This window comes from Elgaria multicarinata, chromosome 3 (assembly GCF_023053635.1).
Source record: "Elgaria multicarinata webbii isolate HBS135686 ecotype San Diego chromosome 3, rElgMul1.1.pri, whole genome shotgun sequence".
NCBI lineage: Eukaryota > Metazoa > Chordata > Lepidosauria > Squamata > Anguidae > Elgaria > Elgaria multicarinata.
The window spans coordinates 4,901,717-5,135,452 of NC_086173.1; the positions used below are offsets into that span (position 1 = coordinate 4,901,717).

Sequence of the window (233,736 nt, forward strand, 5' to 3'; positions counted from 1 at the left end):
AGCTTACCGTTGCGTCTTCGGCATGCTTCTTTCAAAGGGACCCTTTTTTCAGCCAGGATCAACGTGCTGCTTTGGGTTCCTTGGCAAAGGCACCACCCAGGGGACAGCCAGTGCGAAAGGCTTCTTCACAGAGCTGCCCCAAGACCCTACATGGAAGTCCATGTCCAGCCTAGTCAACTCTTTGGTCCTTTAGCAGCAGCTTCTTATAGTTCATGTTTTGCAAGTCTGTGCTTGCTACGGCTCACCAGAACAGAAGAAGTCATTCCCCGAGCATCAGATTTCCTGCATGTAGGAGTCCTTTTCTCTGTGCATGTAAGGGAGCCAAGAACGGTCTCCTAACCAGAGGCAGAACCCTGGATGGAATGGATGTGCCTTCTCCCAGCCCCCCCCCCCCCAAAAAAAAACCAGGACGAAAGCTGATCTGGGTTTGGATCTGCTATCTTTTAAAATCTTATTTTATTTTACTTTATTGAGGTGCTGTTTTTATTCTTTCAGTTATGTTTGTTAGCTGCCTTGGTGGGGAGGGGTCCCATCTGTAGACTGAAATGTGGGGTAGAAACATTTTAATGTGTCTATCTAGTTATTTATTTATTTAAAATATTTATTTTGTTGTTTATTCGTTCAGTCATTTCCGACTCTTCGTGACTTCATGGACCAGCCCATGCCAGAGCTTTCTGTCGGCTGTCGCCACCCGTAGCTCCCCCAAGGTCAAGTCTGTCACCTCCAGAATATCATCCTTCCATCTTGCCCTTGGTCGGCCCCTCTTCCTTTTGCCTTCCTCTTTCCCTAGCATCATCATCTTCTCCAGGGTGTCCTGTCTTCTCATTATGTGGCCAAAGTACTTCAGTTTTGCCTTTAATACCATTCCCTCAAGTGAGCAGTCTGGCTTGATTTCCTGGAGTATGGACTGGTTTGATCTTCTTGCAGTCCAAGGCACTCTCAGGATTTTCCTCCGACACCACAGTTCAAAAGCATCTCTCTTCCTTCGCTCAGCCTTCCTTATGGTCCAGCTCTCGCAGCCATAGGTTACTACGGGGAACACCATTGCTTTAACTATGCGGACCTTTGTTGTCAGTGTGGTGTCTCGGCTCTTAACTATTTTATCGAGATTTGTCCCGCTCTATATCACTAAGATCTCAGGGTGGCATACAGATAAAAACATACAATATAAAACAATAAATATACACAGTTAAAAACAAATTAAACCATAATCCAAGTTAAAACAATGCATAATTTAAAAGCAATAGATGCAGTTGAAACAAACAATGTGCCAGTGAGTTTAACCATCAAAGGCTTTGTTAAAAAGCCATGTTTTTACTTGGCGTCGAAATGAAATCAATGTTGGTGCCAGTCGGGCCTCCAAGGGGAGGGCATTCCACAGTCGGGGTGCCACCACAGAGAAAGCCCTCTCCCTTGTCCCATCATAACATATATGTTGCATTGGTGGGTTGCGGAGAAGGGCTCCTCCAACAGATCTGAGGTCTCGGGCAGGCATATGTAAGGAGAGGCACTCTCTCAAGTATCGAGGTCACAAGCCGTTTAGGGCTTTAAACGTCATTACCAGCACACTCAGCTCCATCCATCTAGCAATCAAGACCATTCATGGATTTTTAAATCAAGATAAATGATCCCCAGGTTAGATTGCTGCATTACAATGAGACACCTCCCACCCACCCCACTTCCCTTTGTAAACTGGGTCACTCACTCACTCAGCACCATGTACATTGATGGTGCTATATAAATAAATAAATAAATAAATAATAATAACAATAATAATGCCAACTCATTCTCTGCATCTTTGTATGTTATTATTATTATTATTTATTTATTTATTTATATATATAGCACCATCAATGTACATGGTGCTGTACAGAGAATGGAATGTTTCACATGGAAACATGTGATGTTTCCATGTGATGTATGTGCTGTCTGTGGAGTGCTGTGGAGTGCTGTGGTACCGCTGACATTCCTTCTCAGCCTTTCTGGTCCTTTGATTCTCTAGGCATGAAAAGAAGGCAGACTGTGGCTTAATTCCCCTTCAGGGCTATACTGAGCTTCCTGGGCACAAGGCATTTTGCTGCCTCGCCCAAGTGATTCCAGTAGGCAAGCTGAAAGGCACACCTTGCAGTGTTGAGGAGCAGCCTTCCCCATACTGGAGCCCTCCAGATGCGTTGGGCTGCAACTTTCACCATTGGCCATGCTGCCTCGGGATGATGGGAGTTCTCCGGCACATCTGGAGGGCGCCAGACTGGGGAAGGCGGCTCTGTGTAGGTTAGACTAGGGAGAGGCCAAGAGTATTGGTGGGTCTTGCCTTGCAGCAAGAGGTTGTGCCAAGAGGGTGGCTTTTGGTTCCTCTACAACAGCGGTTCTCAACCTGTGGGTCGGGACCTCTTTGGGGGTCGAACGACCCTTTCACAGGGGTCGCCTAAGACCATCGGAAAACACATATTTCCGATGGTCTTAGGAAACTGTATTGACTGAACTATGTCATGTATCACCTTTTGTATTATTAAAGCTATTGTTATGTATTATTTTCATTAGCAAACCATCCCATGACAATGGATCGTGTAGAGAAGAACGAAAATAATTTTATGGTTGGGGTAGGGTGACCATATTTGGGAAACCAAAAAAGAGGACACCTAGTGTGTGTGTGGGGAAGCAGCTTTCTGAGTCCTGCAGAAAGTACGTTATTCCCCCGCCACCTTAAAGAACCCGATTGGAGTGGAGGAGGGGAAAGGATTTCATTCTGCACCACCACCATCCACTCCAATTGGGGCCTTTTCTATAATGTCCACGAATGACCCACTTTCCCCTTTAAGACCTCAATTGGAGCTCTGGGTAGGGGAATGCCGTGCCTCAAGAAAGCATGTCACTCCCTCCTGCCATGCTAATGGCAGCCTTAAAGAGGAAGGTGTGTCATTCCAGGACATGATTGAAAATGATAGAAAATCCCCCCTGACACCATGGAAAGAACAAAAAACAGGACAAATCCGGGGAAATCCTGACAGTTGGTCACCCTAGGTTGGGGGTCACCACAACATGAGGAACTGTATTAAAGGGTCGCGGCATTAGGAAGGTTGAGAACCACTGCTCTACGATGATGGGGCGGTGCTAGTGCTGGTGCTCAACTTCAAGCCCTGTCCCCTGCTCTCAATCCCAGCTGCCCACTGCCCCATGTATAATTGATACCCGCTGCTCTCTGCTCTGCCTCAATTATCCAGTCATTAGCCACCATCAATAATTCATCCCCCCCAGACAGCTGCACAGAGCTAGCCCTGGGATAGCTCTCCTGGCCTACTCTGGTCTTCTGCTTCCCTGAGAACAAGGGCAGGGAGACGAAAGCATTTCAGCAGCCAACATGGCAGCCCCCACCTCACCGATTCAGGCAGGGTCAAATCCACCAGGAAGACTCCAATACAAACCCCACGGAAATGAAGAGAAGCTGTGGCGTAGCCCCTGTTCAGCGCCATGAGGCTTGCACAGGAGGACGTCCTGCTGGATGGTGCCCCCACGAGACCGATCTCTGGGCCCCCACTCTGCTGCCCTTAAGGACGACCAAAGCCCATGTAATTCATCATCCTAAAACTGTCACTGCTCGAGAGTGTTGGGGGGTGGAGAAGAGCAGAGGAATAGTTTGGGGGTTATTTTTCTTGCAGGATTGGCTGTTCCCAGCAGAAGGTGCCTTTGGCCCTTCACAACTCATGGGCAGAGACTGGAGTCCTCCTCTTTGCAATTTCCGATTAGGGATGTGCTCCGCTTCTTCTAATCGGACCGGCAAATTAGAAGCGGAGCGGGGTGCTTCGCCTCCCCTTAAAGCGGAGGCGAAGAGGAGTGGGGGGCCGGCGGAGCGTTGCGAAGAGGATCGAGGTGAAGGCGGATCCTTCGCCTCGATCCGGAGCTCCGCAAGAAAGGTAAGTGGGGTTTACCGGGCCCTGCCGCTGTCACTGTCGCCCATGTGGCGACAGCAGCAGAGCCTGGTAACCCCCCCTCCTCTCCCTTACCTGCATCCATCCATGGTCCCTTGGCTTCTTCAATTGAGCCCGCGGCTCAACCAGGAAGTCTAGGCCGCACAGAGTCGACCCAATGGCAATGATCTAATTTCCACCATCCCCCCAACACACACTCTGCACAGAAGTGCTTTAGAGTCATTCCTACGGAGGAGGAGGAGGAGGCACATACACAGCTTGGGAACCTTTGTGGGGGATGGAGGTGGCAGAATACCGGATTGCAGAGTGATATGGGTGGGTGGGAGAGGGATCTGTCTGGGCTGTAAAGTCCAGAGTAAATGAAATGCACAGGTGGCCAGGTCATCTTGGCCCCGCTCCATTCACTGCCAGCACTGCTGCAGGACCACTTGCCCCTGGATGGCACGGACCCGCCTTAATCCTGATTGATAACTGTAAGTAGCTAGCACCCATTCATCCTGGAGCCCATGAGCACCTGTTCAACCCTTGACAGGGTTTTGTAATGAGCCCAAGTGGCTCTTTGAAGTGGAAATGAAGTGCCAGGTGGGAGACGGAATAATGGGCCTTGCAGGAGTTGTAGTGGAAGAATCACAGAATCATAGAATACCAGAGTTGGAAGGGGCCTACAAGGCCATCGAGTCCAACCCCCTGCTCAATGCAGGAATCCACCCTAAAGCATCCCTGACAGATGGTTGTCCAGCTGCCTCTTGAAGGCCTCTAGTGTGGGAGAGCCCACAACCTCCCTAGGGAACTGATTCCATTGTCATACTGCTCTAACAGTCAGGAAGTTTTTCCTGATGTCCAGTCGGAATCTGGCTTCCTGTAACTTGGGCCCGTTATTCCGTGTCCTGCACTCTGGGAGGATCGAGAAGAGATCCTGGCCCTCCTCTGTGTGACAACCTTTTAAGTATTTGAAGAGTGCTCTCATGTCTCCCCTCAATCTTCTCTTCTCCAGGCTAAACATGCCCTGTTCTTTCAGTCTCTCTTCATACGGCTTTGTTTCCAGACCCCTGATCATCCTGGTTGCCCTCCTCTGAACACACTCCAGCTTGTTTGCGTCCTTCTTGAATTGTGAAGCCCAGAACTGGATGCAATACTCTAGATGAGGCCTGACCAGGGCCGAATAGAGAGGAACCAGTACCTCACGTGATTTGGAAGCTATACTTCTATTAATGCAGCCCAAAATAGCATTTGCCTTTCTTGCAGCCACATCGCACTGTTGGCTCCTATTCAGCTTGCGATCTACAACAATTCCAAGATCCTTCTCGTTTCTAGTATTGCTGAGCCAAGTATCCCCCATCTTGTAACTGTGCCTTTGGTTTCTATTTCCTAAATGTAGAACTTGGCATTTATCCCTCTTAAATTTCATTCTGCATTTGCATTTGCGTGCGCACGGCGGATGAGTTCAGCTCTTGCCTCTCACTCTCTCCTGCGGTGTCATCTCCCCGGGATTCTCTTCGGTGTGTGCTCGCACACGCGCACGCAAACGCAAATACAAACACACCGAGGGAGAAAAGTGTTTTGCAGGAGGAGCCGCCACCGCCGGGACGCGCCAGAAGAGCCGCCGGGTGGGAGGGGGGATTATTCGAATGGAAGAACACGCAAGGGGGAAGCGGCCCGAGCAGCGTCTTTGAATGGGGTAGAGATTCTTCCGCAGGCGGCGCTGCCTAGCTCACAGTACACACAGCAAAGAAAGAGGCGCTTCTTTTAGGTACGTCTTTAAAAAAGGCGCACGGAAGCACCTTCACAACGACGTGTAGATCTGGCCCAAATCCATATCAGCAAGGAAGAAGGGGAGTCTCCATCCTAAGTTGTCACCTGTTATACTTTAAGTTTGGTGGGAGTGAAGTAGGAAATGTGGAGAAACCTGGACTGCCTGTTCCCCAATATCCTAACTAGTAACTCCAAACTTTAAGGTTCAAAGGGGACTGCCAGAGAGCCCTTATTAGGTCACAGACTGTAGCCAGCCTCCTCCCAGTTTATTTATTTATTTATTTATTTATTTATTTATTTATATAGCACCATCAGTGTACATGGTGCTGTACAGAGTAAAACAGTAAAATAGCAAAATAGCAAAACCCTGTCGCATAGGCTTACATTCTAATAGAATCATAATAAAACAATAAGAAGGGGAAGATAATGCACCAAACAGGCACAGGGTAGAGTAAAACTAACAGTATAAAAGTAAGATTAAAATCAAGTTTTAAAAGCTTTAGAAAAAAGAAAAGTTTTTAGCTGAGCTTTAAAAACTGCGATTGAACTTGTAGTTCTCAAATGTTCTGGAAGAGCGTTCCAGGCGTAAGGGGCAGCGGAAGAAAATGGACGAAGCCGAGCAAGGGAAGTAGAGGCCCTTGGGCAGGTGAGAGACATGGCATCAGAGGAGCGAAGAGCACGAGCAGGGCAATAGTGTGAGAGGAGAGATAGGAAGGAGCTAGACAGTGAAAAGCTTTATAGGTCAACAGGAGAAGTTTATATTGGACTCTGAGGTGAATTGGAAGCCAATGAAGAAATTTCAGAAGTGGAGTAACATGGTCAGAGCGGCGAGCCAAGAAGATGATCTTAGCAGCAGAGTGGTGAACAGAAACCAACGGACTGATGTGAGAAGAAGGAAGGCCAGTGAGAAGAAGGTTGCAGTAGTCCAACCGAGAAATAACCAATGCATGAACAAGAGTCTTGGCAGAAGAGACAGACAAAAATGATCGAATCCGAGCTTCCTTGACTGGAGTAAGTGTAACATCATTGACAGTAAGAGAGAATGAGAGATGAGGAGAAGGTTTAGGAGGAAAAACAAGCAATTCAGTCTTTGCTGTATTAAGTTTCAAACGACAATGAAGCAACCAAGCTGAGATATCTGAAAGACATAAGATTTCATCCTAAGACAGGCTTCTGACAACCCATTAGTCATCTGATTTATTTGGTAACAGTGAAGAAGCCTCCCAGTACATCAGAGCCACATCCATGGTGGTGAGATTTGCCTTCGTACCGGGATATACAGGAGTGACTTGGCTTTTCAGGTTTCAAAGTGTTTCCTTTATTCCCTTCTGTACTAACATTTCCCAGAAAATGATGTGCACTGATGCTTCCCTTCAAACATTCAACTGTATGTACAAGCCGCCCATAAAGAGCTGATCATTGTAGCTACATACATCATTTCCATCACAGCTTAATTGGTGGATTCTAGCTTTGAAAGAAGATTAGGGCTGGGCTGGACTTGGGTCAATCCTTGTATTTTCAAATATCCTCCACTCTGGTAGCAGTGATGCCTCTCCAAGGAAAAGCTGCTACTGCTCTTGAGGGTGGCTGGAGGGGGTCTGCTGCCACTCTTACTGGCCACTGTTCCCATCTCTTGTGCTACTTGGAGGTCCTACTTGGAGTGACCCAACCCAGGATTTGCCTGTTGTCCCATCTTCCAAGATAGGTAGTCAGGAAGGGGAGGATTTCTTATATGAGGAAGGAACTAATTTAGCCCAACCATAGGAGTTAGGAATATATGCCCTTGGCAACAATGTTTATTTGAGTGTGACAGCTAACACCACGGGGAGGTTGATATATCGTCAGGGGTGTGATAGCCTCCACAGAGGATAATAATCTGGATGACCCCTTTGGGAAAAAGAATACTGAACTAAATGGACCTGGGTCGGCTCACACAAGTGAATGCCAGCGTTTGACATTTACATGCATGGGACGTGCAAAAATGTGCCTTTAAGGCCATGTGTGAAAACGGCCATTAGGTTTTCAGTAAAGTCACCTACAGCCCACTTATCTTCTTGGAGCTATAGGGAGGAGCTCAGGGAGCCAGGATAGTTTGCAACAGCCTTAAAACCTGGCTGCCCTCACGCCATCTCTGTGTGCCCCCCCTCTCCGCCCCCATGCTCCGCTTGAAAAAGAACGCCTTCTTCTTTAACCGTTCCAGCCCCTGTGTTCCTGGTCTTGCCATATGGCTCCCTTTGGGATGCACAAGCCAAGGGGTCCCCAGCAAGCGCCTGACTCCCTGACATGACCCAGGGCACAGGCCCATCCTCCTCATTAGAGAAAAGGCATGTTCCTGTTCCCACTTTGACCAGGCGGTCCCCAAGGAATATTGGCAGATGAACCCTTGCTGGGTTAATTGCTGGCATATGGTTTCCTCTCTCCAGCATCGAGGTTTCAGGGGACACAGAAACCAAGTCAGCATCTTCCCCTGTTGTGGGAGACACTTCTGGGGGAGAGAAAAACTGAAAGGTCTTGTCCCAAAGTAAAGTATTGATTTTTAGATTCTAGCCTCAAGGCGGAAAGGTTCTGGTGGGTTACCTCTGGGCCCATAGCTAGGGGGTAAGAATTAGAAGCCATCTCCATATTCCAACATGGATCTAAAAGGCTGGTGAGACACAACATAAGTGCAGCGATGCACTCTAGGGGAAGGCAGCCTGACTTCACATATACACTGATGGTGTCCAAAGAGGCTCTGTCTATCTATGAAGGAGAGCTTGGAATTGAGTTGGAAGGCTCACTAAAACCATCAACACCATGTGCTGCAACAATGAAAAAGGCAAGGAAAATGTTGGGATTATTAGGAAAGGGCTGAAATCTGGAAACTGCAAGTGTTTTAATGCTGCAATATGAATCTATGGTGCAGCTACATTAAGTACACAGTCTATCACCCAACAACTACTTTGTGAATGGCCACTATTAATAATGTAATGGTCACTATCTGTATTTTCTCCATTTAATTCCCTTCTGATTTCACTGTTTATAATCTGCTCCCCACCCAGAACAATAATGTGTTTTATACTTGTAATCCAGCATAACACTTTATGCAGCTGATGAAGTGGACTGAAGTCCACCAAATCTGCTACTATAAAAAAAATCTGTTCATCTTTAATGTGCCACAAGACCCTTCTGTTGATTTTTTTGCTGTGACAGACCAACACGGCTACTTCTCTGGAAATTGTACAGTTTTTGACTGCCCCATCTTGAAAAGGATAAAAACTGGGGAAGGTGCAGAAAAGAGCAATTAACATGGTGAAGGATTTGGAGCACCTTCTCTGCAAGCAAAGGTTAAAGAATTGGAAGCTTTTTTAGTTTAGGAAAAAAAGAAAGGGAAAAGGTAAGTAATAGGGGACATGATCCAGGTCTATAAAAAAGGTAAATTGTGTAGCGAAAATAGAGAGAAAGAATTTCTCTCCTTTTCTCATAAGTCTAAAAGTCAAGTACACTTATTTCAATTGATGTATTTAGATCTGTTATCATACCTCAGTAGAAGCCTTCAGCACGAGAGAGAGAGAGAGAGAGAGAGAGAGAGAGAGAGAGAGAGAGAGAGAGAGAGGATTTGGTGGCTGGAAATAAAACATTTTAGAAAAATCATGTGAAGCCTGGGAAACTGCTATAGAATTCAAATGCAAACTTTTCCTCATTCAAGGGAGGAGAGAGGGAGATCAGGAGTCCTGGAATTCTATTCCCAGTCCTTGTGTGAGTTAGTATAATCTAGCAACTACAGCAGGAGAAGGCTTGGGAGCAAAGCTCTTGGAATCACTACCATGTAGCTCATCTCTGTGCCAGTGAGAACAGAAACGGGCATCAGAATCCCGCAACACACAAAGGAGGGCCAGGATCTCTTCTCGATCATCCCAGAGTGCAGGACACGGAATAACGGGCTCAAGTTACAGGAAGCCAGATTCTGGCTGGACATCAGGAAAAACTTCCTGACTGTTAGAGCAGTACAACAATGGAACCATTTACCTAGGGAGGTTGTGGGCTCTCCCCCACTAGAGGCCTTCAAGAGGCAGCTGGACAACCATCTGTCAGGGATGCTTTAGGGTGATTCCTGCATTGAGCAGGGGGCTGGACTTGATGGCCTTGTAGGCCCCTTCCAATTCTATTCTGTGATTCTGTGAACGCCTATTATTCAATGTGAAATAAGTTGCCTATAAAAGGAATTGAGGATGATTTTGATTATGGTTATAATTATTAGCACTACCTTCCCCTCCAGATATGTTGGGCATGTTAAGAGCTGTAGCCCAACACATCTGGAGAACAGCACGTTGAGGGAGGCTGTGTTAGCACCACAGAAAGCCAAATCAGGGGAGCTGTCTCTGGTACTGAAGAAGGAAACGGTCCCAGGGAGGGCTGCCTGGCAACATTGTCATCTTTACAGGGTCAGGTTAAGATTTTCCTCAGGCATTTGACAGCATACAATGAGGTGTTTTAGGGGTTTTTGCTTGTTTTATTTTTTTATCAGGTCTTGGTCGTTTTATTTTTAATTGTTTTAAACTTGTTTTCAAACTTTTAAATGTTTGAATGTTAAAGGTTTTATACTGTGTTTTATCATGCTTTGGCTATTGGGCATTATAGAAATGTAATGAATGAATGAATGAATGAATGAATAAAAACAGAACATGTTTCTGTGGTTATGCCCCCACTCTCTGAGGAGGAGAAAGACTCGTAGTTATCGTTGAAGCGTGGTACCCTAGATGGGCTCTCTGGGATGAAAGGAACTATAGATGGTGGAGGGAGGGGGAGGTTTAAGAATTAGGAGTATTGAATGTTTTTTCTCCATGAAGGTAACTATGTCTAATCATTAGAGACAGGAATCTAAATTCTGGGTTGCTGGGCTCTGTTCTATAAAGTGGGAGAGTTGTGTAGAGATGTATTTCAAAGCGGTCAGCCATCAGACACAAGATTATGAATTTAATTTCCAGGTGCTATAAAGAAGTAATTCCAGAATCACCACCAACTGCCTTGTGGGACACACAGAGAGAGAGAGAGAGAGAGAAGAGACAGGGAGGGAGGCCAGCAAAGACCACTCAGAGCCTGTTTCAGACCTACTTTCCCCACCCTGCTGCCCCCACAGGGCTTTCTACCACCAACTGCCCAGTGGGGTGGATCCTTGTGAATCGTTTTTATTAAGTTATCTTTAAATTTCTTGTAAGCTGCCTTGAAAGGATTTGTATTCTGAAATATGGGGTATAAATGACTGAAATAAATAAATAATTGTATCCCGGAGAGAGTCATGAGTCATGCATCTGATGAAGCGATTTCTACTCTGAGAAAGCTTATGCCATAATAAATGTGTTAATTTTTAAGGCTCCACGTGACATTTTGTTGTTCTTGCTGTGAGAGAGATGTTTCTGGTGGGAGAGCCAGCTGGCTGGAGCTCCGGCACTTTGGGGGTTTCTTTGTACTTGTGGGTATATGAAGTAATTTATTTATTTATTTATTTATTTATTTATTTATTTATTTATTGCATTTCTATACCACTCAATAGCCGAAGCTCTCTGGGCGGTTTACAAAATTAAGACAATTCAAGTATAAAACAACAGTATAAAACCATAATATAAAATACAATATAAAAGCACAACCAAGATAAAAACAGCAGCAATACAAAAATACAAATTTAAAATACAAATTTAAAACAGCAAGTTCAAATTAATTTATAGACTGTTAAAATACTGGGAGAATAAAAAGCTCACTTCTCTAGGGCAGAGAAGGGACTAGAGACAAGGTCTCTCTCCTTTCTTCCTGCTCGAAAGGAAAGATCTAATTTCACTCTGCACCCTGCTTCAGTTCAAAGACATTCCAGGAATTCCTGTTCCTTTTCCTTTGGCTTGAACTTTATCAGGTAACCAGGTGTTGGTTATGCTGAATCATGATCTGATGCCCCAGTCATTGCTGATCCACTCTTTCTTTTTCCTGCATTCCCAGAGGCATAAAGCCAAGGAATGGGAAGGCACACTCCCCCATTGCTCCATGCTGTGACAGCGTATACACCGACACACCACTGTGGTTATGAATGACCCCAGATCAGCTGCATTTATGACCTTCCCCACAATTGGAGCATGGGGGCACAGCACCTACTGCCACACTCTATTCTAATGTGTCAGGGAGCAGGGTGGGTTGATGGTCCATGGAAAGGAACTGCCAGATAATGCACTCCAACGGGGATGTCATTTGGCAACTCTGGGGCATTCATAAGCCCCACCCACTTCATTTGCCCCCCCAGGATAGTAAGGGTAGTTGGGTGGCACAAACAGGAGCACTGCAACTGACTTCACATCAGTCAGATGGCCAAGCTCCACTTGGTAAGTTCTTCCAGACATTGTACAACGGGAGTTATATAAAGTCCCAATGAAAAGGCTTCTTTTGATGTGGTAAGTGAGTGCTTTGGGGCTCCCATAATGTCCTGCTTTTCCAGTAACAAAATAGTGTATATGATTCCACTCCCAAGTGTCCCAACATTTATCAGATGGATCTAATCAATTAGAAGCTAACAGATTCAATAAAAATGCAAGAATGCTAATAGCCATAGCAGAATGAATATTTAAAAGTAAAGCGATTCAAATGAACAAAGGAAGATACTGAAAGGAGATACTCAATAAGGAGAAATGAAACATCTTAACTACTATACTTTTATCAGCAGTTAGTAAATGAGAGTTTAAAAATTATTTAAGTAGCAAGAACAAAGTGCCTGATTGGAAATAAAAGATTGAAACCGATTCTGCCTTGGCCTGACCAGAATTAGCCCAGACTTAGCGCACTCATAATAGTGAGGTTGCGAGGCAGCCGTGGGAAGGGAGCAGATACTAAAACTGGAAGGATCCGGTGAGGACCAGATCCATTCTGCCAACACAGCCACGAGCTATCTGAGGCAAAGGAAAAATGGCAGCCCCACCCACATCCCCATTCTACACACAGAAGCTGGCTAGAGTCCAGGTCCGGGCCCGATTCAAAGTGCTGGTATTAACATTTAAAGCCCTAAATGGCTTGGGGCCAGGCTATCTGAAGGAACGCCTCCTCCCATTCTCGTCCAGCCCCTGCCTTCAGAGCCTGGATCAGCCATTGACTCCTCATGTGTCTCTTGAGCTGCATCACTCTTGGAGCACAGGAAGCCTCAGAGATGTGGCAAATAGCTCTGATGCCTAGTCCAAGTTTTTCTTTTTGGCCATCCTCAGGGGTCCTTCTCCGCGAGCCCCTGCCAAAGGAAGTGAGGCAGGTGGCTACCAGGAGGAGGGCCTTCTCTGCTGTGGCACCCCGGCTGTGGAATGAGCTCCCTAAGGAAGTTGGCTTGGCACCTACATTAGATGCTTTTAGACGCCAGGTGAAGACCTTTTTATTCTCCCAGCATTTTAACAATCTATAAATACATTTTAACGTGGTGTTTTAAATTTGTAATTTTGCATTGCTGCGTGGTTTTTATCTGGTTGAGCTTTTATATTGTATTTTATATTATGGTTTTATACTGTCATTTTATACTTCGAATGGTTTTAATTTTTGTGAACCACCCAGAGGGCTCTGGCTATTGGGCGGCATAGAAATGAAATGAAATGAAATAAATAAATAAATAATAAATAGAGTAGCAGACACAACTTACTTCGAGAGTGGAGATGGGTCAGTGCCCTCCACCAGGCCGGAGGATAGCAAGAGTGTAGGGCAGGGCACAGAGCACACGGAGTTCAGGCTTCCCACACTTCAGAGCCACCACCCAGAATCACCACTTCTCCCTGCCTAACGGTAGGGCCGGCCTATTAGTATAAGTGGCTGCATAACTGTATCCACAAAGTGAAGACTCGACGAAAGTAAACTTTACCGGGTTCTAAAAAGCACATACAATGCCAAACAGAACTGAACTGTTATATACAAGAAGCCTGAGGTAAGGAACAAACTTATTTGGTTCCACTAGGCTATTATGCAACATTCTCCACCCTTGTGACCCGGTTTGCACTCAAGGATCTTTGCATACATCCAGGGCAGTTAATTAGCTTTTCACCCTGGGTGACCCATATTATTATATCTTTTGAACCCCAGCAACAAATTAACCCTTAGGTGAAACTCTTTTTTCGTGTGAACTCCTGCCGTCGCTATTCTGGGTCCAGCACAGCCCTGGGAAGAAGGCAAGACTGCTGAAGGAAGGAGCAGGAATGGGGTCAGAGGAAGGGGAGCTTGGTTTTAGTGAGAGCAAGGAATGGGAGTGAGTGAGTGAGTGAGCACGCCAGGGTCCATGGACTCGGCACGTCTGCTGGGGGAAGGAACAACCTAAGCCTTCTATCAGCTTAGGCTGATATACCAACTACGCACGTATCTGGACAGACATAGCCTAGCTACAGTTATCCAAGCTCTGCTAACCTCTCGTTTGGATTACTGCAATGCATTATACGTGGGGCTGCCTTTGAAAATGGTCCGGAAACTTCAGCTGGTACAAAACAGGGCAGCCCGTTTACTAACAGGGACTGGCCGGTGAGAGCACATCACGCCAGTCCTTTTACAACTTCATTGGCTGCCAGTCCAGTTCCAGGCCCAATTCAAAGTTCTTGGTATTGACATTCAAAGCCCTAAACGGTTTGGGGCCAGGTTATCTGAAGGAACGCCTCCTCCCATATGTACCTACCCGGACCTTAAGATCATCTACAGGGGCCCTTCTCCGTGAGCCCCTGCCAAAGGAAGTGAGGCAGGTGGCTACTAGGAGGAGGGCTTTCTCTGCTGTGGCACCCCGGTTGTGGAATGAGCTCCCCAGAGAGGTCCACCTGGTGCCTACACTGTACTCTTTTCGTCTCCAGCTGAAGACCTTTTTATTCTCTCAGTATTGTAACACTGAATTTTAATTTAAATTTAAATTTTACAGTTCTAACTCTGTATTTTAATCTTATATCATTTTTTGCTGCGTGGTTTTTATCCTGGTTGTGCTTTTTATACTGTATTTTGTATTTGTGCTTTTAACCTGTTGGTCGTTTTATTATGGTTTTAATTTTTGTGAACCGCCCAGAGAGCTTCGGCTACTGGGCGGTATAAAAATGTAATAAATAAATAAATAAATAAATAGCAGTTCTAGAAAGAGTGAGGAATCGGGGGGATGGAGGAGTCAGTGGATAGAGATGAGATGGGAAGAATGCCAGCAGAAGGGTGCCATGGTGTTGCCAATAAGTAGAGGAAGACTCAGGGTGAGAGTAGGTTCAAGGCTTGGCGAGAGGAGGGCGGGGGAAGGGTGCAGAACCAGAGGGAGAAGATAAATGGTTGGAAAATGGGAGCCATAGGGAAACTGCCTGCCTACAATAGCAGAGGGCAGGCAACTTGCTATCCTCCAGATCTTTTGGACTACAACTCTGATAATCCCCTGCCAGCATGGCCAATGGTCAGGGATTACTGGGCTGCATTTCAATACATCTGGAGGGCACCAGGCAGCTTAGTCCTGGAAGAGGCCTCTGCCACAGCCAGTCTTCCATGCTCCTGTTCATCCGGAGTCATCCTTCCATTCCTGGCATCACTCAGTTCCTGGAGTTCCCAGCACGGGCATGTGGGCATCTGCTGTTCCCCAAAAGGGGAAGCCGCTTGTCAAGGAGGCACGTGGTTCCAGCTACGGTGAGTGACCTCAGAAGTCAAGCTATTTTTGGAAGCCAAGCCAAGCAGGTTGGTTGCATTTCAGATGGCATTACGCGACGCTGCTGCTGAGTCATTATGCTCTGTCAGAAGAGCAGGCGATCATCCTGACAGCGGGAGGGAGCTGTCCCACAGCAGCAAATAAATGGGTGTTCAATGTGGGCCAATGCAAAACCCTTGTGGATTGGAAACAAGGCTTCGGATGGCCTTTCCCAGTCTCCTAACCTAAAGTGAATGGAAATGGACAGCCAGCCAGTGCAACAGAAATCCCCCCTCCCGTATCTAACATGACATATTTCTACAGCTACACAAGAAGGGAGGTTTCGTTTCATGGTTCTATTAAGTTGCTGTCCAGCATTGTTTCTTGTCCTGAGGATGCTAACAGAAATAGACAAAACCTCTCCCTGGTTTGAAGGAGATGCGGGAGAAGAGAAGCGCTCCCCCTGCTGGGAGGAATTTATTTATTTATTTATTTATTTTATTTATTGCATTTCTATACCGCCCAATAGCCAGAGCTCTCTGGGCGGTTCACAATAATTAAAACCATTCATAATATAAAACAACAATATAAAACCATAATATAAAATGCAATAAAAAAGCTCAACCACGGATGGACATTTCGGAACCGAGCCAATGTCCTCCCGAAATATCTAAATTTTGGAAGATTTGCAAAGGGGGGGGGTCAGTTGTAATCTGTGGAGGCTGCGTTTCAGAGAGTTCACAGGAAGGTTGGAACTTTAGCCCAATAAGCCCAGGATTGCCTTGACGGACTGGCAGTCACTCCCCAGGCTCTACGCTGAACAAGACTCCTTTTCAAGCCCTGTCACTTGATGCCCTTTGAGGTGGAGATGCTGGACGTTAAACCCGGGACCTTCTACATGCAAAACATGCACTCGGTCATGAAGCCCGTGCCCCTGACAAACCGTCCAACAGCCTTGACCTGACAGGTCACCCAGGTGAGCTGTCATGTGAAGGTTGCTAAACCTACTGTGGGCCCTGTTGACATGACATGGTTTGTAGTTGGCTTGTAGAAAGCTACAACTGTCCTTCCTCAGGGGTGCTCCAGGGTGCCCTGGTCTTTGCAACATCGCTGCAGAACCTCTTTCAGCCCGAAGGCCAAATTCCATCTTGGAGAAGCTCTTATGGGCTGCAGGCCAGTGGTCATCGGACAGGGGACAGGGCTGAAAATGCGAAACACACACACATGCATTTTAGCTAAAACCTCTACATGTCAGTAACTATCTCTGAGGAGAGGCATTCAACCTTTTAGCATGGAGAAAACACACACACCAAAGTTGGGAAACTACCAAACCCATTGTGGTTGTGGGGGGCGGGGGGAAGGGGAGCCAGGGGTGTGACCTTCTAGGGAATCCCAGAGGGCTGGATTGGGGCCATGCAAGGATTGGATTTGGCCACAGGGCGTGAAGTTCTGCGCCCCTGATTTACATCAAAATGACAACTCTCCGCCATGGCATGCATGCATGAAATAGTCTTTAACTTCTGAAATAGTCTTTAACTTCCTCTGGCTCCGCTGAGTTGTAAGAGTGGTTAAAACAACAGCCAAGGTAGTCCCTACTCCAGGAGCAGTTCCATTTTGGCGACTGCTCTAAGCTTTTCTCTTGAAATGGAGAAGTGGTGTGTTTTTATTTATTTATTTATTTATTCATTTATTTATTACATTTTTATACCGCCCAATAGCCGAAGCTCTCTGGGAGGTTCACAAAAATTAAAACCACAATAAAACAACCAACAGGTTAAAAGCACAATTACAAAATACAGTATAAAAAGCACAACCAGGATAAAACCACGCAGCAGAAATTGATATAAGATTAAACTACAGAGTTAAAACAGTAAAATTTAAATTTAAGTTAAAATTAAGTGTTAAAATACTGAGTGAATAAAAAGGTCTTCAGCTGGTGACGAAAGCAGTACAGTGTAGGCGCCAGGCGGACCTCTCTGGGGAGCTCGTTCCACAACCGGGGTGCCACAGCGGAGAAGACCCTGCTCCTAGTAGCCACCTGCCTCACTTCCTTTGGCAGGGGCTCACGGAGAAGGGCCCCTGTGGATGATCTTAAGGTCCAGGCAGGTACATATGGGAGGAGGCGTTCCTTCAAATAACCTGGCCCCAAACCGTTTAGGGCTTTGAATGTCAATACCAGCACTTTGAATCAGGCCCGGACCTGGACTGGACTGTGTTGCAAGCCTCTGCCCGCTGCATGATGGCCTCGCCTTGGTGGATGGTACAGGATTGTTGACAGTCCCTCTCTTGGGTATTTCCCACCTGGAGTTTCCCTTTAAACGACCAAGTAGCTGGGCAAACCCTCTGTTCCACCCATCTCTTCCTGCGCGAGGGGCAGTGCGTGAGAAGGCTGGGTGGGTGCCGTCCCTTTGGGTTCCTCTCGTCAGCAACACAACCTGTGTGGTTCACAGAGTTCCCCGGTGGAATAGGCCTGGCGTAGCTATAAATCACCGGACGTGGATACAAAACCGTTACCTAGTTATGCGTGCGCGTGTGTCTCTCTTGCTCTCTCCCCGGGGACTAACTGTAATCCTCTCTTCTCTTTTTTTCCCTCGCTCTCTTCCCTCCATCAGAAATGGCGACGCTATTGAAAATGAGCAGATGCCCACAAGACACAGAACGTTACTTCCTGAGTGCAAATGAGGTAGGAGCAATGCCTTGGATTCCCTCAAACCGACAGGGCCGGTGACCTGGAGGGGCTGCTGGAGGGACAGAGGCCGATACACAGGGGGCACCAGAGATATCAGCTGTTAGAAATGTTTCACATGGATCCTCTGAGTGGGTAGAAGCTCAGCTGTAAGGTGCCAGAATGGTGCAATCGTACTTTGCAGACCAGAAGGGCTGCATGTTTGCTAGCTGATTTCTCTTTGCTCTGTACAGGACTTCTTTGGGTAGGTGGAAGGTGGAGTGGTGGGCGGGGGAGACTGTGGGGAAAGAGACGGGTTGATCTCAGGAGAGGAATCAGGAGGCTGTTTGGACTCAGGAGACTGGAGGAATTGTCTGCCAGGAAGCAAGGCAGAGACATGGATGTTGTTGTTTTTTGTCAAATGATACCCCTGTAACTTCAAGGGACTGCTCAACATTGCATGGAAAGTGGGGAAATGAGAGCTGGGAATAGAGGGACAAAGGAGCATAACTCCAATGAAACGAGAAAGAGAGAGAGAGAGAGAAGTTTTCAAAACAGGAAGGTCTCCAGAGGCCTAATAGACTGTTGCTGGTAGAACAGGACTCTTGGGAGGAGGGCCTGATCTTTGTGTGTGTGAGAGAATCATAGAATCATAGAATAGCAGAGTTGGAAGGGGCCTACAAGGCCATCGAGTCCAACCCCCTGCTCAATGCAGGAATCCACCCTAAAGCATCCCCGACAGAGCAGCGGGGAGTCTGAAAGATCCATCACACCAGGGGTTAACACACTCCCTACCTCACTTCTCCACCCGTGTTTTCGTCCCTCAGTTACTTCATCTTTTCAAAAGAGGAAGTACAGAGCAAGCACGAGGCCCATTGAGTCCGCTGTTCTAATGGTGCTGATTCTCCTGCACACAGCAGGAGAGAGCAGCGATTCTGAATTTAAAGAAACATCAGACTTAATGGGGAGGGGGTTGTCCTGAAAGGAAGACCAGAAGGCACAGGAGGCGGATGACGTCATGTGAGGGACCTGAGCAAACTCCGTGAGTGCGCAGTAAGGAGGGTGCAATAAAACGCTCCTCGGATGGAGCTTTTGATCTGCTTCTTTTCTCATCCAGAATGTGAGCCAGACCTACTGATAGGAAGGGACTACTTTGGGATGGAAGGAAATGTGGTAATGGGGAACTACGTTTCGGATGTCCAGGATGCCTGCGCTGCATTCCTTAATCCGGTGTATTCCTTTAGTGCAGCCTAAATGTTGCAAAACATGCTGGTGTCTTTATAAAGTGCAACATAAATAGTGGTCACTGTCTGGCTAACAGGGGGGCTAGGAGGATTGGAAGTCAGTTGGTGTGTTGAATCGCTTTCAGCCTGAAGGCCCAAATTCCATTCCGGAGAAGCTCTCAGGGGCTGCGTCCCAGTGGTGGGCGGGGCGAAAAGCAAAAAGGGTGGGGCTAAAACTACCTGACATATTTTTGCTTAAAGCTACCGGTAACAAAACCTTAGGGGAGGCATTTCAATCTTTTGGAATAGGGGGAAAACTTCCCAAAAGCTGGAAAAACACCCAACAATTGGTGGTTGGGTGAAGGAGAGGCCTGCCACAAAATAATGCAATCTGGAATGTTTCCTGGTAAAAATTCCACACACCCCTTTCCATTTCCCTTCATCCCAGGTTTTCTGCCCACCTCACAACAGCCAGCCGGCCAGCATTCCCTGTCCATGGTGGAACAGGCACAGTTCTTCTTGACCTGTTTCTTCTCTCCCTTTGTTTTCTTCCCCTAAAGATTTTTTTTGTACTAGCTGTATCCAGCATAACATACACCATTGTAGCATATCTTAAAGTTTATTAATTAAATATCATCACATTTTATTTATTTATTCATTCGCAGCAGGAGAGTGGCCTCCTACCTGGCCACCAAGGGCTCCGGCCGTGCCTCGCTCATACTTCGGACCATGGTGCTGCCCCCTTCATGAGAGGGGGAGCAAAGAGGCAGAAAGTGGGGTAGGATTATCTTGGAAAGCCCAGAGGAGTCGGACGAGGGGCTTAGCAACCTGTATCAGCTGACATTACATGTTGTTACTGTTGCTTAGCAACCTGTATCAGCTGAAGCCATTCTAGAATTCCTGAAGGCAAAGTGGGCGTGGCAAAGCGGTAACATACCTAAGCGTTTTATATATAGAGATATTTCTGCAAACTTTGGAGTTCCTTCAAAGCATGTGGGATACCTCCCTCTTGTGCAGTGTGCTACCTTTGCAATGGCACTTTGGCAACATAACCAAGGGGGCACTTTGAAAACTGAGGTCACTGTTAGTATATATAGGATGAAAAAAGATGTGTGGGGAGCCAAAAGCCCCACCCCAAGGGTTTTAGAGCTTTCCTACATGAGGCATTTGTTGTGCGCTTGTCATTCCCTACTCACAATTGTTTATAGGTTGTTTAGCTGACATCGTGATCCTCCAGTTTCACTTCTCTTTGTAAATAGCACTTTCTTTCTTTCTTTCTTTTTAAATCATTTTTTTATTATTTCATGAACATACATAGCCTAAAAGCATTACATACAGACATCACATCTAATAAGAAGAAAAAGAGAAAAAGGAGAAAGAAAAAGAGGAAAAGAATAAAATGAGGCTTTTTTTTAGAACAAGGAAAATAGGGTATTACCTCTGATGGTGAAAGAAATTGCAATTTCCTCTTGTACATTTGTGCTATTCCACTATACAGCGCCACCTAGAAGCTTTGCAGTGGAAAAGCAGGAAAGGAAATGCTTCTCAGGTAGTGCTTGGATCTCAATTCTATGACGAAACTGGAAGCAGATGCAGCAGATTAACAGCCTAGGTCGGGGGGGATCAGTTGGGTCAGAGGCTGGAATCTCAACACATTTAGCACTCTACTGTTTGGTTCGGAAGACTGAGGGAGGGAGGGAGTGGTTTCCATTCTTCAGTTTAAACAGTTGGTTTGGTCAGATGTTCATGGTAAACTCTGAGGTCCTCTTTCAGATGCACTCGGAGACATGTTAAATTTGTGGCAAAGAAAGGTCGTCGGAGTGGAAAGGATTCAAAAATCTATAAGAAATTGGTTTCTGGAAAGTGAATCATATAAGAAAAGGGTGATGGAACTATATATACTTAGGGCTCATCTACACCATGCAGGATATTCCACTATGAAAGCGGTATGAAAACGGTATATAAAAGGCAGGAACCACACGACTGCTTTGTAGCGGTATTGAAGTGCACTGACAACTGTTGGGGCCCATGATACATCTACACCAAGCAGGATATAACATTATGAAAGTGATATGAAAGCAGTATATGGTATGTGTCAATGGGACCCAGCAGTTGTCAGTGCACTTCAATACCGCTATAAAGCAGTCGTGTGGCGCCTGCCTTTTATATACCACTTTCACACTGCTTTCATAGTGGAATATATTGCTTGGTGTAGCTGAGCCCTTAGTCTGCAGAAAAGGATCTTAAAGGGAAGACCATGTTGGAGGGGGCAGAGTGGAAGAAACAAAACAGCGCAGCAGAGCCTGGACTTCTTCCGCCATTATTCCTCTTACAGAAAAATGCAGTTTCTAGTGTTATCTCAATCAAAACAGTCGAACAGTTTGAAGGAAGGAAGGAAGGAAGGAAGGAAGGAAGGAAGGAAGGAAGGAAGGAAGTCTGCAGTCCTATGCCCACTTACCTAGGAGCAAACCTCATTGAATATAATGGGACTTCTGAGTAAATATGCATAGGATCGCACTATTAGTCAAAACACATACCAATTCTAAAGATCATACCTGCTGGTGCTAATTAATCTTTATTAAATATACAAATACATCTACAATTACCCACATTTCAGCAACAAACAACAAACTGGGAAGTAAAAAAAAAAACTAAAACAAGCTTACCAGCCTTGGGACAGATTGGCAAACGGACTGATGAAACATGGTAGTACCCAGGACAATGAAAAAGTGACCAGAGGGCGCACACCGAGAAGACGGGCACACACATTCCATTGGCCAAGGTGATGCATTCTGCAAATCCCAGTTTTGCACTTACAGTCCCAATTTGGCAAACGTGGATGCAAGAGGTTACTTCATGTCCTCAGGCATCAAAATGTGGCATCAAAATTCTGACTCTCCAGGAGAAATGTGTCAGTCACAAACTGTACGGGATGTAAAGGACAAATCCTTTAGCCTGGATACCTCTGATCTGCCCCCCAGTGAAGTACATTTAGTGGAGCGGCCATAGCTCAATGGGAGCGTTACCTGCTTTGGAGGCAAACGGTTCCAGGTTCAACCCTCAGCACCTCCAGGTTGACCTGAAAAAACCTCTGCCTGGAACCGCAGAGAGCCACTACCAGCTTCCTGTGTTCCTATACTTTAATTGAATTCAAGTGCAGATGCAAAAGAAGAACATTAGGAGAGGTAAGAGAAGCACAGAAACTGGGTGAATAATTTCCAGTGGGTCAGTCTACTGCAGAAAAACAACAACGAAGAGTCTTATGACATCTTAAAGACTACCAGTAACTAGGGATGTGCTCCGCTTCTAATCGGACTGGCGAATTAGAAGCGGAGCGGGGGACTTTGCCTGCCGTTAAGGCGGAGGCGAAGAGGATTGGGGGGCCGGCGGAGCGTGGCGAAGAGGATCGAGGTGAAGGCGGATCCTCCGCCTCGATCCGGAGCTCTGCCGGAAAGGTAAGTGGGGTTTACCGGGCCCTGCCGCTGCCCCTGCCGCCCATGCGGCGGCGGCAGGACCCGGTAACCCCCCCCCCTGCCCTCCTCTCCCTTACCTGCCTCCGTCGGCGGTCCGTCGGCGTCTTCAATTGAGCCCGCATTTCAACCAGGAAGTCTGGGCCGCATATCTACTGTCTATAAACCCAAAGTTCTCCACAATACTCCGTGCATCTTATGAAGTGAGCTATAGTTTGTGAAAGCTTCTGCTAGAATAAATGTGTTACTGGTAGGGGTGTGCACGGACCCCCCGCTCCGCCCCGTGGGCCGATCCGAACATTTCGGGTTGGCCCGCTCCGCTCCGCGCCGCTCCGCCCATACTCCGCTCCTCTGCCCACCCCTACCAGTAACACATTTATTCTAGCAGAAGCTTTCACAAACTATAGCTCACTTCATAAGATGCACGGAGTATTGTGGAGAACTTTGGGTTTATAGACAGTAGATATGGTGTGTGTGTGTGGGGGGGGGGGGAGAATTGTAAACCCTGAGTTCAGAAGGAAATTAAATGTGGAAAGTACTAAAAGTGACATATTATTAACAAGGGGTCATTCACAATGCAGTTGTTGATAACACAAACATCATGGCACGAGGTAAACCAATCAACACATGTAGTGTGGTAAAAATCTGTTATCCTGATGTGTTATTAAGCTTCATGATGAATCTGGTCAGCTCCAATGATGTTTTTTTGTGGGGGCGGGGTTTGAATGAAAAGAGAGTGTCATCATACATGTTCCAGAGCATCAATTCATGTCAGGGAAAAATCTAGCAAGTCCAATTGGTTGGTAAATCTTCACTCCATGAGGAACCAAGGGAGCACCCTGCGCCCCTACCCACACACTTTTGTTGTATATTTTGTGCTATCGGGAAGACAAAAAACAAAACAAAACCTTCCAGGTATTGGGGACATATTTTGGTATATTTACACTATAGAATTTAGCTTGGGTTGCAGGGGGGAGGGGGAATAGGAACCCGTAAGTACGCTAAAGCAGAAAGTGAAGAAGGCAGGAATATGGCAGTTGATTGGTCTTTGATATGTTATGAAATAGCTGCGGGGAGTGGGAGGGCTTCTAAGTTTGATTTATGTGTAAAACTGGCAAGCACAAATTAAGTTGGAAGGGCAGTTACGCTGTTTATTTACTTCTGATTCTCCTAGGGTAGCTGTGGACATTTGTGCACCACCTAATTTCCATCTTGCTGTGTGCACACGGATTGTGTTTTTTGTTTAATATCAGGAAATCACACCTGGGAAGTCCCATACTGTTAATGCTCAGATCCAGGGGTACCTCAGGACTGAGGGAAAAAAGACTTCCTTTCTCCCTTGGGGCAATTTAGTATGCCCATGAAATGGGGACTGTTCAGCGTCTCTCTGAAACAGGCTCCCTGATCCAGCGTCTTGAACACAGGTTGCAAATTAAGGAAGAACAATTCATTTGAACTCTCAACTCTCTTACTGTGTTTGTGCACCTGGCCAAAGCCCTTTAGCCGTTTCTGTGCATTCCAAGAGATGCACCCGACACGGCCCCCCCGGGTCGCTATACTGCAAGCGATGCTGGGGAACCCCGCTTCGCCTCTTCTGAAAGTTGTGCTCCAGCATCCCTGGGCGACAGCAAGGCTGCTGCTGAGGCGCAATGCATGGATCACATCCCCTGCAGCAGCTGCGCATGGTGATCTGGACGCTGCGCTCCGGCCAGCATCTCCTTCCGCGTGGTGATGAGGATGGTGCCGGGTCTTCCTCGCTGCATAGGGTGACCCTATGGAAAGGAGGACAGGGCTCCTGTATCTTTAACAGTTGTATTGAAAAGGGAATTTCAGCAAGGGTCATTTGTATATATGGAGAACCTGGTGAAATTCCCTCTTCATCACCACAGTTAAAGCTGCAGGTGCCCTGCCCTTTTTATAATCTGGTCACTCTAGTATGGCTCCTGCACCTTTAACTGTTGTGATGAAGAGGGAATTTCACCAGGTGCTGCATGCATACAAATGACACCTGCTGAAATTCCCTTTTTTATGCAACTGTTAAAGATACAGGAGCCCTGTCCTCCTTCTCATATGGTCCACCTATCGACGCTGCACCATTTATCCATCCCCCCCCCCCATTTTGGGGGCAGTATGTGTGATCTATTTCCCACCACCTGTTCTACGTCTTCCCCTAAATGGCGCCTTGCCCCCTTTTATCTCCTCCCAGGGGATGATGGGGGATGGTCGTCTGAGTGCCCATCTGAATGCCCCCTTAGGATGGGTGGGTGGAGAGGGGCCGTCCGGAGATAAAGGGAAGGGGCGAGGGCGAAGATTAGCAGGGGGAGACGCCCCCCCTTTACGCAGTTGATGCTGCCCATAATTATTACCACCAGCAGCCCGCGGCCTACCTCCGGCGGGGTGTGTGTGTGTAAGTGAGTGAAGGGGGGGGGGTTCTTTGCGAAGCAGGGAGGGGCGCGGTTACGCGACGGCTCGTAGCCGCCAGCCAATGAACAGGGGCCCTGCTGGTGCGGGGGGGGGGGGCTCTTAAAAGCTCCTGGCCCGGCCGGCGGGGGGCCACAGAGGGGCTGCGCGGGCAGCGAAGCGAGCCCAGCTGCGGCGGCCGGGGCCCCCCGATGGACTAGCGCCTTGCTTGCAGCCAAGACAGGCCCCAAGGGGGGGCCTGGAGAGAAGAACGCCCGCCCATCCCCCTTCTCCCCCCCCCTCGCCCAAATCTCGGCGTGTAAATAGTCAAGGGCGTTTAAAGGGCCATTGTGTGCCTCTCCGCGAGCCGCTCGCCTCCCGTCTGCCCCTCCGTTTTTTGCTCCGTTTCTTTTCCTTTTAATTTCTTCTTTTCCCGTTTTATAACCTGCCCCTTTCTTTCTCTTTTTTTAAAAATTTCTCTAAACCCCCCCACGTTTTCTTTTCTGTTCCCCCCTTTCCTTTCTCTTCTCCGTTTTCAAATATTCTTCGTTCTCCGAAATACCTCCTTTAAGCCCATTCCCTCCCGTTTCTTTCCCCCTTCCTGCCTTCCTTCCCTCCCTCCCACTTCAAGGAGGGATTTTTTTTTTATTCCGAGATTTCCTTTCCTGCCCCAACCCCCCCCCCCCCCACCGACCGTTTCTCTCGGCTTTTCTCCCTCCCGATCGGACGGGGGCCCCTTTTGTATGCGCCACCGCAGCCGGGGGGGGCAAATCGCCATCGATCGGGAAGGCAAAGCGACCCCCCCTCGCGACCAATCCGTTCCGACCCGCCCCACCCGGGGAGGAGGAGGAGGAGGAAGAAGAAGGGGGCGAAGAAGCCCGATTCTAGAGCCGTCCACGGAGCCGCCGCTACCCGGCTGGAACCCGGCGCGCCCTAAGCATGGTCACTGTAGGTATTTGGCGCGCGCTTCTATCGCTGGCTTCTCTGTAAGCTCTTGGGGGGGGGGCGGAATGAGAGGGAATGTGGCAGGTCCTCCGAAGAACCCTCCTCCCTCTCGTTTTAGGGTTTTGGGGCCTTGAAGCGGGGGGGTCGGTTGGAGAGCGAGAGCGAGATCGATCTGCAGCGAAGGATCCAGGCGAGCAGATCCGCGTTTCCTCGCGCCCGCACGCTGTGGGGCTTGGTTGGAAGCATAAAACGACCCCTCCGACGACCCCCCCAAAGCCCAAACCGTCCAGAGATGAAATGTTCTGTGTGTGTGTGTGTGTGTGTGTGTGTGTTGGGGGGGGGAGTGTTCGCGCACACAGCCAGGCGCGCGCCCCTGGATGGTCCAATGTGGTCCGTTGTGCGTGGCTCGGGCAGGCAGGCGAGGGTGCGCGCGTGGACCTCGGAGGGCGCCCTCGAAGGGGTCCTGGCTGCGGGTCGGAGGGAGGCGGAATCGACCATGACACATCAGCGCATCCGTGATAACATGTGGGGTAGTAGATGGGGTTTCTGGACGGCTGGGGTGGGGATGGACGGTTATGCAGACGACATGTTTGTCTATTCACCCAGCCATTACTGTCGAGGTCATGGAGGGAAGGGGGGGAGGACATTTTGCGCCTCCCCCGCATTGGAGCATCAGGGGACCCCTACTGGCGCCGGTTTCCTAACAATACGGCTTGGAATTCGGGGTGGGGTGCGCCTCCCCCTCCTCGCCGCCTGTGTGTGTGTCTTGGAGGGGGGGAGGGAGCCTAAATCCTTGTCTAAGGAGGCGGCTGCGGATTGCTATCGCGATTCCAGTAACGTTGCGTGTCGAAGCTGAAGAGTGGGGGTGGGGTGGGGTGGGGTGGGGGTGTCCGGGCCATTCTGTGCGCTTCTTCCATCGCTTCGGGGTGTGTCTCTCTCGGGCTGTCGGCGCGTTCCCCGCGGGCAAACGTCCGTGCCTCGCGCGCACGTCTGGATGCTGCCACGCACAGGCGCGCGTCAGGCGGCGGCGGCGGCGGCAGCGCGGCGCTTTCTCTGCGGGGCCGGCTCGCCTCTTCCTTGACAGCGCGGCAGAGAAAGCCGAGGGATGGGGAGGCGGGGTGGCCCGAGGTCGCCCTCTCCGTGTCCCGCCCTCGGGCGCGCTTCTCCGGGCGTCTCGTGGAAGCAAGGAGCTGCAGCGAGCAGCCCCCGCCTCCGGTACATTGGAGCGGGGGAGGGAAAGGCGGGGTGCGCGGGGGGGGGGGGAGAGCCTTGGACGGAGATGCGGGGCGGCGGCGGGGGGAGGACACGCGAGCGCCGCTCCCGCTGCACCGGGTCTCCGTCTAGAACCTGCATTCCGACGACGCCTCCTCTCCCCTCCTGTATAAGAGACGCGCGCAGGGGAGGGGGGGGAGGGACACGCCGCCCGCCTTGGCGCGGTCGGTGCATTTTGCTGCGTGCTTGCAAACGCCGTCCCTTTGAGAGGCAGCCCCGCCTCTCCCCGCAGCTCGTTCCCGGCCCCACCCCACCCCACCCCACCCCACCCCCTGCAAGCCGGGCGGGGGGAGAGAGAGAGAGAGAGAGGGAGACTGCAGACGCGAGCGTTGCAGCCGAACAAAAGGAGCTGGCGGCGGCAGCAGTAGCAGCCGCCGCCGCCGCCTTCGGGGAGGGGTCGTCGAAGAGCCTCCCCCCCCCGCGCGCGCGTGGCTTGTGCGCTGCTGAGGCTGTTGCAAATGCCGTCCCTAAGGAGTGGCGGGGGGGAGGGAGGAGGAGTGCGACGCGGGTGGTGGAGAGGAGGAAGAAGGGATGGGGTGGAAGGAGGAGTGTGCGGGTCTTGAGATGAAGAATGGGGGCATGAGAGGGTTGTGGGGAGAGGGGGCAAGACCCCCAAGGGCTGCGTGCCCCCCCCCCCGCGGCACCAGAAGAAAGCGTGGCCCGGTGGCTGCAAAGGAACCACCAGACGTATGTCTTCCAAACATGCACCCCGTTGCACGGTGGGGGAGGGGGGGTTTCGTTTGCCCACCCAAGTGAAATCAGGGGAATTAAAGAAAACGCCCCCCCTCCCCCGCCAGCCTTTCCTAAAGTGCAGTGACACAAAGCCATTTTGACCTTGTCACGGTTGCTGAATTCCTTGCCTGCTGCCATACCGCAATGTATTCCCCCACCCTCTAAGAAACATGGGCACGGTAGGAGGAGAGGGCTGGGCGGGGGGGGGGGGGTGGACCTGGGCTGGGGTTTGTAGTTAGGCAACAGCTGCCAGTATTGCATCCCAGTATTGTGAACCTAAAGCCAGCGAAAGGGGGTGATGGTGGTGGAGAGAGAGAAAGCCACTGGGTCAGCAATGCAGCAGAAAAAGAAAGAGAGAGGGAGGAGGAGGAGGAGGAGGAGGGAGGGGGGCTGGGTTCTTAAAGTTGCAGTGCAGGAGGATGGCAAGCAGCATGCATCGTGTCCTCACTCACATGGGCAGAATAAAGGTTTGGCTTGGGCACCAGGGAGGCTAAGCTGTGCCCAGGTGGGCAGAATAAAGGTTTGGCTTGGGCACCAGGGAGGCTAAGCTGTGCCCAGGTTGGCCGTGCTGTTTTTGTAGGCACAGTGGAGGGGTCTCTAGGTACCTCTGTGGGGTTTGGAGCCGGAGGGAAGGTGCTTCTCTTTATACTTGCCACCTCCCAGTCTGGTTTTGCAGAAGGTGGCACAAGTGTAAGGTTGGACCACCCCTCATCCCTAACCCCAGCCATCTGGGCAGGGAAAGGAGAGATTCCCTCCTACTGTCATCCTGCATACCTTATCTTAGATGTTGATAGGGGGTGGGGACGTGAAGAATCCACCACTGCCCTTGCCTTCCAAAATGTGACTCCTAGGGCTGCCGGTACTATATTTAAAAGAAGGAGCACTGTTCAGACGCTGGGATTTCTGTTTGAGGAAGCTGTGCAGATGATCCTGTGATGCCTGGATGTTAATAACGTTTGGCCTACAAAAAGGCGGCGCATGCCATAATAAATTCGTTCATCTTTAAAGTGCTACAAGATACTTTCTTGTTCGTTTGGCGAATGCGTCCTTCTTTGGTTGATCCTGCTGTTAAGCCGGTGTGTATTCTGTGAGGCCGTTACTACTTCCATTTTATAGGTGGGTGGTGGTACCAGAGTGAGTGGGTCTTGGCTCTTGTCCAAGGACAGCATGTGGTCCATTGGAACAGAGGTTACTGCTCTTGGATCTTCTCACGAGGCTTTATGTCAGCGCTGGGAAATTTGTGGCACTCCAGAATATTGTTGTCCAGCAACTCCTATCAGCGCTCACTGTTGGCTATGGTGGCTGGGGCAGATGGGAATTGCGGGCCACAAGTTGAACACCTCTGCTTTCTGTTGCTGGGTTTTGTGCATCATTATTTTATGGCATAGAGTTCCTTCTCTGGGCAAAGGACTGAATTCTCTGAGTTTCCTAACACTGTGAGATGGAATAAATCTATGAAGAACTGGAACCCTATAGGATATGACGTCTGCTATAGCATGTTGCTGAATTGTTCCTCAGAGACACCAATAGGCATATAAGCCTTCCCCTTAAGCTGAAAAGGAGTATAGATGCGTATAGATACAGAGCCTATCAATCCCTCCAAAATGCGCTCTCTCTCTCTTCCCTGTCTCCCATTCCACCCATGGAAGCTTCCTGATCCTCATGGACCCCTTGAGTTCCATGTGCTTTTCTCCCACGCCTCACCCAGAGCCCAGCTGTTTGGTAAACGCTTGCCATTCGTTAGTTGTGGCTCTGAGCACTGTCAGTCCCATCCTGGATCAATCTGGGTGGGAAACAAAGAGGCACCCAAGAGAAGGATGAGGGCATTTGGAGAAGAACTGGAACTGGGGTGGTGGTGGACGGGATAAGGTGTCCTAGGGAGAGCTTTTCTTTCTATGTTGGCCCTCACTGTGGAGGAAAGACTTGAGAAGCTCTACACCTGCCACATACCTAATTCTGCCCCTTTCCAGTTCAGAAATTGGCCACTACCCTCAGCAAAGCTTTTCCCTTGAAGCTATGGAAGCAGTGGTGAGATGGGCCTTTGTTGTTATGCGTTGGGTTCCGCGGAACAAACTCAGGTCCTAGCTTCAAAATGCTGGAAACTGGGCTTTTGGGGTTCCACCCACATTTGTAGCCAAGAAGGGAGGAGAGAGCCAGTGGGCTGGGGGCCAGGTCCTCTGGGGTCTATGAATTAGTATGCACAGGCAGGGGATTGGTGATGCTGGGGAAGGCATCGTGTTGTGTGACCTGGTAACCGCTGCTGAGTTTCACCAGTTGGTGTGGTTGGGGTCTGGCCCAGCCTCTAAAAACATGCTGTTTTTCACTCCTTGATTTTCCTGTTTTTACACCTCCTTGCCGCACAAGCTGCAGCAGTCTCATTATTATGTTTTTCCAGAGCAATCAGAGCTAGAACCAGAAAAAAGTCGATATTTTCTCAGTGTTCTCAATTGGCTTTATCATGAGTAGTCCGCAAATGACTGTGTTGGCTGGGTTCCTTCTGATGAAAGGTTTATGCGGTTGGACGACTACAATCAAGACGTCTTTGACTCCTTGTTCAGTGAGCCTTGCACAAGATTTTGGATCTGGTACAAAATGCACGTTGTCAAGAAATCCAGCACTTAAGCTCTTGGAGGGTGGTGCATATGAAAAGGTGTAGGAGAGAGCAGTGACCTGCTCTGCCCAGGGTTGCTTCGCATCTTTATCGCTTCTACACATGTCCCCTTTACTCCTTCTCGTGCTTCTCCCCTTGATGCTTGCCCAGAACAAAACAGACACACACATAGTCCACACTAGCGAAGGTTTAGTTCAGTCGAAAGTATGTCAGCTGGAAATAAGTGTGTGTGTGTGTGTGTGTGTGTACGTGCGTGCAAAATAGGCGTAAATCATACCCTGTTGAGAGGAGAATGTGGGCCTCTTTCATAGTGAACTTGGCTATTTTGTGGATAATACGGACAAGATCTGACTTTAGAGGAAGGCAGCCTCCCCCAACCTGGTGCCCCCCAGATGTGTGGACTGCAACTCCCATCATCCCATCCAGCACAATCCAGAAGGCTCCAGGTTGGGGTAGCCTGGGTTACCCATTGGTAGTTCAGTTTCAGACGTGTTCTTGGGTTGCTCTGTAGCAGCAGCAACAAATTCCTGCCCACCAGTGTGAAGTGCCGTGGGCACCTTAGACTGTACCCTGCGCTGTAGAAGACCGCCGTGTCCTACTTCACCATCTGAGAAGGCCAGCTGTTGCCTATGAAAAGTCTTCTTTTAGTCTGAAAGACAAGCTCCTGTGGGTCGTTTTTTGAGGAAGTTCATCTTGGGCTCATTTAACAACACCTTGTGTCACTAACACTGCAACTTGCCTGGGAATAAGTGTGACTGAATTCAACAGATCTTACTTCTGAGTAGACATTTATAGGATTGTGCTGTAGCTATAGGGCTGCAACTGTATGCAACCGTACCTGGGAGTAAGTGTCATGGAATTTAATAGGATTTACTTCTGAGTAGACATGCCTAGGATGCCTAATGTTGCCATGAGCCAGTACTAGGCAAAATTGTCGATTTCTACTTGCCCATTGTATAACACACCTCTCCGCCCCATTTCAGATTAAGACAGTCTGCTCAAGCAACATTGGCAGTAGCTTGGGGGCAGCGGCCACCATACTTAAGGAGAGGAATGGATCCAGCAAAGCAGCATGCTGTCTCCAGGATCCATTTGAACGTCTGAGTGATGATACTGGGGAGGTGACATTGCAAGAGATCCTAGCACTCACGTTTTGGGACTGCATGCCACAGCCGCCTGGTCTAGCTCTATTGTAGTGTCCACACCCACACTCATCTTGTGCAGAGAAGGAGTGACCTCCATTTCCTGTTCTTTCTTGACGTGTTATTGGTTTGTTAACCACCAATTTTGTGTAATGTGACTTTTGCCTTAGGGAAGGAAGGAGGAACCGGTCTTCCTCGAAACCAAGTAGATGTTACTTCCATTCTTAATTGCTGTGGAGTTGTCCCTTGCTGTCCCTTGATCGTAGTTGTGTCTCTCTCTAAGGTTGTTTCCATTTGGGTGGCTAGGTTCTCCTGACTGATCTTTCAGGGGATGGTTGTCCATGTGATTTATATATAAATTATATTTTTAATCCAACTCATGACAGACGTTCCATGGGCACATCACATGAATTAAAAAAATAAAACACAATCTTTGATGGCTCTTGGCAGTTTCTGAGGGTTGACTGTTAATCCAGATCCTAGAATCAGAGTTGGAAGTGGGGAGCCAATGGGCTGTGTAATCCTGCTTAGGATAGGCCCGCCTAGAGCTAAAGCAAACCCAATGTATGGCCAATTCGGCCTCCTTGTAAGTTTCCAAAGAAATAAGTTCCACAATATCTATAAAAATATGGGGACCCTGGCCTACCTTACAGGATTGTTATCTATGAAGCACTTTGAACTATGCTTTAGATCAGGCTTCCCCAACCTGGTGCCCTCCAGATGTTTTGGAATACAGCTCTCATCATCCCTTGCCATCAGCCGTGCTGGCTGAGGCTGATGGGAGTTGGAGTCCAAAACATCTGGAGGGCACCAGGTTTGGGAAGGCTGCTTTAGATGCTAAGTACTGTTATACAGTCTAGGGTGACCATATGGAAAGGAGGACAGGGCTCCTGTATCAGGAGTTAACGCTGCAGGAGCGATGCTAGAAGTGACCAGATGTAAAAGAGGGCAGGGCACCTGCAGCTTAAACTGTTGTGATGATGAGGAAATTTCCCCCAGGTTCCCCATATATACAAATGGCACCTGCTGAAATTCCCTTTTCAATACGACTGTTAAAGATACAGGAGCCCTGTCCTCCTTTCCATAGGGTCACCCTATATACACAGCGTTCTGAATTGGGAAGTTTCTCTGTGGAGTCTGTCTTAAACCTACCTACTTCTAGATCCTTGGTGGATAATTGTGGCTCTAAATATTTGTTCATTGCCAGAGGATCCCTTCATCATCTTATAAATATACCCAGCTCCTTTCTTTCACTCTGGTGGCTGCACAAGATGTTCTGCCTTCTTCCGGTGCTTGGTTGCTTTCTGGGATTTCCATGCTTCCCCCCACCCCCAGGACCTTGTCGTAATTTTTAGTTTACTTCTCCTTGCAGTGCATCTTTATTGCTGGGCCTATGTTCGCGTGTGTCCAGACCTCATTCTTCTTTGGGGATCAGGCAGATGCAGCCATCAGGAGATCCTCCTGCAGATAGGAGCGAAAAAAGTGAGTGAGGGTTCCCATGACTTCAAATCATGTTTGCTTCTGACACGTGGGTGCACAATTCTTGTTCCTTTTCACAACATCCCTCTACAGGTCTCATTTTCAAGATCCCAATCTGAGCACTCTGCCCAGTGACTTGGCATTACTTAACCACAGTAGGGGTGGGGAACCTTTTTGGAAGCCAGTAAGGGACAGGACCAGAGCCTAAAGTAGACCGAGCCAAACCCATTTCTCTCTCCCTTTCTGCCAGCCGCTTCTCTCTCTCTCTTTCTCTTCCCCTCCCTCTCCCTCTTTCTCCCTGCCTAGTGGGGAGGGGTATTGAGTGAGGTACAGAGGGCTGCAGGTTGCCCCATCCCTGGTTCACAGTCACAGCTGCTTCTATTCTATCCTGGAATATTTCAGATTGCGTACCCAACCGCCCAGAGAGCTTTGGCTATTGGGTGGTATAGAAATGCAATAAATAAATAAATAATTTGTGCCAGTTAAATCACCCTCCATATGCTTATTTTGCACAACTGGTTCTGTGTCCAAGGTTTGGTATTTTGGGGTATATATCAGCATAGCAGGAGGAGTGTAGATGGGATCAAGTGGATTGACACCCAACACCCTGGAGCCCAGGAAGACCTGCTCAGCCCTCCTCTGGTTTCTAAAGTTTGGTTTCCCCAGGTCCTGCCCACATAATTTTAAGCAACAACTGGTGCAGCAAAAGCAATGATGTTTTCTGGCACCATTTAAAGGTGAATAGCTAGATGGAGGTGTAAGCTTTCATAGTTGCATGAAGTGTTGTGTAATCCCAGTGAGCCTAATACTTGGTCTGATGCGCCTGGATCTGAGGCCATGGCCAATCCGTTTGTTTGTAAGATATTTTAAAGACTGTATTCTGAAGTGACGGCGGCTAGGAAGTTTCTAAACCAAAGGTAGGCGTTCTTGTGGGGGATTTATGTGGGTGTCACAAGGCCCAAGGGCATTTTTAATATTTGTTTTGTCAGCTGGCAGACTCATCCAGTCGGAGACTGAGACTCAAAACCTTCAGCTTTCAGGGATGGAGGCGTCTACTCTAGCGTAGCCTTAGCCAAACTGGTGCTGTCTAGATGTGTTGGACTGTAACACCCAACATTGCCAGCCAATGGCCATGTTGGCTGATGGGAGTTGCAGTCCACCACATCTGGAGGACACCAGCTTGGCGAACGCTGCCCTAGAGTTCGTGACCGCTGTTTGACCCAGTCACTTATTCCCCCTCAGTGGGTCTGGAAGCTCTGTCGGGAGGGCCCTTGGGAGAGGTTCCATTTAAGAGCACTGCTCCAGCTGCCCCACTGGGCGCTCCGTAACACCCGTCTTTGGCAGGAGTTGCCACCATTTACGGACGTTTCTATGACCATGGGGCGTGTGCGCGTGCTGCTAAGTTGGTGGTAGCCATTGGCCAGGGCACCTGCAGTCTCTAAGATGGTGCTGAAAATCTCTCTGCTCCCTGCAACCCTCCTCCATTTTAGCTTACGCAATGTGGACGACCCTCCTCAGACTGAGCAAGGCGGCTGGGGGCAGCCATCACGTAGAGAGCGTCACGGCCTGGCCTCACAGCACCCTGATTGCTCAATTTCATGCTGTGCATGAAATATTCAGCGCTCACTGCCATGTTTGCGTGAGAGGAAACTGGCGCACCATTCCCCCGCCCCCAGTCTCTCCTGCCTATACATTATTCAGTTGCTTTCATCGGCTGTCACCAGAAGGTCCCTTAGCCCTGCTGTCGACGGGTAGGAGGGGCTGGCTCCTTCCCCCTGCCCTCAAATCTCTTCCTTTCTTTCCCCTCCCACAGCTGTTTTATCACTGTGACTTCCCTTATGTTTTTCTTTGGCAACCACTGCCAAAAGTCCTGTTTTGGGGGCTGGGGAGGGACAAGGCTCCATAGTTCTGTCTTGAGGGGGTAGGGAAGACTGTATGTGGGTGGTGGTGGAGGAGGAGGAGGAGGAGGAGAAAGAGGAAGGGTGCCTGGGAGCAGTGGACAGGCAGGGGACTGGGAGCCAGGACTCCTGAGTTCTATTTCCAGCTCTGGGAGGAAGCGAAGGAGCGCTGTTTTGTTATATAACTGCTGCAAAGCTCCACTGGACAAATCGAAATGACTCAGCAGCTTGTCTTCTCCACTCTTCAAAGGAGCTAGCTAGATACCAGGACCAGCTCCAGATTGAAGCACAAGTATTGCAGGTGTGCAAGGGGTGGTGGTGATGATGATGTGTCTGTGTGTGTGTGTGTGTGTGTGTGTATAACTGTCCCCTACACGTAGTGTAGGCACGCACAGGTTGCCTGAATGTGATGTTTTCCTTTTATTGTGCCATACATGTCCCCTTTGCATTTTTATGCTGCCCATTCTCTAAGTAGCTCAGCACCAGACAAGGTGTCTCCACCTGTTTGTTAAAAATATTACTCGCCACAACATTGCAGGGTTGATAGGCTGAGATAGTGACTGGCCCAAGGTCACCCAGCCCTGCCCTCTCTTAGGTCCAGCCCTTCAGCTGCTGCGTTTCTGGGTAGAAAGATACCCCAATATTGGCAATACCTCTCCACCAGGTGTGTGTGTGTGAGAGAGAGAGAGAAAGAGAGAGAGAGAGAGGGAGCACTGTGCACTGCACAGCCTCATGCTTCACTCTAGGATCTCGGGAGCAGCGTCCTACAGCAGAGACCTGTGCCCCATTCATGCACTGTAAAGTGCCTCTGTATCACACATGCAAAGAATACATCTTTCCCAATGCTAGAATGCTGGGTTTAAGGCAGCCTGTGCCTTAACATAGTTTCAAAAGCCCTGTGTATCAGATCTGAGGCACGAGTGACCGGTCCCTCCTGGCACCCGGCTGTATGGGGAGGGGGGGAGAGAGAGAGAGAGAGAGAAAAGGGCCTTTTCCCCTGTCCACTGATGGCTTTGAGCTCACTCACCATCGACATGCAGCCCTGACAGATTACCCATGAGGCCATATGGTTGCCCAGCCCTAGTATAAGGTTTTGAGGCATGCAATTGTGAGAGGCCACCTTGCTCTTGCCAGGCTTCATGCAGTCACTGAAAAGCAAGGAGTGGTGTGAGAACGGCAGAAGCTGACCTGAGAGGTACTCGGATCTACTCAGGATTTGATAGCAATGAGTGACCAGCCCTGGCAGGCACTTTCCTAGACCTGCATAAAGGTACCTGTAAATTGGGCGTCCTATCAGAAGCAGCTTTAAGAGTCTGGATATGGTTCACATGAGGCTAAAACCTTTCTAGGTGTAACACAGTCTCTGTTTTGTTGCTGCTGCTGCTGCACAGTATCTTGTGTTCCAGCAACTAAACCATGTACAGCTAAGCAAGAATCACCCTGCTTCCAGCTTCCTCATCCTGGTGCCCTCCAGAGGTATTGGACTGCAACTCCCATCATCCCCAGTCAGTATGCCCACTGATGCTGGGAGCTGTAGTCCAATACATCTGGAGGGCATCAGGATGGGGATGACTGTTCTACTGATAAGATAAGGTAGATATAAGTGTTGCCAGCTGACTTGTCGGAGAGTTGCAATGTTGTCTTCTAGGACAATGGTCATTTGTGCACTTGCATTAAGAAATAAATGCTGTCCAATTAATTGCGGATACCCTTTCAGTCACAGGAAAGGGGGTTGGCCGATTTAGTCTAACCCATTAATTGGTCAAAGGTTGCATTGCAGACCTACCAGTGAGGCTGGTGGCTCCGATTTTGGTTGGGGCTATGGATCCGTTCTGGGTTTCAGTCAGAATCAGCTAGACCGCCAAAAGAGCTGTCCAAGGTGGTGAACCCTATCCCCCAAATAAGTACATCACTTTGGATGGCTTCTTTAGAGTTCCGGCTGCTTCTGACTGAAACCCAGAATGGATTCACAGCCCCACTGAAATTGGAGCCACCAGCTTCCGCTGAGGCCTACTGAAAACAAGTTGAGAAGCAAAGAGGGTTTGGCGGAGCCGGAGCCGGCAGCCAAGCTGAAGGCTGAAATCCCTGTCCAGCAGCTGAAACGCCACGGCAGCCTCACTCCTGTTACCAGGCTGAACTTCCAAAGCGGGAGGTGATCTGTGTGGGCTGTTGGTCACATTTTGATTTCCTCGTGCGGATGTACGAAGGTAGTCCACAATCTGATGCTGACACTCTGTTGTGGAAGGGTTCTTGTTTGTTTCTATGGTCCTTCTGTTGACCTTTTCCCAAGCCAGGGTTTCAGAGGTACGTTTCCATATGCAGGAATTTGCTTTGTGAAGTGAAATTGGTAGTGTTTTCCCCAGACATACAGACCCATACAAAATCAGTTCGTATGTCTGGGAGCAGATCCTTGGAAGAAAAGACGTGCGTCGCCATTTTCACGTGATAAAATGCACACAGCCTCTGGCACCAGTGTAGATCTGAGGATATGAAATTGTAACGCGGGAAGGTAGTGAGCACACTTTCTTCCCCCCCCCCCGCCCATTTCTCTCCCCCCACCCGCCCCTTGGGCATTAACACTGAACTTCCCAAGGAGCAGTGCAGTGAAATGATGAAAAGGGAAACAGTGCTACACAGAATATGTTTGAAAGCATGAATTCCTATGCAGATGGGATGTGTAAAATACAAGCAGAGGATCGCTGTGTATTTAAGGACTTGAGACTAGTGAGGATCGTGCAGAACAAAGGAACCATGAGAGAGTGTGATTCAACCCACCCAATCTGGCATCTTTGCTGCCATATTGCTCAGCCTTCTTCCCCCACGATAGGTTGGGGAAAGAAGCAGCCTTACATGACTCCTTTCGCTGAGTCCCGAGGTTTCATTTATGTTATTGACTTCAACATTTTAGGTCGGCCTTTCTTCCTAAAGGAAGTCTCTTTTTATCGGGATTTCAACCTAGGATGTTGGGTTTCCTTCCCTTTAATAACTTGGGGTGGGGGTGGAGGATGGCTGCCATGTTTAGGACTGTAGCACAGCCTACATGCCCAGCAGACCCAGCCCTGCATTTAGTTTCTGACAGTTACACAAAATCTATGGAAACAATTTGGGAAGCAACTTAGGGATCTGAACAGGTGTGGTGCGGTGGCCCTCCCCAACCTGGTATTCTCTAGATATTTAGGACTACAATTCCCAGCATCTGTGGTCATTCACCATGTTGGTTAGGGCTGATGGGAACTGATGTCTGAAACACCTGGCGCGCACTAGGCTGGGGACAATCTAGAATAAAATGTTCCAAGTATGTTCAAGCCTCATGTCATCTCCTGGTTAATGTAGTCCCCGAATACAGGATCTCAGAGCTCTAGGATTTCAGAGTTCTGTTAACAGAAGCTGAACAGGCATAGAATCCATTGAGCTGTGATGTTTATGGAGGGAAAGAGAGGAGTGACCTATGGTGGGTTAGTATTCAGACCCAGAAAAATTGGGTTGCCTGAGTTCTATTTCTCTTTTTAGCAGTGCTTATCTTAGAGGAACTTTTGAAGATGGCTCCTTTCTCACTCTGATTGTATCTTCTAGTGAGAGGTTTCTGTCTGTAGTAGGGTCACTAGTCCATTTTTTTAAAAATCCTTAATTGGTTGGCAATCTATTTCTTTTTACTGGTGAATAGATTTAAATAAATTTGCACATTGCAAAATCTCCTTCAAAGTGTCTTTAGGAGAACTGCGGAGGGAAGAGGAAACCCTCTTCAGTGTAAGAGCTTATAATTTAACAAAAGCTACCAGTCATTGTTAAAAAGAAAAACCACTTCTCCTATTTTCTTTTTCACTAAATTTGAAGAAATGTATAAGACCTGCACATTAATCCGAGGTGGGATTACATGCCCTATAGAGATCTCAACCTAATCCTTAATGGTCATGCTTTCCATCCCTTGATTTAATGACCCTTTGAGAATGCTTGCTAGTCATTTCTGTATCTGCAAACATTTTGTCAGAATAAATAACTAGGATTCTCTCTGAGGACCAAGCTACACATTATATGGAGCACATGCAAATTTAAAGGGCCCACCACCTTTCTTTCACTAAAAAGCAGTCTTGAAGGACCTCAGTCCTGGTTGGGACCAGGATTGTGTCTGTGTTTTGGTGGGGGGGACGGGATTAATCCTTTTCTTCTCATGCCAGTGCCCCTCCAAAAATGATCCCAGAGCTGCTATTTTCCCCTTAGCTGCTCTATGCAGGAAACAGCAGCATTAGGCAAATATTTATTTATTTATTTATTTATTTAGAATATTTGTATACCACTCCCCATTGAAAAATTTGGAGCGGTGTAAAATGAAAATAAAAATAAACACAGAATAAAAACAGTTAAAACAAATTTTAAAAGAAGCAATAACAGTAATCCAAGGCTGCATGTTAGAGAAAGGCTTCTTGGAATAAAGATGTTTTCAGGAGGTGCCGAAAGGAGTACAAGGTTGGCGCCTGCCTGACCTCCAGAGGCAGGGAATTCCACAGGAGGGGGGCCACCACGCTGAAGGCTCTTCCCCTGGTGGATTCCAATTGGAGGATAGATCTATGTGGAACCACCAGGAGCAGGCCCTCGGATGACCTCAGTGACCGGGGCAGGTTGGTATGGGAGAAGGTGCTCTCTCAGGTATCCTGGTCCCAAGTTGTTTAGGGCTTAGTACACAAGTACAAGAACCTTCAACCTGGCCCGGTAGCGAATAGGCAGCCAGTGCAGTTCCCTCAGCAGAGGAGTTCCATGCCGGAAAGGGGCAGCTCCAGACAACAGCCGAGCTGCAGCATTCTGCACTAGCTCCAGCTTCCGGAGCAGCTTCAAGGGCAGCCCCACATAGAGCGCATTGCAGTAATCCAATCTTGAGGTTACCAATGCCTGTACCACCGTGGTCAAGCTATCCCTGTCCAGGAGAGGCCATAGTTGGCGAACCAACCGAAGATGGTAAAAGGCACTCTGAGCCGTGGCGGCTACTTGAGCCTCCAACGACAGAAATGGGTCTAAGAGTACCCCCAAACTACGAACCTGTTCTTTCAGAGGCAGAGCAACCCCATCCAGAACAAGCAATGAGCCTGTCTCCCGGACTCGGGAACCACTCACTCACAGGGCTTCTGTCTTGCCAGGATTCAATCTCAGTTTATTGGCCCTCATCCAGCCCATTACTGAGTCTAGGCACTGGTCCAGGACTTGCACAGCCTCACCTGATTCAGTTGTCACAGGGAGATAGAGCTGCGTGTCATCAGCGTATTGATGGCATTTAGCTCCATATCCCCTAATGACCGCTCCCAACGGCTTCCTATAGATGTTAAATAGCATTGGGGACAAGATGGTGCCCTGCGGCACTCCATAGCTCAATTGCCAGGAGGCCGAGGACTGGTCACCCAATGCTACTCTCTGAAAACGACCCCGTAGGTAGGACCCGAACCACTGTAAAACAGTGCCTCCGATGCCCATCCCACGGAGTCGATCCAGAAGGATACATTGGTCGATGGTATCAAAAGCCGCCGAGAGATCGAGCAGGATTAACAGGGTTGCATTCCCCCCGTTCCTCTCTCGATAAAGGTCATCCATCACGGCGACCAAGGCTGATTCAGTCCCGTAACCAGATCGGAACCCAGACTGGAATGGATCTAGATAATCAGTATCCTCCAAGAGTGCCTGCAGTTGCTCCACCACAACCCTCTCAAGTATCTTCCCTAAAAAAAGGAGTGTTAGCAACTGGGCGGTAGTTGCCTAATACCATCGGGTCCAGGGTGGGCTTCTTCAGGAGTGGTCGCACTACTGCCTCCTTAAGGACAGCAGGGACCACCCCTTCCCGGAGAGAAGCATTTATCACCCCCTGGACCCACCCAGTCAGACCCCCTCGGCTTGCTTTTATAAGCCAGGAGGGACAGGGATCGAGAGGGCAAGTGGTCGGCCGCACTGCTGCAAGCACCTTGTCCACATCATCAGGCCGCAATAACTGGAACTGATCCCACAAAATTGGGCAGATGGTGGCATCGGACACCTCAACTGGAGCTGCACTAAAAACAACGTCAAGCTCGCTGCGGAGAGAAGCCATCTTGTCCTCAAAGTGTGATGCAAAAAGGTCACAGCGGGTCCTTGACGGAGCCATTTGCTGGGGAGGATGTTAGCAGCCCCCGGACCACCCGGAAGAGCTCCGCTGGACGGCTACTCGAGGACGCAATGGAGGCAGCAAAATAAGCCTTCTTTGCTGCCCGCACTGCCACGCAATAGGCACAATTATGCGCTCTACAGCGTGCTCAGTCATCTTCGCTTCGAGTCTTGCGCCATTTGCGCTCCAGCCAACGTCCAGCCTGTTTCATTGACCGCAACTCCTTAGTATACCAAGGAGCAGAGCGGGCTCTACAGGACCGGAGAGGACACTCAGGTGCGATCAAGTCGATAGCCCTCTGCATCTCACCATTCCACAGTGAGGCTAGGGCCTCAGCTGGATCACCAGCTCTCTCCACTGGAAAATCCCCAAGAGCATTCAGAAATCCATTGGATTCCATCAGTCTCCTGGGGCGGACCATCCAAATGGGTCCCTCACCCTTGCAGGAGGTTAGTAACGCCGTGAGTTCAAATCTCACCAGGAAATGGTCCGACCATGACAATGGGGTTACTTGGACCCCCCCCCCAAAATCTTCAGACTACCCATCTCACAGCTTGGAGCAAAAACCAAATCAAGGGTATGCCCTGCTTCATGTGTTGGGCCAATGACAAACTGAGACAGCCCTATGGTTGTCATGGAGGCCATAAAGTCCCAAGCCGGAGCCCCAGAGACAAACTCAGCATGAAAGTTGAAGTCGCCCAGAAGCACCGTCCTGGGTTTCTCCAACACCACACTCGAGACTGCCTCTGCCAGCTCAGTCAGGGAGGATGCCGGGCAGCAGGGTGGGCGGTATACCAGCAGCATCCCCAATCTGTCTCTCTGGCCCAACACCAGGTGCAAACCTTCAAGGCCCGCTCCAAGGTGGAGTGGTTTCCTGGTGATAGAGATGGAAGATCTATGAATCACGGCGACCCACCCCACCCCATCCCTCCAATCTATGTTGGTGCTGCACTGAGTACTCAGGTGGCATTGAATAGCATTGAATGGATTATTGGGGAAGGATGGCATGGTCCCAGTCTAGATTTGGGGCCCTGTGGCTGCTTTTGGGGGGGAAAGAAAGATGGTGGACAGTTTCACGGTCACACTTTAAAGCATATGCTTAACATAATGGGTAGCCACCTTTTAACATAATGGGTAGCCACTAGAATGGCAAAAGGCTCATTCTAGCTTTAAAATTTGTAGTTGGGTACCAAGACCTCTAGTTTTATGTGTCAAGGATATATTTATGTGTAAATTTCCAAGTGCACCCCTTTGAAACACTCAGATACAAGGGCTTCTACACACGCTCATACACACTGCTTCTGGGTAAATGGTGTGCACCACATTTTACACCTGCATGCCCTTCAGTGCAATGCATGTTGTACTTAGATATTTGTACCCAATTACAAAATGTAAAATTTGAATTGGCCCGTCTCTCATGTCGGTTAGAATTTGGTTTGCATCAGTTGTCCAACAAGATGTATTCAGGGACTGGGGAGACTTACTGGAGTGCTTGTGTATTAAACATTAATAGTGCAATCCTAGAATGTCAATGCAGAACTAAGTCCCACTGCATTCAGTGGGGCTTTCTCTCAGGAAACTGTGTGTAAGGTTGGAGTTTAAGGCAGGAATTAGCCTGAAGGGAACAAGAGGAAGTTCTGCTCTCTCCAGCCATCAGTTACCTTGAAATATCCTTGCAGTCTACGGAGTCCGCCACTGCCTCTGTGACAGAGGATGAAGCAAAAAATACATTTCAAAATCTTTTTGAATATGCATCATCAAAGTACTTCAGGGAACTTTTTTGAAGACTGAGAAATTTAAGTAACTTGCAATGTGTTAATCCACTGGTAATGATGCATTTTGCAGCTAATTAGCTGTACTAGAGTGACCAGATACAAAAGAGGGAAGGGCTTTTGCAGCTTTAACTGTTGTGATGAAGAGGGAATTTCAGCAGTTGCTGCAGGCATACAAATGACACCTGCTGAAATTCTCCTCTCAATACATCTTTTAAACACAGAAACCACACTTCAAGAAGGACGCAGACAAGCTGGAGCGTGTTCAGAGGAGGGCAACCAGGATGATCAGGGGTCTGGAAACAAAGCCCCATGAAGAGAGACTGAAAGAACTGGGCAGGTTTAGCCTGGAGAAGAGAAGATGGAGGGGAGACATGACAGCACTCCTCAAATACTTGAAAGGTGGTCACACAGAGGAGGGCCAGGATCTCTTCTCGATCCTCCCAGAGTGCAGGACACGGAATAACGGGCTCAAGTTAAAGGAAGCCAGATTCCAGCTGGACATTAGGAAAAACTTCCTGACTGTTAGAGCAGTGGGACAATGGAATCAGTTGCCTGGTGAGGTTGTGGGCTCTCCCACACTAGAGGCCTTCAAGAGGCAGCTGGACAAGCATCTGTCAGGGATGCTTTAGGGTGGATTCCTGCCTTGAGCAGGGGGTTGGACTCAATGGCCTTTTAGGCCCCTTCCAACTCTAATATTCTAGGATTCTAAAGATACAGGAGCCCTGTCTTCCTTTCCATGTGGTCACCCTATTTGACGACTACATTTGAAATAACTTGCACACTGCACTCCAGAGCTGAAGACGGAGGTGCTTACGCTTGTACCAACATTGAAAAGCATAAGAGCCAAATATGTGACACAAATAAAGTCGTGCCAATTAGAAAGGCTTGCACCTACAATTGCTGAGAGATGTCTTGCTGTCAAAGCTTTCGAGTTGTTGACATAAGATGGAAAGACAAGCACAGGCTACAGATGGATGCCCTGGAAGCTGCTGTGTGGACTTAAAGTTCTTTGAATCTTGCTGAGGATTGAGAGGCTACATTTTGAGGTGTCATCTTTTCTCCCTAAGCAGTGCCCTGTTGGCATGTGTGTAAAAGACTATGAGAAAAAGAGATGGCTAGCTCTGGTGCTATGAAATGTCAAAAGAGGTTTCTTATTTTTTCTTATCTGAAATGCAAAAAATGTTCAAAAAACTTTCAACCAAACTTAGAATCATAGAATAGCAGAGATGGAAGGGGCCTACAAGGCCATTGAGTCCAACCCCCTGCTCAGTGCAGGAATCCAGCCTAAAGCATCCCTGACAGATGTTTGTCCAGCTGCCTCTTGAAGGCCTCTAGTGTGGGAGAGCCCACAACCTCCCTAGGTCACTGATTCCATTGTCGTACTGCTCTAACAGTCAGGAAGTTTTTTCCTGATGTCCAGCTGGAATCTGGCTTCCTTTAACTTGAGCCCGTTATTCCGTGTCCTGCACTCTGGGAGGATCGAGAAGAGATCCTGGCCCTACTCTGTGTGACAACCTTTCAAATATTTGAAGAGTCTATCATGTCTCCCCTCAATCTTCTCTTCTCCAGGCTAAACATGCCCAGTTTGTACAAACACTCAACGTTTCAGACCTGGAGGTCCTTCGTCAGGAGCTATAAGACATTCAAGTAAAATATATATAAGTCATATTACATTGTAAACAAGTTCATCCAACTTAATATTAAATAAAAGGAAACAACACTCATAGTCTAATACAATATATGGACCTTTACACTAAGTTTTCACTGGACTAACCTGCTCATGATATAATCAATGCAACCGCTTGTATTAGAAGAAACGCTAATAGTTTACTGAGTGTGTATTTTTTTATTATTTCAGCAAGTGTAGTTATTTATATTAACTTGGCACTCTCCTGGCTAAGTCCTGGCAGAATCGTTGTTTCAACCTTATACAGATGCAAGGTTGTTTTTTCACAACCAAGGTAATTATTATTTATTTATTTATTTATATAGCACCATCAATGTACATGGTGCTGTATAGAGTAAAACAGTAAATAGCAAGGCCCTGCCGCATAGGCTTACAATCTAATAAAATCATAGTAAAACAATAAGGAGGGGAAGAGAATGCCAACAGGCACAGGGTAGGGTAAGCAGGCACAGGGTAGGGTAAAACTAACAGTATAAAGTCAGAACAAAATCAAGTTTTAAAAGCTTTAGGAGAAAGAAAAGTTTTTAGTTGAGCTTTAAAAGCTGCGATTGAACTTGTAGTTCTCAAATGTTCTGGAAGAGCGTTCCAGGCGTAAGGGCCAGCGGAAGAAAATGGGCGAAGCCGAGCAAGGGAAGTAGAGACCTTTGGACAGGCGAGAAACATGGCATCAGAGGAGCGGAGAGCACGAGCGGGGCAATGGTGTGAGATGAGAGAGGAGAGATAGGAAGGAGCTAGACCGTGAAAAGCTTTGAAGGTTAACAGGAGAAGTTTATATTGGATTCTGAAGTGAATTGGAAGCCAATGAAGAGATTTCAGAAGCTGAGTAACATGGTCAGAGCGGCGAGCCAAGAACATCTGTTAGGAAGATCTTAACACAGAATAGTTTGACTGCCGATGGAGACAGAACAAACACGGCTGTGTTCTTGTAAAAAATGTGTGAAAGGTTTCAAATTGATAATTTCTTCAGAAAGTAATTCATTTTGTTGTACAGGTTAGTTCATTTTAATGAGGGGGTAGAGACTAAAAAACGGTTTAGATAAGAAATGTTGTCCTAAAACATAACAGACTATAATGAAGATGAAAGGTTGAGTGTTAAAAGATAAATAAAAGAAGTTATTTATGACTATATAGCCGGGAACAGATTTAGGGAGTGGAGGAGAGTGCCGAGTTAATATAAATAACTACACTTGCTGTAATAATAAAAAAATGCAAACTCGGTAAGCTATGAGTGTTTCCTCTAATACAAGCGGTTGCATTGATTACATGAGTAGGTTAGTCCAGTGAAAACTTAGTGTAACGGTCCATATATAGACTATGAGTGTTGTTTCCTTTTATTTAATTTTAAGGTGGATGAACTTGTTTACAATGTAATATGACTTCATATATATTTCACTTCAAAGTCTTATAGCTCCTGACCAAGGATCTCCAGATCCAAAACGTTGAGTGTTTGTACAAGTTTGGTTGAAAGTTTTTTGAACGTTTTTTTTGCATTTCGGATAAGAAAAATAAAGAAACCTCTTTGGATATTTCATAGCACCCAGAGCTAGTTGCCTCTTTTTCTCATAGCCTTTTCATGGTGCTTTCTCCCTCTTTTTCCACAAATGTGTAAAAGACACCAGTGCCTTAGAGGAAGCTGCCTCATATTGAGTCAGACCGTGGGTCTGGTTAGCCCAGTATAAGTAATACTGACTGGCATCCATGGCTCTCTGGGGTTTCAGGTAGGAGTGGGGCTGGCCCTACAAGTATACAGAATTATGAGGGGCACTCTCCCCACCCAAAGGGCCTGCTGCTGGCTGCCTAGCCAACTGGTCAGATTCTTTCTTTCTTTCTTTCTTTCTTTCTTTCTTTCTTTCTTTCTTTCTTTCTTTCTTTCTCCCCCTGTACTGTCTCCACCACTGGTGCCTGCCTGCTTGCCTCCCTGTTCCCTGGCCAGCCTCTTGGCCTGCTGCTTCTACCTTCTAACCCAGCTGCGGGGGCCTCCTGCCAGAGTTGGTTGAAATATCTCAAGAAGTAGGGCGACCCTATGGAAAGGTGGACAGGGTTCCTGTGTCTTTAACAGTTGTATTGAAAAGGGAATTTCTGCAGGTGTCTTTTGTATATATGGAGAACCTGGTGAAATTCCCTCTTCATCACAACAGTTTAAGCTGCCCTCTTTTAAATCTGGTCACTCTAGTATAGCTCCTGCAGCTTTAACTGTTGTGACGAAGAGGGGATTTCGCCAGGTTCTCCATATATACAAATGACCCCTACTGAAATTCCCTTTTCTGTGCAACTGTTAAAGATGCGGGAGCCCTGTCCTCCTTTCCATAGGGTCACCCTACAAGGGGCCCCACCTGCTCCTGTGACTGGAACCCTGTGTAAGATTTCGGCTGGCTTTCCTCCAGGACGCCACCGCTGCCACCCTCCAGAAGAAGTGGGGTGGCAGCACCAGGGGCGGCTCTGCCTTCGGCTGGGCCTGAGCAGGCGTTTTTCTTGACCCTACTCAGGGATGCCGAAAATTAAAATTGCAGTGAGGGTAGGAAAGCCTTGCACAACAAAGCAACCCAGAATAGCAGTCAATGGCTACACTTAGCATTATGTTTTATTGTTTGTTTTAACAAAACCAAAGGCATCCTTGGTGGGAGGAGGAACCATGTGTAAACAGGGATCATAACAAGTTGCTTCACGGGATCAAAAGGAGCAAGGAAGAAAACGATATTTTCTACCAAGGGAGAGATTTTCTCTGTCAAGGTAACCTTTTTCGGTTTTGCTTTTTTGAGTTTTTCCACGTGGGAGGCTATTTTGTAGAAACGCTCCCTTATGTGGCAATGAGGCTGTAGAAGGACTTCCTGTGGGCGTCTCCCTCTCAAAAAAGAGGCCCGAGAAGTAGATCAACCCCTGCTCAGGGCTGAGATGGAGAGAAGAGCAATTTGCTAGTCAGAGATGAGACTAATGGAAAATTGGTTCGGCCTTCCCCAACCTGGCACCCGTGAGGCCCATGCTGGCTGAGGATTATGGGAGTTGTAGCCCAACCACATAGCCCTGCTATTCCTAGGATAGCTCTGACTTTGCTAGCCAAGCAATCTGGTCATCGGCTTGTTGTTGTCCTCCGTCACTTTGGGTCTCTCCTTGTAAGCACGAGCAAGGCCGGCCCAAATCCTTAGCGCCTGCACCGCACAATTCCTTGCAATACCACAGAGGGTGCTGGGATGCAACGCTAGGATTCTGCACAGCAAGGGATCCGGAGAGGCTGCACCCACAACGATGGCACCCAGCTGCTGGCTTGGGAGAGTTAATTCTCTCACTTAATAGACCACCTTTCAACCACAAAGTGAGGTCTGCCATCAATATTAGGGACTAGATACAATGGACCAGGGCAGAGAGATTGGTGATTCAACAACTGAAGGCTATTTGAAACAGGAAGCTTTTGACTTGCCTTCAAAAAGACAGCAGGGAGGGAGCCTTGTGCTCCTACCTCTCATGGGAGGAGGGCACTCCAGCGCATTGGGGCTGTGACAGTGCTGCTTCTGGAGGCCTTTTAAGATGGAACCTTTTACTGCAGGGCCTTGTTGGTAGATCTCAAATGCCAGTGAGATTCATCTGGGAGGAGACGTTCCCTGAGGAAGTTAGGACCCAGATTGCTTTGGGCTTTATAAAGATCTGAGTTGAGCTTGGAAATCCATCAGCAGCCTCTACACCAGTCTTAAAATAGGTGGCATAACGAGAGTTGCCAACCAGGCCCTTTAACAGGAGAGCAACAACATTTTATTTATTTTATTTATCTATTTATTACATTTCTATACCGCCCAATAGCCGGAGCTCTCTGGGCGGTTCACAAAAATTAAAACCATTCAAAGTATAAAACCGTAATATCAAATACAATATAAAAGCCCAACCAGATAAAAACAGCAGCAATGCAAAATTACAAATTTAAAACACCACGTTAAAATGTATTTATAGATTGTTAAAATGTTGGGAGAATAAAACCAGCTGAAGTTTACAGACATGTAACGCGTGTGACAGTAATCCGACTTGGACATCGCCAAAGCAAGAATGGCCGTGACCAGAACAATCCTTACATGCTTACTGGAGAGTAAGTCCAATTGGACGCAACAACTTCTTTTGAAGTAAACATGCGTAGAATTGCTCTGTCTGTGTCTTAGCTGCAGGCATAACTGGTTCATGTATCGGTCAAAGCTGGCCAAGGGCACTCTGAACCACAGCTGCAACCTAGGAATCCGGGAACAATGCTAGGGCAGGCACTTCCCCAGGTAACTGGCCCACTAAATCCCCTGCCCACCACCGTCTTATCTGGATTAAGTTTATTCACCCTCATCCATCACTGATCACAGGTGTACATTCAGGAATTTGGTGTAAAGGAGAAATCGCTTTTGGTTTGGACCATAGATAAGATGAATAAAAATTGGAAGTAGTAAATTGACCATGCTAGGACCATTTTTATTTCACAAAGACACATCCAGATTCTCAAACCAGAATCAACAGAAAGTTGGGCATTAGTTCCAGTCTACATTTAGGCTCCAGCCGCTGGTACTGTTCTTCATCACCTGTTGAACTAACTAAGCCAGAGAGAACATGGATGTTGTGTTACTCTGAAGCAGAGGGGACAAACCTTAACTTCATGATTCTGGCAGGCATCATATCAGGGTTTTGTTTCATGACATATGCTGCTTTGAAGTTTCTTGGAGGTGGCAACTTTTTAAGGCCAGGATTGGCACCTGATCCTCTCCAGATGTTTTGGACTCCGTCTTCCAGCCAGCATGGCCAATGGTCAGGGATTATTAGATATGTCATCCAAAACATCTGGAGGGTGCTTGGTTGCTTACTCCTGCCCTAAGTTTTGCCACCTCCAAGCAACTGCTCTGTTTGTTTGTGCAGTTGGGGCAGCCCTGGGGGCAAGCCTGGTTCAGTCCCGGTTTCTTCCCACCTCGCTAGAAGAATTCTTAGTGCTTGTGGCTGTTGGATGCTTTCATAGTGGGAATGGGGGAACCAAGACAGGGTTGACTCAGTCCAGATCTGCTACCTCTACAAAACAAAGTTGGTCCAGGCAAAAAAGCATTTTTCCGCCATCCCCACCAACTTGGCTTTTGCCCCTGTGCAAGCGCTAACATCCATTCCAAAAGCACAAATCATGCCCCTCCCAATAAAAACATTCATTTACAAATCATATAATGAGGACAATCTGATATCTAAGAGGGATAAATGCCAAGTTCTACATCTAGGAAATAGAAACCTAATGCACAGTTACAAGATGGGGGATACTTGGCTCAGCAATACTACAAACGAGAAGGATCTTGGAATTGTTGTAGATCACAAGCTGAATATGAGCCAACAGTGTGATAGGGCTGCAAGAAAGGCAAATGCTATTTTGCGCTGCATTAATAGAAGTATAATTTCCAAATCACGTGAGGTACTGGTTCCTCTCTATTCGGCCCTGGTTAGGCCTCATCTAGAGTATTGCGTCCAGTTCTGGGCTCCACAATTCAAGAAGGACGCAGACAAGCTGGAGCGTGTTCAGAGGAGGGCAACCAGGATGATCAGGGGTCTGGAAACAAAGCCCTATGAAGAGAGACTGAAAGAACTGGGCATATTTAGCCTGGAGAAGAGAAGATTGAGGGGAGGCATGATAGCACTCTTCAAATACTTAAAAGGTTGTCACACAGTGGCAGGGCCAGCATGTGCAGCCATGCACACGTGTGTTTCCGCTCTCCTGAATCCCGTGGACACTATCCCAGTGGGGCTACCGTGCCTACAGACTGTGAGGCGTATGTCAGGAGGTTTACTTGGGAAGTGACAAGATATTGATTTAACCAGCTGGCTTCTGTTACCGAAATGGGTTGGAAAGGCTTGGTGATACCACAACACGTGCTTGAAATCAGGAAAGTTTCCTTCTGCTGCTTTCGGTGAAGACATTCATGTGGGAATGTGTGTTTTCTGTGCATGTGATTTTTACAATCACTGGTGATACCACCGGCAAATAACTGGCAAACCACCAAATGGTTGGGCCAGTGCTAGCTCCTGATTGCCTTTAACTTCGGTGCTGTCACCATTTTCAACATGGAATTCTGGGGGCACTCATTTATTTGTTAGAAGCACTTTTATCCCACTCCCCAGCCAAAGATGCTCCTGAAGCAGCTTATACAAACAATAAAAAAAAATCCTAGCCCAAAGGCTTACAATGTAGAAATACATGACACAAAAGGAAAAAGGAAGGGGAGGGAAGAGGAAAAAAAGCCAGTCGTCTTTCAGTAGGCCTGGTGGACTGACCCTGTTGCAGTCTGCTGGAATGATGGTGACAGCGCTTAGGGACAGCAAGGGTGTGTTACAACTGTAAGGAAAGTTCTAGGCAGAGGTGGGAAGCTTTTTTTCTGTCCAGGGGAAATTCTCACAAGGGCTGCATGCCAGCAATGGGTGGGCCAAAGCCAGCAGTGGAGAAGGCCACCCTTTCTCTTCATCTCTTTCTGCACCCAGTGTATTCGCTCTCCCTCCCCACCCAGGAGGCTGTTGTGGGAGGGACAGATATCTTTGCCAGAGGTCTGAATAGATAGCTTGCAGGGGTGTGGGTGTGTGTTGAAACCAGACCAAGGGCTGCAAGTTGCTAACCCCTCCTTTAAGGAGAGAGTATCCCTTCCTGAGATGGGGATTGGAGATCATGATCAATTAGCGCCCTGCCAATTCTGCTATTCTGAGCTCTCTAATTTCTTTAGCATCTGCTGATGTTTTGGGAGGTCCAAGCCCTATAGATTTTTGCCCCCTGGTGGCATTAAATGAGTTCAATGAGTAGCTTAGGGTGACCATATGGAAAGGAGAACAGGGATCCTGTATCTTTAACAGCTGTATTGAAAAGGACATTTCAGCAGGTGTCATTTCTATATATGGGGAATCTGGGGAAATTTCCTCTTCATCACAACAGTTAAAGCTGCAGGTGCCCTGCCTTCTTTTAAATCTGGTCACTCTAGTATAGCTCCTGCAGCTTTAACTGCTGTGATGAAGAGGGAATTTCACCATATACAAATGACCCTTGCTGAAATTCCCTTTTCTATGCAGCTGTTAAAGATACAGGAGCCCTGTCCTCCTTTCCATATGGTCACCCTAGAGTAGCTATATCTGTGCCTGTTGAATGTAGGGTTGATCTGAATACTTAGCAACTCAGGTGGCAGTAGCCTTTGTTACAAATTAAGCTCAGGTCTGCAGCAGTGTCTGGTGGAGATAGAAGGAGAACTTGCAAAACTGTGAGGGGAAACCGCTCTAGCAGGAGGCTCTATTGGCAGCCACGTCCATTTTGGCACAATGCTCCTTGGATAATGTAAATAAAGCTTTGCTTTGATGCAGAGAAGAGAGGCTGTGCCATTTGTGGAGGCAGCCTGGGTTCCATCTATAGACAGCCCTTTCTCTGATCACGGAAGGATAATTTCATTTCCCATCCTGGCTTCATTTTGTCTCCACTCTACTGTGACTCCTGTTTTCCCCATCTTAGAAACCATTTGGGTGCATTAGCATTTCCTGATGCAGTGCTCAGAAGGGACAGGAAGTCAAAGGCCTGATTATGAGGTACCTTGAAAGGGACGGTGCACTATGTGTCGAATTGGGAGTGTAAATGATCGAACTGGAGGTTATGTAGCTCCATTGTGCATCTACCTTTCAAACGAACCACAATGGAGTGCAGCTTGCATAGGTGAGTTGTACTCAGACTCATAGCTAGTATCTAGTTCACCTACAGAAATAGTGCTGGTGTGCATATGGCCACGTGTTCCAAGCAGTGTGCGTCTGGGGATCTCTTCAAGCCCCCTAAAAGAAGGCAAAGCGTAACCTTTATGGCCAGGCACTGTCCTTGCCAGGTTAGGACCCAGGGGAAGTGTCTGGTCACTTGGATGCTTGTGGAGGCTCTGGTATAAAGATTTCGTGTCTGGTGAGTCAAGGGCACAGCAAAGCAGAAAACTCTCAGTCTCTTGCACAATGCTCTGCAGCAACTGCTCGGCTGGAGTAGCTCCACGTACAGGGAACTGTTGTCCCAGTAAGGAACTGCTTTTTCTTCCTCTGGGAATTAATGGCATTGCAAAGCCGAAAATAAAAATAAAAACCCTATTCCCACCACTTACTGGTCAGTAGGGGACTGGAAGCATTTCAAGGCTTATGGTGACTGCAAACCTTAAGGAGGCCATGTTTATTTTTGTAGCCTCAAGGTCCTACGTTGCTGAAGGACATGAGAGGCTTTGGGAGAGGCACTTTTGAAGGATGACAGTTTATTTATTTATTAAAGTTATATCCCTCCTTTTCCCCCCAAGGTGGCATACATAATCCTCCTCCTCTCCATGTTATCCTCACAACAACAACCCTGTGAGAAAGGTTGGGCTGAGAGTCTGTGACTGGCCCAAAGTCACCCAGTGGGTTTCCAAGGCCGAGTGGGGACTAAAACCCAGATCTCTTGACTCTCAGTCCAACAACTTAGCCACTACATCACACTGGCCACAGTTAAGGGGAGAGCCACGTCCTTAGGCCCAGGGAGTGCATGGGGGGGGGAGTTTTCCCTGGAGTGGGGTGACCAATGACTGATTGGGCACAGAGTCTTCTTCAGGGTCATGCCAAGTCTCAGAGCCTGGAGTCGAGACAAGTGCAAACTCTGGAAGCAGTGCCATGGATGGGTCTGTCGCATAACCATGTTTTGTTCCGTTGGGGCTCGTGTAGAACTCCAGTTGCAATTCTAGCTTCTGAATGTATTGTGAACCCCAAATATTCAGGGCACCGTTCGAAGGGTTTACTAAATCAGCTTTGACATCAACCCCAATATCTTTGCCTCCTGGATTTTGCACTGCCTGGGGAGGTGGCGGGGGGGGGGAAGGGTGAGAGCAGGTTTGAATGTGTCTCCCCACCACCACCACAACCTTTCCTCCGCAAATACAAGGGGGTGAGGAACAGAGGATGTTGCCTTTAAAAATAAGGTGAGATTTTTCACATAGTCACAAGACTCCGGGATTGGAGCTGTTAAGTGTGTACGCTCTGAAGGCTTCTACTCTGAAGCTCAGAATAGAGCGTGAGAATGAGTCGGCACCAATGGGACTAGCTGGAAGGCAGCAAGGCTCAATAAATCTCAGTTGCTGGGGCTCTCAGTGATGATGTAAGGCCTTTGATTCAAAGCTAGAAATCCTTCCGCGTGGGAGCCGTCGGTACGCTTATCCCAGAGGAGCGATTGGAGAACACCAGTAGGATCTGCACTGAAATGTTTCACTGTGTCCCTGGTGTGCAGGTGGGTGTCCCATTCCAACCACCACTCTGTGTGTGTGTGTGTGTGTGTGTGAGAGAGAGAGAGAGACTGTGACTTCTGTGCTTCCACCTCTCCTAACACACTGTCTCACCTCTGTAGGTAGTGTCCTTCTTCCTCTTCCTGCCTGTACTCAGTGGTGAGTAGGGCCTCTGACAGAATATATGCATAGCCGAGGTTGGGGGATGTTTCTGGCCTCTGGAACGACCCCCTACAGTCCCTTTGGGGGCAAGATACCATATTTCTTCGATTGCAAGACGCACAGAAAAAAAACACCCTAAGACACACCCGCGATTCTAAGACGCACCCCATTTTTAGAGATGTTTATATGGGGGGAAAAGTGCATCTTAGAATCGCGGGTGCGTCTTAGGTTGGTTTTTTCTGTGCGTCTTACAATCGATGGCGTCTTACAATCGAAGAAATACGCACCCCATTTTTAGAGATGTTTATATGGGGGGGAAAGTGCGTCTTAGAATCACGGGTGCGTCTTAGGTTGGTTTTTTTCTGTGCGTCTTACAATCGATGGCGTCTTACAATCGAAGAAATACGCACCCCATTTTTAGAGATGTTTATATGGGGGGGGAAGTGTGTCTTTGAATCGAAGAAATGGGGTAGGTTGTGGGGGCTGGCTGACGTAGGAGGGCTGCAGCTCTGCCCTGAATGGCTTTGATGGACTGTACATCCTCACTTCCTACTCTTCCTCTCTTTCCTTCGTGTGTTTCTGCATGTATACCGTACACGGCTGTGCCCGTCTTGTTTCTCTTCCTAATTTTCCCATGTACTTCTGCAACCAGGGTTCCCCCAAGCCTGCAGGTGGCTCCTCCTTTTTATTCAGTGGTCAATTTTGGTTACAAAGCTGTCGGCACAGTTCTGCCTGAGTTCGGTATCAGAGATAATATTATTTATTTATTTATTTATTTATTTGTTACATTTTTATACCGCCCAATAGCCAAAGCTCTCTGGGCGGTTCACAAAAATTAAAACCATCATAAAACAACCAACGGGTTAAAAGCACAACTCCAAAATACAGTATCAAAAGCACAAGCAGGATAAAACCACGCAGCAAAATCGAGATAAGATGAAAATACAGAGTTAGAACAGTAAAATTTAAAGTTAAGTTAAAGTTAAGTGTTAAAATAAAAAGGTCTTCAGTTGGTGACGAAAAGAGTACAGTGTAGGCGCCAGGCGGATCTCTCTGGGGAGCTCGTTCCACAGCCGGGGTGCCACAGCGGAGAAAGCCCTCTTCCTAGTAGCCACCTGCCTCACTTCCTTTGGCAGGGGCTCACGGAGAAGGGATTGAAAATATTTGGATTGAAAATAATTTGCCCAGCTCCTAAAAACCCCTCTTGCATTATTTTGACCATCCTGCCAGTTACACGCCTCCTGCCTGTGCCCTGAGGTAACTGAGCCCACAGAAATCAGGGACAGATCCACTTTTTTCTTTCAGTGATCCCAGTGGAGTCATAACCTACATTTGTGGAAAATCTTGACCTTTAATTTTGTTCATATCTATTACATCAGTTCTGCAAGCTGGCTTTCAGAAGCAACAACTGAAACAGAAGAAAATGTCCCAAAAGTAAGATAGATGACATGGTTGCTGTTTCTTGAATTGGATCTTTGATTTGGATTCTGCAAGCATTTGTACTCTGCGTAACACTGTGACACACCTATGGCCCTTCCTTGCATTGCTTGAACCTTTTTGCCTCTGTTTTTTTTTAAGCAACAGCAATACATTGCTCTCTCTCTTCATTCCTCTATACTTATGGATCATATTTATTTATTTATTTATTTAGAATATTTATATACCGCTCCCCATTGAAAAATTTCGGAGCGGTGTACAAGGTAAAATGAAAATAAACACAGAATAAAAACAGTTAAAACAAAATTTAAAAGAAGCAATAACAGTAATCCAAGGGTGCATGTTAGAGAAAGGCTTCTTGGAATAAAGATGTTTTCAGGAGGCGCCGAAAGGAGTACAAGGTTGGCGCCTGCCTGACCTCCAGAGGCAGGGAGTTCCACAGGAGGGGGGCCACCACGCTGAAGGCTCTTCCCCTGGTGGATTCCAATTGGAGGATAGATCTATGTGGAACCACCAGGAGCAGGCCCTTGGATGACCTCAGTGACCGGGCAGGTTGGTAGGGGAGAAGGCGCTCTCTCAGGTATCCTGGTCCCAAGTTGTTTAGGGCTTTGAACTCAAGTACAAGAACCTTAAACCTGGCCCGGTAGCGAATAGGAAGCCAGTGCAGTTCCCTCAGCAGAGGAGTTACATGCTGGAAAGGGGCAGCTCCAGACAACAGCCGAGCTGCGGCATTCTGCACTAGCTCCAGCTTCCAGAGCAGCTTCAAGGGCAGCCCCACGTAGAGCGCATTGCAGTAATCCAATCTTGAGGTTACCAATGCCTGTACCACCGTGGTCAAGCTATCCCTGTCCAGGAGAGGCCGTAGTGTATTTGCACATATAAATATATATTTGCACATCACAATAAGCTTTCTGGCTTATTGTGAAAAACCCTGATTGCTTCCTGCTGCGAGTGGGAGCAGTGAAACAACCCATGGTTTATGCAGACGTTTGAACTGGGAAGCACAAAATAGTTCTTTCAGGAAGCCCAGTTGAATAAAATGTCTTTGTGGATCGCCTGAAAACTGAAATGGAAAGAAGCTGGCGAATTTCCCAGGGCAGGGAATTCCACATCACAGATGCCATCACCGGAAGAGTTCTGCTTAATTTCATTTTAGATGGGGGCTGTGGTCAAAGCATTATCTCTGAAATACAAAGGGTGGGGGAAGGGTAGGTTATAAGGGGGAAGGCGTTCCCTCAAACCCAATTCTAAGCATTTTAGGGCTTTAAATGTTAAAATCAGCACCTTAAATTTAGCCCGGAAATGAACTAGCAACTAGCGTAGTTCAAATACGTGGTACATGATCTCTGCAGCTGGCACTCGACAGAAGACTCCTTGCCAGACCAGCTGAAGTTTCCAGGCTGTCTTGAACGGTAGCCCTATACAGAGGACATTACAGCAGTAAATTTGAGAGGTTGCCTGCACAGTAGTGCCCTGGTTCTTCGTCTTCAAAAAGCTGCCTTTCTTGCATACCAGCCAAAGCTGGTAAAAGATGCTCCTGACACCGCTCACACCTGGACATCCAGAAGTCCAGGAGCACTTGCAAACTGTGAACTTGATCCCTATGGGAGAGTGCAACCCCATCCAGGACAAACATGTCCCCTTGCTCAGGGTGACAGGCCCTCTGCCATAAGCATGTTTCTGGGTGGAGCTTCAGTTTATTCTCCACGTTCCAATCCCATGACCAATTCTGAGCAGAGGAGCTTCCCACATTTGGCATTGTAGGTAAAGAATAGAGTCAAGTGTCACCAGCATATTAATTAATTAATTTATTTATTTATCATATTTATACCCCACTCCTCAGCCAAAAAAGGCTCTCAGAGCGGCTAAGGCAAGGTGACAAGGTGCCCCATTTGTGGGAGCTCGTCCGGGATGATCTTTAATTGGTGAGGTAGGTCTGAGTAGTTCCTCCCTCACTCCACGCTGGTAAATTAGACATTTACCCAGTATATAGTGTATAACCAGTAGTTTAAAAGTATGGCTGTGCAGTTTCTAGAAGACTGGTGTAAGGGCCTGAATATTGATCCCTTAAAAGCAATATTGGTCACCCAAATAGCTGAGGGTTGTGATGAGGATGTTATTAAAGAAAAAGTGTGTGACGTTGAAGCTCTGAGTCAGTGCCACAGGTGACCTGGCAAGACATTGGAGGCTTGGAAGACGTCAAGCGAGAGCTCCCGGAGCTTGTCCAGTACCCAGTAGAACATCCTGACAAATTCCTTAAGTTTGGCATGACCCCCTCCAAAGGGGTGTTGTTCTATGGGCCTCCTGGCTGTGGAAAGACCCTGCTGGCACTTTCACCACGGTCTCACGCAGGGCAGAGGGGTTGCTCTGGCTCAGGGCCCACCTGAAGTCATCCATGGTCACCGCCAGCGAGTTCATCACTTCAGCATCAATGGTCTCATCCTCAAGGTCGATGAGATCCATCTTCTTGCGGATCGCCTGCAGAGCTGCCTCGGAGCACAGCGCGGCCAAGTCTGCCCCAACGTGGCCATGGGTCTCGTTGGCCACCTGCTCCAGATCAACATCATCAGCCAGCTTCATGTTCTTGGTGTGGATTTGCAAAATCTCCAGGCGGCCAGTAGCATCTGGAATGCCAATATCCACCTCCCTGTCGAAGCGCCCAAATCGCCGGAGTGCAGGATCAATGCTGTTTGGTCTGTTGGTAGCGGCCATTACAATCACATGTGCTCGCTGCTTCAGGCCATCCATGAGCGTCAGCAACTGAGACACAATACGCTGTTCTACTTCGCCGTGCGTCTTCTCTCTTTTGGGAGCAATGGCATCCAGTTCATCAATGAAGATGATGGCAGGCGCGTTCTTCTCGGCTTCCTCGAAGGCCTTCCGCAGATTACTCTCCGACTCACCTGCCAACTTGCTCATGATCTCGGGACCGTTGATCAGGAAGAAGAAAGCTCCAGTCTCATTTGCCACAGCTCGGGCAATCAGGGTCTTCCCAGTACCAGGTGGACCGTAAAGCAGGATACCACGGGGAGGCTTCACACCGATAGCTTTAAAGAGAGCCGGGTGCCTGAGAGGGAGCTCCACCATTTCCTTGATTTGAGCCAGTTGCTTTCGGCAGCCTCCAATGTCATCATAGCCCACTTCGTTCAGGGATTCCTCTTCATCCTCTCGCTTGATCGGCTCTCCCTCACAGTGGATCACCGTGTCTGGAGCCACGATGCAGTAGGGGATGAAGAGGAATCCCTGAACGAAGTGGGCTATGATGACATTGGAGGTGACAAGGTGCCCCCCAAATCCCCAGATGATTATACCCAGAAGTTTTGTCTGGATGTTAATAAGCATTGGGCAACAAGATGGAGCCTCGTAGGAAAATTCCCACAAGGAAAAACAATATTATTGCCCACACCCACCTTCTGGAATTTGCCAGACAGGTAGGAGCAGAACCACTAAAAAGCTGTGCCCTTTCCCCATCCCTTGTAAGTGGTCCAGGAGAACGAACAATGGCGTAGAAGGCCACTGAGAGGTTCAGACAAATCAACAGGGTCATGATCCTCTCCTCTCGATACAGGCCGTTCATTAGGGTAACGAAGGTAGTCTCTATACAGTGTACAGGATCTGCCCTCAATAGCTGTGAAGGCTCAAGGGCAGCAGATCGTAACACAGCACTCACTGTCTGTCCTGGGTTATATCAGGACCTGTTGGCTGAAGTATTCTCCCTTACGGACCTGGTGTCCCAACGAAGGACTGTAGTCAACTGAGGCCTTAAGAAAGCTGGCAGAGCCTAGTCATTCAGTGGCCAGTGTCTTTTTCTGTAGTCTGGTGCCTCTGTATGACTGAGGATCAAGAGAAGCTGCTGGGTGTGTGTGTGTGTGTGTGTGTCCTCTTCAGAGTCAGATGATGGGACAGCTATATCCTCAGGCCAAGATGGTATAGAAAGGGGCTGCCAAAGCCTCCCCCTGAAGTGGTATGACCTGTAACCTGCCTGAATCTGACTCCTCTTCAGAGTAATGAAGAGCCTTAGGACCAGGGGCCATGAGGGCCGTCTATATACTTTGAGAACTCCACTGTGGCTGCGCGATGGCGCTGCGTTGGTTATACAACACAGCAGCTACCTCGCAGCCATTGCGGGACTCTCCCATGAAGCAAATTTAAAAAGTTGGGGACTTACCCCGACTTTTTTATTGGAGTGAGGTGAGTACGGCATGTCCGCTGTCTAACCTTGCTCCAGTGTCGCAGCAGAGGCATTTCTAGAAGGATGGTAACCCCTGATTGGTCACTGTCTGCCCGGGCAGGGGGCAGGCCCAGCTACCAGAAAGCCTGTGCCTCCCACTGCGTCATGATTAGCTGCTGCCACCCTGCAGCAAAGAAAGCGCAGAGTTTTCTTAAACGCAGTGGTAACCCAGCAGGGCCATGGTTGGATCATGTCTGGAACCCAGATTGAAATTGGTCGGGATAGTCCATTTCCTCCCAAAGTGCTTGGAACTGCCAAGCCACAGTCTGCATAGCCACCTCGGCTAGAAAAGAGAAGATTGGGAACCTTTCATATAATGTAGGAGATAAGAGAACCAATCATAGCTGGTTTGCTGAGAGAGGCTGGTATGTGAGCCCAGTCTTCGCCATCTTGGTGCTCACCAGATGTTCCAAACTACAACTCCTATCAGCATGTTCATTGGTGAGGGATGATGAGAATTGTGATCTCAAAACCAGGTTGGGAGTGGCTGCATTACCCCATGAGTGAGCCTATATGTGTGCCGGGCAGTCTTTGATGGCTCTGACAGTAGCCAGGCAATTGTCTTCCATCAAGACGTCAACCCAAAGGGATTCCCTTCTGTCAGATTTCACATGACAAAAATTAAAATGTGAATAAAGCTGCAGAAAATGTGGTGCTTGTTTGAGAGAGATCAGTGTCACCCACGGGTATCAACTTGTTAATTTTTCATTTCCTGCAAGGAGTTCATGTGTTTGGAAGGAGTACTTTGCTTCCTCTTCACCAGGATCCTTCCTGGAAACTGACCTTAGATGCCTGCTCCCTGTTGGGTTGACTTTTTGATGGGAGACAATGACCATCTCTATGCCTTGCCCCTCCCCGACATTCATATCTATTCTCATTCATGGACTAATGTGAGCCTTCCAGAAACAGGACAAGATTATTTTATTTGAATAGCCTTTTGATGCCCAGGAATAGGGAAGGATATTTGAGAGAAATTAACACATGAAGACCAGCCTCATAGGATGGTTGTGAGCTGTAAGTCAGTGCTGTTGGTCACCAATCGTAATTTGCTATGAAGGAACAGCTTTTGAGCTTTGCTTCCAAGTGATTTTTTTTTTTTTGCTCTGAATGTGGTGTATTCACATCATTAGGAGTAAGAGAATGTCAATGACAGGGCTCAAAATGTGACTTTTTGTAACACCATCACAGCTGATTTCATCATGACTTCAAAAGGTTTAAGCTTCTCTTGGGACTGCATTGTGTGTGGCATAGAATCATAGAATCATAGAATAGCAGAGTTGGAAGGGGCCTACAAGGCCACTGAGTCCAACCCCCTGCTCAATGCAGGAATCCACCCTACAGCATGCCTGACAGGTGGTTGTCCATCTGCCTCTTGAAGGCCTCTAGTGTGGGAGAGCCCACAACCTCCCTAGGGAACTGATTCCACTGTCATACTGCTCTAACAGTCAGGAGGTTTTTCCTAATGTCCAGCTGGAATCTGGCTTCCTTTAACTTGAGCCCGTTATTCCGTGTGTCCTGCACTCTGGGAGGATCGAGAAGAGATCCTGGTCCTCCTCTGCGTGACAACCTTTCAAGTATTTGAAGAGTGCTCTCATGTCTCCCCTCAATCTTCTCTTCTCCAGGCTAAACATGCCCAGTTCTTTCAGTCTCTTTTCATAGGGCTTTGTTTCCAGACCCCTGATCATCCTGGTTGCCCTCCTCTGAACACGCTCCAGCTTGTCTGTGTCCTTCTTGAATTGTGGAGCCCAGAACTGTTGAGGCTGGTTATATTCAAGGGCCTTTGGAAGTTGTGAAATGCTATTTATTGGATTTATAACTTGGCCCTTTGGAAAAGCAATCAAGGTAAGTATACACCTGATGGCAAGGGCAGAGGCAACTGGTGGCCCTCCAAATGTTTTACCCTACGACTACCATCAGCCCTAGTCAGCATAGCCAATGGAGAGGGCTCACGGGAGGTCACAAGTTGCCCACCCCTGCCTTACGCATACACGTCATGTTAGAATACAAAATGGCCAATAAATTAAAATAAATGCTCTGATCCAACACAACAGACATACAGGGCTCCCCTCCATCTTTCCTGCTGAACAGCAAAATGAAGGGATTTTGGCTTTTTAAAACCCCACTGAAATCCTGCCAATCAGCTGTTTAGTTGAGAAATGAGTGGTAGTAATCCAATTATCCTCTCCCTTCTGGACACAGCTGACCAAGAGGATTTCCGCTTCGCTTAAAGTGCTACATATGCACAGAGCCAGGTGCTGGATCAGGGAGGTGAACCGCACCCGCAGCACCCACTTCAGGTGCATGGTTCCCTACCCAGATAGAGTTATGCACAGAGAAACCTGCTTCCTCGTATGTACAGACCCTCTTTGCATTGGGACAAAAGTACGTTCCAAAGGCACGCTTTAAAAATAGGCAGTTAATACCAACTTTTACTTAGCCTTGCTGGACTGAAAACTCCCATCATCCCTATAACCAGCGTTCCAAATAGTGAGGGATGGTGGGAACTGCAGTCCGAAAACATGTTCCCCATCCCCGCCCTATATTATGGATAAAAGAATTTCTGTGTCAAATGGATGTCAGATGTAAAGACTAAATGGTTGCCCAAATATTAAGAAAAGGATCTAGGAGTCCAGGCTTCCAGAAATCTGCTCCTCCTCCTCCACCACCTCCTCCTCCTCGCACCACTACCAATAAGGAAAGAGAACCCAGAAATTCTGGAATTTCTTCCCAGCCCAGTCATAAATGACCCAGCCTTCCAGGACAGGCAGCACACCTTCCTTCCTCCCCACCCCTGACCCTCTAGTTCTTCTCTATGATTGTCTCGCTCTTTCTGCAGTTCCCCTTCCTGGAGTCGAGGGAATTGTGTGTGTCATTGTTGGCGGGGGCGTGTCGGATGCATGTAAGAATAGCAACATTCGGCGGCTGGCAGCCCTTGTGCCTCCTGTCGCCTGGGCATTCAATGCCGCATTGTCCTGGAGGGCTAGCTGGACAGGCATTGTTTTGCATGCCGTGCTTGTCTCCGTGTGGGGAGAGGGGAGGAGTGAAAGTGGCTGCAGCAGCCGTGGTGATGGTTCGTGGTGTGCATTTGTGTGTATGTTGTTAACTCTTTTCTTTATATTCCCCTCTTCCTTTGGCACAACAAAATAGGAGGAGGAGGAGGAGGAAGAGGAGGAGGTTTCCCCCCGCCCCTTATTTTTGGTGCAGAGATGGGATTAAGATCAGGACTTCTGAGTTTTAGAAACTGGGCATGCAAAACGAGGGACATTGGACCATACCGTACTTATTATTTATTTATTGCATTTCTATACCGCCCAATAGCCGAAGCTCCCTGGGCGGTTTACAAAATTAAGCGAACCTCCCTAAGGAGGTTCGCTTGGCACCTACATCATCATCATCATCATTATTATTATTATTATTATTATTTATTTATTTATATAGCACCATCAATGTACATGGTGCTGTACAGAGTAAAACAGTAAATAGCAAGACCCTGCCGCATAGGCTTACAATCTAATAAAATCATAGTAAAACAATAAGGAGGGGAAGAGAATGCAAACAGGCACAGGGTAGGGTAAAACTAACAGTATAAAAGTCAGAACAAAATCAAGTTTTAAAAGCTTTAGGAAAAAGAAAAGTTTTTAGTTGAGCTTTAAAAGCTGCGATTGAACTTGTAGTTCTCAAATGTTCTGGAAGAGCGTTCCAGGCGTAAGGGGCAGCAGAAGAAAATGGACGGAGCCGAGCAAGGGAAGTAGAGGCCCTTGGGCAGGCGAGAAACATGGCATCAGAGGAGCGAAGAGCACGAGCGGGGCAATAGTGTGAGATGAGAGAGGAGAGATAGGAAGGAGCTAGACCGTGAAAAGCTTTGAAGGTTAACAGGTTAATATGCTTTTAGATGCCAGGTGAAGACCTTTTTATTCTCCCAGCATTTTAACAATCTATAAATACATTTTAACGTGGTGTTTTAAATTTGTAATTTTGCATCGCTGCTGTTTTTATCTGGTTGGGCTTTTATATTGTATTTTATATTATGGTTTTATACTTGAACAGAAAGTTCAAATTAATTTATAGACTGTTAAAATACTGGGAGAATAAAAAGGTCTTCACCTGGCGTCTAAAAGAATATAATGTAGGTGCCAAGCGAACCTCCTTAGGGAGCTCATTCCACAGCCGGGGTGCCACAGCAGAGAAGGCCCTGCTCCTCGTAGCCACCTGCCTCACTTCCTTTGGCAGGGGCTCACGGAGAAGGGCCCCTGAGGATGATCTTAAGGTCCGGGCAGGTACATATGGGAGGAGGCGTTCCTTCAAATAACCTGGCCCCAAACCGTTTAGGGCTTTAAATGTCAATACCAGCACTTTGAATTGGGCCCGGTCCTGGACTGGCAGCCAATGAAGCTGGAAAAGGACTGGCGTGATGTGGTCTTGGGGCTTCTGGCGTCTTTCCCCTACTGTGGAAGGGGAATGCTGACCTGGGGATGGTTGTGTGAAGGGGGAGAGGATCTGGACTTCTAAAACAAATAGTAAAAAAAAGGAGGTTAAGCTGATGCACTACAGAGAGCATTGCACCCCCCTCCCCAAATCCAGGAGGTGAATAATGATAAATGTGATCTCTTTTTATGTGCCTTTCGGTGGCTGAGCAAGTAGGGCATATGCTACCGTCACATTTAGCAAACGGCTCAGTATAGTATGTCTGTGTGTGGTGGAGTGAACAAGGTGCCTGATTCTCAGCCCACCTCTGCCAGCCCAGATGCCCTTGCAAGCATGTGGACCATGGCTATGCAGAGCCTTCTGGGGGTGGTGAGGCGGCTTGACTAAGTGGACACGCCGCGTCCTGCATTCCTAGCAGCTGGGGCTGGATGAAGTTGTAATAGCGCAATGTCTTGTGACGCAAAGCGAGGGCTGGGCTGGTGGGGAGTTTCATCCAGTAGTACTATCACCCCTGCTCTGGCATTGCTTGTGACATGCGCCCTGTGTGAGAAGGTACATGGAATAACGGGCTCAAGTTACAGGAAGCCAGATTCCAGCTGGACATCAGGAAAAACTTCCTGACTGTTAGAGCAGTACGACAATGGAACCAGTTCCCTAGGGAGGTCGTGGGCTCTCCCACACTAGAGGCCTTCAAGAGGCAGCTGGACAAGCATCTGTCGGGGCTGCTTTAGGGTGGATTCCTGCATTGAGCAGGGGGTTGGACTCGATGGCCTTGTAGGCCCCTTCCAACTCTGCTATTCTAGGATTCTTTCTCCCCCTCTTCCTCTTGTCCATCATATCCGATGGATGCATTAAACAGTAAGGTGGATTCCTGCATTGAGCAGGGGGTTGGTTCCAACTCTGCTATTCTGTGATTCTATGATTCTATCCCTGCCCCACAAAGAGCAGTTCTTTGGAGTGGAGCACCTGGGGGCTTGCTCTTCCAAGGGCATCTTCCCCAGAGGCCAGCTCCCATCTTTAATATGAGAGAAAAAGAGGGGGATCTTGAGGCTTCACGTGCAGCAAAAGAAGTGTCGGAGCCACCCGCCGTGCCATTCCGATGGCAGCCTCAAATGTCGGCAGGCAGTGCACTGGGCAGTGTTCACTGCAGCTACAGCTGATGTGGTGGTGGTGGTGTCAGGTAGTGGCTCTGAGCTGGGTGTGAGCTGGGAAGTTCCCAGTTCAACTCTCATTTCAGCCAGAGACTTTCTAAGTGGCCTTAGGTAAGCCAATATTCCCTCTGCCTCAGTTTCCCTATATAAGTATCATGATGATCTCTTAAATGCTTCTTAAGCAGGATTCTGTCCGGGGTTGGATTTTTATTGTCCATATTTTTAAGACAACCGAGGCTGAAGCAATTCTTGAAATCATTGCATCTGACTGGTCATTGCATCAGCCAGTGTCAAAGGTTAATTGACAGGTGTGGTGTGATTGACACATGTGATCTGCTGTAAGTGTATTTGAAGAGGGTCTGTAAATTATGTCTTCCCTCTCTTCTGTGTGATGTATTTCTGAACACGTTACGTTTTGTGAGTATAATCATCTTTGTACCTGTGATTGTCCTGAACCTATCTACCTCAAAGTAAAGCTATATTCGTGTTGCTGTATTTGCTGCTGTTTTTATTCCTGTTCCTGAGGCATATTCTCATTCCTGCTGCACAGTCTGGAAACTCTGCTAAAACTCTGCTAACAAAAAATACTTTGCTTTCAACTGAGCTATTTTCCCAGAGGAGGAGAAGCCAGTATCTCCTAACAGTTTTTTCCTATGCTCAGCTTGATTGCAATCCCTGACAGATTCCTCTGGATGCCCATGGGTGTGAGAAAATGGCTCATCGCAATAATTATGTTTACAAGTGGGATCTACAACAAAGTGTTGCAGTGACGTCCCTGACGTCCCTGCAAGGTAGGCTCATGGGCCAAATGTCCGAAACTCCCAGGCAACCCGCCTCCCTAGCCCTGTCCACAACCTGGATGAGCCAGATGTTCCAAGAATAAAGCACAAACACACATTAGGGACCAAAGCAAGTTTATTAACACCACTAAGACTAACTTGTAAGGCCTGGGTCAGTAATCCTGGTTGTGCTTTTTTATATTGTATTTTGTATTTGGGTTTTCAGATTGTTGGTTGTTTTATTATGTTCCTCCTGGTTTTAATTTTTGTGAACCGCCCAGAGAGCTTCAGCTATAAAAATGGAATAAATAATAACAAATAATAATAATATAATAATAATAATAGCTAAGGAAGAGGGAAGGTCGGGGGAAGGGAGTGGGGGAAAAAGGAGTGAGAGATGAAGCTGAGGGAAGGAAGTAGCAATTACCCCAATAAAACCATCAGTCATCCCAGCACCCAGCCGCAGTGGTGGCTGACCTTGTCTACCATACCTAGGGTGACCCTATGAAAAGGAGGACAGGGCTCCTGTATCTTTAATAGTTGTATTGAAAAGGGAATTTCAGCAGATGTCATTTGTATGCATGGGGAACCTGGGGAAATTTCCTCTTCATCACAACAGTTAAAGCCGCAGGAGCTATACTAGAGTGAGCAGATTCAAAAGAGGGCAGCTTTAACTGTTGTGATGAAGAGGAAATTCCACCAGGTTTCCCATATATACAAATGACACCTGCTGAAATTTCCTTTTCAATACAACTGTTAAAGATACAGGAGCCCTGTCCTCCTTTTCATATGGTCACCCTAACCCTAACCCCAACATTTAAAACATAAGAAAAGCCTAACTAACTCCAAGCAGTCCCCCCTGACTGCTCAGACCCGATCTTCCCTTGACACGGGTGTCATCCAGCAAAGAAGATGGAGACCCTTCCACACTAGATATTATTTATTTATTTATTTATTTATATAGCACCATCAATATACATGGTGCTGTACAGAGTAAAACAGTAAATAGCAAGACTCTGCCACATAGGCTTACATTCTAATAAAACCATCCCTTTCCGGCCACCCGGCCCCATGATCCATCCCAACCAATCACTGCCCTTCCCGGGCCCTCTTGCAACCCCTCCCAACAGGAGCGAGACCCCACATTCTTTCCCACAGCTGAAACGAGTTGACTTCTAAGCACTTCTGATCATCCCCAGGTGTTACAGGGGGAGTTGGAAAGGCCTGGCAAAGAGGACCTTGGCAGGCGCGCCCAGCTCCTTCCCTCCCACCTGAGCCTGGGACAGCGAAGCTCAACAGACGCAAAAAAGCAGCATTGAATTAAAGCAGAACCCAGGTCAGACCCCTTGTCCTTCACAGGGAGGACTCCTGTTTAGTCCTTGAGCCTTTTGTGGGATATTGCATCAGTTTTTAGCCCTGCCTCCCAACAAGCCATCAATCATTGATATGCCGCATATTCCCTGTCCAAAAAAAGCTCCATGGATGGATCAGAGCACAGTGGAGCTTATTTGGGGGGGGGGGGGTGCATGTTCCAGATGAACATTGTTTTGAGCACTGCACAAGACTGCCATGTTCTTTGATGTTCAGCTAAACCTTGAGGTCTGACAGCTGCAAAAGAGGCAACAGCTCAGATTAGAAGATGGTCATGAATGTCTTATTCAACAACCAAGGTGGAATTGGACATTTGATGGCCAATTTAGGATTCTGAAGCCAATGATGTGTGCTTCCATTGTGCAAAGGAGGGTGGTATTTGCAGAGTAGCAGCAGCAGGTCAACATCAAGTCACCTCTCTTAGCCAACTGTGTTGATCATCATTTTCCACTAAGGAAAAATCCTTATGGGTAAATGATTGATTTTTTATCCATTGGAGTTTTCAGAGATCACATTATGCTGTGCAGCCCATACTGTGCTACCAGCAAACCACAGCTTGCTGCACGCTGCAAGAAGGATAAGTTGGGGGCGGGGGCAGGGGCGGGAGGGGGGCTGGGTCTGGAAGGTGAGAGGGAAAGGATAAGTTTCTCATCATCTCCTTGTCACCTCCCACCCCAGAACTAGTCACATTCTCGGTCTTATCCTTCTGAATGTTGTGACTGAAATTTAGTATGCACTTTTACCCTGTAAAATCATCCAGTCAGTCCTGCCCATTCCTATATTCATTGTTGCCTCTACTCTGCACCATTTAAACATTCCCAGATTTCTGCCACCCCAGTCCTATCCCTTGAGAGTCAGTTTTATGCCCAAGTGATAGGTCGTTTTGTAGAATCATACAATCATAGAATAGCAGAGCTGGAAGGGGCCTACAAGGCCATCGAGTCCAATCCCCTGCTCAGTGCAGGAATCTACCCTAAAGCATCCCTGACAGGTGGTTGTCCAGCTGCCTCTTGAAGGCCTCTAGTGTGGGAGAGCCCACCACCTCCCTAGGTCACTGGTTCCATTTCCAGTTTCTATGCTTTCCCTCTCTTAGCTGGATGCTAAGGGACGCCTCACCGCAGTCTAACCTTCCCTGATCCCATATTATTCCTCCCAACCCAACTCCACCAGCCCAGCCCATGCTTTAAACATGGGCTGCAAGACAGGAAATGAGGAGGAGGGATTGTAGCTCATTGGAAGAAGGCAAGCTTTGCTTGCACAAAGTCCCAGGATTAGTCACTGTCATCTCCAGTTTAAAAAGTATATGAGATAGAGGGTAATAGGAAAGACCTCTGCAGGAGACCCTGGAGAGCTTCTGGAAGACATTGTAGGAAATATTGGCTAGATGGACCAAAAATCATACCTGCTATAAGGCAGCTTTCTGTGTTTTCATGTAAAATCCATGCCTGGCACGGGGGACTTTTCAGGTAACTTGTAATACACCAAAAGTGTCTTGCAGAGTATATGACTGTTTGCCCAATGTTTTAGAAAAAACTATCCCATCAGGCCTCAGCCCCAAATCTCAGACATCCCTATGTTGGGCCCTGACATCCTCTGTGAGATTTGAAGAAATCCTCGCATGCATAACTCTGACTGCATGATGTAGCTTCTTGCTTGGGGGGCGTGGAGGGGCTGGGAGCCATGTTTGGCATTTGTGAATCTCCTCCTACTCTTCCACTGCCATCTAGTTCTGCCAGGAGATAGCAGAGAGAGCAGCTGTCTGGTTTAATACTGGAATGGAAGTTTACCAATAGGATTGTTTGGACCTGCATCCGTTATGCTCCAGATGTGCTCCAGTCCCCTGTCCCTCCCAGTGCCTGACCTGCTCTCATTTGCATTGTCAACGTAGTCTGTTGTAATTTAACATAACAACGCAGTTGTAACAATTTTGTCTGGCAAACTTATTTATTTATTTGTTGCACTTATATACCGCGCCCATAGCCAGGGCTCTCTGGGCGGTTTACAGAAATTCTAAGATTAAGATTAAAACAAGTATACAAAATTTAAAATTCTAAAACACAGAACACACACACATAAAGCATTAAAAAATGTTAAAAAACTAAACACGTGGGTGATTAAGATGTGCCGCCCATATGCCTGGGCAAAGAGGAAAGTCTTAACCTGGCGCCGGAAAGATAGCAGCATTGGCGCCAGGCGAGCCTCGTCAGGGAGATCGTTCCATAGGCTGGGGGCCACCACCGAAAAGGCCCTGTCTCTCGTTGCCACACTCCGAGCCTCTCTCGGAGTAGGCACCCGGAGGAGGACCTTAGATGTTGAACGTAGTGACCGGGTATATTCATGTCGGGAGAGGCGTTGCGTCTTACAAATTACAAACTTACAAATTAAACAACTTAGCTTGTTACAATGATCTATTCCGTTGGACACAACGTTGCCCCTGTGCAACTGTTTATGATATCAACGTAGCCTGTTGTAACAATTTTGTCTGGAGGACTTATAAATTAAAACAACATAGTTTGTTGTAATAACTTTTTCTGTTGGACACAACGTTGCTTGTGGAAATAATTTTGGCTGTTAGACACAATACCCTGAATGTAACTGTTTATGAAGGACGACGATATTACTTTGACCTGTTTTGGAGCTTTAGACTTGTTTAAAATTTAAAACTGTTGATAAACTATATTCAGTTATCTTACATTATTGATAAGTAAATCATTACATGCGGTTGTATGCCCCCAGCCCCCTGGCATTCCTTTTTTCTATGCTCTCAGATACTCCACTGATGTTGGTGCTAAAGCTTGCCCCTGCCAGGGGGACATCAATACTCCGAGTGTGAAGGAGAATGGGTGTCCTCTTTCAACGGTGCCCTAAGTGTCTGATTAGATTGTGTTTGCGCTATCATCACCCTGCCTCATTCATGGAATTTTATGGTGGGGGGGGGGGTCCAGACATTGTTGTCTTGCACTGGAACCTTCACACATTTTCCTGCCTCTTATTCCATCTTTTCTCAACAGGAAACCCTGTCAAGGAAGAAAAGATGGAGTAGGTGCATAATACCTTCCAAATGTTTGTTCTAGGGGCACCCATTTAGGAACACAACTGGAGCCTGTGAGCGCTAAGCTATAGTCTGTCTGCATAGTTCTAGCCTTCCTATGGGTTTCATTCCTTAGTCATGCTAGAATGTGACAGGAGGTTGAGACGGTCTACTTGCTGAGAAAGAGAGAAAATGCTGAAAACTGGCTATTGCGTATAAACAAATGTATGCCATGTTGCGTTGTGTAGAACTCTGAAGTTCTACCAGCCTAGAACAGGAGCCTTGTAATGCTATTTGCGACTCATAGTGTGTGTGTTGTGTTGTGTTGTGTTTCAGGAGTGTGGAAAAGGATTTTTTCGCTCCCACCTGCCTGAAATTTATTTATTTATTTTTATTTATTTATTACATTTCTATACCGCCCAATAGCCGGAGCTCTCTGCTGTTGGATTAGATATCACTAAAGGGCATAGATTCAGGGCTGGCTGCCAGCCATGAACCTGAGCTCTCTATTGCTACATATCAGAGAGGAAGTTTCTGAAGACTGTGAAAGGGAAAATGTGATTTATTGCTTTCCTTCCACCTGAATCTTCCAGTATAGTTCAGGGGCAGGGTGTGTGTGTTAACATCCTCGTGCACTTCTCCTTGGCTCTAATGCCAGACCAGACTCCCCATTTTCCTTTCTTTTCTCCACAACTGACTTTGTAGATCCCATGTGGGTTGGTCTTGGGGTGGGGTGGGGTATTTCTTTTCCTTTTAATTAAAAGCTGATCTAATTCTGTGTACTTTGGGAATTCCTCAATTATGCAGAAACCATTACCATGTTTTTGGGTAGCCCCATCTTGTTGCCAAGCTGATAGGCACTCAATCACCCAAGTTTGATATTAGAAAGAATAAGTGGGGAACCTGCAGCAAAATGTTGCAGTGTACCCCAGCTACTAACAGACGTGCTGCTGTTTTAGTGCTCCAGCCAGCCTGGAATAGGATTCGTGTAGCACTTGCAGGGGCAGTGGGTTTCTTCAACCTGAGCACTTTCATTGCTACCTGGCAGGAGGCGTTCTGGAAAGTAGAAACTTCCTCTTATTGAGTACTCATGGTGTGCAGCCCTCCAACCCACCCACCCCCACGATTCAGAATTCTATGACTTAAGGCAAGGTAAAACAATCAACAACAACGAATCAAATAAACTGAAAACAAAACACAAATAAATCAGGTAAATAACCCAGGGTATAGGTACAGGTTTGTCACTGCAAACAGATTGAGATCCTTGCTGAGGCTTCTTTAAACTTAACATTTTTCTTTTAATTTATAAACTAAATACTTTGCATATCGGGGAGCCTTCCAAGTATGCGGAAACAACTACGTTACGTTTGAGGGAGACCATTTCATTTCCAAACTGACAGGCAGTCAACGACCCACATTTGGCCTATGAATTTTGATAGATCAGAGAAGAGGAGAGGGATCATGACTTTCAGTGCTCCCACACACACTGGCCAGAAATACACCAATCAGGGTATAGAATCATAGAATTATAGAATAGCAGAGTTGGAAGGGGCCTACAAGGCCATTGAGTCCAACCCCCTGCTCCATGCAGGAATCCACTTTCATAGCACTATGAAAGCGGTATATGGAAGTAGGAGCTACATTACTGCTTTATAGCAGTACTGATGTGCATTGACACATTCCATATACTGCTTTCATACCGCTTTCATAGTGTTCTATCCTGCTTGGTGTAGATGTGTCATGGGCTCCAACGGTCGTCAGTGCACTTCAGTACCATTATAAAGCAGTAGTGTAGACCTGCTACTGTCTTACCACCACAAATGAAGAAGCCTGCTTAACTGTGAACTTGCTTTGGCTGTTGTGTTGTAAGCAACCTCAGTGATGAATGGGTGGGCAGGAAGGTGGGGGTGGAAAGCTTTGATAATGTACTTTTCATTTGTTTTCTTGTTTTGTTATTTTGTATTCTGTACTGGGACAACCAAGATCACTGATGATAATGGACCGTTTTTTGCCTCTACTGTAACATTGTTCCACCAGACATAAGAATGAATGGCAACCATTCACTTATATATGCCTACCTTACATCTATATTTATATTTTTAGACCGTATATCCACCCAGAAGCATTTTGGCTTCCTTTTCTAATCCCTTCTCTCTTGCCCTTTCTCCCTTTGTTTTATGTGTTCTTATTTTTAGATTGTAAGCCTGTGAGCCCTGTCATTTAACAATCCGTGGAGCACATATTTTGTATTCTGCTCTGAGATGCTTGATACATTTATTATTATTGGAGAAAATAAAATTGTGTTCTCAGGGATACTATTAATACTACATAATGTTATTGGCTTCAGCCAAAAGGAATCAGGCCTGCTCCTACTTGTGTAGCTCCATCCTGAAATCAATTTCTTGACCATTGTAATGTGTAATGGAATATTAAAAAATAGCTTCTGTATATATTTGGATAATAGAACAGATTTTTCTACAGTGCTGTATTTGGATATAAGAGACAAAGGATGAGGGAGGTTATGGGAACTATAGCTACTTTTAAGAATCTTAAGAGACCCCTATAGGCTATTTAGAATGAATAACCAAGTACACTGTATAGAATTCAGCCAATATTATTAGGGTGACCAGGTGACCTGGAAGACCCCGATCTCTGGAAAAATGGAGATCACTGGGGCAACTGGCACTGGGCCCCAATTAACCAGGAAAAGGGCTGGAAGATGTGTTCCTGGGCTTCTGGGAATGCATCCCCCAGCGCCGATCTAGCTTTCTGCTGTGCTGGCACCATCGCGCCGCCCAGGAGAAGGCCGAGGACAAAGCCTAGATTGGCTGTGGGGGAAGGCTGGAGGATGCATTCCCAGCACCTCCAGAAACGGGTCTCTGGCCCTTTTCAGAGCCATCTGGGACTTGCTTTGGGCTGGCGGGAATGGAGGACACATTCCTGGCACTTCCGGGAACACGTCTCCAGCCCTTCCCATTTGCCCAGTGGACCGGTGGAGGAGGAGGAGCAGCAGCAGCACCTGCAGGGCAAAGAGGTTAGGGTGACCATATGGAAAGGAGGACAGGGCTCCTGTATCTTTAACAGTTGCATAGAAAAGGGAATTTCAGCAGGTGTCATTTGTATATATGGAGAACCTGGTGAAATTCCCTCTTCATCACCACAGTTAAAGCTGCAGGAGCTATACTAGAGTGACCAGATTTAAAAGAGGGCAGGGCACCTGCAGCTTTAACTGTTGTGATGAAGAGGAACTTTCACCAGGTTCTCCATATATACAAATGACACCTGCTGAAATCCCCTTTTCAATACAACTGTTAAAGATACAGGAGCCCTGTCCTCCTTTTCATAGGGTCACCCTAAAAGAGGTATTCCTTCTCCAGCCGCGATACGCACGGCACGAGCCTCCAGCCGTGTTCAGACCAGGGATCTGGCTCAGCCAGCGATCCTCAGCCACGTCACAGACGTGGCTTGATTTCTGGGGCCTCCATCCATTCCTTCACCTCCATATAGTGCAGCCCTCCTCCTTGTCCACACGACTTCAGCTGCAGCGCACATGCAGCTGCCCGGGCCTCCAAAGAAGTCTCCTCTCCAGGTAGTTTTTCTTTAAAGGATACTCAACCACATTTAAGCTTTGTTTCATAGGTGTGGGTGTGTGGGTGTGTATGTACTACTGTGGTTTACGAGGACCTCATTAAAAAAAAAGCACAACCAGTCTCAGGAGTTATTATTTGTGGTGTGGGTGTGGCTGCAGGCAAATAGAAGAACACAGACTTTTGGTTTATAAAAATGAAATGGCATCTTTCTTTTTCATAAGTAGTGCTGGAGAACACTTCTGTTAACATTATTCCTGTTTGCCTAACTATTGTTCGTGGGGAGTCTTGTAAACCAGTGTTGTAACAGGCAGTATGTTTTCCAGCTATAACTGGCCTTTACAATTTGCTTGTATTTTTGGTGGATGTCTTTATATATATCTCGCTGCAGGTATATATATCTCGTTGCGTCCAGTTCTGGGCTCCACAATTCAAGAAGGACGCAGACAAGCTGGAGTGTGTTCAGAGGAGGGCAACCAGGATGATCAGGGGTCTGGAAACAAAGTCCTATGAAAAGAGACTGAAAGAACTGGGCATGTTTAGCCTGGAGAAGAGAAGGTTGAGGGGAGACATGATAGCACTCTTCAAATACTTAAAAGGTTGTCACACAGAGGAGGGCCAGGATCTCTTCTCGATCCTCCCAGAGTGCAGGACACGGAATAACGGGCTCAAGTTAAAGGAAGCCAGATTCCAGCTGGACATCAGGAAAAACTTCCTGACTGTTAGAGCAGTATGACAATGGAATCAGTTCTCTAGGGAGGTTGTGGGCTCTCCCACACTAGAGGCCTTCAAGAGGCAGCTGGACAAGCATCGGTCAGGGATGCTTTAGGGTGGATTCCTGCATTGAGCAGGGGGTTGGACTCGATGGCCTTGTAGGCCCCTTCCAACTCTGCTATTCTATGATTCTATGATCAATGGCTATAAAGTTGTGGTGGCAGTGGGGAGGAATGTGGTGGCAGTGTGGAAGATTGACAGTTGCTCTCATGTCTTGCTTGCTGACTTCCTGGGGGCATCTGATTGCCTCTTGGCAAACAGAATGATTGACAAGATGGATCACCCATCTTATATTGTTACGTTCCCTTAACTACTCTGAATAGTACTCCAAAGAGTACTAGAATCACAGCAGAATGTAAATGAGTGTATTCAGTGTGTTCAGGTTTATTATTTTTTTAAAAAAATATCTCAGTCGGGTGCTTGTACTTTGGATAAAACAACAGAAACCACATGGGCAGAAACTACAATGTATAAGGGATGTGTAGTTTGTGTCACATGCATGAGAATTAAGATCGGAGGACATTGCAAAGACACTGGCGCACAGGGATGCCTTAGAGTCTGATGCTGCATAGCGTTCACCTCCATTTCCCAAGCTCTGTCCACACAATTAATGTAAAGTGTTGACACCTCTTGTGTACAATCCAGGTCATGCCCCCACAGAACATGCATCTGTTGCAGGAGTCTTATGTTTCCGCATCACTCAAGCTGCAATAGTTAATTGCTGGGAAAATACTTTCCCCCACATCTAAGTGTGAGCTCCCATTGCTGTCAGTAGCCTAGAATTGGGAAAAAACAAGGCCTCTTCAAAACCATCTGGTGTGAAGTTAAATGTTTTAGTTGTAAGATACATGGATGTACATTTTAGAAAACATTTTTGTTTCTCTGTTTGTATCTATTTCTTACTAGCTAGAGATCTCTAAATCTGCTTTATGTATGGGAATAAGCTTATACATACATAAAGCATCAGTGAGAGAGTGGGTGCTTTGTCCTGCTTTGTTGGTCCCTGGTCGACGGCTGGTTGGCCACTGTGCGAACCGAGTGCTAGACTAGATGGACCCTCGGCCTGATCCAGCATCAGGGCTCTTCTGATGTTTTTATGAGATCTCGCTTATAAGAAACAGGTACAAACAGAGAAAGGAAAAAAGTGTTCTAAAACGTACATTCGTAACCATAACATTGAGTTTCACACCAGATAAGTCGTGGTTTTTAGAAGACCTAGTTTTTTCTCTGTGTTCAAATTCTTGAAAGAGGACTGATACATACACACACACACACACACAAACCCCTATCTCACACACACACATTATCCTCCACCTTGGGAAATGATACTGTGAAAAAGCTAAATAGATGTGATTTCTTCCACTCTTGCATTTCCAAGAGGACTCGGTATTCCAATTTGGGAAATTAGCCCACTTGTGCCTTTATTTAATTTTTAGTGTTCCTTAGATGTAAATTTACTTTAACAAACTACTGATTTCTTGAAGGTTTAAAATGGGCCTAGTGTCCAAAGTACATATAGAAGAGGATTTGAAAGGGAGGCTACTCATAGCTTGAGGGGATGTTATCCTAAGATTATGAACTGTGCATTTATAATTGTGAAGCAAAATGGAGGGCTTTCTTTTATAACTTTCTGCTTTGTTCCCCTTATCCTAATAAATTTCTGACCACTTCCCCAGATAAAATTACTATCTGACCTAACACATTAATAGGAAAAAAAGAAAAAGGATCTCCTGCCCTTGTTTCAGTTCCGGTTTTGCTGTTTTGTTTTTTCTTTGTACCATCTATTCCATGACTTAGAAGTAGCCTATTCTGCTGGGTGACAGGGAATCCAGAGTTAATGAAGCTGTTTTGGTTACAGCAAATAGCAGTTTTCAAAAAGAAATGTTGCTATCCGCTGTTTCATACTGATGATGTTTATATGCTAGCTAAAATATTGTATCATAGAATAGCAGAGTTGGAAGGGGCCTACAAGGCCATCGAGTCCAACCCCCTGCTCAATGCAGGAATCCACCCTAAAGCAGCCCTGATAGATGGTTGTCCAGCTGCCTCTTGAAGGCCTCCAGTGTGGGAGAGCCCACAACCTCACCAAGCAACTGATTCCATTGTCGTACTGCTCTAACAGTCAGGAATTTTTTCCTGATGTCCAGCTGGAATCTGGCTTCCTTTAACTTGAGCCTGTTATTCCGTGTCCTGCACTCTGGGAGGATCGAGAAGAGATCCTGGCCCTCCTCTGTGTGACAACCTTTAAAGTCTTTGAAGAGTGCTATCATGTCTCCCCTCCATCTTCTCTTCTCCAGGCTAAACCTGCCCAGTTCTTTCAGTCTCTCTTCATAGGGCTTTGTTTCCAGACCCCTGATCATCCTGGTTGCCCTCCTCTGAACACGCTCCAGCTTGTCTGCGTCCTTCTTGAATTGTGGAGCCCAGAACTGGACGCAATACTCTAGATGAGGCCTAACCAGGGCTGAATAGAGAGGAACCAGTACCTCACGTGATTTGGAAGCTATACTTCTATTAATGCAGCCCAAAATAGCATTTGCCTTTCTTGCAGCTATATCACACTGTTGGCTCCTATTCAGCTTGTGATCTACAACAATTCCAAGATCCGTCTCGTTTGTAGTATTGCTGAGCCAAGTATCCCCCCATCTTGTAACTGCCTTTGGTTTCTATTTCCTAAATGTAGAACTTGGCATTTATCCCTATTAAATGTCATTCTGTTGTTTTCAGCCCAGCACTCCAGCCTATCAAGATCACTTTGAAGTTTGTTTCTGTCTTCCAGGGTATTAGTAGAATGTAAGCCTATGCAGCAGGGTCTTGCTATTTACTGTTTTACGCTGTACAGCACCATGTACATTGATGGTGCTATATAAATAAATAAATAAATAAATAATAATAATAATAATAGCTATCCCACCCAATTTTGTGTCATCTGCAAATTTGATCAGCGTTCCCTGCACCTCTTTGTCCAAATCATTAATAAAAATGTTGAAGAGCACTGGGCCCAGGACTGAGCCCTGCGGCACCCCACTCGTTGCCTCTCCCCAGTTTGAGAAGGTTCCATTGATAAGTCCTCTTTGAGTCCGATTCTGTAGGCAACTGTGAATCCACCTAATAGTTGTTCCATCTAGCTCACTTTTAGCTAGTATATAAATTTCTAGCAAAATTGAATGAGGCTATCATTTTGTATTTCATTAGCCTTATTTATTTATTTATTTATTTAGAGTATTTTAAAACACTGCCTCTTGATGCCGACATGTATAATTATCACCATGACAGAAGTATAAGAAAATCAAAATAAAATAGATCAAAAGGTAAAATCAGTCCAGAGGAAATGATAAAACACCATGAAATAATTAAATTATGTTCATTCAAGGCCATCAAACGGCTTCTCAAATAGAAATGTTTTAGCCAAACTTGTGAAAAGGCAAGTAATGTTTCCATTTTGCCCCTTTAAAGTTAGATCCATTTAGAGCAGTTTTCCCCAGGCTGGTGCAGCTCCCAGGATTTCTGACTCTTAGGCCTTAGCTAGACCTAAGGTTTATCCCGGGATCATCCCGGGATTGTCCGTGCCTGTTCCCAGGATCCCTTGTGTGTCATTTAGATGCACAGGGATGACCCTGGGACGATCCCAGGATAAACCTTAGGTCTAGCTAAGGCCTTAGCAACACAGGCTGGGATTGAGGGGCATTGAAGACGACAGCAACAAGAGGGTGGCAGGTTGTAGAAGACTGATTTAGAGCATGTTGCATTAGTCAAGGCCTTGTATGACTTAGGCTGACCCTATGAAAAGGGGAGGACAAAGCTCCTGTATCTTTAACAGTAGTATTGAAAAGGGAATTTCAGCAGTTATACCTGCAGGAGTCCTGCCCTCTTTTGTATGTGGTCACACTAGGCAGGACTCCTGCAGCTTTAACTGCTGTGATGAGCAGGGACTCTCTCCAGGTGCTTCATGCATACAAATGACACCTGCTGAAATTCCCTTTTCTATACAACTATTAAAGATACAGGAGCCCTGTCCTCTGTTGCATATGGTCATTCTACTTTTGTGTTCAATGCAACTGAATTTTAAAATTAAAATCTGCATTATCTTTGCCTTGGACCAGTAGTTATATGGTGTTTCATAGTTGAAATTTTTTATACGAAAGTGTTGTTGTTGCAATAAAGCCCCTTCTTTTTCCAAACTCTTACTGCATTTCATAACAGTAATGGTTTAGTTGTAGGATTCAGAGATGCTCAATAATATCTTACTTTATTGTATTTTAGATTATGTAGAACAGGTTTGTCTTAATTATGAGATGTAGAATTAGACATGTGACCAAGGCCACGCCCCCTCAGGGGCCGGTCATGTCAAAATAAGCCCGCCTTGGGGGCTGGGCATGTTGGGCTGGGCACGCCTCTTTGAGGGAAGCCATATTGTCCTCCTTTTTGGTTTCCAAAATATGGTCACCCTACCACTGGGCAAATGGCAGGGGCTGGAGACCTCATTCCCGGAAGTGTGGGAAATGCATCCTCCAGCCCCGCCCACACGGGCATCCGGGGCTTTTTCAGGGCCAGCGCCATTGGGAAGGGATGGAGATGGCGAGGCCCATGTGTGTGTGTTTTTAATCGTGTTTTTCCCGGACAAAATGGGGGAAACTGGGATTTCCCCCCAGATCCAGTTTGGCCCCCCCTAGATCCGAACATGTCCGGGCAAAACCTGACACATGGTCACCCAAGTTTTGAGTAGATTTATAGATTACGGGTTTTAAAGCCCTACCCGTAAGGGGCATACGAGAGGAAGAAAGTGTGGGTCCATGTTCCCTGATCTCTGCTTCCACTGCACCTATGGTGTTTACAGGCCTCATCCCTCTTTTACCAATCGGATTAGGGGTAGCAGCTTAAGCTGCCAAAAAACCACACAGTGAATGGCTGTCATGGCAACCGCGCCTGCAGGCCCCTGGGGCCTGCAACCTAAGACAGATGGCTGTCATGTGGGAAAAGGGGTCCGGATGGATGGGGGGTGGAGAATAAACCCGGAGGGTGTGTATATCTCATTCCAATTCCCAGCCCCATGCTTTCTCTTACCAACATATGTTTGTTGGCAAGAGCGGAGAAGTAAGGGGGACAAATCTCATTGTGTGGCTCTAAAGAGGATAGAGAGCGAGGATCATCCCAATTAAGGGCTTAGCAGGGCTAAAGTGGGCCAGAGCTTGAAACTGATATCAGATTAGGCTGTGTGATCCCAGCCTGTGTGTAGCTAGGGGAGGACAATGTCTTGCCTAGAGGAACAACAGGAGGTGGCTGTTGCAAAGTTAAGAATTAAGAAAGAGAGCGTGTGCAGTAGTACCTAATTTCTTCATATCGGATGTTCTCCTTTCTAATCCTCTTGGAAGCAGTACAAAGGGCCTTTCTCATACTGTTTATTTTTATTTTTGAAAATGTATAAAGAAATTCCCCTTTTACTTCATGGCGAAATATTTTTGTTGTTTCTTATTTTGTAACATTTGCATCCCCATCCATCCAAGGAGTTCAGAGTTGTGTTTCAGCCTCACAGCTTCCCTGGCCTCGCAGAAGTCTCGGATAATGTAGGCTGACCATATGGAAAGGAGGACAGGGCTCCTGTATCTTTAACAGTTGCATAGAAAAGGGAATTTCAGCAGGGGTCATTTGTATATATGGAGAACCTGGTGAAATTCCCTCTGTCATCACAACAGTTAAAGTGCAGGAGCTATACTAGAGTGACCAGATTAAAAAGAGGGCAGGGCACCTGCAGCTTTGACTGTTGTGAGGAAGAGGAAATTTCGCCAGGTTCTCCATATATACCAATGACACCTGCTGAAATTCCCTTTTCTATGCAACTGTTAAAGATACAGGAGCCCTGTCCTCCTTTGCATAGGGTCACCCTAATGTAATTTATATCCATCCTTTCTTTCATCATGGAATTCAAATCTCGCAGTAGGACATAAAGATGTTCTGCAGCTGCATCAGTGTCTACAAAACATATCCTCATTTTGAATGCTCCTAAAGAAACAGGTGCCAGAGCTTCATTAATATCACATGAAAGGTAATGTACTGATAAGTAGTTTAGGTTCTATATCTGGTTGCCCACGTAGCTTAAGTTTGGATTTGGGAAGGAAAAAGAGTTTTACATCCTTATATCTCCTCTCTCATATATATATATATATATATATATATATATATATATATATATACATACACACACACACACACACACACATACATTACATTCTACTATGCCATTCTCTGATTACATAATTAATTAGATTATTTTTCCCCTTCCTTCCACATACTCCCCCACTCTGCTGAGAAACATTCTGTTAGTTTAGTTGGACTTCTAAAGCTTTTTAAATTATCATGAAAATTAAAGTGGGTTCAGTCAAGAACAACAAGGATTAGATAGGGTGACCATATGGAGAGGAGGACAGGGCTCCTGTATCTTTAACAGTTGCATAGAAAAAGGAATTTCAGCAGATGTCATTTGTATATGGTGAAATTCCCTCTTCATCACAGCAGTTAAAGCTGCAGGAGCTATACTAGAGTGACCAGATTTAAAAGAGGGCAGGGCACCTGCAGCTTTGACAGTTATGAGGAAGAAGGAATTTCACCAGGTTCCCCATATATACAAATGACACCTGCTGAAATTCCCTTTTCAATACAACTGTTAAAGATACAGGAACCCTGTCCTCCTTTCCATACGGTCACCCTAGATTAGAGCTTGAAAACAAGTCTTATATAAGGAAACATGCAATATGTTCTTGATTAAGCATGCCTACTCAGAAGTAACTCCCACTGAGTTCAATAGGACTTACTCTGTAGTTAAGTCTGCAGTCTTAAGCACATTAAGGTATAAACTCTGTTGAACATAGACAGCATTATGGGGAATCCTGGCTTATCATGGATGCCGCTTGTTGGCTCTTTCATGGCTCTTTCTGCTAGTGCAAGTGACTAGGCAAACCCTTTACAAGTCAGAAATGTAGGCCAAGGCTTTTTCTTGGCTTTTTGGGAAACAACAAACCAGTATTCCTGGTTTGGATGACATGCTAAACAAACCACACGTGCAATTGGAGAAAGCAGGCTGCATGCACTAGCACACTGTTTGTTCATGCTAAGCTAAGACTCCCCAGGATTCCATGTGAATTCAGCCACTGGGCCTTACTTCCAACGAAGCATGTATAGGATTGCACTGCAAACATGGTTAGGACTGGAGTTTCAAGGAGACACAGAAGGAAAGCCAAATACTTGAACTTCAAGTTGGAATGTAAGTTATTTTAAAGACTAGAATGAACCTGAGGAGAAGGGAGACCAAGGGTTTGATTCTACCTATTTTGAATGTTACACAGAGGCCTTAGCTAGACCTAAGGTTTATCCCGGGATCCCCTGTGTGTCATTTACATGAACAGGGATGACTCCGGGATGATCTCGGGATAAACCTTAGGTCTAGCTAAGGCCAGAATCATAGTTTAGAACGATGGGGATAGTGAGCCTGATCTTCCTCTTCCAGTATGGTCATGAGATTCAGAAGCTTTTTGGTTCCATTTTTGTTTAACCACACTACCATTTTATCTAAACTGAAAATCTGTTTCTAATGTTAACTCTGTACTGCTTGAATTAAACATAGTTAATATAGTTGACATTCGCAACTGTGGTCAATGGAAATAGGAACTGAAAACTTCTAATCTCCTGCTTATGGCTGTGCTGATGATGGAGAGGTGGATTCCTGCATTGAGCTGGGGGTTGGATTCAATGGCCTTATAGGCCCCTTCCAACTCTACGATTCTATGGTGTTGAGGGAGGAGTTGCGGTTCATTCTTGTAATACTAAAACTGTCTGAACATGGCCAGTGGCTCAGGATGGATTCCAGTACTGTTTAAACAAGGTATGTTGGAGGATCACTGCAGGTTAGGGGGTCAGCAAACCTGTGTGCTTATGACAAATGGCGCTTGGCACTGATCATCAGCCCATTGGGTGGTAGTTCTTTGCCTTTGGAATGTCCTCCCTAAGTCTGTATGCCTGGCGTTCACTTTTAGAGTTTCAGGTGCCAGGTAAAAACGCTATCAATTTGCGCAGGTCTTTTAATTCAATGTATTACTGCATTATTGGCTGCTACTTTTAAAGAGTTTAATTAGGGTTAAAGGAAGCCAGATTCCGGCTGGACCTTAAAAAAAAACTTCCTAACTGTTAGAGCAGTGCGACGGTGGAATCAGTTACCTAGGGAGGTTGTGGGCTCTCCCACCCTAGAGGCCTTCAAGAGGCAGCTGGACAAGCATCTGTCAGGGATGCTTTAGGGTGGATTCCTGCATTGAGCAGGGGGTTGGACTCGATGGCCTTTTAGGCCCCTTCCAACTCTGCTATTCTATGATTCTTTGGTACATAAATGTTGTAAATAATTAAACTATAAGAATAGTAAAGGATATTGAAAGCTGATTTACACAACAATCTTGACAAATGGGTGGTCTTAAAGCCACCAAAAGCTGACATTTTTGGCATGGGCCACGATCTACCCCGAGCAGGATATGACACTTTGAAAACAGTTTGAAAACTGTTTCTGCATTGTGTCCTGGGCCCCAACAGTTGTCACTACTGTTATAAACCGTTTTAAAGCAGTAGTGTAGATCCTGCCATGGTAGCTGCTTGTGTGAATGCTCTGACATGCTGAAGTTGCAAATCACCACGTCCTAGAAATCTTTCAGAATGTGGGATAAGAAGGTGGTGGAAAGTGATGATTTTAACATGTGCTGGTTGGAGTCATGCCAAAATGGTTGTGAAAATTGGGGAGACTTTGCATGGAAGCTTATTGATGCTAGTGCTCCATATCTGGTGTCCACATTGATTTACAATATTTGTATAATGTTCATACAGATACTGGAATGCATACTTCCTTGAGAGCACGTCATGTTGAATATGAGTGGGACTTAATAAGCACCCAGCATTACACTAGGCATTTCATAAATAATAATGTTAATTTCTGAATAGGCTCAAATAGGATTGCAACCTTCGTATTAGTCTACAACTGTCCTTTTATACCTCAGTGTGCTACTATTTATTCCTGTCTATTGTCCCACTGATAGTCTCTTCTGCCTGTTACTCAGTTACTCTTTCTGTCTGTCTCTTTCACATATGCCTTTTTGTAAGTCTTGGGGCCACTTCACACATTGCATTTTTAGGTGTATATCTAGGATACTCTAAGTGTGAATAAAACAAGCATATTTTTGCAAACACAGCTATCATATAGATAACACTCAGCGGGGTGCCTGAATGGGCTGCAGCTGCCTGCTGTGCATGCTTAGTTAGGGTGACCCTATGAAAAGGAGGACAGGGCTCCTGTATCTTTAACAGTTGTATTGAAAAAGAAATTTCAGCAGGTGTCATATGTATATATGGGGAACCTGGCGAAATTTCCTCTTCATCACAACAGTTAAAGCTGCAGGTGCCCTGCCCTCTTTTAAATCTGGTCACTCTAGTCAATCTGGTCAATCTGTGGGGAAAATATTCCCACTCTGATGCTGCTATTAACGGCACCGTGACAGTGATCCTGACTGGGGTTCCTTGAAGCAGCTGGAATCCAGCTTCTGCACCACTAATGGTGTCTGGAAAACCGCAATCCTTATCACAGGGCTTATCTACACCAAGCAGTATATTCCACTATGAAAGCGGTATAGAAAAGGCAGGAACCACACTACTGCTTTATAGCAGTATTGAAGTGCACTGACAACTGTTGGGTCCCATTGACACAGACCACATATCGCTTTCACAGTGCTATAGCCTGCTTGGTGTAGACGTGTCATGGGCCCCAACAGTTGTCAGTGCACTTCAGTACCGCTATGAAGCAGTAGTGTAGATCCTGAAATGCACTTCAATACCGCTAAAAAGCAGTCGTGTGGCTCCTGCCTTTTATATGCCGCTATCATACCACTGTCATAGTGGAATATTCTGCTTGATGTAGATGAGCCCACAGTCGCAGTAGGAGGGGAGGAGACTTTAGCACCGCCCCCGCCCCCCAGTGATCCCGAAACAACTGGGATCACACGGGGAAGAAATGTCAGTCTCCGACTACCCCAGCAATCCCATCTCCCCTATATGCGTTTGCGGCCTCCGACCAAGCACCACATGCAGCCCTCAGGCCTGAAAAGCTTGCCCACCTTGCCTTAGGCAACTTGTTGCCCTCTGGGTGTTTTGACCTACAATTCCTATCATCCCTTACCATTGGTTGGGCTGGCTAGTATTAGTGGAAGTTGTAGGCCAAAACCTATAGAGGGCCACAAATTGCCTACCCCTGCTTTAGAGGTTGGATTGAAAATTGAGGCAGAGAACTTGGTTGCTTCTTCGATATCTGATTATTATTTATTTATTTATTTATTTATTTATTTATTTATTTATTTATATAGCACCATCAATGTACATGGTGCTGTTCTTTTCTTTTTCTGTGTATGCAGGTTTAGCTGTGTCCTAGTGACAAGCCAACACATTATTTCCTGCTAGAAGAATCATAGAATAGAGTTGGAAGGGGCCTATAAGGCCATCCAGTCCAACCCCCCGCTCGATGCAGGAATCCACCCTAAAGCAGTCTGGCTACACAGTATTGGGGAGAGTAACTGCAAACTGTACTATGCTGAGCCATTTTTTTAAAGAAAACACTTAGGAATAACACCTTTTTGTACCTGGGGCAGTGGTGAGGTAGAGTCAGGACTCACACAATCAAAGCATCAGGGCTTTTTGATCAGGAGGGACATTGATGTCATGTGTCGCTGCCTCAGACTTTTCTGTTCCTGCTGAGCTTAGTGGCAACCCTCACAGTAGCAGGGGTGGGTGGGAGGATTTTCCAAGCAACAATACGTGTGTGTGTGTGTGTATACACACACACAGAATAGATCAACACCTCTGCTTGCATTTTCAGACTGTCCTTGAGGGTGTGGCTATGTGGACTTTGCCTGGGGTGCCCTCTAGTTCGTATCTCAGCTCTCTTTCTGGAATGGGGTACTATTCCCTTTGTCTGGCTACTGACTACTTCATCCCAGGTCGACCTGGGATGAAGTAGTCAGACAAAGGGAATAGTACCCCATTCCAGAAAGAGAGAGATGAGATAGAATCATAGAACAGCAGAGTTGGAAGGGGCCTACAAGGCCATCAAGTCCAACCCCCTGCTCAATGCAGGAATCCACCTTAAAGCATCCCTGACAGATGGTTGTCCAGCTGCCTCTTGAATGCCTCTAGTGTGGGAGAGCCCACAACCTCCCTAGGGAACTGATTCCATTGAGGCTTCCCAAGGCAAAGTCTAGTCTGGAGAGATCACAGTGTCTGACCATGACCCAGGAGTAGACCTACATGGCCTTAATTTAGATATTGTAGTCAAAGGAGAGCAAGTAGATCCACGTAGCCTTAATTTAGACACTGTGGTCAAAGGAGACCCGGTTCACCCACCGGCCTTCTTCTTGCAGTCATTTCGAAGTCAATTAGCCCAGGATCAGTGGTGGCGTGTGCTGAAGCTATGTTGTGAGTCTCTAGCACGTGACAAGAATGCCTGGAAAACCTTCCAAAGGTAGGTTGAAGCAGGATGTAGTTAAACCACACCTGGAGCACTTGTCAGAACATTCACAAGAGAGGCATAAAACATCAATACCCTGAAAACCCCTGTATTATGTTGAACTTGATTTTAATACGTTAGAAATGTTTGTGTAAATTGGCTTTGCATGGTGTGCAACATGGGAGCCAGGCTGCCTGAATTCTGTTCCTAACTTTTTCTTTCTTTCTTTCTTTCTTTCTTTTTTGGGGGGGAGGGGGAATTTGCAGCTCAATCCAGAATTCAGATCTCATAAGCCCAATAAATACTCTTGGCTATACATATTGATAGTGAAATAAGAGAGGCATGTCCTTGATTGCCATCACAAGCGGAATAAATGGCAAATACCGTGTGGGAGAGAAGTCTTTTTCTTTGATGATAGCTACCTCTGGCCTGAGGCCTGAGATAATGGCAGGATCAATGGCCTGATCAATAGTTTACACTATTCTTCTTCTGGATCAGCAGCCTGCTGGAAGGCATAGGAAAATTGATGCCTGGCAAAGAGGCTTTGTGATAATCAGAACAAATGTCCCTATGAAGGAACGAAATTGCACTAGTGTATGCGGGTCGCACACAAAGCAAGTGCTAGCCTTAAAGGTGCTCTGTAAACTTGAAGGTCTTGGCCAGACTCGTTTTGACTGGAAGTCTTCTTCAATGGCCCATTACTACATAATGTATAAAAGAAAAACAAACATACATATGTAAGAGTCCCAGATAAAGATAAAGGAATTCTTGTGATTATTTTCATGCACTAATAAAGTATTAAGAAAGTATTAATTAGTGCTAAGATAACCTACCACTGCTATTCCACATTCAGGGGACTAGCTTCAAAAATAGGGGCTGACTAAGGAATTCCCAAAAATAAAGGATTAAATACATCACTCCCCTGCAGTAGTAAGTCAAGGAAAACCAGAAATACACAAACATAAAAAATACCAGTGCTCTACAGCGACATTTTTTTTAATTATAATTATTTTTGTTCTACAGAAGGCAAATCAGAGTACTAGATCAGGAATATTACTAAGTGTTTCAGCTACCATGGGCAACAAACTGTTACCTGTACCTAACCATTCAAAGCGAGGCTTTTTAAAAAATATCTGTTAGGTTTAGTGTTTACAGCACACACCTGTGCTCTGAAATAGGCTGAAGTCATTCTTAGATACCACAATAATTCCTTACATTATCAATTTAGGCACTCTAATAATTTTGTGAACCGCCCAGAGAGCTTCGGCTATTGGGCGGTATAAAAATGTAATAAATAAATAAATAAATACCAATAACAAAGACCACAACTAATCAGTTACAAAGCCAATAGTATACAGTTAATACAGCATTGAGGCTTAAAACTACAGTACAGGTAACCAGTTACACTCTTCATTTAACCCTTTTGGCACCATTGATTGGAGTGTAAAAATCCAAAACAATTCTCTCCTCTTTAATTTATTTTCTAATATTTTACCACAACTCGTATGACTGTCTAGGACCCAAAATTATAAATCATTATCAGTATGCTGTAATTCCACAAAGTGTTTCACTAGCGGAGCATTCAACTTCTGATTCTTAGTGCAGGTTTTATGTTCACAGATTCTTACTTTTATCTTTCTGGTAGTCATACCTACATAAAAATATTGACAGGGGCACTGGTTAATATAGATGACTCCTTTAGATTCACAATTAAACATAACTTGAAGTATATATTTTCTATTATTTTGTGGATTAATGAAATTTTTGATTTGAGCACAATTGACACAAACGCTATAATACATTGTAAGCTGCTCTGAGAGCCTTTTGGCTGAGGTGCGGGATAAAAATACTCTAAATAAATAATAAATAAATAAATAATACAATAGGGACAAGGGAAATTTCCAGTAGTTCTCTTAAACATAATATCTAGTTGGCCTTGCTCTTTATTTTTTTCTCAGGGTGCTGTGAACCAGAATATTTTTTAGTTTTTTAGCTCTTTTATATGCAAAAATTGGTTTGCGGTGACAGCCTGGTATATCAGCCAACAGGTCCCAGTGTTTTAAGATAGCAGTCTGAATTTAATCCTTTATTTTTGGGAATTCCTTAGTCAGCCCCTATTTTTGAAGCTAGTCCCCTGAATGTGGAATAGCAGTGGTAGGTTATCTTTCTACTGGAGAGTCCCAGATAAAGATAAAGGAATTCTTGTGATTATTTTCATGCACTAATTGTATTAATTAATACCATACCTATATTAGTGCATGTAAATAATCACAAGAATTCCTTTATCTTTATCTGTGTCCGGGAAAGCTGCCAATAGACCAGCTAATTAGACAGAGATACAGATGTGGGCAGCATGCCCGGACAAGCCCAAGAATTCGGCCACAAACTCCGCAAACAACCATGTGCTATGAAACTAGGGTGACCATATTTGGGAAACCAAAAAAGAGGACACCTAGTGTGTGTGTGGGGAAGCAGCTTTCTGAGTCCTGCAGAAAGTACGTTATTCCCCCGCCACCTTAAAGAACTCGATTGGAGTGGAGGAGGGGAAAGGATTTCATTCTGCACCACCACCATCCCCTCCAATTGGGGCCTTTTCTCTAATGTCCACGAATGACCCACTTTCCCCTTTAAGACCTCAATTGGAGCTCAGGGTGGGGGAATGATGTGCCTCAAGAAAGCATGTCACTCCCTCCTGCCATGCTAATGGCAGCCTTAAAGGGGAAGGTGTGTCATTCCAGGACATTATTGAAAATTATAGAAAATCCCCCCTGACACCATGGAAAGAACAAAAACCAGGGGAAATCCGGGGAAATCCTGACAGTTGGTCACCCTAATGAAACAACACAGTTAACTCTTTAATGTCAGAGTACAAGACGTTTAAACATGAGTCAGAGTCCAGTTCCGTTCCAAAAGTCAAAGGCTTACGAGAGGTAGAGAGAGTCCAAGAAAACCGTCCAGAAGTCCAGGGATACGAGCAGGTCACAAATTCCAAGCCAGTCCGAAGTTCAATCAGGATACAAGGTCACCACAATCCAAAACAGGAACCAAGAGCTTTCGCCAGGGTGCTCAGTTAATCTCTGGCAAAGTTCCTGTTGCTTCCCAGCTCTCTAAATACCCCTCCCTGGCAGCTACAGGTGTTCCTTATTGAGCTGGCATCTAGCATAAATACGCAAAGACCTGCGCCGGGCTTCCTTTCCCACATTATGCTACATAAGCAACTGTGCAGGTAAGTTTGTTGCTTCTCCCTCTGCGTCTTCTGAATTGGCCAAACTCCCTGCTGGTTTAATTACCGGCACACTGTTACTTGACTTTGCCTCCACTTCATTCTCTGAGTTGGCCCCACTCCCAGCAGGCACCAGTTCAGCAGCCGTGACACTAGCCTCTGTCTGCACTGGTTCTGCTTCCTCCTCCTCTGAGTCCATCCCCAGAAACTCTTCAGAGGGCCTAACACTCTGGGATTCTCCAGTCGAAACGTGTCTGGCCAAGACCTTCAAGTTTACAGAACACCTTTATATTGTATTTTTAACTTTTTGTATATTGTACATTTTGAGTGCTCTTTATATTTTTTATATATTCCTTTTTTAAAAAAAATCACTATAAATCAATTATTACCTTAACTTTCTTGGTTTTTTAGCAAGTTTAAGTGGGACCTGCAGAGCTCCAGAAAAGCTGAGCCATTCTGCAGATGCAATTGTGACCTAACACACACACACACACACACACACACACACACACACACACACACCAACTCTACCATTTGGAATTAGTATATTTCAATCGATTGGTGACAAGAGCCCTTTGAAGTTGTTAAAGGCTGGGTGACATGTGAATATTGAGCATGGGAATACGTATATAGAGTGTGAACTGTTGCAGTACTGACGGTTGAGGTTGAAAGTGTGTGGAAGTTCATAGGATATGACAGGATCAAGATGTAGGACCGTGCCCCTCCACTTCTCGGTCATACAGTATATGAATCAGCATATTCAATGATCAATGAGTAGATTTTTCTCCTTGTCTGTGTTGCACAGTCTCATAGAATCATAGAATAGTAGAGTTGGAAGGGGCCTATAAGGCCATCAAGTCCAACCCCCTGCTCAATGCAGGAATCCAGCTTAAAGCATCCCTGACAGATGGTTGTCCAGCTGCCTCTTGAATGCCTCTAGTGTGGGAGAGCCCACGACCTCCCTAGGTAACTGGTTCCATTGTCGTACTGCTCTAACAGTCAGGAAGTTTTTCCTGATGTCCAGACGGAATCTGGCTACCTGGCATCACGACAGCTTTCATTTAAGGATCTGTGGAAGCCCCTTCCCTAATTTAATACACCTGTGGGAACCCCATACACGCTCAAAGTTGCTCCCTTTTTATTCTCATCATATTTCCCATGCTATAACCACTTACTGAAGATGGCCTCCAGGATTGAGTAATGATCTCAAATCCCTATGAGGTTACAGAAGGGTTGGTGAATCCATTTATGTATAGAGAGGCAAACATGTGGCTGACGTGCCCATGGCATTTGTACATGGCATATGCACCTGCAGGTGGAAAAGGGCATTCTACACATTTGTCTCTTCTCAACTCAAGAATTCCCTTCTCCTGGAGATAAAGGCCAAGTCTAGATATCTTCTGGAAGTGTTGTTGTAAGGCTTTTTATTTTTGTTTGATTAAATTGGCTTTGGATTATGTTTAGCCAACATAATTTGGGGGTTTGTGATTAATGTATTGTTTCCTCTCCTAAGCACTTGAGATGGGGTAGGATATAGATCAAGTAAGTTCAACTCGCATAACGCCTGGTTGTGCACTCTGTTGCATGTATTTTATGTGCAGTTCTGTGTTTTGGCTACTTTCACATATGACATTCCTGTTTCCTACATGGAGACAATCCTTGCAAAACTAGCATGCGTGAAGTGCAGTGATGTTGTTTATTCTGTGACAAGCACACATGAATCAGGAGGCCAATTCTACTTCTCCAGGATGAGCTGTCTGTGACACGGATTGGATCTTGGGTTATCAGTGAAACTAGACCTCCAAATTCACAAATGATGAAACCTCACCCCAGAACATTGCTCAGGCATGAAAGCGAGGCCTGAGCCTGAGTGGAACTTGCAAGGATCAGGCCTGAGCCAACTGCCCTCTTTCCCTGGATGAAACTCTGCTCCCTCTCCACTTTCAGTACCTGCTCCTGCTTTCTCTCCTAGCCTTTTTGAATGCCTCGGCAGCGACACTATAGCTGTGTGTTGGCATTTGTGGGATCTTGGCTTAGTGCTATAAAGGTTGCCTGCATGGTATGTGGATAATTATTGAGCAAGTGCTTCTCCAACATCCCAGGCTATGGGAGAAGGACAGGCTAGACAAAGAAGTTTCTAGATAGGCCAGAGCAGAGATGGTTCTGATTAATCCAGACAAGCCTATTGTTAGCCTGATCTAACCTAACCCATCCCAACATCCCGAGGTTGCAAATGAAAACACCCAAACCTGACATAGGTGGTTGGGTTTTGCTTCCCAATCCTTCATAACAGTAACCCCCTTCCCAACTCCCTCTTGTTTTCAGCAGATAATCAGCACAATGGAGACCCAAGTGTCCAACGGGCCCACAAGCAACAGTTCCCTTCCCAATGGGCCACTGATTAGTGCCAATGGTGCCACTGACGACTCCAAAACTAACCTCATAGTCAACTACCTGCCCCAGAACATGACACAGGAAGAATTCAAGAGCCTCTTTGGAAGCATTGGAGAGATTGAATCCTGCAAACTGGTTCGAGACAAAATCACAGGTAAGATTTTATCTGTGTATGTGTGTGTGTGTGTGAGAGAGAGGGGGGGAGCTGCTTCTCACAACATGACAGCCCACTGTGGGTTAATTTACCTGTGGGATCTGTAATGTTGTGCCAGGTGCCTGCGGGCACCACTTTTGCAAGGTGCCCATGGAGGCCTGGCTTCACATGGATTGTCATGGCATTGTCTAACCTTCAAACAATCCCTGCCGCCTGAGTTCACACCACATGACGACCCATGGCAAGTCGAGCACATGCAAAAATGGTGCATGTGGGTGCCCTGCTCAACAAAGAACTCCTGCAGATAAATTAATCCATGGTGGGCTATCGTGTCATGCAAACCAGATCAGAGAAACTCTCTGGTTTCCAGACATCTTGACAAACCATAGTTTGCTGACACCCCAAGCAGACTTTGAAGAGGTCTAAACAGATCTCTTCAAACTGGATTAATGGGCAACAAAATGGCAAATGCGGTTCAATGTATGATAGCATAAAGTGAGGTGAAAAGATCCTAACTTTTCACCTCACTTTATGCAATTATATGGTGGGGCCTGTAATGACATTGTGTAACTAGGGAAGAGGTCCTGGGGTTATGGTGGCTAGCTCAGCGTGCAGCAGCTGTGAAAAAAGCCAAGTCCATGCTTGCGAAAGAGCATAAAATGAATATTATAATGTCCTTGTAGAAACCCATGCTGCAGCCTGATTTGGAATACTGTAAACTGTTCTGGTGACCTCACTTCAAACAAGACACGGTAGCGTTGGAAAAACGGTGCAGAAAAGGGCAACTAAAATGATCAGTGGGTGGGAACACCTTCCTGAAGAGGAAATTAATTGGCAGTAGATTCGGAACAAACAAAAGAAAGTACTTCTTTGCAGGTTTCATTACTGATTTATGGAATTTGCTGCTGTAAAATATGGTTTTGGCGACTTAGAAGGCTTTGATTAGAGAAGTTCAGGAAGATTAGAGAAATTCGGGAAGATTTATCAATGGCTATTAGTCATGATGGCTATATGGAACTTCCAGATCAGAGGAAGTGTGCCCCTAAATCCCAGTTTCAGGGGAACAAGAGTAGAGAGGTGGGTTTCCCAAAAACATCTGGCTGACCATTGCGAGAAGCAGGATACTGGACTAGAAGAAGCTTTGGTCTCATGTAGCAGGCCAATTCTTCTGCCCGTAAGCTTTTGTTCCAGTAAAAGGAAGTTTAACTATAGTTTGGTGCGATATCTGAGCCTCTACATGGGTCTGGGAGCATGAATGAGCTTTGCTAGACCATGAGGGAGTGGCAAGCCTGGAATTTAAACTGGAGTACTTACAAGTGCATTTGGGGAGGAAGGTGTTCTTCTCAGGACTTGATATAGCTCTCCATATAATTATTTAGTAATTTCTTTTTACTTGCTGTGAAGGCCACCTTTTTACTTGTAAAGAAGTCTGGTTGATAATGACAGCAAACCATGGATGGATTATAAAACCAGATCTCAAGATACATTGCTACCAATTCACGCTACATTTTATACTGACTATTGTTGGAGTTCATTAAGAAGGAAGTTCAAATTTGGTTGAACCCCTGGTCTACAAATGGCAAATCTGAATTCTCAACCATTTATGCAGCAAATAAATATGACAACCCCTTTGAAAACTTTACTGCATTGATTTGTGGCTTTGCAAATGGTAATCCCTGACTGCAATGCACTTCAAGTGCACTATCTTGCATAGTGAATAGAAATTTGAATCAAATATTTATTTATTTATTTATTTATTTATTTATTAGATTTTTATACCGCCCAATAGCCGAAGCTCTCTGCAGTCCCGAGGACTAACTAGTTTATTTATTTATTTATACAATTTATGTGCTGCCCTTCAACATAAAATGTTCATAGCGTGGCTCTCAAGTAGTTAAATATTCAGGAGACCGCATTTCTACTTTCACAGATGTTTCACAGAACAAACGAAATCAAAGGGGGCATTTATATCCCACCTGCCTTCCAATTATCTCATTTTCGCAGCAAAGTATGCTATTTTGAGAGAGAGCTTGATCAAACCCAGTGAATTTCATACTTGAGTGGGGATTTGAACCTAAGCTTTCCACATCCATAGGAGTAGGGTGTCCATATGAAAAGGAGGACAGTTGCATAGAAAAAGGAATTTCAGCAGGTGTCATTTGTATATGGTGAAATTCCCTCTTCATCACAGCAGTTAAACCTGCAGGAGCTATACTAGAGTGAGCAGATTTAAAAGAGGGCAGGGCACCTGCAGCTTTAACTGTTGTGATGAAGAGGAAATTTCACCAGGTTCTCCATATATACAAATGACACCTGCTGAAATGCCCTTTTCAATGCAACTCTTAAAGATAGAGGAGCCCTGTCCTCCTTTCCATATGGTCACCCTACATAAGAGTACTTTAGCTACTGCAGTTAATCTAGTTCCCAAACATTACATTTGCCCAAGAGAGTGATTGCCACAAACCTGAGTGCTGATGTCAGGGAGTTATTTCTCTCTTATCCCTTCAGCTCTAACTCCAGGGGGGTGTTTTCATGGCGCCAGGTTGGTGCTGTGTCCCGCAGGAAGTCCCCCAATTTTTTTCTCCACAGTTTTTGCAGAAAGCCCCAGGGTGGGTGCAGGATTGCAGCTGCGTCACACGATCGACGCTGCCCCACTATGCACCCACCCCGGGGCTTTCTGAGCGTTTACACAGCCCCCCTGTCTCCTGAGTTACTAAAAAGAAAATGCTAGAATGGACAAATGGAGCTGATCTATCTCCCTATTTTGTGTAGCATTGCCACCACCTTTCTATTAAAACAGGAAGGAAACCCAACATGCGTTAAAGCACAGTTCGTAATTCCTCTGGCTCAAGGTCAAGGTCTGTTCTTTGCCAGCGTAAGCCCCAAAAGCAACCAGTTCTTCCAACCTTTGCTTGAACACTACAAGATCCCTTGGCAGTATGCAACCAGCCACATTTTAAGACTTCCAAGATGCAGGCTATACTAAAGAAACCGTCACAATTCGAACATTGTAGTAGTTAACTAAATTATAAATAAATACAGCAAGATTACAGTTCTAACAAAAGGATCTAATTGGAAACTCCTGCAGGTAGTTTGCAGGTTATTGTTGTTTATTCATTCAGTCGCTTCCGACTCTTCGTGACTTTATGGACCAGCCCACGCCAGAGCTTTCTGTCGGCTGTCACCACCCCTAGCTCCCCCAAGGTTGAGTCTGTCACCTCCAGAATATCATCCATCCATCTTGCCATTGGTCGGCCCCTCTTCCTTTTGCCTTCCACTTTCCCTAGCATCAGCCTCTTCTCCAGGGTATCCTGTCTTCTCATTATGTGGCCAAAGTACTTCAGTTTTGCCTTTAGTATCATTCCCTCAAGTGAGCAGTCTGGCTTTATTTCCTGGAGTATGGACTGGTTTGATCTTCTTGCAGTCCAAGGCACTCTCAGAATTTTCCTCCAACACCGCAGTTCAAAAGCAGCTATTTACATATTTAATGCCTATTAGTTGTAATTTAGATGTACCCACTGACACTGATAAACACAGTATAGATAACCTATTCAGGAGATACCCATTTTCGTTAAACACAAAACAATATTCACAGGGCTGGCCCTTGTCCATCAAATATTAGAACATGACTGTTCTGTTGCTCTAAAGCCAGGGTGGGCAACTTTTGGTCCTATAGATATATAGGCCTACAATTCCTATCAGAGCCAATGGTGAGGGATAATGAGCATTATTGCCCAAAATATCTGGAGGGCCCCAAGTTGCCCTTGCCTGCTCTAAAGACCAATCTAGATATCCCATGAAAGATGCATCTACTGACATTTGTATGTGTGTTAAAAGCAGGGGGGTGCCGGTGGAGTAATTCAGATTGAGACCATGTTTTTGGGGTGGGATGGGGTGGGGAGCAGTAGCATAATCTTTTTCCCCTGCACCAATTCCCTGGTGCAAGCCTTACCGCTACCAAAAACTGCTATTTTACAGGCATCTGATGTTTCATCTCTGTAATTGATAGCTGCTTGGCAGTTAGGGATTGGGGGGGGGAGGGGGCAGCAGTAATTTGTATAAGGAAACTGACATAGGAAGAAAGGATTAAAACTCTCCTTCCATACCATGGCCATCATCCAGATGCTAGAAATGCAGATGCTTTCAACCCAATCCATCCATCCATCCATCCATCCATCCATCCATCAATAGATGTTGGGAAATCACACATTTCTGATGTCACGTCTATTCTGGCCCCTAAACAAATGAGAAAAATGTAATTTCTGCCATCATAATTAGCATGCCTTCATATACTGACAACTGGGCATCTTAACGCCGGCATATGAAATTAATAACCTTTAGTGTTTACATTAATTAACCAAATTGGGATTTTAATTATTTTTATCAGCTATAAAAAAAGTTAAATGAAATCTGAATTATTTATAACACGAATATTTTTATAATCCCATATGAAAATCTATAACCCCTGTGAGTGTCCTGTTTCAGTGGCTTGTGGAATTTAAAGCAGATTCAGTCTGGGTGTGTTCAGATGATCACTGAGAGGGAAGAAGCCGTTGTGGCTTTCTCCCCCCAACCACCCACGTGACCACTGTTTGCATAATCCCCCGCGATGCAGCACACAGTGATGTGTCGTCCGAACCTGGTACGCAGGATGGTGGAGATGGCTTTGTACCCACCCGGCAACCTTTGCTGCACATCGTGGGTTGTAGAATGGGCGTGAAGTTCCTCCACTGTGCCCTGCGCCAGGTTCGGACAACATGCCAACCTGTGTTGCATCACGGGGGATTATGCAAACGGGCCTTTCACATGCAGGGGCAGTGGGGAGAAGCCGGGATGGCTTCTTCCCCCTGTGCAAACATCTGAACCCAGTCTCTATGTGTGAAACTGCAACTTGGGGTACAGTGTAATATTTACAATGAACAAAATGTCGTTAGAGAAAACAATCTGGGTTTTCTATCAAATATCAGTGGCTTTTAAACTTCGCTACATTAAGGACCCCTGTTCTAGTTTGCTGCAGACCACAACATTTTCTTATCTTAGAGCCACCATGTGTAGAAAGATACTGAAAGCTCCTGAATTAAAAGTCAGCCGCTGCATTCGCCCTGCATTTGACTGTGATCTAGCAAAACTACATAGATGCAGCAGGTCACAGCCAGGAGTTGCCTACATCTTTTTGCTACTACTGTTTGCAGCACTTGAAAGGCAAGCTATCTTTCAGTTTAAATTTTAAAGTGTATAGTGCAGAATGGATTACCTCTTCAGCATGTGGTGGGAATTTCAGAGAATTTTCCAGTTCTTAATTGAATACTGAACTTGGTAATCCCTGTGTCTTATCAGTTTTGTGGTGAAACAGGGCCATCAACAGACCACGTAGTTTCTGCATACTTGCTCAACAGATTCCTGAGATATGCAGAAGGCTTGGTTTGTAAATTAAGAAAAGGAAAGCAAACCCCAAAATAACCCAACAAAGATTAAGCATGTTTGAAGGTATCAGCTGGGAAAAAGAAAAGAAAGAAAAAATAAAGTTTTTTTGGGGGGGGGGGAGAGAATTGACCTGCTTGAGCCTCAACAGTTTAGAGTATCCTGATAGGGTGGCTACTTTGCAGAGGACAGTCCTCTATTTGAAGACATCCCCTGTTTGATAATAAGCCTCGTGTGGCGCAGAGTGGTAAGCGGCCGTTACTGCAGCCAAAACTCTCCCCACGGCCTGAGTTCGATCCCAGCGGAAGCTGGTTCTCAGGCAGCCGGCTCAGGTCGACTCAGCCTTCCTTCCTCCCGAGGTCGGTAAAATGAGTACCCAGCTAGCTGGAGGAAAGGTAACAACGACTGGGGAAGGCAATGGCAAACCACCCCGCTACAAAAAGTCTGCCAAGAAAATGTCAGCGAAAGCAGGCGTCCCTCTAGGAGTCAGCAATGACTCAAGTGCTTGCACAAGAGGTTCCTTTCCTTTCCTTTCCTGTTTGATAGGCTGTCCAGTCCAAATCTGATTTAAAATTGAAGAATCAGGGCTCATCAAGAGTTAGTACTTGTACAGCAGGCGGGCAGATCACCTAGTCAGTCTTCCTCACTATGGTGAGATTTCTATTCAGTTACTATAGTTGTTATTTCTAAATTTTCATTTATATATCTAAATTAGCATTTGCAAATATCATGCAAACTGCTACTCTCCTGTTTTGGTGATGCGTTTCCTATTTTGTGGGGGTGGGCAGTGGGTAAGTGGCTGTTCTAGATTAGGAGCAGGTGATACAAGTCATGAAGTAAAAAGACATTTTTCCTCCTTGTACTATTTGGGAAGGATTCAGGAGGGAAGACAGGGAAAAGTTGTACTTTTCCTCAATCCAGAAAACTCATCCCTATCCACTATATTGCAATACTCAAGTTTAAAGATGACAGGAAAGGAAAGGAAAGGAACCTCTCGTGCAAGCACTGAGTTATTACTGACTCTGGGAGGGACGCCAGCTTTTGCTGACGTTTTCTTGGCAGGCCTTATAGCGGGGTGGTTTGCCGTTGCCTTCCCCGGCCGTTATTACCTTTCCCCCAGCTAACTGGGTACTCATTTTACCGACCTCGGGAGGATGGAAGGCTGAACCGAACTGAGCCGGCTGCCTGAAACCAGCTTCCGCTGGGATCGAACTCAGGCCGTGGGGAGCGTTTCAGTTGCAGAAACTGCTGCTTTACCGCTCTGCTCCACACGAGGCTCTATTTAGAGATGACAAGAACCCCAAAAATTAACCCTTTAGCACTACGATTTTTCAAAACAGTGGGCAAGGAGTCATTCTTCTTTTCCTCCCTCTCTCCTGAAACCTCCCCACATAAGATCTGAACAAGTGGGAACCCTCAACAGGAGCTCTCTTGTTAGGGAGCGACTGGAAATTATTATTATTATTATTATTATTATTATTATTATTATTATTATTATTATCATTATTATTATTAACAACAACAACAACAACATCTGGGGAAAATACAGTACATTTGGAAAGGAATTGTTCACACGTCTGGGCTCATGGATCATTTGAACGTGTACCAGGGACGTCTATTAAAGTAATACTTATATTATTAAAATCAGTATCAACCCCCCCCCCCCAAATGCTCTTAATAGCAGTTCCATATATAAGTGATTTTATTTAATAAGTGAGTTGTTTAGTATTAATTGAATGTCTTAATACTTTTATTAGGGTGCTAAAAGCAGAATTATGGGACAGGTTCCCATGTCTCTCTCATCCTATTAGCTGATGGAAGTTTTAGTATATAAACATAGGTTAGAACTGAAACAAATGTACTTCAAAAATTATCCTCAATTAATGATGAGTATGAGAATTTTTAGCAAATGTTTTTCATTTGACATCATTATGACATCCAGTGATACTTCCTTGATGTGGATCTATGTGATCTGAGATTGTAGATGACGTTAAACGATTGAAAATGTTTGTGCCTTTGGCCTCAAATGTTGGGTGTAATAGTGCCAACCACAGCTCTAGCTTCCACATCAATTTACCATGGATGCAAAGAACCAGGGGACACATTGTGTGCAGTCCCAGGGCCAAACTGGACAGGAAGTAAGAGATAGTCTTGTGATACTTTTTGCTGAAATGCGGCAGGCAGGCGTTGTGTATATTTGACTTGAGCACTAATGAGGAAGTTGGGCTCTCTTAACCCCTTTCTTGTAGCCCATTTTTCAGATCAGAATTATCCTCCTTTTCGGATCAGTATTATCCTACTTTCTCACCTGCAGGAAAAAGATTTGGGGTCCCCATATCTTTTCCCTTGCTGGGGAAAAAGCAGCTTGTGAGGAACAATTTTGGGAGGACATATGGCAAGAGGGGGAAAGGATTAGAAGCCAGATTCTGGCTGGACATCAGGAAAAACTTCCTGACTGTTAGAGCAGTGCGACGGTGGAATCAGTTACCTAGGAAGGTTGTAGGCTCTCCCACACTAGAGGCATTCAAGAGGCAGCTGGACAAGCATCTGTCGGGGATGCTTTAGGGTGGGTTCCTGCATTGAGCAGGGGGTTGGACTAGATGGCCTTGTAGGCCCCTTCCAACTCTGCTATTCTATGATTCTATGATTCCCCCATCATTGCAACTCCAATTCAGTTTGATTGGAGCTGCATTTCAGTTAAACCACCACCACCACCCATTTGGAAAGTTGATCACAGCTCTCCAGCACCATCCCTTGTTTGGACACAACTGCTCCATTGGATGAGTGTTTGATTGCATGCTCGTTACTGGGCACTCACGGATTTTCACGGGTCTCTCTCATGACGTCATCTGCCTCCCTCACACCTTCCGCCCCTTCTAACCTTCTTTGCACGACAAAAAAACACACCCCAGTAAGTCTGACTTATTTTTGAAGATGGAAGTTGCCGCTATCTCCTGCTCTGTGCAGGAGAAGCAGCAGGATCAGAACGGCCCACTGAATGGACCATGTGCCCGTTGTTTACGTCCTCTTTCAAAAGAGGAAGTAATGAGGAGCAAATGTGCAGGCAGAGAAGTGATGGTAAGCAAATACGATTCCGCCCCGGTGTGATGGTACTTTAAGTAGGCCTCAACAGCAGTATTAACAGGATGGTTCTGTGTTAACAGGATGATTCTGAGTCTATTGAAACAACTACATTTATAGTCCAATCCTGGCCTTGTTAAAATAATCATCATTTCTTCCTCTCAGCTATTGTGCCAGCTTATGTTTCCTCAGGTTGGAGATTAGGCGGCATCAGCGTTTCCACCTTGTTCTGGTCTGCATGGAGTTCTCAGCGGGAATTGGAGGCCATCTTTGGTTGCCCACCCCACTTTTTTTTAGCTGCCATGGAGCTCTCAAATGTGCAACTGAGTTGGCCTCTCTCCAGTAGCTTCTCTCAGTCCCTTTCCTGTCCTCACACATTCTAATCTTGACGCCCCCCGACCAAATCTCTTTCTCTCACAGATTGTAGTCCTTCCCCAGAGCCAGGCCTGGCCTGGCTGGACAGGTATCCAAGGAGATTACCTGTACTACAAGTGTACTCCTGGGACACTTCTACTCCCGCACTGGCCACTTTTGCTGTCTGTTGCAGCTCTTCAGAGAGGGATAGCCAGAGCGTGGGCATCGTGGCAGACGAGCTGGGGGGGCGCTGGGGGTCAGGGTCAGGGCAAAAGTGGTAGCGTAGCAGTAGTGGTATTTTGCCCCCTTGGGTGGCATGAGAGCTTGTTCTGCCCCTGAGAGAATAAAATGATTCCTCCAGTCATCTCCTGAGGAGAAAATGGATCCACCAGTGGGGCCACCTCTAGTTTTTTACTCCATTATATTTGAGCATGTTTGATAGCTGTCTTGCATAAGTGTTTGGCTCTGTCATCTATTTGAGAGAATGGACATTTCAAACCTTGGTCAAGTTTTGTGTTCAAAATGGAAAGTTTGGGTTTTTCAGTCGCATTTCAACTTTAAATGTTGGAGATTTCGCAAGATTTCTAAAAAAAAAGTTCAAAGATTTGTTGCTGCTGCTAGCGTTGCTTTTCGTTTTGAAATATTGTATTCAGATTAGTTCATATTTTCTTTTTCTTTGGTGTAAATTAATGTTTCCTTATATGTTTCCCCCCCTTCTACCTTGTTAGCTTGTCTTCTTCACTGTGTAACCTCTTTTTTTTTCTTCTTCTTCTTCTTCTTCCATACTAGGGCAAAGTTTAGGCTACGGCTTTGTCAATTATGTTGACTCCAACGATGCTGACAAAGCAATAAACACATTGAATGGGCTCAAACTACAGACAAAAACCATCAAGGTGAGGAGAGTGTGAGGGAAACTGGCCTCAAGATGGGTGCAAGAAGACAGCTGATTGAATATCTGAGTTTAGAAAGGGCAGGAACTCCTCTCTTTTTTAAAAAAACAAATGTTTTATATACCCTGAGGCTTCAGGTTAGAATAAGCTACAAATATATCAATACCGATGATGGAAGGAGACCAGTCTAGAAGGTACGTAAGGCTGAACAGAAGGCAAACTCCATGTTAGGCATTATAATTTTATTTATTTATTTATTTCATTTCTATACTGCCCAATAGCCGAAGCTCTCTGGGCGGTTCACTTATAAGAAAAGGAATTGAGAATAAAATAGCCATTATCATACTGCCCTTACACAAATCTATGGTGCGACCACTGTACTGTGTACAGTTCTGGTCACCACACCTAAAAAAGGATATTCTAGAGCTGGGAAAAGTGCAGAAAAGGACAACCAAAATTATTCAGGGTCTGGAGCATCTCCCCTATGAGGGAAGGTTACAACAGCTGGGATTGTTTAGCTTGGAAAAAAGGAGGCTAAAGGGAGACATGATAGAGGTGTACAAAATGTTGCATGGTATGGAGAATGTGGGAAGAGAGACATTTTTCTCCCTCTCTCAAAATACTAGAACCCAAGGTGATCCCATGAAGCTGAGTGGTGGGAGATCCAGGACAAATAAAAGGAAGGACTTCTTCACACAGCGCATAGTTAAATTATGGAACTCACTACCACAAGATGTAGTGATGGCCACCAATTTGGATGGCTTTAAAAGGGGGTTGGATACATTCCTGGAGGCGAAGGCTATCAATGGCTACTAGCCCTGATGGTTGTGTGCTATCTCCAGTACTCGAGGCAGTAAGCCTGGGTGCACCAGTTGCTGGGGAACATGGGTGGGAGGGTGCTGTTGCGCCATGTCCTGCTCGTTCATCCCTGGCCGATGGCTGGTTGGCCACTGTGTGAACAGAGTGCTGGGCTAGATGGACCCTTGGCCTGATCCAGCATCAGGGCACTTCTGATGTTCTTACGACATTTGGAAATCTTTATTATTATTTAAGCACAATTAACATGCTTTCCAGAGTAGCTACAAAAAAAACCACACCAAGTTTCCAGTCCCAAGGAGCTTACAATCATCAAAAAATGTCACAGAGCAGGCGGCTACCAAGGAAGGAAATGTATGAGGAAGTAATCCTGCACTCCCCAGGAAGGAAGTGTCTTTTAGAGCAGAGGGTTGGTGCGGGAAGCTGAAACAGAAGGCTGATCCCTGCCCCTTCTCAAGGCCCCTTCTAACCATCGCCTCCCCCATTAGGTATCCTACGCACGGCCTAGTTCGGCTTCCATCCGTGATGCCAATCTCTACGTGAGTGGCCTGCCCAAGACCATGAGCCAGAAAGAGATGGAGCAACTGTTCTCACAATACGGGCGCATCATCACCTCTCGCATCCTTGTCGATCAGGTCACAGGTAACAAGCAAGAACAGGATCTCTCTCTGCCACCGGTGCCATTGGTAGAAAAGGAGAACCAAAGGGACTCAAGCAGGGGGTGGAGGGAGGAGAAAGTAATGTCTTATTGTTCCAGGGGCCTTCAATCGCAGCAGGATAGGCTATAAGCACTAATGGCTACGATGCTACCAATGTAACATATACTATGCCCCTGTGTGGACATGTGCTAGGCTGTATGCTCATTTTGTCGTGTACCTATTCTTCATACACAGACTCAGCCCTTGTCTGCACAGACAAATAAATGACTACACGAGATGGATCTCATTTGGGGGATTAGTAGAAACTCCCCATTCTAATTTCATATGTATTCTGTGTTTATTACATTTCTATACCGCCCAATAGCCAAGGCTCTCTCAAAAGCATTCTTATCTATATCAGCCCTTCACGTATTCCAGGGCTAAATCCTAGCATTTAAAAGATCTTCCAGGATTGAGTTTTGACTCAACTGAGCTCCCATGCTCTGTATCACCCAGTGCCGGAAACTCAGCGGTAAGACCCCAGCTAGTAAAACAAAGGATGAGGCAAGTCTCAGGCTGGTTTGTGAATGAACAATTTATTTCATTAAATATTTCTGAATGCGTTTCAATCAGTTGTCTTCCTCAGGGACACTAAAGCAAATATCAAATATCAAATAATAGACATTGAAATGAATGCAAGATATTATTAGTGGATGTCATATATCTTGACTTCAGCCAAGCTTTCGACAAAGTGCCCCATGACATTCTGATTAACAAACTAGTTAAAAGTGGGCTAGATGGAAAAACTATTAGGTGGATTCACAGTTGGCTACAGAATCGGACTCAAAGAGTACTTATCAATGGAACCTTCTCAAACTGGGGAGAGGCAACGAGTGGGGTACCGCAGGGCTCAGTCCTGGGCCCAGTGCTCTTCAACATTTTTATTAATGATTTGGACGAGGAGGTGCAGGGACCGCTTATCAAATTTGCAGATGACACCAAATTGGGTGGGATAGCTAATACCCTGGAAGACAGAAACAAACTTCAAAGTGATCTTGATAGGCTGGAGTGCTGGGCTGAAAACAACAGAATGACATTTAATAGGGATAAATGCCAAGTTCTACATTTAGGAAATAGAAACCAAAGGCACAGTTACAAGATGGGGGATACTTGGCTCAGCAATACTAGAAACGAGAAGGATCTTGGAATTGTTGTAGATCACAAGCTGAATAGGAGCCAACAGTGCGATATGCCTGCAATAAAGGTAAATGCTATTTTCGGCTGCATTAATAGAAGTATAGCTTCCAAATCACGTGAGGTACTGGTTCCTCTCTATTCGGCCCTGATTAGGCCTCATTTAGAGTATTGCGTCCAGTTCTGGGCTCCACAATTCAAGAAGGACGCAGACAAGCTGGAGCGTGTTCAGAGGAGGGCAACCAGGATGATCAGGGGTCTGGAAACAAAGCCCTATGAAGAGAGACTGAAAGAACTGGGCATGTTTAGCCTGGAGGAGAGAAGATTGAGGGGAGACAAGATAGCACTTTTCAAATACTTGAAAGGTTGTCACACAGAGGAGGGCCAGGATCTCTTCTTGATCCTCCCAGAGTGCAGGACACGGAATAACGGGCTCAAGTTAAAGGAAGCCAGATTCCAGCTGGACATCAGGAAAAACTTCCTGACTGTTAGAGCAGTACGACAATGGAATCAGTTGCCTGGTGAGGTTGTGGCCTCTCCCACACTAGAGGCATTCAAGAAGCAGCTGGACAACCATCTGTCAGGGATACTTTAGGGTGGATTCCTGCATTGAGCAGGGGGTTGGACTCGATGGCCTTGTAGGCCCCTTCCAACTCTGCTATTCTATGATTCTATGAAAACAAATCAGACCCATCTACCTTCAGATAAGAAATATCTATGATGTAGCATGGCATAAGAGCTGAGAATACATACTAACCAACATTCGTACAACATCCATGTAGCCACATGTGATTCTCTCTCTTCCCCTTACAGGTGTCTCCAGAGGGGTGGGTTTCATCCGCTTCGACAAGAGGATAGAAGCTGAGGAAGCCATCAAGGGGCTGAATGGGCAGAAACCACTGGGCGCCAGTGAGCCCATCACAGTCAAGTTCGCCAATAACCCCAGCCAGAAGACAGGGCAAGCGTTGCTTACACACCTGTATCAGACCACAGCCCGGCGGTACACAGGACCCTTGCACCACCAGACCCAGCGATTCAGGTGAGACGCCTTCCCCTCTTCTCTGCTGGAGGGCGGAGAAGGCAGGTCCTTCTCTTCACCCAGTGCCTCGCAACTGTCATTCCCCTGCTTGAAGGAGATGTAGGATTCAGATGCCATGCCTGGAGGCCCTCATCATTAGCCAGCATGTCAGGTTTGGGTGTTCCATGAGTGTTATTAGTCCACAAGCATACGCAAGGTGAAGATAATGCCATGAAACCCCTTCACCTCCTTCCAGTTCCCCTATGGCACAATCTCAATGCCTCTTGCTTAAGAGATTGCTTCCTGCAAAGTTGATCCATGGGCCTTGGGCCTTATGAGCTATTCTTTTTCTGCTCTATACTCTCCTCTAATACACAGTGGCTCAGTACACATTTGGGGCTTTGTGGACTCCTTGTCTCTATCCTGGGCTCCTTCCCATTCTTGAGCAACGCCTCATATTTGGGTATGAGCGTTACACCAAAGGGCAGACAGGAATGGTACCATTCATTGACTATAAACATGTCCATCAGGCTGAGTTCTGTGAAGCAAGAGGGGACCAAGTTATGGACAACACCATATAGTTGCTAGGCTGAGTTGGGAAAGGTTTGTTCTTGCTGGGGGCATCTGCCCTGCCGGATTGTCGCAGGGAGCTGCCTGTTGGAGCCTCCACTTAGAAGCCAGAGTAATGCTCAGCTGAAAATTGCGCTTGCTAAAGGATCCGCGGCGATAGGTCAGGCAGTTCCAACGTGAGTGAGCCTCGCATGCAGACCTGTATTTCCTCCTAGTAATTTCCGAGCAGCTGATCCCATTACTCTACCCCAGAATTTGCTGCATCTCGGCGCTCACTAAGGGATTGCTGCCTCTATAGCTGGAGGCTCACATTTCACTGGTAGACCTAGTCTATGGATGGATTTTGATCAGGTGTAAATAGCTAGGGAGTCACCCTTCTCAATGCCAACATGTGCCACCGATCAGTTGTGCTGTGCGCCTAGGAGCAACGGTTGGGGTTGTTGAGCATCCAGTCTTCTTCCCTGTGGGGCAGACTCCATCTGGGGCAAGAAGACCTTTTGCTGTTTTGGTAACAGATTTGTGAATGCTCATATAACCCCTTTCTTTCTCAATCAGTAGGTAAGATGGGGTGAGAAACAGTGATGGATTGGTCATGTCCCTAGACAGCCCTTTAGCTGGGTTCTGGTCAGTTTTGAAAACTCTAAGCTAGTCAAATAAAACAGAAAGGCTATTTAACCCTCACCCAATTTACTTTTGAAGGAGTGGTTGTCCCTGAAATCTAGGCCTGCAGCACATGTTGAGTACCCAGTATGTTTTCTTCCATGTTTCTCATACATTTTATGTGGTAGGGCTGCCTCACATGTGATATTTCCCCCACATGGCTGTACACAGATGTAGAAAAACTACCCACGTACCCATTGTTTGTAAAAATGTTGCAGATGTCTACCTTTTAGCTGCAGATCTTAGCTTCCCAATTCATGTACATGTAGTAAAGTAGACACATGTGTTTTTTTTTTATATGTGGCAGTGTACATGGATTAACACAGCTTCCTTTCTGTATCCAGGCAGGAAAATCATCATGTGTGACGTGGCCTTTCATTCCTTTTCCAAAGTTAACATTGTGTGGCACCCATTATGTGGTTAATACTCATCGCATACTTACTCAGATTCATAACTCACTCTATCCCCAGGGCTTAATTGTTGTTCATCCTTACAACTCTCTAGGTTGGCTAATAGTGCCATTTTACAGCTGAAGAATTGAGAAATGCAAAAGGGACTAGTAATTTCTGGCTTCGCTGCAAGTTGGCATTTCCAACAAATTCCCTGGTATCCAAGATCCTGTTAGACCATTTTGAATCTCCCTGGTCAAAGGCCATGACAAGTAAAATCAACTCAGTAGGCCTGTCATCCCCTATGTTACTATCAAGGGATTTAGCTAGTGCCAAATCACTAGTGAAACAGGCTGCTCGATATAGGCATGCAAGACCTCCAAAGTGCTGCTCGGGGCCCATGCTCCCCACAGTCCCTAGGTCTACCAGTCTCCTTTTGCAAAGATGGGATGCCTTACCTGCGCTGGTTAACAATCCCCAAATACAGGAGAACATTCTCACTAGCCAGACTTAACATCCTTCCCTCTAAACTTTTAGATGGCCGATACACCAAAATCCCTCTGCTCAACAGATGCTGTCCCTGTAACAATACTGAGGTGGAAACCGTATCACACGTGTTACGGTTCTGTAGATTTTACCAAGGGGCTAGGAAGGATCTTCTGAACCCCATTTTACAATCTTTTCCTGGTCACCCAACTGAATTCTTAATGCCGCTTTTACTTCGGAACTCAGACAAATCAATCACTGAGCAAGTGGCCAAGTTTTTGAACCTGGCCATTTCTATTAGATCCTCTACGCTTACTTGTCTTTTTAATAGCTAATTGTATGCTCAGTCCTTTTGTATGTAATTTTGTTGGAATGGTCTACTGATTGCAATAAACGGTTGTTGTTGTAGTAACCCAGTGAATTCAAAGGCCCTGGTAACTGAGTGAGGTAGAGTTTAACCTGGTTCTCTTAGGTCTGAGTCTATTACGTTGTCCACCAACCAGTCCATGTTGTTTTGAAATTCTAATGCTAAATAGCAAGGTTAGAGCACTCACTGGAGGAAGTGGCTGTAGGATAGCATGGTGTTCTGTTGCAAGTGTCCTTCTGAAAAGGGGAGAGAACTATGTTTTGAAACCTCCATGGTCAACTGGTGTGAGCAATGAAAGGGGGTGGGGGCTTGTATTAGGCAGTGCTGCTAAGTATGAGGGGTCTGGCCATGGGCTGTGTTTGCTTGATTCAGTGGGAAATCCTGTTTTCGCCACACAAGAAGCATATAAGGGCTTGTAGAAGAGGGCTGGTGTGGTGAGGGTGGTGAGAGAACAGTGAGGAGCTCTACCCTTTGGAAGTGCAATGCTTTGGGGAGCAGGGGTTATTTTAGCCTTGCTTCCCCAGAAGACCATAATGGATGTTTGCTTATTGAAACCATTGTTTCATTGTGAGGTGCATTTCCTGAACTTCTCTGCTGCCCACCTCTAAGTTGCTGACTTGCTCTTAACCTGCTGGGCAAAAGAAGTTTCTGTTGCATTCTTTGGAATTTTGTTGACTTGCATGAACATTAATTAGTCTATAGCTTGTTGTTGTTGTTGTTCTATTTTGGGCTTTAAAACACTGAGTCGTTTTTTTTTTTGGTATAGTCAATTTGTTGCTGTTTTGGTCTTTCAGAAAGAGACAACATATGTGCGACAATCTCTTGTGCCATATTGCCTTCTGTTGCTGCTCAATTTGTCAAGTTCTGGAGTGAGGCAGAGTTTCTCTCCCAGCTTCTCGGTGTCCTCTTCTAGTTGGAATGAGAGCCCACAGGGTCCTGGGCAATGTCTGCGAAGGACCAGTTTAGAGCAGAGGGGAGCAAGCCACAGTGTGGTGCGTCAACAGAGAGCTGAACAGCCTTAGGGTCAAACAACACACTATGTTCCATGTCTCTTAGATGTTTAGTTCTGAACTTTGAAACAGCAGCTGTATGGCGCACTATCAGGATCAGGACCACAGCACACGGGAGGGCTTTTTTATTTTACCCTTTCCTCTGTGAGTGGCCCCAACAACAACAGCAAAACATTTCTCCCCACAAATCTGCTATTTTGCATCGGAAGGAACCTGCCATTGGCACCCATGGGAGCTTCTCTACCAGGACAAACAACATGTGAGATGTGGAAGGTGGGGAGGATTTTTGCCAGGACGATAGGGGAAGAAGGTCCCCTGCCTGCTCACTGCATTCCTAATCCTGATCGGGCCTCCTATAGTTGTCATTTAAAAAGGAAAAAACCCTAGACGTATTAAATGCAACTCCCCATTTAATATAGTGGCTGAATTCACACAAAATACTGTAACAGAATACCTCACAATCCTGGCTTACTGTTCGCAAGCAAGCAAACAAAAAACCTACTGCCTGATTGCTCCTGCTTTGGCTCTATGTACAAGTGGGAGCAGCTAAACGTACCAGAAACTTACCAGGCCAGAAACACGTAAGCATTTCATCCAGACCTGGACCTTGACTTGTCACTTAACTAAGAACCCTGGACGTGAAAGCCTTCAAACTCTGGCTTGTTAGAGGAGTGACAAGCTAGGAGTCCTAATGCTAAGCTCTTTTCCTGATAAGTTCCCGGTTAAGCCTCTCGCATTTGCAGGAGGAGCCAAATGGGAGCCATTGGGCAGTGTTGCACCAGCATGCTTCCACATGAAGTGTAAACCAGGATTCCTTCTTAGCATTTTGTGTGAACAGAGCCCCTGTTTAGGGGAACCGGTTCAACTCCCAGGGATAAGAGGAATTGATCCAACAGAATTCAAAGCTTGGGGAAGTCCTAATATCTCAAAGCAAGGCAAGATAAATGCCAGGGCGGTGCTCCTTAATTGTACCGGTTGCATTCTTCCATGGACAGCAAATAACCCTGGTTGGTAAGATGCCACTCCCAGATTAAGAATCTGGGTGCCGCCTCCTCCCTCGAGATGTCTCTAGGGAATTTCCCCTCTTCCCCTATGTCTGGTGGATTGTGAGGCCAGAAGACTTCCAGGGTAGATGATCCATGTCTAAGGTCATTATCAGAAGGTCCATCAGAGACAGCTAGGAGCTCGATAATGACACCCTACAATCCTTATGCAGATAGGTAGTAATGCTTCATTGTGCCATATTTGTTCATGATTTGTGTGTATAGAAAAGATAGGAAACTCATGCAGATATTTTCTGATCCTTCAGGTAGAGAGTGGCCTAGTCACTAAATGGTCTCTGATAGTCTGTGGTTAGGCAACTGTCATGGAATTACAGCATCAAGGAATCCAATCTGCCCAAATCCCTTCTAAAAAAAGCAGGCTCATCAACCCAGCAACCCTTCCCCACAGTCCATTTGGCACAACCCAGTCCATTTGCCTGAAGCATGTAAAAGATATCTTCATTAAAAAGGAACCATTTTGCGAACTTAGCTGTACTCCCAGTCTGCTTGATGAAGAGTTCTGCATGGTTGAAAGGCTTGTACACACTCACACACACAAGCAGAAAATGCTACTTTACCTATTTAGTATTTCCTAGTAACCATTTTTTCCCTTTGGTTCAGACCCAGTTCAGGTCCAATAGGCAGGATAAAAATTTGGTTTGATTCCATGCAGTAACATTGAACTTAATGGTAGTTTCAGGCCATTTGTATTTGAACATTTCTGGTAGAACATGTCCATATGAAGATGCTGTACAAAAGCATGGCATCTGTATAATGTACAACATGCAAACACATGACATGTATGTAAAATCCATACATATCTAAGGAACATGTGAACATAGATTTGTTCTGCGTCTTGGCTTTTTAAACATCCTTTTGTGAAAGTGCCACAAAATAACACAAACACATACTTGAAGCTGAAAAATGCTGCGTTTTAGTTGTATATTTTACACAAATGCACAATTTAGAGTTTTCTTTACAACATGTTGCCTTTTTGCAGAACGTTCTTTGAAGAAGTGGGATTCCGGTAAGCTAAGGGATGGTAGGGATAGAACTGTGAGAACAGGACAGTTACAGAGTCAGGGTGGTCATAGGGGAGGACGGACTATTTAGATCTGTGGCTTTGACCACTGAAAACTTGGCAACTTATTTATTTATTCATTTTTTTATTTATTACATTTCTATACCGCCCAATAGCCGGAGCTCTCTGGGCGGTTGGATGTTAAAAAAAAAAAACCCTTTGAAAATAAAGCAAGCCTAGATTTTAATGCAAGTATACAGAAGCAAAGTCATGAGAGCTGCTGCATGAAATCTGGACACAGCTTTGCAGCGGAAGGTAAATAGGAAAAACAAACAAACCCACAGATGGCAAGTTGTAACTGTAAATACGTTTGCCACGCACTGTTCTAGATATTATTTTTTTAAAAGAAATATTAATTATTATCACAATCATCATTGTCGTTGTCGTCGTCACCACCATCATCATCATGTTTGAAGTGCAGCCTCAGTTGCCCTTAAGTAATTAATGCCTGCCCAACCCCCACACTTCCCAGAATATGGAAAATAGATTTTTTTAAAAAAAAAAACGTAGGTAGAACTCCTTTCCCATTGCTATTATTTTTCAACATTTTTTTTAAAAAACCTAAGACATTAAATTCCTCTAGGGCCTCAGATCGCATTTGCACATACAAACGTCTACCTGTGCCAGTCACAGGGTCCATGTGCTGCCTTACCGCCGCACCCATAACCAAGCCAGATGACCTCGCAGGACCCTTTTGTTACGAGATCGTCTACTAACAATGGCCTCTCCTCATCTTCCTCTTCCTCCCACAGGCTCGACAATTTGCTAAACATGGCATACGGCGTCAAGAGGTAATTAGCCTTCCAAAGCCACTCTCTCCCCTCTCTCCCTCCCCACCTTGGCCCACAGCACAAGGCTGGATTTTTAAAAGGTGATTGTCAACACAACCCCGGAGGCAGGAACTTCCCTTCCTCTGCCTTGCCAGCCCTCTCTTCAGTGGGGCCATAGCAGCCTTTTTAGAAAAAAATGAACATGGGGGTCATGACTAGACATAACTTTGAGACTTGGAGTGGGTAGAGCCTCCCATGGTAGATGACTGTTTTCGAATTCAGTTCGATCCCTTTTTAGAAACAATATAGACTATGTTTGGTTGCTTGATTCAATATTTTCTCCCGATACTAACTTTTTTATTTTTCATCATTTTCCCCTTATCTCCCCCACCTTCCTCACTGAGCATGGGAATTTAAAAGTAAACGCCAAAACGATAAGAATCCCTCCATCTTCTACCCTAGGCCTGTGGAATTTGGGTTTGTGTGTCTTGGAGACACATTGTAGACTTTCATGCCTTCCTTTTCATTCTGTTTTGGGTTTGGCTTGAGAGAAGGGCTCGCTGTTTTGCTCAGATGACTGGCTGTTCCTTATGATTTTTGGTCTTGTGTTTCTCCTTGTCGTCACTGTGTTGGGTGCTTCTTGATTTCATTTAGTTGCGTTGCTTGTGGGACAGAAGTTAGACGGTTGCTCTACAGCTGAAATAGGGAGGCAGAAACCCAGTGGACAGATTTAATTTCCCCCAGAGATTTGTGAGCAACCCTATAAGAGCTAGAACACGATCGACCTATATGAACCACTTCAAACTGAACGTGGCTTATGTGGAGTTCTTGATGGTGCTCCATCCAGGCACTGATCAGATTCATGCCTGCTTAACTTCCACAATGCTACAGCTTTGGGTGCTTCCAGACCCAAATCAAACCTTGTGCTTCATTTTAAGCACACACTTAAAAGATGTACAGAGGTTGCTATGCTATCATCCTTTGTGTGTGGTCCAATCTGGGAGCACTTGGCAACACCCAGTTGCCTCCTCAGGTTCAGCAAGGAGGGAGAAAGCTGCTCCTAGTTCAGTCCATACCTGATCCCAACAAGATTAGAGGGGAGAATTTTTATCAGCGGTGTGAGCAGCACACTCCCATCCCCCAATTCTGCACAAAAGGATAAAATAGCACAATCCTCTGCATATTTATTCAGATGTAAATCCCACTGAGGATAGTGGGGTTCCTCCCAAGCAAGTATGCATAGGATTATAGCTGAAATCAAGTAAATTTGAAGACATCTGCACAGGGGCTGACATATGCAGCTACTCTGCTAGACCTGGCATGAGACTGAAGAAGGCATCTGCATGATTCACCATTAGTACAATCGCTCCACCCATATTTGGAAACTTTGGTTTATAGCAGCATGCAAACTTGATGAGAGAGGGGTTCAGCCACAAATATGGTGCATTCTGAGTCAGGAACAAAAATTGCCCAGCCACGCAGAGAGTAGTTTGTGTGAATCAGCCTGGAGATCCAGGTTATAAAAGAAATTGCTTTTTTTAAAAAAGCAAAGATGGATGTGACAGAGGAAAGGGAGGGAAGGGGGCAGATCATAGAATCATAGCATAGCAGAGTTGGAAGGGGCCTACAAGGCCATCGAGTCCAACCCCCTGCTCAATGCAGGAATCCACCCTAAAGCATCCCTGACAGATGGTTGTCCAGCTGCCTCTTGAAGGCCTCTAGTGTGGGAGAGCCCACAACCTCCCTAGGTAACTGATTCCATTGTCATAGTGCTCTAACAGTCAGGAAGTAACAGCAACAGGAAGTAACAGGAAGTAGCCAGCAACGTAACAGAAAACAGTAGAGACAGATAGGAATGTGTGTACTAGACCTATCTGCCACCCCTATAACAGCAAACACTGCCCAACCTTCCATCTAGTTTCTGACTTTTAATTAAAAATATTTCTAAGATGTTCTTTGCTACAGTGAAGATTATAACTTGGTGTTTTATGGAAACAGATTCACATTATGCAAAATTCTGCATCAGATTTTAATTTCCATGCTTGCATGATAAACTCACTCATGCACAGGACAGTCACAGTCCTCTTGATTATGAGACCTCCCCTCACATTTTCCAGATGTTGGTTTCTTAGCTACTAGAGCCACGAAGCCCAAAGATCAGACAGGAGGTCTGTGGCACACTTGCAGACAGAACCAAAATGGGCAAAAGCTCAATCCAGGAAGAAAAGTCCTTGCAGGAGTGTGGGTTAAAATGCCACATGGGGGCTGTCTGAACATTCCGGCAGCCCCGAGGTGACTCTGCAGTGGCACTGCATGGATTATACAATGCAGCAGCCTCTTGGAAGCCGTCGCAGGGCTTCCCAGAGAAGCCCCCTTTTTAAAAGTCAGGGACTTACCCCGACTTTTCAGGATGGAGCAAAGTGAACATGGCTCTTTGGCCGTCTAACCACGCTTCATCCTCGATGTGGAGGGGTGGCCGGGTAGATGGCGACCCCTGATTGGTCGCAGTCCACCAGGGTAGGGGGTGGACCCAGCCGCTGGAAACCCTGCGCTTTTGCTGCAACGTTGGGATTAGCCACTGCCACCCCAAAGCAGCAAAAGCATGGGGTTTAGCTCATCACAGTGGCAGCCCCCAGCTCATTTTACCAAGAGAGAAAAATGGCAAAGGTAGGTTTAGCCTCAGGTATCCCACACTTTTGCCATCTTCCTGACATAGGTAAATTTGGGTAGGCCTTAGTGATCAGTGCCCTTTCCCTCCTGCCCTTTGGAGCTGAGATGTGTGGGGGTGCAGTGCCGGTGCCGCTGCCTTTCTCTGGAGAGTAGGCAGCACAGCTCCTAACCTATCCATAATGCAGTGAGCTCATGCTGGTAGAATGCCAGCCTTACACCCAAAGTAGTCCTCTCTCCTTGATCTCCAGGTTCTCTCCCATCACGATCGACAGCATGACCAGCCTGGCGGGAGTCAACCTGACAGGGGCCTCCAGTGCCGGCTGGTGCATCTTTGTGTACAACCTCTCCCCAGAGGCAGACGAGAGTGTCCTGTGGCAGCTCTTTGGGCCCTTTGGGGCAGTCACCAACGTCAAAGTGATCCGCGACTTCACCACCAACAAGTGCAAGGGCTTTGGCTTTGTCACCATGACCAACTACGACGAAGCCGCCATGGCCATCGCCAGCCTCAATGGCTACCGACTGGGTGACCGAATCCTCCAGGTTTCCTTCAAGACCAGTAAGCAACACAAGGCATGAGTGAGCGAATGAGCAAGAGAGATGGGGGGAGGGGGGGAGCCACAAGTGTGCTGGAAACCGCCCTCTTCCCCAACTCGCCACAAGAACGGAAGTGTTCATTGACTCAAATGTTGCAGAATATTAAACCGCCAGACACCGTGATCTTCTCTGGGAAGCAGGAGGCTCCTCCCCCTCCTCCTCCCCCCCTGTGCCCGACAGCCCAGCGGGGAGCACGGAAGCGGCAACGTCTTTTTGAAAGCCAAACCCTGCTCTGGCAGCACGCAGGGGAGACATCCGCTCAAAATAGGACACCTCTCTGTTTCTACGCTTGGTGACCCTCTTTCTAGGCTTCCCTAACCCAAGTCAGAAGCCTTCCCTGACCGTCCATACTTCTTTCACCCTATGAATTCTGACCCCCCCATATTGCTCCTTTAGCGGGCAGGTTCCCTGCCCGTGGAGGATCAAAACCATTCTCTGCAAGGCGTGATAGAAACACCCCCACCCTCCGTCAGAATATTGTGGGTCAATAAATCCAAGAATGTCACGACGGCTATTCTGAGCTGGCCGAGCGGGGAGGAGTTACAACGATCTGGCTCACCACTTTTGTTCTCCTTGGATGCAAGAAAAGGACAAACGTGGTAGGAGGAGAAGGTTTCCATCTCAGCCCTTGGCTTAAAACGCTAGCGACGTTGGTTGTTAATCTCACCACTGCGCCTGGCCCTTAATTAGAATGGTGTAGCACTTGGAAAAGAAAACCAGCCCCGGACGTCCTAAACAAGGGCCCTTTCTGCCTGTCCCCAAAGAAGCCTAATTCCCTGGGGCGAGCAAAGGCCATCCCCCCCGCCCCCAGCTCTTCTGGAAATGGGTTTGCTGGGTCAAGGTGATTTCAAGCAGGGAGGTTGGGGGGGTCTGGTGCATAGTCCACAATTCCTATTGTCATTATGGCATTTAGCCAGGTTATGCGGTCTAAATGAGGCAAGCTTCTTTTGGATCAGAAATACGGACTTTCTCATTGTTTGAGAGTTAGGTGGTGGCACAACTAAACTGGCTGTTTTGCCTCCTCCCAAAAATCAAGCCTGCCCCCCCCTCTCTCTCTTTCTGTCTGTCATCTGTCTGTCTGTCTATCTTCTTTCTTTTCTTCTTCTACATAAATGTTTAATGCAGAATTTATAGGACCAAGCATGGGGACACCTGAAAGAGAGACAGAGGAGGGAGCCAATTCCGGAGTTGTGTTCCGTTCACCATCTAGTAAGCTAGAAAGGTGTTTTTGACAAAGGGGAAGGTGCTGATGGGTGGGGACTTCCTTTCTCTTTTTCAATGTTAGGCCGAACAAATAGCTGAACAAAGGAGGGAAATGATACATTAAAAAGGCTGAAATAGGAAACAAACAAAAAAAATCCAACAAAAAAAATTAAAAGATTAAAAAAAAATCTATTTTTGTAAAAAAGGAAGAGACACCTTGTTGGAAATTTTTACTGGGATTCTTGAACTTCACACACTCACAAAAAAGAGAGCAAGCCACCAAGTGCTACTACTCTGCACGCCCCAATCATTAATTCCTAAGGGCCTTTCCAGGCAATGAAAAATAACCTCTTGTATGTTATAGATAAGGCTAGAAAGCCCTGTACTGCATCAGAAGTGTGACACAGAGCCCCCATGAATTGAATTGGGATGGGGGGGGGGTATTCTTGCTACAAGCGCAGCGGTCGGGTGGGGGGCTAGCCATGGTACTGGTTCCATTTGTGTTGTTGGAACTGAGCTGGGGAGGTTCTCTCCTAAAAGCTGAGTCTTTCCTTCTATTTGTCCATAAAATCACATGACAATGTAGGGGATGGGGGTGGAGCTTGCTTTTCTGGTAGGTGAGCTCAACGCCATCACTGAGTCCTTCAGCTGTACGGTGGTTCAGCAGTGGAGCGTGCAGCAGATGGAGACATTTTTAAAAAGTTTGTAAAGCATATACGTTTAAAAAAAGGAAGAAAGAAACATAGTTCAATTAATGGCAAGGAATTGGGAGCAGGGCAGAAGGCGTGGCTTTTTGTCAGGTCAGGGATGGCTTGTGCGCTATCCAAAAGATGTTTGCTGTGACACACGCACATCTGTATTCCACAAGCTCTCCAAACAACAATGGGCAGGTATTGGGACAATGCACTTTCCCTACAATAGAAGCATTGACAGAAAGTATCCGCATCGCTTCAAACAGCTTAGCACCACAATGGCATGTTATAAAAATCACACTTGAAAAACACACTCCCAATTGCCTGGAAAGGCCTTGAGATTCATGTACAAGAGCAGCACTTGGGTGACTCAGATCCCAAAGATTTTGGACAATCCTCTCCCTAACCTATCGAGATAGGGAAGGAAGCAAATTCTATTCTTTTTTTTCTTCTTCTTCTCCCTTTTATTTTGGGGGAGGGGGTCATTCTTTTTATTTGTGTCTTTTGTTGGGGGCTGAGAGTGGGCAAAAGGGCTGTAATCACCGGATTCTAGCAGCGGCTTATTACAGCACCCCAGTTCTCTCACCCTCCTGCCAAAAGAACAGAAAGTACAGGAAACTGGAAACAGTTTTTTTAAAAAATGTTTAAGGCTATGTGCTTAATGATAGCGTTAGCTTTACTCATATCCATTTCCATAGGGCTTTTTTTTTTTTTAACGATTCTTTCTCTTCTGAGTCATCAGAAAATCATTAAACAAAAAACACCCCAAAACTGTAAATTCTGCTTGGGTGTGGAAATGGATTTCTGCAGCTGGGTTTGCTTGTGCTGGAAAAACCTGCTGCTGCATGGGGGAAGAGAGAGGCTAGGTCCGTCAACCTCCTACTGCCTGCGTCATCCCCTTAGGGCCACTCGTGCGGATGGGTCCTCCTGTCCAGTGTCCAGAGAAGATGCTTAGCTTGCCAACATGGTAGCTGCACCAAACAGCTCCCTCCGCTGTTGCTGGGGATGTGAACTGACCCAGACACCCCTGACTGTGGTTGGCTGAACTAAAGAGGTTCCCCCAGACTGTGGTACATAAACATTGCAAAGGATCTTAGATAGCAGAGGAAACGCCAGGTCTGCTGAGGAGTGGGGCGGGCCATGCAGTGGTCACCTGTTACAGAAAAAGACCTTTTTTGTTCAACTTCCCAACTGCAAGGCAGCCTGGTCCAATTTGGGAGATTCCTGTGCAATGCATTGCACTTCGTGCCAGCAACGCTGTGCAGAAAGCATGCAAGAGAAGAGTTGAGGAAGCGAAAGCAGGGGACTCTCTTAGTTTAAGTGGCAACACTTGTTTCGCAGCAGCGTCCCCAACACCGGGTGTCATCCCGGAACCATAAAGTGCAACCGGAGTCTCTACAGTTCCAAGAACCACCTGTAAAAGAGACCTTTGCTTTGGGATTTCTGATCTGGCGATCCTATGGAAGAGGCCAGGGAAAGGCCTGGATGGTGGGGGTGATAGAGGGGCAGAGGAAAGACTGACAGGTAGAGCTCGGGAAATCTGCACGTGCTCCTTGGGCCTGGCACTTCAGAAGGACACAACAGCAGTGGGCCAGGCTGCCGTGGGGCATGGCGGAATGGTCTTCCGTGGTGTTTTGGAGGAACAGCTTTGCAGGGAGGAGTGAAGTGTTGCTAAGGAGGCACTAATTCCTTTCTGACTTGCCCTCTCTTTCCCATGCAGTTTGAGCGGACCCGAGGTAGAACATTTGCCACTTGCCCTTTCCAGACGCCCTAATGCAACCCAACGTATCAGCTCTTGGCCTCCTTCCACTATTCTCTGGTGGTGTTGGGGGTTCTTTTGGTAACGCCTTCGTTTACTTTATCCATATGGCTTCCTAGAAAACCTGAGTGTAAGCCACACTCCACCACAGAAGCTACATGGAGACCAACATGATTCCTGAGGGCTGCCATCTGCACAGGGGGACAGGAAGCCAATGTCACAGGGGGATGGCTGTGCCGCACCTTTTCCGGTAACACCCTCTGCTTCTTCACCCACTTCCTGACAGAGTTAGAAATGGGCTGTGATGGAAGCAGTGGCAGGGGCCAAGAGCCCATGTTCAACCTTGGCCTGGTTTTTGTGTTCAACATTCATACTCGCTCGTGCTCATTCCCTTCGCCAGCCCCAAATTAACCCCATGCACCCCAGCTCTGAGATGGCACAAATTTCCACCCTTCGCCATCGTGCTCGATTTAGAGCCTGCTGTGTTGTGGCCGGTCATGCCCAAGGGAGAACGTGTCTTTCAACGCCAAGCACCTCTGTAAGCAACACTGCACTTTGCCATTGTGGACTACAGCAACTGAGGATATCCAGTGACCTCCAGCAGATGCTAGGTGACATGCAGGACTTCATAGAGGAAGGGATCTTGGCCTCTCCTCTGTGCTCTGAGGCAGTGGTGGAGTAGTCAGAGAGTAGGAAGGCCTTGCGATTCCCATGCTTTCAGATTTCTCTCAGGGGGGTTCTCTTTTCCTCTAGGCAGCAATAAATTTTCCAGTCTTTTGAGATGCAAACTCCTGCTTGGGTTCTTGGCCTTTTCTGCAGCCTGGGGCAGTGGTTACAGCATAAGCCAGTATGATTGCCTTGTGCTCATCTCACAGGAAGGTGGGTTCCTTAGACTGCCTTTCTGGATCCTTGCCAAAGACATGCTTCTTGTCTGCTGGGCATCTAGCTTTCAGTATGACATCCCCTGTCCGATTCTAACTTAATGGCATGTGCTCCGTCCTGTGGTTGCTGACCACATTGGTGTGTGTGTGTGTGTGTGTGTGTGTGGGCATGGGGAAGAGATGATGAGGACATTCTCTGTCCCCATTAGGCACTAGGTTCCCTAGCAGAGGTTTCGATGTCAATCTGGTGGCAGAGCAACAAGATCCAAGGTGTGGGCCCTTGTGCAAGGAGCACAAAGAAACATCTTTAGTCAAAGTACAGGCAGTTCCCAAAGCAAAGCTGGCATCTGATTGGTGCTCAGTGTTGTCTGCAAAAGCACCAGGTAGCAAGGGCGTGTCTGCTTTGACAGAGCCAGAGGGATGTGCGTGTGTGTGAGAGGGAGTGTGAGTGCATGCGCACATGTGTGTAAACCAGTATCAAACCAACTTATTAAAAGGATTCACTTGACAGGAGCCCTCATCCTCCAAGCAGCCTCTGCCTCTGGCCTTTGCTGCTTGTGATTTGTGTCTTGAGTTACCTGCCACAGCAAGTAACAGGGCTCGGGCACAAATGTCATTCCACCCTAAAATCATGACAGTAGGATGCCCAGTCATGCTTAGGGATCGTGCCCAATAACAAAGGAACGGATATTCTCTGGTGATGCCCTGCCTTTTTCAGAGACCGATGTAGCCCCGCAGGGCCTCTACTCCGGCCCCCAGCCAAGGCCCACCAGGCCATCCTTCATCCTTTCTGTGCCCGAGTAACGTGAACGTGTTGGCAAATTAAAGGCAAAATAAACCCACCCTCCGCCATCTTTAACCAAATAGATCTTCAGTGTGCGAGGCAACGTTTTACTTCATCGAAAGCCAAAATAACGTAGCCCTTTACGAAGAAAGGAAAGAACTTGCTGCTCCAATACCTGCCACCTGACATTTGTCACATTGGTCCCTTGGCTTAAGGGCTTGGGTGGGGGAACGTCCCTGACCGTTCCTGATAACAGATCTGTTCCCGGTGACTTTGCCATGGCCCTTTCCCCGTTCTTAACAAAGTGACTGAAACGCCTGCGGATGACATCTCTCCTACTGCATGTAAGTTTCTGTGATTTAGGAGGTGCTGTCGTGGAGTAGGTAGAGATCAGGCTCTTGGCAAAGGAGCAAAGGTTCAGCATTCAACCAAGGCCCCTCTGGCACCATTTCTCTCTTTGCTTGCACTTAATAGACCATCCTTCATCCCTGGCATGCAGGTGTGATTGTGTGGGAGTGGGTGGATCAGTAATACAGGCCAAAACTTTCAGATGGGACAGTTTCTCCACAACACTAGCCAACGTCTTTTTTTACTCATTTGGTTTCAAAGCAAGAGTTTGGAGGGGAAAGAAAAGGAAAATCTGGTTGTGTTTTTAACCCGTCAGGCAGCCATAAATGCCAAATACCTTTGGAGTTTTAGCCATTTCTGCAAACGTATCACCCCGTTTCTCAAATCTAAGCCAAAAGAGCCCAGAAAGACTTTTAAAATACCATAAGTTTGCTCTGTAGAGCTGCTGCTTTAAAAGAGATGTATTTATTTAATTTATTTTAATTTATGGCCGTCTCCCTTCAGAATGGAGCCTTGAAGTGGGATTAATCTGTTTGTGAGGGTTGTACTACACTAACCTCCATGCCTATGTTTCTTTCTTATTCCCCCCTCCCCACACTTCAGAGGGAATGAGAAGGGACATTTCTCTTAAAAAATTAACTTTAAAGGGGGACACATTTGCTACTGCCTTTCCCGAGGCATCTCTTTGGATCTGTGTTCACAAATCACATCCTGAAAATGCACATCAGCTATTTTCCATTTTTTATTTATTTATTTATTTTGGTTTGCTGAAAACAACGAAGTCATCGTTGGCACGTGAGCAAGGGACTTTATTTTCTTTTGCTCTCAAAAGCAAAAATGGAAACAAAAACGAACAACATTTAAAAGACGAACTTAATGATAATTAAACATTTTAGCATTAGTTCGAGTTTTACTTGTTTAATGATTTAGAAATTAGTTTAGGATTTCTTGGTTTTTTGACAATAAATGTGTTCACTTGTGTTTTGTAAGAGTCTGTGGCAGCTTCTGTTTGCGATAAAATGAGAAAAAGAACAAAAAAAACTGGCACCATTAACTCTTGTATCTTTTTGCGAATTTTAGCTTCTTGTAGTTTTAACTTATTGTTAACTTAAATATTTATTACTGCCTTGTAAGAGTACATTTGTGTATATTTATGTTCTCATCAGAGTTGCAAGTTAAAAGGGAAATATTTTTAATTTGCTGAGAAGTGATTATTCCTAATTTATTTATTAAATAGCAAACAAAATTGAAACAATAATATTAATAATAATTATTATAAAAGCTTAAATGACAGGCTCTCCAACAGGGCAATGTGCACAGAGGTAAAAAAAAATTAAAAAACAACCTACAAATGTGGCATATAGAACAAAATCTTTATAGGCAAGTTAGTTTGTGGGGTTTGATGTTACATCATCTACTTTTGTCTTGTTGGGAAAAATACATTTGAGTCTTCATCCTAATAGGAGGTTAAGGGGTGGGTGGGTGGGAGAACATGTAACTTGTCATTTTCTCTATTTATTCTTGTGTTTTGTACCCTCTGCCCTTCACATGCTGCCACTCAGCATCCCTCCCACATGTTACAGAAATTATTTCAGTGACAATTTACTTTTTATTATTATTTTAAAATATTTTAAGAAAGCACCACAGGCAGCTGAAACTTGTTGGCATAAAGGACATTTTTGACCCTCTCTGGCTCTGATTCACTGAGATACTTAAGCACAAAGGAGATTTCTGGTTAGACTTTATGTGTTAATGCGGCTGAAATCCTATGGACTCTTAGCTGGCAGCAAGCCTCTTTGAATTCAACTAGTCTGGGATATTCAGACTAGGAACAAATCAAACACGCATCCCCTTGCGCCACCTGAACATTGCAAAAAGGAGAGACCACTTGCTATGCTATGTGACCGTCAGCAAACTAGGCCAAGTCAACAGAAACTGGTATATGAATGCTCAGATTTGACTAAACAAAATTTCTGAAATTTAAACAGCAAGGTAAATGACATACTGGACCAAAATCTATTGATGAAGCGGACATGCAAAAAGAGCTGCTGTTTTCTTTTGGAAGAGCCCTGTGATCTGAAAAGCTTGCCTTGTTGGCTAACAAATAAAGCCAACCTAAGTCCCAGAGGTATTTTGGTTGTGTTGAAGGACTCTTGTTCTTTGGACTCAACAGCTCTTTTGTAAACCGCCCAGAGAGCTTCGGCTATGGGGCGGTATAGAAATGTAATAAATAAATAAAATAAAGGTTCAAGGTAGCTGAACCTCAGAGAAAATTTACAATTATATGAGGACTTTGGTGAAGGAGAAGCTAGCAAAACCCTCTCACATTTTAAACGTAAATAAGTTGTTTTGATTTCTATCTTGCCACATGGGCTATTTAGGACAGCAGCCAAAGAAAAACTGAGCAGTAAGGCGTGGGGTGTGCCCTGTGGGCATTCATACTAGACCCAGGTGGTGGACCCCCTACCTCCCCCACCCCCAAATATCTCTGTCTAGCTTTGGAATGCGCCAAAGATGCTTTGCAGGGGTGCAGGTTTTTCTGTTTGCCTGTGCAGAGATTATGAAAAACACCATATAAAAGGCCATGGCAGCAGCAGATGATCTAGTGAAGCTGTTAAAAGCAGAGTTAGACTACAGTCCTGTACTTCTGGAAATAAGCCCCTTTGAACTCAGTGACTGGGTTCACACAGCACGACAACCCACACTCAAGAATGAATATGAGTTGAGTGTGGGTTGTTGTTGAACCTTGGGTGGTTGTGTTGTGTGAACCCAGCTGCACTAACAAATCCTGGTTTGTTAACCATGAACAACCCACATTTCATAGTCCACCAACAAACCATGGGTTCTCCTTGAGGGTTGTTGGTGGTTAACAAACAGTAGTTTTTTAGAGCAGCTGGGTTCATGCAACACAACCCATATAACAGGCAATTCTTATTCCCAAGCTTCTGAGCCTGCACAAGAGTGGGCAGCAGGGTGGACCCAACCCAAGACATTCTGCCACCTTGAGCAGCTGGCCCCAATTAGGGGCCTGCCTCTGGGGACCTTGTAATGCTAGAAAATTGCACCCCATGGCAGTGCAAGGGCTCCTATTACATGCTTCTCACATCTGCTCCAACTGTCCCTTTTTAGGAGAGACCGCGCTGCCCTCTGGTATATGTCCCTGGGAAGGATAGTTTGTTAATGTGAGTTGCCCAAGTTGCCTGCTCCCTCCCTGCGGTCTCTAGAAGTCAAACGTCTTCGTGAGGGATGGACGCACATCTCATCTGTAGTGCACATCCATGTACAAGTGACAGTGGGAGACAAGCTACTGGATTCTTGGGAATGTTTTACTGCATTGCAAATTAATACAGAGTTAATCCACTGAAGAGTAAATGGACACCGCATAGAGCAGACAGAGCATCGCCTTCAGCAATGTGTGATGTGAGGGAGGGGTTCTTTGGTAGAAGAATAAGGGCATTACAGCATGGCGGCGGAGGGGATTATGCTTTGAGGCTATCCTTCAAGCAACCACTTGGTCTGCTTGGGCAGTCAGCCGGCCAGCCCTGTCGGTGTGGAGGAGCAGCGTGGATAGAAGGCTGCTCCCACCCCCAACCCCAGATATGTCGGATGCGTGTCCATAGGGCCAAAGTAAGAGCAATGAGTGAAACCACAGGAAGGGAACGTGCAGTTTCTTAAAATAGTGCCACACTAGCAGTAACAAGTCCTAACTTCTCAAGAGCAGCCCTATAGAGGAATGGCCCATGCCAGGGGTGTGTGTGCATGTGTGTACACACACACACACACACACACGACAGCAGGACTGGACAGAGTAGGAAGGCCCCTCGAACAAAGTGCTTTTGGAGGGTGGGGAACTCCTGAAGTTCTCTTGCTCAGAGATAATCAAGGCACGGTCACAAGTCTGGCCCCCTTTGCAGGCTATGCAGCCCCTGAAAACCCCTCTGTGCTTAAAGTCCTGTTCAGAAACAGAGCCACTGAGTCTTGCTGCATATGGAACCCACAGCTACTAGCGCACATTGCCCCCCAGTTCCATTCGGCTGGTCAAAATGCCCCGTGGCTGGCTGTTCAGATCCTGCTTAATTACTAATCCTGCAACCACACCCTGCATCTGACTCCTTTACCTGCATCTCAACAAGGGCATTTAGTGGCAAACAAAATTCTCTCTCTTGCGATCTGTTGATTCCTAAATGGTCACAGCAATCTAGCCTCTTCTCAAGTATATTTTTTCAAGTAGCAATAAGTGCCAGTTTGCGTTTACTAAACAGTGAAGTGGATTGATTAGGGGGTTGGATCAGGGGTGGGGAGGGAAAGAGAGAAGTTTGCATACTGATGAAGGCAGACGCTGGAGCGTGAGGGAGGAAGGCTAGTAACACACCCTCACAGTCTGCTAGGAAAATTTGCTTCCATTGATGGGTCAGGGTGCAACATTGAAGGGAGCAGAGGGATAAAGAATTGTCTGTCTGTTGTAATGGCAAGTTCCTAATAACCTTTTACATGCCCCCCCACCCTCCCCACCCATGTATTTAGTCATGGGGCATGGTGGGGCTCAGGGCAGAAGATGACAGGGCTGGAGTGCCTGGCCCCTAGAGCTCCTTTAAGCTTCACACTTACGTATTGGGACAGTTTTTAAAAACAATATTTAAAAAAAAAATCATGAGAGTCAGTTGATGTGGGAAGGGTTTAAAAAAAAAACTGCTGTAAAAAAAAATAAGAAAAAAATGACACTTTGCATTTAGTTTAGACTATTTATTACTGGGATTTCAGGCACGGCGGCTGTATGAATCTTTTACATGGAATTGTTTAATTATTTGTACTTTTCATGCCAGAAAATAAAAAGTTCAGAATCTTACGAGTGTCTTGTTGTGTGGCAAAGGAAGAGAATTCCAGCACAGCTCTACATAGCATCAACCAACATGCATCATCCTAGAAACACTTTTCTGTGTCGTTTTTATTACGTTTTGTTAACCGGGGCCTTCAGTAGGAGAAAGTATTCAGCGGGGGAAATATTTCTAGGCTGGCCCTCATTTCCAAAGGGCTGTGAAGAATTTGACATCTTGCTGCCCTGGACGTTCTCATGGCTTTTAAACATTGGGACAAAGATGCATAGGATGGAGTTTTATGCTCTGCTTAAACAGACAGCCAACTTGCTCTCAAATGATTCAAATATGCTGCAGGAAGGAGTCAGAAGCAGCTAGAAGCAAAACATAGTCCCTGGCTCTGTCATACTACTGAGACAAGAAACAGAACACGGATTGGGGCTGGGCAGACATGGGTGGGGTCCAGGCCCAGCTACTCCCATTGAGTTCTATGGGAGGACATCAATAGCTACAATAACAAAACTGTACAGGGGTACAAAACCTGATGCTCAGTTCAGACACTGGACAAGGCCCCACGCTCATGGTTTGCCCAAGTGGAACGTCTACTGTTTTCTGTATGAGCAAAGAACTACAAACCACTTTTATGGGGGGAAATAAGCCAGTGTGTATGGGGACGACGTAGCAGGTGCCCTGGCCCTCAGTGATGGGGACCACAGATAACTCTGCACATAGGGTCACTCCACAACTCAAACACTTCTGCCACCCGGGGCAGCTAAATGGATCTATAAAACGCAGTTACTGGGTTTTATTGCTTTATTACACTCCCAGGTATGCAAACAAATGGGTGGAACTCAGAGAGAGGAAGGAACTCGGTTTTGTCCTGTGCCCCATATTAATACAACCTAATTTGGTCTACTTCTCAAAGTCCAGAAAAATACTAAGGGTCTCTCGGTCACCAACCTTTACTGCTCCAAAGGAAAGGGACTCGTGTGAGGTTATACACGTAAACCAGTTGGTATGTGAATGGGGAGCAGCTGTTTAATTTAAAGCCAGTGGGAGGGGGCTGTGTCACCTGACGGTCAAGGGGTGGGGAGGGAAACCATTTCCCTCCTCCCATACGCTGGAAAGATTGAGTAGGAAGATGAGGGTAGTGCTCTCCCCTCAGAAACTGCACATCCTCACCACAGCCACCCCACCCCTTCCTCCAAAACCTCTTTGCCCAGGGGAGACCTGAACCCATAAAGCAAAACTATCCCCAGTCAACAGAGGGCCCTTTTGTGAGAGCCAACCCCCAGCCTCCGGCAAGCAGCAGGACGCCCTTTTGGAGAGGGGCTCAGATGGAAAACAACGGCGGCTGGGGGAGAAGGAGACTCCCTTTTGTGATGGAAATTGGTTGGGCTTTGACAGCAATCAAGGGGAGCAGGTGAAAGGCACCAGCTTTGCCCTCCCCCCCCCCCCAAAAAAAAACCCTCTATCAAGAGCAGAAGCAGGACAGAGCCGGGAGGCCCAGTTCCCCAAGGACCACTGGGAGAGAGAAGAAGATGGTGTGTTGGTTCTAACCCATCATCCCATCCCCCCACTGCTGCTTTTCATAGGAGGTTTCTGCCTGCTGAAAGGGGTGGGGGGAGGAGAGGAAGGACGTGTTCATACAGCTGACACCAGCTGCCCCTGCTGAAAGCAGGCCTTGTGCCACCCTCGGTTCACAGCACCCCTTCAAACGCAATGAAATCCACCACCCCAACACACTTCGGATGCAACAGGGACAAAATAAGAGATGGGAGATGGATGTTTATTGGAAGAGAATGCGTTTTTCCCCAATAAGAGATCAACACCAAACAGCAGATTTTTTTTTAAAAAAAAAAACACACAGGCTGCAATGCGGGAGACAAGCTTGGCACAGGCTCTTTTCCCAGTCTCCTTCCTTCACCTGTGCAAAGTCTCAGACCGAGTGGAAATCTGGCTCAGAACAAAAGAGGCCCAACAGGAAGGAGAAAGCGGTTCAGGCAGCTGGCCTGGGGTCACTGCACCCCCTCCCACCCAAAGGAGTGATAGTAAGGGTCAGAAGACGCCTTCCCCCAGCAGGATAAAGGACCAGGCGGCTGTGCAGTCCTATGTGCTGTGCATGGTCGGGCAGCTGCTTCCCTGAAAGCCATGGGTTTGCGTCTGGGGAGAAGACAGAATCAAGTCCCAGTACTTGGCAGGGGGAAAACAAGTATTTAAAAGCCCCAAGGTCCACTGGGGCAGAGCAGCACTAGTAGATGGATCCATGTGGGAAGTCCGTGAGGGTGGGCTTTGGGGCAGGAGGTGTGATGGATTCTGTAATGTTTCTTGGAATCATGTGGATTAGAACCTGGCTCCACTGGCAATGGCTCTTGGGTGCATCTGCAAGAACAAAAAGGCAGACAGTACAATCAATCAAAGCTGGCACCCGCATTGGTCCTCTGATGCAGAGAGCAGGGCTTTGACACAGAGGAGGAGGCCAGGGTGAGAGTCGCTACTTCCCAAGTGGCCCAATCTTTGGCCATCTCCAATCAGGCCCACACAGCTCCCTGCTGCAGACATCTCATGCGAGGAAGGCGAATCCTATTCACAGAACCCTTGCCCGGTCTCCCAGTGGCTTTCCTTCCACGGTTCAATACTGCCCTGAGCTCCTGAGTCCAATCTAGAAGTGTTGGGATTTGCTGATGGGACTCACCTGCTTTCAGAGTTCGTCGTGATTGAGGTCTTTTGGCTCATAGCAGGCTGCTGGGGTGACAAACTCCATTAAGTACTCACAGCGGCTGGGCTCTGCTGTGGACACGACCACCGTCTCTTTGCCACATGAAAGCTTCACCTTGGAGAGGGAGAAATCATTTCAGTAAGCTCTTAGTCTACCCACTGGAGTCCAGCATTCGGACCCTTTTAAAAGTGGGGCACACAAACTCGGCATCCCTTCATTATTTCACATTATCCAACATGTCTGGCTAACTAACGTGTCTGTATCCTACCCTTCCTCCAAGGAGCTCCAGGTGACATACATGGGATTATTCCCATTTTATCCTCACAACCAACCTGTGAGGTAGATAAGGCTGGACACTTAACCACTGGCCCAAAGATACCCCCTCCAAATTCTGCCACGTAATCACCCCACCCCAGCAGCTCTTACCAATCCAAAGCACACTTACAATGTCAATAGAACATCATAAGTCAAGGAATCACAGGGCTAGAAGTAACCCAGTGGCTGAGTTCAGATGACACGCTAATCAACGGTGGTGGTGGTAATAGGAACAAAATGGAAAACAGCCATTGATTAGCATGTTGTCTGAACGTAGCCAATGAATCACCTAAATGTTGAACAACCCTGCCCAGAAGCAGGGAATCCTATCGCCCAACAAACAGCATTACTGTAACAGAATTTTCCAGTGCTGAACTACTCTTAAGGGCCACCGAATTATAGGACAACTCTTTTCCTGGATTGTTCCATTTCAGGCTATAGGTAGAGGCTTGGATGTCCCTCATTCCTTGACGTGCCTCTCCTTGCACATAAAGCAATGCTTATCCCTTGACATGCTGGATTTCTACCAGCTTTTCTAGGTGGATGAACCTTCCAAAGTCCCTAGCCCTTGCAACTGGGAAACCCCATGGAAGCACGCTTAGGATTGCAGCTGTTGCAACCTTTGCTCTTAAGCAGGTGAAAGTTTTCTTCTTAAACACAAAGAGTGACAGCCTCCCCGTCCCTCCAGAGGATGAATTCCCCCATACCAGTGGTTAAGGACAGCCCATCAGACATCACTTCCTCTCAACACATCACCAAAAGTTTCAGCCAGCCAAAATAGCTGATTCAAGGAAGCAAGCTTCTGCCAGGAACCCCTAACACGCACACACACACCCCATTCCCTGCAAGTCCACTTGCTAATCTGACTTGATGGGGCGTTCTGATCCTGAACTTGAGCAAACTGTCAAATTTTCCCAAGGGAAATCCTGGGCTATGACTAAGGCAAGGCATGACCGGCCGACCGGCCGACCAACTCCTGCTCACTGCCCGTCCCTCTGCCTGATATTCTGCTACAACTACTAGCTCACTCACAGACCAACACATTTACAGTGCATTCCAACTACTAGCTCTGTTTTGCACTTAACTGTGTTATTACAAGTGTGCTTATTTTGTTGAATTGGGACTCCCTGTGGTTTCCTTCACTCCATGAGATCTGGAGAGTCCATTTTCATGGGCATGCTTGGGAGTAAAAAAAATGATGGGATTTTTTTGGGGGGGTTCGATTTGAACACAGAACTCTGGGATGACGTATCAGAAGCCAAAACACTTCTCCCAGTCCGCAGCTGTGGCAAATTGCCAGCCAGGCCTACTACTGGGGACCTTGAAGAGCAGCTGCACGTTGCTTGTCATTCAGCCCAGCCTACTGGCCTCTTGGGCCCGCCCGAGTAACTCACCGTGGTGGATCGGTTGGGGCCCTGCCAGCAGCCCGTGCCGTGTTCATATTTCATGATGCTGAATTTGTTATCATCTGGGCCAGTCCAGGAACCCCATGTGCTGGAAAGGAAACAAGGCAAGTCAGGGCACCCAAAGCAGTCCTTGCCAACCACAGCCTTGGGGAGTGTTAGAGCCCAGTGAGAAAAGATGGACACACACGGACACACACGGAGGCGGCATCCACTCCAGGGCTGCCTGGTCTCACAGGAAAGGAGATATTTTGAGAACCAGGTATGCCGTGCCATCTCCACACACCCCAAGTGAGGCCGTGCCGTGGGAGGTGGCTGTTCTCAAGAGGTAGAGTCAGAGTTAGTTTATTGTGTTACCAGCAGTTAGCCATTATACACAAGTTATAAAAAAGAACAGGCTACCCATTTTTTGAGAACTCACAGTACACTTATTGGGGGTCCCTTCTCACTTTGTAATGGGGGAGGATGTTTTTACTGAAGAAGGCGCATCATCATCATCATCATCATCATCATCATCAATAATAATAATAATAATAATAATAATAATAATAATAATTTGCATTAAAATAGTACTTCATATATTGCCCCAAGTACTTCAAATATGTTATCATGTACATTGATGGTGCTAAATAAATAAATAAATAAATAATAATATTAATAATACAACAGCCTGGTAAGGTAGGTCAATATTACTCCCACCAAACAGCAGTGGGGTGGGGTGCACTAAGGCTGAGAGTTAGGGTTTGCCTAGCGAGTTCAAGGCAGAGGCAAAATTCAAGCTAAGGACTTCCTGGTTCATAGTCCTGTCTTCTAGCCACTACACCACAGCCCTTCCCAGTTCAGTTCAGGAGGCAGGTGACGTCAGACCACTACGAGCGGCGTGGGCACTGGAATGGGTGGACGTGTCAGAAGCTCTTACCCAAGGTTGGTCTCCGAGCCGCCGTGCTTGGGTTTCTGAGACACTCTATTAAATGGACAGAGACGATAGATGTATCTGGAGTGGGGAAAGAGGGTAGAAGAGTTCTATGAGCTTCTTCGTCATACATTTGACAGACCTGATCACTAGAGTGGAGCTCTACAACAAGGGTCCCCAAAGCAAAATGTCTCCAGCCGGGCCACTGCTCAGGTCCTTAGAGGAAGCTTAGCAGGAAGATGATGAATAGGGGCTCTGATCTACACCTGTGATAGGGGATTATTCTGTTGTCAAAGAAAGCAACTCAAGGAGGCAGGAATCCAGCTCCCCACCAGGACATGCAAAATACAACCTTGTACAAGAATTCAGGGACTCCAAACGTCTTTAAAAAACAGCAGCAGCATGTTTTTAGAATGCAGAGGAAATCACTGAAAACAGTTCAGCAGTTTCCACTGAAGGCTTAGAAATTGGCGCTGGAGAAGGGAGCGAGCTCCTCTCCTCTGAGCAGAGTTTTCAATCCCTCCTGGTGACTTCTGGTTCTTTGTCCCCGTGCCCTTCACATCAGCCAAACATGATCTGCTTACCAGGCAGGTACTGGGAATTCCTGATGGAACCCTTATCACACTAGCCATCAGTCCATCAAGGAAAGGAAAGGAAATTACTGTGGGGTCTCTCCTCTTCCCCCTCCCTCACAACTAAGCAAACATCAGTACCAAGCCCCTGCTAACACTTATAAAAAAAATATTCACCAGCTCCTGCTGAGTTGCCTCTGCCACAGCCTGATAAAAGAGTATATGGGCTGTGCTCTCAAACAGAAGGGAAACTGCCAATACTCCCAAGGCTGGAAAGAAACTAGGAAGCAGAAACCCCCTATATGTGTATGCCTGGGTGCAGACAGCTAAGAATGAGCACATAGAATCATAGAATAGCAGAGTTGGGAGGGTCCTACAAGGCCATCGAGTCCAACCCCCTGCTCAATGCAGGAATCTAAAGCAGCCCTGACAGATGGTTGTCCAGCTGCCTCTTGAAGGCCTCGAGTGTGGGAGAGCCCACAACCTCCCTAGGTAAACGGTTCCATTGTCGTACTACTCTAACAGTCAGGAAGTTTTTCCTGATGTCCAGCTGGAATCTGGCTTCCTTTAACTTGAGCCCGTTATTCCGTGTCCTGCACTCTGGGAGGATCGAGAAGAGATCCTGGCCCTCCTCTGTGCGACAACCTTTTAAGTATTTGAAGAGTGCTATCATGTCTCCCCTCAATCTTCTCTTCTCCAGGCTAAACATGCCCAGTTCTTTCAGTCTCTCTTTAGGGCTTTGTTTCTAGACCCCTGATCATCCTGGTTGCCCTCCTCTGAACACGCTCCAGCTTGTCTGTGTCCTTCTTGAATTGTGGAGCCCAGAACTGGACGCAATACTCTAGATGAGGCCTAACTAGGGCCAAATAGAGAGGAACCAGTACCTCCCGTGATTTGGAAGCTATACTTCTATTAATGCAGCCCAAAATAGCATTTGCCTTTCTTGCAGCCATATCGCACTGTTGGCTCCTATTCATCAAGGGGCAGATCTCAAGACCACTGGTGATGACGTGGTAGCAAGAAGTCAGCTTGGCAAAGCGTTGCCTGTGGCCAACTGGCTGCATGCATTTAAGCTTTCTACCTGCAAAGGCAAACCTGCATTTCTTTTAAAGAGGCCGTCATGGGTCTGGATGAACCCTGCCTGAGGGGCCATATCAACTTGCACCAAAGCTCAACTAAGAAGGAGCAAGAAGCAGATTATCACCTGGTCCCAGGATTTAGCCTAGTGAGGAGCTCTGGGTTCCGGAGTAGAGCTTGGAGGCCAGCTTCAGCCTGGCATGCCAAAAATGGCTGTTGGATTCAAGAATGCTTGGATCATTCGAAAAGCTGCTAGCCTCATTTCTAAAAATAAACTGCTTCTGTGTGAGGGACCAAACTGCCCTTTTGCAAAAGCCAATTCCCACCCGGAAACAAGAGGTCCAATTTTGCCTCCTAAAAATGGAACAGGCATGACCAGTAATCGTCCCTTTTCTTCCATCTAGGTCAGGAAAACATGCTGTGCCAAGTGATGTTCATGGCAGGGGGCTTTTGACAGCTGTGATTACAAGGGAGAGGTCCAGACCATGGCACCAGATGAGCCAAAGCATCTTCCAATACCTGTGCTCCTCCCGCTATGACCTCTCAGCCCTAGAGCACATTTGCTTCGGAATTGCAGGACAGTGACATCCAGGCGGGTCAGCCCAGATCTGCCACAGTCAACTCAGACTGCTGAGACTCCCGTTCAAGGAGTAAAAGGGGACCCTGGGGAAGAGAGGTGGGCCCTCTCTCAGCTCCCCTGCTTAGCACCTGGGCTCCTTTTCCTCCTCAAAGTGCTTTTCTCCCAGCAGGTCTCTCCTCTGATATAGCAGCCTCGCTAAGGGACAAGTAGAGGGCTCTGCACTCTTTAACACGTGGCCCTTTTGCTCCTGCAACTGGGACCCCACCCCAATAACCCTGCAGCAGTTCAGCACAATCCGCTGTCAGCTGGGCATGTTTAGCCTGGAGAAGAGAAGATTGAGGGGAGACATGATAGCACTCTTCAAATACTTAAAAGGTTGTCACACAGAGGAGGGCCAGGATCTCTTCTCCATCCACCCAGAGTGCAGGACACGGAATAACGGGCTCAAGTTACAGGAAGCCAGATTCCGGCTGGACATCAGGAAAAACTTCCTGACTGTTAGAGCAGTACGACAATGGAACCAGTTCCCTAGGGAGGTTATCATGTACATGTTCCCTAGGGAGGTTATCATGGGCTCTTCCACACTGGAGGCCTTCAAGAGGCAGCTGGACAACCCTCTGTCAGGGATGCTTTAGGGTGGATTCCTGCCTTGAGCAGGGGGTTGGACTCGATGGCCTTGTAGGCCCCTTCCAACGCTGCTGTTCTATGATTCTATGACCTTATCTAGCTTGGAACTGATGCATCAGCCAGAGCAGGGCCTTTCAGCTTTGGTGGAATCCTATTGTTCCACAACCACCACTTAATCCCTCCTCTGGTATGCAGTAAGTCTCACCTGCCCTTTTTTCCCCAGGGCATCTCATTTGCTGCAAACAAAAAACACAGGCGGCCACCATAAATCCGCTCATTTTCCAAACTATGCACCATAAAGGATCCATCCATCCTTTATGGTGCCTAGTTTGCAAAATGACCTCACAAATTGGACATTTTAATGCAGAACTCAAAACGATTTCCTCCTCATTCCACTGTTGTCATGCCTCAAGGGGAAAGGAGCAGAGTTCTCAAAGGCCTATCCCGGCCCCTTGGCTTGGGGTCCAGGAACAACACTACAGCCCTCATCTTTCCTCCAAGCAATGGAAACCACCTTCTGACTCATTTCAACTGTCACTCACACTGACGTGACCAACTACATTGCTGGCCTAATTTGATCTCCAGATAAATTACCAAACCTGGCTTTTCTCGATGCAGAATGTTGCACCTCGCGGTGTACCCTGGACAATTGCCACGAGGCTCACATTAAGAAGAAGTGCAGACTGGGCGGGGCGTGTGCTGAGCATTTGATGACCGTTACTTTCTTCTCTGGAGTGCAAGTCCACGATTAAGTGTCCTTTGAGCCATTTCCAGACAACAATAAAAACTGAATTTCAGGCTGTGCATTAGAAAGCTCGTCTTAATGCCCAGAAGATGGTCAGCCAGCATCCGCATTAATCCAGCTGCAACTGAAGACAGCTCGGCATGGATCCTGTCTCGCAAGAGCGGCCAAAGGTCATCCTTGAAGCAGTCTTTCTTCAAGTGAAGACCCTCCTTCCATCTGCACTGCCTTACACTCCGCCTGACCCGTACCCCAAGCCTTCCCATCCACAAGGCCAAGATTACCCCCCACTCTACAGCCCATGGCAAAAAGGGGACCCAACAGGGAACTGGAACATATTTCTATATAAAAAGGTAAGGAAAAGGCAGTAGCAACCAGCACTGCTTTGACCCCAAGCCTGGGGGGGGGGGGGGTGTCTCCTTGCTCCTCCTGTTGTTTGGTGTGTTTTTCATACCTAAAGATTTTTTTTTAATAATTAAAAAAAGTAATGGAGAGGCGGCTTGCTGCAAAGTGAAGTGTTGCCCCCCCCCATCTTTATTTGGGTACCCACCTCTTTGGTTCTTGGGCAAGTAACTTTTCTTTAAGTTTCACCAGTTTGGCTTCTGGGAAATGAGTGTTCTGTGGCCAGCCACGCCAGTTGTTTTATGACTGGGCAAGGCTCTCACGTGGCAGCCAATCTGCAGGAGTGCCCACGAGACACTCACGGAATTCCAAACGTGCCCACTGGGCGACAAAAGTTGGGGAGCCCAACCTCAAGGGTTAGGTCATAGCAGAAATGACATAACAGAACTGCCCCAGTACTTGGGCTGCTTCTACTCAAAGTTTGTTTACTTGGCTTCACATACTCCATGTGCTCAGCTTATTCCAAATCCTACTTCACATGTCCTGATTGGGAGTATTACGACAGGAGGAGGGGGTGGAAATGCTGAGCAGAAGGATGGTCTGGTAAGTAGGATACAGCTGGGGAGTAGGAAGGTTGGGGTGTGACGGCAGGCCCTGCCCTGGCTACTCCCTCACACACACACACACACCGGAAGGAGCAGCACCTCATTATCACCAAAAGGAGTGCTCCAGATGTCAAAGAGGTCTGAGCAAAGGGGAAAGATCCACTCCCCGGAAGAAAAAGGCAGCGAGCAGGGGACGCAGGCACCTACTCATTAGTGGCAAGTTCATAGCACTGGCCATAGAGATAAGAAAATTCTCCGTGAGGTCCAAAATCAAAGGTGATCTCTTTCTCCAGGCTCCTGGAAAAAAAGAAGAGGGGTGGGGGTGGGGAGAAGACAATGTTAAAAAAAAGTCATGCATAGTCTAGGCTAACAAGATGTTTTGCTAAATAAGCACAATGAACACAGGGGATACAAATATTGCTGGAACTACTGGAGAGAAAAAGTGGGATTTTTTTGCCCACAGTGCAAAAGGAACGCAAACGTCCCAGTCTCCTTCCGTATCCGATTCTATTTGACATACCCCTCCATCAAAAAATAAAAGCAAAACACCCCCCTGAGGCCTTAGGGCCACTAAGCACGTGTTCCTACCACAGGAAGACTTGAGACTTCAGAATCCTAGAACAGCAGAGTTGGAAGGGGCCTACAAGGCCATTGAGTCCAACCCTCTGCTCAATGCAGGAATCCACCCTACTGTTTAATGCATCCATCGGATATGATGGACAAGGGGAAGAGGGGGAGAAAGAATCATAGAATCCTAGAACAGCAGAGTTGGAAGGGGCCTACAAGGCCATCGAGTCCAACCCCCTGCTCAATGCAGGAATCCACCCTACTGTTCAATGCATCCATCGGAAATGATGGACAAGGGGAAGAGGGGGAGAAAGAATCATAGAATCCTAGAACAGCAGAGTTGGAAGGGGCCTACAAGGCCATCGAGTCCAACCCTCTGCTCAATGCAGGAATCCACCCTACTGTTTAATGCATCCATCGGAAATGATGGACAAGGGGAAGAGGGGGAGAAAGAATCATAGAATCCTAGAACAGCAGAGTTGGAAGGGGCCTACAAGGCCATCGAGTCCAACCCTCTGCTCAATGCAGGAATCCACCCTACTGTTCAATGCATCCATCGGATATGATGGACAAGAGGAAGAGGGGGAGAAAGAAACACGGCTTGATCAGAAAGAGCAGAGACCAGACAAGGGAGGAAACAAGGGACTTGTGGCAGTCTCTCGCCCGCCTTTTCTCTGCAGGGGCTTCAGAACATGTTCTATGGATGTTTGTGTGTGGGGTGGGGTGGGGGTGGGGGTTAAGAGGGCCAAAGAGCAAGGAGCAGGAAGGGCTGCAGCAACCATGGGAAGCCTTTGTGTGTGTTCTGAGGAGAGATTTACAGCAAGTAGGAGATTTCCTTGACGGGGGCAGAGGCGGTGCTTTCGACCGCCCTCTGGCAAAGGGTCTCATTTTACCAAGGACTTAGAAAGTCAAGAGGAGCAGCCTTGTGCTGAGCGCGGGGCCCCGTGGTACGTCAAATTCTGCACAGGCGAGAGCTCTCGGGATTCTGCAGGCTGAGCTCCTCCACAGCAGCCAACGCTGGGGGGCTCAGTGAGGACGGCCAGCTGGGCTGCAGCCCCTTGACTTCACCCACCACCAAGGGTCAAGCATTAACCGGGCACCCGCCCCCCCCCCCCTCCTGGCCCACGGGTGCAAGGCAGGCCCGGGCAGGCCTGTGTCAGGGGTCAATGCCCTTTGCTCAAACCCTTTGTTAAGTAGCTGCCTTTGTTCCTTGGCCTTATCATCTGCCTGCAGCCCCGGGGGACCCCACTGAGCAGCAAAGGGACATGTTGGGGGGGCTGGATCCCATGGTTACCGCCCTGTCACCAAGGCTACTCCTAATTATGGGTCTCTCTCTCTCTCTCTCTCTCTCAGGCACACACAGAGATGCAAAGCTCTTTGTTTCATAAAGGACCTGCCTTAGAAGCTATTCTGCCCCAGCGGGGTCAAAATCGCTTTCAGGAAGGAGGAGGCTTCCTCACCCTCCTGCCTCCGTTCCACAGTGAAGGCAACTCTCCATCCTTCATCCTCGGGGGGTGGGTGGGTGGCGCTCATGGCCTCTCCCCGTTCCTTGAGCCCGCAGGCTGTCCAAAGGGGCAGGCTCTTGTGCCAGGGCTTGCCCGCGGCGGGTGCTGGGGTTCTAAATCTATCTTGCCCTCCGGAGCCTTAAACCAAACTGCTTCTCCACCAGCAACAACCCCCCCAACCTGCGAAAAGGGAAGAGGAGCCTCCGGAGAGAGATGAGCAAATATGGCCAGCCATGCCAAGCCCTTTGGGGGGGGGGGGGAAAGGGGTGTGGACCCTAAATAAATGGCTAGAGCCTCCACTTTCCTTTAGGAAGAGAGAAGGAAAGGGGAAGGGAGTCTTTCGGTACCCCAAGAGAGAGAAAAAAAAAACACGTTTTGAAAGATGACACGAACAAAACAGGTCTCAGCTGCTACTCTAGACTCCCATTAGCTGCTTACTTAGCAAACGCGGCTTCATTTCCTCCCCCATCCGTTAAAAGCCTTCCTAATGGGCCAAACCAAAGATTTCCCATCGGCGGAAGGGGGGGGGCAACCACGGCGGAGCGATGGCTGGGTGGGAAATGCCACACGTGGAGCCAATTCTGAAGAGGGGCTTCAATTAAGGCTCTTGTTTCGCACCTGCTGTTTTAGGCCTAGTTCTGCCTGAGGTGGCAAGCCTGCGCCTTGGCTGCTCCACTTCAGATGGCAGGTGGGGGCTCCCAGGATGGAATGCTCCTCCATACAAGCCCCAGCTCTGAACCTAAGAAATTACTGTTTTGGCTAGAAGGGTTCTAGCCTTCTTCTTGACATGCTAGTTTTCTGTGTGCGGGGTGTGTGTGTGTGTGTGCTTGGAGGTGTTGGATGGAAGAGCATTCGGTCATATGAGTGCCCACCTGTCATCTGAAGTGACGTAGCCAAGACAAAGACCCCTCCTCCTCCCTCCCAATCCCCTTTCCTTTTGTGTCATGTCTTTTAGATTGTAAGCCTGTGGGCAGGGACTGTCAAGAAATACTTTTGTAAGCCGCCGTGAGAGCCTTTTTTGGCTGAATGGCGGCATAAAAATGCTTAAATAAATAAATAAATAAAATAAAATAAAGTTTATCGCCTCAGGACGAACTCTGCTTTAGTGGGCATAATTTACACGCAACACTCCAATTCCAGCCCAGATAGAAGCTGTTTAATCACTCTGCCCACCAAACCAGAACCTGTCATCAGGGTTGCAGCCTGGGTGCCTTTAAAAGCTTTGGAATGGAATTTGTCCTGGGGGCACCAGGAACTCTTAGTTCATAGAATCATAGAATAGCAGAGTTGGAAGGGACCTACAAGGCCATCAAGTCCAACCCCCTGCTCCATGCAGGAATCCACCCTAAAGTATCCCTGACTGATGGTTGTCCAGCTGCCTCTTGAAGGCCTCGAGTGTGGGAGAGCCCACAACCTCCCTAGGTCACTGGTTCCATTGCCATACTGCTCCAACAGTCAGGAAGTTTTTCCTGATGTCCAGACGGAATCTGGCTTCCTGTAACTTGATCCCGTTATTCCGTGTCCTGCACTCTGGGAGGATCGAGAAAAGATCCTGGCCCTCGTCTGTGTGACAACCTTTTAAGTATTTGAAGAGTGCTATCCTGTCTCCCCTCAATCTTCTCTTCTCCAGGCTAAACATGCCCAGTTCTTTCAGTCTCTCTTCATAGGGCTTTGTTTCCAGACCCCTGGTCATCCTGGTTGCCCTCTTCTGAACACACTCCAGGGGTGCAGAACCACAGGCCGGGGGGGGGGGGAGAGAGAGCAAAACCACAGGCTGGGGTTCCCCAGATGGCCATGCCCCTTCCCCAGGCAAGTTGCCCCCATTAACTAATCATTTTGTTGTTTCCTGGCTTTTGTGCATTTCCCCCCATTCTAAAATGTTGAGATGCCTCTTGCTAACGTTTAGTTGAAGGCAGTAAGAGATTTAAGCTAAAATATGCTGGTATTTTTTGCACACATGGAGGGGGGCATTCCCCCCCCCCCCGGGAATGCAGTCCCTGAGAGCTTCTCCAAAACTGAATCCAGCCCTTGGGCTGCAAAAGGTTCAACACCCCTGCCTTAGACATAGTGCTAGACCGACCTTGTTGAGAAATGAGCTTAGGCTCTTAGTGCCCACATTCTTGAACCTGTTCACAGATCTCTAGCTCAGACCACAGACCACCCTCCTCCCCTGCTACAGACAAGCCCCAAGTTGCTATCTTGCCCTTCAGCTATGCGATACAAAGAGGGAAAGATGCCTTTGATGGGAGGGAAACAAGTCTGCACCTTTGGGCTTAAAGAAACCAGTGCCTGCGTGCGCATGCGTGCGCATGCGCACACACAGTATACAGGAAGCCTCCAAAAGGCTCTAAAACAATCTTTTATTGTTCACTGCTCCGGAATCTGTTCAGAGGTGGTGTACATAAAAATAAATAAAACAAAATAAAAGTTAGGGCACAGGAAACCTACGTGCTATGTCAAGAATAAACTGTATTTTCATAGGTTTAAATTGTTTAATTTATTTTGTGTCCCAAATGAAGGTTTCTAAAAACAATGAATAGGTTTGCAAAGGCATGAATGGCAGAGTATTACAAGAGTTTTCCTGCAAGAGGAGGTCCCAGTCGTTTGAGCTGGAGGAAAATATATCTAAGGTGCGTTCAAACAATGGCTTTATAGCTAGTTTGCTAGATTCACACCTCCCCAGTGACATCTCAGTGTTAAGATGTATTTAAATGCACCCCTCTCCCAGGGGAACATTTGTTATGAATAACAGGGTAGATGGCTCCGTGGAGAAAGGGGAATTGTTGAAAGATTTTTGGCCAGGAAGATCTGGGCTGGCTGACCTGACCAATGCCTATATCGCAAACCGTCTTTATTCACTTGTAACTGCAGCCGTCCCCAAAAGAGCCAACTGGGGATAATAGTAATCATATTGGGAATAGTCGCAAAGTCATGTATCACACCCAAAGTCTGTGGTCCCTCCACCATGTCACAAAGGCGTCTAAACTGAAAGCGCAGCCCGAAATAACCAAACCACAGGCTCTATTTAGGACGGCCAATGCATCTGGCATTGTGCATCTCCGGCTCCTTCCTTTGAGAATGGGGTAGGGGGGGGGAACCAGCAAATATGCCCTCCCCCAATAGTTAAATGAAGTGTCTGCTGTCAGCAAGGTCAACCAAGCTGAGCACGCCGAGGTCTCCCATCTGCTCCCTGATCAGCCCTCCCAGCCTAAGAGCTCAGGAGTGTGTGATTACGGCAATAATTATGTATGCAATCAATAGGAGACAGCTTGAGTTTTATTTTTGGCTTCTCCCTTCCCCCACCTGGGACTGGGGGAGGGAAGAGAGAAAAAGGATGTGATTTGAATGGCAAGTGGAATCAAAGCAATGGCCAAATCACCGGAGCAATCCTACGCCAAGCACTCTTTTCCATCTTCAGGGGAAAATTAAAAACTAACATCCAGGCTGAGATGTGTCAAGGTAGCAAAACAGCAGCAGGGAATGTCAGGAGTAGGTGAGGATTTTAAAAACCGCCAGTCCTTCTAACCATTTGATCAGGGACCGCCCTTTTGCAAGCCTCAGCAGAATTGACATCAGCTCTTTTTAGCACAGGGGTCCTCAAACATCCATCATGCTGAGCTCCCATGAATAAAAGGAGAGAGGAGATAGATCAAGGATATTGAAAATGGTCCCAGGAAGAGGACGCCCCCACCCCCACCCCCACCCCCAGACTATGAAAATAAGGTAGGTGCCTTGGCCCAATGCAGCTAAGGGTGCCATTTATCCAAACCACTGGGTGCCTGGGGATCAATGTGAGCAGCTGGCCAGGGGGTACAAACACCATTGTTTGAAGCCAGAGGGGAAGGCTGGAACGGAGAGAAATAGGGGCATGTCAAGAAGAAAGTAGTATTGCAAACCTCAAGAGCCCTACGCAGACCTAAGGTTTCCGATCACGGGAGCTCTGGAAGCATGTTCCGCTGAAGGTGCTCACAGAGTCCTTTACAGGCTTTCGTGTCCAACACGCGAAGGTCTAAGCGGCAGGCCATGTCCCATCCCCACCGCTTTCACTCTACACATTAGCTGGCCAACACCTCCACAGGACTAGGAAGAAATCATTTAAGGCACAAGAATTGGCAAAGGATCTGAGTTCCCTTACCTCTTTTTCCGCTGCCAAAAAATGAGTAGGTTTAGGGTTATTACCCTATTTTTTTGATTCTAAGACGCACTTTTCCCCCCATATAAACATCTCTAAAAATGGGGTGCGTCTTAGAATCGCAGGTGTGTCTTAGGTTTTTTCCCCCTGTTGGTGGTACTGAAATTAGTGTGCGTGTTACAATTGATGGCGTCTTACAATCGAAGAAATACGGTAGTAGGGCTGTGCAGGGACCCCCCCGATCTGCTCTAGTTCCCGATCCGGACCTTCCGGATCGGGTCCGAACCACTCTGGATCGATCCGGACCTCTTCCAAACCGATCCGGATCCAAATCCGGAGCTAGATCTGGAGGTCTGGATTTCCCCCCACAGACTAACCTTGGAATAGAAAAACGCCTATAACTTTTTTATTTTTCAAGACACACACATGTAACTGGGCACCATGATGGCTTCTAAATAGATCCTTAGTCATGCCAATTTTGAAGCAAATCGAATCATTCCCTGATTTTTAGGGAATTTTTAAAGCTTCTATACACACCCATTTACAAAACTGCATTTATCTCCGTCATTTTTCAAGATACACACACGTAACTGGGCACTATGACAGCTTCCACATAGTACCTTGGGCATGGCCACTTTGAAAGTAATGGGATCATCCCCTGATTTTTAGTGAATTTTTAACGATTTAACCCTCAACCATTCCCCCGATTTACAAAACTGCATTCAGCATTTTTCAAGATACACACATGTAACTGGGCACCATGATAGCTTTTAAATAGCTCCTTAGTCATGCCAATTTTGAAGCAAATCGGATCGTCCCAATTTTTAGGGAATTTTAAAAATTCCCCCATTTACAAAACTGCATTCATCTCCGTCATTTTCGAAGATACACACATGTAACTGGGCACCATGACAGCTTCCACAGAGGAACTTACGCATGCCAACTTTGAAGGAAATCGGATCATGCCCTGATTTTTAGCGTTTTTTTTTAAGTTAAACCTCAACCACAATATCCTTCAGAAATAAAATGTGTATTGGAAGGAGATAATGAAAGTGCATCTCAGGACAACAGCACTTCAAAGAGAACAAAGTGACTGATGGCTGTCCCTGAACCATGTGTGGATACACATTAGAGGGAGTTGTGGGGGGAGACTAAAGTGTGTCAAGAATGCACAAAAACTTGTCAAAGCAGCAACAGGGAGGCACTCCTTCCTGCCCACTGAGGCCCCCAAAATCCTTGAGGATATGCAACATTTAGCCTACAGCCATACCTGATAGATTCCTCCATTTCTTTCAGGGATTTCTCTACTTCTTCAAATTGGTCCCGGGCCTTTTGGGCAGCTGGAAGAGACATAAGACAATAAAACCGGCTGTAACATGGAATGAAAATGACAATTCATGCCAACTTCTCTGCAGAATTTCCTTCGATGCAACCGCACCACAAGCCTGGAGCCTGGGAAAGTCATTGGTACTGCAATGACCAACCCTAAAGGGCTATTGCTGGTGGGTGGGAAGGCAGAAAATGAAGACCGCAAGAGACTTCCACAAGACATTTCAAAACAGCAAGCAGAAACACTCAAACTGCTACATCCACTGTCCGTGATTTGTTGTTTCGTCTTGCAAGTTGCCCACCCCTGGCCCAGCTATTCTTACCATTAGGGTGAAAAAAAAATCTTCCTGCTCTAAACCAATTCAACCTCATAGCAATCCTGCAAGGCAGGACGCTATTCATCCCAGTAGGCGAAGGAGAGCTGAGGCAGAGCGCATGACTTGGTCACTTGGGTCAAGATGTGAACTGCATTCCTCCCCATCTCACCTAGAAGTTATGAACTGTGAGATGACAGACAGTCGGCTTGTGTCCTGCATGGCGAAATCTTTGGCGTTGAGAAATGGAAGCTGCTTTGGATGTTCAAAAGTAGCCGCAAAAAAGGGAGAAAGAGCAAATGACTTTGGGTCTTGTCCAAAGGAGGCGGCAGGCAAGAAGGGAGGGGGGAGGACAAGAAATAATGGATCCTCCGGGCAGATTTAGCCTAATAATAGCTATCTAAAAGGGCCATTTCCTTCTTATTGCAGACCAAGAGCTAACCACTGGCCGATTTCTATACTCCTGGGACCCAGTTTAAGAGCAGTGTGGTGGACGATGCTCATCTCTGCCCTTGGCAGAGAGGGGAATGAGGCCACAGAGCAGAAACAGATGCGTTTCAGCCTTCCAAGCAGACCAGAGAAGAAGGTATAAGGTCCTTGTCGTCACTGATCTCTGCCTTTTCTTTTTATTTGCTTATTAATATGCGTTACCCCCACCCTTCAATATTTGAGCAGCTCACAGTAAAATTATAATCCAAAAGCCATTTTTCAAAGCCGTTTTAATGCAACACCAATAATCTTGTAACTTCGGGAATTGATGCTCGACTTCGCTTGCTTTCCTCTGCTCCCTGAGCCATTCCATCCTCCTTTTGTACCACACCTAATAGTTGGTGAGGCTGCAGGTAGGAGGACTGTCTTATCTTTTAATGTCTGTGCAGTTCTTAGAAAATATTAGATGCTTCATCAGCACTCAGAGCAAATCCATGGGCTCAAAGTTCTGTAATTCTAAGCGCATGTCATTTGCACTAGGTTCTGGTTGTTGGATGTTGAGGTTCTAGTAAAAAACAAAGTAGATTCCTCAAGCCTAAAATCTGCTAAGGTAAACAGGTCCTAACCCTTTTAAGGCTCATAAAAGCTAAAGCAAGTACTTTGAATTGTGCTTGGAAATGGACCAAGAGCCAGTATAGTTATTCCAAGATTTAAGAGATGTATTCAGTGTGGTGTTGGACTGGGAGTCGATCCGAGTTCCAGTCCCCACTCGGCCATGGAAACCCACTGGGTTAACACAATCCACGCTAAACAGATAAAATCAGTCAGAGAATTTTTCCACACTGAAAACATCCCCATTCATACAAGCAGGTAAAAACTGCACCCCATTCAACCTAGCACAACCAAACAAAGACCAATCACAACCACTCTCAGGTGCAGAGAAGAAGAAAAGTGGGCACAAAAATCACACTATGCACTACAACATGATACAGAACTCACAAATCAACAAAGAACAATCGTACGAATGGCTCAGGAAGGGTGAGCTATTTCCAGAAACAGAAGGATTCCTAATAGCTATTCAGGATCAAGTTATAGCAACCAAGAACTACCAAAAATACATCATAAAAGATGACAATGTAACAACAGACCTATGCAGGAAATGCCACCAATTTCAAGAAACAATAAACCATGAAACAGGAGGATGTAAAATTCTGGCAGGAATGGATTATATGGGCAGACACAATACAGCTGCAAAAATAATTCACCAACAACTGGCCATCAAATTCAATCTTAGCAAACAATCTACACCATACTGTACATACTCACCCAAAACAATCTTGGAAAATGCAGATTATAAAATATACTGGGACAGAACAATTCATACTGACAAAACAATACCTTGCAACCAACCAGACAGAACGGTTATAGACAAAAACAAAAACAAAAAAACAGATACCTCATCAACACAGCAATATTAAACAACAAAAATGTTTTTGGAAAGGAAGAGGAAAAGAGAGAAAAATACACACCACTGGTCATGGAAGTCAAAGAACTATGGCAACAGGAAAAGGTCACAATTATTCCGTTAGTCACATCAGTCACCGCCGGCATCACATCAAAAAACTATACAGAAAACCTTCAGAAACCGGGCCTACCGAAATACATCAACACCAACATCCAGAAAGCAGACATAATTAAAACATGCTCAATTATCAGGAAATTCCTGAATCTGTAAAAGACAGCATGACTTGGCAAAGCCCATTGTGTTCGTCTAGAAATACCGCCATGAGCGACGAAGAGAATAATAATAATAGTAATAATAATAATAATAATAATAATAACAACAACAACAACAACAATAATAATAATATATTCCATTTGCAAGGTCTGTTAGTTACTGAACCACTGTGTTTTGTACCAGCTTCCATTTCTGAAGAGTCTTCAAAAGGCAGGACCACGTACAGTGCCTTGCATTAAGCTGAACAGGATGTTATTAGAGCATGGATAACCATGGCCATGCTGTCTCTGTTCACTGCTGCTGTGGCGCCTATGTCCTACTGAAGAAACCACATGAGGGAGGGCAGTTTGCCAAGTGCCATTATTTATTTATTTGTTTTATTTATTACACTTCTATACCGCTCCCATAGCCAGGGCTCTCTGGGCGGTTTACAGAAATTCTAAAATTGAGGTAAAAACAAGTATGCAAAATTTAAAACTCTAAAACACAGAACATACACACATAAAGCATTAAAAGCATGTACATTGATGGTGCTATATAAATAAATAATAATAATAATAATAATAATAATAATAATAACCGATTAAAAACTAAACATGTGGGTAGTTAGGATGTTATTATTATTATTATTTATTTATATAGCACCATCAGTGTACATGTGCTGCCATATGCCTGGGCAAAGAGGAAAGTCTTAACCTGGCGCCAGAAAGATAGCAGCGTTGGCGGCAGGCGAGCCTCATCAGGGAGATCGTTCCAAAGTCTGGGGGCCACCACCGAAAAGGCCCTGTCCCTCGTTGCCACACTCCGAGCCTCTCTCGGAGTAGGCACCCGGAGGAGGACCTTAGATGTTGAACGTAGTGACCGGGTATATTCACATCGGGAGAGGCATTCCGACAGGTATTGTGGTCCCAAGCCGTGTAAGGCTTTATAGGTCAAAACCAGCACCTTGAATTGGGCTCAGAAACATACAGGCAGCCAGTGCAAGCGGACCAGAGCAGGTGTTATAGGGTCGAACCTTCTGGTTCCCGAAATCAATCTGGCCGCTGCATTTTGCATGAGCGGCAGCTTCCGAACCGTCTTCAAAGGCAGCCCTACGTAGAGCGCATTGCAGTAATCTAACTTGGAGGTTACCAGAGCATGGACAACTGAAGCCAGGTTATCCCTGTCTAGATAGGGGCGTATGAACACTTGAAGTGGTCTCATACACTCAGATCACTGGTCCATCTAAGACAGTCTACTGCAACTGGCAGAGGCTCCTGCCCTGCTACCCAAACTCATTTGGAAGTGCTGCGGATTGAACCTGGCACTTCATTACACAAGACCATGTTGCACCAAGTTATGGCCTAACACAAAGTGAGATCCCTTTTAGTGAGCCTGCAGATGTGGGTGGTGTCACGGCACGCGACTATGCACGTTAGGCGAAAGACGTGGTTCAGGCAGAGAGGAAAGAACGTCTGAGCATGCGCACACTTAACAATTCAACAAGTTCAACTGTTCCACACATTTTAGACTGTCTGAATTTTTGAGGCCAGGGGGAGCCTGAAGTGCAAAAATGCGTAAGGTAGATAAAACTTGCGTTCTAGACAAGTGAGAATTAAGCTACAGTACTTTTCTATTTTGAAGACATTAGCAGCAAAAAAATAAAATAAAAAAATTAGAGGTATGTCCAAGTATAGCATTGTTTTCAATGTATGAGAAGGTCAATTGTACGCAAGCTAGTAAAGAGTTAATAACTAATTTATTGACAGCAGCTAGACCGATGATGGCCAGGGAATGGAAGGAGCAAGGTGATTTCCAAATAGAAGAATGGTACAAGGAAGTTTCGGGTATTGCTATCAGTGACAAGCTTACGTGTAGTATCAAAGTTAAAAAAGGAGTATCGAAGTGAAATGATTTTGAAGAGATATGGAGAACATTTGTGGAGTTTGTGTTAATAAAGGGGAAAGGGTGCAAACCTTCACAAGAATCAATTACAAGTTTGGAAAGGAGAATAAGGGTCCCGGGGGTGGGCTGCACTCATAGAATCATAGAATAGCAGAGTTGGAAGGTGCCTACAAGGCCATCTAGTCCAACCTCCTGCTCAGTGCAGGAATCCACCCTAAAGCATCCCTGACCGATGGTTGTCCAGCTGCCTCTTGAAGGCCTCTAGTGTGGGAGAGCCCACAACCTCCCTAGGTAATCGGTTCCATTGTCGTACTACTCTAACAGTCATGAAGTTTTTCCTGATGTCCAGCCGGAATCTGGCTTCCTTTAACTTGAGCCCGTTATTCCGTGTCCTGCACTCTGGGAGGATCGAGAAGAGATCCTGGCCCTCCTCTGTGTGAGAACCTTTTAAGTATCTGAAGAGTGCTATCATGTCTCCCCTCAGTCTTCTCTTCTCCAGGCTAAACATGCCCAGTTCTTTCAGTCTCTCTTCATAGGGCTTTGTTTCCAGACCCCTGATCATCCTGTTTGCCCTCCTCTGAACACGCTCCAGCTTGTCTGCGTCCTTCTTGAATTGTGGAGCCCAGAACTGGACGCAATACTCTAGATGAGGCCTAACCAGGGCCAAATAGAGAGGAACCAGTACCTCATGTGATTTGGAAGCTATACTTCTATTAATGCAGCCCAAAATAGCATTTGCCTTTCTTGCAGCCATATTGCACTGTTGGCTCATATTCAGCTTGCGATCTACAACAATTCCAGGATCCTTCTCGTTTGTAGTATTGCTGAAAGCACTTGCTCATGCAGAGTAGTCCTCTAGGGATGAAGAGTAAGTAGATCTCCCGATGTTTCAGATTTCAACTCCCAGCATTCCTGACCGTTGGCCATGCTGGCAGAGGCTGCTAGGAGTCCAAAACATCTGGAGAACTACCATCTGCCCATCCATGATCTACTCAGAAAAGGGTGTGCAATTCTCTATTTAATATTGCATTTTATATCCCGCCTTTTTTCCTCTGAGGAACCCAAGGTGGTGTGTACATAATCCTCCTCCTCTCCATTTTATCCTCACAACAACCCTGTGAGGGAGGTTGGGCTGAGGGTTTGTGACTGGCCCAAAGTCACCCAGTGGGTTTCCGTGGCTGAGTGGGGACTAGAACCCGGATCTCCCGACTCCCAGTCTGACACTTTAGCCACTATACCACACTTAATGTAGGCATAGCAGGCACAATATGAAATATCTACACTCCACTGCACTTGTAGCTGTGAAGCCTGTGACACCGGCCGGCTGAGTTAGTGTGGTGGTGGCACAGAACGTTTAGCTGCTTCCGGACTAACCAGTGTGCTGGCTGGTTATTATAAGGGATGGGGAAGTCATTAGTTTGACTGCAATTAAATCCTCACATGAGAGAAGCCAAGAACTGGGAAGAGGCCCCAGGAGGTACGGAAGAAAGAGGGGCAGGTTGCCCAGAGGCAACAGTACTGAAAGAAGGATGTGGAGTAGTCAATGGTCTAAGAGGAAGGATAAACAGCCTAGGGAACCAACAGGGCGAATCAGGTTGCTAGATCTAGAGCAGTGGTTCTTAACCTTTTTGGTGTCACACCTCCCTTGTGAAAAATCTTATGACCCACGCCTCCCATGTATTAACGGTCTAAAATTTAGGCTTAGGCAGGACAAGTCTGCATTTTTTAGTTCTGTCTCTGGACTAAAAAAATGCATATTCAATGAAAAGAACACAAACACAAGCAATGAACAGTTTTGTGGAAATAAAACCTGCATTTAAAGAAAGTATTTCTAATAACTACACACATAAAAGGATAATTTCAAAATAACTTCAATGTGATCGCTGTTGCCGTTTGTGCTCAGCAAGAGTAGTCATTCGAGGGACAATGTTAGACAATGCTAGGCGCATATCATCTCTGGCATCGAACCGATTTCTAGCTTTGGTTTTTTATGCTGACGGTTGAAAATCCAGATTCACACAGATAGGTGGATGGAAATGGAATTAATGATGAAATAGCTTTCTTTGCCAGAACAGGATATGCAGCCATTTGAGAGCACCAAAATTCACCAAGATTTTGATTGAAGAAATTTTGCTTGACCAAGGCTTTGCTCTGCAACTCAATAAGGTCATCTTTTTGCATATCAGCATCATCCATAGAGTCCAAATTAAATGTGAAAGGATTTCAAACCCACAATAGCTTCGGCTATTGGGTGGTATAGAAATGCAAATATATATATACATACTTTTTGCAATAAACCGGAAAAAAGTGACTTAGAACAAAGCAGTCACTTACCTTGAAAGTTTGATTGTTCTTCACGAACGCTAACGCACGTGTAGCAGGTACGTACGTGGTGTACAAATGAGCTACGTCGTAGCTCCTAAGACTAGTAGAAAGAAATAAGGTTGGGCCAAGCTGCACTGCTGTGTACTTGTAAAATAAACAATTTATGGTTGAGAGGCGACTCACACCTCCCCTGGAGTCGGTCCAAACCTCCCCTGGGGAGGCGTACCCCACCGGTTAAGAACCCCTGATCTAGAGGCTCTAAACTCTTGACAGTAGGATTCTCCCAATCCTGGCTTCTACTGTCATTGCAACACCGTGACCTTGCAACCCCAAAAAGGCGATGAGCTCCAAGAAATGGGGGAAAGCGTGGGTGATGCTACGTCTCACATTTTGATTCGAAGCAATTAGCCAATTCCTTGGCTACAGGCTTCTAGTTTTTCTGCTGGGTACTGATTACGAATGCAAGTTCGGTTTACCCCAGAACTGGGCTTTCAAATGCTCTCACCTTTCCTTTTGCCGTTTCTTAATCAAAATATTCCTTATGGGCAGAGCCAATAATTCCACTTCTCTCTAATAATAAAACCTATCTCTATCAGGAAATCCCTTTTAACTATTAACCAAAACATCAATCCCAAATGCAGCCATTTATGGCTGGATATCTCTGTGTATCCTCACAATCAACAACTCCCCCTGGCTTTGAGTCTCTTTCTCTAATGAAGAAAAAGGCTTGCTAGAAATGGATCCTTAATTTGTGACTGCTCTAACACTGTTTCTCTAAAATTTCAATTTAAAGTACGTCCATACAGCCATAGAAGTTACCTGCGTTTTAAGGCTAAGTGATGTAGTTTATATTTCTCTTTGGAAGAACTGAACTATAACGGGAATCTGGGATATACCACCATCTAGTGGCTATCTCAGGAAGCAGCAGGCTAAGTAATCACATTTGGCAGCAAGTAGGGCTGTGCTCCGCTTCTCTTCGGGTCGGAGAAGCAGAAGCGGATCGGGGTGCTTTGCCTCCCCTTAAGGCGGAGGCAAAGAGGATCGGGTGTGGGGAGCAGCAGAGCGTCGCGGATCGGATCGAATCGAGATGAAGGAGGATCCTTCACCTTGATCCGGAGCTCCGAAAAAAAGGTAAGGGGGCCTTACCTGGTGCTGCCGCCGCCCGTGAAGATGCAGCAGCAGCAAAGCCAGGTAAGGGGGCAGGGGGGTGTTACCTGGTACATCGCAGGCCGCGACGGACCAGGTAAGTGGTGTGTGCGAGGGGGAGGGGTTACCTGGCCCTGCCGCTGCCACCCGTGCGGTGACGGCGGTGGAAACAGGGAAAGGGGCAGGGGGGAAGGGTCTTACCTGCGTCCGTCCGCGGTCCAGCAGCGGCTTCAACTGAGTCCGAGGACTCAAATGGAGGAGGGAGGCGGGCCTTACTTGGTGCCGCTGCCGCCGCGGAGCTCCGATTCAGATCCGGAGCTCCGCAGCGAAGTGAAGCGCACCACTGGCGAATCGGTGTGGAGCGGACCCAATCTGGAAGTTGCAGATTGGAATCCGAAGCAGACCGGGGGATGCGTGCACAGCCCTAGCTGCAAGCCAGAGATCAAGACGTAGCAAAACCTTCCCCATATTTTAGGAGAATCCACATCTATCTATATTTATGTAAGTACATGGCTTATAACTTGAGATCTGCTACACCTATATTGATCATTTTTGTTTTAAACTGAAGCTTGTGCAGAAAATTTCCCAAGTTCGAAAAAGTTCAAAGCTCGAGCTTTAAATTCCCTCCGCGCCAAACAGGCAGGGCAGCCCCCTCCAACAGCAGAATGACAGAAGGCCCTGCTCGGGCAATCAGTGCGGCGTGAAGGCGGGCCTGGGTGCAGCTGCCGCCAATGGGAAGGGGACTTAGGCGGCCAATCGGGGCATGTGATGCACATTTCAGACGTGGCGTCTGCATTCGCACTATTAGGTGGATTCACAGTTGCCTACAGAATCGGACTCAAAGAGGACTTATCAATGGAACCTTCTCAAACTGGGGAGAGGTAACGAGTGGGGTACCGCAGGGCTCAGTCCTGGGCCCAGTGCTCTTCAACATTTTTATTAATGATTTGGATGAGGAGGTGCAGGGAACGCTGATCAAATTTGCAGATGACACAAAATTGGGTGGGATAGCTAATACCCTGGAAGGCAGAAACAAACTTCAAAGTGATCTTGATAGGCTGGAGTGCTGGGCTGAAAACAACAGGATAAAATTTAATAGGGATAAATGCCAAGTTCTACATTTAAGAAATAGAAACCAATGGCACAGTTACAAAATGGGGAATACTTGGCTCAGCAATACTACAAAGGAGAAGGATCTTGGAATTGTTGTAGATTGCAAGCTGAATATGAGCCAACAGTGCGTTATTGCTGCAAGAAAGGCAAATGCTATTTTGGGCTGCTAGAAGTATAGCTTCCAAATCACGTGAGGTACTGGTTCCTCTCTATTCGGCCCTGGTCAGGCCTCATCTAGAGTATTGTGTCCAGTTCTGGGCTCCACAATTCAAGAAGGACGCAGACAAGCTGGAGCGTGTTCAGAGGAGGGCAACCAGGATGATCAGGGGTCTGGAAACAAAGCCCTATGAAGAGAGACTGAAAGAACTGGGCATGTTTAGCCTGGAGAAGAGAAGATTGAGGGGAGACATGATAGCACTCTTCAAATACTTGAAAGGTGGTCACACAGGGGAGGGCCAGGATCTCTTCTCGATCCTCCCAGAGTGCAGGTCACAGAATAACGGGCTCAAGTTAAAGGAAGCCAGATTCCAGCTGGACATCAGGAAAAATTTCCTGACTGTTAGAGCAGTACGACAATGGAATCAGTTCCCTAGGGAGGTTGTGGGCTCTCCCACCCAAGAGGCAGCTGGACAACCATCTGTCAGGGATGCTTTAGGGTGGATTCCTGCATTGAGCAGGAGGTTGGACGCAATGGCCATGTAGGCCCCTTCCAACTCTGCTATTCTATGATTCTATTCATGAGTGCCTCTGTGGGAAAGAAGCGAGAGTATTACTGCCTAGGGGGACACGGGCTTTACACTATTAGAGAAAGAACTCAGGAGCTCATGATGGAAGCACTGGACCTCTCAAGACCACACCACATGTAGACAACCAGAGTGGTGATACCTGCTCTCCAACCATCGCGTTTTCTTAAGGATACTTTGAATAATGTAGGGACTGCACTCAAGCTGTAAAGCAAGATCTATAGTTCCAAGCATTTTGAGGCTCAGTATTTCAAAAGCACACACTGTGCCATTTCCATCCAAGGAGTGACATGCTTCTGCACGCACCTGTGCCAGAGCAGGTCAAGGGGGGGGGGCTGCCTGCACCTGACCACAATCCTGAGCCTACACACGTCATCTTTTTGATGGTTCGCCACACATTACAGAGATTCTTCACACTTAAGCAATTATTAAGAACCTAAGCATCTTGCCTGGAGTTTATGGATTACAGAAAAGCGCAGCTGTGTGAAATCCCCTGTATAAATAAGTGGCTGTAGTCCTGTCTCAAGCCTAGTTTGTTGATTCTGCAAAACACTGGCACCATTTATGTAACATTACCCAAGATACTTAAGACACAGGGTTGCAGGCAGCACAGGAGTTCTAAACTATAACATCTGGAGGCCACATGTTGCCCACCCTAGATGAGAGAGGCCCTTAGTTAATTGGGCAAAAAGACCCTGGGCACGGTAAAGGACTGGATGAGGGCTAATAAACTGAGACTCAATCCAGACAAGACGGAGGTACTGTTAGCGGGTGGTTCTTCTGTCTGGCAAGGTGATGTTTGCCCTGTCCTGGACGGGGTTGCACAATCCCTAAAGGATCGGGTCCGTAGTTTGGGGGTGCTCTTGGTTCCAGAACTGTCACTTGAGGCACAGGTGAACTCAGCGGCAAAGAGCACCTTTTATCAGCTTAGGTTGATATACCAACTACGCCCTTATCTGGACAGAGATAGCCTAGCTACAGTTATCCATGCTCTGATAACCTCTCATTTGGATTACTGCAATGCGTTATACGTGGGGCTGCCTTTGAAAACGGTCCGGAAACTTCAGCTGGTACAAAACAGGGCAGCCCGTTTACTAACAGGGACTGGCTGGCGAGATCACATTACGCCAGTCCTTTTACAACTTCATGGGCTGACAGTCCAGGTCCGGGCCGATTCAAAGTGCTGATATTGACATTTAAAGCCCTAAACGGTTTGGGGCCAGGTTATTTGAAGGAACGCCTCCTCCCATATGTACCTGCCCGGACCTTAAGATCATCCACAGGGGCCCTTCTCCGTGAGCCCCTGTCAAAGGAAGTGAGGCAGGTGGCTACTAGGAGGAGGGCTTTCTCCGCTGTGGCACCCCCACTGTGGAATGAGCTCCCCAGAGAGGTCCGCCTGGCGCCTACACTGTGCTCTTTTCGTCGCCAGCTGAAGACCTTTTTATTCTCTCAGTATTTTAACACTTAATTTTAACTTAAATTTAATTTTTACTGTTTCTAACTCTGTATTTTAATCTTATATCAATTTCTGCTGCGTGGTTTTATCCTGGTTGTGCTTTTTATACTGTATTTTGTATTTGTGCTTTTAACCTGTTGGTTGTTTTATGATGGTTTTAATTTTTGTGAACCGCCCAGAGAGCTTCGGCTATTGGGCGGTATAAAAATGTAATAAATAAATAAATAAATAAAATAAAATACTTAACTATTTTTAATACAAAGCATGGGGAAGAGGGTGCCACCTTAAAAGCAGTCCCCTTTTAGAAGCATGGTTCTAAAATGACGCCGGCTATGAAAAATATGTACATCTAAAAATCAAAGGAAAAAACTCTCCCCTACTTAAGATCTATTAGTTTATGTATATGCAAATTTATGCAGGCAATGAATATTTAACATATATGAATAATCAAGTAAGATGTTTAACTGGGTGGCAAACTTAATACTATGACATTTTAGCTGATTTATTTATATTGATTTATTTATTTATTACATTTCTATACCGCCCAATAGCCGGAGCTCTCTGGGCGGTTCACGAAAATTAAAACCATTCAAAGTATAAAACGATAGTATAAAACCATAATATAAAATACAATATAAAAGCTCAACCAGATAAAAACAGCAGCAATGCAAAATTACAAATTTAAAACACCATGTTAAAATGTATTTATAGATTGTTAAAATGCTGGGAGAATAAAAAGGTCTTCACCTGGCGTCTAAAAAGCATATAATGTAGGTGCCAAACGAACCTCCTTAGGGAGCTCATTCCACAGCCGGGGTGCCACAGCAGAGAAGGCCCTCCTCCTGGTAGCCACCTGCCTCATTTCCTTTGGCAGGTGCTCGCGGAGAAGGACCCCTGAAATGACCTTGGGTCCAGGCAGGTACATATAGGGGGAGGCGTTCCTTCAAATAGCCTGGCCCCAAGCCATTTAGGGCTTTAAATGTTAATACCAGCACTTTGAATCTGGCCCGGACCTGGACTGGCAGCCAATGAAGCTGGAAAAGGACTGGCGTGATGAGGCCTCATCGGCCAGTCCCTGTTAGTAACCGTGCTGCCCTGTTTTGTACCAGCTGAAGCTTCCGGACCGTTTTCAAAGGCAGCCCCACGTATAACGCATTGCAGTAATCCAAACGAGAGGTTATCAGAGCCTGATAAATAGAAGGACTGCTTTTTTAAACACATATCCACAATATTATGGAAAGACACTGAATTCAAAAGAACTATAGGTTTCTGATAACAGTAAGGATAAGTGTGTGTGAATGTATGTATGCATGCATTCATCCATGCCCTTCTGGTATGCAGCGAGTCAAAGCATTGAATACTGTGGTTTAGTTCCAGCTGGATTCAGCTGTGAAATGAAGCCATTCCAGTTTGGTTCCATTCAGACTGACAAAAGGTTCCATAACTGGCTCAGTTCTAGTTCATATGGGAAAAAGTGAATAATCACGTTACACTGTAGAATTGCTTATGTAATAAGGCAGTTAATACCTTTGGGATATTGTATCCTAACAGGCTTCAACACATATTGACAGTAGACAGAGAAATGGACAATGGAAAATTATAAATCCTGGCTCACGACTAGATGCAATACGATGAGAAAACAAAGATATGATATAATTATACACATACCCAGTGCCATTCTCTTGTCCGTCAGAGCCATGGCCTATTTCAAAATCAGCACACTGGAGGCTGCTGCATTCTGCCCTGTATTGGACCTTGCAGACCTGCCTATAAGGGTGCTCTCTTTTTAAAACAACTTGGCCTTTAAGGAAGTGGTTGCTGAATTATTTTTAACAGCCACAGAATGTAGGTATGCAACACAGGAAAGGAAGGGAGGCAATCTGCAGCACACGGAAATACTGGCCCAGCGGCCCAATTTGGCAATGACATTTTGCAACGCTTTAAGCCAAGATATGCTCAGCTTTCATGCCTGTGTGCATTGCCCCGTCCCTCCTCAACATGCCACAGTTGGGAGACTTCCTGGATTAATTAATCCTAACGTCCCTTTATGCACGGAGACTAAAAGGTAAGACCGTCCCTACCTGCAATCTCACCACCTAGCAGACATGGTACAAAATTCAACATATGCTGAATGTTTAATTGACCCCAGAATGGTTGTTTTAAATCGATATTGTTTTTAAATAGGTATTGTTTTTATGTTCTTGATGGTTTTAAATTTTTGTATATCTGTTTTTAATGTTCATTGTTTTTAACCTTTGTAGACTTCCCAGAGAGCTTCGGCTATGGGGCAGGATATAACTGTAATAAAATAAATAAATAAATAAATAAATAAAGGAAAAAGGAATGGGACTGGGAGATGAGGAAAGCAAACTTCCCCTTATGTCTGAACCAGGAAACTATGGTTCCCAGATGAGTAAATATGGCTACCAGATCAGAAACCATGATCTGAACCAGGAAACTATGGTTCCCAGATGAGTAAATATGGCTACCAGATCAGAAACCATGATCTGAACCAGGAAACTATGGTTCCCAGATGAGTAAATATGGCTACCAGATCAGAAACCATGATCTGAACCAGGAAACTATGGTTCCCAGATGAGTAAATATGGCTACCAGATCAGAAACCATGATCTGAACCAGGAAACTATGGTTCCCAGATGAGTAAATATGGCTACCAGATCAGAAACCATGATCTGAACCAGGAAACTATGGTTCCCAGATGAGTAAATATGGCTACCAGATCAGAAACCATGATCTGAACCAGGAAACTATGGTTCCCAGATGAGTAAATATGGCTACCAGATCAGAAACCATGATCTGAACCAGGAAACTATGGTTCCCAGATGAGTAAATATGGCTACCAGATCAGAAAACCTTGATCTGAAGCCATTATCTGACATTGGTTTCGGATGCTGGTTACCATAGTTTCCTTGTTTGGACTTAACAGGAGATGGTGGCTAATTAAGTCAGGAAGTCCTTAGTTGTGGCACTCTGAAAAGGGGGGAGAGAAAGGGTGCGGCTCCTCCATATTTCTGCTTATTAAACCAAGATACGTTATGTCTGAACTGGGCCACTGCCTTCTTCGTCCACCGAGCCCTTTATCTGCAGCCTTGCTAGTGAACTGCCATCATGAAGTCCAACCCCCTGCTCAATGCAGGAATTCATCCTAAAGCATCCCTGACAGATGGTTGTCCAGCTGCCTCTTGAAGGCCTCTAGTGTGGGAGAGCCCACAACCTCCCTAGGTAATAGATTCCATTGTCGTACTGCTCTAACAGTCAGGAAGTTTTTCCTGATGTCCAGCTGGAATCTGGCTTTCTTTAAGTTGAGCCCATTATTCCATGTCCTGCACTCTGGGAGCATCGAGAAGAGATCCTGGCCCTCCTCTGTGTGACAACCTTGCAAGTATTTGAAGAGTGCTATCATGTCTCCCCTCCATCTTCTCTTCTCCAGGCTAAACCTGCCCAGTTCTTTCAGTCTCTCTTCATAGGGCTTTCCTTCCAGACCCCTGATCATCCTGACTGCCCTCCTCTGAACACGCTCCAGCTTGTCTGCGTCCTTCTTGAATTGTGGAGCCCAGAACTGGACACAATACTCTAGATGAGGCCTAAACAGGGCCGAATAGAGAGGAACCGGTACCTCATGCGATTCGGAAGGTATACTTCTATTAATGCAGCCCAAAGTAGCATTTGCCTTTCTTGCAGCCATATTGCACTGTTGGCTCATATTCAGCTTGTGATCTACAACAATTCCAAGATCCTTCTCGTTTGTAGTATTGCTGAGCCAAGTATCCCCCATCTTGTATCTGTGCATTTGGTTTCTATTTCCTAGATGTAGAATTTGGCATTTATCCCTATTAAATTTCATTCTGTTGTCTTCAGCCCAGCACTCCAGCCTATCAAGATCACTGTGAAGTTTGTTTCTGTCTTCCAGGGTATCAGCTATCCCACCCAATTTTGTGTCATCTGCAAAGCTGATAAGCATTCCCTGCACCTCCTCATCCAAATCATTAATAAAAATGTTGAAGAGCAACTGGGCCCAGGACTGAGCCCTGCGGTACCCCACTCGTTGCCTCTCCCCAGTTTGAGAAGGTACCATTGATTCGTCTTACAGCACCTCAGCCCTTCTTGCCTAGACAAACCTTAAAAAATATAACAGTTATCCTCGACATTTGTTTTAGTCACAATTCATTCTGATTGAGGAAGGCAAGTACTGCCACATTAGTTTGGCTGAACTGGAACAGAACAGAACATAGTAACAGATCAAGAACAAACTTACAAAGAACAGTTTGGGTTTGATTTTAATTTAGGATAGAAAAAAATAAAAGTCTGAGCCAGTTTTTTTCTTTAACTCCCTCCTGTATGTGCTCAAATAGCTGGAATTATTGAAAAACAAAACCAACCAGTTTCAATCCCCCAACTGCAGCAAAAAGAAATTTGGGCAAATCAGAATACTTTCTTGTATAGAAATACATGTGCAGCCTTGATTGCTTGCAAAAATTGCTTGCAACTTCTGCTAAGGAGAAAGCCACAAACAGAGCCATTAGTGCCACACTGCACAAGCCCGCCCGCCTGCCTCCCTATTGATTGCTTTTCGCTTCCTGGACATTAGAAATCTGAGAAATGGCGTATCTGCTTAGCCATGCTAATGGAAGTGATCTATTCAGGTGGCACATGTCCCCAGAACACAAAGTGCAGACACGCCTTGGGCTTCCCAGTTCATTTTATGATCGCTATAAAACAGCTTTTTTGCTACGTCTGGTACATTTTGACAAGCTCTGTTGTACAGCTTCAGAAGAGCCTGCTTGAGAACTCGGTGGATGCTGGAAGAGCCGCATGAGGTCTCTGGTCAGTTGGGAGGCGGCTCCTTTAAACTTCACCCCAAATTTGGGGAACAGTTTTTTTAAAAAAAAAACAACACCCACTGCCTTCCAAAACTGGCACCACATGGCCCTAGGGCAAATCATATAACCAGAGAGTTAGAATCAAAGAATCACAGAATAGCAGAGTTGGAAGGGGCCTACAAGGCCATCGAGTCCAACCCTCTGCTCAATGCAGGAATCCACCCTACTGTTTAATGCATCCATCGGATATGATGAACAAGAGGAAGAGGGGGAGAAAGAATCCTAGAATCCTAGAATAGCAGAGTTGGAAGGGGCCTACAAAGCCATCGAGTCCAACCCCCTGCTCAATGCAGGAATCCACCCTACTGTTTAATGCATCCATCGGATATGATGAACAAGAGGAAGAGGGGGAGAAAGAATCCTAGAATCCTAGAATAGCAGAGTTGGAAGGGGCCTACAAAGCCATCGAGTCCAACCCCCTGCTCAATGCAGGAATCCACCCTACTGTTTAATGCATCCATCGGATATGAGGGACAAGAGGAAGAGGGGGAGAAAGAATCATAGAATCCTAGAATAGCAGAGTTGGAAGGGGCCTACAAGGCCATCGAGTCCAACCCCCTGCTCAATGCAGGAATCCACCCTACTGTTTAATGCATCCATCGGATATGATGAACAAGAGGAAGAGGGGGAGAAAGAATCATAGAATCCTAGAATAGCAGAGTTGGAAGGGGCCTACAAGGCCATCGAGTCCAACCCCCTGCTCAATGCAGGAATCCACCCTACTGTTTAATGCATCCATCGGATATGATGGACAAGAGGAAGAGGGGGAGAAAGAATCCTAGAATCCTAGAATAGCAGAGTTGGAAGGGGCCTACAAAGCCATCGAGTCCAACCCCCTGCTCAATGCAGGAATCCACCCTACTGTTTAATGCATCCATCGGATATGATGGACAAGAGGAAGAGGGGGAGAAAGAATCCTAGAATCCTAGAATAGCAGAGTTGGAAGGGGCCTACAAAGCCATCGAGTCCAACCCCCTGCTCAATGCAGGAATCCACCCTACTGTTTAATGCATCCATCGGATATGATGGACAAGAGGAAGAGGGGGAGAAAGAATCCTAGAATCCTAGAATAGCAGAGTTGGAAGGGGCCTACAAAGCCATCGAGTCCAACCCCCTGCTCAATGCAGGAATCCACCCTACTGTTTAATGCATCCATCGGATATGATGGACAAGAGGAAGAGGGGGAGAAAGAATCATAGAATCCTAGAATAGCAGAGTTGGAAGGGGCCTACAAGGCCATCGAGTCCAACCCCCTGCTCAATGCAGGAATCCACCCTACTGTTTAATGCATCCATCGGATATGATGGACAAGAGGAAGAGGGGGAGAAAGAATCCTAGAATCCTAGAATAGCAGAGTTGGAAGGGGCCTACAAGGTCATGAAGTCCAACCCCCTGCTCAATGCAGGAATCCACCCTACTGTTTAATGCATCCATCGGGTATGATGGACAAGAGGAAGAGGGGGAGAAAGAATCATAGAATAGCAGAGTTGGAAGGGGCCTACAAGGTCATTGAGTTCAACCCCCTTCTCAATGCAGGAATCCACCCTAAAGCATCCCTGGCAGATGGTTGTCCAGCTGCTTCTTGAATGCTTCAAAAGAAGCCCTAAAGTGTTGCTGGTACAAATTTATGGGGCTGAAATCTGGGGTTCTTTTAATAGTAGGGAAATAAGAAAGGGTCCCAAATAGTTTTTTACGTATGATTTTAGGGGTTGCTTTAACCTGTCCAGCACATTTGCTTAGATCGGAATTTGGTATCATGGCACTTTTAGATCAAATACATTGTAGGCTATTCAATTATTGGTTTAAGTTAGTTTCGATGAATGAGGCCAGGCTCCCAAATAAGTGTCTTCTTGAGCAGATGACTAAAACCTTGGAAACTTCCTGGCTTTATAAATTTACAAAGATATTACCAAGTTATGGTTTCAGTCTGCCAGCAATCAGCATGTCTAATTCTAACGTAAGAAATGCTGTTAAACTTTGGATTTCAGAAATTCGAAGTCAGGGTGATATAGCTGCAGTGTCAAATTCAAGGGCCATGAAATGGCTAGCCAGATCTAAATTCCATTTTAAAGAAGAAAAATATCTGTCCTTTGATATGAAACGAGTCCATCGAGTACCTTTTACTCGGCTTCGTTTCAAGCTGATGGGATACAATTGATGTTACAGGGCAGATTCCAAGGCATTCCATCGAACGATAGACTTTGCGTATGTGGCAATTTTGAAATTGAAGACCTAGCTCATTATCTACTTGAATGTTGTTTATATTCAAAATGTAGAGAATACTACCTATCTATGTTTTTAATACGCATGAGAAATTGGACAGTGAAGGATAAATTGTCCTTTCTCCTACGTGGTTCTAGTTATTATGTGACCCAGAGGGTTGCCCTTTTTGCTCTCAAAGTAGCTAGTATAAGAAAAAAAGAACTGGAAAATTGGCCTAATAAATAGATTTTTTAAAAGGTCGTTACGCACAAGGGGTTTTATTAACTGTTAGTCATAAATAATATATAAGAATTGTACGTTGTTTTATAATTTCAAATCGTAAATTTTAATTAATGCCTGTCTTGTTCTTAATGATGAGGTGATTTTTGAGATTTTTGAAATGGTCGGAAGACTTATTCAATAAAGCTTCATTCATTCACAAGAAGCCCAAGCCACCCAAAACCTAAATCCCATGCTGAAGTGGGATCTCTTCACTGAGACAATCAGAGGTAACAGGGTGAATCCAGACATTTTGTGGTTTGTAAACGCACAGCTCGCGTGGCCATTTGATAAAATGAAGAGATGTGAACGGGTAGCAACTCTATTCAGAGAGGGACTCGGGGATCCACTGAAATTGTGAACAGTACAAGTCTGCTTTTTAGGCCTCATGTTGGAGGGTCGGTCTACTTGGTTGACCGGAGACGTCTCTTCGCCCAAAGGCCCTGCAACACAGCTCTTCCCCGTTCATCTCAGTGTTGCCTTTTTGTTTGGAATCTCATTTCACGGTCTAGCTCCTTCCTATCTCTCCTCTCTCATCTCACACTATCGCCCCGCTCGTGCTCTTCGCTCCTCTGATGCCATGTTTCTCGCCTGCCCAAGGGCCTCTACTTCCCTTGCTCGGCTCCGTCCATTTTCTTCTGCTGCCCCTTACGCCTGGTACGCTCTTCCAGAACATTTGAGAACTACAACTTCAATCGCAGCTTTTAAAGCTCAACTAAAAACTTTTCTTTTCCCTAAAGCTTTTAAAACTTGATGTTGTGCGGACTTTATACTGTTAGTTTTACCCTACCCTGTGCCTGTTGGCATTCTCTTCCCCTCCTTATTGTTTTACTATGATTTTATTAGATTGTAAGCCTATGCGGCAGGGCCTTGCGATTTACTGTTTTACTCTGTACAGCACCATGTACATTGATGGTGCTATATAAATAAATAAATAATAATAATAATAAAGGACCCCCAAACTGTTGTTTTAAATGGATGCTGCTGTTTTTATACTGTTGTTTTTATGTCTCTGGTGTTTTTTACATTTTTGTATGCTTTTAATGTTTACTGTTTTTAGCTTTTGTGAACCGCCCAGAGAGCTTCGGCTGTGGGGTGGTATATAAATGTAATAAATAAATAAATAAATAAATAATAAAAAAATTCAGAAGAAAAATGGAAAAGTAGCCTTGCTGTAGCCCCTTCAAGGCTGGTTCAGTGGAACCTTTCTCACAAACACAACGCCCTGCAAGTGCTATAGTTAGGCCTCAGGTAGAGTGAACAGCTTCTCTGCCCTTTCCATGGAGGTGACTCAACTTTTCTGTCTTGAGTCTCTCAGAATGAAGAGCAGAAATGGATGAGTAACACGTCAATTTAAGACATCTTACCCCGCGCTTTCAAAGGCTCAAAGAGACTTCCAGGAATCAATAAAGCTAAGGACACAAACAAAACCAACCACAAAATAATTCAATGAGTGCAGCATAAGCAATTGAGGACACGAACACTCACAGAACAAGCAACAAGTTCAGCAGCCCCTGTGCCTTTTGAAACAAGTAGGTCTTTCAACCTCTATATCAGCGGTTCTCAACCTGTGGGTCGGGACCCCTTTGGGGGTCGAATGACCCTTTCACAGGGGTCTCCTAAGACCATTGGAAAACACATATTTCCGATGGTCTTAGGAAACTGTATTGACTGAACTATGTCATGTAACATCTTTTGTATTAAAGCTATTGTTATGTATTATTTTCATTAGCAAACCATCCCATGTCAATGGATCGTGTAGAGAAGAACGAAAATAATTTTATGGTTGGGGGTCACCACAACATGAGGAACTGTATTAAAGGGTCACGGCAATAGGAAGGTTGAGAACCACTGCTCTATATAGAAGGACATGAGGGTGAAGCAACTTGAGGCCTTGGTATTGCCCCCATTTGGCATGATGCCTAAATGAAGCCTTACTTTAAATATCTCAGAAATAATAATAATAATAATTATTATTATTATTATTATTATTTCTTACCCGCCTCTCCCTTTGGATCGAGGCGGGGAACAACATTAGAACAGGAATCAATACATCTTAAAAAAATCATGATTTAACATTGATCTGGATAGGCCTGCCGGAAAAGGCTAGTCTTTAAAGCTGCCTTAAAATCACACAGTTAATTTTACGAATCTCCTCCGGCAGGCCATTCCACAATCTGGGGGTGACAGAAGAAAAGGTTCTCTGGGAAACTGATGTCAGCCTAGTTTTAGCTGACTGAAGTAAGTTCACCCCAGAGGACCTGAGTGTGCGGGGCGTACTGTATGGGAGAAGGCGATCCCGCAGGTAACCTGGACCCAAACCATTTAGGGCTTTAAAGGTGATGACCAACACTTTGTACTTTGCCCGGAAACTAATTGGCAGCCAGTGGAGTGATTTTAATGTTGGGGTAATGTGGTCACCCCTAGGTGTACCGGTGACCAACCTGGCTGCCCTATTTTGAACCAGTTGAAGTTTCCGAACTAGGTACAATGGTAGCCCTATGTAGAGCGCATTGCAGAAGTCAAGCCTTGAGGTTACCAGCGCATGCACTACTGTCTTTAGGTCTTCTGACTCTAAGAAGGGGCGCAGCTGGCGTATCAGCCGAAGCTGATAGTAGGCACTCCTGGCTGTCGCATCTATCTGACACTCTCCAAGGGAGATGAAGTTGAAGACAACAGTTCCCAGGTGTCACAGATGAGTCCATCAGCCACAGCCTATACTGCAGGCTGAAACAGCCAATACATACTTTGTCAAGCTGAGAGAGAACCGTTTTGCTTCCTTCCAACCTGGCCTACCAGGCACATCAATAATACACCAACAATACACAGCTAGTTCACATGTAACTGTAAACCATGGTTTGGCATCACATGAAGAAGCCTGGTGCACGCGCGCTCCCTCTTCCTCCATCTCTAGTGTGTTCTGCTTTAATAAGCGACTTCCATTTTTGTAGAAATTGTAGCTGACTAATACCTAGAGACCATGGTTTGCGCTTTCCCTGCAAACCTGGATCAAAGTGTGGCTTGCAGTCTTGGTCTGCACTTATTAAAGCAGAGAGTACAAGTTGGTTTGTATAAGGCTAATTCACAGATTCAAAGAACTGGACTTTGATTTAATACTGGAAGCATGTTCAGGTGTCTCAATTGTTGTTTAGCCACAATCATACAACAGAGCAGGAACAATACAAGTTTTGGCACCAAATTTGGCACCCACAATACTGAATTTGAGTTGGGGCTGTAGGAAAGAAAGCTTACAACTTGTAGGAGAATGACAGGAGATGGAAGAGATGAGCGATTGGAAAACAACAAAAAGGATACAGGATACTCAAGATATCGCAGTACAGAGGCCTCAGTCCCACCTTTTCGCACCACAAATATTTTGAGTCCTAACTCTTCTCCTGCAACCAGCAACCATTCCGAAGAAAAAACAAGAATTGTGCAAATTAATTGTGCCTGCAAATTAAATGCACGTGGCCACACTGACTACATCTGAACACGTAGAAACAGGCAAGGCCCTAAATTAGACTCGAAAACCAGGAAGACAGAACGAATCAGTCAACAACCCAAGGTGACTTAACTTCAGCATCTCTCGACATTACAAATCAGTGCTTGCCCATCCTAGCCGACATAAGCAGGGAGACTCAACATTTGGACACAACATACAAAACAGCTTAGCTATGGTTATAGCACCACCATGTCACAGGAGCTGAAAACAGTAATGTGGAACAGCCCCCTAAAAGCGGTGCTTCCTGTGCTGTAAGACCTGAAGAACGCCAGAGGCACCATTATGCTTGAAGATCTGTGAAAATGCAGTGGTAGAGCTGTAAATATGTATTAGCTTTGCAACTGCTTCCTCCTCCCCTCCAGTGTCCCCCTCCCTTGGGTGCCTGTAATTTTATTTATTTATTTATTTATTTATTTATTGCATTTTTATACCGCCCAATAGCCGAAGCTCTCTGGGCGGTTCACAAAAATTAAAACCATCATAAAACAACCAACAGGTTAAAAGCACAAATACAAAATACAGTATAAAAAGCACAACCAGGATAAAACCACGCAGCAGAAATTGATATAAGATTAAAATACAGAGTTAAAACAGTAAAAATTAAATTTAAGTTAAAATTCAGTGTTAAAATACTGAGAGAATAAAAAGGTCTTCAGCTGGCGATAAAAGGGAGTACAGTCTAGGCGCCAGGCGGACCTCTCTGGGGAGCTCGTTCCACAACCGGGGTGCCACAGTGGAGAAAGCCCTCCTCCTAGTAGCCACCTGTCTCACTTCCTTTGGCAGGGGCTCACGGAGAAGGGACCCTGTAGATGATCTTAAGGTCCGGGCAGGTACATATGGGAGGAGGCGTTCCTTCAAATAACCTCGCCCCAAACCGTTTAGGGCTTTAAATGTCAATACCAGCATTTTGAATCGGACCTGGACTGGCAGCCCATGAAGTTGTAAAAGGACTGGCGTAATGTGATCTTGCCGGCCAGTCCCTGTTAGTAAACGGGCTCCCCTGTTTTGTACCAGCTGAAGCTTCCGGACCATTTTCAAAGGCAGCCCCACGTATAACGCATTGTAGTAATCCAAACGAGAGGTTATCAGAGCATGGATAACTGTAGCTAGGCTATCTCTGTCCAGATAAGGGCGTAGTTGGTATATCAACCTAAGCTGATAAAGGTGCTCTTTGCCACTGTGCCTCAAGTGACAGTTCTGGATCCAAGAGCACCCCCAAACTACGGACCCGATCCTTTAGGGAGAGTGCAACACCGTCCAGGACAGGGCAAGCATCACCTCGCTGGACAGATGAACCACCTGCTAACAGTACCTCCATCTTGTCTGGATTGAGTCTCAGTTTGTTAGCCCTCATCCAGTCCATTACTGTGCCCAGGCACTGGTTCAGAACAGTCACTGCCTCACCTGGGTTTGATGAAAAGGAACGGTAGAGCTGGGTATCATCCGCATATTGATGACACCTCAGTCCACATCCCCGGATAACCTCCCCCAGCGGCTTCATGTATATGTTAAACAGCATAGGGGATAAGATAGAGCCCTGTTAGGAGCCACGGCACAGAGCAATAATCCCCCAGCACCTGGAATCGGCCATCCAAGTAGGAGCGGAACTGCTGCAACGCAGTACCTCCAACTCCCAGCTCAGACAACCTATCCAGAAGGATACCATGGTCGATAGTATCGAAGGCTGCTGAGAGGTCCAGGAGAACCAACAGGGTCGCACTCCCCGTCTCTCGGGAGTGCCACAGGGCAACCAAGGCAGTTTCCGTTCCAAAACCAGGCCTGAAACCCAAATGAAATGGATCTAGATAATCCGTTTCATTCAAGAGTGCCTGGAGTTGTCCTGCAACCACACCCGCTCAAGCACTTTGCCCAGGAAAGGGATATTAGCCACCGCCCTGTAGTTGTTAGCGTCCTCCGGGTCCAGGTTAGGCTTCTTCAGGAGTCTAATATCGTTCTTACGTTCTCTGCCTCAAGCACCGCACATCCCCTCCCTCCAATATTCTTGGCAACAATATCTTAAGTACAGATCAATAAGCAAAAACTGATAAAAGAGACCTGTCTGCTATGAGGTTGGCCAGGCTAGCTCTACTTTAATGCACTTTGTACAGGCCTTGCCAGAAATGGAACACCGTTCTAGGCGGTGTTCACGCCTAGCGCTTGGAACCCAGAGCAGCATAAAAATGATGATACCTTGCTCTTGACAGACCACACAGCAAGGCAATGTATTCCTGCTATGGGTTATTAGAGAGGATCTCCTCGTCTTCCACAAACTCCCAGAAGCAGGCTGGCCACTTCAAGGAGAGGGAAGCCGTTTAAGCAAAAGCGTCATCCCTCAAAGCCCTAGGTTTTGTCTTTTTCTTTGGATAAAGAAAGTTGGAGATAGAAAGAGGTAGACGATGCTTTAAAACGATCCTGTGGTCCAACGAATTTGCGACAGTTCTGATGACCAAGGAGACTACCAGCTCTTTGGGGGGGCGGGGGGGAGGCACCGTCAAAGGAAAGAATGCCTGCAAACAGTTCTGAAAGCTTCTAAGCACACAGGAATTTCTTCCAACATAAAAGCCTTCTATATGTGCTGCTCAGAAAGACAGCCTTGAGTTCAACAGCACTGAAGCAGAACAGGTCGCCAGTCCAGTGCGCAAGCAACCACCCACTTCAACGGACCCAGAGACCGGGTTCGTATGATCAAACAGCCCACCATGGCTGTACTGTGGATGGATGGCCATTTTGACTATTCTAATCACAGCTTGTCACATCAGCTGTACTTGGGTGGCGAGGGTTGTGTGAGGGTTAAAACAACCCTCGCATAAGCCATGGCTTAACAGTCAGCTTAACAGTTTTCCAGCCATAAAGACTGATCTCTTCTGGCAGGCCTACCCAGTTGAATTTTAAGATGCCTTTATAATAATGTGCTGCTTTTAATAATTTAACAATTTTATATGTTTTAATCACTTATATGTATTTCATGGTGTTTGCATTTGTGTTATACTCTGCCTTGATCCAGAGAGAGAGGCGGGTAACATACATACATACATACATATATTATGGTCTGCTCTACGGTTATACGAGGTTGTTTAACCACACACAACCTTTGCTGCCTGAGTTCAGACAACACAAGCTGTGGCTTGAATATTCAGAAACCACCTGGCACATGCTAGCATGCACTGCAGCCCACCGAGGCTTAAACAAGCCACAGTGGGATGCAGCGATTGCGTGAACCAGGTCAGAGAGTAAAACAACACATTATTTCTCCAATGTGATTCGTTACATTGGGTTATATGGGGCAGATCCTTTTTGTGAAGCTGGATCAAGGTGGGACAAGAGAAACGCCAGCTGACGTTGCCCAACAGGACAGATTGTAGCAGCCGCCAATGGGACCTAAGAAGCCAGTTAGTGATGGAAAGGAACCCACTGAATAGGCACCATAACTAGGAGGGTGGGCCGCGAACGTTCTTGGCAGCCAGCCGGCGACATGTGGGCATGCATGTGTAATTATTTGTGTCCATCTTTCTCTCTTTTACTCCATCACTTTTCGTCTGGCATTAAGGAATGTGGGGTGTCTATTGCTCATCCACGAGGCACAAGGCAATTCTTTGACAGGCTGAAACCACTCCTCTTGACCCAACGGAAAGATTTGCCCACCTTGACCTCATACCTCTCCTGTCAACAGCCACCACCACGTTGAAACTAACGGCTACTTGTAAATACTTGGTTGCTTATTACCAAATTAACTCTAGCTACTGCAAAGGAAGAAAGCTGTGAGCTACTACAAGGTAAGTAGAGCAGTTAGCAAATCACCCAATATTCATGGGGCCTCATCTTGGGCGAGGTCTACTGGATCCAATACCTTCCTTGCACGATTGGTCTTCTGGCAAGATTAGTCACTTGCAGCGTCACAGCCCACAGTTGCCACTTTCTCTATGAAAACCTTCTGCACATGCTTTGGGATTATGACACTGCATGAATCCAAGTAAACCATTATATCTTTCGCCCTCAGCCAGAGCTATTTTTAACTAGACAGAGGGAGAAGGTAGCTGCTCATAGCTGTGGAGTCAAATGTAATTAAGGAATCCTTTTCATGACAAGCACATCTAAGTCACTGCACGGCCCCCACCCTGCAGAAAACAATCTAAGCAGCTTTGCTTTGTTCAGAGAAAATGAGGAGGCCTATTTTCTTACAGACACAAACAGCTCCTCTTTTTCAGCCATGTGCTAAAAGCAGGAGCTCATCTCCTCTTAGAGCAAATAGCTTTTGTTTTGTGACTCGATGGCACATTTGCCTTGATTTAAGCTCATAAGCCTCTTTATGACGTTTATTTGAACAGAAAAAGAAAAAGTGACTGGAGTGGGGGTGGTTGCCACTGGCAGCTGAACTCCATGAAGAGAAGAGAAGAGAAGAGAAGAGAAGAGAAGAGAAGAGAAGAGGAAGGAAGGGCCACCCAGAATCCTCCAATCCCCTTAACGTTTTTGAACTAAAAGACCAATCAATAAGGGATGCAGTTAAATACATTCACAAAAGGAAGAAACTTCTATACCAAAATAGAAGTCAAAAAGCCTAGAGTGCTTTGGGGACAGGGCGATTAACAAAAAAATCAGGACTTAAGAGCACAGGAAAAGGATAAAGGTTTCTAGCCCTTATAACTGAAAATATAAGTGTGGAAACATGTAGGCCATGCATGCTGACATCTACCAACCTGCCCGGTCACTGAGGTCATCTGAGGGCCTGCTCCTGGTGGTTCCACCTAGATCCATCCTCCGATTGGAATCCACCAGGGGAAGAGCCTTCAGCGTGGTGGCCCCCCTCCTGTGGAACTCCCTGCCTCTGGAGGTCAGACAGGCACCAACCTTGTACTCCTTTCGGCGCCTCCTGAAAACACCTTTATTCCAAGAAGCCTTTCTTTAACATGCAGCCTTGGATTTCTGTTTTTTTTTGCTTCTTTTTAAATTTTGTTTCAACTGTTTTATTCTGTTTTTATTTTCATTTTACCTTGTACACCGCTCCGAAATTTTTCAATGGGGAGCGGTATATAAATATTCTAAATAAATAAATAATAAATAAAAGCATGAAAAGTGGAGGAATGAGATTCTTGGTGGCTGGAAGCAGGGTTGCACTGCCTTGCCCTCGCCCCATGATTAGCAAAATCAGACTGTGCGGGGGGGGGGGGGGGGGAGTGTAAAATTTTGCAAAGGAGAAAATTCCGCTTTTCTTAGTTCAAAATTTGGATTGCCTGGAAGGAGGTTGTAATTATTATTATTATTATCTTGGAGTACGCGCAGCCCTGCTCAAGACTCGCCCACACTCAGAAGAGCAAACAAAGGCTGCCTCTATTGCCCAGTGTCTCGTTCCCAGTTCACAGGAATCCCAAATGCCCAAGAGAACGGCTACAGGGCCTGTCCTCACTTTGTTGCCCCCAATTAGCAGACACCGTTCTGTTTTCTGAGAGCTTTCCGAAATCGATGCTGACGCGGATGTAAAGAGTGTCCATAGGCGACACGTCTGTCATCAGAGAGGAGTGACCTTACATCAAGATCTCGGAAACTTTGTGACGGCAAGGCCAACCAAATGTTTCACTTGCCTTCATTATTATTATTTTTTCCCATACAGAGATGCAGATAGACTCAGAATACTGAGCTTGTCTTCAACTCTAGCCCCAGAACTCCTCAAGGACCCCCTGCTCCTTACTTGTCCCTTGGCCACTGCCTGTCACACCAGTGTTCCCAAACAGCAAAAGAGCACACATCAAGATGGCCTTAGATGGGGGGGAAAGGGTTCCCAATGCAGCCAAACAAGCCCACGTGGGGGAAAGACCTGCTCAATACAGTGCATCTTCACAAAGGCTTGGAAGGGGGCAGTTACCTAGGGAGGTCATGTGCTCTCCCACACTAGAGTTAGTTTCCGGGCGAAGTACAAAGTGTTGGTTATCACCTTTAAAGCCCGACATGGTTTGGGCCCAGGCTACCTGCGGGATCGCCTTCTCCCGTACAATCCGCCCCGCGCACTCAGGTCCTCTGGGGAGAATTTACTCCAGCCAACAAAAACAAGGCTGACAGCTATTACCCAGAGGACCTTTTCTTCTGCTGCTAACAGACTGTGGAATGGCCTGCTGGAGGAGATTCATCAACTTAACAGTCTTTTAGCATTTAAGAAAGCTATAAAGACTGATCTTTTCCGGCAGGCCTATCCAGTGGAATTTTAGGATGCTTCTAGGATGTTTTAACAATGCATACTATGTTTTTAATCAGTATTTTATACGTACTGTTGTTCCCTGCCTCCATCCAAATGGAGAGGCAGGTAAGAATTATTATTATTATTATTATTATTATTATTATTATTATTATTATTATTGGCATTCAAGAGGCAGCTGGACAACCATCTGTCAGGGATGCGTCCTGCACTGAGCAGGGGTGTGTGTGGACTCGATGGCCTTGTAGGCCCCTTCCAACTCTACTATTCTATGATTCTTTCCAGCTCCTAGAGCAGGGACGCAGAAACTCAGGCCCGGAAGCCAAATCCAGCCTTCCTGGTATCTCAAACTGGGCTTCTGGCATTCCTCAGATGGCCGTGCCCCCTTCCCTTGGCCCCAACCCCTTTCCCCTGACCACGGATGATTTCCCGGCTTTTCTGCAGGTTTTTCCCCATTCTAAAAGGTTGAAATGCCTCTCTGAAGGGTCAAGCTACTGGTATTGACGATCAAGCCAAAATATGCTGCCATTATAAACCTTTTTTCTGCCTTTGGCCTCACTCTGCATTCAGCCCCACTCCAGCGCTTAGATGCGGTCCCCGAGAGCTCATCTGAAATGGAGTTTTGCCCTCAAGTTGATAGAGGTTCAACCGTACTGTCCTAGGGGCCTGCCCCAAATACCTGCCAGAGGGAACATCTGGGGAGCCACCTCAAAGCGCCTGCTTCCCCAGTGGTGCCAGCTCTATGAAAGGCTTCAGCTCCCTGGAGTCAAGAGAGCACGGGAAGAGACCCATGAGCTCCCAGGGGAGGGAGCCGCCATCATCAACCTTGCAAATGACTCCAGTAGGGAACTTTCTTGAGCAAGATTAGCCATGGTGACCACCAACCTCACCATCCCCCTGCTGATAAGCATCTAAAAACCAGATTCATAGGAGTCTTGTCTAAAAAAAAGACTTACAGATGTTAAGTCCAAGAGATGATCTGGACAGATAAGGCAGCATTGGTTACAAATACATTAGAGTAAAAAAAAAAAAAGAGAGAGAGAGAGAGAGATTGAATACCAACACAGGGTAAGAAGCAAGAACTGAAGAGCTCTTTTAAACTAGGGTGACCATATGAAAAGGAGGACAGGGCTGCTGTATCTTTAACAGTTGCATAGAAAAGGGAATTTCAGCAGGGGTCATTTGTATATATGGAGAACCTGGTGAAATTCCCTCTTCATCACAACAGTTAAAGGTGCAGGAGCTATACTAGAGTGGCCAGATTTAAAAGAGGGCAGCTTTAACTGTTGTGATGAAGAGGGGATTTCACCAGGTGCTGCATGCATACAATTGACACCTGCTGACATTCCCTTTTCAATACAGCTGTTAAAGATACAGGAGCCCTGTCCTCCTTTTCATATGGTCACCCTATTTAAACACCAACCCAACTCAAGGCTCAGAGCCCTGAATTCTTCCAGCCTAATATCTACTGAGTGGTGCAAGTAGGACTCTGGATTATCAGAGATCATGCAGCCTAGCCTCATGCCCCAGGCAGGATATCCCAGGAAAACCGTTCATGACAAACATACCATCACTCTGGATCTGCAAACAGGTCATTTTAATTCTTAATCACTCTTCCTTGTGAGTCTGCTTTACATGCAGCTATCAGAAAACATTTGCTGTCACTTGGGTTACTTATTCAAAGGCAGGATCCGGGGCAGGTCCTTGGGGAGCTCCAGCTTTATAAGAGTTATGGAAATTATAAGAGCTATGGAAATTATTGAATACATTCAAAATGCATTACCACCAAGACTTTTCTCTTCTCCCAGGTGTTTGGCAATATGTAATGACCGTGGGTCTGGTTTTTTGGCTCATCGTTTTTAAAGTTGTTATAGTGGTTTTAAATGTATGTGTATTTTGCTTGTTTTTGTGGTTTTTAATCTTTGTATATTGTTTTTAAGTGTTTTTATCTTATGTGAACCGCCCAGAGAGCTTCGGCTATGGGGCGGTATACAAATGCAATAAATAATTTATTATTTATTTATTTAGAATATTTATATACCGCTCCCCAATGAAAAGCTTTGGGGCGGTGTACAAGATAAAATGAAAATAAAAACAGAATAAAACAGTTAAAACAAATTTTAAAAGAAGCAAAAACAGAGATTCAAGGCTGCATATTAAGGAAAGGCTTCCTGGAACAAAGATGTTTTCAGGAGGCGCCGAAAGGAGTACAAGTTTGGAGCCTGCCTGACCTCCAGAGGCAGGGAATTCCACAGGAGGGGAGCCATCACGCTTTAAATAATAAATAATAATAATAATTTGTCATTTTCACAATAATGCTGCAAGGAAGGCAACCGATTCCCATTTTACAGATGAGGAAAGCAAAGCAACGTGGCTCCTTGCAACAACCCATACTATTATTTTTTACTATTTCTTCAGCCTCGTGTGGCGCAGAGCAGTAAAGCAGCAGTTTCTGCAGCTGAAACTCTCCCCACGGCCTGAGTTCGATCCCAGTGGAAGCTGGTTTCAGGCAGCCGGCTCAGGTCGACTCAGCCTTCTACCCGCCTGAGTTCGGTAAAATGAGTACCCAGTTAGCAGGGGGAAAGGTAATAATGGCCGGGGAAGGCAACGGCAAACCACCCCGCTGGGGGAAGGTAATAATGGCCGGGGAAGACAACGGCAAACCACCCCGCTGGGGAAAGGTAATAACGGCCGGGGAAGGCAACGGCAAACCACCCCGCTAGAAGGCCTGCCAAGAAAACGTCAGCGAAAGCTGGCGTCCCTCCAAGAGTCAGTAATGACTCAGTGCTTGCACGAGAGGTTCCTTTCCTTTCCCTTCAGCTGAAACCAAGAGGGCCGCCTCTTTTCTATACGGTAACCAGGCTTACTAAACACAATCATGGAGACTTATTGGAAAGGGTGCTTCCGACAGAATGCCCTACCTTCAATTAGAGCTTGCGTCGCTTCGTCGTAAGGGGGCATCTTCTCCCCTTCATCCTCTGCTGTCTTAGTATCAGACGATGGCTTGGGTGGGGGGACCTGTAGAGACATCAAAGTAACAGGTTGGCCATCATTACTTTCAACCCCAAATCCCCCCTCCCCCGGCCCCCACACACACCAAGAAGGAAAACTAAGAGCAGAAGGAAACCAAAGAAGGATGTTCAGAGAAACTAACAAAGACAGGCAGAAAAAGTGCCGATAGATATTGAGTGCTGTCCAAGGAAGGAGGTGACCAATTCAAACTAGCGGAAGGGGTAGGGAGAAACATCTGCTAGGGTTAGTGTAGAATTCACTGCTGGTACTAAATAAGGATCAGCCAAATATCATCAGAAAACAGCTATTCAGTAGACTAGGCTAATACATGTCCCTTAAAAGGACTCACAAAAACAGACTACAGAAATATGCCCAGAAGAAAAACAAAGAGTGTGAAAAAAGAACTGGATCCCTCCAAAAAGAACAAAGGGTGATCTTTCCCATACAAAGAATCATAGAACAGCAGAGTTGGAAGGGGCCTACAAGGCCATGGAGTCCAACCCCCTGCTCAATGCAGGAATCCACCCTAAAGCATCCCTGACAGATGGTTGTCCAGCTGCCTCTTGAAGGCCTCTAGGGTGGGAGAGCCCACCACCTCCCTAGGGAACTGATTCCACCGTCGCACTGCTCTAACAGTCAGGAAGTTTTTCCTGATGTCCAGCTGGAATCTGGCTTCCTGTAACTTGAGCCTGTTATTCCGTGTCCTGCACTCTGGGAGGATTGAGAAGAGATCCTGGCCCTCCTCTGTGGGACAACCTTTTAAGTCTTTGAAGAGTGCTCTCATGTCTCCCCTCAATCTTCTCTTCTCCAGGCTAAACATGCCCAGTTCTTTCAGTCTCTCTTCATAGGGCTTTGTTTCCAGACCCCTGATCATCCTGGTTGCCCTCCTCTGAACACGCTCCAGCTTTGTTCACATGATGGAACAGGCTTGAATGTCTCATTCCCATGACAGCAAGAGGCAAATCCAGCCCCTACCTGACTTTCATTGAGCTGGATAAGGTAGGAGGGCCCTCATCTTCTGGAATCCTTTATAGAATTTGTGATCTTAAACTCACTTTTCATTTTTAAAGTAAGTGTGTAGCTGAGAAAATGGGGCCGGAATACATACAAACGGGCATCAAAAGGCTCCAGAGGGAGGCGGTAGCGTGACCATCCTGGTTACTTTTCCCCTCCACCCTCCATGGGATTTGGTCAGGGTCCTTGTCGCCATATTACTCCTTGGCCAACTTCCCTCAGTTCAAACAAACATACAAATATTGTTTTCAGGACAAAGTATGCAAAAATAAGCACACTTGCATACGTGGGTTTTTTTTTTTTGTGGCACATAGTTTTGCAGGCAAAATTCAAGTTAGGAGGGGGGGGCATCCCTATATATTTCATCTGTAGGCTTCAACACAATTTATATTTACCGTATTTTCTGGTGTATAAGACGACTTTTTAACCCAGGAAAATCTTCTCAAAAGTCGGGGGTCGTCTTATACGCCGGGTGTCTAGGGCGGGTGCTGTAACTTCCAAACTTACTGTTTGGGTTCTGAGGGTGTCGGGGGTTGAGGCAGGCAAAGGGAGCGCGAGCTCCTGAGTTCTCTCTGTGTGTGTGTGTGTGTGCGTGTGTGTGTGTGAGAGAGAGAGAGGGAAGGAAGGAGGAGAGCGAGGGGGGGCGAGCAACTCCTAACGGAGGTCTGTGTTCTCTCTCTGTGTGTGCGCACGTGTGTGTGTGTGAGAGAGAGAGAGAAAGCGAGCGAGAGAGCACGAGGGAGGGAAGGAAGGATAGCGAGGGGGGGGCGAGCAACTCCTAACCGAGGTCTGTGTTCTGTGTGTGTGTGCGCGCACGTGTGTGTGTGAGATCTGACAGGCAGAGAAGGAGGTAATAGGATTGAAATCAAATCTGATGTTTTTTTTATTTTTATTTGGTGTGCGTTGGAAGAGGGGTAGTCTTATACGGCGAGTATATCCCAAACTCTATATTTTAACTGGAAAAGTTGGGGGTCGTCTTATACGCCCAGTCGTCTTATACGCCGGAAAATACGGTATATGTTTTAGTTGTACATGTTTTAATCTTGTAAACTGCCTTGTACTGGGAAAAAGGCGGGATATTGTAATAATTAGTACCTTCACCTGCTCATCAACACCATCTTCATCAGTGTCTTCCTCTTCATCATCCTCTTCATCATAGTCTTCATCAGGAGGTAACTGGTCCACCTGGGCATCAGGCTGATTATCTGGATCTTCCTCTACTGGAGCCTTTGGTGGAGGCTGTACATCAGGCAAGCTCTAGAGAAGGAAGACTTGAGCTTAGCCCAAACTTAGCATAATACCTGATTACTGCACTTGGTTAACAAACTCCACTCTCCTGTTTGGAAAGTTCAAGGAGCAAGGAAGAACAAATATCATGGATGTCATCCTGCCAGACCAGGGGTTCCTGAGCAGGCAGTCTTTCCAATGATCCTTCAGAGAAGGCTTCATACTAGATTCCTACCACTTCCCCAGTAGTAGGAGATGGCCAAAGTTCTGACAAAATTTTAGTCTATTGATGCTTACTATTACATCCTGCCTTTCTGACCAATTTGAGAATTCAAAACAGCTTATAATAGATGAACATCATACAATTACGCAATGACACCACCGCAAAAGCATTTCACAATATAGCAACTACTCCCAAAAGTGAAACACAAATGGCTGTATGGAGGAAGATGAGTGGGCCATTCCACCAGCCATGCTGAAAGAATGAACAGTTTCTAATGATGTCTTACAAGAACCACAGGGGAAAACATAAAATAGTAGTGCAGTCGTAGACATGCCTACTCAGAAGTTAGCCCCACTATGGTCAATGGGATTTACTCCCAGGAAACTGCATAGGATTGCAGCCTATGCTTCTCATATGCCATGTCCATAATGGTCGCTTCCTTGTAATATAAGCGTTCCAAGATTAGGATCCTCAGGAGACACTGGGCCTGTTCAGACAACACGCTAAGCCATGGTTAGGTTGCTAACCCTTTTGCAGCAAATGGTTAGTGAGTGTGTATAAACCATGGTTAAGTAGCCACCACAGTCTGGAATGGTTCACATGATACACTAAACCATAATGCTTAGCGTGTTGTCTGAACAGGGTCACAGAATCATAGAATAGCAGAGTTGGAAAGGGCCTATAAGGCCACTGAGTCCAACCCCGAGCTCAGTGCAAGAACCCACCTTAAAGCATCCCTGACAGATGGTTGTCCAGCTGCCTCTTGAAGGCCTCTGGTGTGGGAGAGCTCACAACCTCTCTAGGTAATTGGTTCCATTGTCGTACTGCTCTAACAGGAAGTTTTCCTGATGTCCAGATGGAATCTGGCTTCCTGTAACTTGAGCCCATTATTCCGTGTCTTGCACTCTGGGAGGATCGAGAAGAGATCCTGGCCCTCCTCTGTGTGACAACCTTTTAAGTATTTGAAGAGTGCTCTCATGTCTCCCCTCAATCTTCTCCCCTCCAGGCTAAACATGCCCAGTTCTTTCAGTCTCTCTTCATAGGGCTTTGTTTCCAGACTCCTGATCATCCTGGTTGCCCTCCTCTGAACACACTCCAGCTTGTCTGCGTCCCTCTTGAAGTGTGGAGCCCAGAACTGGACACAATACTCAAGATGAGGCCTAACCAGCGCTGAATAGAGGGGAACCTGTACTTTGTCACTATGACAGGACAAACAAAAGTACTTCTAACACTCACTATTAACATGTAGGATACTATCGTAAGCCACCTTTAGATACTTTTAATGGGAAATTAAAAGTATCTATTAAGTGTTTTTCAATTCAAAGTGCTCATAGTACCTTCAAAGCCCTAAACTGTTTGGGTTCAGATTATCTCAAGGATTTTCTTCACCAAATTGTCCTACCCTTGTGTTAAGACTAGCTTTAGATGCTCTACTCGTAAGATAACTTAGGATGCCAGGCGCAAGAGGGAGGCCTGCTCAGTGATTTCCTCTGGGGTTATGGAACTCCCTTCCAAAAGACATACACATAGACCCCCACATTGCAGGCCTTAAATCAAAGCATAACATAATGTGCACTGCTCTTTTATGGGGGTTTAAGATTTTGAACCCTATTGCAGAGGTGGACAGAAAGTAGAGCTCTCCAGATATCACAGGGGTTCATGAGATTTGGTCCGAAACATTTGGAGATCCACTTTCTGCCCTCTCCTGCAATATAGCATTTGAAGCCACTGGTATATCTGTTCTCTGGGTTGTGTATGTCACCCTGGGAGGGTAATGCCCTAAAAGGCAGCCCATGAATATTTTAAATGTTTTTTTAAAAATCTATAAATAAGAAGCTGTATTAGACCTCTTTCCAAGGAGACAGAGACGGATTTCCTTATTTATTTCTATTACATTTATATCCTGTTTTCCTCCCATGAAGATCAAGGTAATGTAATTAGGATTCCCAAGTGGTCTCCCATCCAGGCACTGAGCAGACCCAGACCTGTTTAGCAAGGTTGTGATACTAACTATCCCCAACCTGGAGCCCTCCAGATGTTTTGGAATATATCTCCCAGCATCCCTGATTGTTAACTACGTTGCCTGGGGTTGATAGGAGTCATAATCCAAAGCAAGTGCAGGGCACCCGTTTGGAGAAAGCTGAGCTGTGCCTTCAGACCAAGTCCTTATTTCACAGTCATACTGTCAGATTCAGGATCGAACAAAAATATGTTTTGCAAGTTTAAGGATATAGACATGAACTGAATATTACTACTGAAACTGGTTCAATCAAGTAAAAGAGCCAGTGGTAATTGAAGCGGCCCTGCCAGAACCAGAAGTCACAAAGATACAGCAAAATCTCTCCCAAGAATCTGTTTTGTCTGGTTTTTTAATAAATGTCAGTATTTTCCATGCACCTATGAATATAGATAGAAAAGTTCCTAGTTAAAAAGGTATAAAGCAGATCCCTATTGAGAATTATTATCATAATCCCTCAGTAACCTCATCTTGTCTAAAATCTCTTTTCCAAAAGGTTAAGAATAAATCCCACTTATCCACAAACGAATTTCTAATTACTTTCTTACTTTAAACCATATTAAATGAGTAAATTTTACCATCAGCAATGTCTTCCATTCTCCTTTTAACCAACCCTTACTAGATAAAGTTTCCATTGTTCATTGAGACTTTTTTGCAATCCTGTTAACAAGTTAATCACCATTTCTTTATTCTCCTCTCTTATGTAATCTTTGATTAATCGTAAAAGAACAACTAAACTTATCCTGTCATCATTTACCATGATGACAGAGAGCTTTGGCTATTGGGCGGTATAAAAATGTAATAAATAAATAAATAAATAAATAAATAAATAAATACCAACATGTCTTTTCAAAAGCAAACCCTTTCGGGGCAGGCTCCTTCAATACGACAACCAGCTGCCTGCGGCTGCCTTCTCTGTTTGTAGGAAAACAAGGTCTTGTACATATCATCTTCTCCTCGAGATGGTTTATTTAGCAAAGGGCTGTTGTTGTTTTTAAAGTAAGAAGGAGAAAAATCATTCTCATGCTTTAAGGCTGAGACTATATAAAACTGCACCAGCCCATTCTGTTTCTACCTTCAGGGAAAGTCAGCGCCCCTCACAGCAAAAACGGACACGATCTACTCGTGGTGGAAAACGGACTTCTTGTATACCAGCCATGGTTCAAAGCCCTATGAAGAGAGACTGAAAGAACTGGGCATGTTTAGCCTGGAGAAGAGAAGATTGAGGGGAGACATGAAAGCACTCTTCAAATACTTGCAAGGTTGTCACACAGAGGAGGGCCAGGATCTCTTCTCGATCCTCCCAGAGTGCAGGACACGGAATAATGGGCTCAAGTTACAGGAAGCCAGATTCCAGCTGGACATCAGGAAAAACTTCCTGACTGTTAGAGCAGTACGACAATGGAAGCAGTTACCTAGGGAGGTTGTGGGCTCTTCCACACTGGAGGCATTCAAGAGGCAGCTGGACAACCATCTGTCAGGGATGCTTTAGGGTGGATTCCTGCATTGAGCAGGGGGTTGGACTCGATGGCCTTGTAGGCCCCTTCCAATTCTGCTATTCTATGATTCTATGATAAGTGAAACGAATCTGTACGCAGCAATCAAAACATGAAGGCATCACTTGCATCAGCCTTCTCCAACCCGGTGTCCTCCAGATGCACTGAAATACAATGTATTAGCTGGGGATGATAGGAGTTGTGGTACAACACATCTGGAGGACAGCAGCTTGGGGAAGGCTGGTCTCTATCAAGGTCCTGAAAGGATCAGGAAATACTATTCCCAAACTAGGAGGAGGTGGCTACTAGGAGGAGGGCTTTCTCCGCTGTGGCACCCCGGTTGTGGAATGAGCTCCCCAGAGAGGCCCGCCTGGCACCTACACTGTACTCCTTTCGTCGCCAGCTGAAGACCTTTTTATTCACTCAGTATTTTAACACTGAATTTTAACTTAAATTATACTGTTTTAACTCTGTATTTTAACCTTATATCAATTTTGCTGCGTGGTTTTATCCTGGTTGTGCTTTTTATATTGTATTTTGTATTTGTGTTTTTTAACTTGTTGGTTGTTTTATGATGGTTTTAATTTTTGTGAACCGCCCAGAGAGCTTCGGCTATTGGGCGGTATAAAAATGTAATAAATAAATAAATAAATAAATAAATTTGGGCAAGACAATTGTGGCGTTACCCACATTTCTATTCCCTTAGGTATGTCTGTTGGTGAGTATGTCTAGAGAGCGCAGAATGTTGGACTGATTGGGTGTGGCTGGTGATGCTGTGGAAAGGGGAGAGGAGTCTATATATGGGGGAGCGGAGTGGTTTGAGGGATTCAGTTGGTGATTGGGTTTGGAGGGTAGATGTGTTTAGCTGTGTGATTTCTTGTCAGGAGTTGTGTGAGGAGTGAGTGAAAATAAGATCATAAGGACTAAAGATAGTTATTAATAGGTTTGTTACTACCAGTATTCTTAAGAATAGGCAGGAGTTGAATAGAATTGGAAGGAACTAAGAACTGTAAACAACAATAAACATTTTCTTTATTTTGCTACCGTAAAACCACGTGTCAGTTTGGCTGTGTCTCCTGCTCCATTGGTTCATAAATAAACACATTACATTAAACCTTCAGCCTGCTGTATTCACAGAGGAGCCTTTTCCAAATCTCCTTAGCTTTTCCCTCTGCTATAAGGGAAAGGTTATACTTCTCTTTTTATCCCCTCCTCAGGTATTTAAGGGGTGGTGCTTAGCCTGAGGGAGGAGGTGTGTGCGTCAAAGCTTTGTGCGTGAGGGGGTGGCGTCACAACCATATTCACAAAACAAGGAACGCAAAATAACGAATACATGTCATTCTAAAGTGCAGGAGGAGACTATCCGATCTTAAGGCCATTTGGTGGGAAAAGGGGGTTGCAAATTCCCTTCTCACACTGTCCGCAGCCAGGGCAGCCAACCTCCTTGGAACCCTGGGAACATTTCACAGGTTGAAAAAGTGTTCAAGGATAATGGCCACCCCATTCAACTCCCCCTCCCTTCACACTCATCTCCTCCTTCTTCTACCCGAAACAAGGAAGTAGAGCAGGGAGGGAATCTCAGATGGGAGGCGGAGCTATGCACAGTGGGGAGGGGAACTCTCCGGTGGAGGAGGTGACGAGAACAGTGGAGGTGAAGGCAGCAGAAGGAGGAGGAGGAAGAGGAAATCCCAAGGGGGTCTGGTGGATGCACTCAAGAGCCCCTGGTGGCATTACTGTGCCTGGGTCCAGCTCCAGCTGAGAGCCCCCTCCCTCCTGCTACCAACTGTCTCTGCAGAGGCCACCAGTGAGGGAGGAAGCAGCAGCCAGGCACCTCCCCATCGTGCCTGGGTCCAGTTCCAGCTGAGAGCCCCCTCCCTCCTGCTACCAACTGTCTCTGCAGAGGCCACCAGTGAGGGAGGAAGCAGCAGCCAGGCACCTCCCCATCGTGCCTGGGTCCAGTTCCAGCTGAGAGCCCCCTCCCTCCTGCTACCAACTGTCTCTGCAGAGGCCACCAGAGAGGGAGGAAGCAGCAGCCAGGCACCTCTCCACCGTGCCTGAGTCCAGCTCCAGCTGAGAGCCCCCTCCCTCCTGCTACCAACTGTCTCTGCAGAGGCCACCAGTGAGGGAGGAAGCAGCAGCCAGGCACCTCTCCATCGTGCCTGGGTCCAGCTCCAGCTGAGAGCCCCCTCCCTCCTGCTACCAACTGTCTCTGCAGAGGCCACCAGTGAGGGAGGAAGCAGCAGCCAGGCACCTCTCCATCGTGCCTGGGTCCAGCTCCAGCTGAGAGCCCCCTCCCTCCTGCTACCAACTTTCTCTGGAGAGGCCACCAGTGAGGGAGGAAGCAGCAGCCAGGCACCTCTCCATCGTGCCTGGGTCCAGCTCCAGCTGAGATCCCCCTCCCTCCTGCTACCAACTTTCTCTGGAGAGGCCACCAGTGAGGGAGGAAGCAGCAGCCGGGCACCTCTCCATCGTGCCTGGGTCCAGCTCCAGCTGAGAGCCCCCTCCCTCCTGCTACCTACTGTCTCTGCAGAGGCCACCAGTGAGGGAGGAAGCAGCAGCCAGGCACCTCTCCATCATGCCTGGGTCCAGCTCCAGCTGAGAGCCCCCTCCCTCCTGCTGTCAGCTGTAACTGCTGAACTTTCCAACTAAGATTGTAGTGCTTGAATTTGCTTTCCTTTCCCCCCTCCTCCTCCTCCCTCCCAATCCCCTTTCCTTTTGTGTCATGTCTTTTAGATTGTAAGCCTGTGGGCAGGGACTGTCAAGAAATACTTTTGTAAGCCGCCGTGAGAGCCTTTTTTGGCTGAATGGCGGCATAAAAATCCTTAAATTAAATAAATAAATAAATACTGTGCCTGTGAGCACTGCGTTGCCAACCGCTGGACCAAAGTGTTAGGAAATGCTGGGAGGTACTGCCAAGCCACAGCACAACTATCGTTGAAAGAAGAGCCAACAAGTATAGCTCATCACTTCAAAGACTGAGCTGTGAACCAGGAAGATTCAAATCCAAACTTTCTTCCTGCCATGAACAACCGTTGCGGCCTTAGGCAAGCTGCTCTTCTCTGACTCTCAACATCCCAGCTGCAGTTTGGGGTATGCAGAGATATTGCGCGGACTAGTGAAATACTGTACGTGAAGCACTTCATACGCTCTGAAAATAGTATCTAATTGTCAAATGTTACCACAACTCTACACAGTAGAAAGGAACTCTCCATGCACCTAGGCTTGCTAAGGCATCAGTCTGTTCATCCCCAAATTATGATGAGGACAAAAAGACAGAACTCCCCTTTTGTCTAGACACCAACAACTGGAAAACTACCCCCCTTCCCATACACATGCCTTCAAGTTGGCCCTCTTCCCAGAATTCCGGAGCTCAGTGAAGCGCAGGGACTCAAACTGCCACAGGAAGGGCTACCCCGTCATGAAACACTGAACAAGTGTACATGCAAAAGAATCAACAGTTCTTCACCTAACCATGTGCGCCCTTCTCAAAGCCATTGCAGCCACATAGCTGCCTGAGTCCTAAAAAAAAGAAGCTTTCCTTGTCAAATTCATTCTCCAGATGGGATTGTTTGAGCTGAGTAGCACTGCGGTAGAGGGAAAACCAGATTGCCACACTGACCTCTGCTCTGTACTTCTCCTTGATGGCTGCCCACACAGTGTGCTGGAAAGCATCCACATCCACTTGCAAGGTGTCGTCCAGCAAGGTCTGGAAAAACAAGAGTCACATTTTAATCTCACACAATTTCATATGTTCCAGGGCTGAACCTTCATTTAAACTAAGTACCAAGGCAGGCCCCTTCTGGGTCGAAGATTGGGGATGCATTTTGAGAAGGCAAGAGCTAGCCAGGCTGCACAAGGTCATTTGTGATAAGGAACGTGAAAAGAGCCCTGTGGCATGAGACTAGGGGTGCATTTAGTCAAATAACCTGACTCCAGCAATGGAAGCCCCTATGCGGGATGTAAGCCAAGTTGTACCACAATCTCCTTGTATCTCATGAACGTGGTAAAATTAAACCGTATGCTGTAATTAGCACAACCAGATTCAGAATCCATTTTGTTGAGCTCTTCTGTTAGCCATTAGCAAAGAGGCAGGGACAGCAATGTCCGCTGATCCATTACCCATGTCCTAGACGCGATTCAGCACTGAAAATGACATGAAAATGCAACGCTCCGAGCAGCTGAATTTTGCCTGTGATCTCTTCGCTGAAGTATGAGGCCTGTTATGATCAAACAGGGTGCTTTCCTTGCTAGGGTCAAAGTAAGAGGCATGTTGAGTAATATTACTAGCTAAAACAGTGAAAAATAGAGTACTTAACAGGCAAATTAGTAGGGCTGTGCATGGACCCCCCTGAGCCGCAAGTTCCGGATCGGGTCCACTCCCCACCGATTCGCCAGTGGTCCGCTTTGCTTCGCTGCGGATCCAAATCGGAGCTCCGCAGTGGCGGCGGCGCCAGGTAAGGCCCCCCTCCCTCCACCCCCCCCTTACCTGCGTCCATCCGTGGTCCAGCGGCGGCTGGTTTGAGTCCTCGGGCTCAGTTGAAGCCGCCGCTGGACCACGGATGGACGCAGGTAAGACCCTTCCCCCCTGCCCCCTTACCTGGCTCTGCCGCCTTCGCCACATGGGCGGCAGCGGCGACAGGGTCAGGTAAACCCCCCCTCGCGCACGCCACTTACCTGGTCCGTCGCAGCTCGTTGCTGGCTTCACTAGAGCCCGCGGCTCAACCCAGAACTGTAGGCCCCACTTGGGGCCTACACTTCTGGGTTGAGCCGCGGGCTCTAGTGAAGCCGGCGATGGGCCGCGATGGACCAGGTAAGACCCCCCCCTCCGCCCTTACCTGGCTCTGCCGCCATCGCCACACAGGCAGCGCCAGGTAAGGCCCCCTTATCTTTTTTTCGGAGCTCCGGATCGAGGCGAAGGATCCGCCTTCATCGCGATCCTCCCCCGATCCTCTTCGCCTCCGCCTTAAGGGGAGGCGAAGCACCCCGATCCGCTTCTGCTTCTCCGACCCGAAGAGAAGCGGAGCACAGCCCTACAACTTAGGGTGCAATTCTACACGTTTGGACAGAAAAAAGTCTTACATCTCCCAGCATTCCCCAGCCAGGATAGGATCGCACTCTTACGGTGTTAAGGGGTTTGGCTAACAACCTATCAATGGAACTGCCCAATTATGGCAAGCCCTGGTTCTGAGCAAAGCACACCAGCTGAGGAAAGACAATAGTATACGACTCTGAACTCTGTCGATCTCTGTGTGCTGAAGACGAGACACAAGCAAGGTTGCACCATAGAGAAGTTCCCTGAAGCACAAGAGCATAAAACTGGACTTCATGACAAGAGCTTCGGTGCCCGTGACTTGAACTTCTCGGGTTGGTAACTATGCAGAGCTTGCCTATTAATAGAAAAAGAATTAGCTACTCGTTTTGCAGCCTAAAGAGATTTTCTCAAGCACTTCATATAAATGAAGCCATGTTGCAGTTTAATTTAGAGATGTGCATTCGTTTTTATTTTTATTTTAAAAAAGCAATCGTATTAGTGAAAGCCATTGCTTAATGTTTTATATTATGTTTTCTGTGGTTTGCTAATCTGGGTTTGAGTTGTTTTATACAGCTATTTTAGCTTTAATAGTTTATATATGTGTGTGCTTTCTATTTTTAATACTTTTTACTTATTTCTGGCAACTGTGAGGGACGAAGCAGCAGCCAGGCACCTCTCCATCGTGCCTGGGTCCAGCTCCAGCTGAGAGCCCCCTCCCTCCTGCTGCCAACTGTCACTGCAGAGGCCACCAGTGAGGGAGGAAGCAGCAGCCAGGCACCTCTCCATCGTGCCTAGGTCCAGCTCCAGCTGAGAGCCCCCTCCCTCCTGCTGTCAACTGTAACTGCTGAACTTTCCAACTAAGATTGTAGTGCCTGAATTGGCTTTCCTTTTCCCCCTCCTCCTCCTCCCTCCCCATCCCCTTTCCTTTTGTGTCATGTCTTTTAGATTGTAAGCCTGTGGGCAGGGACTGTCAAGAAATACTTTTGTAAGCCGCCGTGAGAGCCTTTTTTGGCTGAATGGCGGCATAAAAATCCATAAATAAAATAAATAAAATAAACTGCTTTCAGACGGCCATTGGCTATGCTAGCTGAGGGTGATGGGAGTTGTAGTCCAACACACCTGGAGGAGAAGTTTGGAGAAGGCTGAGCTAATGAAACATCCACCTGTTTTCGACTGTATCTTTGTTACTGTACTGCTTGAGGAAGGGACTGCAGCCACAAGATGTCTGAGAAAAGAAGGGCATGAAAGTAGCCGCCCTGCCTTCTTGCCCTTAGCAACTAGAGGCTCCATTTAGTTGACACAGCTGCCAAAATATCTATCCCCCCTAATCCTCTTTTAAAGTAATTTAAACCGGCGACTAGCATCACATTTTGGGACAGTGAATCCCTTAAGCTGATCAAACGCAATGGTGCCCTCCAGATGTTTTGAGTTACAACTCCTATAAGCCCTGACAATTGGCCATGGTGGCAGGAGCTTATGGGAGCTACAATCCAAAACCTCTGGAGGGCACCAGGTTGCCTACCCTGGAGTAAAGAGATACTCGCCGGGTGTGGAATGCTGTGCACTGTGCAAGGCTGGAACAGGCACTCCATCTCTCAGCCGTAGCTCAGCTGCCAGCAACAAGAGGCTGAAGACCAAGTTAACATTGCTGCCATCTTGTGGACACCTCTGACAAACACCTGCTTCACACAAAACATGGCAAATCATGGGTTAACGAACTCACGATTTGCCATGATGTGTGCCAGGCGCATTCTGCAACCATTTTGAATGTTCACCCCTGACTGGACTGATCAAGGGTTGCTACGTGACGTTTGAAGCCGACCCAACTGGGTTCACGCAACACGATCGCCCACACTTGAGGGTTGAGTGTCTTCTTGTTGAACCATGGCTTTTCATGTTCCCTGAACCCAGCTACGCTAAAAAAACTATGGAAGGGGTCTTTCCCTGCCCAACCTGGAGATGCTGGGGAAAGTACCAGAGGCCTTCTGCAGGCAAAGCAGGAGCTCTGCCCACTGAGCCACAGCCCCTCCCTGCCTGACAGAGAGTGGAAATGTCCAGGAAGAGAGCTACTGAGCACATACAGGACAAGCATATTGGCAATGGCTGAAAGAGTAGAGTGTCTTCAACAGAAAATTGATGTCCCTCAGAAGATCCTTCAGCAAGACCCATTCATTTTTCAGGAAATAACAGCGATAAACATCAAGGCACACTGGTGTTCTCAACCACTTTACCCAGATTCCGGCCAAGCTTCAAGCGGTACCCAACTTGACCTAGTGCAGAGTAGGGGCAGAAAGAACCCCCAAGCACGAAAAGCCCTTTGAAGTAGAAGGTCCCCAGGTAAGAGCCAAGGACAACAATGGACAGGCATCACTGTTTGCATTCAGACAGCCACCTTCTACAGGCACGTACGCCCCGTCATTATACCTGGGCTTCCGTTTCCGACAGGATCCCATCACCGTCCACATCCAGCTCAGGGTGTGTCTGAAGCTCAGCAATGGACACCCTGAAGACACAGGAGGGCAGACAAGCAATTAGGGTACTAGCAAAATCCTTTGCAACCTTGTTTACACGGAATTTGTCATAGCAATGCCTATGCCAGGTGCGTTTCGGGGTCTTACGCGTAGTATCCAACGTTAGTCTTACATAGAGCAGACCCCTTGAAATGAATGAGACTTCAATCAGGACTACCGTCAACCCCATTCATTTCAATGGGTCTACTCTACACAGGACTAACGCTGGATACCACCCTCTGATTCCTAGCTTTCGTTTTAAGAAGAGCAAACTCTCAGTCCTTGTTAGTGCTTGCATAGCAGCTCTTCAGGATGCTTTAGGAACAGAGCATCTTGACTCAACGGAAAGGCGTAGGAAGCCTGGACACTAGGGTGTGCACTGACCCCCCGATCGGCCCGCTCCACTCTGCGCTGCTCCGCCCAAAGTCCGCTCCTCTTCGCCGCGGAGCTCCGGCTCCAAATCGGAGCTCCACAGTGGAGGGGAGTGGCGCCAGATAAGGCCCCCCTCCCTCCTCTCCCTTACCTGCAGAGACCAAGGGGGAGGGGGGCCTTACCTGCGTCCGTCCGCGGTCCCTCGACTTCTTCAATTGAGCCCGTGGCTCAACCAGGAAGTCTGGGCCGCAAGTGCGGCCTAGACTTCCTGGTTGAGCCGCGGGCTCAATTGAAGAAGCCGAGGGACCGCGGACGTACGCAGGTAAGGGAGAGGAGGGAGGGGGGTTACCGGGCCCTGCCGCTGTCGACGCATGGGTGACAGCGACAGCGGCAGGGCCCGGTAAACCCCACTTACCTTTCCGGCGGAGCTCCGGATCGAGGCGAAGGATCCGCCTTCACCTTGATCCTCTTCACAACGCTCCGCCGGCCCCCCAATCCTCTTCACCTTAAGGGAAGGCGAAGCCCCCCGCTCCGCTCTTGCCTCTCCGGTTCGAGGAGAAGCAGAGCACATCCCTACTGGACACCCTGCCCTCCTTTCCTCTTTTTCAGTTCGCCCACTCCTTAAAGGAGCAAGGACTGCCCGACAGTGCAGAGGGACTGGTGGAAGAAGCTCTCGTCACAAGGACTTCACCCCATGACTCAAAGAAAAGGGTTTGGATCCGATGACGTACAGAGCCTTCCACCTCCAAGACAGGCTTGGGAACTGCTTGGTATCCTCTTTAGGTGTCGCTGCTAAGAAACCACATAGGCAGTTCTGCAGTACCGCCCCGTGAGCCAATGCAACCCTTGAGATTGCGGTAATAAGGGCTCCTCCTCCCACCCACCGCAAAATAAAGCATTAAGCTGTAGAATTTGACATCAGGACAAAAAAACAGCAGAAACGGGATCGATACGCCTTGACCACATTCACTGGAAAGGCCAGTGAACCAGCCACAGAAAGAGGGATCAAATCAGACTCACGTTCCATCGACATCATCATCCAGCTCTTGAAAAGCCTCTTCTGCTTTCGCCTTATCTCTTGCTGCTCTTTCAGCAGCTTTCTGTTCTGTTGCAAAGCAGAAAGATAACAGGTTTTTCTTTATTTATAAACAAAGCGAAACACCAAGCTCGCCAGATCGAAGGTCAGCTGCTGCTTCGTCCAGCCACCAAAACAGCATTACATTTGATTTCTGTGCATCCCCCACAGGGACAATAAGAGAAGGGGTGTGCGTTCACACGTGCAGGAGCAGCTAGAGCCCTACCAAACTGTGTCCCCTTATTGTGATCCTTACGATCCGCCAAGAGAACACGTGCCAACCATGCATTATGCAAAACTAAAACAGAAATGGAGAGGCATGCTCAACATTTATTTTGTTTATTTTTATTTTACAGCCAGGCTCAGCTCATGACAACAAGGAAAGGAAAGGAACCTCTCGTGCATGCGCTGAGTCATTACTGACTCTTGGAGGGACGCCAGCTTTCGCTGACGTTTTCTTGGCAGGCCTTATAGCCGGGGTGGTTTGCCGTTGCCTTCCCCGGCCGTTATTGCCTTTCCCCCTGGGAGGTGGTTTGCCGTTGCCTTCCCTGGCCGTTATTGCCTTTCCCCCAGCGAGGTGGTTTGCCGTTGCCTTCCCCGGCCGTTATTGCCAATTCCCCAGCTAACTGGGTACTCATTTTACCGACCTCGGGAGGATGGAAGGCTGAGTTGGCTGCCTGAAACCAGCTTCCACTGGGATCGAACTCAGGCCGTGGGGAGAGTTTCAGCTGCAGAAACTGCTGCTTTACCGCTCTGCGCCACACGAGGCTCCATGACAAAAAACAAAGTCATAAAAGATCGTTTAAAAAAATGGAGCTCTTCTGACACTTCAAGTAGACCGAGTCACAGAATTCTTGGGCAACTGTTAAGCCACTTATTAATATTTTTTAAACATAGTTACTGCCCTCAGTCAAAACTACAAAAATAAAAGCAGTCCTGCTGGTTCAGACAAGCCAAGTCCATTTCTGTGACCCCTCTGAGAGACGTTTGGACGACTCTAATGAGAGAAGGCACAAACTCCCCATCCCCAATTACAGAATGCTCTCTGCAGGGAAGTTCGCCTGATGTGGAGTCTGCTGCCCTCTCAGTGCCAGATAAAGACTTCTCTTCTCCCAGAATTGAGATAATTTTAAGCGGCCTTCCCCCAACTGGTGCTCTCCAGATGTTTTGGAGTTCAACTCTCATCAGCCCTAGTCAGCATGGCCAATGGTCAGAAAAGCTGGGAGCTGTTGTCCGAAACATCTGGAGGTTGAGGAAAGGTGGGTTTTAAGGATCCGGCCTTGATGGTTATTTCGGCTTTCCTATACTGGCCGGGGGATGGTTTTAGGTGATCTTTGGGATGGACATTTTTAGTAAATTTGGACAATTTTCATGCATATGCTATTGCATTCTTTGTATTTTATTCTTTTTTGTAAATTGTTTTGGGACTCCCTTTGGTTGTGTAAAGTAATATAGAAATTTAGTTTAAAACGAGATGGATAAAAATCAATGATTTAAAAAAAAAATCAGAATTTTTTTATTTAAATCGGGTTTTTTAAAATAAATTGGATTTTTTTTAATAAAATGCTTTTTGAGGAAAAATCTATCTAAAGATAATTTTCTATTTAAGACACATTATATTGCAATGGTTATTCATCATGAAATAAGGATTAGTTTTTAATTATGTAGCATGAGGCTTTCAAAAAAATTTGGTAAATGAATTCCATTAATCCATTCACAATGTCATGCTCTTCCAGAAGTTTCTGTAAGATTATTTTTCTCCTTCCAATAAAGTGCAGCAGAAAAGTTGTCCAAATATGAATGATTAGCCTATTAAACTGGAGACAGTTCACCTCGCTATAATTTCATAATTATCGATCTATGATGTGTTTCTAATAGTATAACCAAATCAGTATTTTTTTGATATAACCCTAAAACTAATCTGAAAAGTTGCTATTCTAAAAACGAAACCTTCATCTGGTTGTAAATATTAAGATTATACCAGCAAGAATGAGTCTTTGGTAACTCTTGAGTTCTGTAAAATATAGTGAGGAAGAGTGCACTTTTGGGGTGGGTGGGGGTTTCACATGATTAAATCAAGTCTGAGTAGTGATTTAAATCGTGATTTAAATCAAATTGATTCAAATCAAATCCACCCTCCTTAAAAACTAAACATTAAGACTAGCGTCCCCATTCCAACACTAACCAAGCAGATACTTCCAGGAAGCCAAGCAAGGAATTAAAGGGCAACAGCCCTCAGACACGGTTTGCCCTCGTTCCAAGAGCAACCGATATTCAGAGGGACACTATCCAGTGGTGGCACGGTGCTAGCGCTAAGGACGTTGTGCTAATGTAAACCCGTATCATTAGCAAAGGGGAAAAGCAGCAATGTCCCACTGAAATTTGGCGGTGGTGTTGAATTTTTGGCAGCAAATCACCGCTTTTCTCCTTTGTGCTAATATAAAGCAATGCTAGTGCATCTCGATCCAAAGGGAGAGGCGGGTAAGAAATATTATTATTATTATTATTATTATTATTATTATTATTATTATCATCATCATCATCATCATCTCATCAGCATTAGGGCTGGGCCACCATCAGAAATGTGAAGACCCAGGGAAAAAAAACAGGGAGTGGGGGAGAATCGGCGGAAGGGGGGAATTCCCCACCCTTGGACTGATTTTGTTTCCCCCCAAAATAATGGAAAAATAAAACAGCCTTGGATTATGAAATGTTTTCTTTTAGAATGATGGATACAATATTTAAGACAAGATACACAGCTGTCTTAACATTTGGACTGCCTGATGGGAGGAAGAAGAGGAGTCAGAATGCCTTCCCTAAGCCACGTGATCTCCTACGCCAAATATCTACATTTGCCATCGTGTCCTAAAGATCTCACCCTTGGGACTTCCCAGTTTTGTTAACCAGCTTCTGCCAGAGGCACTAGCCTTTTGTAATTGGGAAATTGCCATTTCCCATTCGTTTTTGCACTCTGTGCAATGCTTCCTTGACACAGAACCACCAACTGACCAATGCTGTTCGCCCGCTCTCTCACACTCACACATACGCTCATTTCTTTAAAAGGAAGGCTGTTGGCTTGCAACCCACAAAGAGGTTCTCCGTGTCCCTAAATGCCTTCATATGGTACAAGCACACTCACCCTCCCAGGCTTTCTGGTGGATCTCTTTAGCTTCCTTTTCAGGCTTTTCAGCCGCTTCCTTCAATGACTTCAGAGTCTCCACTTGCTCCTCCACAGACTTCTTGCCCTCCTGTAGCTCAGTTAGCTTTTTCTAAACGGGGATGGGGGGAAAGAGAAAAGAAAGAGTCCCTCTTTATACAAGCCATGACAACATCCCAACCCACTAATTACCCTCTGCTTCAGAGTCAGCGTGATCCATTTCAGTTAAGGGTTGTGCGAGGGGAAGGGAGAAAGAAGGTGGGTATTGCTGAGTGATTGTTTGGTAACGCAGCATAAGAATAACTTAATATTAAATTTTAAATATGCAACCAGCACTCCAGGTATGATGAAGTAACACAGGGACTGCAGAGAAACTTCCCAGCAAGCTCAGGTGTCAATGGGAAAGGTGAACAGAGTATCCCCCAAATCTTGATTTCATACCTCCCAGGCCCCACTTCTGTTGGAAGGGTCTAATTTCCCAACCGAATGCCTGCTTGAGAAGAGCCATTTCTTGACTTCCTCAGGTGCCTAAAAATGGACCCATGAAAAGATAAGCGCCCAGCCTCACAGCCCTGCAGGCAAGGGGTATTGTCCCTCCATCAATAGGCTCTGCTTCCTTGGCCAGCCTCCTCACCTGTTTCTCTTCCTTTCTCTTACTTGCTTCTTCCACCAGGGCCTTCTTGATTTCAAAGCCTTCTCTGGCCACCTCAGCCTTCTGCTTTAATTCCTCCCGTTCCTTTCGCCCCATCTCTCTGCATGGGAGCAAGGGAAGAGACAGAGTTTAGCCCAAAGGTATATTCCAACTGTGCACAGAGAGAGACCCCATGTTGGAAAGGGCCGGGGGAGCAAGCTTGCTTCAAACATACAGCCCAGAGCAACAACAGGCTACAATCCAGGCAATGCCACAGTCACCTAGGGGCTAGCTTGGGCTGTGCACTCAAATTAAACACACTACACGAGTTCTTATTCCAAAAAGCACTATATTTAAAGGCATTTTCAGAATCATTGGCATTAGGGCAAGAGCTGTGGATAACTTGACGACTATTTATTATTATAAATTTATTACCCTTCAAAAACCTTTTAAAGGGGGCTTATGGTAAAATATTGAACGCACCATAAGTTGCTACAATAAAATAAGCTGAAGACAGCAAGTCTATAAAAAGCGGCATAAAAATAATCTCAGTATTTTATTATGTGTCCTATCCCTGCACTACCCCAACAACACTTTTGGTCATTAAAAAGCTGAAAACATTAGTTCCACAAGGCGTTTGGGAATTAGCTTTCTAGTTTCCAGTGATTTCATGGATGGGTTCTTTAGAATTTGATTTTAACTGGCATTATTGTTTTGCGATTGTATATTTTTATGACAATTCTGTTTGAAACTGTGTGGTTGTGAAAGCTACCCAACGGACTTAAATAGGGTGGAAAAACACCATAGAAACATACTTTAGAACTTGAAAAATATAACCTACAGCAAGTGTGAGCAGAAGGTAGACTGGATCTACTGAAAGATCTCTGGGTGATTTGCAGTAGATTGACAAGGGCGTCCAACTCCTTACTGTCTAACAATAACAAATGAAAAAGGCTCCTCCGCCCCAAATTACGCGTTTGAAATGAAGAAGACTTGGAAGGGGAAACCGTTGGCTTAATTCCGTTATTAGGGGGAAATCCTGAAGATGCTCCTTAATTCGAAGAATATAACTGGCTCTAAAGTGACTATTTTTCTTTCGACTCCAGTGGGTGAATCTCGCAATTCTACTAAAAAACAAGTAAACCCTGAAAGGCTGAACTACCTCTGACCTACGGAGTTGCTCAACTTACTGGGCAGGTCCACATGACTGGTTTCAGCATGTATTGGGATCCTATTTCGTAACCTTGTAGGTTGTCAGATCATCTGAACCCGTTGAAGGTGGCTTGCTGGGTGGTTAGCAAGCCACCCACAACCCTAAAACAGCCCATGGGTTCTGGTGGTTTGTTAACCATACCAACCAACCTTGTTGGGTGCGGCCAACACAACAACCTATGAGCGGGGGTTAGGTTACAACCCACCTGCAGGCACATGGTGCATGCTGAAAATGATTGTGTGAACCAGGTCACTATATTTATTTATTTACAATATTATAGACTGCTCCCCATTCAACATTTCAGAGCAGTGTACAAGATAAAATAAAATACATAATAAAAACACATTAAAATAGATCATAGAATCATAGAAAAAGTTGGAAGGGTCCTACAAGGCCATTGAGTCCAACCCCCTGCTCAATGCACGAATCCACCCTAAAGCATCCCTGACAGATGGTTGTCCAGCTGCCTCTTGAATGCCTCTAGTGGGAGAGAGCCCACCACCTCCATAGGGAACTGGTTCCATTGTCATACTGCTCTAACAGTCAGGAAGTTTTTCCTGATGTCCAGCTGGAATCTGGCTTCCTTTAACTTGAGCCCGTTATTCCGTGTCCTGCACTCTGGGAGGATCGAGAAGAGATCCTGGCCCTCCTCTGTGTGACAACCTTTCAAGTATTTGAAGAGGGCTATCATGTCTCCCCCTCAATCTTCTCTTCTCCAGGCTAAACATGCCCAGTTCTTTTAGTCTCTCTTCAGAAGGCTTTGAACCATGGCTGGTAATCAAGGGAAGGCTTCCCAGAACAATGATGTTTTCAGGAGGTGCTGAAAGGAATACGAAGTTGGCGCCTACCTGACCTCCAAAGCCACCCATGCAAAATCCTATATATAATAGCCAGTTCCTCTGTCCTCTGTCCAGACAAAAATATCTCAAAGACTAGAAGGCCTAGGAGGCTGAAAGTTTGCATGCAGGTAGCCCCCTGACCTGCAAGGGTGCAGGAATACTTGGTGACCGAAAATTCCCACGGGGTTCTCCAAAAGGGGGGGGTTCCAAAAAAATCTGAAATGGCAAAAGAAGTATTTTCCATTGTCGTAAAGAGTTCATACTTTGTATTCATTGATTCCCTTTTAAGAAAACCTACCTGGGCAGTTTGGAATCAAGAATTCACTAGGGGGGCGGAAGGCCGAGAAAGCTGCAAGTTTGCATGCAGGTAGCCCCTGATCCGCATGGGTGCAGGAATACTTGGTGACCGAAAACTCCCACAGGAGTCCCAATAAAGGGGGCTTTCCCAAAAAATCTGAAATTGCAAAAGAGCCGCGAAAATGATGGCCTTTTCTATCATCACCCTACAAATGCCAATGGGACACATTCAACGGCCATAAATAAAGCGGTTGATTTTTCAACGGGAATCAAGCTAGTAATGTGATGAACTGACAAGGCAAATTGTCTTTTAAACAGCCTCAGCCAGGTTAACACGGATTTTGTGTTGAGTTTTCAAAATGATTGTTGAAATGATCTTTGGCTGAAGAACAAAACCATTATGTGGATTTCTTAAAACTCGGCCTCTCCTGGAAGCTACACAAATGTTGGTAGTTGGTACTTGGGACCATTTGTTTACCTTTCGCAGGCTATCCCAACCCCAAAGTAGCCCCTTGAGCAAGCTGAGAAAGAGTTTCCTGAAAGATTAATGACAATGTCTTACTTGCAGGTGTTTTCACACACAATGCCACTGTTGTACTCATCTGTTGCATCACAGCAATCTGAAAGGGAGAAGAGAAGGAGAGCCATGAATATCTCCCGCTTGGGCTCAGCTGCTCACAGCCAGAGGACTCCATTACCATGAGCTAGCAAAGCTTACCGCAAATGCCATCATTGATGCGAGAGGAGGGGATGTACTGTGGGCGGTAGCCAGCATTGGAGCAGTGGAAGTGGCCATTGGGGCATGCAGCAGTCCCTGGGTAGAAAGAGAAGGTACATTTAACCGATGGGGGTGGAGGAAGAGGAGGAGGAACTACCTCAAGGCAGAATCAGGTTCTCCTCCTGCCGATGTACAGGACACCTACAGCCCAACTTCACCTTCCCACCCTTCCCTCAATTCTCTCCCCACCCCAAATCTGCAATTTATTTATTTATTTATTTATTTAGAATATTTATATACCACTCCCCATTGAACAATTTCGGAGCGGTGTACAAGGTAAAAATGAAAATAAAAACAGAATAAAACAGTTAAAACAAAATTTAAAAGAAGCAAAAACAGAAAGGCAAGGCTGCATGTTAGAGAAAGGCTTCTTGGAATAAAGATGTTTTCAGGAGGCGCCGAAAGGAGTACAAGGTCGGCGCCTGCCTGACCTCCAGAGGCAGGGAGTTCCACAGGAGGGGGGCCACCACGCTGAAGGCTCTTCCCCTGGTGGATTCCAATCGGAGGATGGATCTAGGTGGAACCACCAGGAGCAGGCCCTCGGATGACCTCAGTGACCGGGCAGGTTGGTAAGGGAGAAGGCGCTCTCTCGGGTATCCTGGTAAATTAGATAAACCACAAATGTGTTTCATTTGCCCACATTGAACGGTTGGGGTTTCTTTCATTTTTGCGCAAGGAGTACGAGGTTTGGATACATTGAAATGGGTGATCCATGGCAAAGGGACAAGGACAAAAAAAAAAACCCCACCTGGGGAAAGTCTCGGATCTATAGTTAGCAGAAGACATTCACAACGCAATCACCGAAAATCCCATCCAAGGTATTTCCACTTTTTAGACCTCTAAGAGAAGCCTACACTTCCTGCTTTAGTGACCTTGTGATATGCACCATAGCCTGATCAAAGCCCTAGAGATTTAGATCTCTGCCCCATCCACAGCAGCAGTCTCAAAAGCAACTTGCTACATTTCCAAAGAGCCTTCACCAGTCCCATAAAACAGACCTAGCACAACCCTCGACGCAAGTGATTGGCTGAAGATTCTTAGAGACTCAGGCACGCTTGGTGGGAACATGGGAGAGGGCCTTCTCGGTGGTTGCTCCGGTGCTCTGGAACTCTCTTCCTGGGGAAGCTAGGCTGGCTCCCTCCTTGATGGGCTTTCGGAAGCAGGCAAAAACTTGTTTCTTCCAGCAGGCCTTTGGAGAGTAATCCAGCCCTCCATCTATCTTAATGTCTTATAATTTTGTTGTGTATTTTTTAATTGTTTATGGTTTTGTTTCCCTCCCCCCTATGTATATTTTAAACTTTGTAAGGCCGCCTTGAGGCCCAGCATTGGGCAAAAGGCAGGATACAAATAAATATAATAATAATAATAATAATAATAATAATAATAATAATAATAATAGGTGGCCCTAAGCGCCATGCAGCTCACCACTGCTGCTGCAGAATCATCTTCTCCTTCACTTGTTTTCCTCTGCAGCTACTCCTCCAAAAGCCCTCTGGACAACCCTGGCTCAGGTCCGGAGCCAGACTTTAACCTTTGTAAACCGCCCAGAGAGCTTCAGCTATGAGGCGGTATATAAATGTAATAAATAAATAAACCCCTCGCAGATCACAACTGCAACATGTGCATAGTTGAATGTTTGCAGTTTCAGCACATATGTTCTTCTACCAGCCCGCTTTTGTCCATCCATGCGATTCATAATCTGCAAAAGGAATCCATTTGCCACCTTTTGCATCTGCAATGCCATTTCCTGCCTTGAGACCCAATTATAGGGCAATCTCCAAATTCAGGAAAATATTATAAGAAGTGATTAATCAACATTTAACTACTGAACAGCCATCCAGGGAAACACATCTACCTACCATTCCTTCTCCTTCATGCATATAACTCTGGTTTTATAAGGGGAGAAAGGGGAGATACAGCCAAGGGTCTACAGAATGAAAGGCAAACGTTATAACTCCCTCCCACTCTGGTATGTGGAAAGGCAAAAAACTGCTTAGAGCTGGGAGGGACTATGGAAACAAAGAGCGTTAAGAAATATGTCAGTGAGAATAAAAGAGAACTACTTTAAAATTATATGGAGGTGGTACCTAACACGGGTTAGATTGAATAAGATAAATAATCAGCATTCAGCAAATTGTTGGAGAGGATGTGGGGGAAAAGGAACGTATTTACATATGTGGTGGGAATGCAAATATGTACAAAAATTGTGGAAGATGGTGTTTTTGGAGATTGAAGAAATTGTGGGAATGAAGATAGAATGAACACCAAAAGTTGCATTACTGTCACTATTTGAAGATTTAAAATGTAAAAAAGAAATTAAGGAATTGATAACGAATTTGCTGACTGCAGCAAGATTGATTGTAGCTAGGAACTGGAAGATTCAAGGGGATTATTGTATTGAAGAATGGTACAAAGAAGTATGGGATATAGCTATTAATGATAAATTGACTTGTAATATTAAATTGAGAAGAGGTATAGCTAAAACAAATTATTTTGAAGGAATCTGGAAACAGTTCCTAATATTTGTGTTTTCTAAGGGAAGTGGGAAGCCACCAGCAGAAGAAAGTATGAGATTTTGGAATCAGGAATGAGATCCCGAGGTGGGGGGTGCACTTATATGTTAAGTTTGATTATGTTATATAGATATGATATTAATGTTAATCAACATTTATGTAGTATGTTGTTTTCTTAAATTGTAATGGTGTATGTTTAAGTATTGTAGAAAATAAAAATTTAATAAAGTCCAATCCAAAGCTGAAAAAAGAAAAGAAAAAAAGAGAGAGGGGCAGCTCATTGTTCTTACGCTGTCACAAAACCTTTCTGCCAAATCACTCTGACTATTCTGCCCTCTTTCATCATCATGAAGATCTTTTTGGATGACAGAATCTGCACCCAGAAATCATTCACAAGCCTAAACAAAACATGCTATTCACTCCTGCCTTTATAACCCATCCTGCCTCATGACGCTTGAACAGATTACTACAATAAACTGTGTGTAAACAGAATAAAGGCATGACTCCACATCCACAAAGCTTCAAGTCTTACAGAATTAGGATATATCATATTTTTAAAAAAATCAGTTTTATCATTCCCATTCTTTAATCCTTTTTACATTTACTTTCTCTGCCCTATTTTCTGAAGAGTCCGTCCTTCCCACTCCCCAATTTCAATGCAGGCTCTCTTGCCAAGGCTGCACGCCAGAGCAAAACACAGGTCCAGCCCTGCCTTCCCAAGCTTTGGGAAGATGATACTGCCAAATGGGTGCTGAGCGATAGCTGAGGGCCTACTCTTTTCTGCTGAAGCATTCTTCTCTTCTTCATAATACTCTTTTTTTAAAAAAAAAAAAAAAGCTTTGTGCTAGGGAAAGGAATATTCCGCTGCTAAGAGTCTAACACCACAGTCCTATCCATGTTTACTCGGAAGTAAGCCTCACTGAGATCAAATGGATTTAAACCCAGTTAAGTACCTATGGGATTGTAGCTTAATAGGATTAACTAGCTGTACCCGGCGTAACATACGCCGTTGTGTAGCACATCTTAAAGTTTATTAATTAAATATCATCGCGAAGGCGGGGGCTGCTTGGAGGCCACCGATACAGCGCCGTCTGGCAGACCTGGGGGGCAGGGAGGTCGGGGGGAGGGGGAGCAGGTGTCCCCCTCTCCCCGGGGTTCCTGTCAGCCTTGGGCCGCCCGCCCAGCTCGCATGAGATTAGGCCGGGGCCTGGGCTCGCAGGAGGCAAGTGGCCTCCCACCTGACCACCAAGGGCCCGGTCGTGCCTCGCTCATGCTCCGGACCGTGGCGCTGCCCCTTTTGTGGGAGGGGGGAGCGAAGAGGCAGAAAGGGGGTAGGGTTACCTTGGAAAGCCCGGAGGAGTCATGCGAGGGGCTTAGCAACCTGTATCAGCTGATGTTACACATTGTTACTGTTGCTTAGCAACCTGTATCAGCTGAAGCCTTTACGGAAACATATCTAAGCGTTTTAGATAGACAGATAGATAGATAGATAGAGAGGGATGGGAGCATTGAAAAGTGTGCTACTGTCCTTTGGTGGGAGGGTGAGGCATGTGCTGAGGGATGGGCAACCCTGTGAAGAACAATATGAATTACAGCAGCAATTGTAAGGACCAAGGCTCGTTGGTGGGGGAAAGGAGTAGGAGCGGGGCCGCTCTGAATTACCCGCCTCACTTACCTGGCTCATCTGAGCCATCTCTGCAGTCACAGTAATCATCATTGACTCTGTCAAAGGCTATCGTAGCAGAGCCATCTAGACAAGTGAATGGCTTTAATTCATCATAAAAGTGATGGTCTGTAGAGGATAGAAAGGGACACTTATATTCAAGCAATAGAAAGCACTGAACGCAAATACGCCAATCCAGAAAGCTATCCAAGCCAGCTGGCCAGTATTCCAAGCACAGGCCACCACAGCACACATTTTGGGGGGCAAGTGAAACTAAGCTGGGCAGGAGACCTCCTCCTGGATGCATGGGAGGAGGAGCGCATGAGCCCAAGGCTTCATAAGAACATCAGAAGTGCCCTGATGCTGGATCAGATCAAGGGTCCATCTAGTCTGGCACTCTGTTCACACCGTGGCCAACCAGCCAGCAGGACATGGTGCAACACCACCCTCCCACCCATGTTCCCCAGCAACTGGTGCTTCACTTGGGCTCACTCCACCTCATGCACATAACGCTAAAGGCTGGCTTGACATTACGCGCAAACCAAGCTGTCGACACTGAAAGAACTGAGTCTGCTCAGAGAATAATGAAAATTAGGAAATGCTTCCAAGTCTGTCACAGTTCTACTTGCCGACAGGAATAGCAGGTCACTGGAAGCTCACCCATCCTCTGCCGGAAATAAGCGCGTGCATGACCTAAGGTATCAGGACACTGGCGCTTTATTTCTTGTTTTGGGGACAGAATCAGGTGTAGCACTTAGAAGGTAGTGGCAGCCCAATACATGGAGTCATTTCCCTCTCTCATTCCTCCACTGCTCCACCAGGGAAACAGTTATTACACTGAAGCTGCGGTGCTTTGAGGTCAAAACAAAGATGCATCCACGGATTTACAAAACAGACAGATATGCCTGTTGTTTCCAGCCTCCACATCAAGAAGAACAGGAGGAGTTTTTTCCAAGTCGCCACCTAGATCGGTATCATTTGCTAGGAACTCACTCGTTAGGGAGACGCCTCGTGGACGCTTCACTTCTACGGGAGAAGCCAGACCAGAAAGCAAGAGAAGTGCCAGAGGCAGAAGTAGCATGATTCACAGCCCAAAGCAGCAGCAGCAGTTCCTGAGTGAAAAGAAAAAAATAGACAACGTAAGAACATCTCTGTTGGATCAGACCAAAGACCTCTCTGTTCCAACAGTGGCCAACCAGATCGATAGATGCCTAAGGAAAGCCCACAGGCAGGATCCATGTGTAACAGCACCAGCATGGCTCATAATCCTTAGCAACTGGTATTCAGAGGCATTATATAGGCATCCTGACTAATAGCCAGTGATAGCCTTAAATTGGAGAAAAGAAATGTTACTACAGAATTTCCCCATTGCACAGTAAAGACATAGAATCTTCCTTCCACTCCCATTTCCCTTCACATTTCAAGAACTTACTTTCAATTCAGGTATTTTTATTTTACCAACTCTAAACTCAAACCTAGCCTCCACCATTAAAATAACCCAGTTTCAAAAAGGAGACACACAACATTTATGATTTCTGTCAGGGGTGGGAAATCCCAAGCAGCTGTTTATTATTTATTTATTTATTTATTTTATTTAAGGATTTTTATGCCGCCATTCAGCCCAAAAAGGCTCTCACGGCGGCTTACAAAAGTATTTCTTGACAGTCCCTGCCCACAGGCTTACAATCTAAAAGACATGACACAAAAGGAAAGGGGATTGGGAGGGAGGAGGAGGGGGGTGAAGGAAAGCAAATTCAGGCACTACAATCTTAGTTGGAAAGTTCAGCAGTTACAGGTGACAGCAGGAGGGAGGGGGCTCTCAGCTGGAGCTGGACCCAGGAGGGAGGGGGCTCTCAGCTGGAGCTGGACCCAGGCACGGTGGAGAGGTGCCTGGCTGCTGCTTCCTCCCTCACTGGTGGCCTCTGCAGAGACCGTTGGTAGCAGGAGGGAGGGGGCTCTCAGCTGGAGCTGGACCCAGGCACGGTGGAGAGGTGCCTGGCTGCTGCTTCCTCCCTCACTGGTGGCCTCTGCAGAGACCGTTGGTAGCAGGAGGGAGGGGGCTCTCAGCTGGAGCTGGACCCAGGCACGATGGAGAGGTGCCTGGCTGCTGCTTCCTCCCTCACTGGTGGTCTCTGCAGAGACAGTTGGCAGCAGGAGGGAGGGGGCTCTCAGCTGTTCTCCTGGGTGCCTAGACATGAGAAGTATGGAATTTCTCTCAGCCCCATGCAAGTCTGCTTCCTGACTAAGAATTGTAATTATTTTTCCATCAATGGATATGAAAAAATGCCTTTAATTGCTGTTTTTTTTATTCTCCCAGCTCTCCATTTTTATTAGAAAAAGGTCCTACCCTCCTCCAAGATCTGGGTCATCAAGGTCTGTGAGGATTGGGAATTGGGTGCTGGGAGGGAACAGATATTGATCCAGTGTGTTCGACGTCCCCATAAAAGTACGTACTGATGACAACGCACTCCAAAACTCTGGATGACCACACCCAACGGTTTCATGTACATGTTAAACAGCATGGGGGACAAGACCGACCCCTGCAGAACCCCATACTGGAGAATCCACGGGGCCAAGCAATGTCCCCAAGCACCACCTTCTGGAGCCGTCCTGCTAAGTAGGAGCGGAACCACTGCAACACAGTGCCTCCCACTCCCAACTCAGCCAGACGCTCCAGAAGGATACCATGGTCGATGGTATCGAAAGCTGCTGAGAGATCAAGGAGAATCAACAGAGTCACACTCCCCAGTTTATATGCTGCAGCTAGAAGAGGAATGACTCTCGGTAAGAAGGCCCTAGGTGGCATCCCCATAGTAACTACATGCTCTGGTCCTCAGGGGTTGAGCTTTGCTTCACATCATTGTCCAACCAGTTGCTGTATCTGGGGTTGGGAAAAGATTTGCGCACATCCCTTTCAAGCCGGACAGGCCAGTAATCGAAGGGAACTTTTGGCTTTGCTTATTCTGAACTGCTCAGAGACTTTGGGGTGCTTTTTTGAAATTTAACGGGAACCAACTGAGATTGAAAGCCTAGGCGATGGTGACTCGTCTTCTTCTTCTTCTCCTCTTCTCTTCCTTCTCCTCCTCTCCTCTCCCTTCTTGTCTTCCTTCTCCTCTTGATTTTCTTCCTTCTCTTCTCCTCCTCCTCTCTTCTTCTCTTCCTTCACCTCTTCCTCTTCTTCCTTCTCCTCTTCCTTCTCTCCTCCTCCTCCTCTCTTCCTTCTCCTCCTCTTCTTCTCTTCCTTCGCCTCTTCCTCTTCTTCTCCTCCTCTCCTCTCCCTTCTCTTCTTCCTTCTCCTCTTCCTTTTCTTCCTTCTCTTCTTCTCCTCTCTTCCTTCACCTCCTCTTCCTCGTCTTCCTTCTCCTCCTCCTCTCTTCCTTCTCCTCTTCTCTTCCTTCGCCTCCTCCTCTTTTTCCTTCGCCTCCTCTTCTCTTCCTTCTCTTCTTCCTTCTCCTCCTCCTCTCTTCCTCCTTCTCTCCTCTTCCTTCTCCTCTTCCTCTTCCTCCTTCTCCTCTTCCTCTTCTTCCTTCTCCTCTTCCTCTTCTTCCTTCTCCTCCTCTTCTTCTCTTCCTTCGCCTCTTCCTCTTTTTCCTTCTCTTCCTCTTCTTCCTTCTCCTTCTCCTCCGCCTCCCCTCTTCCTCCTTCTCCTCTTCTTTCTCCTCCTCCTCTCTTCCTTCGCCTCTTCCTCTTCTTCCTTCGCCTCTTCCTCTTCTCTTCCTTCGCCTCTTCCTCCTCCTTGTATCCCTGGTCCCCCTGACTTCCACCACCGAAGGGGCCTCTGTGCAACCCAGGACACTCAGGAGAGGGGTCCGGCAGAAACCACAGATCATGCGCTATAAGCGAGGCTTACAGCGCATGAACCGGGCATGGGAGCCCCTCCGCCAGCCCGGCGAGCTCTTCGACGTGGCGACCTACTGCTGCACCCAGCAGCCCGGATCCACCCACAGGTGCAGCCCCCTCCCCTCCCCTCCCCTCCCCTCCCCTCCCCAGGCCCGCTTGGGAAACCTGCCCTGGAACAGAGCCGCGCTGGCCCCTCTGCCACCCGCAAGACCAGCCCATCCGCCTCCCTTTACCAACCGGGCGCGGAGATCCTCGTGGAAATCGGTCCTAAGTCCACTGAGAGAAACCGGAAGGAAACGGCGGAACATCCGCTTGAAAGCTCCACCAAGAGCCGGGGGAGGGGCGCCCTGGACGCCAGCTTCCCCCCCCCTTCCCGGGGGCCATTTTAAGCGCAGCGAGGGTGGCCATGATAAGAGTGGCGGAAGTGTCTCCTCCCCCCCTCCCCCCCCGGCGCCAAAGTCTGGTTTTTCTCCTCCTCCTCAAACTCTTCACGTCTTTCCCCGTTTGGCGAATGAAACGTTCCGGCCTCGAGCGAAGGAAAACGCCCCACTTCAGCGCTGACCTTCCTCCCGTCATGCCTTCCGCGCCTTTGCTTCCTCCGGCCAATGGGCGCTTTGCGTCGGGACCCGGTCGCCATAGAGACCGATCCCAGGTGTAGGGATGCTGAGGGGCCCAGGTGGAGGCTGCAGCCTGGCCAAGGGGGGAAGGAGGGCTTGCAAGGGACGCAGGTGGCCGTGTGCAGGTGGGGAGCGGGCGGCGGCAGCCTCGGCCTAAAAAGCAGCCTGCGGGAGCCTCCGGGCATCGAGGGGAGGGGGCGGCGGATACCCCAGTGTGTGTGGGGGGACGACTTGGCTGCCCTTCTCCCATCGACACGCTGCTCCCCCCCTCACCCTTCTGCCCCCAAAGGGTTGCCACAGGGCTCTGCCCGGCGTGCCCCAGAAGTCCTGGTGAACCCACGCGGCTGTTGTGCCCCCTACCCGCTTCCTCTTCCTCCCCACTGACAGATCGCCGCTGCCATGCCCGTGACCCAGGCCTTGGAAGGCATAAAGCCCCCAATCCACGAGCAGATCTCAGAGCTGCAGAACAAGATACAACTCCTAGGTAAGGGAGCGCCGCACAGTTGGCAGGATGAAGCGCTCAGAAGTCGAGGAGGAGGAGGAGGAGGAGGAGGAGGAGGAGGCATTCCAGAATGAGGAGACCCTGGGAGTAAGGCTGCAATCCTATAGACACTTGCTTAGGAGTAAGCCTCGTTGTATCCAGGGGGGACTTACTTCAGAGTAGACAACGCGTAAGATTGCACTGTGTGAGAATTGCCATGTAGGTTCAAGACTAATGCAGACTAGTTGGCAGTGAGACCTGAAAGTTTTTCATACTTATTTAGGGTAAGTATATATATATATTATCCTATATTACCCGGGTAAACTATGTATACCCTATATATATATACATACCCTATAGGGTTATTTTACCCTATATATTTATTTATTTAGAATATTTATATACCACTCCTCATTGAAAAAAATTCGGAGCGGTGCACAAGATAAAATGGAAATAAAATCAGAATAAAACAGTTAAAACAAAATTTAAAAGAAGCAAAAACAGAGATTCAAATGTATTATTGTTTTAGATTTGTAGGTCACTCGACAAAAACTTAGGACCGCCTTCGTTCTTTGCAATACTCTGACTTAGATCCTTACTACCATTTTACCCATGGGAAGGCAGAGGGGAAAAGGGTCCTTCCTAAAGCCAGATTGCGATGTTCATAATCAAGCTTTGTCTGATCTAAATCTAAAATGCTAATCTTGGCAAGCAGTGGAATATCACTAATAATCCACTATTACTATTATTATTATTATTATTATTATTATTATTATTATTATTTATATAGCGCCATCAATGTACATGGTGCTGTACAGAGTAAAACAATAAAATAGCAAGACCTTGCCGCATAGGCTTACATTCTAATAAAATCATAATAAAACAATAAGGAGGGGAAGAGAATGCACCAAACAGGCACAGGGTAGAGTAAAACTAACAGTATAAAAGTCAGAACAAAATCAAGTTTTAAAAGCTTTAGGAAAAAGAAAAGTTTTTAGCTGAGCTTTAAAAGCTGCGATTGAACTTGTAGTACTTGCATGTATTTCTGCTGGTGGGGGGGATCCCAGTGACTGAGCCCTTGTCAGTATTTTCACTCTAGCAAAGGTCCAATAGAGACGATGAACAGATCTGATACATCCAATCCTAATGCACTGTTGTTGAAGTCTAGGATTGGAGAGGGTGTCTGGAGGGAATGCCTACCATACTAGATGGATGAATGACCTGTGGGAGTCTTTTCTTGTATTATAATAATAATAATAATAATAATAATAATAATAATTATTTATTACTCGCCTCTCCCTTTGGATTGAGGCGGGGGACAACATTAGTACAGGAATCAACACATCTTAAAAATTCTTGATTTTACATTGATCTGGGTAGGCCTGACGGAAAAGGGAAGGAACTACTAAGAAATGTTAAAGCCCTCCTATTTTCAGGCTTAGAATGTAGATCAAAGGAAAGTGTTTAAAAATCTCATTTTCTAAAGATAAAATAAAAGGAAAATAGATTTCCATATTGTCTGAGGTTGCACTTCTGATTCCAGGAAATATAAATCCAATACACAAAGTATATCACACAGTGCAGCTTAATTTCCTTTGTTTCATTTGGTGCATTATGCCATTGACACAACTGCATACTTTGAATGGTTTTGGTTTTTGTGAACCACCCAGAGAGCTTCGGCTATTGGACGGTATAAAAATGTAATAAATAAAATAAATAATAAATAAATAAATCTAAGAGGAAATGAAGGTGATTCAACATTACCAAACACTTTCGCCTTGCTTAGCTTTCTTGGTTGAGCAAAAAGTAAAATGGTGAGCAGAGCAGTTTTATTTCTGCCCATTACAGAAGGTGACCGGAAAGCTTTCTACGAGAACTCCCAATGGAACATTAAGAAGAACAAGGAGTCAATTTTGCGGCTCAGGCAGGAGAATAAGAAGTTGCACCAGAAGCTGGCAGATCTCCTAGTGGTGAGCCTCAGAATGCCGAGTGCACATATAATCCAGAGATGTCATTCTCTTAGCAGTGGTTGCAGAAACTATCAGGGGTTCTTCACACATTTGATTCAGTATCTCAAGTTGCAGGCCTTGCTCAGGTTATCTTGAAGTATCACCCAGTGCCAGATCCAGGTTTTGGGAGGCCCTCAGGCAAGATACCCTCAGTAGGCCCTAGCCACACACTCCTCCTTCGCACTTTTATCACTGGTGGCTGCTGCTCCTTGATCCTCCCAGAGTGCAGCACACAGAATAACGGGCTCAAGTTAAAGGAAGCCAGATTCCAGCTGGACATCAGGAAAAACTTCCTGACTGTTAGAGCAGTACGACAATGGAACCAGTTGCCTAGGGAGGTTGTGGGCTCTCCCACACTCGAGGCCTTCAAGAGGCAGCTGGACAAGCATCTGCCAGGGATGCTTTAGGGTGGATTCCTGCATTGAGCAGGGGGTTGGACTCGATGGCCTTGGAGGCCCCTTCCAACTCTGCTATTCTATGATTCTAAATCATAGAATTTAGACAGCAGTGAAGAAGTGGAATACCACAACTCACTGCTCACTTCATGCTTTCTTCTGAGAGGTATATATTTGAGTTCTTGCTTGTTCTTTTCATGCTGTTCTCTCCTAACGGGTTATCTGACTGTTCTGACTTCTCTTTTTCCCTCAGGGCAGATTTTTTTCTTCCTTTACTTAACCCTGTTATGGATGATTCAAAGATGATTTCTTTCCTGTATCCCTATGTTATTTATTTTATTTATTTGGTATTTATATACTGCTGAATATATTAAAATCCCTCAGCAGTTCACAATATTAAAATACATTTAACTATAACATTAAAAACACAACATTAAAATTGTCACGTAAGGTCTCCTCCCTCATTTCTTTTAAGGATGGGGTGGCATGGCAAAGCAGATGCAGGACTTGTAGACCTGCCTGCACTCTAGTGACCATCCATACCATGTTAAATACAAAGGGACTCTGCATGTCAGTCACAGCAGGTGGTACTGTTCATGCCCTGAGGGTAACAGTGTGGTGCTCCAAAAGAGAAGTTAAAATCTTTGGGAAGAGGGTGGTATTTACTGCACGTGCCCCTTCCTTCTCCACTTGTAAAAAGCAAGCTCTCAACTCCAAGAGAAACATTTGCATCTTGTATATTGGATTTGAGAGATACTTTCAGAATGAGAATATAGTTGTCTGGGGTTTTTTTTGCAGGGAGAGGAGAAAGTAATCAAGGCTGCCTTCCAAGGACATCCAGCTGATCAAGGATGTGTGAAAAATAAAACTGGAGAGGTAGGTGATCATACAGCTACCTCCCTTCGTACGATTGCATAGGGTGATATCTATCATTGGGTCTGCCAGAAGACACCTTAAACCCTGCTGGTTAAGGCTTTTTGTCAAGCTGCAGGGTTTAGGTTGTTGTGTGTAATGCTCACTAAACCCTGCTCACTTTCTAACCCTGCAGCAGAGTTAGCGGCTCTTAACTGTGGCTTGAAGTGTTTTGAGTGCAACAGCACGGCTTGTGGTTAGCGCTAACCACAGCCGCTGAAGTGTTGTCTGAACAGTCCCGTTATGTCCAAACTAGATCATTATGTTGTTTTTGCTTTTACCTGCTTCTGTTTTGTATGGGTAAGTAGTTTCTTTTTTATGGTTATTGTTACGGTACTCAACTTTATGCATTTTGTTGTCATGTCTTTTGATCGGCTTTGTAGACTATAAATTAACTTATAAATACTATAAACGTGTGTGTGTGTATGACCTGAGAAGCCAAGCCTACCTCAACTCAAAGCACTTTCGACCCTCTTAAAAATATTCATTAGTATTTTATTATTAAAATTATGTATTGTTATTATTAATTGTGTTTACGTGTTAGTTTAATTTGATGTTTGTGTATAATGTTAAAAATTAAATCACCCGCCTTTGGGTATGTTAACTGCCTGCACAACTGTTCAGATGCGTCTGAGCCTTCTCCTGTTCCTCTGCGCCACAGGGTGCCATTCAGATCATCAATCACCGGCTATGTGAGAAGATCAATCAGTTAAACAACCTGAAGCATCAGGTGGAGATGCGGAAGCGCAGGTTGGAAGAGCTGCAGATTCAGTACAGTGCCAAGTCACAAGAAATCAGCGACATGCAAGCACTAGAGGAACGGAACATTGAGGCGGCCAAGGTGAGAGAAGCCTGGGTCCCTAGGCGTTTGGGTCCCTCTGAACACTGTCAGAGGTTTCCTCTCCCAGGATTAGAGCCTCCCCAATATCCCAGGCAGGTGGAGTCTTTGCTTCTACCAAAGTCCCATCTTAGCTAAAAATTAAAGCAGGCCAATTGCCATAAAACCCGGGAAGAACGTTACATGGCCTTGTGCCTGAAGGCTTCCTGGGTTCTCACCTTCGGTTGTGAGAAGGAGGCAGAACATGTAGCTGCCGTGGAATGGGAGAGACTGTCTTAAAAAAAAAAAATTCCAAGATCACCTTCGCTTATAGTGCAGGCCATTCAGACGGTCCCGATTTGGTTATCCCTCTTCTCAGAATGGTGACTTTCCTCCCAGGGTATGAACAAAAAGAACCACAACAGACATGAACTTCGTTAATGTGGTCTTTAAAACAATGTTTAATTACTTTGACTGATTTGGTTTAGCTATGCTGTTATGTATGTGAATTGTGAATTGTTTTTGATTGCATCTTACTCTCATTACTAATGGGGTCCTAATTCAATGTATTGACTGGTTTAATGTGTACAAATTTGAATAACAAATTACTTTACTGGTTTAACTTTATTCCTTTGGTGGTCGCCTGTTGTGGTTCTTTCTGTTCATATTAACTCCACCATTGCCTTGCATTTATTTGTTGTTTTCCTCCCAGAGTAAACAGCAGCCACAGGAGGGAAAATAGTCTAGTTTGAGACTGACAAGTCCATCCAAAGGGCTGCATTTTCTCTCCCTCTGTCAAGCGGCAGTTCCGATCACGGTTGGTCGGCACTTCCTGTATTTGCTATTTATCAAAGCAAAAACAAGCCTACAATTGCTAATTGCATGCTTAACGTAACATATAATTTGGCTCACAGCTATCACTCGCAGGTTATGCAGACACATCACAAGAGGGAGGCAAAGAACCGCTCTGTTGTAGTCCCTTAATTCTGTCCTTAATCTAGCTCAGTGGTTCTCAACCTTCCTAATGCCGCGACCCTTTAATACAGTTCCTCATGTTGTGGTGACCCCCAACCATAAAATTATTTTCGTTCTTCTCTACATGATCCATTGTCATGGGATGGTTTGCTAATGAAAATAATACATAACAATAGCTTTAATAATACAAAAGATGATACATGACATAGTTCAGTCAATACAGTTTCCTAAGACCATCGGAAATATGTGTTTTCCGATGGTCTTAGGCGACCCCTGTGAAAGGGTCGTTCGACCCCCAAAGGGGTCCCGACCCACAGGTTGAGAACCGCTGTCCTAGCACATCAATGAGACAGGTATAGCTCAATCCTCTCCCTAACGACAAAATTTGTTACATGTACAGAGTTTTCTACATGGAGAAGCATTCAAAAATTGGACAACCCCCTTCCCCCGCTGTCAGAAATTAGGGGTCGTTTTGTGTGTCCTATTCGCAAATGAGGACAGCAAGGTAGAGAAAAGGGAAATGAGTAGTTCAAGCTGACTGCCAGTTGCAGGGGAACATGGGTGGGAAGGTGCTGTTGCACCATGTCCTGCTTTGTTGGTCCCTGGCCGATGGCTGGTTGGCCACTGTGTGAACAGAGTGCTGGACTAGATGGGCCCTTGGTCTGATCCAGCATCAGGGCACTTCTCATGTTCTTATGAGGATGAAACTCAGCCTCCTGGCTCCCAGACTTCAATCTGTCCACCAGGCCTCTTGGTCTTTCTAGTTAAGAACGTGTTAGAGCTACTCTGCACTTTTTAATCCTCTGTTACTCAGACAGTAATGCTGTCTGCACCTGAATATACAGGCAGTTATTACCCAGATATGCACTTCCATGCATTCTCCTGCATTCTTCCATGCAGGCTCAGTACATTTTGGCTGTGAGTGGGCTAGGGCTTAGCACCGAAAAAAGGGCCCATAATTCGTTGCTGCAACGCATGCCTTGTGCATAAAAGGTCTTGAGTTCATTTCCTGACAGTGGAGGCTCCGAAACCAGTGTGTTTAGGGTGCGTGATATTTTTTTATCTGCAATGTAAAAGTTGTGTGATATTGTCAAAAAAAAAACAAGCATTCTTGAAGATGCAGGCAAAAATCCTTCATCAGATGCTACAAATATGTTAGAGTTGTTAATAATGTTGTGGCCATATGAAAATGTTACTTAATACGTAAGCAGGTTGAAATATTGAGGGAACTATCAGTTGTTTAACGTTGCTGTTTTTTCTCATTCTTTCAAATGCAAGCGTATATTTAAAAAAAAACACCCTCGGATTCTTTTATTGGTGCCTCATACTTCTTCCTGAGAGATGTTGGTTTTTCAATATCTCTCAACTTCCTTATAAAAGTTCATTTGAGATATGAGCAATTGCAGCCAGCCAGCTCCCAGACATCTAGTCAAAGGTTGTGGATCTGCCTGAGGTTGCAGTTCTTGCTACTTGCAACACAGAAGAGGTATCCTAAACCTGCCCAAGAAAGAGCAAGGTTCTCCAATTGCTGAAATAGAACGTGTTTGCAGACTACATGGAAAGTGATTGGTTGTACTGAACCAAATTCTTGGGCTCTCATTCCACATGTTCTGTCTCTGTGTGAATGCTGTCAAAGGCGAAGGCAATACCTGCATGCAGACCTCTCCCTTCCATTTTGGCCTGTCCCTGAGATCTTGTACAGTGTAGATAAGACCATGCTTCTCTTGCTGGCTGATATACACCAGCATTCTGAATTCCAACTTTCCCCAACCTGGTGCCCTCCAGATGTTTTGGATTGCAACACCCAGCATTCCTGAACGTTGACCATACAGGCTGAGGATGATGGGAGTTGGTCCAAAATATTTGTAGGGCAACAAGTTTAGAAAAGGCTGTTTTATTCCCTTCCAAGCTAGCAACATGCCAGGTCCATCTCTTCCTTGCCCCATGCTAGTGGAACAACTTGCTGCTTGGAAATTCCCCACAACTCAGAACAGCTTTGGGGAAACTCAGTTGTAAAGTACTTAGCTTGGTCATCAATCCGTCTGCAATCCAAAGGAGACACGGGAGGAAAGATTAGATTCCCGGGCAGAGGTGCACTATAGAGCACCTGAGTTGCAGCTGTACAGCACCTTGGAGCAGGGTCATCTTTGAACTGGCTGGGGGCTTTGGAGGCTCTTCAGTCTCCTGGCTTGATGCTCAGTTAGCTGCTCTTTCCATCCAGATTCTGCGTACGCTGGAGAACCGCCTGGAAAAGGCCCGATTCAAGACTGATGAGGCCGAACGCATCACCAGCATGTACCAGAAGCTAAAAGCACATATGCAGGTGAGCTGCACCTGTCCTAAGAGGAGCTACCCTATTCTAGCCTGTTCCCCACCACCTTGGAAAAAGGGAGATGTATTTCAGCACCTGTTACTTCTGTAACCAAGAGGTTTTTGCTCTGGGCTTGGGCTGGGAGCTAGTCTAAAAAGCCCAGTGAGTTAAAGTCAGGGCTAAGGGCCACTGAGGGAGCCCCATGTCCCCAGGGTTGTTGTTATTCACTCTGCAATAATTGAGCATGTCCTGTTGTGGAGGGGCTGGGTGCCTCAAGGCCAATTGGCCCACAATTCACTTTCACACTTGGATTCTTCCATCCCCTTCCTAGGAGCAGAGCCTGCACTTCCAGAACAAACTGGATGCTCTAGAAGCTGAGATCTTACGCTTGCGTCATGAGCTCCAGGACCTGGAAAGTGTGAACACTGATGCGCAACATGCTCGTGATGCAGCTAGGGTAAGAACGTAAGGATTTCATAGAATCATAGAATAGCAGAGTTGGAAGGGGCCTACAAGGCCATCGAGTCCAACCCCCTGCTCAATGCAGGAATCCACCCTAAAGCATAACTGACAGATGGTTGTCCAGCTGTCTCTTGAAGGCCTCCAGTGTGGGAGAGCCCACAACCTCCCTAGGGAACTGATTCCATTGTCGTACTGCTCTAACAGTCAGGAAGTTTTTCCTGATCATAGAATCATAGAATCGCAGAGTTGGAAGGGGCCTACAAGGCAATTGAGTCCAACCTCCTGCTCAATGCAGGAATCCACCCTAAAGCATCCCTGACAGATGCTTGTCCAGCTGCCTCTTGAAGGCTTCTAGTGTGGGAGAGCCCACAACCTCCCTAGGTAACTGGTTCCATTGTCATACTGCTCTAACAGTCAGGAAGTTTTTCCTGATGTCCAGCTGGAATCTGGCTTCCTTTAACGGGACCCCGTTATTATTATTATTAAAAGGAGCCCTGCTGGATCAGACCAAGGGTCCCTCTAGTCCAGCACTCTGTTCACACAGTGGCCAGTCAGCTGTTGACCAAGGACCCACAAGCAAGACATGAGTGCAATAGCACCCTCCCACCCATGTTCCCCAGCAACTGGTGTACGTTGGCTTACTGCCTCTGCTATTGGAGGTAGCAGATATCCATCAGCACTAGTATCCATTGATATCCTCCTCCTCCAGGAATTTGTCTAACCCCCTTTTAATGCCATCCAAATTGGCAGCCATCACTACATCTTGCGGTAGCAAATCCCATGTGTGAAGAATTCCTTCCTTTTATCTGTCCTGAATCTCCTACCAATTAGCTTCATGGGATGAGCCCAGGTTCTAGTGTTACGAGAGAGGGAGGGAAATGTATGGGGTAGGGGGTCAGCACAATGTGGGATACAGGGGGAAGTAACGATTGAGGACTGCTCTGTCCAGCATCACAGCTGTACTGTAGGACCTGAATAAAAACAGGTTCAGAAGGATCCAGGAGCAGATGCAATAGGCTACTGGGAAAGGGAGCAGGCGGTAAACAGTCAGGCAATGTATAACGGGTATTAAACAATATGTGTGGGGTAAGTATAACAGGCAGTGGGGATAAGAGGGGACATGGTGCCAAAGGAATGTGAGTCAGTGTGATGCAATGGCTAAAGTGTTGGACTGGGAGTCGAGAGATCCGGGTTCTAGTCCCCACTCGGCCATGGAAACCCACTGGGTGACTTTGGGCCAGTCACAGACTCTCAGCCCAACCCACCTCACAGGGTTGTTGTTGTTAGGATAAAATGGAGAGGAGGAGGATTATGTACGCCGCCTTGGGTTCCTTGGAGGAAAAAAGGCTGGATACAAATGCAATAATAAATAAATAACAGTGTGTTCAGACTCCCAGGGATGCTGGTGGCGAATCTGAGAGGATTATGGGATTGCCAGCTGTAGGGAGATTAATTTTATGGGCTACCTATCTGCTCTCATCATTATCTGAAAATTAATTATATTTGCACACATACGTATCATTTCACATACTTTCATCCCGATTCCATGATCAGGCTTTCAGAAAACCTGAGGGTTTTTCTGGAGACTTTTTTTAGCTTTTAAAACAATCGTAGTAGCTAACAGTCTTGATTAAAAGAAATAGAATTAAACCTGAAATGTTTGGTATTCAGAACAATGCACCAGGTAGTAGATGTTTTGCTTGGGCGACGAATCCCTGGTGACTGATATGTACCCATAAATTTTCCTTAACATGCAGAACTGCAGGCCAAGAGGGGCAATTCTGTCCCTCCTAGCACTCCAGGGTACCTCAGATGGCCCCGCCCTCTTTCCCTGGCCCCACCCACCAGACCTCAACCACTGATCATTGTGGGGTTTCCCAGCTTTGGTGAAGTTCCCCCTCCCCCCCCCCCCCCATTCCAAATGCCTCTCCTAAGGCTTAGTTACTGGCAGTAAAAGCCTTAAGCTACCATATGCTGGTATTTGGCAGGATTGGGCCTTTAGCTCAATGCACCACTGGAATACAGCCCCCAAAGTGGAATTCCACCTTCAGGCTGAAAGAGGTTCTGCACTCCTGCCTTAATAGGTCAAATGGTGACAAGAGCAGATTTCACTGGAAAACAGTATAGATTGGGGAAGGATTAAATCCACAAGTCCAGGTATGATCTAGTTTGATTAGGTTAGGTGGAATTACCAGGACGGGGCTCTCAGGGACCAGGACAACCTTGTAGGGCTGGTTTCTCTCCACATCAACAGGCCTGGGTTGTGAACCGCCCAGAGAGCTTCGGCTATTGGGCGGTATAAAAATGTAATAAATAAATAAATAAATAAATAAATAAATATTTGTCTGTCCAAAATAGGTCTAAGATGAGGAAAAGTACTCACAGCGCATCCCAGAGCAACATGTCTCCTTCTCTTTCCCCCTGCCATGTAGGAGCAACTCCTGTCCCAAGAAGAAACCATCTACAAAGAACGAAAGGCCCGTGATAAGAAGCTGAAGGACTTGAAGAAGCTGACAGAGGACAAAAGAGCACAGAACGAACGTGCAGAAAGAAGGGTAGTGTAGAATCATAGAATCATAGAATAGCAGAGTTGGAAGGGGCCTACAAGGCCATCGAGTCCAACCCCCTGCTCAATGCAGGAATCCACCCTAAAGCATTCCTGACAGATGCTTGTCCAGCTGCCTCTTGAAGGCCTTGAGTGTGGGAGAGCCCACAACCTCCCTAGGTAACTGATTCCATTGTCGTACTGCTCTAACAGTCAGGAAGTTTTTTCCTCATGTCCAGCCAGAATGTGGAGCCACATTGGTTTCTTCTGTTGACTTTTATCTTTTTTCCTTGTTGGGATTGTTTGTAATTGTGCCTTTAAAATTTCCTTTTTTAAAAAAACAAACTCCCACCTTTTTTTTTTTTTTTCATTAAAGGCACTTGCCATGGGACCTTACTTATAATAGTTCTGAGTTTATTAAAATTGTCTTTCTTAAAATCCAGAGTACACATATGGCTACACTCAGATTTTGCTTCCTTTAAAATCAAGAAAATCACTGTTTGGGTGATATTTCTGGAATCCAGGGAACATGGCCTCTCCAGAACGTAGACGCAGTTGCAAAGGGGAGGTGGGAAAGAAGTGGCAGACACTGCAAAAGAAAGCAAGAAAATAGTAATCTAGTCAGCTCCGCATAAAATGGGGCAGGAGTGGAGTCACAAAACCTTGGCCCAGCCTTGGCTAGGCCCAAGCCTAACAATTGGCCATTGGCCCAGGAAAGGAAAGGAACCTCTCGTGCAAGCACTGAGTCATTACTGACTCTTGGAGGGATGCCAGCTTTTGCTGACGTTTTCTTGGCAGGCCTTATAGCGGGGTGGTTTGCCGTTGCCTTCCCTGGCCGTTATTACCTTTCCCCAGCGGGGTGGTTTGCCGTTGCCTTCCCCGGCCGTTATTACCCACAAGTATCTTTATTTATTCAAGTGTGTTTTATCTGTTCCAGCAGTCCCAGAAGGAACGCATCACGTTTGGAACTGAAGACCTGCTCAAAGAGCCCATGTTTAAGAAAGCCACCATCCTGAAAACCAGACAGGCCATGTTAACTGCATCGGAAGCCTTTGACAAGATCCGAGCAGCTACTGGCGTCACCGATGCTGACGTAAGCGCTTTGCCTGCCGCCTCCTTAGTTGAAAGAGGACACATTGCATTACCGTTAAAGCTAACATCCCAGGGCCTTTCCAGAGATTTGTGTCCCTCGTCCCCCCAATCCAGGATTCAGCATCAGCAGTCATTGAATCATAGAATCATAGAATAGCAGAGTTGGAAGGGGCCTACAAGGCCATCGAGTCCAACCCCCTGCTCAATGCAGGAATCCTCCCTAAAGCATCCCTGACAGATGCTTGTCCAGCTGCTTCTTGAATGCCTCTAGTGTGGGAGAGCCCACAACCTCCCTAGGTAACTGATTCCATTGTCATCCTGCTCTAACAGTCAGGAAGTTTTTCCTGATGTCCAGCTGGAATCGCTTCCTTTAACTTGAGCCCATTATTCCGTGTCCTGCACTCTGGGAGGATTGAGAAGAGATCCTGGCCCTCCTCTGTGTGACAACCTTTTAAGTATTTGAAGAGTGCTATCATGTCTCCCCTCAATCTTCTCTTCTCCAGGCTAAACATGCCCAGTTCTTTCAGTCTCTCTTCAGAGGGCTTTGTTTCCAGACCCCTGATCATCCTGGTTGCCCTCCTCTGAACACGCTCCAGCTTGTCTGCATCCTTCTTGAATTGTGGAGCCCAGAACTGGACGCAATACTCTAAATGAGGCCTAACCAGGGCCGAATAGAGAGGAACCAGTACCTCGCGTGATTTGGACGCTATACTTCTATTAATGCAGCCCCAAATAGCATTGGCCTTTCTTGCAGCCATATCGCACTGTTGGCTCCTATTCAGCTTGCGATCTACAACAATTCCAAGATCCTTGGTGTATGTCAGGTTGGATCCGACGCCATTGTTCATGGTATCTGACCTGCATCAGCTTCACTGGCAACGTATTCTGAAAACCTTGAGAAGCCCAGTGTGGGACTAAGGCCGCAATTCTATGCATACTTACTTGGTCATTCAACAGTAATTTATTCATTACATATCTATTTATTTATTTATTTATTTATTACATTTATATGCCGCCCCATAGCTGAAGCTCTCTGGGCGGTTTACAAAAGTTAAAAACAGTGAACATTAAAAAGTATACAAAGTTTAAAAACATAAAGACAACAGTATAAAAACAACAGTATCCATTGAAAAACAACAGTTCTGGGGTCCGTTAAAAACAAACAAACTTAATGTTGCTAAATGCTGTTTCAGGCAGGAAAGGAGCCTTATGGGGTCTCTGAATGGTACTCCAGAAGCCCTGTCCTAGCGCCACTTTCCCTGTTTGAACCCTCATAGTCAGGAAGGGAAGTAGGCAGTTGTGGCAGGGACGGGAGGGGATCTCTTTTTTCCCCAGGGTCATTTGCACAGCACCTTAAATTCAGCCCAGTGTTGTCCAATGATATAGAAATCAAGCAGCTGCAACAGTGATCTAGAATATGTCATTGTAAAGTTCTTGCCTCATTTCCTTTTAAGAGGGTGGTACGTTTGGGGGGCGGGGTTGAGAATGCTCGGCTTTATGTGGGCCCCAGACTAATCCAACAGGAGGAAAACAGCAGACTACTGACAGGATTGGCATGTGTGGTGATCCAAACAGAAGATTGTTTAGCTTGTTGTTTATTCGTTCAGTCGCTTCCGACTCTTCGTGACTTCATGGACCAGCCCACGCCAGAGCTTTCTGTCGGCTGTCGCCACCCGTAGCTCCCCCAAGGTCAAGCCTGTCACCTCCAGAATATCATCCATCCACCTTGCCCTTGGTCGGCCCCTCTTCCTTTTGCCTTCCACTTTCCCTAGCATCAGCCTCTTCTCCAGGGTCTCCTGTCTTCTCATTATGTGGCCAAAGTACTTCAGTTCTGCCTTTAATACCATTCCCTCAAGTGAGCAGTCTGGCTTGATCTCCTGGAGTATGGACTGGTTTGATCTTCTTGCAGTCCAAGGCACGCTCAGAATTTTCCTCCAACACCACAGTTCAAAAGCATCCATCTTCCTTCGCTCAGCCTTCCTTATGGTCCAGCTCTCGCAGCCATAGGTTCCTACGGGGAATACCATTGCTTTAACTATGCGGACCTTTGTTGTCAATGTGGTGTCTCTGCTCTTAACTATTTTATCAAGATTTGTCATTGCTCTCCTCCCAAGAAGTAGCTGTCCCCCCCTCAAAGTAGAAAAATGCAGCTTCCTTGGTGCTTTCTCTTCTCTCGGTCAGAGGACTAAGTAATAAAAGCCAGTATTGATCTTTGGCCTCCTCACCCCCATTTTTATTATTATTATTATTATTTATTTATATAGCACCATCGATGTACATGGTGCTGTACAGATAACACAGTAAATAGCAAGACCCTGCCGCATAGGCTTACAATCTAATAAAGTTGTAGTAAACAATAAGAAGGGAAAGAGAATGCAAACAGGCACAGGGAAGTGTAAACAGGCACCGGGAAGGGTGAAGCTAACAGTATAGAGTCAGAACAAACTCAAAGTTTAAAAGCTATAGGGAAAAGAAAAGTTTTTAGCTGTGTTTTAAAAGCTGTGATTGAGTTGGTAGTTCTCAGGTGTTCTGGAAGAGCATTCCAGGCATGAGGGGCAGCAGAGGAAAATGGACGAAGCCGAGCAAGGGAAGTAGAGACCCTTGGGCAGGCGAGAAGCATGGCATCAGAGGAGCGGAGAGCACGAGCGAGGCAATAGTGTGAGATGAGAGAGGAGAGATAGGAAGGAGCTAGACCGTGAAAAGCTTTGAAGGTCAACAGGAGAAGTTTATATTGGATTCTGGAGTGAATTGGGAGCCAATGAAGAGATTTCAGAAGCGGAGTGACATGGTCAGAGCGGCGGGCCAGGAAGATGATCTTAGCGGCAGAGTGGTGGACAGAGACCAGCGGACTGATGTGAGACGAGGGGAGGCCAGAGAGGAGGAGGTTGCAGTAGTCCAACCGAGAGATAACCAGTGCGTGAAAGCCAGTATTGATCTTTGGCCTCCTCACCCCCATTTTGAAGCACACACACACACACACACCCCGTGACCGTTCCCCTGCTGATACGCACTTGACGCCACAAGTCAATAGTCGCTCCGGGCACTAGCCGTTCATGTGTGACTGCAAAGCCTCCTCCGCTGTGCCTGCACCAGCTGCTGTGAGCCAATCAATGCACAGGGAGCAGCTTCTACGGCAGGCTGTGTTCTTCTACTTTTCCAGGCAGGTTCCATTCGTGAATTTCTTCCTTGCCCCCGAAAAGGAGGCGATTTCTCTCCTGACCTGGGCCTTGAAGCATTCGTTTGGGGCCAAGGCCTGCACTGGAAGTTGTACTTTCCCCTTTAACAGCACCCCCTTCCGTGGAGTCGGGTCAGAAAAGCAGCTCTAGGGAAACGGCAGGTCCACCCGTAGCCGGGCCCCTGCCACACCGTATCACCAGCAACAGCCTCAGGCTTGCAGCCAAGTTATCTCCGCACAATCAATTGTTGCTTCACGGCAGGAGTTAGACCTGCAAGCAATTACCCACCCGTGCAGCTCAGAGGCACTTGCGCTGTGGGTGCCTGGCGGGCAAGAGGCCAAGGGCGTGAAATCTGGAGCTTTCCCTGTAGTTCTGAGGGGGGTGGGGAGGGCGCGCTTGTGGTGGTGGTGGAATGGATTAATTGAGCCCATAAAGCCCAGCAGGATGGTGAAGGCCGCGAATGTTAGAGGCCCCACCTGTTGCCTGGGCCAGCCCCCTGTAGTGGCTAAGGTATTGGACTGGGAGTTGGGAGATCCGGGTTGTAGTCCCCACTCAGCCTTGGAAACCCAGTCTGTGACTTTGGGCCAGTCACAGACACTCAGTCCAGCCTACCTCACAAGGCTGTTGTTGTGAGGATAACATGGGATGGAGGAGGATTATGTATGCCGCCTTGGGTTCCTTGGAGGAAAAAAGGCGGGATATAAATGTAATAAATAAATAAATAAATAAATAATGTTATGACCTGTACCTCACCCTAGAAGCAACTAGGCTGCCAGTCCAGGTCCGGGCCCGATTCAAAGTGCTGGTATTAACATTCAAAGCCCTAAATGGCTTGGGGCCAGGTTATCTGAAGGAACGCCTCCTCCCAAATGTGCCTGCCCGGACCTTAAGATCATCTACGGGGAGGGGGGGTCCTTTTCCGTGAGCCCCTGCCAAAGGAAGTGAGGCAGGTGGCTACCAGGAGGAGGGCCTTCTCCGCTGTGGCACCCCGGTTGTGGAATGAGCTCCCCAGAGAGGTTCGCTTGGCGCCTACAATGTTTTCCTTTCATCGCCAGCTGAAGACCTTTTTATTTTCTCAGTATTTTAACACCGAATTTGACTTACATTTAAACTCTGCTGTTTTAATTTCATATTTTAACCTATATCAATTTTTGCTGTGTGGTTTTACCCTGGTCGTGCTTTTTATATTGTGTTTTGTATTTGTGTTTTTAAATTGTTGGTTGTTTTATTACGCTCCTCATGGTTTTAATTTTTGTGAACCGCCCAGAGAGCTTCGGCGATTGGGCGGTATAGAAATTAAATGAACAAATAAAAATAAATAAATAAACTGTGCTTCTGCAGGACGCAGGGCCACACGCTGAAAGCTTCAGGCCTTGTTGTATCTGACAAGCCGCTTTATGGACCAATCTCACATGCGTTTGATCTAACGAGGGGGCGCACAGGGCACCCAAACCTGTCAGGATCAGGAGGGGTTCATGCTAGTTATAGGCGTATGGCAAATGTCATTTGCCAGACTTCTCTGCCCTCCTGCGTCTTTCAGAACGTCGCGATGAGAACGCTCCAAGGCTACTAAACCAAACGAGCCCCCCGTCCTGAGGCTGCCACAATTTGATGGCGTGCTCCTTGTCCTTACACTATCTTTGCAGTCTCGTGTTTCAGCCCTCTCTCTCTCTCTCTCTCTCTCTCTCTCTCTCTCTCTCTCTCTCTCTCTCTCTCTGTCTGATGGCCAAGCAGAGCCAGGAGGCTTCGCTGGCCCTGATAATGTCCTTGTTGTAGTCCCTTTTGCTGTGCATTGTGGGAGATGAATCTGGCAGCCGTGACTGAGCTGATAAGATCTGCAGGCTGGCCTGAGAACTGTGTGGGACCTGCCCCACAGCTTAGCTACAGTGATCCATGCTCTGATAACCTCTCGTTTGGATTACTGCAATGCGTTATACGTGGGGCTGCCTTTGAAAACGGTCCGGAAACTTCAACTGGTGCAAAACAGGGCAGCACGCTTACTAACGGACTGGCCGACGAGACCACATCACGCCAGTCCTTTTCCAGCTTCATTGGCTGCCAGTCCAGGTCCGGGCCCGATTCAAAGTGCTGGTATTGACATTTAAAGCCCTAAACGGCCTGGGGCCAGGTTATCTGAAGGAACGCCTCCTCCCGTATGTACCTGCCCGGACCCTAAGGTCATCCTCGGGTCCTTCTCCGCGAGCCCCTGCCAAAGGAAGTGAGGCAGGTGGCTACTAGGAGGAGGGCCTTCTCTGCTGTGGCACCCCGGCTGTGGAATGAGCTCCCTAAGGAGGTTCGCTTGGCACCTACATTATATGCTTTTAGATGCCTTTTTATTCTCCCAGCATTTTAACAGTCTATAAATAAATTTTAACTCGGTGTTTTAAATTTGTAATTTTGCATTGCTGCTGTTTTTATCTGGTTGAGCTTTTATATTGTATTTGCTATTATACTGTTTTATACTGTTGTTTTATACTTTGAATGGTTTTAATTTTTGTGAATCGCCCAGAGAGCTCCGGCTATTGGGCGGTATAGAAATGAAATAAATAAATAAATAAAATAAATAGTAGAGAGTAGTCTGCAGAGTGGGCAGAGGCCGGGTTGGTTTGGTTTTGATACTTTTTGGATCCCTTGACAGGACGTTGTGGCCTGCTTTGCGGCTCAAGAAGAAACCTTCAAGCAACTGGACGAAATGAGGAATGAGAACGAAGAGGCCCTGGTCCGACTTCGAGAGGAGAAGGACGTGTTGCAACGTGAACTGGAACACACCAAGTACTCGGGGGAGGCCCGGAAGGTGGGGTAAGTCGGTGCCTGAGTTTGGGCCCCAGGCTTTGGCCCTGTGCACGGAAACTGCAGCGCATGCTTGCCACCAGCCGTGCAGTTTGCCAGTCCCTCCTTCCTGCTACCTGAAGGGACAGGTAATGGGTGGAGCAGTGAGGGCCTCCTGGGTTTGCTTCTGGGGTCCGATCGCTCCCTCGTCCACCCCCAGGACCCAGAACCTGATGAAGGCGTTGCACGACCACCTGCAGAAGGAGGAGAAGAGACGCGACGCAACCCAGGCCGACCTGGACAAGGTGAACCGGGTTCTGCTCAATGCCAAGGCTGGAGTGGAGCATTTGTCCTCCAAACTGCAGCACATCAAGCTGGTGAGTGCTCCCTGCTGCCTGTGGGGCTCTGCTGCAGCCACCTATCCCCCACGCCAACGGTGGGCTTCAGTCCCCTGAACCAGCTTTCTGGAGTGGTGGGCTATTTGAGGCCCTCCATAGGGGAGGAATGGCATGGAAGACTGATGGGGCTGAGAGGCAAGCAGTTATCGCAGGGGCTGAGAGGCAGGACCCCTGGATTCTGTTCTCACTGAAAAGGGAACCTTTAAAACAGGGCAGTTTAGAAAAAGGATTCTTTGGTGGCCTGATAATCCGTATCAATGAACACATATGAACTGCATATATACAACTTTCTAGTAATTATACATAAGCTTCAACAAAAGTGGACTAGATATCCAAATAAGTACCCAGCTGTACCATCGGGCATCTATGGTCCAGTTGAAATCCTCTAAGAGAAGAGCCTTCAGTGTGGTGGCCACCTTTCTTTGGAACTCTCTGACCCTGGAGATCTGGCGTTTCCCGAAAACAACTCTGTTCCAGAAAGCATTCCTTAACTGACAGCCACGGTTTATATTGGCATTCTGTTTTTTAAAAAGTATAATTTTAATATGGTTTTAGTCTTTTTAATTTTTTTTACCATTTTACTTTTTATGTTCACTGCTGTGGAATCTGTTTTAAATATGGAGCAGTATACACATTTTGTAAATCAGTCTATATAACACCCATTCAAATACCGAAAGCATTGGATGGTCCTCAACCTATTGCATTATGGGAGGTGATTGTTTATCCCCCCAGTGTTGTAAGATCAGTCTTTAGCGGTCCAGAGGTTGCAGAAAATCAATTTACACTGGCCATTCATTAGTTTCCAAGATGCAGGTAGATAATTTAACAGAGCATGTACATCAACAAATATTAAAGACTGTTCCTGTACAAAGTTTATCTGTATAATAACCTCCTCCCAAAAAGAAGCAACTATTGGACTTTGCCAAAACATATGTTTCAAAGTAGTATTAATTGCATTGCATACCAGCAATTAGCTGAATTAGACAGCCCTAATTAAAGAGACATTGCATCGTCCAATAGACAAGAAACAAAAGCTTTTGCTGAACAAGATGCAACCTAAGGTCCATGGATGTGACATTTATTGACACCAAAGTGGTGATCCATTGATTAGGCAAGTAACTTTCCCAGCAAACTTCTGTTTCCCTGCTGTTCTCTGTTGGACCAGGCCAGCAAGCATCTCTTCTTCTCCCTAGGAAGATAACCGCCTTGCTTCCACTGTCTTGGACGAGAAAGCCAATGACTATGTGCTCAACCTCCTGGGCCAAGCAGAGGAGAAATTGCTGTACCTAGTGGAGTCCCTCAAGGATCGAGACAAGAAGGAGCTTCTCCGGAGAATTGAAGAAGTGGAGGTAAATTCAGATCAGGCTGAGAGTCATCTCAGGAGGGCTGAGGACTCTCAGGAGGTGGTGGGCTCTCCCACACTAGATGCCTTCAAGAGGCAGCTGGACAACCATCTGTCAGGGATGCTTTAGGGTGGATTCCTGCATTGAGCAGGGGGTTGGGCTCGATGGCCTTGTAGGCCCCTTCCAACTCTGCGATTCTATGATTCTATGATTCTCCATAACCTCTTTGAGTAGATGTGATGGTTTTGTTGGGATTCGGTGCAATTATGTGCTCTCCAACGTGCAAAGTAGTGAAGTTCCAAAAGGGCTTCATTTCCTTTGAATGAGGGCACTGGAGACTTTTGGTGTTTCTGAAGTATTCATATATAAAACAAATATTCCAGCAGAGCACTTTGAAAGCAGACTCGTAAGACCGTGAATCCTGCATCAGATCCCGGAAGGGAGTAGTGTGTGCCCCACCTCAAGGGTGCACCCCTTTTTCAGCTTGCTTCAACAAGTAACACTTGGTTTGGCCTGCCGACAATCAAACGGTCTCCAAGCCTTTTCTCTGCTCTTTCCTTTAGCTCTGAGAAGTGTCACATTCCCCAAACTCGGATAGGCACTGCCTTCCATACTTTGAGAACAGACATTTCTGGTCCATTTATCCTGGTTGTGCTTTTTATACTGTATTTTGTATTTGTGTTTTTAACCTGTTGGTGGTTTTATTGTGGTTTTAATTTTTGTGAACCGCCCAGAGAGCTTCGGCTATTGGGCAGTATAAAAATGTAATAAATAAATAAAACAAACAAACAAATAAATAAATAAAGCGTCCCCACCATTAAGAAACATTAAGTTCCTTTTATTCAATCTTTAGCCCCATCAAGTGACACTTTAAGCCAGGATGGGAGCTTCTTTTTAGCTGGAGGGTTGAATTCCATTTTGGAGAATCTCTTGGAAGCCACATTCCAGCGGTTGGATGGGGCCACAGGCAAATGGGGGGGGTCAGGCGAAAAATACCTCCCCCCCCAAAAAAAAAACACCGCAGCATATTTTAGCTGACAGCTCTTACTGCCAGTAAATAAGTCTTAGGGGGAGGCATTTCAGCCTTTTTGAATGGAGAAAGAACTGCACAAAAGGCGGAAAGCTACCCAACGCTCAGTGGCTGGGGGGAAATGGGGTGGGGCCATGGGAAGCCTGGGGAACCCCAGAGGGACAGATTGGGACCTCAGGAGGGCCATAATTGGCCCTCAGGACTACGGCTCCCCACCCACTGCTTTAGGCAAAATATCACTTATTTGGATTAATCCGGACAAGCAATACATTGTAAGTGATTCTTATATGATAGGATGGTAATATCAAGTCATTATTACAAATGGCTCAGGGAGAAGCATTTGCCCAGAAAAATCATGGCTGATGGGAGATTTGAACTGGTGACCTTTTAGCTCACAGCTCATTCTCTTAGCTACTACATTATAGTAGCTCTCTGTTTTGCACCCCCGGATTTTGGTATCTATACAGTTCCAGAAATAACCTTCTACTCCAATGCAGACCCAGCTAGGTTAGGGGTGGAGGGTGGGGAGTAGCCCAGGCCGGAATGAGCTCTTCCAGCCTTTGCTTCTCCCCCCCCCCCCGGCAGAAGGAAGGTGTCCCCTCCCTCTGCATGGCCTCAGTCTAAACTCCAGCCTGTGTTGTTGCAGTTCCATTCCAAGCTTGAGAGGAGGCTGCCCACCTACAACACCAGGGTCAAGCTGCCCATCGCACAGAAACCAGACATGTATTATGGTGAGTACGCTGTTGAGTCTCAGCAAGGGTAAACCAGTCTTCTAACTCATGGGCACAGGACCGAAATCATGTGCACAGTGAGATCCTTCCATGGGAGGCAGTTTCTGTTAGCCTTTCTGTGGCTCTGTATCTCAGGGCTTTACATATCTTGGTAGCTCCTCTGTACAGGTGGGCACCTTAACAGTGCACATGCACAGGGGGCTCAAGGTTACTGTCCCAAGGCAGTGGGCTGTTTGTAGTCTTAGTCATGCCACGATTCCGTGGGAATGTAGAATGTGCTTTTGGGCACAGAATTCAGCTTCCTCAGATATTCTTTCTTTTTCTTTCTTTTGTTCTTTTTTTTTTTTTAAGAGCAAGTTTCTAGCCCTTATGGCTGTAAAGATGGGCTTGAAAATTAGGGATGTGCTTCGCTTCTCCTCGAACCGGAGAAGCAGGAGCGGAGCGGGGGGGCTTCGCCTACCCTTAAGGCGGAGGTGAAGAGGATTGGGAGGCCGGCGGAGCGTTGCGAAGAGGATCGAGGTGAAGGCGGATCCTTCGCCTCGATCCGGAGCTCCGCAAGAAAGGTAAGTGGGGTTTACCGGGCCCTGCCGCTGTCGCTGTCGCCCATGCGGCGACAGCGGCAGGGCCCGGTAACCCCCCCCTCCCTCCTCTCCCTTACCTGCGTCCATCCGCGGTCCCTCGGCTTCTTCAATTGAGCCTGCGGCTCAACCAGGAAGTCTAGGCCGCACGACCTAGACTTCCTGGTTGAGCCACGGGCTCAATTGAAGAAGCCGAGGGACCGCGGACGGACGCAGGTAAGGGAGAGGAGGGAGGGGGGCCTTACCTGGCACCACTCCCCTCCACTGCGGAGCTCCGATTCGGAGCCGGAGCTCCGCGGCGAAGAGGAGCAGACTATGGGTAGAGCGGCGCGGGCCGATCCGAAATTGAAAATAGGTATGATGCCATGCCTGCTACAATCAGAGAAGGGGCTGAATAAGAATTTCAATTTTGAGGGTGGGACATCAGGTTTTTTTGGCCTTTTCATAACTGGTTAAACCAGAATAAATAGTGCAAACTGCAAAATGTGTTATGCAAAGCCAGCGAAAGTATGCATATTTGCATAATTTATACAGGGGGTAGAATTCACCTTTTTTTAAAAGCTAGAATTTGGACTGCCTGGGTGCAGAATTTTAAAGTTTGATTGCTCGGAGTTTATGCAGTCTGGCCTTAACCTACTGCATGTTCTTTAGTAGTTTGCAGTTATGGATTCCATGTAAGCCCAAGCCTTTTCCGCCGTGTAACACAAGCCTTCTCCGTGTACAGTATCAGTGTCCTTGAGTAGATGCCGGTGGAGTGTCTGCACGCCACAATTGTGGAGTGTGTGCAGACACGCCTTCTCTTTGTGGCGTCCTGGCTAGGGGCTTTGTTACAGGGTAGGCTGTATCCATGCCTGTGGATTTAGTGTGTATGAGTGCCCTGTCATGGCGAGTGGCCTCTCTAAGCTTAGGAGCGGAGCCTTCCGGCCTTAAGACCATGCAACAGGCCACATGACTTTTTGGTTTCTTCACAGATGAGGATGACAGCGGGGAAGATGATGCTGATGTGGTGACACGCGCAGCCCTGAAGCGTCAATCCCAGCAAATCATAGAGGCCAAGACCAAACGTCGCAACCGCTACAGAAAGAAGGACGGGAAGCTACATCCTATGTAGCCCTGCCTTCCCAGATTCTGCTGTGCTCCAGAGCCCTTGGCTATTAAAAGATGCTTCCTAGCCCCTGGCCCCTCCCGTATGAGGCCGTTCCACACTTCATCTCCATCCAATCCCAGGGAAAAGAGAAACATGACCCCTTTGTGGATCTGTTCTCCATCCCTGTTCAGTGCAGGCAGGAACCCACAGTGAGCTGCAGCTAGTACATAGCTGCTGCTCTCCTGCCTTTCAGCTCCCCCGGCTGTTTGAGAAGCAGGGCTTCTTTGGGGTGGGGTGGAGGGTAAGCCTGATGCTTGTCAAGGAGGGAAGAGGGATGCATCTCACCACCACCACCACCACCCCAGCTAATCCAGACTCTTTCCCAGAATCTGTAGACACTGAGCAAAGAGACCCTACTGTGCCTTTAGTTTGACTGTTTCTGCCCCCTTCCATCATAATCATAATCTTTGTACACCCAGAGGGAGGACAGGGCAGGGAGGGGGCTCAGAGCCCGTCACACTCTGAGCGGAGTCACTAAATGCTGTGTTTGCTGTGTATGATGCAATAAACCCTGTTCAGGCTGAGTTGCCCCACTGTCTGTGCCTCTGCCAAGCATGGTGTGGGTTCTCTTCTGAGTTGGAGCTAGTACCCCAAAGGCACAAGCGGCAGGTGGCTATGACGTCAAGCTGAGTATGGCTTTGACTTCCTGATGTGAATCTGCAGAGCACATGTCCAATGTCTCCCGTTTCTGTCAAGCCCAGCCAGGTTGGTTGATGCTAACCAGATTGGTCCCTTGGGATCTGGCTTACCCACTGACTGACCATCGCTGGCATACCCCACAGGATGAACTAGACTCGCAGGATTCCACGTGTCTCTGAGCCAGACTGCACCCATGCCAAGCTCCCAAGAAGTCCATCCAAACACACACACCTCTGCGGGCGGGCAGCCTGTCTTCTCCTGCAGGTCCCACGCCTGAACTGCCCCATAATAGAACGAAGGCTGTGCTCATTGCAGGTCAATGGTTCAGGAACGGAATTTACAGTCCTAACTCCCAAACTACGCCGCTGTTGCTTCTTTTTGTCTTTATATGTCCATTTCAAGCTTTTATTTCTATGGACGTGTTGAAACATCACCATTTCAGAAGCCAGAGGGTTCAGGTTCAAGGCCCCTGACAGCTCCTTATCACCTCACCCCACTCCCATAGCTGATCTTCCTTTGCCCTGCGCTCTGTAGCTCATCTGTTCCCTGTACGCTTCCCTTTTCTCAGATCTAAACCTAATTCCTTGAAGCAGAGTAAATTGCGCAAAAGAAACATACCTGTAGATTTGCTTCATAGGCTCAGTTGACTCTGAATGTGAGTTTCCTTTACCCGTGTCTCACCTCTCCTCCCTCATGCTGAGGTAGACTGCCAAAATGGTTTCCATCTCCACACTCCTCTATAATGAAGGAATAGCCATCTATGTAGGTCTCAACCATATATTTACTGGAAAAGAATGGCTCTCTTCAACCTTTTTGAAAAGCAGATAGCCAGTCCCTTGAACATGGGTGGAAGCAAGAGCTAAACTTTTCCAGTCAGCTCAAGATAAGGCGTTGATGATCAAACAGGCAGGCCTGTCCCAGAGTCCTGTTGACCAGGGAGTCTTAGTTGAAATGAATTGTGCCGAATACTCTTTTCTTGCTTCTCACTTGCTTAACTTTCCCTGCGCTGACTCTTGTTTTTATACCTCTTTCTCTTTATGCAAGATCTTGCCCCTCTCCCAATGAATGAGCTAAAATTAATTCATGATCTCCTTTGTACCTTTGCACAACTTTTTGGCTTCATATTGTATTGGTTTCATAGGATCAGCAATACATGTACAAATGTCTTTGTCAGCATCTGTGTGAAAGTGGAAGTCTCCCTAAAACATGGAACAAAGACTGTAACACTAATGGGCCTCCCTATACAACTCTGCCCCAATGCAGCATGCTTCCTCTTCTCTTATTTCTGTCAACACTGCAGGGCCCTTGAAATGTCACCCATCTATTTATTTTTGTCAAATGCAGCGTGAGAATATTCTACACGGCGCAGTAGCTGCACTTATATCAAACCAGAATTCCTAACTAGCTCATCAAGGCTATAGTGCAGTGATTATAGTGCAGTAATTAACATGTTGTTTTGTGTCTCTAAGGCATGGGTCTTCAACCAATAAGTTGGGGGCCTGGGATAGGGTGTGTCACATCTGTGGCACCAGTTTTTTAAAGACAAGTAGAAAGAACAAGGGGAGGAGGGTAACTGGCAGGATGGATCCCCACCACCACACAAAAAGGTCTTGGGAATTATAGTTTAGCGCAGGTGCTAAGAATACTGTTAGAGATTTCTGTGTGTTCACACAGTCCCTACAAGAAACTATGTATGTCCGTATGTCTGCAGTGTAGGTACGCCTAGCGAAAGAGAAAAGGAGACATACGTATTAAAAACTGGGTCTTCTGTTTAAGGTTGAGGTTAAAGGTGGGTTCCAGTCCTCAGATACCCAAAAAAGGTAGTTCATCCAGTTTTCTTCTGGAAACCTGTTCTGTGATCTAGCTTCTTGGGCGCTGTCTGCACAACTTACCCTTCCCACTCTAATGCCACACGGAACACTTAAATACTTAGGGTCAAACTAGGCTTGTAAGGGGTGACCACAGTTGTTGTCCCATCCTGTTTGATGCACCTGTTTTGATGTAAAAATTAAACTGCCGTGAACAGGCAAACACATGCACAGCAAACATGCATCACATCTAGTTTGGTCAATTGTATTTTTAAAAAGCCAGAGGCATTGACGTATCAATACTGAGGGATACCTACAGTCGTGTAAATCCAAGGGACAGGACTGTGTTTTGCTTCTGCTTTTTGGACCCCTGGCAGAGAAGACTCAGACTGGGGAAATTCCAGATGTCTTCAAAGACCCTCCAGGCTATCCGTCTGGGTCCTACCCAGCCTTCTGTCTTCTATCTACTGAGTAAAAGAGTTATATATATTTTAAATGGAGTAATTAACATGTTGTTTTGTGTTCTTGGTCTTGTACTCTTAAAAAAAAGGGTCCATTACAGAAGATGCACCATTAAACATGAATATTTCAGAAAATAAATCTCAAAATTGTCCCAACTGTCCTAGATGGTGTAGATCAGCATTTAAAAACTTGGTTTTCCATGTAGAGTGTTTTAAATGTAGTTTATCAGGAAATAAAGGTGGAGGGTGATTATTATTATTATTATTTTGTTGTTGCTGTTAATTACATTTCTATACTGTCTCATAGCTGAAGCTTTCCGGGTGGTTTACAAAAAATTAGAAAATTAAAGACATAAACCAAATTTAAAATCATAAAAGCACACAACAAACAGTATACACAAAGACAACATACATCCAGAAACAACCCTGAGCAATCAGCCAAACCTAAAAAACAAAATTAAGATCGATTTAAACATCACATGAAGCTAAATGCCTGCAAAAAGAGAAAAGTCTTGACCTGGTGGGCCTCACTGAGGAGATCAATCCATATTTGGGGGGGGGGGGCTGCCACTGAGAAGGCCCTCTTCCTTGTTGCTGTCTTCCAAGCCTCCCTCGGAGTAGGCATCCAGGGGAAGACCTTAGAAGATGTTGAGTGGTTCAGTTCTGATAATGAAAACAAATGCTTGGTATGAGCCATGTGCTCAGAGGAGCCCAGTTCCTTTAGACCAGTGGTTCCCAAAGTGGGTGATGCCGCCCCTTGGGGGCGGTGGGATTGCATAGGGGGACGCTAAGAGGCAAAGGGGCTGCAGGGGGGCGCTTGAGGTGGTCTATTCCCAGAAGCGCCTTTCCAGAAGGTCTTAAAACCCAGGGACATTTTTATGGGAGAAGGTAGTTTGGTCCCAAGCCATAGAGGGGAAGAATCCACACATGTATTAATACCGTTTAAGAAGAGTCCTTTTAACGGTCAATTGAAGTGTTTCAAAAGCACCAAAACGCTAATGAAGAGACATACCCTGCTTGGTGTGCCCTGCCACGCTGGTTGCAAAACACAGGCGTTCACTCTCTTTTCCCTCCCTCCCTCCCTCAGCAAGCCTACGGCGGGTGCTTTGGATTTTGAATAAATATTCAATTAATTGTTACTGTTTTGAATTTTATTATTATTATCATCTTCCTTAGTGGGTCGTTGAAAACCACTATTCTGAATAATGATTTTATAAGGTAGGGTAGGGGGCACTGGGCATGAGTTTGTGAAACCAAGGGGGGCGGTGACCTGAAAAAGTTTGGGAACCACTGCTTTAGACTAATAGGCGTTTTGATTTGATCCCTGCCTTTCTTTCCAAAAACGGCACTCAAGGCGACTAAAACACAACAGTTACAAAATAAAAATAGCAACGAACCCAGGCCAAAGGCATTTTTTGAATAAAGCGTTTTTTTGCTTGCTGTCAAAAGAATAGCAGAGAAGGAGCAAACTTCGTCTGTCTCACTCCAAATAAAAGTTTTGTTGGAGTTCAGAATGCCTCTTGTTTGAAGCTTGAATATAACACTATTCTTTGTTAGTGCTGTCAAACCATGTGCAGACATATAATGTAGCAGTGACTGAACAAGAAAGAGATCTTGGGGTTGTGGTGGACAGCTCAATGAAAATGTCCACCCAGTGTGCGTCCACTGTAAAGAAGGTGAACTCCATGGTAGGCATTCTGAGAAAAGTACCATACTGCCTTCATAGAAATCTATGGTGTGACCAGACTTAGAATAATGCTGGAGCATCTCCTCTATGAGGGGAGGTTACAACAGCTAGCATTGTTTAGCTTGCAAAAAAGGAGGGTAAAGGAAAATTATGCACGGTATGGAGAATGTGGATAGGAAGACCTTTTTCTCCCTCTCTCAAAATACTAGAATCTGGAGTCCTCCCATGAAGCTGATTGGTGGGAGATCCAGGACAAATAAAAGGAAGGACTTCTTCACACAGCGCATAGTTAAATTATGGAATTCACTACCACATGATGTAGTGATGGCCACCAATTTGGATGGCTTTAAAAAGGGCTTGGTCAAATCCTTGGAGAAAGCTATCAATGGTTTCTCGTAGTGTTGGCTATGTTGCTACCTGTAGTATCCGAGGCAGTAAGCCTGTGTTCACCAGTTGCTGGGGAACATGGGTGGGAGGGTGCTGTTGCACCATGTCCTGCTTGTTGGTCCCTGGCTGATGGCTGTTTGGCTACTGTGTGAACAGATTGCTGGACTAGATGGACCCTCAGACTGATCCAGCATGGCACTTCTGATGTTCAGTGCAGCATAGCTTTCCCACACAGACCCCCTGGAAAAATCCCTGCGTACCCCAAGGAATCACACTGAATATTCACCTTGGAGATGCTGATCTAGACAGAGGGGCTCTTGTCTGTTGCTGCCATATTCAAAGGGAAGTGAAACGACGTAGCTGCTGACTCCCGTTTTACCAATCTCTGTAATGAAACCCAGGCTTTCAGAAATATCACAACCCTCTGTGGACACGGCCAGATAGAACCCTAAAGTTCCTTTTGTAATGATCCCTGAGAGCCAGTGTGGAGCATTGGCTGAAGTGTTGGACTGGGAGTTGGAAGATCCGGGTTCTAGTCCCCACTCGGCCATGGAAACCCACTGGGTGACTTTGGGCCAGTCACAGACTCTCAGCCCCACCTACCTCACAGGGTTGTTGTGAGGATAACATGGAGAGGAGAAGGAGGATTATGTACGCCGCCTTGGTTTGCTTAGATGAAAAAAGACGGGATACAAA

The 233,736-nt window shown here is 46.4% G+C and overlaps 4 protein-coding genes and 1 long non-coding RNA gene across 11 annotated transcripts; 3 read left to right on the top strand and 2 right to left on the bottom strand.

Moving 5' to 3' along the window:
* The first annotated feature begins 25,788 nt into the window (after positions 1 to 25,788).
* ELAVL3 (ELAV like RNA binding protein 3) lies at positions 25,789 to 119,231 on the top strand. 5 transcript variants are annotated; one of them, XM_063119166.1, is made up of 8 exons: positions 25,789 to 25,997; positions 91,962 to 92,184; positions 101,830 to 101,933; positions 103,235 to 103,388; positions 105,392 to 105,617; positions 111,955 to 111,993; positions 114,870 to 115,198; positions 118,852 to 119,231. In XM_063119166.1, the coding sequence occupies exons 1-8, from the start codon at positions 25,989 to 25,991 to the stop codon at positions 118,854 to 118,856; spliced, it is 1,089 nt and encodes a 362-aa protein (XP_062975236.1). In that variant the 5' UTR covers positions 25,789 to 25,988; the 3' UTR covers positions 118,857 to 119,231. The 5 variants fall into 5 exon arrangements, with proteins under 5 accessions (XP_062975236.1, XP_062975234.1, XP_062975235.1 ...); XM_063119164.1 differs by lacking the exon at positions 118,852 to 119,231 and having other exon boundaries at positions 114,870 to 115,246; XM_063119165.1 differs by lacking the exon at positions 118,852 to 119,231 and having other exon boundaries at positions 91,965 to 92,184; positions 114,870 to 115,246.
* On the bottom strand, positions 57,803 to 58,888 carry LOC134396823 (transitional endoplasmic reticulum ATPase-like). The gene has a single exon (XM_063123405.1). It carries the CDS (start codon positions 58,886 to 58,888, stop codon positions 57,803 to 57,805), a length of 1,086 nt encoding a protein of 361 aa, XP_062979475.1.
* An 8,256-nt stretch (positions 119,232 to 127,487) lies between the features above and the next one.
* PRKCSH (PRKCSH beta subunit of glucosidase II) lies at positions 127,488 to 204,586 on the bottom strand. 2 transcript variants are annotated; one of them, XM_063119150.1, is made up of 18 exons: positions 204,508 to 204,586; positions 201,424 to 201,542; positions 200,443 to 200,559; positions 196,195 to 196,290; positions 196,039 to 196,096; positions 193,131 to 193,248; positions 192,479 to 192,608; positions 189,285 to 189,369; positions 187,807 to 187,885; positions 183,970 to 184,056; positions 176,489 to 176,644; positions 174,283 to 174,379; positions 143,087 to 143,156; positions 135,820 to 135,909; positions 131,074 to 131,148; positions 130,146 to 130,245; positions 128,413 to 128,550; positions 127,488 to 128,099 (listed from the first exon to the last, which is right to left on the bottom strand). In XM_063119150.1, exons 2-17 carry the CDS (start codon positions 201,509 to 201,511, stop codon positions 128,419 to 128,421), a joined length of 1,578 nt encoding a protein of 525 aa, XP_062975220.1. In that variant the 5' UTR covers positions 201,512 to 201,542; positions 204,508 to 204,586; the 3' UTR covers positions 127,488 to 128,099; positions 128,413 to 128,418. The 2 variants fall into 2 exon arrangements, with proteins under 2 accessions (XP_062975220.1, XP_062975219.1); XM_063119149.1 differs by having other exon boundaries at positions 176,483 to 176,644.
* Positions 175,773 to 176,414, top strand: LOC134394049 (uncharacterized). Its single transcript, XR_010025160.1, has 2 exons — positions 175,773 to 175,859; positions 176,300 to 176,414. It is a non-coding gene; the product is annotated as an uncharacterized LOC134394049 (long non-coding RNA).
* Positions 204,587 to 204,970: 384 nt separating the features above from the next.
* On the top strand, positions 204,971 to 228,582 carry ODAD3 (outer dynein arm docking complex subunit 3). Of its 2 annotated transcripts, none has more exons than XM_063119147.1 (13): positions 204,971 to 205,371; positions 207,217 to 207,338; positions 208,571 to 208,648; positions 209,346 to 209,525; positions 212,698 to 212,799; positions 213,119 to 213,244; positions 215,682 to 215,804; positions 216,732 to 216,887; positions 222,701 to 222,861; positions 223,052 to 223,208; positions 224,423 to 224,578; positions 226,249 to 226,333; positions 227,883 to 228,582. In XM_063119147.1, exons 1-13 carry the CDS (start codon positions 205,287 to 205,289, stop codon positions 228,020 to 228,022), a joined length of 1,671 nt encoding a protein of 556 aa, XP_062975217.1. In that variant the 5' UTR covers positions 204,971 to 205,286; the 3' UTR covers positions 228,023 to 228,582. The 2 variants fall into 2 exon arrangements, with proteins under 2 accessions (XP_062975217.1, XP_062975218.1); XM_063119148.1 differs by having other exon boundaries at positions 216,735 to 216,887.
* Positions 228,583 to 233,736: the final 5,154 nt, after the last annotated feature.

Coding starts and splice junctions, on each gene's coding strand:
- ELAVL3 (XM_063119164.1), top strand. Junction 101,934..103,234: donor TACAGACAAAAACCATCAAG/GTGAGGAGAGTG, acceptor CTCCCCCATTAG/GTATCCTACGCACGGCCTAG. Junction 103,389..105,391: donor CCTTGTCGATCAGGTCACAG/GTAACAAGCAAG, acceptor TTCCCCTTACAG/GTGTCTCCAGAGGGGTGGGT.
- LOC134396823 (XM_063123405.1), bottom strand. CDS start 58,888: ATGCTTATTAACATCCAGACAAAACTTCTGGGTATAATCATCTGGGGA.
- ODAD3 (XM_063119147.1), top strand. CDS start 205,287: ATGCCCGTGACCCAGGCCTTGGAAGGCATAAAGCCCCCAATCCACGAG. Junction 209,526..212,697: donor GGAACATTGAGGCGGCCAAG/GTGAGAGAAGCC, acceptor CTTTCCATCCAG/ATTCTGCGTACGCTGGAGAA. Junction 215,805..216,731: donor ACGAACGTGCAGAAAGAAGG/GTAGTGTAGAAT, acceptor TATCTGTTCCAG/CAGTCCCAGAAGGAACGCAT.
- PRKCSH (XM_063119149.1), bottom strand. CDS start 201,511: ATGCTACTTCTGCCTCTGGCACTTCTCTTGCTTTCTGGTCTGGCTTCT. Junction 200,560..201,423: donor ACGAGGCGTCTCCCTAACGA/GTGAGTTCCTAG, acceptor TATCCTCTACAG/ACCATCACTTTTATGATGAA. Junction 187,886..189,284: donor GATGATGATGTCGATGGAAC/GTGAGTCTGATT, acceptor CTGTGTCTTCAG/GGTGTCCATTGCTGAGCTTC.